Source organism: Pinus tabuliformis, chromosome 1_2, assembly GCF_031772625.1.
Source record: "Pinus tabuliformis cultivar Carrire ecotype Pingquan chromosome 1_2, CPIR1, whole genome shotgun sequence".
NCBI classification, from domain to species: Eukaryota; Viridiplantae; Streptophyta; class Pinopsida; order Pinales; family Pinaceae; genus Pinus; species Pinus tabuliformis.
In genome coordinates this window covers 1,215,681,315-1,215,969,672 of record NC_142298.1, presented here as the reverse complement: position 1 = coordinate 1,215,969,672, position 288,358 = coordinate 1,215,681,315, and the positions used below count along the sequence as shown (strand labels likewise).

The 288,358-nt window shown below is 38.7% G+C and overlaps 1 protein-coding gene across 3 annotated transcripts; it reads right to left on the bottom strand.

Annotated features, from left to right (window-relative positions):
- Positions 1-84,811: 84,811 nt before the first annotated feature.
- Positions 84,812-225,468, bottom strand: LOC149210638 (F-box/kelch-repeat protein SKIP30-like). Of its 3 annotated transcripts, XM_089396752.1 has the most exons (3): positions 225,244-225,468; positions 139,610-139,686; positions 84,812-86,445 (listed from the first exon to the last, which is right to left on the bottom strand). In XM_089396752.1, exon 3 carries the CDS (start codon positions 86,112-86,114, stop codon positions 85,071-85,073), a length of 1,044 nt encoding a protein of 347 aa, XP_089252878.1. In that variant the 5' UTR covers positions 86,115-86,445; positions 139,610-139,686; positions 225,244-225,468; the 3' UTR covers positions 84,812-85,070. The 3 variants fall into 3 exon arrangements, with proteins under 3 accessions (XP_089252878.1, XP_089252877.1, XP_089252879.1); XM_089396751.1 differs by lacking the exon at positions 139,610-139,686; XM_089396753.1 differs by lacking the exons at positions 139,610-139,686; positions 225,244-225,468 and adding an exon at positions 219,003-219,111.
- Positions 225,469-288,358: the final 62,890 nt, after the last annotated feature.

The window sequence follows — 288,358 nt, the reverse complement described above, 5'->3', positions numbered from 1 at the left end:
TTTCAATCAAAGGCAATAAGAGAGGGCTGGTAGGTCTTAATTTCTGCTTAAAAGGGATGGTGTTCTTCTCCAGTGGAATCTTATGCTGAATGATGTGGGTGTCATAGGTCCTAAGATCACTATACTCCCAAGCAAAAATATTAGCAAATTGTTTCATCATGGTGCAATACTCAGAACTTTGGGCAGAAGACTAGTGAGTGGAAAGATTTATGTACTTTGGATGGGCTGGACTCCCTACATTATGTCTATGAACTGCAGATTCATTTTCTTTTTTGGCAGGATTATGAGGTACATCATTATGATCAAACAAATTCTCTAGGGGCACCAATTCTTTGGTTATATGGTTACTAGGCAGCTGAACAATGCTATCTTGACCAATCTCGTCCTTTAGCTTGGACTGATTGCATTATTCAATGGTTTCATTTTCTTGGTCAATGTACATTTCAGAAAATTCATCAATGACTTGTAAAAACCTATTAATTTCATCATCATCTACAAAAACTTTCCAATATTTGACATTTTCAGGTAGAGATGGTCTATATTTCACCTAAACTTCATAAGTCAATTTAGGAGGCAGAGGAGGAATAAACGTGCTAGAAGACACAAAAAGGGAATCAACAAGTTGGTTCTTCATTCTAGGGATGTAATAAATGCTGAAACTATTAAAAGAACCCTTGAACTTCCCTAACTCATCTCTGTATTCTTTCAGCCTTGGATGCTTTGCTTGGAAAGTTTTATTCACTTGCTGAATGATAAGGTCTGCATCTCCAAACACCTTCAAACCTTTGATGCCCATTTCTTTAGCAGTGTTTAAGCCCAATATCAAGGCTTCATACTTTGCTATGTTAATTGTGACCTGAAAAGTTAACTTGAAAGATAAATGAATGCATTCTTGTGTGGGGGACACAAGGACTACACTTGCCCCTGCAACTTCCTTAGAGCAAGTTCCATCAAATAACATGTCCCAAATTTGTGGGCCTTCTTCCTCTGTGATCTGGCAAACCAGTTTCCTAAGCTGCATGGAGGCCATCTGGGATTCTTCAATCTGAAGAATACAGGCTCAAAAATCAGTGTCGACAGCATATATGGGATGATTAGTGGGATTCAATTCATCACTGATGATATAAGCCAACTGAGATTCTCTGTATAATCTTCTACTCTCACCTCCAAAAACTAGGACAGTAGCATAGGACATACCATTTTGAAATTTTCCACCTAATCTCTTGATCCAACCTCTAGAAAGAAACATGCCAAATTTGGGGGGTACATCTGCCACCACAATATTCATCATCATGCTCTTCATGGGCAGCTGAGACAAAGTGATGGCTAGGTCTTTGATTAATCCCAAACATTTCTCTTTTCTAGAGTCAAAAGAAAATAGGTCATGATAAGACTTGGTAATGTCAAGACCCAGCTCATCCATGACAACCTTAGGCATTAGATTATGGCTGGCTCCTATGTCCAGAAGGCAGTTGTGGATTTTTTCATGAATAGTCAAAGAGACATAGAATGATGGGCAACTGTCATCACAATTTTCAATCATTGGGATGAGAACAAAATTTGGTTTGTCGTCTTGCAGATTTACATAGTCAATGAAGGCCTGGATGGCTTTAGGCTCAAGGGCCTCGAGGATAGATCTCTTGAAGGACTCATTATTCACTAGTTCAATCAGAGGTATATGTATGCTTAGCTTCTAAATTTCTGATTCAAAACTGAAAGGAGAAGGAGACTTGTCAAGGCCTTTTACCTTGTGAGCTGGAGCTTTGAGGATGATGGGATCAACTACTGATCGTTTCTGCTTATTAGCTTGCTATATTGTAGGGATAGCAGCTCTCTGAACATGAGTTTCCTTGGCATTATTCATCTTCGACCTCAGATCATATATGTGTTGATCATCAATTTGCAGAACAACTCCACCATCCCACTCTTGGCTGATCTGGTAACTGAATAATGATTTTTCATAGGTAGCTAAGGTCAAAATGGGGGCACTACCTTTGTCTTTCAGACAATGGATCTCATCATCTTCTTCAAACTGCTCTTCTTCCATGACTACATTCTGGAAAGGGGTCTTCACCCTTTGGTCTTCATTGGAACCTTTGCTTCTTTGCATAATTTGCGACTGCTCATTAGCTCTTCTATATGGATTTGGATTTCTAGGAGCAAAGGTATTAGGAACTCTTCCTTTCCCAGGGTACTGCTCAACCTTTAATTTGGAGATTTCAGAGGCTAATGACTCTATCATCTTGGTCATTTTATCTATCTTGGGATCTGAAGATGATGAAGATTTGCCCCTCTGTCTCCTTGTATCAACATTCCCCTTGAGCTTCTCTAAAGCCATGATGTTTGATTCTACTTCTAAGGCTGCATCCTGCATATCATCCAAGGTAGCACATCGTCTCTCCCTCAATAGTAGACAAAAGTTAGAATCAAAGGCACTGGCATAGGTGAGTTTAATAGAGCTAGTGGTGGGTTTTACTTCAGCTGGTATCTTACTGTACATGTGGTTAAACCTGTTATTAAAATCAGACAACAACTCACCATTTTCCCTCTTTAAGTTCCCAAACTTGGTGTGGTAGTAGAGTATATCCTTCTTATCCCCCCAATGCTTTAGGAATGCATCATCTAAAGCCTCAATATCTGCTATAGACCTTGGGGTCAGTTCTTTGAACCATTTTCTAGCCTCTCCATCTAGATTTTGGACAAAGACTCTCATCCATACATCAACTTCACTAATGTCCAGGTTATCAACATAGCTATTGAATGATTCAAGATGTTCCTCAGCAGTAACACCTTCAGTCCCGGTGAACTTAGGCATATGCTTTTGATATTCTCCAGTAGGCATGGCATTCAAAGGAGTGGGCAGTACTAGAGGTCCATACCTAGTAGCTATGATTATTTCTATTATGGTAGGTGCTTGTGGTGCTGCCATAGCTGTGGTGGCTATAAGGGTACTGGAAGTCTAAATGACAGAGGGTTGAGGAGTGTCTAATAGGACTAAAGGAGTATGATGGATAGGAGGAGAGACTTTCTTTGGGCTTACAACGAAAGAAGAACCTAAAGAATAAGGAGTTCTATGAATCTCTGAGATTTTTTCTTCACTGCTAGTATTAGATGCTATACTCTCAACATGTATTTGTTCTATTACAGGATTTTCTCGAAGATATATAGAATATTGTTCAGAGCTACCTAAACCTGATGCTCCTTTCTGCAACGCCTTTCTTTCTTTGATGATTTTTTTAGGGTCAAGTACTCGGTCAGCTCGTGGCTTCCAGGTATTTCTCTGAGTATGCCTCACAAATTAAGCCAGAACTATGGAGTGGAGTCGCCAAGAGGTTCGTCCTCTATTAGAGTTGCCAGATAGATGACTACAACCCAAATAGTGTCCAAACTTTGTCTATCATCAAAGCTGGATCTATGTCATCCCCTAGGGAAGCTGAGCTTCAATCTCCTCTCCCTGGAAACGGTGCCAATTATGTTAGCACTCCAAGAAACTCTCCTAGGTTGTAGCTCGAAGATGCCTGGTAACATATAAATCTTCAATATCGTTCTCTGAACTATTGGAATGGATTGGGGTTTGGATCAAGTCAAATGACTGTTTCAACTCTGTTTTCATTCAAGACATGCATGAACATCCTCAGCTTGACAAGGCTTTTGACCACTAATGCTCAATAGTTTATAGATTCAATGAATAGATGGAGAATCCTGACTATACCAGCAGATACATACATAAACACCTATGAATGGCTAGCTACAGAAAGTAAATGAAGCTTGCAAATCTAATTTATAAACGCAAAGATAAGATGACAGTTATCTGGCATTAGACACAGAATAAAACATGAATAACCTATTCAAGTGCATCCTTAGAACAAAGGAGAAGATGGCAATTGAACATGTAACAACAAAAGAATCTTGTATTATTGGAATGAAGATGAGGCACTGGGAGGAACAGAGTATCCACAGTCTCCAAAAGTTGAACCTCTATTACTTTGAACTTTCAGCCATTTATAGGCTTTTTACAATACTCTCGAACTCTCTGAGGATCGAGATGTATTAATCTATCCCCTCTGTCTTCTAACTACTTGATGCCATAACTAGACAAACATGAGCTCAGAGAGCTATGTTTCTAATAAACACGATAATCAAATTCTGGTAATTTCACCACGCTGTCAGGTGGTTCGCTCGTGCCAACAATGTTCCATGATCATTTCTATTGGTTCGGTTGCATTGTGCTGTTGTTTTTTCCCCTTTCGGCCATGCATCCTGTTATTTCAGTTCAACTGTCTGACTGTCAAAAACACTGAAAAAGCCAACAAATTTCCTCCCCGGGTGACTGGTGGGAAGTGGGGTATGGGGGCCGTTGGATCGGGAGGAATGGGTGGAGGAGATCAATCGCTGGAGGCTTGAAGTTGTGGCAGGAGCGGAATAAGTTTGAGCCGTCAGATCTTATATGGTTAGATCGAATGACTATTGAGCAGAGGAGATTCTCGAAGGATAACGCCTGAGAGCGTTTTACTCAAGCGGAAATGGTTTATATCAGGCGGTCATCGGGCGGTAAGTGGTAAAGGTCGGAGCCCGCCCAATTCCATTCATCGAGCGCCACGTAGCAGTGGAGGAGAGAGAGGAAACTGCTTTATCGGGCGGGTATCCCTCTCTCTTGTTGCCCGAGCAATATGTGCGATAGCCGTTAGATCTAGCAGAAATGATCTAACGATGGTGATTGGTCGAAGCAGGTGAGAATATAACATTGGTTGGATGAAGTGTGGACCATATGGGAACCTCTCCATGATGGAAGAAAATACCATTTACCTCCTTTAGTCTTCAAAATAACAGCACTGCACCTCAAGGCTAGCAGGAGGCACTGACTCCCTAAGCGCTGTGGACCTCAATTTTATACATTTTCACATTGGATCCATTATCATCAACTATAGATATAAAACCAATTGTACCATAAACCATATTTGCATCAAACCTTTTTTGCTCAGCAACACACACTGTTAGAAATATAAAAATTCTTCCATCAACAACTATGGTATGGACAATAGAGAGCTTCTACAATTTAAACAATACTTGAGTACATCACCAACAATATATTCCCTGAAGTGTAAACCATAAGTTGCAAATTTTGATCAACAACAACCAGTTCAAGGTAGAATGAAAATAACATCCCTATTAGTTCATTACTAATTCAACATACTTTTTCAACAAACCTATAATTTCTACAATAGCCTTGTTTCTACAAGACAAACCCTCTCAGCTATGCTCAACACAAAAATTTCATTATGGTTATCCTTAGCAATAATGCAAACACATCAACGATGAACATTGACTGAACACATCCACGGATAAATCAATCATACTAGTAGCCAACATTAATGGACAATTAACTCAAACCCTTAGTCATACAACAACATTGTACTTGATCACAACAATCTTCCACTAAGGCAAGTAATCACATAGGCAACCTTAGTTATCCTGTAAACAACAATCCCTCCCGACTTTACTGTTGATCAAAGACCAAATATTAAGCAACAAATAGCATTAGCTTTGCCACATAATGATAAAACTTAATGTATATTGTTGGCTTGTACAAACTACAAGACATGGCAACAAGTTGAGACTTGCCCCTATAACAAATACACTTAACAACATTGTTCCCATAGTAATGTTGTTCTTTTTGGATATTATTACTATGTATGTAGGTTGAGGATAGTGTCCAACATTTCAGGTGGACACTACACCCATCCTAAGGGGCCAACGAATCATAGTAGTTAGAAAAGAGTGAGCACATAGGAATACAAAGGTGCGAGCAAAGAGAGACATTAAGATTGATAAATAAAAAGTAAAGTTAGAATTAAAAGGACATCTGGTAAATCAAAATGACATATGGGGAAAAAATAATATTATGTAAATAAAATAATGCAATTTTAATAAAAAAATATAAAAAGTGGTAAAATCACATAAATTGAACAATACAATTTGAACTTGAAAATTATGATTTATCCAATGATTTTAAATTTTAAGAACACTAAGAATAATATGGTGATAAGAATAAGTTAATGATTAAGGAAATAATAATATTTAGTTAATGATTATGAAACGAGAAATTTCGAACAATGTTCCCATCAAGTCATCATAAAACAATACATTATCATCTGTAGGACAACACAACAAATTTCTTCAAAGCACATTCTTACAATGGTAATAAATTTATTAGGACAACAACAATCATTGAACTATTCAACTAGTCTTTTCAATGTTTTTTTAATAGAAAACATAAAGGTAAATGTCCATCCCACTATAATTATCTAGCTCTACCAAAGACTTCATCACTTGTTTAAGATCAACATGTATTCTAGGCTTTAGACTTCAGCACATAAGAAAAACTCATACTAACATGTCATATCATCAAAAAACTCAGCAATACTCTAACATACCATCACAATGTTAGGCCTTTAAGTACAATGATTGGTCCTTAACATTTAACAATAATCATCTTCAGGCTTAGCAACATATATGAACAATGGAGTACTTATCAATATATCATTAAACATACTCTTGCAAAGTAAACTGTAAAAAGTAGATATCTCAACAAGATGTCTATCAGTAGCATGCAACAATTCCTAGATTATAGCAGTCCATATTAATATTACAAAAATCCTTACATTCATTGTGTTCCTCCTCCTTGCATGGGATCTACAATCTACAACCTTGTGACCAAATATGTTACTTGAAAGGAAATAGCCATGAAAGAAACTGTTATACCTAATGGTTTATGATCTTCCTAAGGGGGGCGTTCTTCCTTGAATACTCACTTGAAGTGTCTTTGTCTTTTGTTGCCCAAACTGTTTCATACTCTGTTGGGAAGGGATAATAATTCTTCTTCTGCAATCTATTGCAAAGTGTCCAAAGTTGTGGCAAGTGTAGCACTCAACATATTCCAACAAAGGAGCAAAGGATTTATTCCTCCCTTGTAATCTTCCATACCCAACTCTTGAAATGAATATTCTTCTTGCAGAAAAAAAATAAAAATTTGTTGGTTCATTCTTCGTTTGCTAGTTTTGGTACTTGCCTCCTCTCTCATTGATCACACAACTGATATTTTCTACTACAAGCCTTTTGGACGTTTCATTATTGTTTTCTTGGTTTACATGTAGCTACCTTTGAGTTGGATTCAACCATATGAAAGCCAAGGCTTGATTTAACAGAGGGAGATATTTTACAACTAAGGATGTTGTCCAAAGTTTTGGTGCTCTTCTCTAATTTCAATTGATTATTTTCTTTTCTAGATCATTTCTTATTGAAAGAACCTTAGCCTCTAGTCTTTCACATTGACTTTTTAGTTAATTAAGCTAGTTTCCCATCACATATTCAATTATTTTTTTCTCCTCTAACTAAAATTTCAATCTAATAATTTCTTCTTTAATATTGTGTTCTTTATCATCATGCATCTAGGGTATTTTCTTATGATAACTATTTTAAACTATGAGTCTTTCTATTTCATCTAGTGTTGAATGAATTTTATCTTCAAGGATAATCATTCTATCATTTCCATGCTTAAATACTTGTATGGTCGTAGGTGTATTATTATCTTCAAAATGTTCAAATGAACAACTAAGAAAAGGATCACAATCATCTTAACTATTGGAAAAATTACCTGATTCTTTTGTCTCATTCTATGGACCAAATTTTTCTTCTTAATGGCCAGTTGTTTTCACACTAGGCGAATCAATTTCAATCAACTGAGAGTTTTCTTTTGATCACTATTATTCCTTTATTATATTTTATTAGTGAATACCAACACAAATTGATTCCAAAAATAGGATTTTCATAGAGTTGTTGCACGTTCATGGATGCATGCTTCACTCTCTTGGCCTCTTGTTGAGGGCCCTCTCCCCTCCCCTTCCCCTCCTTTTTATGTTTCCCCTTTTGTTCCTTCTCCCCTACATGCTTGGACTTTTAACTTTTGTTGGTAGGAAAACCCCGATGTCTGCTACGGCCCAAAATGGATCTCTAGCAACTAAAATCATAGCCTTCAACTCCATGGTCATTGCACCGCCTAAGTTTTAGAAGAAAGGCTCGACTCGCTTTGTTAAAAGGGAGGATGAGATTCCAAATATCGAGATTAGTGCCCCTCAATCTCACTCCTGTGCTTTGAAGCATGCATATTGGGGCCTTATTTGTCAGTTCATAGGCCTCTAGCCCTCTCCACGTTTGGTTCGGTCTTGGCTAGAGAAGAACTAGAAGTCACTCATCAAAGGAGAGGTTATTCCATCGTTCTATGGTAAGGGCTTCTACACCTTCTACTTTTAAAACAGACTGGACTGTTGGCATTATGATGTATTTGTTGTACTTGGTGGCAACCCACTTGCAGCAGAACAATTCACTTGTATATGGTAACTAAATGAATCTACAGAAGAGATATCAGATGTGATAGAATGCATGACAGTAGTGTTTATAGATGTGATGAAATGCAGGGTAGCTTCAAGGAATCAGTTCAAAAGGCAACTCACTGAGATGAAAGTATAATAGGCAATTAGCAAAGAATTATAGATCAGTCTTCACAAAATGAGGAAAGAGAGGTATATGTAGGTTCACCATTGACCAAGCCACATATACACGCAGGTTCACTGTATACAAGCTGCATATACGTACACAGGCACTTTCACAGAAAGAAAAGCACGTATATCTTAGAAAACTAAATTTCTGGTCCAAAGTATTTGGTCCATGGTATTTTGATCCATGCTATTGGTCCAAGGTATCTGGTCCGAGGTATTGACCCCAGGTATTTGGTCCAAGGTATTGGTCCTAAGTGGTTTTGGTCCATGGTATTGAGAAAGGCTTAAGACTATTAAAGGAGGAGAAGATCATTAGGCCAAGGTGTATCGAATATCTGATGAAGTGTGAGATCTAATATGCAGGTTATTGACTTATGGTGCTATGCTTGATCTGAACCAAGGATGAACCTTAGCATTTGATAAAGGAAAAGATCTAATGATGTATCAGGATCTCAAGGCTTGAAGTGAATCATCTTTATGTGGTTTAATAATTTATCTAAATAACTGGCGTATGTTGTAGTCTGTAAATATGATGATCTGGGTATGACTGAAGTCTGGAATAGTTGTAATGTTTAAATCATCATTTACAGATCTGTACGTAGGTTCACTTTAGCAAAAGAACGTATACACGTTGGTTATGCACACCAAAGCAGCGTATACATCATAAATTGGATTTACAGATATGTACGCTAGTTCACCTTGAGGAAAGTGCGTATGCACACAAGTTCGACACATGCAAGTAGCGTATACCTTATAAAATATGTTTTAGTTGCTTCTGTTTGCTGTTGCAGTGTTCTGGGTTCTGGTTACTGTATTCTGGTGACAACATTCTGAATGATCAGTTTGATGGAGTGATTGATTGATTCGATTGTGATTGGTTCAAAAGGAGATTGATTGATGCAGATATATTTGATGATTTATTGATGTTATTGATGGATCCAGTCTGAAAATTTATGAAATGTGGTCCCTGGAAGAAAAGAGAAGGTTGTAGCCTTCTGTAGGCTGGCACCTACGTACTAGTAAACATATAAGCTAGTACAAGAGCTAGGGGGTTGTAGCTCCCTTCCAGTAGAAGCTGGAGAATGAGAGAAGGTTGTAGCCTTCTGCAGGTAGAAGCTTGCGTACTGGTATAAGACTACACCAGTACAAAAATTGTAAACAAAATTCTCTTATTATTAAAAGAAGACAGAGACGATTGCAGCAAGTGGTTTTCACCCACATTGGGTTTCCACCTTATATCCTGGTGTTCATGTGTGTTTCTTATGTGTGATGGTTTGTTCTGTTTTTACTGCACCTGGTTACTGTTTATATGGTTAATGAAGCACTGATTAAAGATCAACATATGATGAATTAACTGAATCATAAGTTTACTGGATATACGCTAGTTGCCTTAAACATAGTTGCGTGTACACACGAGTTCCATTAATTGAATTAGCGTACATAAATCTGATTATGGAAATGAAAAATTGTTGACTTGATAATATTGATTCGACCCCCCTCTCAGTATTATTTCCAACACAAAGATTTATTTTTCGGGAGTGACCCATACTTCATGGGAGCATAGGGGCTTTATTTGGATAAGTGTAGTCTCAGATTCAGCTAGGAAAGTGATGTTCATTATTCAGTCCTAGTCTGGGTGAGGTTTCCCTACCTCGCCCTCCACTGCTGGAATGATGCAAAAGTTTATATTGATTGGGAACTCTCTAGGAAAGTACATAGATTGTTCGGAGCCAAAGGATGGTCTATTTTCTTGTGCAAGGATTTGTGTGGAAGTCGACCTAGAAAAATGTCTCCCAACTGCAGTCAATCTCTATATGGATAGTTGGGCACATGTGCAAGAAGTGGAATTTGACCAACTTCCATTCAAATGTACACTTTGTCATGAATACGAGCACTTTTCCAAAAGATGCCTGAAGCAATAGGACAGGTCGGAAAATCAACAAGGAGAAGAAAATGAGAAATAACAACAAGTAAAAATAAAAAAGGGGAACTCAAAATAGAATAATGGGCCAGTAAAAAATTCAAAGTCTTCCCCCCAGAAAGCGGGTCCAAGCCAAAGCATGCCCACCCCTCCCATGGGGGCCCCCATTCTAGAGGGTGGAGACGACAAAGAAGAAAATAGGTATGCAGCTTTGGCATTTGTTCATGAGGATGGAGGTTACACTGACGCCCCCACCCCACCGGCGCCCCCCCCCCCCTCCCCCAAAATGATCTAGCCCTCAATGGCCTTGAGATTGTTATTCTCTCCTCGGCCTCAAAAAAGAAAAGGAAAAAATATTCAAGTCCAGAAACATCCAGTAACACATAAGACACCACATATGAAGGGTTCTTATCTTGCAAGGAAGTAATGGTAACAACAATACTGACAAGCTTAGCAAATGAGAAATTAGAAGGTGCAAGAGTTAAGGATATGGACATAAAGATAAGAAGATCAGGATGGAAAACAAACAAAGAAATAAGGCGGGAAAAAATGGAAAAAGACAAAGAGTTGGGCTTCCAACACACCATCCCACGTTAGTTAGCTGACTTGGGGGCCAAAGGAGGAAAAAAAAGGAAGCAAGCCCTGCGAAAGGGATGACATCCACAAATAATAAATAATGAATATTATCTCCTGGAACTGTAGGGGTCTAGGATCTGGGAAAATAATAATGGAAGTGAAATCACTAATACAAAAGGAAAGACCAGTAGTCACTCTCCTCCAGGAGATGAAGTTGGGAGAGACAGAAATATCCTCCATCCACTCCAAAGTTTGGGGTTGTAGCAATATGGTAGCGGAAATCTCAAGAGGTGCTTCGAAAGACCTCTTCATATTGTGGAATCTAGAAAAATCACAACTGGTAAGCTCTATAAAAACCACCCACTGGATTGCAACTACCTTTAAAATTTTATAGTTGCATCAGAACTTCACTGTGATCAATGTATATATGCCTGTTCACTTTAGAGAGAAACAAGAATGTTGGAAGTCCTTGACAAAGTTGAAAAACATTGATTATGGACGTAACTGTATACTAGGAGGTGATTTCAATACCTCTATGGGTAAAAACGAGAAAAGGGGAGGCTCAATCATCAAGGATGCCTCTCAAGAGAATATGGAGGACTTAATTCTCAACCTCAACCTTGATGTCAAAACTCCTAAATTCATTTATACTTGGAATAATAAATGCACTAGCCTGGGCCATATTGTTGCTAGGCTTGATCATTTCCTAGCTTTTGATAGCCTCCTCATCTTGAACCTTTGCCTGAAATCCTTTATTCTTCCATGGAGTGGATTGGACCATCACCCCATTAGCCTCCTTATCTCGCCTTCCCTCAATATTGGGCATATCCCCTTTCGGTTCTCCCCTCTATGGTTGGACTCTTTAGGGTTCTCTGATTTGGTCTCTCTATCTTGGTCGATGTGGGTAGAGGGCAGCCCAATCTCTATCTGGGAATCCAAAATAAAAAGGCTAAAAGGTGATATTAAGAAGTGGCTAAAGGAAAATAAATCTGAAAGGAAATATGCAATAAGAGATACGAAGGATCGTCTAGCTTCAATACAGGGGAAAATTGAGACTATCCCGATGAACTTGACTGAATTTCAAAAAGAAGTTGAAACCTTCAAGGTTCGTCATGCCCACCTCAGAAGAGAAGAATATTACTGGATATTAAAGTCTATAAACAATTGGCTCTTAGCTAGGGAAAAAAACACAAAGTTCTTTAATAAGCAGGCAAATTTTAGGGAACGAAAAAAACATATCTCAGATCCAACATGCGGGGAAGACACTAACTAATTTTGAGGAAATTAAGAAAGTTGTCGTGGATCATTTCAAGAACCTCTATTAGGAAGACCCCTAGAGAGATCTGGAAAGTGAGTAATTCTTTCTGGAGAATGTCCCCACTCTCGTCACTGTAGAGATGAATAATGCCTTGACCTCCCCTCCAACGTCATATGAGATTAAATCAATTGTATTCTCTCTTTTGCCTAATAAATCCCCTTGTCTGGATGGTTTCGTGGCCAACTTCTATCAAAATTTTTGGGAGGTGATAAGTAAATGCTTGTGTCGTATGGTAGGGTACTCTTTTAAGAGATTTATCATGGGGGGAGGAATCAACACTTCCTTATTAGATTTAATCCCTAAGGAGTCTAACCCCTCCTCCTTATCTAGATTCCACCCAATCTCTCACTGCAATGTCTCAGATAAGGTCATCTCGAAGTTGCTTTCCTCCAGGCTCAAAAATCTTCTGCCTCTTTTGATCTCGGCAAGCCAAGGGGGATTTGTGTCAAAGAGGTAAATATTTGATAATATAATTTTTATACATGAGGCTATAGATTCAAGTTGGAAAAGAGGGGATCAAGGAATGATAATTAAACTAGATATGGAAAATGCCTTTGACAGGGTCAGACTTAGTTTCTTGATGAAAGTGCTGCGAAAGATGGGGTTTGATGAAACCTTTATAAAGTGGATTTCTCTTTGCATATCTTCTCCTTGGATCACCCCACTAGTAAATGGTCGGGTAGGGGGTTTCTTTAAAGCTTCTATGGGGCTATGTCAAGGCTTCCATCTCTCCCTTTTTCTCTACATAATTATGGGTGACTCACTGAGTAGAATACTGGGGAAATATTGTGACTCCCACCACCTTCCTGGGATCAGATATGAAGGGGGGACCAGAAGTATCAATCACAAAAAACTTGTGGATGACACCATTTTGTTAGGTGGTGCCTTTGCTGTGATCTCTAGGCGCTTCAAAGGGAATCTAGATAAGTTCCTCGGAGCGTCAGGAGGAGCCAAAAATGATCGCAAAATTCATTTATATACTTGGAATATCTCCCCTAGAAAGCATAAAATATAGAATAACTTATGGGATTCAAAACTGTCTGGGATTGGAAATAATTCAACTACTTAGGAGTTCCAATCTTCCTAAGAAGAGTGACTCTCTATTATTGGTAAAGGATCCTTGACAAAATCAAATCTAAAATTGTGAATTTGAGCAGAATTTGGCTAAACAATGTGGGGAGGACTATCCTTGTGAAATCTATGCTATCATCCATCCCTCTATACAAATTATCATCTCTACATGCTCCTAAGTATGTTTTGCATCAACTTGGAATTTATATTAGGAAATTTCTATGGGAGGGAGGAAAGCAAGATAATAAAAAATTCCACCAGGTTAGCTCGAAACCTATCAGAGCGCCAAAACAACATGGGGGGCTTGGCATTAGAGACCTTGCTATGGTCAATATGGTCATGTGGGCCAAGCTCTATTGGATCCTAACGACGAAGCCTGATCTATGATGGGTGAAAGTAATTAGAGAAAATTATTTTCATCACCACAACAATAGGGAAGATCACATGGACGCAACTCAGGGTTCTCCTATCTGGAAACTAATGTGATCATCTTCGAATTTCATTTGAATAATCTCCGTAAAATTTCAGGTAAGGGTGCTTCGATTAATATTTGGTCAGACTCGATCCTGGAGTTCCCTCATTTGGGTTGGGATCCCTCTCTCTTCTCCCTTTGGGATCATATGATGCATAGCAAGGTGTCCCATTTAGACCAAATCTCTAATTGGGACCGACAGGGTCTTTGGAGGGGGTGGAAAATGGAAAATATCCCAGCAAACTTGATCCCATCAAGAGATAATCTAATTAAGAAACTAATTGGATGTAACCCCCTTACACAATCAATGGAGGACAGGTGGGGGTGGAAGAATTCCTCATTCTTGGTCAAGGAAGGCTACTCCCAACTACTTTTCAATGCCCAAATCCCCCCCAAGTCCTCAATCTGGAATAAAATTTGGAAAACCAATGTTATCCCCAAAGTAAATTTCTTTTGTTGGTTGTTAGCTCATAAAAAAATCCTAACTATGAAGAATCTCTAGAAAAGAGGTTTCATTGGTCCCTCCCGATGTCCTCTCTATGAGAACTCAGAGGAAAGCATCCCTCATCTCTTCCTCTGTTTCCAGTTTTCAAGATCGGTTTGGTCGGTGGCCCTTGGCCCACTTTTCCTCAGAACAAGGTGGCCTGTTGATCTCCTTCATTTCTTTGACTCTTGGCCCAAATTTTATGCGGGCTCCCTCCAAGCCAAAAAAACCTTCAAAGAGATTTGGATCTCTCTCCCTAAGTACATATGTTGGCATATATGGTTATCAAGAAATAAGGCGATCTTCAACTTTGCTTTCCCTCCAGCCAGGATCACTGCCCTTAAAGCTCTCTCGTCTTGTTTTGAATTTCACAGACCTGTTATGGAACCTTCTCTTGATCCTGATGAATCAACATGGATCTCTCCTTTAGCTTGGACCCCTCCCTCCATGTCCCCAACAAAATTACCTCCTTCTTGCCCTCCCTGGATCCTTAGATTGACCCATGAAGGGCTTTTTGAATGGATGCAAAATTCAAATTCATGGACTCTCCAATTTGATGGTGCCTCAAAAATAAATCCTGGGGTGGTAGGAGTGGGAGGGATTCTCATTAATCCCAAAGGAATAATTGATGATAGGTATGCCGGGGTTTGGGAAAGAAGACAAATAACCAAGTGGAGGCCTATGGATTGTATCTTGGTCTTACCTTATCTCAACAAAAAGGAATCAAGGAAATGAATATCCTAGGGGATTCTCTCTTGGTCATAAAACACATGAACTCTAACTCTGTAGCCCAAAATAAAAAACTGAATCAGATACTCAAGAGAGCCCTTGGCATGCTCCCTCTCTTTGGGAATCTATTTTTTTTTCACATCCTAAGAGGCCTAAACAAGTATACAAATATGTAAGGCAACATGGCATTTCAAATGAAAGAAGGGTGCAACAAGGTCAATGAAATAGATTTTTATTTTACCATTCCTTAAATCTTTTCATCAAAGTCCTAAATTTGATGATAATTTTCTCCTACTGCACTAAAAATCGGGCACAAAAGTAAAAAATCATGGATTTAATGGTTTTATTAATCTCTTTTGTCCCTTCCCTCCCCTTGTGTGAATTCATCATTCCTTCCTTGGTTCCCTGCTCCTGTCTCCTCATCCCACACCTCATCCTCCACATCACCCCCTCTTTGACCCCCCCTCTCCCGGCCAGCTCTCTCGCCACCGCATCATCCCCTCCCTCACCCCTCATTCCAATCTCCCTACCCCCCCATCACATCCTTCCTCTCTATATGAGCTCACTCTCCCCTCACATCTAGAATCATCCAATCATATTCATTTTTTCTCACTCGAATCGTGGTTGAAAACCTTAGTAGATAAGATCACTTGGCATGAAGTTGAGGATAAGTGTGGGAACTCTTCAACTCTTTCCTCATATTCGGGTCCGTAGTAAGAATAATCAAGCCATCAACATGCGAAATTCCTCAGAGTGAGAGACGCATTTACTTCCTCTAGTTGGATCAAATGGTTCACTTGCGTGAAGGATAATTTTCTCAAGGATAAATTTGTTTCAAACATCAGGGAAATCATGGTGGAGCATTGGGATCTCAAAGGTGTTATCCTCCACAATGTCACAGGCTGCAAGGAGATTGATGAAGGTAACCACATACTAAGCTTTTGGTTTGGTTGCTAGCCCTACCAAACTAGAGAGGGATCTCTCTGTGAAATCACAGTCAAGAGATGACTGGAATGTAAAGGATTTTAGGCTAGATGGCTAGGCTCAAGTGGGTTTTGGAAAATTTAGGGTTTTGTTGCTAGATAAGGGAGAAAAACTAGGTAGCTAGGCCAACAAGATCAAAGGGTTACAACAACAAAGATATAAAGGAGCAAGGTAGCAATACTTTTGTGATGGATCTTAGGGTTTTTTGGTGTAGTATGGTGTTTAGAAGAAGATAAAGGTCTTAATGAGCATGAAACATGAAATCATTAAGCAAGAAAGAAAGTAACACATAATTATTTTTCCATCAAAACAAAGCTTAATGTAAAGAATCCTGATTATAAACTGTAAGGAAAACCATTGAAGAGTTGATGAATAGAAAGAGAAGATGAATATATTTCATATAAACTGATAAAAGATATAAAAAAACATCACAAACTTACTACACGTGAATTCCTAGATAATAGCTGCAAACTGTATCCTTTGATTTCCAAAAAATATGTAAGTACAAGCTACAATAGTTCTCTCCTCTCAAGTCCAACCCATTCTATGACTGAGAAAATGATACATAAAGGCAAAAACAACATCTCCCCACTCTTAGGGGTCAAATCCATGACTCTAGGAACTACTCCATGAGGTGTTCTAACAAAATCCTATTGTCTAGGGAAGTTAAAAACAACTTCTTCAATTAACTTTGACTTCCAACCACTCTCATAAATGAGGCCAAATTTACATCAAAACCACTTACAAAGACTAATCACCCATTATTACATCATATTTACACTAGGATTACTCAATTACATCATTTACATAAGTGAAAAATTCAAACTAGGTCGAACTGCTAAAGAAAATGGTCTCTTGGAAAAAGCGCATCGAATTCTGTGAAAAGCACAACATCGCTTGCAAAAAGCGCAGCGTGAACTTGCATGCCACTTTTGGAGGCCTTCCTGAACTCCAAATTGAGATCCTGATAGCTCACTGGAAATTTATTTATGTCTGCTACATAACAGAGTCATCAATCACTGAAAATGACAAAGTATAATGCCTCAAAAATCAGTTCTCCCAAGACTGGTAAACAAGAATAGCATGGCCTCCAAAAACAGGGCATAAGGTGATTTTAGGTGGTTTTTGGGAATTTCCTCCCTGTAAAAGCTAATGATTGAGGCAGCCAAGTGTCCAAATTTGATGTAGAAGTCAAATGATATCTAACCATGTAATTTGTTTTCCCATTGGAACTCTCTATAAAAAGCGTAGCATGGCCCACGCTACTCTTTTTGCAGGTTGACTGTGCCAAAACTTGCAAAATTCTCGAAAAACAAAATTTCTTCCAAAATTATTCAAAATTGATATGTAAGGCCACCAAGTGATATGCTATGTTATAAGGGATGCATCAGGAAGCAAATCTAATATTAATTTCCCTCTTTGTTTGTTTAGTGTTTGATTTAGCCTTACTTTCATTTGCTTGACTTTGACCTTCAAAATCATGTTCCTTGTGTAATAATGGGCAGCCATGTGTTTCTGAAGCCTCTTGTCCCTGTTAGCCTTCTTGAGAAGCTTATATAAATGATCATTGACTTTTCCCAGCCAATATTCTTTGTCTTCATTGATTTCCCTGTCAATAAGCTCATTCACCATGATCTGCTTCCTTTGTTGTTGAAGTGCCTTCTTAAGGCCTTTTGTCTTTGATTTTTGTTTTTCTACTTGCCCTTGATGTTCCACTAGGTCCTATGCCTCTATCATTGATTTACCTTTAGTCTCCTTTTGCAATTTCATGATATGTTTCTCTTGAAGCATTTTGTCAACCTTCAGTTGCATGTTTTCCTGCTGCAGGCATGCTATCAAAGCATTTTCCTCTGTCAATTCATCCTGCAACCTTTTGAGTTCATTCTCCTTGTTCACCATAGGCTGCTGAAATTTTGTAGGGTCCTCATTAGCCTTTAAAGTAGTTTTGGCTTGGCCCATTCCATAAACTGTGGAGAAAACACAAGCTTGTTTCCTCTTTGATAAGTTTTAACCACTTTATATGCACCTTTATTATTTTTCATTGCATAACTACTTGATGAGCTAATTTCTGTTTGAGCAAGGGGTGTTGAGGATGAAGTGGGTCTAGTAGGTTGGTTGGAAGAAGGCAAAAAGACCTCTTCTCCAATGAATGTCTCCCAGGAAATGTTTAGTTGCTTAAGCTAATGAAGGACAATAATCTTGATGAGGGAGTGATGAAAGAGGCTATTTTGTTGTAGCTCATTGTTCCTATGCTGCACTTTGTATGTCATCTTTTCTATGCTCTTATAAAGATAGTAGGGTATGTTGAGCAGTTTTACCCTAGTGAAATGCATAAGCAATCTTATGTGATAGCCGTAGAGTCTAGAGAATATCCCTTCACAAGTGAAATATTTCACTATGATCTTCATCAAAGGAGATGGCCAAAAGGAAAGATTCTCTTGATGTTGTATTTGTATGTAGCTTCGAGGTAGGGTTGATATAGTTGAGAATCTAATTCTTGAGTCTTGAACCACTTTTCACCAATGTTGGGTATCCCACTAGCTACTGCTATGATATCAGCTGAGATAGAGAATGTGACACCTGCAATTGTGACTTTATCCTTTCTGAGGTTTGTGACAAACAACCTGGTCAATTCAGCATGGTATTGAACTTTTTGCACCAACTCACAAAACTCAAGACACCCTACATGTTGAAAACACTGTTTGGAAAGTGGTGAAGACATCAGCTCCTGAGTATTTAGAGGTTCATACCTTGACACCTTTCCACCCTTGTTATAAGTTTTCTTCTCCTCCTCCATAGAAAACTGTGAATACAAACCTTAAGGGGAAAAACAAGGGAAGGGAAAGAGGAAATAGGATGATGGGGTTAGGGAGGGGAATTTAGTGTGGAAAAATTTAGGGAGATAAGGAAGGGTGTGAGGGAGTGTTAGGAGGTGATAGGGAGTGAAATGAGTGAGGGAGATAGGTTATAGAATTTATACACAGGCTCAAGGTATTAGGCTGCCAGAAACGCAACGTAGGGGTAGGGTTTGGTTTTAGAGACTTAGGGAATATGAGTGTGTGGTATTAGGGCCTTTAAGGAGTAGATATGATTGTGTAAAAAGGCAGGGAGATGAAAATGAGATGGAATTAGGGGTTTTAGGGTTTAGAAACTAAGAATGAGCAGTGTTATAGAAAAGCATAGCATGGGAATAAATGGATGGGTTTTGCACAATAGGAATTGAGAAATTGAGTGATAGAGGATATGGAGTGAGTGAAATTACTTGTTAGAATCATGTGGAGGCTTTCTTTGCCTTTGAAAACCCTTAGAAACCTGTTTAATGACCCTTTAGGAAAAGTGCAATGTTCATTGTCAAAAGTGTAGCGTGCAGGGAAAAGCGCAGTGTGCCCAGTGAAAAGCGTGGCGTGCTCCCTAAAAACACAATGAGGTAGCTTAAAAATGAAACGAAAGAGTTTGAAATCAATTTTTTTGGAATGTACTTGGCCCTAAAATGGTGGGGAAGTTATTGATGATGAGTGAGAGCTTTTTTTAGTCATGAAATGAATGAGAAAAATAGACAATGATGGTCTTTTATAGCTTGTGGAGTTGGTTTCTTTTCATAGTAATGGGGTGGCCCGCACTATGCCTTTGAAATCATGTAGCTTTGAAACCATGTAGCTTTGAAACCTTTGAATACAAATTGAGATTATTTAAAACTTATTACAAAATATTCTTTTGAAATGAAACCTTTTTGAACCATTTTTGTATCACCATTCCTTTACATGCCAATTTATGAATGGAATGAGAAATTCAATGACTAAGACCCTAGTGACCTAATAGATGATAGTGAGCTGGATGAAGAACATGATAATGAGACTGATATGACCATAAATATTTTCAAATATGGCACATCCAAATGTATAATGACAATGACCAAAACATGGCAATTTGTAAAGGAATAATTGACAACCTAGACTTACTAACCAATGACCAAAGTTTTTGAATGGAAGACCTAGTGAAATGATAAAAACTTGACCTTAAACCCTAATGGACATTCTGAAAGAGAACATTTGATCACTGGTGGCAGGAAAAAATGACTGACACTAACATTGGCTCCAACTAGGGATGGCAACTCCATAGGAGGTGTCAAGAACACCATAGACCTAGTAGCCTTATTCATTGGGCATGGAGTCAAAATGCAAAGACTAACCTCAAACTGAAAATTGACTGACTAACTGACTTTTACAAACAATAAACAAAACAAATAGAAACTTTAAACCAACAACTGATCAAAGAAGCCTTATGGCCTTCTCCTCAGGCTTCAAACTCCTATAATAGCCACTTTACACTCTGACATGAAAAGTAAACTGGTATATACAATGATAATGAAAATTTCCAGAAATTTCTTCAGGTATGGTAGTGCTTGAGAAGCATACCATTGATCACTCCTCCCAAATAACTTTGGCCATTCATTTCTTCCAACAAATAAGCATTCTTCCCCCTGAAGGCTAAGATTTTGTATGGTCCCTTCCATAGGTTTTCAAACTTGTTGTGTTTGCCATTCTCTTCGTTCCGTGCATCCCAACGAAGAACCACATCACCCATGTTGAAGTTATCTTCTTTAGTCTTGCGATCATAAATCTTTTTAATCCTTTCCTAAATCTTAGAAGTATTTTGAAATACTTCTTCCCTAGTTTGTTGTAAATGGATCATTTGACTTATCCTCCGCTGCACATCATTTGGTTCGCTGCTCACTTCCTGCAGAATTTTCATGACTGGAATGACAAGGGATGAAGGAAAAACAATATCAACCCCATACACCAACTGGAAAGGAGACATGCCTATGGATTTCTTAGTACTGACTATGTCCGCCCATAAAGCATTAATGATATTTTTGTGCCAGTTCTTTTTATTGGCCTCCAGAACTTTCTTAATGATTATAGATTTGAGGCTTCTACAATCTTCATTTTGTGTAGTGTTGTCTTTCGGATTCATCGCATTCATGATTTTATTGTATCGATGTTTCGAACCAACCTCTGTGGTTCATCATCAGGATCAGATGTGTGAAAAAGTCAGATCATAATGGGGTAATAAATATAGGAGAGGGTTGGGATGATGATGAATGGAGCCAACATGTTTGATAATGTTTGGAAATAAATTTAGTTTAATTAATTAAATGTTATTATTAAGTTTTTTGTTATTATTAAATGTTTATATTTTTATGATGATTATTAGTTTATTAATTAATACTAAATTGGGTAACTAAGGTTTACATAAAATTATATATAAATTTTACCAAATTAATTTTTTTTAGGGTTTTATTTATTTATATTAATGTTATTTATTCAAATATTATAATGTAATATTGTAGTATTATGATGTTATTTATTAAATATTATAATATCATTATCTAAAAGTTTTTTGTATTAATTATTTTATTTTAGTTGACATTAATTAATGCTTAATGTTATATATTTAAAAATAATATGATGCAACATTATAATGTTACACTGTTTTACATACTATAATGTTATAAATCCATTAACCAAAAGTTTTAGTATCGATTAGTTTGTTGAATTATTAATGTTAAATTTATTTTGTATTAACATTAATGTTTTCATTGTTACAAGATAATTAAAACATCTAATTTTATAATATAACTAATTAGGTTTTCTATATATTACTAATTGAATGTTTATTATATTTCTTTTTATTAATTAATAATTTGAGATTAATTGCTAAGGAAGTTCCTAATTATTATTATTTTAATGTTGATAAGAGATTTATTAGAGGATTCAGCCAACCCATTCCCTTGCAGGTAATAAGTGTTAGAATGCCCCAATGTGATATGGTACTTCTCACAAAAATCCACCATCTTCTTGGACTTAAAAGCAACAACATTGTCGGTGATTATTTTTTGTGGGCAACCAAATCTAGACAAGATATTAGTTTCAATAAACTGAATGACAACAGAATCAATAGCTTGCCTAGTTGGGATTGCTTCAATCCATTTTGTAAAGTAGTCTGTGGCTGTCAGGATCCACTTGTGTTGTGCGGACGATGAAGGATGGATTTCCCCAACAAAATCAAAACCCCACTGCTGGAATGGAGTTGAAACTGAAACTGGCTGCAAAGGCAATGGAAAAAGTTTTCTTTTCCCTTGAAAAATCTGGCACTCATGGTAGCTCATTACTGTTTTGTACACATCAGCAAAAAGAGTAGGCCAATAAAACCCAACCCTCAAAATTTTGTTGGCTATAGTTTTCCAAAAGAGATGGCCACCACAATATCCTTTGTGGAAATCAATCATCACATCCTTTGCTTCATTTTCAACAAGACAGTTCAGCAATACACCACCCGGATCTTTCCAAAACAAAACACCATCAAGAATGCAATATTTTGAAGCTTTCAGTTTTAATGATCTACTTTTACCTTTGGGCACTTGCAATGGAGGATTTAAATGCTGCAATATATAAACTATGTTGGAGTATGTTGATGCCCCGAAATTCGTTGCAACAACATCGGGGAAACCACCCGGTCCGGACCTTAGTGCAGCTCCTTTTCCGTTTGGGATAGTGGCTCCGACTGGGGATAATGGGACCAGTTTCCCAAGAATTATAAGTAAACGGGATGGATGAATGATTTACGATATAAGGTGGTAATAAGTGAATAGCTAAACTATAAGAGAAATATAATAACTATAATCTAATCCCGGGACTTATCGATTCATAGAGTGCAGCGTTTAATAATTTGTGCTTAATGGCAGGCATATAGATGACTCTAACACTAAAGCATAGATGTTTAAATCATTTAAGATTGCTCTGCATAATTAGTTATGCAGAGCGATAATAGCGAATTACTACACTTAGTCATTTATATTGTTGCTACACGCATGAGTAAGAGAGATAACAAATCACAAAACATTCAATAGTGATATGAAATGAAGATTTGCTGTTATATTGCATCCATGTATTCAACAATAGCAAAGATAATAACACAACAATTCATATAATAGAAAAGAGGACAGATACAGATAATAGTACCATGTAAGCTGTTTGATCAATCCAGTATATTAATCACTATGTCGCGGTCCTTCCTTCAAACCAGAAAGCATTCCAAGCAAATGACAGTAGTGCACAATTTGCATAAAACAGCGTTCTAAGCAAAATTAAGAACCATCGGTCGAGTTTCACAAAAGGATATAGACTGAAGCACAATAGTGCAAACTTCAGCCTTTTTGTCTTTTACAAAATTTTACGACCCTTTCCAAAACAATGAAAGGATCTATAAATACTATGCTAATCTAAATATCTAAATATCTAAAAACTGAAAAGCTACTAAATTGGCATTAACAAATATCATCTTGTTTCCTGGTGATCTGGCAGTCGGTGGCGATGCTTCATTCAGAGGTCTCTTTGCCTTTACTCCTTTGCTGACATATCGCCAGCATTGGCTCTACTTCTGGTGGAGTATTGAGGTGTGAAGTTAGCTGGGCATCATATGTGGCATCCTGAATGTCGGAAATCAGATATCGGAGGGCATCTGTTAAACAATTAAGAGCCGACCTTTGAGAATGTGGTTTAATCAGAAAGAGCCAATATGCGTCGGCGGTTAAGGTATTTACTCCGGCGATTAACCGTCCTTGTTTCTCCAGATCAGGGTAATTTCTCTGTTCCAGCATGTTTGCTGTTGTTATGCTTCCAGGTGTGCACTGGGAAATCATGTTTTCCAGATACAATGTGTCGTTGACTAGATTGATCATGTTGCTGGCAATCATTTTACATCTGGAAGCCGCCCTTTCAGCTTTCATTACCTGAGTATTCCATTCCATGAAGAGTATGTCCTTGTATGTTACATGGATTCGGGACAAATTTGCCGCTTTCCCTTCTGGAGTGTCTTGCCACTCAATATATTCTGATATGTCATCTTCAGCCTGATCTAGCTTATTCCTGGCCTTTTCTATTTGCTCACACACTACTGTAGATGTTTCACAAAATGATTCGGCGTCAACAAGTTGTCGGCACAAGAGCCTGATCTGAGATATTAATGCGTTGTTTATTCGAGTTGCCTCTGCTCTGAAATCATCAATACTCTGGGCGTCCTTGATACCTTCGAGCTGTGCTGATAGCTGAATTATTTGCTCGTCTTTAGATTTTATCATCAGCTCATTTGATGCTTTTAACTGGGATAATGCCTCTGATAATTCTTTTGCCTTCTGAACCTCACTTTGGTCTATCCTCTGTTTTTTGATGAGCAGTTGTTGGGTTAACAAATTGTTTTCTTGCTGTTGAGCCAGCAACTGTTCTTCTACCTGCGCTGCCTTATTTTTCGCCTCAATTACTTCTGCCTGCAATGCATATATTTCATGATCTTTAGTCTTCAGCAGAAGACTTACCTCTGATGCTTTGTCAATAGTTACTGCCGAATAAGCTCCCGCAAATTGCGATAGCTTAGTCAGATCTTCAGAGGGATCTAATTCCCCCTTCCAGACCACATTGCCCGTGACTGTTTGCTCGGGTGAAATAGAAGGTTGATCAAGCCTTCGTCTTTTCCTAGAGCGCCTAACAACGGCTCTATGCTTTGGGCTGTAGAAAATATCTAGGGGAGGAATTTCTTCCACCTGAAGATCAATTTGATCGGATGGGTCTTGAGTGATTACCTCAACATTCTGTACCATGGGTGGGCCGCTGGTTCCTTCTAGAACCTGAGAAGAAGTAGTATCGGGAGAATTACTTGTTTTGGAGGCGTCTGAGTCTTTGGAGGCTTCCTTACCACTGATAATGGAATCAAATTGGTTCCATTCCTTAATCAATTCAGGATCGGTAGAGATTTGCTCACTTTGTTCTGTGTGGGCTTTACTCTGTTCTTTCTCTTGTGCAATCCTCTGCTGTTCCTCGAATGCCTTCCGCTGTTGCTCCTCTTGTACTCTCTGCTGCTGCTCCTCTTGTGCTCTCTGCTGCTGCTCCTCCAATTCCTTTTTCTGCCTATCTTCCAGTTCTTTCTTTGCTTTCTCTTCTTCTTCCCTCTTCCTCTATTGCTCTAACTCTTTCTGTTTTCTTTGCTCTTGATCCTTTTGTGCCTTTTGCTGCCTTTCTATCTGCTCCCTTTTATGCTTCTCTGCCTGCAGCTTGTTTTGCCTTTCCTCCTGTTGTTTATCATACTCTTTAATTGTAACAGGAGGTGGATGTATTTGCTGCTGACCAGGCTCGCTTGAGGAGGATGTTGGGGTTGTGGATAATAAATCTAGAGGCAAAGTTTGCAACCTTTGCTTTCTAAGTTTATTAAATTCAGTTAACTCCACATCTTCGTATCTCATTGCAGCAAGTTGTTTGATTTGGCTTATTGAATCGGCACTCACGAACAGGTCATCAAACTGATCTTCTTGATGGACAACCTTTGACAGTTTGGCCTGTTCCAAGGCAATGAAAGCAGTCTTTTTTGGATCATAGAGTCTGTTTGGAATAGAAGCCAGGGATACCATTTGGAGTTTTGCTGCTTCCTTTTCTGCATGCTTGTAATTCTGCAGCGTATAAACTCCAATTCTTAAAGGAAAAGAGGGCCATCCTCTCTTTTTCTCCTCTTTGAGAGTTTGTGTGACACCCTCAGACATAATCTGGTAGGAGATTTCCCGGGCTAACAATTTATCTGGGATGTATAGAGGGAGAACGTGTGGCCTAACCTTGTTTCCAAAAACTCTAATATAGGTAAAATGCTCTTCCCCGAACCAATGTGCTACGGCTGGTAGGTCAAAAGAAGCTTCATAGGAAATTCTTGGGATAGGTCTGTCGAAAATAGAATAGTGGACGGGCACCATGAAACCATTGCAAATTTGATACAAATGGTCCTTGTAAGAGGGCTTCCATAATTTCCGATGGTACAAGTGAATGGGTGTTGGATCATGGGTGGTCCATCTCCAACCAAGGACAAGAAACTCAGAATTGAAACACAGGGTATCCATAATGTAAGCAGAGTAATAAAAGGGTGGGATTTTCCTTTCGGTGACTCTGGTTTTGGCTCTAAACTCACGAACAGCTATGACCAATTTATCAGACAGAATAGTGGCCCAATCCATAATTGTACTATTGACGGCCGCTTCCATTAAAGGAACCATGTCAATATGGATATTAGCAGAGTCATGTAATCCCCACAATCTACACATCATAATCCCAGCATAGCAATAGGGAGAAGCCAAAGAAGCATTGGAGTACTTACCCGAACTGTCATGCTTGTGTTTGGCTGGATTCTGCCTCCAATCTCGGAGAGGTTCGGATGGTGATTCATTCTCTTTCGCGAACTTCTCCACGAAGGTTCTGTTATAGAATAGCTCAGGTTCAGGCAAATGATACATCCGCCTCAGGTCATCAGGCTTGAAGGATCCGAAAATCCTTCCATCCTTTGTATGAAAGGTTCTATCAGTGAGAGTAATTTCCTCAATTGCCCAGCGGACCACATCAGTGTAAGGTAGGAATTGTTCTCTGGCTGCTATTCTGTGCAAAAAGGAGTCGGCCAAGTCTTTGAGAGTTGCCTCGGACTTCTTTAATTCATCCACACTAGCCTCAGTTACTGTTTTTTCTGGTTGCTCAGCCTCTAACAGATTATATGTACCTTGCCATGTAGTGCTAGGAAGACCAGTGCATGTAGTATCTGAGATTAAGCCTTTCTTTGAAACTATAGCAGCTTGACCTGCGACAGGTGTTGCAGTAGAACCTGCCACCTTCTTGAATTTCTTTCCCATCATGTTCAGGCTTCTCTCGACGGTTGAATTCTACACAAATGTAAGAGAAATCGTAACAAGGAAATAACAATGACAATCCATAACGGGATAGATATATTACTTGAAGCGTGGCGAGATTAATTCTAAAAGTGGCTGCGGATCTAATGATTTGAGAAGGCACCGCAGATGCAATGATGGTGATTTTACAGCCTGCAGCTCCATAAATGACCATTACTTAGTTATTAAACCGAATGACCCCTTAAAGCGTGCAACAGATTTTTTCAAAGGTCTAATCGTGAATGTTCGTTAAATCGAAGGGGCAAAGCTTTAAATACGCATGCATTACCTTATCCCTGCATTTAACGACATTTTGAAATCTGTGCTTATGTCAAATCGGATTCAAATATAACTTTGAAGCTTTGAAATAATCACCTTTTAGGAATTCTGGTCATCATTAAGCGTCATCGCATCGCATCGGGGGTGTGAGTGATATTATCGTTTGGGAGAGATCTTGGCGAATGCCGATTGCGACATTGCATCGTATTAGCGTGCGAACATAATCCCTAGATGTATATCAAATGATTTACCGACTACCGATAGCGATATCACATCGCATCGGGGAAAAGATCTGAACGTCTTATGAAAATGTATGGGATTCTGCCGACTACCGATAGCGATATCGCATCGGGTCGTGGCTTAAAACGCTTTTCATAAGAAGCAGCGCCGATAGTTGAACACTGATATTATGTCGCATCGGGGAAAAGACATGTGCTTTTTCTGTGTGTGCATTGGCTATCGCCGATGGCCGATAGCGATATCACATCGGAAAGGACCAAGGTAACAAGCGATCTTGCGATTGCTTTTTCGGACTTAACCAAAAATTGCTTGTTATTTATTCAAAAAGGCTTTTATTCACAAATTCATTTGATTATCATACCTTTTTCGAACAAATTCATTAATGCCAATTAAAATTTTAAAAGGGACCCATTTCATATGTTAATTGTTTGTGATAAAAAATGTTATGAAATGGGGGGTTGTTGTAGGGCACAACAATTGGCGATTCGTTGGTAGAACCAGTTATCTCTGGACTAATAAACATACTTACACTTTTTCAAATAGAATCTTTTATAAGGGAAAGGAAATTTCTAATATAACTAGATGTCTATTGATTCTGAATAAAATAGACTTCTTCAGTTGACTTCCTCTTTTTATAAAGAAAATAAATGCATTTTAAGTTTTAAAACAAGTCTTTAATGGTTCATAAAGGGAAAATAGAAAACGTTTCCATATCAGCTTTTAAAATAAACTCCTCTGTCACAGGTAGAGCCTCTGCTGCCAGCAAACGTTTATAGTCTCGGCAGGGTTACCTATTAACCATGTCGTTGTCCATTATTCCATTCACTTAAGAGTGTGACTAAACAGAATGAATTCAAAACATATTTTCAGATTTTTTGAATTTCACTTTCTTTTCTTCTTTGCTTAAGACAAAAGCCATTGTCCTGGTTTGGTGGCCAGATAATGACAATGCCACTCACGGGTAGTAATCAAACTGAACAAGCCGGCTCGTGATGAGACCCCTTGTCTTGAAATTTCAAGCCATTACCCTGTTTGATATGCAGTTTTGGTAATGTCAGTTAAATTATTTTCCTATGAACATGGTAAGCAGGCTTGTAATAAGACCTCTTATCTTTAATCTTTTATATTTTAGAATTACACTCTGAGTAATCATAAACTTTTGGTGAATGGGATGAACAACTATCTTCTTAAGAGTAAATGGATGACAGGTTGAGAGTTAAAGATGCTGAAGATGGATTAGCTCCAATTTTAATATAGATAACCTTTGGAGACCAATTTTGAAAACCCAAGATGACTCATAGAACTTCGTTCAGAGTGAAGTTTACAAAAGTTAGACTGTGATCTCAGAATAAAAAGATATCTAATTTCCTAGAAATGATCTCTCTTGGTTTAAGACTCTATTATCCAAAAGCAAATATTAATAGTACCCCGGCGAGACAACTTTTAACTACAGCGAAAGGTCAATGGAAGATATCCCACATCCTTATTTCTACAAATCCTACAAACTATATAAAAACTATCAAACTATAAAGAGAAGGGGTTACCTCCTCAATTAAAGAATTTCTTCAAGATCAGACCATTGACAGGGAGAGAATCTCTCACCCCTGATAGATTTTGCAGTATAAAAGTGGAATGGCCTATTTTTTCACAGATCTGAAATGGTCCAAGCCACAGTTTCTGAAACTTGGAGTGTTTACCTTTGTCTTCATGGGCTTTGTCCCATTTCAGAACTAAATCTCCGACTTGGAATTGTTTAGGACTAGACGAAGCTAGATCAAAAGCTGCTTTAATGACTTGCTGATGTTTGTCGTGTGTAACCTTGGCTTTTTCCCTTTCTTCTTCAAGTTTGAGAATTTGATCATATCTAAACTGGATAGAGGAAGAAGGAGTTTCGTCAATAAATTGCACTAGGGCTAGAGATGGAAGAAGAAGATTGGTTGGTACGATTGCTTCTTTTCCGTAGACAAGATTAAACGGAGAGGTTCCTATGGAGGCTTTCTGTGTTATCCTATCGGCCCATAATGCAAATACCAAGGATTTGTGCCAGTTCTTATGATTCTCTTCGATTGTTCGCTTAATGATTTTCATTAGATTTTTATTAGTTGATTCTGCTAGGCCATTACCCTGAGGATAGTAATTAGCATAATACTTTAATTTAAATCCTCTTTTGATAGCGAAATCAATCATTGCATTACCTGAGAAATAAGAAGCATTATCAAAGACAAGAGCGTTTGGAACACCAAACCTGGTAATGATGAACTGATCTATAAATTCAATGATCGCCTCAGAGTTTGCTGTCTTTAACGAAACTGCTTCTACCCACTTTGTAAAGTAATCGGTGGCTGTAAGGATATATTTGTGCTGCCTGGAAGAAGGTGGATTAATTTCTCCAATGATGTCCAATCCCCATTGTTCAAAAGGATGTTCAATGTTGACTGGTTGCAAAGGGAAAGCTGGTTTTTGTTGTCTTCCATTGGCAGTTTGGCATTTGAGACATTTCCTAACATACTCGTGAGCGTCCTTAAACAAAGTAGACCAATAGTATCCAGCATGAATGACTTTATGAGCTGTTGTATCAGCTCCAAAATGTCCTCCTGCTGGTCCGTCGTGTAGCTCCTGCAAAACCTTTTGAGCTTCAGGTTTCTCAAGGCATCTTAATAGGACAGAATCATAATTTCTTTTGAAGAGCACATTATTGATAATTGAAAAACTCTTAGCTTTCAATCTAATGGCCCTTTTGTTCTTGTAGGACAAATTGGCAGGTGCATAACCATTCTTTAGATAAAAGATCAAATCTGCATATTGAGATTCGGAATCGGGAACACTTAGCTGATTAACTTCTTGAGTTTGCTCTGTATCGCTTGATTCCGGAATGTTTGATGCTCCTGCTAATATCCTGCAAAAACCTTGACCTTTAACAATCTTTGCTGGCTTTATTTCTAGGTCATATTCTTGGAGAGCCGCGACCCAATTTGCCCTTTTTTCACCCAATTCTTTTTGAATTAATAGTTGCCTAACTGCCGAGAAAGGAACTATCACTTTAGTGTGGGTTTTTAAAAGAAAGGGTCGATAATGTTTGACTGCTTTAAAGATAGCAAAAGCTTGCTTCTCAACATCGGAATAGTTCAATTCGGCGCCTTGAAAGTTTGAACTAAAGAACGAGATGGGCGCTTCCAAATTGTCATCATTCAACTGGGTGAGCACTGCTGCGTAAGATAAGTCGGATGCAATGGTATATAATGTAAAATGATTAGAAAGATTTGGAGTATTCAGAGCTGGGGCATTGATTATTGATTGCTTAATGTCATTAAAAGCTTGCTTTTCGTCTAATCCCCACCTGAAGGTTGAATTCTTTTTAATCATCGTTTGTAGTGGTAGTACAATCTGTGAAAAATCTGGAACAAATCGTTTAACAAAATTAATCTGGCCTAAAAACGACTGCATCGATTTTTTATTGTGAGGAAAAGGAATTTCAGAAATTTCCTTAATTCGATCAGGATCTACATAAATGCCATCCTTAGATACAATAAATCCTAAAAGCTTACCCTGGTTAAGAGCAAAGAAAGACTTTTTCGGGTTAAGAGAGATACCATGTGTTTTGCATCGCTGAAAAATCTGATTTAAATCATGCAAGTGATTATATCTCTTTTTAGAATATACAGTAATATCATCGAGGTAGACGACTACTGTCCGGTTAATTAACCCTCTAAAGGCTGTATCCATGGCTCTTTGGAATGTTGCTCCTGCATTTATGAGTCCAAAAGGCATTTTTTGATATGCATAAGTCCCCCATTTTGTTCTGAATGTGGTTTTAAGTTGGTCATCAGGATGAACCAGCACTTGATTATATCCTGAGAAACCGTCGAGAAAGGACATCAATTCAGATCCTGCTACCGATTGGAGGATTTGCTCCATGGTAGGCAGTGGGAAGTTATCTTTCAAGCTTGCCTTATTCAAGTTTCTGAAATCAATACAGATTCGGATGTCGCTATTTTTCTTCCTAACTGGTACCATATTAGAGACCCAGTTTGAGTGTCAGACAGGGAAGATAATCTTAGCTTTTAAAAGCTTATTAAGTTCCGACTTTATCTGGCTCTCCAAATTCAGATGTATTTTTCTTAACTTCTGCTGGATCGGCTTTTGATTGGGAAGCATAGGAATAGTATGTTGTATGATAGATGTATCATATGTCTTGAGGTCGTCATACTTCCAAGCAAAAACTTGTTTGTTTTTTCTTAAGAGTTTGATAAATGCTTCCTTTTCTTCTACAGAAAGTCCTAATCCTAAGTTGATATTTTGAGGAGCTTGATCTGTTCCCAAATTAATCAATTCAAACCTAAGAGTAGAGCTTTGGAGTTTTGTATTAATTACAGGTTTAAACCTGTCTTTAATGTCATAAAGGTCTTCGAGCTTTACTACAGGCTTAGGAATCGCGTTATCTTGAGATGTTCTTTTCATTTGAGAATCATGCTCATCTTCTTCAATGATTTGATTGTCATAGGACTTTTCAGAGGTTAAGAATTGCAAGATATCCTCGTCATGGTTGAAAACCCTCCAGTTGGTGATGTTATCAGGAACTGAAGGTCTAAAGATTAATTCTATAGAAAATCTATCAAGGCTATAGTCTTCAGAAGGCAGAAGTTTGGAAGCTACGTTGGCTAGTAAATCGGCTGCTGAGTTCTGTGATCTAGGAATTGAGGAAATGTTGAATGCTGAGAAATGTGAAGTAAGATCTTGCACTAGCGATTGATAATGCTTAAGGTGGCTTGAAAGGCAATGAATTGCATTTCTTACCTGCTTAACAATGATCTCACTATCGCCGAATACTTTAATATATTGGACTTTAAGGTCAATTTCCTTATATAATCCCTGCACTAGAGCTTCGTATTCGGCCGTGTTATTGGTGCATTCAAATTCTAATCTACAGGAAAGCATTGTCTTTTCGCCTTGCGGACTAACCAAAATGCAACCTGCTCCTGAGCCCTCGCTAGACTTAGAGCCATCAAAATACAAAGACCAAAATAAAGGAGAATTAACAAAAACATTTACATCCTTTTGATTTTCATTAAAGCATTTGGATAAATTGGTTTGTGAAAAATTTTCTACCTGAGATGTACAATGGTTAACTGAAAAAGGGGAAGGTTGGGCAACAAAGTTGCCAAAGAATGATTCTGAGGAATAATTTCCCAAAATGTTGTTGTTGAAGGCCACAGGCTGGTTTTCTTGTTCGAAATCGGTTACTGTGTGGGTTATGTGTTTCTCACGGTCGATCCTTATTTGATTTGGCTTGCCCTTGTAGGGGAGCCACATATGTGACCAATCAGTGGAAATGTATCCATGCAGTTTTTCGGACCAATCTCTGCTCAAAATTAAACCATAGAATTCAGGTATGTCAGCAATCAAAATATCTATTCTCTGTACTATTCTGGGATCAGCAGACAACCTGATAGTCACGGAATTAATTTCTCCTATAACCTGTACTTTGGTTCTGTCTAACTGTACAATGTGGATAGCGGACTTCTGGGGTTCTATGTTCAGTTTAGAACAAACTGACGCTGGCATAATATTAGATGAAGCCCCTGAATCAATTAAATAGTTATGCAGATTTCGATTATAGATTTCATAGGTGAGCAAGAAAGGTGGGGTATGAGAATTGGATCTATCTCCGATCAGAACCGAATCGGTAGCTTCAACCATACCTGGAGGGGGTTGTCCTGAATCATTAGCAGCTTTTGAACTGGGAAGAGGAGAAGAGGGGACAACGTTCAATTCTCTTAGAAGCAATTTCTGCTGATGTTTTAACTTACTAAGTTCAAACATGGTTATGTTTGCCTTAGTCTTTTTCATATCATCAACAATATTATACTCCATGGAGTCAGATACCACTAGTGTCTTAGATGTCGAAGGAGAATTAGAAATTGGAGGCTGGTTTTGAGGAGCTGCTACAGACGACTTTTTTGGGAGAAATTTTTCTTTTGGTGTGGCAACACCTGCACTCCTCTTCTTTGTAGTTGTTTGAGTAGGTTCAGAAGCGATTTTACTTCTTGTAGTAACAGGAAAGGCTTCTTCTTGATTCTCGGTGTCAGAGTTTGGGAGTATAAAATCCCACATGCCGTGGCATTCAACTACTTCTTCTTCATCATCTGTTTGAGAGGTTGTTTCCTCTTCCTCTTCTTCCTGTTCTGAGTTGGCATTAGATATAACATTGGGTGGCTTTGCTTCAGTTTTCTTGAAAGTTCTAAATGGTCTTTTGTTTGAAGTCTCAGCCACCTGTTTTTTAATCTCAACCATTTCATTAGACAATGTTTTAAGGACTTTTTGTAAACCTTCCATGTCGTACGGGTCCTTTGGGGTTTTTTTCTTAGAATCTTCTTTAAATGAGACTTTTTTAGCTTTTCTATCCTCCAAGGCAGCTTTCTTCTCTAGAGCGTTAATGCGCTTTTCAACGGCAAGTGCTTCCTTCATATTTTCGGCTAAGGTAGGTTTGCCAGCCCTGTCAACAAAAATAGCTATATTGGAAGGGAGGGCAGTAATATACCATTCGCTCCTAATTTGTTCACTTGGTTTTGAAGCGGTGGGGATTTTATTTAGGAGTTTGTTGAATCGGGCATTAAACTCCTTTATTGGTTCCCTATGCTCTATTCTCAAATTGGAGAGGTCATTTATTAAAGTGGCTAGAGACCTGTCATCTCCATATTTGGTAAGGAACTGCTCTTGGCATGTGGTCCAGCTGGTAATAGAACCAGAAGGTAAGGAAAAGTACCAGGATCCTGCCGATCCTTGCAAGGTATAAGGGAAAAGCATGACAACAACATCTTGCTCTGTCACTCCTTTTAAATTAACTGCTAACATAAAATTGTTATAATGTTCTTCAGCTTGTGTTCCGTTATCTGGATTGAATTTAGGCAACCATTTTTCGGGAGCATCAGGTAAATCATGCAATGGTGCGGGCATATTGACTGCACCTGGTGTAGTCCATGGATCTGCCATTATGCTGGCGACAATAGTTGTTACTACTGTTGGGATTCTAGATGACCGAGGAGAAGAGATCGTTGAAGAGTGAGTAGTTTGAGATGTTGTAGTACCTATTCCCTGATGAACAACAGTGTGTAACGGAGGAGTGGATGGTTGACTTCGCAGATTAGGAGTTGAGATGGAGGATATGGAAGAAAGGTCTTCACTATCAGATCCTTCAGTAATCTTCTTAGCCTTTTTCCTTTTCGGTAAAGGGAACTCAGTAGGTTCAATACCGAGTTTTTCGCTCTGAAGTCTGGTAAGTGGATGGGATAAGTTGAACTGCGAGGTCACACTGCTTTGTGATACTTCAGATTTCTGAGGCGAAATCGAGAAGCTCTGAAGTTTATGGATAAGAGACTGAACTTCAGGGGATTCAAGACTTAATTGTTCTGAAATATGATGGGTATGAGCAGTGGTGGTTGATTCCTCCTTTTCTCGATTGTGTGCCGGAGAACCAGCATGTGATTGAGAAGGAGGAGAGGATTTGGAGGGAGAATTACTCTTAGAGTGGTTTGCAGATTTGGGCCTGCTTGCCATTCACAGTCGATGGCCCTCCTTCTAGCGCCAAAAATGTTGATGCCCCGAAATTCGTTGCAACAACATCGGGGAAACCACCCGGTCCGGACCTTAGTGCAGCTCCTTTTCCGTTTGGGATAGTGGCTCCGACTGGGGATAATGGGACCAGTTTCCCAAGAATTATAAGTAAACGGGATGGATGAATGATTTACGATATAAGGTGGTAATAAGTGAATAGCTAAACTATAAGAGAAATATAATAACTATAATCTAATCCCGGGACTTATCGATTCATAGCGTGCAGCGTTTAATAATCTGTGCTTAATGGCAGGCATATAGATGACTCTAACACTAAAGCATAGATGTTTAAATCATTTAAGATTGCTCTGCATAATTAGTTATGCAGAGCGATAATAGCGAATTACTACACTTAGTCATTTATATTGTTGCTACACGCATGAGTAAGAGAGATAAAAAATCACAAAACATTCAATAGTGATATGAAATGAAGATTTGCTATTATATTGCATACATGTATTCAACAATAGCAAAGATAATAACACAGCAATTCATATAATAGAAAAGAGGACAGATACAGATAATAGTACCATGTAAGCTGTTTGATCAATCCAGTATATTAATCACTATGTCGCGGTCCTTCCTTCAAACCACAATCTACACATCATAATCCCAACATAGCAATAGGGAGAAGCCAAAGAAGCATTGGAGTACTTACCCGAACTGTCATGCTTGTGTTTGGCTGGATTCTGCCTCCAATCTCGGAGAGGTTCGGATGGTGATTCATTCTCTTTCGCGAACTTCTCCACGAAGGTTCTGTTATAAACTAGCTCAGGTTCAGGCAAATGATACATCCGCCTCACGTCATCAGGCTTGAAGGATCCGAAAATCCTTCCATCCTTTGTATGAAAGGTTCTATCAGTGAGAGTAATTTCCTCAATTGCCCAGCGGACCACATCAGTGTAAGGTAGGACTTGTTCTCTGGCTGCCATTCTGTTCAAAAAGGAGTCGGCCAAGTCTTTGAGAGTTGCCTCGGACTTCTTTAGTTCATCCACACTAGCCTCAGTTACTGTTTTTTCTGGTTGCTCAGCCTCTAACAGATTATATGTACCTTGCCATGTAGTGCTAGGAAGACCAGTGCATGTAGTATCTGAGATTAAGCCTTTCTTTGAAACTATAGCAGCTTGACCTGCGACAGGTGTTGCAGTAGAACCTGCCACCTTCTTGAATTTCTTTCCCATCATGTTCAGGCTTCTCTCGACGGTTGAATTCTACACAAATGCAAGAGAAATCATAACAAGGAAATAACAATGACAATCCATAACGGGATAGATATATTACTTGAAGCGTGGCGAGATTAATTCTAAAAGTGGTTGCGGATCTAATGATTTGAGAAGGCACCGCAGATGCAATGATGGTGATTTTACAGCCTGCAGCTCCATAAATGACCATTACTTAGTTATTAAACCGAATGACCCCTTAAAGCGTGCAACAGATTTTTTCAAAGGTCTAATCGTGAGTGTTTGTTAAATCGAAGGGGCAAAGCTTTAAATACGCATGCATTACCTTATCCCTGCATTTAACGGCATTTTGAAATCTGTGCTTATGTCAAATCGGATTCAAATATAACTTTGAAGCTTTGAAATAATCACCTTTTAGGAATTCTGGTCATCATTAAGCGTCATCGCATCGCATCGGGGGTGTGAGTGATATTATCGTTTGGGAGAGATCTTGGCGAATGCCGATTGCGACATTGCATCGTATTAGCGTGCGAACATAATCCCTAGATGTATATCAAATGATTTACCGACTACCGATAGCGATATCACATCGCATCGGGGAAAAGATCTGAACGTCTTATGAAAATGTATGGGATTCTGCCGACTACCGATAGCGATATCGCATCGGGTCGTGGCTTAAAACGCTTTTCATAAGAAGCAGCGCCGATAGTTGATCACCGATATTATGTCGCATCGGGGAAAAGACATGTGCTTTTTCTGTGTGTGCATTGGCTATCGCCGATGGCCGATAGCGATATCGCATCGGAAAGGACCAAGGTAACAAGCGATCTTGCGATTGCTTTTTCAGACTTAACCAAAAATTGCTTGTTATTTATTCAAAAAGGCTTTTATTCACAAATTCATTTGATTATCATAGCTTTTTCGAACAAATTCATTAATGCCAATTAAAATTTTAAAAGGGACCCATTTCATATGTTAATTGTTTGTGATAAAAAATGTTATGAAATGGGGGGTTGTTGTAGGGCACAACAGAGTACCATGGAGATAAAGTGAACATGCCTGACACTTGTACCTGTGAATCTTCTGCTTCTTCTTCGGAGAGGGCATCAATCAAATTGATATCTAATGCATGCAAATTAGATTCAGCCATGAGCTTGGACAAACCCTGTCACCTAATGAGCTTTGTTGAATTTATTTCCAGATCATATTCTGACATTGCTACTATCCATTTCCCCTCCAACCTTCTGGATCAATCTGCATAAGCACTTCCTTTACTGGCATTGTTGGAACATAAGCTATAGTGTGAGAATGCAGAATATACACTCGGAAGTCATTAAGTGCTTTCACCAAAGCCAAATTCTGTTTCTCAATAATGTTGTATTTTAGTCGTGCATCCCTTATTGTCCGACTAAAAAATGCCATGGGCTATTCATTTTTATGATCCTTCTTTTGCATCAGGACAACTGCTAAAGTATGCTCCGAGGCAAATGAAAATATAAAGTATAGTCGGGACTAATTAAAGTAGGAGTAGTAGATAATGAAAATTTGACTGCATTGAAAGACTTCTTGACATATTCAGACCATCTTACCACGCTGTCCTTTTTCATCATGTCTATCATCTCTCTCAAATGTTCAACGAGGTTGGGGATGAATCTCCTTAAAAAGTTAATTTTCCCATTAAATGAATGAATTTCTTTTTTGTTCCTCGGAAAATCTAACTGCTGAATGGCTTCAACTCTTGCAGGGTCAATCCAGATGCCATCCTTGGAAATGATGTGCCCCAACAACTTATCTTCCTCCATGGTGAAAAGGCTCTTTCTAGGATTCAGTGAAATGCCAAATTTTTTGCATCTCTGAAAGACAATTCTTAGATGATGTAAGTGTTCCTCATCAGATTTAGAAAAAACTATGAGATCATCTAAATAAATAACTAGAAAAACATCCTTTTCGTTGGCAAAAGTGATGTCCATAGCCCGCTGAAATGTTTCTCCTGCATTCTTTAATCCAAACGACATTTTGGCGTACATAAATGTACCCCATGGTGTCGTGAAGGCTGTTTTCAACTGATCATCCTTGTGCACTAAAATTTGATTGTAGCCCAAGTATCCATCAAGTAATGACATCCTGGAAGACCCAACTACCCTTTGCAGGATATGGTCCATCTTCGACAAGGGATAATTGTCCTTTAAGGACACTTTGTTCAAATTTCTAAAATCGATACAAAGGCAAATCTCCCTGGTCTTCTTTCTCACCAACACAAGATTTGACATCCATTCAGAAAAACGAATAGGAACTATAATACCAGATTTATAAAGCCTATTTACCTCTTTCTCAATGGATGGTAGCAACTTAGGATTAATCCTCCTCAGCTTCTGGTGGAATGGATTTTGATCAGGTTTAACCGGTATAGTGTGCTGAATGATGTTCTTATCATACACCTTTAAATCTGAATAGTCCCAAGAAAATACATCAGAAAATTCTGTCACCAAAGCGATATACTTACTTTTAATCTCAAGAGATAAAGACTTTGACAATTTGACCATCTTGGGCTTGTCTGTTGTACCGATGTTTACATATTCAACACATTTTTTTATGGGGACTGTGGTGGTTTTTTTAGTGACATCATCACAATCAAATACCTTTTACAAAAGTACAAGACCTCGTGGAATGTTATTGTCTTCCAACTGCAACACTTCAAACTCGGTTGCTTCAATTTATTGGTCATTCTCATCACATGTATCATCAATATGGGAATTTAGAAATTCATCCTCCATCTGCAAAAATTATTAATCTGTTTTTTGTCCCAAAACACCTGCCAATATCTCAGATTGTCAGGGATAGCTAGGTAGTGCTTGACATGAATTGAATACTTCTTATTTGAATGGGTAGGAATCTTAACCATACTTGCTGCAGTATCAAGGGAATCAGCCATAATATTATGAGTTCTAGGAATCAAAGACAAAGTATATTATGAAAAAGTCTTAAGAATGTCAAGAAAAACATTTTGATAAGCTTGCATCCTTGGATGCTTGACCTGGTACTCCCCTTTTACCTGTTTAATTACTAACTCGGAGTCGTCATAAAATATAATTTTCTTTGCTCCTATTTTTTTTTTTTTTTTTTCAGAATTTTAAGGCCAACAATCAGTGCTTCGTACTTCGCCTCATTATTCGAGCAATCAAAAGCCAACTTATAAGAACTTAATCTTACATTCTGAGGAATTTTACATGACTGATGCAAGGGACCATGAATCCACATGCTAATCCCAGCTCCTTCTTTCCCCAATGCACCATCAAACTCCATGGTCCAAAGACCATCTTCTTCATCTGGAAACATAATTTTGGAAGACTGATCTTTCTAATTTTCTGGAGGATGACTCACTCTCTCAACAATTTGTGTTTCTGGCACTGATTCAACAATCTCTTCGGGTGAATTTTCTAGCTGCAAACATTCTGCATCATTTTCTATTTTCTACAATCAAATATTCTTGTACACTACTTATGACATCCAAAACTTCTAAAATCTGTACAATTTGACTATCATCATCAACTGGATTCATATCGCTATACAAAATGAAAGACTCTAGATCAGTATGTACATCGTGGATAGGGTGATTATTTGGTTTTTCTTTACTACTAATCATGAATTTCATCTTCTTCCCCTAGTATAGTTTTCTAAGCTGCTCAAATATCGATATAGTAGCATATGAAAAATCAAGTTGCAAGATTCCTTTCAACTTTTCCCCCCAAGACCGTGAAAGCAACACGCCAAACTATGGAGGTATACTAGCGACCACTACATCCATCAACACTTTCTTGGCTAGAATTTGGTTGAGGGACACTACTAGATCTTTAATAAGGCTAAGGCATTTTAATCTTCCCGAATCAAATGAATTCAATGTTGGCATTATGATATAGGTGATACAGGTGTTGTACTTGATGGCAACTCACTCAGATGACAGATCATAGTTTAGACTCACAAAATGAAGAAAAAGAGGTATATGCAGGTTCCCCATTAACCAAGTGCGTGTACACGCAGGTTTGTAGACCAAAAGGCACGTATAGCGTACACTCACACTTTCACGGAATGAAAGTTTCGTACCTGTTGGAAAACTTAGTTTTGGTCCGTGTTATTTGGTCCATGGTATTTTGATCCATGGTATTGGTCCAAGGTATCTTGTCCGAAGTGTTGACCCCAGGTATTTGGTCCAAGGTATTGGTTCTAATTGGTTTTGGTCCATGGTATTGAGTAAGGCCTAAGACTATTAAAGGAGGAGAAGATCATTAGGCAAAGGCACTCATGAATTGAATATCTGATGAAGAGCAAGATCTAATATACATGCTATTGGGTTATGGTGCATAGCTGGATCTGAATGAAGGATGAATGTTAGCACTTGATGAAGGATAAGATCTAATGATGGGTCAAGATCTTAAGGCTTGACGTGAAGTATATTTATGTGGTTTTGATCATTTATCTGTATAATTGGCGCATGTTGTAGTCTGTAAATATGATGATCTGGGTATAACTGAAGTCTGAAATCGTTGTAGGGTTTAAATCGTCATTTACAGATATGTACGTAGGTTCACCTTAGAAAAGACGCGTATACACGTTGATTTGCAAATCTGTCTGCAAGTTCGCCCTGAGAAAAGTGCGTATACACGTAGGTTTGATGAAAGGAAGTAGTGTATATCTCTCAAAATATATTTTAGCTACTTTTGTTTGCTGTTGCAGTGTTATGGGTTCTGGCTTGGGTTTTGGTTAGTATATTTTGGTTACTGTATTCTGGTTACAACATTCTGAAGATTTGTCAAAGTGATTGGTTGATTCAGTTTTGTTTGGTGCAAAAGGAGATTGGTTGATGCAGATGATTGAATGAAGTTGTTGATGGATCCAGTTTGAAAATTTATGAAACGTGGTCCCTGGAAGAAAAGAGAAGGTTGTAGCCTTCTGTAGGCCGACACCTACGTACTAGTAAACATATCAGCTAGTACAAGAGCTAGGGGGTTGTAGCTCCCTTCTAGGAGAAGCTGGAGAATGAGAGAAGGTTGTAGCCTTCTACAGGTAGAAGCCTGCATACTGGTATAAGACTGCACTAGTACAAAAATTGTAAAAAGAAGTTTCTTATTAAAAGGAAGATAGAGACGATTGCAGTAGGTGGTTTTCACCCACATTGGGTTTCCACCTTATATCTTGTGTTCATGTGTGTGTGATTGTCTATTCTGTTTTACTGCACCTGGTTACTGTTTATATGGTTCTGATGCACTGAGTAAAGATCAACATATGATAAATTAACTGAATCATAAGTTTGTAGGATATACGCTAGTTGCCTTAAATATAGTTGCGTATACACGCAAGTTCCATTAACTGAAGTAGCGTATATGAATCTGATTATGGAAATGAAATATTATTGACTTGCTAATACTGATTCACCCCCCCTCTCAGTATTATTTCCAACAATTGGTATCAGAGTAGGTCCTTTAGAAGAAGCTTGATCGCTTGAAGGAATATCTATTATCATGAGTAACTACGAAAGAGAGGGATCCATTAGACCACCAATATTTGATGGAAGCAACTTCGTTTATTGGAAGGTAAGGACTACAACCTATCTTCAATCTCTTGGAACAGATGTCTGGGAAATCGTGGAAGGAGGATATACTTTTCCATCAACAATTCCTACAGATACAGCAGGTAAGAAGCAATATGAAACCAATGCCAAGGCAGTCAATAAATTATTAGGGTGTCTGTCACAATCAGAATTTGTCAAAGTTATGCAGCTCAAAACCACCAAAGAAATATGGGACAAAATCGTTCTAAGCTATGAAGGAGACAATCAGGTAAAACGTGCAAAAATGAAATCTCTCAGAATTCAATATGAAACTCTCAAAATGCACAATGATGAAAGTATCACTAGTTATTTCTTACATATAGATGAGATTTTTAATTGCATGAAGAACTTGGGTGAAGAGATAAAAGATGTTACTTTAGTTGAAAAAGTTTTAATATCCTTGTTTACTAAGTTTGAATCAAAAGTATCTGCCATAGAAGAAAAGCAGGATGTTCAAATTATTACTATGACACAGTTGCACGGAATCTTAACTGCTTTCGAAATGAGAAAAGGAGATCCATAAAATATGAGAGAAGCCACATTCAAAGCTTCAGGAAGAGAAGAATTCCATGAATCAGGACATATTTCAGAAGGAGAAGAAGAAGCAAACTTCATCAAGAACCTTCAACGGGATTCTAGGAGATTCAGAGGTAAACTGCCTTTCAAATGTTTTGCTTGTGGAAGAGTCAATCATTATGCTGCCAAATGTCCTCATTAAGATAAGCTTGATAAAGGTAAGGAATCAGCAAAATGGAATAGAAAACAAAGTGTCAGTAAGAAGAGATACTATATTCATGAAGATAGTGATGGTTTATCAAATAGTGATGAAGATGAAAATAGTAATGACTATAGATTTCTAATGGCTTTTGAAGATGATGATTTCTTGGATGCTTTAGATGAAGATGACCTTTATGAAGAAATCTATAAACTCAAAGCCTGTTTAGAAGAAAAGAATATGATTATAGATACTCTGACATTCCAACTTGCTGAAAGAGAAAAACACAATGAAAAACTAGAATGTGAAATTGTGGGTATAAGAAAGGATATTGAGAAAACAAAAGCTCTCAATATTAAATTTGCTAAAGGATCAGAAACACTAAATGAAATTATCAAAGTGCAACATTCTCCTTTGATAAAGACAGGTCTTGGATATACTGAAGAAGCATCTCAATCACTGAAGCCATCAACCTCCACTAAAAGCTATCTCGATGCAGCAAAGAGCAGTGAACAGTTTGACAGTCGTCAGCAAAGGCATAAAGAAGACCACCAGGTAAATCAGGATCAATTTACTTCAAGGATGAACAGAAGCTACAAACCTCAGGTAAATCATACTCAATCTGCTTCAAGAATGAATATCAATAGAAACTACAATCACTAGGTCAGTAGATTCGATAATCGCAGGAAATTGTTTAATGGCCAATGTTTGTCATGTCATAAATTTGGACACAAAGTTGCTCAATGTGTTGCTTACAATACAATCATGACTAGAGAAGCATGAAATCAAAGGAATGTGATCGGGATCATGAAATAGACTTACAATAAATTTTCTCTTCTTGAAAATGAAATAAAATGCTCTATCCGCAACAACTTCGGTCATGAAGAATCTGAATGCAGGAGTAAATTTAGGCAAACATCTCAGAAGGAGCAAACTTCATTAAGTCCCAAAATATGGAAAAAGAAAAATCCACAACCAGAAAGATGTGGTATATCCTTGTATGCAAAAGGACAAGAAAATCAGTGGTATATCGACAGTAGATGCTCAAAACACATGACATGTGACAAAGAAAAAATTCAGTCATATAATGCCTTCGAAAGGAAAAGAAGGTCTCATTTCGAAATGAAACTCTTGCTGTCATAAAAGGTAAAGGCTTTGTTCTCTTAAAAGAAATGTTTAAAGCTGGGAATGTTATGTATGTTGATGGTCTTAAGCATAACGTGTTAAGTGTTAGTCAAATGTGTGATCAAGGAAATGAAGTAGTATTTTGATCAAATGGATGTGTTGTTCGTGAGCTTGATACAGGAGAAACAACGATCAAAGGTGTAAGAACTCCAAAAAACTTATACATACTCAAGGGAGGACAACACAGTGCTATCTAAGCAAAAATGATGAACACTGGCTATGGCACAAAAGACTGGGGCATCTAAGCTTCCCTCAAAAAAGAAAAGCATGTAAATACTAGGTTGTTCATGATCTTTTGGATATCAACATTCCAGAAAGTACAAAATGCAAATCATGACAATTTGGTAAGCAAACCAGAGCACATTTCCCTGAAAAGGAAGGATCAACTAGTAAGCCTCTTGAACTTGTTCATACTGATTTATGTGGACCATCAAGGAAAAATTCACCTCGTGGAGAAGAATATTTTATATTGTTCATTGAAATTTTTTCCAGAATGTGTTGGATAGGACTTCTAAAGCATAAATATGAAGCATTTGAAAAGTTCAAAGCCTTCAAATCTTTAGTTGAAAATGAATCAGATCGCAAAATCAAATGCCTCAGATCTGATCGAGGAGGGGAATTTACCTCAGATGAATTCTTCGAATTTTGTGAAGAACATGGAATAAAAAGGGAATTCTCCACCACAAGGACACCTCAGCAAAATGGAGTGGTAGAAAGGATGAACATAACTGTTCAACAAATGGCTCGTGCTATGCTAGATGAGTCTAGAACTCCTGCAACCTTCTGGGGTGAAGCTGCATTCATTGCCATCACTATTCTCAACAAAACAAATGTTCGGGTAAACAACACTCAAACTCCTCATGAAATTTGGTATGGTAAGAATCCTACTATAAAATACTTCAAAGTTTTTGGAAGCAAATGTTACATCAAAAGGACTGATGAAAAACTTGGTAAGTTTGAACCCAGAGCATATGAAGGTATTCTCGGTTACTCTTCCCAATGTAAAGGATATAAATGTTATAATAAAAGACTTGGGAAAATTATTGAGAGTATCAATGTTGTGGTTGATGAAACATGAAAAATCCAAGGCAAATAAAAACCAAAAAGCACGAAGAAGATGAGGATTATCCTTCCACATCAAATCATATGAATTCTAATGAAGAAACCAATGAAGCACTAGAAGAAGAGATAACGGTAGAAGAAAAGACTTCGTCTAGGTATGTTCAGAAGAATCATCCAGAGACTCAAATTTTGAGACAGAAAGAGGCAGGTGTGCAAACAAGAAGAATCATTATAGAAGCTTCAAGCTATCTAGCATTGCTTTCCTCCATCGAACCTCAAAATGTAAATGAAGCATGCAAAGATGAATGTTGGGTCAAGGCCATGAATGAAGAGCTTGAGAAAATTGAAAAGAATAATACTGGGAATTAGTTCCTAGACCTCATGATAAGAATATCATAGGAACCAAATGGATATTCAAAAACAAGCTAAATGAAAATGGAGAAGTTATTAGAAACAAGGCCAAACTTGTTTATAAAGGGTATGCTCTACAAGAAGGTATAGATTTTGAAGAAACTTTTGCACCTGTTGCAAGACTTGAAACCATAAGAATGTTCCTTTCTCTTTCTAGTTTTCAGAAATTCAAAGTATACCAAATGGATGTAAAATTTTCTTTTCTTAATGGGGACTTAGAAGAAGAAGTATATATTGAGCAACCAGATGGATTCATTCTTGGAAATCATCCAAAACTTGTATGCAGAATTAGAAAGGCTCTCTATGGTCTAAAACAAGCTCCAAGGGACTAGTATTACCGTCTTGACAAATATCTTCATCAACAAGGTTTTTCAAAAGGATCAGCTGACAGCAATCTATATACAAAGATTGAAAATAATAAATTGCTAATACTTGTTGTGTATGTTGATGATATCATTTTTGTAGCAATGAAGAAGCCATGAGTCAAAACTTTGCTTTGGTAATGCAACAAGAATTTGAAATGTCCCTGCTTGGTGAGCTCACATATTTTCTTGGTCCACAAGTTCAACAAAAGAAAGATGGTATTTTTCTGTCACAAACCAAGTATCTCAAGAAGATCTTGAAAAAATACGGCATGGAATATTCTAAACCAGTATGTACCCTAATAGTAACAGGATGCAGTCTCAGCTCAAATGATGAATCAACAGCAGTACATCAACCAACCTACAAATCCATGATTGGCAGTCTGCTTTATCTAACAGGTACCCGACCAGACATCATAAATGCAGTGGGAATAGTTGGAAGATTCCAAGCTAATCCAAAGGAATCACACCTTCAGGAAGTCAAAAGGATTTTCAAATATCTTCAAGGAACACAAAATTTTGGTCTATGGTATCCTAGAGATACAAATATTACACTTCATGCATATATAGATGCAAATTGGGCAGGAAGCGTTGATGACAAAAAAAGCACTAGTGGTGGTGCATTCTATATGGGTTCCAGATTAGTGTCTTGGTTCAGCAAGAAACAAAGTTCAATTGCATTATCTATATCTGAAGTAGAATATGTGGCTGCTGCATCATGCTGCACATAACTCCTTTGGATGATGCAAACATTGCAAGACATTCAGATCACATGTACTCCACCCATCTCCATTCTATGTGATAATACAAGTGAAATTAGTATTTCAAAGAATCCAGTGATGCATTCCAAGACCAAGCACATACCCATCAAATATCATTTTCTACGTGAACAAGTGCTTGAACAAAAGGTCAAATTGGAGTATGTTCCCTCCAAAGAACATGTTGCTGATATATTCACCAAACCACTGCCCAGAGAGACATTTGAATATCTCAGACAAAAGCTGGGAGTAGTTGATGCATCATCTTACGGTTAAAACTTATATGTTTCATAGAAAAGTGGTATACGCAAGTTCCATGAAGTGTATCCGTGTACATACGCTGGTTTCTATGGATACAATGGTGTATATGTTGGTTTGAAGAAATGGGCCAGACTCAGGATGAAAGGAGTCTGATATGGGTCTGACAGTAATCATCTGGCACAGGTTCAGGGGGATCATATACTTCTAATAATGCATTGTTGGCATTATCTTAGAAGATCTTGGTACAAATTCACTGTTGTTTTTTATTCAGGTAGAACAAGCTCAGGAGAGAACATGGTTGCTGGTTTCGATGCTGATTGATAGATGCTGCTGATGATAGTTGTTGATGACTATCATGGTCTTATTTCAGATGTTTGGTCTCTATTTTATATGTCATGTATATATTTCAATGTAAAGGTCATATTTTGTTACCCCACTATGCATGGGATGGATGATGTAATGTTCATGTTTTGACATGTATAAACAATTGGTATATCCCCACTTGGTTGGGTGGATGAGTCAAAATTGGTATATCCCCACTTGGTTGGGAGATGGATGTATGTATGAGTCTTTGGTGATAGGAAGGTCCTTGGTGATGTATGTATAGAGTCATGTTATCTTTTTGCAGACCTTGCTTATGCTTAGGGGGAGCATGGACTCGATCATAGGAGCTCAATCAACACTTCAGCATATCAGAGATTTCAGCTGGTACTCAGGGGGAGCATGACCCTTTGCCCTTGATGACAAAGGGGGAGAGTGATTGGTGTTGTTGTTGCCATCAAGTCCAAAGGGGGAGATTGTTGGCATTATGATACAAGTGATACAGGTGTTGTACTTGATGGCAACTCACTCAGATGATAGATCACAGTTCAGACTCACAGAATGAAGAAAAAGAGGTATATGCAGGTTCCCCATTGACCAAGCCGCGTGTACACGTGGGTTCATAGACCAAAAGGCATGTATAGCGTACACACGCACTTTCACGGAATGAAAGTCACGTACATGTTGGAAAACTTAGTTTTGGTCCATGGTATTGGTCCAAGGTATCTTGTCCGAAGTGTTGACCCCAGGTATTTGGTCCAAGGTATTGGTTCTAAGTGGTTTTGGTCCATGGTATTGAGTAAGGCCTAAGACTATAAAAGGAGGAGAATATCATTAGGCAAAGGCACTCATGAATTGAATATCTGATGAAGAGCAAGATCTAATATACATGCTATTGGGTTATGGTGCATAGCTGGATCTGAACGAAGGATGAACGTTAGCACTTGATGAAGGATAAGATCTAATGATGGGTCAAGATATTAAGGCTTGACGTGAAGTATATTTATGTGGTTTTGATCATTTATCTGTATAACTGGCGCATGTTGTAGTCTGTAAATATGATGATCTGGGTATAACTGAAGTCTGAAATCGTTGTAGGGTTTAAATCCTCATTTACAAATCTGTACACAGGTTCACTTTAGAAAAGGCCCGTATACACGCTGGTTCGACATATCAAAACAACGTATACATCTTAATTTTGATTTACAGATCTGTACACAGGTTTGCCTTGAGAAAAGTGTGTATACACAGAGGTTTGACGAAAGGAAGTAGCGTGTATCTCTCAAAATATATATTAGCTACTTTTGTTTGCTGTTGCAGTGTTCTGGGTTCTGGTTACTATATTTTGGTTACTATATTATGGTTACAACATTCTAAAGATTTGTCAAAGTGATTGGTTGATTCAGTTTTGGTTGGTGCAAAAGGAGATTGGTTGATGCAGATGATTGAATGAAGTTATTGATGGTCCAATCTGAAAATTTATGAAATGTGGTCCCTGGAAGAAAAGAGAAGGTTGTAGCCTTCTGTAGGCCGGCACCTACGTACTAGTAAACATATCAGCTAGTACAAGAGCTAGGGGGTTGTAGCTCCCTTCTAGGAGAAGCTGGAGAACGAGAGAAGGTTGTAGCCTTCTACAGGTAGAAGCCTGCGTTCTGATATAAGACTACACCAGTACAAAAATTGTAAAAATAAGTTTCTTATTAAAAGGAAGATAGAGACGATTGCAGTAGGTGGTTTTCACCCACATTGGGTTTCCACCTTATATCTTGTGTTCATGTGTGTGTGATTGTCTATTTTGTTTTACTGCACCTGGTTACTCTTTATATGGCTCTGATGCACTGAGTAGAGATCAACATATGATAACTTAATTGAATCATAAGTTTGTAGGATATACGCTAGTTGCCTTAAATACAGTTGCGTATACACGCAGGTTCCATTAACTGAAGTAGCATATATGAATCTGATTATGGAAATGAAATATTATTGACTTTCTAATACTTATTCACCCCCCCTCTCCTCTTAGTATTATTTCCATAACTTATAAGAACTTAATCTTACATTCTGAGGAATTTTACATGACTGATGCAAGGGGCCATCAATCCGCATGCTAATCTCAGCTCCTTCTTTCCCTAATGCACCATGAAACTCTATGGTGCAAAGACCATTTTCTTCATCTGGAAAAATAATTTTGGAATACCGGTCTTTCTAATTTTCTGGAGGATGACTCACTCTCTCAACAATCTGTGTTTCTGGAACTAATTCAACGATCTCTTCGAGTTAATTTTCCAGCTGCAAACATTATGCATCATTTTCTGTTTTCTACAATCAAATCTTCCTGTACACTATTTATGACATCCGAAACTTCTGAAATCTCTACAATTTGACTATCATCATCAACTAGATTCATATCGCTATACAAAATGAAAGATTCTAGATCAGTATGTACATCGTGGATAGGGTGATTATTTGGTTTTTCTTTGCTACTAATCATGAATTTCATATTCTTCTCCTGGAATAGTTTTCTAAGCTACTCAAATACTTGTATAGTAGCATATGAAAAATCAAGTTGCAAGGTTCCTTTCAACTTTGCCCCCCAAGACCGTGAAACCAACATGCCAAACCGTGGAGGTATACTGGCGACCACTACATCCATCAACACATTTTTGGCTAGAATTTGGTCGAGGGACACTACTAGATCTTTGATAAGGCCAAGGCATTTGAATCTTCCCGAATCAAATGAATAAAAGTCATGGTAGGGTTAGGTGATGTCTAATCCTAGTTTGTCCATAATAGCCTTTGGCATCAGGTTATGTGAGGCACCAGAATCTAACATGGCATTATGGAGTATAAACTCATGAAGTTTCAAACTAAGATAGAAAGGGGGAACTTCACTATCCTCAGGACTTCTTTCTATAGTGGGACCAAATAAAATTGCAGGCTCATCGTCGGAAACATTGACAGTATCTGACATTTGATCTACTTTCAACATCTTAGCAATCTGGAATTTTTACTTTTCATTTTTGACTAGTTCAGTTAGAGGAATTGAAACCTTCAATTTGGAAATTTCATTCTCTAAACTAAATAGATTGGATTGCTTGTCTACCTCTTTTGCTGTAGTGTCCTTCCTTTCAAGCTATCCTTTGGCTTCAAACTCATTTTTCTGAATTTCAATTTGAACCTCCTTGTCCTTCCTCACATTGTTGGTAGAAGCTTCATTGTTTTTATCCCAACTCATAATGACAATCTCTTTTTCTCTATTTTGATCTACAAGAGCTACTTCTTTATCCAGTGTATCTTTCTAAACATTCTTCCTTTTCTAATGTAATGTGACAGAGACACTTTTTCTCCTCATGTTGTATTGTTTCTGCAAATGATTGAGGGCATTCTGATATCCCCTTTGATACTCTCTGGTCTGCATGCCCATGAATCATCATTGGCAAGGACAAACTATTGATCACTTGGTGTTATTGATTCTTGAGAAAATTGATCTTCCTCAGTCAGAAAGGTTGGTAATTCATCTTCCTTAAATAAATGATTAGCCTCAACAATTTCTTCTTCATCATATTCCAAGCCCTGTGTGTAGTTTTGTTGAAATGGTGTTCTGATTTGTCCCTGAGGATCCTCAATTTTCTGTTATTTCTACTTATTTCAGAACTGTGATTGTTGATGTCCCCTGTAGTTTGGATTCCTTATCGAAGGATCCAATTTTCTATCAGCAATAGTCATTATGTCCATCATTCTTTCCATTTTTTTAATCAGAGTGTCAAGCTTTACCTCAGAAGAAGAAGAAGACTCCTCCTTAATAGTAACTTTCTTCTCAAGTTTCTTTGGTTTTATTTTAGACTTCTTGATAAGAAAATTAGCTTCCACACTTACAGCATTGCACTGCATTTCTTCCAAAGTTGCAAGATCTCTCTCCCTAAGCTAATATGCCATGTCTGGATTGAAGGCATCAAGATAGTGGAGGAGGGCTAAACCAGGGGGAGGTTTGATATCATTAGGAATGGAATTGTAAACCAGATTGAACCTTGTTGTAAACTCCTGCACTGTCTCATTCGGGTTTCTTTTCATGGAATTATACTCAGCCAAAATCTATAATGGATTTTTCTTCTCCTGCCACCGGGCTAAGAATAAATCTATAAATATGTAATGGAATTGCCTGCCAAACTGCGAAACCATTTCTTTACATCTCTGGAAAAACTCTGGGCTATGATTCTTATATTTGCATCCTCATCATAAACCTCTTCAAGGTCGATCAAAATCTATCATTTTGTTGATATGTTGTTGTGTTGTGATCTCTGAAGTTCCATAAAAGGGAGGGAGTATTTGACCATAGTTCTGAGGTAGGACAACAAGTTGACCAAGTAATATGTTAGGCCCCTATACTACTAGTATAACCCCTTATTGTTATTAGTACAACCCCCTTGTTATATCGTTTTACCCATGTAGTCCCCATAATGTTACTATTTTGCCCCATAGAAACCCACTATTGTTATTATTATGGCCTTAAATTATTATTGTTATGTCAGCTCTGATTACATTATGACCCATTAGACTCCTATATATAGAAAGGAGGTATTTTCATTTGTATCATCCAAGAATTGTTCATTTATGTAATGTAAAGGAGGTTTCCCCCTCGAAGAGGCTAAATTCTAAGGCGTTGATCTATCTTTTCTATCTTTTTGTGAGCAGGGTTCATAACATTTGGTATCAGAGCTTTGGATTTCTAGGGTTTCGCTGCTCCAAATAGGTCATCGTGAAATTTTCCCTATAACCTTTTTTTTGCGATGTTTCAGAAGCGAAAACAAAAACCCATTTGAGACGAAATCGCACTAAACCTCGGGTCTGAATTTCAAAGATTTTCACGCTATATTTACGAAGATATGATCTAAGGAAGTTGGTCTTTTTTCAGACTCCTGAATTACATTCCAAACAGGTGACCTAGGGAAAATATTCATAACTTTCTCTCTAAGCATTGGATTGAAATTTTGTAAGAAGGTATAGATAGAATACAGATTGTAGTTTCTTGTATATATTTTTCAGAGCCAAATGTCGAAACAGTGACACGTGGTAGTTCATACAAGTTCGCTCTTCTAGAAAGGTATATAATCAGGTAATCTTGGGAGATTTGGCATAACTCTTCCTTGGAGAATCCAATTTGGATCAGACTGGTGGCATTGGAAAGAGGACACAGAGGGCTACTGCAGGTCGCAATTTCAGAACTTAAAGATCCGAAACTACAAAGTTACAGACATTTCAAGATTGAGCTCCTAAAATCAAGAAAAAGCAAGATGAAGAAGTCTGATGGCAAGGATCCAGTAAATTGGATACTTCAGATGGAGAAATATTTTGATCTACATGGTGTACCACTATTACAAAAGGTATGTATTGCATCTTCATTAGAACCGGATCAATTTTTATGGTCTAAAGGGCTTTGTTCTCGTAAACATCTTGTTACGTGGTCAATTTTCATGGAGGAAATGATAACACATTATGAGGATACAAAGAGCAACACCGTCTTTAGAGCAACACCACAACAATTGGAAAGAGTAAAAGGGATTTGTTACATAGTGGAAAGTAAAATTATGGAAACAAGGAAGTCTACCCCTCACAACTATAAAGATGGAAGTGTTGTTTCTCCTAGTCTTCCACAACCTACAAGGGTTACAACACAACAATTGGAAGAAAAAAGAGAAAAAGGGCTTTGTTAAAATTGCGATAGCAAATGCACTAAAGGTCATAAGTGTGCTGAGAAGAAATTATTTTACATAGAGTATGAAGAGGAGGAAGAAAAGGAACAAGAAACATCAAAATAAGAGGATATACACCAGGACCCAACCCTAGAGAAAGAAGAAATGAATCAGACCATATCTTGTAAAGCATTGGCAAGAATTACCACTCCTCAAACTCTCAAGATAGAAGGACATATCAAAAAGAAAAAGGTGCAAGAAGTGAAAGATCACATTGAGAAAGAAGAAATGGATCCAACCATATCTTGTAATTCATTGGTCGGAATTACCACTCCTCAAACTATCAAGATAGAAGGGCATATCAAGAAGAAAAATGTTCAAGAAGTGAAAGATCACATTGAGCATCAAGAAATGAATCCGACCATATATTGTAAAGGATTGGAAGAAATTACCACTCCTCAAACCCTAAAGATAGAAGGACATATCAAGAAGAAAAAGGTTCATGCAGTGAAAGATCACATCGAGCATCAACGATAAGTTCTCCAACTTTTATAGGATAATGCCACTTTGGTGCAAAATCGAATGAAACAACAGGTAGATCAACATCGTAGTGAAAATTTTTTTAATGTAGGTGATTGGGTATTTTTACTGCTACATCTCAAGCAAACTATTTATGAGAAGGAAATGTTGGCAATACTATATGCACTTAAGAAATGGCGACCTTACCAAATGGGAAGACACTTCAAGGTAAAAATGGATCATGATAGTCTTAAATACTTTTTAGAACAACTATTATCTTTAGAAGAACAAAAAAAATGGGTCACAAATATGTTGGGATATGGCTTTTACATCATCTATAGAAAAGGGAAGCAAAATTTTATTGCAGATGCACTCTCAAGAAAGGATGAGGATGTGGAAGCATTGTTTTGTGTTATTTCTATTATCTAAACAGATTGGATAAACAAAGCAAGGGATGAATGGAAGAAGGACAAAGAAGTATGGCCACTTATTCAAAAGTTGCAAAAGATCCCAATTCAAACAATATTGCCGAAAATTGAAGAGGAAGGAAAAATCATATTTGAACCTGGAGCAATCACAGCAACAAGAACCTGACAGCTACGAAATCAATCAATTTCAGAGTATCTCATCAAGTGGAAGAACTTACCCATTGAAGATTCCAAATGGGAGGACATGAATTTTATACAGAAGCATCAAGAACTACTCAAGTGTTGAGGACAACACTTTTTGAAGGAGAGGGGCATGTTAGGCCCCTATACTACTAGTGTAACCCCTTATTGTTATTAGTACAACCCCCTTGTTATATTTTTGTACCCATGTAGTCCCCATATTGTTACTATTTTGCCCCATAGAAGCCCACTATTGTTATTATTATGCCCTTACATTATTATTGTTATGTCAGCTCTGATTACATTATGACCCCTTAGACTCCTATATATAGAAAGGAGGTATTTTCATTTGTATCATCCAAGAATTGTTCATTTATGTAATGTAAAGGAGGTTGCCCCTCAAAGAGGCTGAATTCTAAGGCGTTGATCTATCTTTTCTATCTTTTTGTGAGCTGGTTTCATAACATAATAGTAAAGGAGAAAACCGTGCCATGACTACTAGAGGAGATAGTAGAGTTACTAAAATGGGTTGTGTAGGTACTACAATAAGATGTATTGATGGAGATGATGACACTAATGGAGGTAGTGGTAAACTAACTATGGTAGATGATGTAGCTGATGTGTTTGGAGATGAGGTGGAGGATGAAGCAATAGCCAGGTTTTCAAGATGATATTGGATGTAAGCTTTCTCGATAGTGATTTGAAGTTGGTCTGCTAGGATTTGAAGTTTATCAAAGTTTAACCACAACTCATGATCAGTTTTGGAAAAGAGAGATTTAGAAGAAGGAAGGTAGGAATAAAACCTAATAGGGTCAAAAACCACTTCCAAAAGGGAGGACTCAGATTTTGATCGAAACAAAGATTGCTCAAACTGAATATCGAAAGAAATATCTTCAAAAGTCAATAATTGATCAGGTAAAGATGTAGTTTTTACTAATTTTCGAGGTTCACTTTCAGGAATAGGGGATTTGAGTTTCCTAAGTAATTTCTCTAGATCATCAACAACAGAAGGTGGATTTCAGTCCAGATTTGACCTCATGTATCTTTTAGGAGCCAGAGTTTTTACACCTTGAACTTGATGTGATTTCTTAAATCAACCTTCTTTGGATACTGGAATCTTTCACCCACAGAACCAGTCTTGAAAGTACTTATAGAACTAATCCCAGGAATAATATAACAATCATTTCCCTGGCAATGACGCCAAAATGTTATCCTCCACAATGTCCCTGGCTGCGGGGAGATTGATTGAGGTAACCACAGACCAAGCTTTTAGCTTGGTACTTATCCCTACCAAACCAAAGAGGGCTCTCTCTATGAAATCACAGTCAAGATATGACTAGAATTTAAAGGATTTAGGCTAGATGGCTATGCTCAGGTGGGTTTTGGAAAATTTAGGGTTTTCTTGCTAGATGAGGGAGAAAAACCAAGTAGCTAGGGCAACAGGATCAAAGGGTTACAACAACAAAGATATAAAGGAGCAAGGTAGCAATACTTTTGTGATGGATCTTAGGGTTTGTCGGTGTAGTATGGTATTTAGAAGAAGCTAAAGGTCTTAATGAGCATGAAACATGAACTCATTAAGCAAGAAAGAAAGTAACACATAATGATTTTTACATCAAAACAGAGCTTCATGTAAATAATTCTATTTGATGTAGTATGGTATTTAGAAGAAGCTAAAGGTCATAATGAGAATGAAACATGAACTCATTAAGCAAGAAAGAAAGTAACACATAATGATTTTTACATCAAAACAAAGCTTCATGTATAATCGTGTTTATAAACTGTAAGGAAAACCATTGAAGATTTGATGAATGGAAAGAGAAGATGAATATCTTTCATATAAAGTGATAAAAACGAAAAAAAAAAACATCACAAATTTACTACACATGAATTCCTAGATAATAGCTACAAAATGTATCCTTTGATTTCCAAAACATCATCTCCCCACTCTCAGGGGTTGAATCCATGACTCTAGGAACTGCTCCATGAGATGTTCTAACCAAATCCTATTGTCTAGGGAAGTTAAAAACAACTTCTTCAATTAACTTTGACTTCCAACCACTCTCATAAATGAGGCCAAATTTACATCAAAAATAATTACAAAGACTAATCACCCACTATTACATCATATTTACACTAGGATTACTCAATTCCATTATTTACATAAGTGAAAAAGTCAAACTAGGTCAAACCGCTGAAGAAAATAGTCTCCTGGAGAAAGCGCAACGAATTCAAAAGTTTAGCGTGGGCTGCAAAAAGTGTAGTTTGGGGTGCAAAAAGTGCAACGTGAACTTGCATGCCACTTTTGGAGGCCTTCCTGAACTCCAAATTGATCTCATGATGCTAATTGGAAATCTCTTTCTGCCTAATACACAATGGACTCTGATACCATAGGCTGCTCAATTGTCCTAGGATCCTCATTGGCATTTAAAGTAGTCTTATGATGCAAAGGTTATCCCTGTTGTGCTGATGTAGAAGGCTTGGCCCCTTCCACAACCTGTGGAGAAAACACAAGCATGTTTCCTCTTTGATAAGTTTTAACCACTTTATCTTCACCTTTCTTCTTTTTCATTGCAAACCTACTTGATGAGCCAATTTCTGTTTGAGCAAGGGGTGCTGAGGATGAAGTAGGTCTAGTAGGCTAGTTGGAAGAAGGAAAAAATACCTCTTCTCCAATGAATGTCTCCCAGGAAATGTTTAGTTGCTTAAGATGATGAAGGACAATAATCTTGATGAGGGAGTGATGAAAGAGGCTATTTTGTTGTAGCTCACTATTCCTATGCTGCACTTTGTATGTCATCTTTTCTATGCTCCTGTAAAGATAATAGGGTATGTTGAGCAGTTTTACCTTAGTGAAATGCATAAGAAATCTTATGTGATAGTTGTAGAGTCTAGAGAATATCCCTTCACAAGTGAAATATTTCATTATGATCTTCATCAAAGGTGCAAACTTGTCAAGGAGCTGGCCAAAAGGAAATATTCTCTTGATGTTGTCTTTGTATGGAGCTTTGAGGTAGGGTTGATATAGTTGAGCATCTAATTCTTGAGTCTTGAACAACTTTTCACCAATGTTGGGTATCCCACTAGTTATTGCTATGATATCAGATAAGATAGAGAATGTGACACCTGCAATTGTCACTTTATCCTTTATGAGGTTTGTGACAAACAACCTGGTCAATTCAACATGGTATTGAACTTTTTGCACCAACTCACAAAACTCAAGACACCCCACATGTTGAAAACAATGTTTGGCAAGTGGTGAACACATCAGCTCCTAAGCATTCAAAGGTCCATACCTTGACACCTTTCCACCCTTGTTATAAGTTTTCTTCTCCTCCTCGATAGCAAACTATGAATACAAATCCTAAGGGGAAAAACATGGGAAGGGAAGGAGGAAATAGGATGATGGGGTTAGGGAGGGGAATTTAGTGTGGAAAAATTTAGGGAGATAAGGAAGGGTGTGAGGGAGTGTTCGGAGGTGATAGGAAGTGAAATGAGCGAGGGAGATAGGATATAGAATTTATACAAGGGCTGCCAGAAACATAGTGTAGGGGTAGGGTTTGTTGTTAGAGACTTAGGGAATATGAGTGTGTGGTATTAGGGACCTTAGGGAGTAGATATGAGTGTGTAAAAAGGTACGGAGATGAAAATGTGAGGGAATCAAGGGTTTTAGGGTTTAGAAACTAGGAATGAACAGTGTTATAGAAAAGCGTAGCATGGAAAGAAATGGATAGGTTTTGCACCATAGAAATTGAGAAATTGAGTGATAAAGGAGATGGAGTGAGTGAACTTACTTGTTGGAACCATATGGAGGCTTGCTTTGCCTTTGAAAACCCTTATAAACTCATTTGATGATCCTTTATGAAAAGCGCAACATTCACTGTCAAAAGCAAAACATGTAGGGAAAAGTGCAACGTGCCCTTTGAAAAGCACAGCCTGCTCCCTAAAAACGCATCGAGGTAGCTTAAAAACACAACGAAAGAGTTTGAAATCAATATTTTGGAATGTCCTTGGCCCTAAAATGGTGGGGAAGTGATTAAGGATGAGTGAAAACTTTTTTTTGGTCATGAAATGAATGAGAGAAATAGACAATGATGGTCTTTTATAGCTTGTGGAGTTGGTTTCTTTTCATAGTAATGGGGTGGCCCACACTATGCCTTTCTCACTTTTACTTTGGAAATCATGTAGCTTTGAAACCTTTGAATACATCTTGATATTACGAAATATTATTTTGAATTGAAACCTTTTTGAACCATTTTTGTATCACCATTCCTTTACATGCCAAATTATGAATGGAATGAGAAATTCAATGACTAAGACCCTAGTGACCTAATAGATGATAGTGAGTTGGATGAAGACCATGATAATGAGACTGATATGACCATAAAGCTTTTCAGAGATGGCACATCCAAATGTATAATGACAGTGACCAAAACATGGCAATTTGTAAAGGAATAATTGACAACCTAGACTTACTAACCAGTGACCAAAGTTTTTGAATGGAAGACCTAGTGAAATGATAAAAACTTGACCTTAAACCCTAATGGACATTCTGAAAGAGAAAATTTGATCACTAGTGGTAGGAAAAATTGGTTGACACTAACAGGAGGTAAGCCCGCAATATTTCAATTCCACATGAGGCTTCGACTCTAAAAATTCTATAAATTGTGGCATAACAACCTTAACTTATGCAATATGAAAGTGTCTGACTCTGGCCAAAAGTTTGATGGACCAAGGAATCTTTGGAAGACCTGGGGTATTCAGGGAATGATTTTGGTTGTGTTGGGTAGCCCCTTCACACAGTCTGAAGAGTGTCAATTATTGTTGAAATTGTCAATTATTGGTGAGAGTGTCAATTTTAGTTTGGTTCAAAAAGGAGAGACAATTGTTGGTGAGTGTGATCACTCTGGAAAATTTTGCTATTGTGTGATCATTCTGGGTGTTGTTGCATTCTTTGTTCCTCCTTTTCATTTGGGTCACTAGAATAGATCTCAAATAATCTATGTGAATCGTCCCTCTGAGTTAATTCCCACGATGAATCATATTCTTCTAGGCGATACGAACTCTGGCTCTTGAGGTCGTCGACGCCCATGCTCAAGTAGGATGGCGAGCCATTTAGAAAGGAAGTGGGAGAAGTTCCCACCTCTGATTGCATACTCCCCACCTATTTGTGGGTATTGTGATAGAGAGCACTTCGAACTATGAGCGGGCTTGGTTGATCTTCAGAGGTGTCTTCAATAGTAGTGTGAGGAAGTGTATGAAATGAAAGAGAGGAAAATTGAGAAGAACAAAAGATTCAACAGCTGGAAGATGAGGTATATGCTCTGTGTAATCAAATCAAGGATCTCCAAATACAATTGGAAATGAAAACAATTAGAATTGACCTCAACCGACTAGCTGCCCTAGATGACTAGTCTACTTATTATGTTTATTTTTTTATGTTGAATTTTAAATGCATTTTTCTACTATGGAAGTTCTGTAAGGTCTATCCTAGTAATCATGTAATAGCTCAGTCATTTTTCACAATTTTGAAAGGAAATTAGGCTTGGATAGTCAGTCTAAAAACAATGATGCCCATGGATGGAAATGTATATGAAATTTAAACCTCCCGTTATTTTTTCGGTGAACGGGGGCAGATTAATAACAATATAGTACTCTTTACTATTAAAAGAAAACATTATTCCTTTTCTTGTTCTTATTTTTAACTTGAACAAGAAAATTTATGACCAAGGGATATTCCTTGAGATTTGTGTCATTATCCAAGAAACAAGTATCTTCAATCTTTTATGATGACCATAAGCCTCCCCCTTCATAAATCCACTACAATTTACCCATCATCTATTTTTATCTCTAACAATGTATCACCTCATTTGAATCATGATCTGATAATCCCTTCATAATAATTTTCTTGGATCCTTCACTATATTTATCATGTGTAGCATATTGTACAAATAACAAAATATTTAAATTAAGAGTCAACAAATAAGCTTTTAACTTCACCTTCCAAAGTATATACTCCAATCCAATGAAAATTGGTACTCCATATGTTGTAAAACACTCTTGGTTATACATGATCTACCTTCAAGCGATTAAGCTTCCCCTCAAGGAACCTCTCTATGATACCAATTCTTGGAAACCAAGTTTAAATTGAGAGGGGGGGTAAATCAATATCAAGGCTTATTAATCATTTTTTACCCATTTTAATTGTTACACCATTCACCATCAAATCATAAAATCAACAACATAAAGAGATACAAAAGCACCATGAAACAATACACACGTGACACATATATTGTAGGTGGAAACCCTTCCGGGAGAAAAACCACCAAACATCTGTATTTTTATTCTTAGAGATAATCTTTCATTACATCAATCATTGGCACCCACTAGTGTGAAAGCACCAACTTACAATTAATGATCTAGGTGGATATTGGTGGCCACCCACTTATTCCATGTGGACCCCCACCATTGTTTCTTTTAGTTTTTTAGTTTCCTTAATTGTAACACAGTTTACTACTTTTGACAATTTTTTGGATCTTGAACTTCCAGCGCTGTTTTGAGGCCCTAAATGATGTTTTTGGGAAAATCGCTAGCGGAAAACGCAAGTTTTTAACTTGGTATTCACTGTCAACAGTTGTAGTCCTCAGATAGATATTTCTAATGAGGTATTATACATGTCAAACAGAGATCGTATACCAAAGTTATGACCCTGGAAAGTTGATGTACCAATTTACCCCAACGGGGCCCATAGTTTGGTGTTTCATCTCCTAGGGTTAAGTTTTTGGACGTTTGGGGTTTTCCATTGCTTCTCAATAATAAATAGGCCCTCAAGCCTCATTGTAACACAGTTCGGAGGCATGTAGCTGCCACATCTCTTCTCAGAGATGAGTTACCATCATCCGAGCTAGTCTTATTTCCATTCTGTTTGTAAGCATATTTCAGTATTTGATATTAATGAAATGAAGTTTTATTAATGTTGCATCTTTGTATTTATGGATATATATGTAATTTGTTGTGTTCCTATTTAAATTCAGATAAATGGTATCAGAGCAGTCTTCTCTTTCCATGTTTTTCTTTGCATGTCCCAACGAGGTCGGGATATAAGGAGTTAGGGCTTGAACTGGTCGAACATTTGCAAGACCAGCCTCACAAATACCAACGACCTCCCATGGGGGGATGAAAAGAAAGAAGAGGGAGTAGGAGATCCTATCAAAATATTGCTCGAGGAGGCCCTCGAGAAACAAACGAATGCGATGATGGATAACTTTGCCCAAATCGTTCAAAGGTTGCCCACCAGTGGTGCATCCACATCCAGCAGCCACTATGGAGGTGCCACTCCTTTTAAAGTACAAGTAAACTTTGACATTCCCATATTTGAGGGCCAAATAGATGTAGACACCGCAGATAAATGGTTAAATTTTCTAGAAGGATATTTTTATGTTCATGATTTTTCCAACCGAGAAAATATTACTTTTTCTCTTCTCAAAGATGCCCCCCATGTCAAGGACTGGTGGGAAACCTACTGTGAGCAGAAGGATGAAAGTACGCCCTCACTGATTTCAACCGCACCCACTTGGAATTCATTTCAGGACACCATCAAGGATCAGTACTACCATGTGGGGAGCTATGAGGATAAATACATAAAGTGGACCATGCTGTGACAAGGAAGGGAACAAGACGTGATGAAGTTCACCAATGTTTTTCATACCCTTCGCACGAAGTGGGTATCAAGGATTCTAAGAAACATTTGGTACTCAAGTACCGTGGCTGCATACACAAGTATATCCAGGATAAGATGGAGTTCCTGGACATCTCCTCGCTTAGCACGACATACCAATACGTAGTCAAGATTGAGTAGAAGCTTAAACATAAAAAGTGAGACTTTGGATTTGTGAATTTGAAGCAGGGGAAAGATGAAACCAAACCGCAGAACAAAGGACAAAGCCAAGGCGGGATGGCTGAGGACAACCTACCAAGGCCACAGTAAAATGACAACATTGTGAAGCCGAAGAAGGACACAGGAAAGTGGTGTGAGTTCCATAAGAGGTCCACTCTCAACACAAGTGAGTGTCGGGCCAAGCAGTCACTGGTGGCTGAGTTGAAGGCTTCTGAATCAGATGCATTTTCCGACTCTGGATTAGAACCTGACAAGGGGAATGACAAAGGGAAGTAGATTATCAATGTGGAGCCCAATTCCACCGTTGCCACCATGAAGATTCAGAAGGAGAAACCTGAAGATCCATAGGAGGAGGAGCGCCTCTTCCACTCTCAGATGTGGGTAAAGGGTTCCCCACTATAGTGCATTGTCGATAGCGGGAGCCAAAAGAACCTCATTTCAGTAGAGGTTTTGAAGCGGCTTGGCTTACCGACCACAACACACCCATAACCATACACCATTGGGTGGCTTCACAAAGGACGGGATCTTCGTGTCAACCGTCAGTGTCGCCTTCCATACATCATCAAGCCCTTCACATATGAGGTATTATGTGACGTTGCTCCTCTTGATGTTTGTTATGTATTATTAGGCCAACCATACTTGTGGAAGCGACATGTTGTGTATGAGTCAAAGCCTCGTGATGTTATTGTTACCTTGGGAAATAATTTGTACAGGATATCGAAGGTAGCACCGCCTATCACCATCTCTTTGGTAACTACCAAACAATGCGGTAAGATCATTTACAAAACCAGAAAATTTATTTTCCTGATGATACACCCTCAAGGAAAGAAGAAGACAGTGGCCACAACCTCTAGACAGGGCCCCTCCACACGACAACAACAGATGGACAAGGTCATGGAGGAGCACAAGGACATCTTCACCTCCCCCGCGGGGGTGCCTCTACACTGTCAGGTCAAGCACCATATCAATCAGACCTCAGGTGCATCATTTCCCAATGGACCAATCTATCGGTGCTTTGTTATGGAGAATGACGAAATCAAGAGGTAGATTTAGGAGATTCTATAGAAATGTCACATCCAACCAAGTTCATCGCCCTGTGGGATCCCGATCATGTTTGTATTGAAGAAGGATGGGACTTGGAAACTCTGTATTGACTATTTGACATTGAACAAGATCATTGTTCGGAATAGGTACCCGATCCCATGGATTGATGACCTTCTGGACCAACTCAAGGGGGCCAAATATTTTAGCAATATTGACTTGAAATCCAAATATCACCAAGTACCAATTGAACCCTCTGATGTGTGGAATATTTCCTTCAAAGCCAAGGAGGGCATTTTCGAATTGCTAGTTATGCCTTTCGAGTTGACAAATGCTCATGCAACCTCCATGAGGTTGATGGATGACATATTTTGGCCATTCACCAACTCATTTGTAGTGGTATACTTTTATGACATCATGATCTTCAGCCAAAGTTGGGAAGAGAACCTCCACCACATCCAACAGGTTCTCCAAACACTGTGGCAACACAAGTTGTGTGCCAATTTCAAGAAATGCACTTTTGGCATGACCCAAGTTCAGTATTGGGGATACATTATTAATGAACGGGGGGTGCATGTGGATCCAGCCAAGATCCAATTCATTCGGGATTAGCCAGCCCCAACCACTTTGACAGAGCTCCACAACTTTCTGGGTCTTGCTAATTTCTACCATAGGTTCGTGTTGGGGTTCTCTCATATCACTTGGCCCTTGAGTCAAGTCACCAAGGGAGGAGAAAAAGAAAAATTATTTTGGTTTGAATCTCAATAGAAGGCATTCACAGAGTTGAAACATCGCCTTTGCTCTACGTTAGTGCTCACATTACTAGACTTGCAACAACCATTTGAAATTGAGACATATACCTCTGACTATGCTATTGGGGCATTCCTTACTCAACCGGGGCATCCAGTGGAATATCACAGTGGGACACTTTCAAACATAGTCACGAAGTATCCCATTTATGACCAAGAGATGTATTCCATTGTGCAAGCCTACCGACAATGGAAGTATTACACTTTGGGGAAGGAAATGGTCATCCACACAGACCACCAACCCCTGCAGTTCATACAGATGCAAGGGAAGTTGCATAATGATCGCCATCAGAAGTGGTCCACATATCTACAATAGTTCCATTTGAATATCAAGTACAAGAAGGGAAACACCAATAATGTTGCAGGTAACCTCAGCTGACCACCGATCATGGTGTTAACCATCGTGCTCAACTCTTATGGGCACGAGACTTCTGATTGTCCACTTCTATACAAAAGTGACCCAGAATTCAACCACACATACCATACACTCTTGGAGGGTCAAAAAGTTCCATATTTTCACCTCCAAGCTACACTGTTATGCCACCTGAGACACCTTTGTGTTCCTTCAAGCAAGTGTTCCAAGATGATTTGGGAAGCGCACTACAGTTGAGTCGTTGGGCATTTCGGGGTCGAGAAAACAATGGTGATACTACAAAAGTATTTCTATTGGCTGAATCTTCGATAGGATGTCGGGAAGTACATTAGATCCTTCACTGCCTACATTATTGCCAAACCGACCATCAGGAAGCAAGGCCTTTATACTCCACTGCCTACCCCTAATTGACCTTAGGAATCCATCTCCATGGATTACATGTCGGGCCTTCCTTCTACTAAGCATGGAAATGACAATGTTTTTGTGGTCATCGACAAATTCTCGAAGATGGCCATTATGGCAACCTGCAAGAAGAATATCACAGCAGAAGCCACTGCTAAACTCTTCTTTGAACGAGCGTGGGTACACTTTGGGATCCCACAGTTTATCATCTTAGATCGGGATAACAGGTTCCTCAGTACATTTCGGTCCAGTCTCTCGTCGATGCTGGACACCAAGCTCACTAATTCCACATCTTTCCAACCCCAAACTTATGGCCAGAGAGAGGTCGTCAACATGATGATCATACACATCCTACGCATGTACAACTCAATGCATCCACACACATGGGATGAGAGCCTCCCCTATTTCCAACACAGCTATAATCGAGCTCTCCATAACTTGACTAGCCACAACCCTTTGCAAGTGTGCTTGGGATTCCAACCATTATGTCCCATTGATTTGGCCATACCATTTGCAACTACTCAGGTAAATTCGGCTCATGTCTAGTCTGAAGCCGACAAGGAAAACATCTTCATTAAGCACATTCAACACATCTGCCAACAAGTCCACGAAATTTTAGAGAAATCAAATGTAAAGTACAAGTAGTGACATCATCAACATCAGGTGCCACACAAGTTTTAGGTGGGCGACAAAGTCTGGTTGCATTTGCAGAAGGAACGTCTTACCAGAGCCTATCAGAAACTTAGACCACTCTGATATGGTCCTTACATCATTACCAAGGTTTTGGGAGACAATTCATTTGAGCTCAGCATTCCCCCATTCCTTGGCCTGCACCTAGTGTTCAATGTGGACCACCATCGACCATACTTCCCACCATTGTTGGACACATAAGACATTGTAGAACAACTCAAACCTACAGAGTTAAATCCAAATTGCATGGAACAAGACACAACTGATTGAGTCATGGACACATAGATCAAGAACACATGACAGCAAAGAATCCAACTATATCGAGTTGTCAAAGTAGGCCAACTCCTTTGCTAGGGTAAGTGGCTCACTAGGGACCAAGTTTAGCAGAAGTTTCCTCATCTCATGAAGGAACTCAATGCAATGGGGACCATTGCTTCCTAAGGGGGGAGGAATGATCTAGGTGGATATTGGTGGCCACCCTCCTATTCCACGTGGACCCCCACCATTGTTTCTTTCGGTTTTTCAGTTTCCTTAATTGTAGCACAGTTTACTATTTTTGGTAGTTTTTCGGGTCCTGAACTTCCAGAGCCATTTTGAGGCCCTAAATGACGTTTTTTTGGGAAAATCACCGGCGGAGAATACAAATTTTTAACTCAATATTCATTGTCAGCAGTTGTATTCCTCAGATAGATCTTTCTAGAGAGGTATCATATGCATCAAACGGAGATCGTATGATAAAGTTACGACCCCAGGAAGTTGATGTACCAATTTACCCCAACGTGGCCCATAGTTTGGTGTTTCATGTCCTAGGGTTAGGTTTTTGGATGTTTCTGATTTTCCATTGCTTCTCAATAATAAATTTTCCTTCAAGCCTCATTGTAACACAGTTCAGAGGCATGTAGTCGCCACATCTCTTCTCGGAGATAAACTACCATTGCCCGAGCTAGTCTTATTTCCATTCTGTTTGTAAGCATATTTCAATATTTGATATTAATGAAATGAAGTTTTATTTTTGTTGCATCTTTGTATTTATGGTTATATCTGTAATTCTTTTCGTTCATGTTTAAATTTGGATCAAGGAACCAACCTTAACATCATGTGAGCACCCACTCTCTCTAGGTTACAACTTGATGGAAGCATTGAGTCCCATAACAACTTGCAGACACCAATCTACTGGAGGCACTGACCCCCAAATGAGTTTGCAAAAACCCACTTGCATGTAAGTACCCACTTGCTTGGAAGTACTGACTTGATAACTCTATTTTCACACACCGATCCACTAGAGGCATAGACCCCCAAATTTTTCTCAGACACCCACCTAAAGGAAATAACCACTCCTTGATTTTGCAAGCCTCTACTTGCTAGAGGCATCGACCCCCTAAGCACTGTGGGCCTTGATTTCATACATTTTCACATTAGATCCAATGTCATAACTATAGACACAAAATCAATTGTACCATAAATAATCTCTGCATCAAACCTTCTCTACTCAACAACACACAATGTCAGCAATATAAAAACTCTTCTCACCAACAATATATTCATTGCAACTTAAACCTGAGTTCCAAAATTTGATCAACAATAACCAATTCAAGGGAGAATGAAAATAGTCGTCGTATTGGTTCGTTACTAATTCAACAATCTTTTGCAACAAATCTTTGATTTCTACAATAGCCTTGTTTTTACAAGATGGACCCTCTCAACTATGCTCAACACAAAACTGCCATTTTGGTCATCCTTAGCAGCAATGCAAATGCATCAATGATGAAATTTAACTCAAAACATCAATGAATAGATATATTAGATTGGTAGCAGACATTAATGGACAAGTCAAATCCTTAGTCATACAACAATATTGTACTCGATCACAACAATCTTCCACTAGGGCAAGTAATCACATATGCAACCTTACTCATCCTGTAAGAAACAATCCATCCCGACTTTACTGTTGACCAAAGACCAAATATTAAACAACAAAGAGCATTAGCTCTACCACACAATGATCAAAATTAATGTATATTGTTGGCTTGTACAAACTACAAGATCTAAAAACAAGATGAGATTTTCACCTGCAACAAATACACTTAACAACATAGTTCCCATAGTAATGTTGTTCTTTTTGGATATTTTTACTGTGTATGTAGGTTGAGGATAGTGTCCAATGTTTTGGGTGGACATTGCACCCATCCTCAGGGACCAACGAAGCAAAGTAGTTATAAAAGAGTGAGCATATAGGAATATAGAGGTGTGAGGAAAGAGAAACATTAGGATTGCTAGGTGAAAAGGAATGATAGAATCCAATGAACAAATGGTTAATCAAAATGAATGGGGAATTCTTTTTAATATTATTGAATTAAAATAAGGTAATTTTAATAAACAATACGAGAAATGGTAAAATCACATAAATTGAACAATATGATTTGAACATCAAAGGTATGATTTATTGAATGGTTTTAAATTTTAAGAGATAATAAGATGGTAATAAGAATAAGTTAGTGATTAAGGAAATAATAATATTAAGTTAATGATTATGAAACAAGAAATTTTGAACATTGTTCCCATCAAGTCACCATAAAACATTACATTATTAGTCATAGGACAACTCAACAATGTTTTCTTAACAACAAAAATACAAGTAAATATCTAGCTCTATTAAATACTTCATTACTTGTTTCATATCACAACAAGATATATATCAGCTACAGTTTCCTTATTAATATTACATCATCAACTTGCCTCAAATTCAAAGCATTTCATCATCACAATAATTCTCATCAACTCAAATTCAAACCTCCACATGTTATTTACTTTCTTATATATTGAATGCATTCAAAGTTTCCCATGCTAATTCGCATCCAAATCTTGTCCATGATTTTCTATTCACATTCAAACAACACAATTATTTTTTAAACCATGTTTCCCATTAATGATGGCTTCAAACCAAAACTAAACCCACTACCATGTCATGTTGTATATCATCCATTAAACCAATTATAAAATCAACACATGGTTTATAGAAAAAACATGCATGATGTGGTTCCAACCAAACCCACTACCATGCAGTGTCAATGCCATGTCATGTTGTATATCACCCATGAAACTATTCATAAAATCAACACATGGTTTATAGGAACCACAAGCATAAAGTGGTGTACAATAAAGGAAAATAATCTTTCCAACCAAACCCACTATCATCCATTTGCTAACGCTATAAAGGAAAATAATCTTTCCAACCAAACCCACTATCATCCATTTGCTAACGCTATGTAATGTTATATATCATCCATGAAACCATTCATAAAATCAACACATAGTTTATAGAAACCACATACATAAAAGATGCACCATAAAGAAATTAATATTTCCAATCTATTTATGAAATCTACAATATTCTAAATATCCTCTCTATTGAATATCAAATACTGATACACGTGCCATCATTAAAACCATATAATTCTTCAACCCACCTATAATTTATATAAAACAACATCAAACACCAAAATTTACAATTTAACCACTAAACCCTAGATAATAAAAAAGAGTTGCATCAATTTAATTCACCTTTGAATACCCTTTGAATACCAAACATTATTAACCATGCGCAAATTTAATGGGTCATTACCCAAGCAACAATAGTATCCCAAAGGCAAACATTCTTCAATTATAGGATTTATTCAAAATGCAATTAGTGAACAAAGGATTAACGATAAGAGACCAAATCAGACGTTGCCCAATCGACAGATACCATGCGCATTTACTATGGTAAATTCTGATGATATTTCAGTCAATATGAAACCAGTGAGCAGACTATAAAAACTATGGAGATTTACCATGAGCGAGAAAATCGAAGAGCTTTTAAGCAACAGACGTAGTCAAATTTTTCATTATACAATGGTCAAATCCCGTAATATATCCAACCATAATAAATATTTGGGCAATTAAATAACCACAAATATTTGGAAAATCAAATACTAAACCCATGTATTTCTATCCGAGATATAATTTTATATTTAACCATTTACACTTAGAACCAATGCCCCTTGGCCCATACCATTGTTCTAATTCCATTATTATAATTACAAAATTTCCATAGATAGTAACCAATATTACTGTCAACAAAGGACGTGCATGAATCGAACAACGGAAATGGCCATCTCGAATGTAACTTACGAGAAAATTAGGGGTATTTGCAAGGACAAGGTACTCCATTTGGCATGTAGCAACAATGTCCCATGCACAGGTTTGAAACTCATTGAAATTGTACTCTATATTGTAAAGTACAAGTCACTTTATATTTTTGTACTTAATGATTTAAAGTGAAATTAGTAACTTAAAGTGTGTTCAATGAGAGATTAAATCATGAACATTAATTTTAAGAGTGAATCTTAATCATAAAATCAAAAGAAGTTAAGTTAATTAAGTTATTAATGACAAAAGGTACATAAAGAGAATTAGAGAGGGGGCATTAATTAGTGTGAGATATTCATATGAGGAGAGAGAGCATTCATGAGTTCATTGAATAAAGAGAGAGAAGAGTTGAGAGGAAGAGAAGGTTAACAAAGCAGGGTGCAAACTTCAAGGAAGGAAGCACACATCCCAAGGCAGAATCATACAACATGAGGTTGTACAACAACATTCAAGAACATTTTCTAAGGAAAAATTGTACAACATTAATTGTTTACTAGACTATAATTTTCAGGAACAAAAATCAAGGATTTCAGGCACGGAAAAAGAGAGGGTCTTATAACATTAATTGTTGTAGCAAACTGTATAATTTTCTGATTTGAAATTTGAAGTGGGTACGAAAAACAAGGAGTCTAACAAGCATAAATTTCAAGGGACAAATTATTTGGATAATAAGATAAGTTTGATTGTATTTTTATAGTGTCGTAATTTCCTATATGCTCATGCATAAATAAAGATCTTTTTCTCTAGGTTTTCCCTTGTCGGGGTTTTTTCTTGGGCATTACCCTAAATTTTGTGTCTGTTTTTTATGAAGTTACATTTATGATTTCTAGTTCAACAATTAATAAGAGATTATTTGTTTTTACTATTCTAAGTTCAGTTAATGAGCATCAAGAATCATTAAACTGTGTATAACTTAGTGAAACAACAAATCAAGGTTGGGTCTATAAAATTTAGATGGTATAAGAGTTAGGACTCTGAGTACAATGGACACATTGATGTCGCTGAGATAGGAATGGATTGGACACATTGAGATTGCGGGGATTGTAAAGGGGGTTGTGTTGGAAAAGGGAAAAGGAAAGGTAAAGGGAAGTGGGGGATCTACTTCCAGGAAGGACATGAGAAAATTCAAGTGCTTTGCATGCAATAAGTTTGGCCATTATGCACGCCAATTTCCAAATAAGAAGAAAGGCAAGGAGGAGGAAGAGAAATAGGTAGTTGTATCAGTTGGAGTTTTTGAGTTTACAAAAAGTTTGAGAAGAAGTTATCCTTAGTATCTTATCTTTCAAGGAGCAATCTTGCTGAGTGTATGAACACTAGTGTATGGCTTGTGGATAGCGGGGCATCGCGCCACATGAAAGGGACTAGAGCCATGTTCACGAGTATGACAGGTAACGACTCAAACATGCATGTTCATAGTGGGGTGCACACCACACATGTAGTGAGGGGCGCTAGATATGTGAGGTTCTAATTGGAGTCAAGAGGATATCTAAAGGGGGGCCATGTTTTATGGGTACAGGGGCTGAGAGCAAATCTCCTCTGCATGTCAGCTCTGGAGGGTGAAAAATATGTTGTCCTATTTTTTAATGGATAGGTAGTATTTTATCTTATGGGAGAGAGTAAGCATGTATCACAAGTGATTGATATCCGCGCGGGTATGATGTATAAGTTAGAAATGTTGAAGAATCTAGGGCAATTAGAGTTAATGAGATTCTTCTAGTCATCATAACTATTTGTGAGGTGTTTTAAACCTTTTTATCTTAGCACAATCTTCACTTGTTATTATTATAGTGTGTCTTCTTAGTTCATCAAATAGATACCAAATCAAAAGAGACAAGAACACATGATATTGGCTTTCTGCCAGGGCCAAAACCTCTCACTCTTTGAGAGGAAAACCCACACAAAATTATTCTTATAGAGATTCCAATTGAAAAATACCAAGACCATGACCCTTGACCTATTTAGCCACTCCAAGACAAAGACACCAATCCTCTTCTTTGTCACTACTGAGATCATCACCATTGAGGCCATCACTACTGCACCACTGAAATCTTCATTGCTACTGCAACACCATTGTTACACCTTCACCGAGATATTCATCATAACAACTAATTCATTGTTGTTGCACCATTGTTTCTCCTTCACTGAGATCTTCATCATGACATCGAGATCTATATACTGAAATATTTAGAGAGCGAGATCATGACTTCTTCCAGAATACATGTCGAGATAGAGTGTCACTTCGGAATCCTTCTCTTCACAAGTATGCTAAGACTATAAGGCTGCTTCAGAGGTCACTGTATTGGTAGACCAAGACTGTGATCATTACTGAGATCTTCATCATTACAGCTGCACCGAGACAATGATTATTTTCCTTGCACCGAAATCATCATCATAGATATGCTGAGATTGTCACCACCGAGGAGGATGAGTCTATAATTTTTCTCACTGTAATTATCCACGAAATTGTAGAGGCATCCGAAATTGTATCCTGTTGAACCCATCTGAAAGTTACATTGATGTCTGAGGTTTGTACTTATCTGAAGTTTCAGATATGTCCGAGTTTTGTTCCTCTCCTTTTGCGCAGACCCTAGCTGGGTATATATAGTGGTTTTCCCTCCATATTTAGCCGACCTTACAGAGTGAACCGATGTGTCTCTTTTTGCAAGCCGACCTAAATTTTTAGCTATTTAATTCATTTTTGCATGCCGACATTAAGAGGATTGTGCTTGTCTTTTAGGAGGGATTTTCTAGACACTAGGTTGAATCATATATATTTTACAAATGCTCAAGAAGAGATCTCCATACATGACATTGACCCTTTGACTCAATAATAAATCCTAAGGCTCTCAATGGGAGCCAACAACAAATAAACTTCTTGCTCATGAAACCCATGTAGCAAGGAATACAGAAATAATTGTATTTCTTTCATTTCATTGTTTACAAAGATCATGTCATTATGAAGACCAAACCTAGTTACACTTTCTTCAACACTCCCTCTTAACTAGGGAGGTAATCATAATGGTACTTCGTCATTCTCAATTTGAAGAATTTCTCATAAGAAGAAACAGATTGGTAATCCCATCTGTATAACATCATATCAATTGGTAATCCCATTTGTATAGCATCATATCAACTAGCATTGTCACAGTGCTATGCCTTGACTAACAACTCCATCTCTCCACAAGACCATGAGCTACAATGCTGGCAAGACCAATGATTATAGACACCTTCATCATTGTCTCTCAAGGTACATACCCACCCGGGTGTTCACTAAGTATGACCTTCTAGGACTATTCTTATCTTGGTTTCCCAACCCTCAAATAATATTTTCCCTCTTTCTTACTCCTATCTTGGATGCCCTACACATCCTCAAAGAGCATCATATGACAGATGATTACCCAATCCTCCATTCTTTCTTCCCAAACGAAGACAAGAATGGTGTGCCTATCTCTCCCTCTCAACTAGGGAAGATACATCCATCATGTGTCTACATTTCTCTTCATGGCCTTCACTAAGACTTTTACAGTTGTTAGTCTTGGTATAGTGCATGACACATGAAATAGAAAAACACAACTATCACTCCTTTTTAATCAGGGGTCACCCAATCCAAGCTCCCTCCTGATCAGGGACTTGCCAGAGCTCCCTATTAACAAGAGACTCCTTTTTCATCAACAACTTCTTCTTCATGGGCCCTTAAGTTGCTTGATCAACTTCTTTCCTTGATGTCGTGAAATTCAGTTGAGCTTCTTCCTTGTAGGGCATCAACCATCGATCACTTTCCTTCTTAGTTCGTCATGTCATTCCTTTCTTCATGGAAAGTGGATTGCTTGGCACATATATGGAACCTTCTTCATATGACTACTTATTTCTCATCATGCTTCTTCCATCCACCACATGAATGCTAGTTGTACTTGTATTTACAACTCTTGTTTGAGTAACCCTACATGAACTCATCCATATATTATTCAAGAAATAAAAACATAATATTCAATCAAATCATACCTTACGAGATGGATTTTCATCATGACAACTTCCTGTAAGTATCAACATCCTACATACATGTTGGGACATCTCCCAAAGATATTCATTGTCAAGGGTCTTGATCTTTTCCATCAGAGTCTTCATATCTTTCTGGGATATTTCCTAGTCAAGTTTTCTTTGTCTTTTGGATGTTGATTGCCTTCATCAGGTTTGCATATCTCACGATCTCTTCCTTCCTCACACATTCCATTCCCAGGAGATTTCAATCAGATTTTCTTAATTGTTTTCAACCACCTCATACTTCATATGAGGACATATTATGTTGATTTCATCTTAGTGTGACTTTATGCCTTCCCACATCCTTTCAGAAAATGAAATATTTTTCCCTTGATCATGCTTCTCAAGATAGAAGTAATGATCCATGTCACCTGCAACCATACAATATGGCATTACAATATCAAATACAGATATACATACTTCATTTTACCTTTAGTTCATCTAGGCTTCTTCCAGCAACTTCCTTGATTGAAAATATCTTCAATCCATTGATCTACATCATTCCTCATGTCATCACACCATCATCCCATGAATTCCATAAGTTGGAGTTCCTTATGAAACACTTGCTTCTTCTCTAGATTAGTGAACCCTCCGATGAGGATTCCATCAAAGAATCTTGAGGATCTTGCATATCCCCATCTGGCAGATGTTCTCCCTTTTGTATGATGAGCCTTGTCCTAGATGACTTCTTCCTTTCCTGTAATATCCAATGAGGTTCCCAAGAGCTATATCCTTCATGTTTGACTGCCATGGATTTTGTCCTTCATGATTCCCATGGTGATGTTCCGAGCTCTTGTTTCTAATTTTTCCATGATGCCATGATGCATCTAATTATCATGGTCATATCTATAACAAAAGCTTATGGTAGGACCCTTTTGTGAGGGATACCATTTCAATCATAGTAGAGATTTGTTACTCCCCCTTTTCTTCAGCTTCCTCCATCTATCCGGTGATATGAGCTTCCATAATCTTTCCATAATCTTAGCTATATTATTTTGTCTTGTTTGAGGACCAAACTTTTCTTTCCTTTCTGCACATGTTTGAGTCCTTTATCCTTCAATACTTTTGTCATCAACTTGTCTTTCTCTATCTAGCATAGAGACCACAAATTGTTGAATGAGGTAACCTTCTTGTTCATGGACATTTGTTACCTTGCCTATCAGTTGGAACAATGGTGATTATCTTCATCTCCCAATTGAGATATTATGAATATACTCCTTCATTCTTTGATACCTTCAATCAGTTCTAAGTGATACGACCTTCTTCATTGTATTTTAGAGAGTATATCTTCTAGCATTTCATATCTCTCTTTTATGTCACCTCTCCTGCTACATAGGGATGAGAGGACCTAGGATTGGTTTCATGTGACTTTTCTTCTAGGGACTATATATATTTTCCTTTCTTATGCAATGAATCTTGATGACCAAACCGATTTATAGATCTCCTTGCAAACTCGAAGTCATTTAACCAAATTTGATTATAAAATGAAGGATACTTACTTGAGATGTGAAGATAAAATCATCACCTTGATCATGTTGGAAGTGGTTGAAGAAGATGCATTAGAGATTCCTCTTGAATGATCTTCTTTCAAATGAGAAATCCTTTCTGCAATAGAAAAGGTTGCTCCTTTTGATGAGGATGATTTGTTGCTTCCTCGGATGATCTTCTTCTAGGGAAAGGAGATGATCCTTGCTTGTTTTTAGAACCTTGCAGATGACAATGCCTTCTTGCCTTCAATATGATTTGCCTTCTTCTGTATTGGAGATCAGGATTGATTCTAGGGTTTCAACCTATTCCAAGATGATGTGATCTTCGTTTTTGAGGTCCTTTGAGCTATGTCGATTTATAGACAACTTGATGAGGGTCTTGATGGCCTTTTGATGATGACTATGGAGGCAAAAGATCTTGTTGTTGTAGACTAATGTTATGGACTGAATTTTGTAGATCTTGATCCCTTTCTTTGATATCATTCTAGAAGCTTGATCCTTGAATGTCTCTTTGTTTCCCTTCCTTTGACTTCAGCACCTTAGCTCTGCTGCCATGTTGAAGAATCTATGGCAATTAGAGTTATTGAAATTCTTCTAGTCATGACAACTATTTGTGAGGTGTTTTTAACTTTTTCATCTTAGCACAATCTTCACTTGTTATTATTACAGTGTGTCTTCTTAGTTCATCAAATAGCTACCAAATCAAAAGAGACACGAACACAAGATATTGGCTTTTTTCCAGGGCCAAAACCTCTCACGTTTTGAGAGGAAAACCGGCACAAAATTATTCTTATAGAGATTCCAACTAACGAATACCAAGACCATGACCCTTGACCTATTTAGCCACTCCAAGACCAAGACACCAATCCTCTTCTTTGTCACTGCTGAGATCATCATCGTTGTTGCACCATTGAGGCCATCACTACTGCACCACTGAAATCTTCATTACTGTTGCAACATCATTGTTGCACCTTCATCGTGTTCTTCATCATAACAACTAAATCATTGTTTTTTCACCATTGATGCTTCTTCGTTGAGATCTTCATCATGACATCGATATCTATATAATGCAATATTTAGAGAGCGAGATCATGATTGCTTCCAGAATACATGTCAAGACAGAATGTCATTTCAGAATCCTTCTCTTCACATGTATGTCGAGAATATAAGGTTGCTTCAGAGGTCACTGTATTGGTAGATCGAGACTGTGATCAATACTGAGATCTTCATCATTACAACTGCACCGAGACAGTGATTGTTTTCCTTGCACCGAAATCATCATCATAGATATGCTAAGATGGTCACCACTGAGGAGGATGATTCTGTAATTTTTTCTCACTGTAATTATTCACGAAATTGTAGAGGCATCCAAAATTGTATCCTGTTGAACCCATTAGAAAGTTACAGTGATGTCTGAGGTTTGTACTTATCCAAATTTTTAGATATGTTTGAGTTTTGTTCCTCTCCTTTTGCACAGACCCTAGTTGGGTATATATAGTGGTTTTCCCTCCATATTTAGCTAACCTGGAGAGTGAACGTCTCTTTTGCAAGCCAACATGACTTCTTTAGCTATTTAATTCATTTTTGCACACTAACATTAAGAGGATTGTGCTTGTGTTTTAGGAGGGCTTTTCTAGACACTAGGTTGAATCATACATATTTTACAAATTCTCAAGAAGAGCTCTCCATACATGACATTGACTCTTTGACTCAATAATAAATCCTAAGGCTCTCAATGGGAGCCACTAACAAATAAACTTCTTGCTCATGAAACCTATGTAGCAAGGCATACAAAAATAGTTTTATTTCTTACATTTCATTGTTTACAAAGATCATGTCATTATAAAGACCGAACCTAGTTACACTTTCTTCAACAGACAGAGCATCTTGTGGATGGTGAATCCAGTTAGATTTCATGCTCAATGGTACTGTCAGAGGAAATTGGAGGAGAGGATTCTTCTAACTTTTTGTCGTGGTTTGAGATGACAAAAGGAGGATGTTCAAAGTGGGAGAGAGGAGTCTCCTCAGAGCATGAGTAACAAGCACAGGGCTTCAAGTCAAAGGCAGGTAGCAAGACAATTTTCGAGTCAAAGGGAGTTGTTGAGTTAGAGGGAGATTTTGAGACAAAGAGAGGTGCTACAATAAAAAATGTTGTGAACTTAAAGACAAATCCCAAAGGTGGTAGAGGTGCCTGAAGTACCTCCCTCGCTCAGAGAGAGTGTTGAGTTTTTATAGCTTCATATGAATTCTTCATGTGATGATGCCTAACATAAAGAGACACTAAAAAGTCTCTCTAGGAAAAAATGTCTTTTATATTATAAAGTACAAGTAACTTTATGTTTTTGTATTTAATGACTTAAAATAACATTAATAACTTAAAGTATGTTTAATGAGAGATTAAATCATGACCTTTGATCTTGAGAGTGAATCTCAACCATAAGATCAAAAGAAGTTAAGTTGGTTAGGTTAAGTCATTAATGAGAAAAAATACACAAAGAGAATTAGAGAGAGGGAATTAATCAGTGTGAGAGATTTGCATGAGAAGAGAGAGAGAGAGAATTCATGAGTTCATTGAATGGAGAGAAGAGCTAAGAGGGAGAGCAAGTTAGCAAAAAAGGACACAAACATCAAGGAGGGAAGCATACATCCCAAGGAAAAACGATACAACAGCAAGTTGTATAATAGCATTCATGCACATTTTCCAAGGAAAATTGTACAACATCAATTGTTGTACTAGACTGTACTTTTCAAACACAAAAATCAAGAATTTTAGGCACAAAAAAAGAGAGGATCCTACAACATTAATTGTTGGAGCAAACTATGTAATTTTCTGAGTTGAAATATGAAATGGGCACGGAAAACGAGTCTAGTACACACAAATTTCAAGGGAAAGTTTTCATGGATAATGAGATAAGTCTGATTGTATCTGTATAATGTTGTAATTTCCTATATGCTCAAATAGAAATAAATATATCTTTCTCTGGGTTTCCCCTGTGGAGGTTTTTCCCCGGGCTTCGCCCTAACTTTTGATTTTAGTTTTTCCTCTATGTGGTTCACAGACCCCGTAGATTGGTGACCACTACATCCACATAATATTTGTACTAAGCAGATTCACTATAAGGGATCACTTCCTGTTGGCTCAACCATGGATCCTAACCCTGAGAGTGTTGAGAGAATTGAACCCATGACCTCTCAATAGCAAATTTTGTGTATGTTTTTTGTGAAGTTACATTTATGATTTTCAGTTTAGCATTTAGTAAGAGATTCATTGTGTTTACTATTCTAAGTTCAGTTAATGAGTAGCAAAAATCATTAAACTGTGTATAACTTGGTGAAAAAAAAAACCATGGTTGGGTGTATAAAATACACAATGGCATAGTGGATAGGTCTAAGCCATGGTCTGCTAATAAAGCACAAGCAGAAGAGCAAGAGGCTAGCAGAGCGAGCATAGAAAGGAGTTTTAATGAAGGGCAGATAACCAAACTTCGATACCATCTCAGGGCAAGATGGTAACTCCTGAATTTGGATGACTATTGCATTAATGAGAGTAGACTTATATAACATATAAGAGCGACCCTTAGGTTTCATATTCCAAGGTCAGTTCTTATTCTAACTCTTCATATTTCCATTTATTTATATTTACAAATAATTCACCCAATTATGAGCATTAGGTGTCTAACAAAACAAATATTCCAAATTAAAGGTGGTTGTACCCTCTTTTGTGACACATGTGAGCTAAATTGGGGAAATTAAGGCCCATTCTTGGTATGAAGGGATAAATCTGACATAGAAGTTATATAAAAGACATTTCAGCAAAACCATGTGCCCAAGTCTACAAATTATTCAAGGCATTGAAAATCTAACATATGTCTCATCTTATCAAGGGGTTGGCCTACAAGTGCGAGATCTATTAGGTCGTTTGGAAGGTCAAATTGTGTTGTTGGGGCTAACTAGATGTTGAAAAAGGTCAATTGCTCAAAGAAAGTCAAGTCTCTAAGGAAAAAGGTGGAGGGGCATTGAAGGTCAAGACTAATGGACCAAGTCAACCTCCTTTACCTCATTGTTAGCCTTCTCCAAGTTAACATTGAAGGTAGAAAAAGTTAAATAACTAAATGTTAGACCTCAAGTGCACAAAAACTCTAGCAGTTGGAGGAAAAGTGAATCCTCATTCAGACAAAGCAAGTCTCCTTGGACCAAAGCAAGCCTCCTTTAACCAAATTGAGCCTCCTAGGAAATTTCACCCTTCTATTCTGGATGTTTTTCTCATGAAAGAAAGTCTATTCCCTCTTGTGGGCAATTTTCTCATGTAAAAAATGATTCTCACTATAATGACTTAATCTCCAAGTTGTGGATGACAAATCAAATCATTATTTTTGGGAGGGTCTCAAACTAATCATTAGAAGAGAAATTATATAATGCTAGCTCCTCCTCCCATTTCTTCTTGATGTGAAGTATGAGATCATCAATACCATAATAAGTATTTCTTATATTTGTGTAGAAAATTGTATTATGTATTGATTATTCTAATCTTTTCTTCTTGCCCATTGTAGATATTAAGCTTCTATAAGAATTTTTTGCATGTAAAATAAATTACACGAAGCTCTTTGGTCGATTTATTGAAGAACTACAATCACTTAAAAGATGAGGCTTGGGCACTAGTCCTTACTTCTCATGTTATATTGGAATTATTAAAATCTAATGGTTGAACTAACCTTTATCTAGGATTTCTTCATTAAAAAAAAAAAAAAAAATAGATTTCTCCCAATATACCATAATTGACCCATTGACTAAAGGTGCTCCAAGAAGAAACCGCTCCTACTTGAATTTGAGGATCTATACATTCTCTTAGACTAATGTTAGGGTGACCAGTGTCTGACTCCATATCATCTCTTTGTCCAAAAATACAAAAGTCGATTTATAAGGAATTCCCACTGCAACATGATATTGGAAAAAGTGATTTGCAAGGTTAAGTAAAGTCTCAAAGAAGCAACAACATATTTAAGAAATCCAAAAAAAATCAAAATTATGTTTTATAAAATATAAAAATAAAAGAAATATTTTACTAGCTTGAATTTTAAAATTTATTTTTATCTGGTTTAATTACTTGGGTTATGCCTAAATCCTATCTATTTGGCCTAAGGAAGGTACAATTCTCTTATGTTGAGTAGAAAAATTCATCAAAAGATCTGCGACAAAATTTACAACAATGGATTTTAAAGGAGAACTGAAGCCCCAGACAAAGGTTTGATTAAGGTATTGTACCTGTAATCATTTTTCACTTGCAGGTAAATTATTCATCATTATTTGAAATGATAACGACTTTACAACTGGCCAGAAATTAAATCTCAGATAAAATAAAGGGTTTAACCCCTTTGAGATTTGACCCCTTTAGTGAGTAAACATTTTCCAAATTTTCTTATTTTCCAATTTACTTACTTATTATTCCTGATGCACACATGTAGATATTGCATTGGGTAAGCTTTTGATTATCAATTAGTTTGACTTTTGACTAAATATTAAATAGCGTTGTCTAAGGTTAACATTATAAAACATAATATATATATATATTAAAATATTTTATTTTATTTTTCTTGCATTTCATTGGCCATGATCTCAATGATCTTATTATACAATGATTTTTTTTTTGTGAATGTAGTGTACATTATTGACATATACACTAGGAATTACACCGTTGACGTAACAAAATATATTGTCATTACAAACAGACAATAAATGTCGTCATAAAGTATAGAATGTCAATACATTTGTATAGGGAACATGCCACCATTCAATTAATACATGTGGCCAATTGTGGTGTTGAAGATTGAAGGCTCTGGATGAGGCTCATGAATTGAAAGTTGAGCGTGTTGAATTTGTCAAGTGGATTCTTGTAGATTGCACACCGCTTTCTCCTAGTTAACAAATCCCATGAACCAAAACTCGTGACAATCCATTCTTACTCTGAATATATTTTTCAACGGGTTTATCTTTGTTGGTCACAACCTTCAAATTCGCCAATGAAATTACAACTTGCGTTCATTATTCAATTCAGTTCAAACTTCTCGCCTCCATTACGATTGTTACTTCAAGTTCAAGAATTCAAGAATTAAATATGAGTTTAAATAAAGTCCTCATGTCATACCAATTTCCATAGAAAAAGAGATAAATTATTGAAATGACAAAAAAGGCACTTAATGATTAGATGGATACACACCTCCCTTTTAATTTGCCCGGATTACTTGAATAAATTAATGATAATATGAAACAATCTAACCATTATATTTTAACATCCTAACTATTTTATTTTTCTACTTACGATATCATGTAATTATTGTTATTAAATATATGAATTTTTTAAAACTAAATTAATCAATCAAATATTAATGTAATATTTTTAATCTCATTTACTTAATATTGAGAAATTAATCAAGCAAACGCAAATGGTATTTAATATTGAGAAATTATTATTACTCTATTGTCGTGTAAATGAACCATGCTTTGAAATTTCAATGCAAAAGGACAGCACAGAAAACATAATTTAAAACTTCTAACAAGTTCATATCATCCACACTGTTAAATAATTACACAATTTAATAGAAAACAAGGTAGAAGTTATGTGGTGTCAAGGCAGGGGTAATAAGGTGCTATAATCAACAAGCTCTTTATAAATTTAAATGTAAAAAAACAGCACATAGGACAAAATTTAAAAACTTCTCACAAGGCCATATGGAGTGTTAAATTGTGTTAATGTAATCTATATTAACGTAGATGGCAATGTCTCCAACCAGGGATTTAATTATTGACTTTGATATCATTGTTTTTAGATCAATGTAGACATTTTATTTATCCTTCACAACTCGCATATTTTTCTTCTGGCCAATAGTCTGACATTCAACAACATGCACATTTGTTTATTAGGCGTATATTCATCGGTACATATTGACTCGAATATTTTTCTTGTTGACAACCTTCAACTAAGATTTAAGGTGTTATGTACCGAGGCATCAATTTCGTTGGGACAGCCAAAAATCACAGGAATCCAGCCATTTTAGGAGTGCTTGAATCATGTTCTAGATGGTGGAAATCGATTCAGCACCATCAAAAACCCATGGGGCACCCAAAATGTTGAAACTTGAGAGCTGTAAACCGGATTTCCAAAAAATTCCATCCGATTTTTTCAAATTCCTATTGGAATTTCCATTGTTTTCCGGGTGAAATTGATATCTCTTTAGACTACACAAATATTTAATTACCAATGGTCCTTTTTTATTTTTCTTATCAACCATGTTTAAACATCTAATTATTTATTATTAATGTGTGAAATCCTTTCTATTTAATTTTACCTATATTTAAACTAAGTGGCAAGGACCAACTACTATATAGCACTTGTTTTTAATATTACATAGTTTTTATCAAAGTTCATTCATTACCCTATAACACTACCACCCATAGATCCAACTTTTAGAAGCATTTATACATGCCCGAAAGGGGGTTTAGCTAGGTGTTTTCTACATTTTTCTACAGTTTTACATATCTAAAGTTGCAAAACAAAAAACCAATTATTCATCTACAGCGTTTTACCGAAGTCTACTGAAAAGTATTAATCTCTAAAATTTGTAAAGGCTCATAACACTCTAATTTGTGCCATTTCAAGGCTTATTTCTTGCAGTTGAAGTGTTATTTTCTTGGTTGATCTGTGTTTTTCTATTGTTAATTTATCATTTCTATTAATTTATTAATTTATCAATTTCCAAATCAACAATACTTGTAAAATTAACTGGTAGACTTCATCATCCACGAATTATTATTAACCACTCGTTTATTACCCTGTGTTGGAAGGTATGTAGCCGTGTGTTGGAAGGTATGTAGTGTAGGGAAACCTCTCTCGACTTCGTAAAAGTTGGCCCAAAGATTGGAGACTTGTTTATTACCCCGTGTTGGAAGGTATGTAGTGTAGGGAAACCTCTCTCGACTTCGTAAAAGTTGGCCCAAAGATTGGAGACTTGTACTGAGATGATAGTGGCCACTTGTCTTGAACACCACCACCTTAGCTTCTCGTGAGGACCTTAATAATATTTGTTAGTTTGAGCAGTAATAGTACCCACAATGTAGTACAGTGGTGTGGTTTAACGGTAAGTCTACTTGGGCAAAGTTCAAAAGACCGCAGTTCAAATCTCATGGAGTACAATGTCTTGCTGTGGTGGCGGTTCAAGGAGTAGATTCCCTAGATTCCCCATGATCATCTTGGCATAGATTCCCTAAATTCTCCATGATCGTCTTGGCGGCTACGTGAATCTCAGCTCTTGCCAAAATCATAGGAACTTAGATCAGACTTGCAGGTAGTTGATGTACTCCTGGTGTTATAGAGGCAGCTATGAAGATTGATGGGTCTCCCATAGATTAGTTGAAAAAAAATAGTACCCACAATGTGACCCACAACAAAATCTATGGATGGTCATGCAAAACCGATATTTCCAGTGACTATTACAGATCCCCAGCTGGACTTTATTGCAATGATACTTTTTGGTTCATTGTGGGTTCTGAACACCTGGAAGTAAAACCACTATAGCTGAAGATTTGAATTGAAAGGTATAAGTCCACTGTGGAGCTGCAATCTCATGGTGGGAATAGAATGTAGCAAATAAAACACAAATCCCTAATGAAGGTAGGCATAGAATCAAAATTGAAGGACGACGATGAAGGTAGGCATAGAATCAAAATTGAAAGAGGACGACGCAATCAAAGGGGGATATTTGAGCACAACACAATGGACGTGGCTTTATGTGAAAACGATATTAAGTGCAGCCTATTTTCTCATCATTCCTTTCAATTATGGAGCATTGTGTGGTTGTTTGTAATGATTCTATAGCAGATTAACCTATAGGAGAAACTAGGAAATTTGCATATTTTATAGATATGTTTAAAAGTTACAGATGCCCTTTGAATGAAATTCACAGGGATATGTTTTGAAGTTACAGATGCCCACTGAATGAAATTCAGAGCAAAGTATTGATAAGGTTCTAGTGTTATGTTATAGCTCCCTATAAACCTTTAGGGATTTTAGGCACAGGCTTGCTAATACAAACTTTAATTATACAATTGACACTAATGCCCCAAAAGAGACTCGCTGTCTTGGTGACATTTCAGAAACGTGTACTTCGACAAGATTAACAGAAAAAAAATCCAACAAAGCTTTCAAGATACCATTGCTAGAAGATAGAAAACATGAAGCCATGGAGCATGGCAACAATGATCCCATCAAGTAGACACTGTTGACTTTTTAAACACACACAGGGTAATAAGCAATAAGCAAATGCGAGAACAAAAAAAAACCCAAGATCCTGTCTTGTACAAAGCAACGAGGATAAAGGTGCAAAATTCTGATAAATAATTGCAATAATTGAAGCTCCCAACTACAAATGGTTCCTAAAGAACGCCAGAATCATGACCTTCATATCATATTCCCAGTTTGATACACCGCCAGGAGTTACTTGAACCACTTTTGAGTTCACTCAAGAAGTAACTATCCCTAAAACTGACCTTTTTCATGTTTGTTCTAAAATAATGTCAGAAATGCTACAGATGTGAAACCCCAAACTATGTTGTCTGGGGTCGTGCATAGCACATAGGTGTCAGGCACTGGCAAAAAAATATTCACTAGCTAACAAGATCATCATTAGATAGCAGAAAGTTGGCAGGGAACTCCAGTTGATAAGGACAATTATTCCCTGACAATATGCCAAACAAATCTAACGAAGGTTATTTTCTTCCTAGATTGAGATAAATGGTCATTCGCTCCAGAGTCACAGCATGGTGAAAAACATGCAACACCAGCTTCCAAGTATAAATTACAGTGACCTGAAATAAGCAATGTGCATACCCCAGAGCTACACACATGGATAGATAAGAAGACATTTAAAACATATTAGGCAAAAAAATTATACCATTCCAAGACTTCATATATCAATATCCAAGAGATCATATACAACATTTGTATGGCCAATTGTAGCACCTTTAGAACCTCATGCAAGACATGAATGATGTCATTAGTTGGATTTCAAAGACTCAAACAAACATTAGGCCACAATCAAAAAGTGACGAATCTAATAGCTTGCTACTGAAACTTCAGGAAACATAGAAGTCAAGTTAGCATGCAGGGTGACATCTTCAGCTGCTCCACAATATTTCATTAATACCCGAAGAAATGCAAGGCGTGAATACTAAAATGAAATCAAAGTTCCATACAATAAATATGTAATTTCCAAGTTCTATTAGTCTTAATTGAGATTTCCTATCTGAATCCAATTTAGTTGCATTTTGTCGCAAGACTGCTATTTGCATGCCAAGTGGGAAAGATATTTTAAAAAATTACACCACCTGTATTCTATCAACTGAATCGCTAACCTGAACACTGGACTTAAATTCAGTGTCCTTGAAACACTCACAAATTTAAGATAGCATTCAAGTGCTACACAAACTATATTCTTAGTACAGTACAGCCAACTATAGTGCCTTGACAACGCGTCATAGGTGTTGCTTGACGCCATATTGGTCGTTCATTTTTAACGCTTAAAATGTCCACGTCAGAAAGCCGCTGTATATCAAGATTCTGTCGACCTGGTCCAATGACCCCACCAATCACATAAAGTTCATTTCCCAATCCTATCACTGCAAATCCTATTTTATACAAGCAAGCAGGTGCAGTGCAGATGACTTTGCTCAAATTTGGTGGTTTATGTTGCCGAATAATGAAGCCATTATTGACTACAAAGAATTCTTCTTTCACCATAGCCATTGGCCCTGGTGGCCAACCATAATCTTCCACTCTCCACCTCTGCTCGGATGACTCAAATATCTGAACTGTCGAAAGGCCCTTATGCAATACATGCAATTTCCCTTCAAATACTAAACCACAGCAAGCAGAATTATGAGAATGTTGAAGTTCGGCTATAGGTTCCCATATATCTCGCTCTGGATCATATATTTCTGCATTGGAAATAGACTTCCTAGAATTGGTGAACCCACCTGCAACAATAATACTCTTATCCAGTACACAACAAGCAAACATTGTACGAGCAACCAACATTGATGCTCGTCTAGCCCACTTTCTGCATACAGGATCATATGCCCACACCTCATCAGTTGCGAAAATCCCTCCATGATCACCTGTTCCTGGATCAACATCATCACTACCTCCACCAAGAACATAGAGCTTCCCAGCTACAGACACAGCCCCAAAGTTCGTCAAGTGCTTGATTTCAGATGGCAATGGAGGGAGAGTAGTCCAAATATCATTGAGTGGATCATACACTTGCCAAATATTTTCTGGATCAAATGCACTCACACAAAGCAATTCTTCTGTGACTCCTACCTCATCACGTGCTTTGAAAAGCTCAGCGCTACGTAATGCAGAACGCCAAGCACGGCAAACCAACTGGAGTTGAGGATGAAATGTGAATGGCACACGCGCTAGGCACTGAAGTGAAACTGCATCTGGCAGCCCCTCAATCAAAGCAGACATCCTACAATTCCTAAAAATCAAAAATCATATGATTTTTGCAACAGCTTGAATCTAGATATCAATTATTAGCTTCTTCCAATGACCACAAAGCCTTTAGAAACATGACTATATATAACTGCTTATTAGATTTGGAGGCAAATACAGCAAATCATAAATGCGTCATCAACAAATCACGAAGACCATCAGCAACTGTGAACAAGTTCTACGATCGGTGTGGAAGGACAGTAACCAATGTGCCCATTCAGTAAATCGCTCAGCCCAACACATGGAGGAGGTCCCCAACAGTTCTTTTGCTCCACGTACAGTGACATGAATAACATCTGAAAACAACCTGCTCCAAAGAAACATGTCAAGAATTTAATTTCAAAACAAACTGATTGATATGAAATTAAATAGTTGCCGCTTCCTTTATTTTATATTAACAAAAATGATGCTACATAATATTCCTAAGCTAACATGCCAATTTGTTTATCAAGCATGCAGCTCATTTCATTATAATTTATAATGGAACCTGATAAATAAGAAATCCTGCAAAGAGGGGAAAATAAACTTGTATCTCTATATACACTAAATTCCTGATGCAAATTAGACTCTGGTGAGTTCACCGCCATACAATTGTCAATTATGAAACTTCTACAAATCAAGTGTGACTCGTGAGAAAAAACATAAATAAAATAACATTTGTCAGGATTAGACTACTATGTTATAAAATATTTCTGGGATCTCCATAAATTATTCGAATAATAAAAGGAAAGAAAGGGAGAGATTTTGGATATGATCAATAGGAATTGAAGTCCATAAATGTTAGAACGCTGAAAAAAAATTCTTACTAACAGAAAAATACAAACTCATAACTAAATTTACATAATAAGCTCAATGACCTAATAAATCTAGAGGATGAAAAGACCTAAAATAATATCACGATGATGTGATTTTTAAATCAAACTTAGGCAAGTCCTTTAAAAAATAACGTCTATGTTCGTAATTTGCTACATTTCATGCATGACCACTTTTCAACTTTCAAGTAATCTAAAATCAGGAAGGCGTATGCGTACTTTCTAGATCCCCGAAATTCTGCAACTAATAATTATTTGAGGCTTTGACTGATACTGTGACTACATGAATTAAATAAGCTACATATCTAATATCAAACGACAACCAATCATATAATTTAGATCAATTGTACGTAATGCCATAGCCATAATTATCTTTACATCAATATAAATGATTTGCAATACGACGTCCATCAAATAAATCAACATAATTGAAATATATTGCATATCAATATTGTGGGAGGCTTTTTATAATGGTTGTGTGGTTCATTTTAACATTGATAATGCGCCATTATCATTAAATTATTTTAATTCCTTGACTTGTTCATTATTTGGGTACATAAACAACGCAACTTCTTTTATAAATATTCATGAATATAATGGAGCATCAGCTCTCTTCTGTTTCATGCTCATCATTGAAGCAACATGTGTTATGTCCTTTTTTGTCATTAATGTTCATTGCTGTTACTGCCACCATTTTGGTACCATTGGTGATCAGAGTATCTAAAAGTTCTACATTTTTGTTCTTTTCTGAACATATTTTCCGATGACTTTTACCCAAAATCCAGCCAAAAAATTGTTGGAATGGCAGATTTGAGTTGTTGAATCTGTATAGACTGGGCACTCTGGGGGCTTTTCAGGGCTCTGAACCCATTTATGCATTTCAAGTAATAAAAACTAGCAATATCACCAAGGATTGTGCTGCTGGATTCCCACGAAAAAGGCAAAAACCAGTAGAACAGTTAGACTTTTCCTTGACAATGTGTTGAATAAGATGATGATTTTATGTGCTTCACCACTGTGGATGTGTCACAGAAACACAAAAAAGGGATGTGCACACAACAAAGAAGAAATTAAAGAGAATAACATAATTTGAAGAAAATTACACAAAAAAGGAGGAATTTAAAGAGAATAACATAATTTGAAGAAAATTATTACAAGTGATACAAAAGAGATTTGCCAAATTCTAGTGGTAACATTTTCATTTGCCTTTGTATTTGAATTTCCTTTTTCTTGGTATGCTAGAGTAATTGGTATTTGGGCTGGCCGTGCTCGTGTCACAAGGGGTCGATTCCGACTGCTACCACTATTACCACTATAACCCCTAGGTGTATCCACCCAGCCCCCTAGGATGGCACATGGGCTTGGCAGTGAAAGGGAATTGACCATGGGACCTTCATCACTCACATAACTTTATATATCACGGGATTTCCAAGTGAGCTACCCCGTTGGAGACTATATTTAGATTTCTACTATTTGTTTGGATGTTGACTCATTTTAAAGACTGCTATTTTATAATGTGAAACTGTGAAAGTAGCTTGTGATGAGTAGCATTGCATGTGAATTCCTAATGCTACTCTAGGAGATGTGTTTGATTGGCATGCAATAAAATTCTCTACTGAATACAAATATGAAAAAAAACTAGCAAATGATTATCAAGTACCAACAAAACACTCTCACATGAAGAATCAAGATATGTTTCATGCTACAAAGTTGGGGTATTAAGCACAACTAGTTTCTCAAGCCATGAACATCAAGGGTTTGTGAATTCCCTATTGATTATTGTAAAACATCACCCCCTTCTAATCCCAACCCCCAAAACAAGTTAGAATGAGGCGGTCACTATGATGACCCAACTCCCATAGTCACATTATGGAAATGAGGTCTAAATTTTTCAACCCTTTTCAACTTCCTCGGAACTCAAAGTAAATAGCATCATTGCGTTCGTCTCGTCGAGATATTTCCAATGACACAAATTTCACCGCAATCCAACTCATGGATCATTAGAAGATAGGCAGTCTCTTGACACGTGCTTACTAACTCCTATATGGCAGTTGTATAGAGCCCCACATGGCACCTGATGCGCCTACCCCACCACCGTGGGCAAGCCCATGTGGACAAGTACGCACTCCGAGAGAGTCGAAGATTGGCCCGTTCTAGCTCCGCAAGTACACAAGAACTAGCCCCAGCCTTCCGACCCGCAACTCGGAGGATGGCCCGACTTCCTCCCAGAACAAATGGCGCTAATCCTAACTAACCCGACCCTGACCTGCGCGTCCGGTGCAACCTTTGTCCTTGGGTCCAACCTGACCCCCCCACTTGGCCCCGACTACCGACCTACAGGTCCCAATGAAGTTTACACCTGCATACTTCGGGTCTGCCATAACTTCACTCGATGTCCGGTTTTCCCACCAACCTTTTGACCCTTGACTTGGCGGGTTCCCCAAGGCAACTTCAAGCGTGTTCTACAAGCTTTTCCCTTAGAAATATTTCCGAATTACTTTCTTGGTTTACACAGGTTAAAAACTCTTCTACTTGAGGGAAGACATGAAATTTAGGGGGGACGAGGAGACGTCATGGTGTGCGTGTATATATATATATATGGATATGGATTAGTGTACTTCATTTTTTAATTCAATTACATATGGATCAATATATTTATGTTTTCATTATCATATTCAATAATGAAAGCATAAATATATTGATCCATATGTAATTGAATTAAATAATAAAGTACACTAATCTATATTCATCATTCCCACTGGTACATACATCATTCATACTCATCATTCATCCATACCCAAGGTTCAATAATGAAACACATTGATCCCTATTCATCATTCATCATTCTAGAATATAAAATTAATTATTAAATTTATGACCTAGCCAAGTCCTTCTGGCTTCTTAAGAGAAGTTTGTCCAATCCTGTAATTTGCCCATGTGATTGCCTTAGGCCATTCACCTTTCTGGTCAAAGTCCTTTATGACCTTGCCATGTCCTTTTGTCTTCTTAGGTAAATGTATCCATATCCCTTGGTCAAAGTCCTTTATGACCCAGCCAAAGACTTTTATGGCTTCAGGAGATGGTCTGCCCTAATTCTGCAAGACATCAACTCTCCCTCTCAAAGAGAGAACCATTCTACATCACGTCAATCTTGTCTCTGCAATCTGCTCATTGTGTATATGTATTGGAGCTCCATTGCTCCTCTTTGCATCATGTCTCAGATGAAGTGATCTGGTCAAAGAGTTCTGCAAGAAGCTTCTGAAATCACACTACTTCACGACTTGCAAGTTTGCAACATAGGTTGTGATATACTTTGATCCTACTGCAATATATTCATCATTCTAGAATATAAATTGATTTAAAATTTAAATTCATCATTCTAGAATGTAATTAGTACTAAGCAAAATAGACTATCGTAGATACCAATGTTATTGGAACTGAACCAGTGATCGAATTAGAGAACCCTAAAGTCGAGAACTAGTTAGAACCGGCCCAGAACTGGTGAAAAAACTAGACCAAAAAATCGGTTGACCAAAAACATCTAAAATATTCAAATTTAAAAAGAAAAACATATATATTCATGTGCATCCATATGAATCCAAACCATTTATACACAAATAAGCAAAAGTTCTCGTTTATGTAGCATGTAAGGGTGCACATAACTAAAATAACATTGAGTGCAATCCATCTCTAAACTGAAAATACATCGTCAAATAGGCTCTAGATAGCCTCTAGCATCCAAAAAATCATGCTACAACAAATACCGACATATCATCAAAATCATTACCTATATTGGAATCTTCATCATCAATATCACCCTCTAAACATTAAAATAAGATAAAGAAAACATGGCATGTCAAGTCAGGATTTTGTTTGAGTGACGGGTACATTTTTAGTAGGGTCATGATGGAGGAGTTCAACAACCAATACCACTAACATCAAGGTACATAGTGGGTTTGGTGCTCTTGATTAAATACTAGTTCTATGCCCTCCTACATGACAACATCCAATGGAAACATTGCAATCCTCAGAATCTTGAAAAAATGTTGAGTGGGTGATATCTAAAATTCTACTTTCTCCATATTAAGTCCAATAAGGTCAAAACCACTCTTAAACACCCCAAGTCATTTCATGGTAATGTTAAAAATTTATGTAAAAGGATGAAAATGAAAGATAAAGGAGAATGTCACCCACTGTTGGGATGTGAAAGGGGCCTATAAATGATGAGCTCATCCCTCACCTCCATGAAATACTTAACATAGATGGTCATCCTAGGACGTAAGCCGCCCCAAAGATATGTCCAAGTGACCTAAACAAACTACTTGTAAATGTTATCTCAAATGATTTTGTTCAACTCCTACCTGGTACATAAGAGGTGGTGCATAAGAGGTGGCTAAGTGCACCACGGAGTATCTGAATGCATGAATTCAATCCATCAAAATACCCACCAACTTCAAGAAATCCAAGACCCCCGGAAAACCAACATCATGCACAAACAAATTTAGTAGTTGAAAAAATAAACTTTCATGAATGATAGACCAAAAGTGGATAAACATCCCATCCAATCACTGAGTAGAAGAAACCTAGGATGTGATGCAAAAGTGAAACATTGCCTATGATGCAATGCAAAAGTGAAACAAAGTCGAACACAATCTTAAGTTGGGAGTGGTTGAGCACCAAACTCTATAAGAATGATGGGCTAAGGTACTCTTTGATAACATCTCATGATGCATCAAAAGAGATGAATCAACACTCTCTTAGTTGAAGGCCTTTCAAGGAGTCAAAAGATAAATAAAAAAACAACAAAAAGTGAATAGGGCAAAAGTTTTGATGATTCTGCAATTTGCAGCATTGGGCAAACATTCCCCCACGAGGTCATGTTGTGCAACAACCCAAAATTCAACATACAACTAATTACATCAATTTATGCAATTAATACTCAACACCCAAACTATTCAACTAAGTAGTGTAGAATTTCGAGACCATTAGCAGAGAAGACTACATGTGACGACGATATACCCTACTAGTGATTTCAGAGTTGCAACACTACCTGGATCCTGTTGACCGCAAACAAAGTTTTGGGGACGACTCTCCACCTAACTGTAGGCTCAACTACACATAATCTTTCTACAGCTTACCAAAGAGTCAAAGGCTTATGGGCAGTGTCTACACATATGCAAGTTATATATTTTCAAATGATGAAACATATGCTATGTATTGCAACAAGGCCCTGTGACCAAGCAAAGTCATCCCATTTTGTTTCCATGAAATTGGGGTGAATATATGCATGGTAAATGATGTTTATGATGTTCCATATATGTGTTTGTATTATAAAACTAAAGTGACTTTTTTCCTTTAATCACATTTAAAAAAGAGAAATGAATAAACTTGTATGACATTTATTTCTATAGATTGAAAGATTACTTTGATTTCAGGGATATGATTTGATTTTTTAATTTTTTTACAAGTTCTAGTTAATTTGTTATGACATACATAACTGTTAATAATATAAAAATTGCACTGATTATTAGTTAAGTGAATTAATATGATATAGGGTGAAAGTTATATCAATGTGGGTATAATTTCTATAGGATTTTTGAATAATAACATTCTAAAAAGAGGTATATTTTGGTCAAGTTTTTCAACTATTTGTTTCTATGAGAGTCTCCTATTTGAGAGATCAACTTAAAGCCATTGGAGATACCAATGATTATACAAATCTTGTTACAGTGACTCTTAGTCGATTTCCTTCTTCATGGGATCCATTTGTACAAGGTATTTGTGCACAAGTTGAGCTTCCCAAATTTGATCAATTGTGGACTGATTGTGTGAGGCTAGATTATTGTCCAAGAACAGCTTACAAAGACCTCGGGATGAAGAAACTCAAGCCATTGCCACTCATGCAAGGAAAGGAAAAAGGAGGAAATTCTAATAAGAAGATTTCAGGTGGAAGATCATTTCTAGATCAAGAACGGAGGAAGAAGGATCTTTCCAAGATCAAGTGCTTCAAATGTCATTCGTTTGGTCACTGTGCATCCCAGTGTCCTCATTGGAAAAGTAAGAGAAAGCAACATGCATCAACAATCGACGTTGATGATGATGATGAGCATCTACAGACAGTATTAGGCACTATTACAAATAGTAGTGATATTTGGTTGGTGACATGATAGGTTTACAAGATTCTCTCACAGATTTGAGAGAGAACGATTTAGCATTGCAAGTGGAACTTGGAGATAATGCCAAGCCTGCAATGAGAGGAGTTGGGATAGCATCATTTCAGCTGGAGTCTAGAGATTCTCTACACATGAGTGATGTATTATTTGTACCAAGATTGAAGAAGCATATGTTCTCTATTTCAACGTTGGAGGATAGAGGTTACAGAGTTGCATTTGTAAATGGTCAAGTTCTTGTATAGCCAAAGGGCTCCAGCATAGACGTGACTGGTGTTCGAGAGGGAGGACTATACAGATTGTTAGGACGACCATCGCAAGCATTGGTGCATGACAGTATCAATTTAGGTGAGTTGTGTCATTGGAAACTTGCTCCCCTGCATTACAAGGTTTTGCCAAACATTCAGGAAGATGGTTACAGGTCTTCCAGAGCTCCAAGTAGAGCATGAGGGTGTTTGCAGGGGTTGTTCACTTGGCAAGAATGCCAAGGGATCTTTTCCAAGAAGTGATAGTCGGTCCAAGGGGATCTTGGATCTAGTGCATTCAGATGTATGCAGACTGATGATAGTATCATCTTTAGGTGGTTTCTCGTACTATGTGAGATTCATTAATGATTTCTCTCGGAAGACATGGATTACTTCACGAAGACCAAGGATGAAGTCTTTAGGAGGTTCCAGGAGTACAAGGCGCGGGTAGAGAACTTGACAGGGCATATCAAGGTTTTGAGTTCAGATAATGGAGGAGATTATAATTCCAAGGACTTCAGTGAGATCTACAAGGAGGCAAGGATCAAGAGGGACTTGGTGGTTCCTTACAACCCTTGGCAGAATGGGGTTGCAGAAAAGAAGAACAGGTCCATTGTGGAGGTTGTAAAGGCAATGATTCATGATCAAGATTTACCCATTTTCTTATTGGCAGAGGCATCTCGCACAACAGTTTATGTTCAAAACAAGAGTCCTCACCAAATATTGGGGGACAAGACTCCTGAAGGGGAGTTCGTGGGAGTGAAGCCAGAGGTCAGACATCTGAGGATCTTTGGTTGTCCAGTATACATACACATGCCCACGGAAAAGAGGAAGAAGCTAGCACCTTCTGGAAGGAAGGGTAACTTTGTTGGATACAACAAGACTTCGAAGGCCTACAGAATCAACATTCTAAGACAACATCGAAAGATAGTCAGGATGTTACTTTTGATGAGGAGGTAGCATTTAGGAGGTCTAAAGAGTCTCATATGGAGATTGATAACGAGTAGCAGGAGGCTCCAAAGGATGTGGGTATAGATCCCTCTAATCCAGTTGTTCATCCTTCTGATTATCAGGAGTCAATCGAGCCAACAAAGCTAGTGGTCCTTCTTAGAGATGTAGCAAAGATCGAGAAGAGGATGCAAAGAGGCATCTAACTCGCAATGGTACTTTTAGGGAGAGCAAACGACCACAGAGGTTCTTGAGTTCTAAGGCATTGATGAGCCATATCATTGACTCTAAACATTCTAGTTATGAGGCGGATGGAGGAGTATTAGTCCATCATGAAGAATGATGTGTGGGAAATAGTTCCAAGACTAGAAGGGAAGTCAATAGTGACTTCCAAGTGGATCTATAATATCAAGCATGTAGCAAATCGCAGCATCGAGAAGTACAAAGCGAGGTTTGTGGCAAGAGGGTTCTCCCAGAAACAGGGAGTGCACTATGAGGAGACTTTTGATCCAGTTGCCAAGTACACTTCCATCAACACAATTATTTATCTTGCTTCAATTATGGGTTGGAGGTTACATCAAATGGATGTAAAGACCACTTTCCTAAATGGTGTGACTGAGGAGAAAGTGTACATAGAACAAACCCAGGTTTTTGTGATACATGGGAAGGAGTCTCATGTTTGCAAACTAAAGAACTCTCCGTACAGACTCAAGCAGGCACCTAGGGCATGGTATTCGAAGATTGATGGATACTTGATGAGTTTGAGCTCCACCAAGAGTGATGTGGATCCTAACCTTTACTTCATGATTGTTGATGTTGATCCTCTGATCTTAGTGCTATATGTTAATGATTTGTTCCTTACTAGGGCAGAGAGGCTCATTGTCAGGTGCAAGAGGGAGATGACGTCTAAGTTTGAGCTGAAGGATCTTGGCTTGATGCAATATTTCATGGGATTGGAGGTGTGGCAGAGACCCGGTGAGATCTTCCTCGTATAGGGGCAGTACATAGTTCAAATTTTAAGGAGATTCGATATAATGGCCTACAAGTCCATAGCTACACCTAATGTCACAGGGTTCGCCGAATTTGAACCTTGAGGTTCAAAATTCAATGAATGCCAAAAAAAAAATCAAATTCATTCATGTTCATCAAACCTGAAGTTCAAACCTGATTGAATTCAAACCTAATCGAATTTGAACCTCAAGTCAAACTTGATCGAATTTGAACCTAATCAAATTCAAACGTCAACTCGAACCTAAAGCAGACTTTGATAGAAAAAAATTGAGGTTTGTGCTTATGGATTATAACTACTTGACATTATTAACTTCGTTTTTTAAATTTGAAATTTGAATATGTTCTCCATAATTTTACAACATAGTTGTATTGTAATTTGTATGTTTAAATTTTGATTATGTTTTAATTTTGTGATTTTTTCAAAGATTACAAGTATTTGACATTAAAGACATTCTTTTAAATTTTGAAGATTGAAACTTATGCCATTTTTTTTGCATTTACAAACTACTATGGTGTATGTTTATATTTAACTAATGTCATTGATAATTAGATGTTACTATGATTAAGTTATTCATGTATGTTTACTAATCAAAATTCTTACTCACATGTGTTTATTGATTGATTTTGGCCTTTTATTATTTTATGTCACATATTCACATATATATATATAGTCGAACTTAATTTCAAACCTCATACAAAACTCATCGAAAAATTCAAATTTGAATCAAACTTAATCATTGCCAAACTCGAATTCGAACCTAAACCGTGTGACACAAACTAAGAAGCTAAGTGATTCCACTTCAGATTCAAATTTGGTGGATCCCACTATGTACATGCAATCAATTGGATCCTTGATGTGCCTAGTTAACACCAAGCTAGATATTTCCTTTGTAGTGAGCACCCTGAAATAGTTTATGGTTGAGGTGAGGCATGTACATTGGGTTGTAATGAAGCATGTGTGAGGTACCTACATGGTACAGTCAAATATGGTTTGAGACATGTCTCAAATGGTGAAGTGAGGATGCGAGGATATATTGATTCTGACTAGGCCAAGAGTGCAGTGGAAGAACACCTCAGGGTGTTGCTTCAGCTTAAGATCATTTATGCTATCCTGGTTTAGCAAGAAGTAGACTTTTATCGCACTCAATATTGCAGAAGTGGAGTAGATCACAGCCAATGTCGCTAGTCAAGTAGTATGGCTCTGAAAGCTTCTTGCAGAACTATTTGATCATGCGCTAGAGACTTGTCATAATCAAAGTTGTGTCACGCTATGGGAGAATCCAAAATTTCATGACAGGTCAAAGCACATTGAGATCAAATATTAGTTCATCCAAGACATGGTGTAGAACGGAGCAGTGATGTGCCAGTACATATCCACAGATGAGCAGAGTGCAAACATTCTCACCAAGCCTTTGTCTAAGGGGGAGTTTGAATACTTCGGACACAAGCTTTGCGTGATGCAAAATGTCTCCCTCACAGAGAGGGAGTGTTGATGTTTCCGCAGTTTCCAGCATCAGGCAAACATTCTCCCACAAGGTCATGCTAATTTGACTAGGGGGAAATGATACATTCACCCATAGGGCCATATTGTTTTGGCTAGGGGTGAATGGCACCAGGTATTTTCTCTCCCAATAGCCTTGGTTTCTAGATCAAGGAGATTGGCCCATGGTACTCATATTGCCTGCTCCGAAATGGAGTGATCTATTTTTTATAGAGCAGGTTTGATTTGTTTATCTAATGGGGTTTTTCACCCACTAGTGGAATAAACAATTCTAGTCTAATGTTGGGTTGCCCTGTAGGCTCATTAAGTGAAGGGGATCCTTGTGATGAGGGATCACCTAACGGGTCTACTCAACATTAGAGCTCTATATACATAGACAGGCATGTGAAAAGTCAGTCATCAACATACAAGGCTCATTAAATCTTTTCTAAGTGAGGAGAAATTCAGCTAAGGAGAAATATGTTCATCTTTTCTTCATCATTTTATCTGATTCGTAAACTGTCGTGGATATTCCACTGGACAATTTATCACAACAGATCTAATAATATTATATTAAAAATTTGAAATTCTACACTATTACAGTTTTATTAGATTTCTGTGAATGAAAACTATGCAGAAAATAAAGAACGGAAAACTAAAAGTTTACACACACATGAGACACAAGATATGCTCTAAGAAACCCTTTCAAAATAAAACCCATCTAGAAGGTGGAATCGTTCAGCTCTCCTTCAATGTCTGGAAATATGGTTGCAAATACAAAGAAGTATGGCCTGTGGTCCATCGACTGCTAAAGTTAACAGATTTTCTCGGTGTGCTCTACCTCCTATCCCTCTTAGTTATTTTTGCTCAACTATGGAATAAATGCACTCGAAAGAATGAAATCCCTCTTCCTCCTAGTGGCCCATTTATAACACAACCCGATAGCCTACTAGTTGTTAGGTTTGACTACCTCAACTCTCAAGCAAAGTTTCAATATAGACTCTTCTAGAGTCTTTTACATCATAATCAAGTGGCTAGCCCCTTTTCCATGAATAATGGGGGCTGACACAACATCCTCCCGAATTATGGATGTGAAAACAAAAAGGTCAACTTCTGAGTGGCATAATTTTCGCATACAGAGTCTGATTAACATGCTTCTTGCGTTGTTGGAGAGATATCTATACGTGTATAGTAGCAATGCAATGGTGCAACACTAAAGCAGCAAAGTTTTACCACCAAAAAACATTGTTTGATGCCTCAAAACACTCCCGGAAGGTTTCAAACCTTGTTTTGCCAAACTAGGTCCTGCTGGTAAAAATGGTCTTGTGAGTTGATTTCTCCACTTTTTCCACTTTGAATGCATCAAGATGGATGACAAACAATATAATTATCATGTTGACCACTCCATGTCAACTACCCCATAGTTGTACATTTTTTCGCGCATGGATTTCCATCATTTCCGAACACTCAAATGATCCACAGATTCATCATTATTAGCCATATGTACACTAGAGTTTTGTAAACTATTTTGCATTTTGTAATGTAAATGATCCTAGTAAGACAAATGTACGTAACAACCTAAGTAAATTTATTTTTCTAATGATGATTTCCATAAAGATGAGGTTTTTCGTCTCACCGATTCATGTTTGTTTCTAAACATGGATGATCAACTGAGTTTTTCCCTCCAACCTCACCCCAAAGCAAGGGTGGATTTTGTCGTGAGGATCTTAAATGATCCTAGTGTTTTTTATTGAGTCTCTATAAAAGTGATATGGAAATAATTCTAGCTATTTGGTTAGATTATTTTATTACAAGTCACTTACTCTACTAGATCATATTTTGTGTCGCAAACATGGGTAAATGTTGAGGGTCTATAACAAATATGTGTTCATCGATTCATGTTTGTTTCTAAACACAAATGATCAACAGAGTTTTTCCCTCCAGCCTCACCCCAAAGCTAAGGTGGATTTTGTCGTGAGGATCTTAAATGATCCTAGTGTTTTTTATCGAGTCTCTATAAAAGTGATTTGAGAATAATTCTAGCTATTTAGTTAAATTATTTTATTACAAATCACTTAGTCTACTAGATCATATTTTGTGTCGCAAAAATGGGCAAATGTTGAGGATTTATAACGAATGTGTGTTCCCCCTTCACGGGTTAAAATAAATTAAAATGCTAAAGGGAGAAATTTAATTAATTTAAGTCCTAGGAAAAATTAAATCCTCCAACATTTAAAATTCGTGGGTTTTAAAAAAAATTATTTTTGGAGGTCCCCAACCAAGGGAATATTGAAAATTTCAAGATATTTTGGACCCATGGGCCATAGTAGTTAAGTAAAAGTCAATTTTTTGAGGCAATTAATCGTTTTTTAGTTAATTAAAAGGAAATTAAAAATGAATTTCGAATTTCCTCAAAAAGTAACTTTATTTCAACAGCGATGATTAAAAGATCATTTGATCTTCACCAACAGTTGAGATTGCTTTGACGGGGATCAAACCAACTAGCCGTTGGAGAATTTATCTATAAATTAAAAGTCTCTCTCCGTTATTTGGATCTGATTTTTCAATCATGTACTTGCTCTAAGAAAGCCCTTGTAACTTTTTTTGGTTAATAAAACACAAAGACTTTGGGTTTTAGACTATGGTGTTCCTCTTTCATATTTATGTAGTAATATTGTTCTTAATACTCTGCCATTTTTATTTGTATTTTTTGAACAATAGCCATTGAGGATTGATCTGTGTACAGGTATCTTGCATAGACTTCTGGGATTTTTAAAATATCATTTTGATTTGATAGAAGTAGCAGGTATCTCCATTTTTTTTATCATTTTATGATCATCTTTTTGAATCTCTATTAATCTAACAATCAGATCTAAGTGTGAGAAGTTATCATTCAAGATTTGGGCATTTGGAGAAGTCCTCGGTTGGAAAAACTGACTCTCAGTTTACAGAATCTAAAGAGCCAATTGTTTTTAATTTCTGAAGTCATTTTATAAAATATTTTTACTTGCTAGGTTTTTCTTGGGCTTGTGCCTCTTTAAAAATTTCAAGTTTATTATAAATTTGTGCAAAATCGTTTATACTTGGCTAACAGAGGGCTTCGATTTGCAGATCTATAGAATATTATTGTAAGTTTGTAAATATTAATTTTTTTAATTCATTGGGGTTTTGGGTGTTTCATATTTTTTGTATATACATGCTTTGGGGTTTTCTAGCTTTTGTTTGTGCAGGAACAAACCCGAAGATTGCAGGTGATTTTTTGTGGATTCTGGAGACAAATCTAGGCCCCAGAGGGCATCTCCATTTTGTTTGCAGGTTGAAAAGAAATTGCAAGAGGATTGTGGGCAAATTTTTTTAAGGCCCAGGAGGCCCTATGTTGGCCACCTCCAGCTCCTTTTTGACCTCCTTTCTTCTTCTCCTCCTCGGCCTACCTTACATCCCTCTCATTCTCAGCCTGCTCCCTCTCTGTTCCCTCTTCCTCAGCCCCCTACTCCCTTCTCGGCCCTCCTCTTCTACTCTCGGCCTCCCTACTTATCTCCCATGTTATCCCTTCCTCTCGGTGTTTTCCCTCACCTCCTCTCGGCTTCCTCCATTCTCGACCTCCCTTTCAGCTCCATCTCTCAGCCTCAACGCATTCCACCTTCACAAAAAATTTCTCAGTAATTGTTCCTAAATTTTTCTTAAAAATTCCTTTCAAAATTTTCCCAAAAAAATTTCTAAGTTTGACATTTGGAATTGGAGGATCTTCAGTGACTTGGGCAGCTTGTCTCTAGGTGTCTTCAAGCCCCTAAGGGTTGACTGGTCCACAGCCTCTAACCCTTCCTCGTTGTCATTTATCTTATTGAAAGCAAGGCTAGTACTGGCATAGATTTGCAATTAGCTGGAGTTCAGCAGTAAAATTAATTTACATCTTTTATTGTTGTACGTTGCAGAAATAGAAGTTACCTTTAGTAACTTTTTGCATGTTAATTGACAAATTTCTGAACATTGTTTCACTACTTTTCAGTAATTTATTTTTGAGTTTTTAGATCAAATACATCACTAGATCAGAAATAGTAAAACTCATAAATTTTTTGAATTATTAGCTAGCAGTTTTCCATTTGAAGTTTCAACTGTTATACATAGAAAAAATCTGAATATTGCATGGTAATAGGACCCCTAGTTTAAAATATATTGTTGGCATTTACATTTGTTTTAAGAGCGGATTACTAGATTGATATTTGATTGAATGTGATCTGAGTTTAAGCACTTAGTTTAATTTCTGAAGTACATTTGCTTTTACATGCTCATTCAAGAAGGATTAATTTAGTTTCACTTCTGCATCTAACGATCTTTGATTGAGTACTTCATGCAAATGGATTTCTGAATATTAAGTATTTTATCTCCAGAGTTTTACATTGGTTTCCTATTGTACATTTTAGTAATTACTTGTGCAGATTTTACATTTTTACAATGCTAGTATAAGTATTTGTTTTCACATTAAGATCATTTTTTTGAGCCTTAAGTTAAAAAGCACTCGCGACATATTTCAGAAATAATTTTAGGCCCTCCTTTTGCAATCACATCATTTCACTTTGCATTTGCATACTAAGCTAGTACTTGCACATTAAAATTTTACTTCCAAGCTTAAGCTTGGTCAATAGAAACATTGATGGATCAAACTTCGAACAGGTATTTAACTAAAATTAGCCAAGTCCCTGCATTTCACATAGCTTTAAGTTTTGCATTTGCATATAAGATAGTCGAATCTTTCAACAGTAGTTTCCCATCCTTTACTTGGCCTTTATTTCCTTCACAAGATAGTTGACTCCACAAGTCACTGGTATCATTTTCCTCAAATCCTTCAAAATCTTGCGTAATCTAAACAGGTATTGGTTGCTTAGTTGTGTATCCTAGATTGATTGGTTCCCAACTAATCTTCCCTCATTCCATTTCCATAGGGTCTACCCCCCTTAATCTATTATTGGGAGATAGCTCAAATGAAGAGATTGGGGATCAGTGTGACAGCCCTCGATCTGAGTCGTCGTTCGGTACCTAAACATTTTGTGCAACAACAAATCCAATCCAAATCACTCCCTCTTTTGGAGGTTGCACATGTGAGGATTAACTGCAGTAGACCAAGTTTGACTAGCACTTTAACAACCGCACATGTGAGGGTTGACAAAGGGTTTGACTACAACTTGACTAAGTTTGACCGCGGGATTGACCGCAACCTGCACGTGCGGATTTGAGCGCAGGAAGTCCAACGACAGTTTGCATGTGCGAATTTGACCACAAACTAGTTTGACCACATACAATTGACCAACATTCATCAAAGATTTTTTATTGGTTTGACCAATAGTAATTTAACCAATTTTGACGAGTGATTTGACTTGTAATGTTGGCACAAATTTCTATATTGTAAACCTTGCTGAAAAGACAATTTCTCAAGAAAAGTTTATTGGGTTTTCTTTCAGTTTGGGTTTCCCAACGGAAAAATATTGTGTCTATTGTGCATGGCTATCTTTCTTCTATGATCTTTACTATTTTCGGTCCATTTACAGTTGAGATTTTTTGTGAGTAATATTTCAATGATATCAGTGGCATGAGAAACACTGTTTGAAAATCATTAGGATGTAATTATCAAAAACGATAATTGTATTTCACTGCACATAATATACAATTTTGACAAAAAGATAATCCAAGGCCTATCACTCAAAACTTGTCAACATCGATAACACATGAAAAACCTAAGAAAAAACAAGTTTCACAGATAAAAAACCCATAGTAGTTGCCCAAAAAAATGAAAATACAAGTTTCACACATGAAGAACCTATAGTAGTCGCCAAGAAAAACTATATATTTATTATCAAAATTTGTAAAAGGAACAAAGTTATGACTAGTTTGGACAACAATATTCCAAGGGCATAAATCAGCAAAACTACATAGAACGGTGACAATCATAATCCAACATAACAAATCATCTCCAAAGAGTCTCCACGCTAGCAATCAACCTCAATTTCTCTAGGAAGAAGAAACAAAGGAGAAGTGCAAAGCACAAGCTCAAAAGTTCAAGATCTAACACCAAAAATTGAACCCTTATTCTCTTTACTTATTACAAAATATCGAACCAAAATGAGAAAAGAATAAGGAAGAGAAAGAATAAGACCAAAATAAACAAGTCATCATTGGAAATTGGTTTTCAGTGATGTCAACCCAAGCAACAGCGAGATGAAGCCCCGCATTTGTTGAAGTAAATGTATGGGAGGAAATGTGAATTTGTTAGTAAGACCATCATCAACTGATGGTTCTCGTCTTGTCCATTGCAATGGTAGGTTGCACGCCACATAACTCCTCACAGTTGAAGAGCTATGCCATGTCGGAGCCCCACTGTGTGGTCAAGGTGCCCCAAACTGAGATGTTAAAGGCAGCTTGTTACTGGTTATATTTGGGATATATATTCAATATAACTTTGATTAAATCATGTGGGTCTTGGGTTAACCAATTACCTCTCCAAATAAGGAAATCTCTGCCCAAATCAGTTTCCAAAAGTGGATCAATTAGGCCCCCTAAAAGAAGTTTTTCTTGTGGAAATAAATCCCTATTTGAAGAATCAGGTCAACTCAATAATACATGTATTTGAAAATTCAAATTTGAATTTTTCTTGTCATTGGCACCATAGCTTATTGGGCTAGTTGGCCCCTCTAGAAGCCGCCCCCCAGTTTAGTATAAATTGAGGGCTAGGCTCCCTCCTAATGCCATCATTCTAAGACTCATCAATATTAAATTTTGTGAGAATTGCGGAGGCCTATATTGTCACGCTTATCTGAGTGAGTTAGGTCGAATTCTCTAAGGTGGTTTGAGCTTACAATGCCATCAATTTGCAATGATTATATGTTAAAGTCTGATGGCATTTTCCAATGAGAGTTTGAAGGTTTGATCTGAGGCTAATTGAATGTTATCTGCTAATCAAAGGATATTTGAGGCAGTGCATTCCTTGATCGATGACTTAATCGCACTATTTTCTTGTTTCTATTTTGGATTGATCATTTGATCAAATTTTTGTTTAAGTTTTGGTTCACAATTGGTCCTAACTCGGATTTGAGGTTTAATCTTGGAAGAGTAATCTATCTTATTTTTATTCCTGATCAAGGGCAAAATCACAATTTGTGATGTTGGCATATGCTTCTGATCAAAAAGGTTTTTTTCAGAAGATTCATCGTGGCGGAACTTATGTCTAATAATTGGTTCAGATATCAAATGAAGACACATTAAAGGATGGCTATGAAGTTTGGTAGCAATATGGAGGGTACGTAGAAAAATTGATTAAAGGCTATGTTTAACACACCACATTGATATTATGCATGTGACTCGAACTTAGAAACCTCCATCAGGGAATCTCATCGGATCCTGCTCCAGGCCTGTATGCATATAACTTGTCAATGCAGATAAGTCGACATTTTCCCATACACACAAAATTGTTGCGGAGAAATATATCTAGCGTGGCAAGAACTGTATAAAAAGCGTGGGATCGAGGAAGTTTCATACAAATATGAGAAACTTCCAATTATCTCAAAGTGAGCTAAGTCTGTTGTTACTTTTTTTAGAATCGAATGTGTTCTAGCCACGAAATTTGGTGGAGAGGCTAGAATACATGAGATCTCCAAAACCCAAAAATCATTTTTGGAAATTCCACGTAAAGATGACTTAATTAGATTATTAACCAATTTCTTTAAGGTTTCCTAAGTCTAAACTTAGAAAAATTGGTTAATTAATCAGAATTAATTAAGTCAACGTGAGAATTCTCTAGAAACTCACACGGATCGATCCAAAAATGATTTGAGCCATCGACTAAGATTTAATCTTGGTCGTTGGAGTCCCCACCGGAAGATATAAGAAGGGATTGATGTGGTGATGGAGAACACACCAGAGTCACTTGGAAAATTCGATTTTCTAGAGTAGCAGCATTCAGTTGGCGGAGAGTTCAAACTTCAGTGAGAAAACAGAGACAGTGAGGAGCAGAGACAGTGATCCGGAGGAAGTTTTCAAGATCCAAAGAGGCAACAAGAAGGAGACAAAGTTATTCCCAGTGAGGTAGCGCAGAGGACTGCGGAGTTGCTTCAGAAAAGCAATTGGATTTGGCTAGAGGAAAAATCAATTGAACTTCTAGAGGTCAAGAAAGTCTTCTAGAGGGCCGGAGAATCAGTTTCATCAGAAGAGATAGGCAGAACAACTTCATCAGAGGCAATTTCGGACTTAGACGTACAAGGGTCTGTGCAAGCACTACATACTGGCTGACTCAGAGGGTCCAGGAGGACGAATTTTCTAAAGGGAAGTTGTGTCAGGGTTGCTTGTGGAAGAAGGGAAATTCCCTTAAATAATTTTGGCCAAATTTTCTTGCTGTTTGGATTGCCAGTTGGGCATCCATAGATTGTACTCAGAATTCACTGTTGCATAATAATAAAACCCTCATCTGTTGCACCGGTTTTCCCAAGCTAGATTTTCCGTGGACATTTGTCCAAAAATAACGGTGTCAATTTTATGTGTGTGTGTGTGTGCTTGTGCTAGTATTTTCTTAGTTTACAACACTTTTATTTTCACAGTGTTTTATTTGTGAAGGTTGTAGTGTGATTTATTCAGTGCTTGTCGTAGCAAGTAAATTGTCAAAATTAATTAACAACTAGAAGAATAATTTCCAGTTGTTGCAATAGGATTTGAGTTTTGGAATTTTCACATGGTATCAGAGCATAAGTTATCAACCAGGAAGTTCAGAAGCGAAAGAGAAAATTTCGTTGATCAGAGGGAGCAGCAGGCCGAAATTTTCAAAGGTAGCACAGTACCCAGACAAGCAAGCCGAATTGCTAGGGCAGAAATTTGATTTTCAGTTGCAAGGTTGCAAAAAAGTCAAATTGCTTGGGTTAGTAATTCCAACAGTCAGTGGGGGCAGCTACAGCCCAAATTCTCGCTAAGCAAATTCCTTGGTTGGACGCAAAGGGTTTTGCAGCAGCAGAACCAACATCGGGTGGAAGAGAAAACCACACACAGCAGAGGGAAAATTTCTCTTAGGGAACTTCGAGTCTCAGAAGTTCAGTTTTTCCAAGCAGATTGGCAATAGCAGCTAGCAAATTTGTGCATTCTAGGAGGGAGTGCAAGTAGCATAACATCAACCAAGCAGAGAGAAAGAGCGAGTTTTCAAATTGATCAGAGATGGCCACAACGAGGCTTGGAGATCAGGATATGTTCGATGGAGCTTCGAACTACGTCACCAGGAAGTCTAGGATGTTCATCCTTCTAGATGAATATGGCCAGAAAGCCTACATAGATAATGTGGAGGAAGTTCCCCAGGATGCAGACCAACTCAATGAATACAAGAAGGAAATGGCAAAAGCAAAGCAGTTGATCCTAGATGGAGTCTAGGATCACATAGTCTCGCATATTTTTGGCAAGAATACTGCCAAAGAGATGTGGGTAGCTCTCTCCATGCTATACCAGGGTACTTTCGAGCAACAGAAGATGTTCCTAGAAGAAAAGTTGTGATTCATAAGGATGCAGAAAGGGGAAGGCATAGATCCCTTCCTCACCAAGATTCAAGAGGTCTGAGACCAGCTTGCAGCTGTTGGGGCAGCACCTCAACCTTGAGAGCTAGTATGGTTGGAACTACACAGTGTCTCAGAGGATTAGCAAGTCTTCGTCCAAAATATATTTGGGAGATACATGCTACCAGGATGGGACAAAATGTGGGTTGACTTGCAGCAGGGGGAGTTGAGGCGAGCTCTGCTAAAGAGCTCCATCAGTGGCAGCAATAGTAGCAGATCGTGTTGAAAAGTGTAACTAGGTTCGGACTTCATAATGACATGTGTAAATATGAGTTTATGTAATTGATGTAAAGAAGAAAATAAAATTATTTCTTTGTAATGCTTGGATCATGGGTTTCATGATCAAGGAATTTTATTTTAGTTAGGGTTCCCATTGTGAGCCTTTAGGTTTCTCATCAAGTCATAAAATTCTATTGAGTCAATGTCATGTATGGAAGGCTCTTCTTTGGGCATGTTTCAAATATATGTGAGTCAATATAAGTCTAAAATTGTGAAGGGAAACCCTCCCAGATCAAGGATACAAACCACAATTCAAGTCGACCTAGAAACTTCATCAAGTCAGCCTGCCAAGAGATGTCAGCCTATTTTGCAAGCCCAACAGCGCCTATATAAAGGAAGACTCGACCTCTCTCAAAAGTACACTTGGAAGAAATCACAAAAGTTCGATTTAGCAACAAGGAGTCACATACCATAGCGAAGGAAGAACGAAAGGAATAATGAAAAGCAAATTTGTTTCAGACCTGTTTTGAGACATTCTTTCCACACGTATGATCTACAATTAGGGCACACTTCTCGGCTAAGATTACAGTCACCATAGAAGGTTGAATTTCGGCAGAGGAGAAGTCATCTTGGAGGCCGAGTGGTTGAAGTAAAGATTATCATCAACTGAAGAATAAAGTAAGGCATTTTCCCCATTATCTTGACTACACGAATTGCCTAGCGTTTCTGCAGTTAAATTGAATTGCAGACATAAGATTGCAAGTCTAAAACAGGAGGTCGAAGGAGAAGCCATTATTATTGGAAGGATTATTTGACTAAAAATTGACTTTGTGCAAGAAAAGGGTTCATCAGATTACTTGATCATGGAAGGGTTGTGGTCAAGGGTCCTGGTCACGGTCTTGGTATTCGTCAATTGAAGTCTCTATAAGAAGAAGAATTCGTTTGGGTTTTCCTCTCAAGTGGGATAGGTATTGGCCCTGCCTTATAGCCTACATTTTGTGTCTCTTGTCTCTTTATTGTTTATGTTTTGGTAATTGTTTGATGAAGAAGAACACTATAATAATCTAACTAAAGAGAAGATCCTAATCTAGTGAAGTAAAAATCATTCACAAGCAGTTATCATTAATAGAGAAATCTCCTAATCTTGATGCCCTAGATTTCTCAACATGGTTACAGAGCTAAGGTCACAAAGTCAAGGAAGGGCATCTTATCAAGGGACACTCAAGGATCAAATCTCGAGGAAGGCATCAATGCAAATCTATAAGATCATCTTGAAGTCAAGATCTACAAAAGAAGCACCAAAACCTTATATCAGAGAAGAAGTCTACACTAGAAAGAAGTCTTGGAATCATCAAGTCATCTCAAGGGACCTCATAGACCCTACTCAAGTTGAAGAGATCCACAAATCCAAGCAATTTGAAATCTATTCATCCAAGAGAAGCACTTCAAGGACAAAGATCACATTATTATCTTGAAGAAAGTCAAAACCCTAGTTCAATAAACATTCTTGGGATCTGCACTCAATCATAACTTCAAAACTTTGAGTTGGAGTATCTTGAAGACTGCTCATTTAGAGGAAACAAAATCAAGGGCGTTGTCATCATCAGAGGAAGCAATCTCCCTCTCTCTGAAGCAAAGGGTTTCATCTCAAAAGGACATCCTTATCCTTGAAGAAGATCATCCAAGAAGCATCAAAAAATCACCAATCATCATCAACAAAGGGATCAAGTTGAAGATTTCTTCACATGACAAGTAAGTATTTGTATTTCTATAAATTAAATTTAGTAAAATGACTTCATTTTGCAAGGAGATAAGCAAATTGGTTGGGTCATCGAACTTCCTTGCATGCAAAAGGAGGATAGATTTAGTCCTCAAGGAAAATGAAGTTATTGATCATGTCAATGGCAAAGTCTCCAAACCATCTAAAGGGAAGGCATTATCAAATATATGAAAAAGGATCTAAGGGCTCAAAGGATCCTTACAGAACCATCAAGGATTCCCTCATCCCATATGTAGCAAATTTGGAGTCATCAAAATGGATATATGATAGGCTAGCAAAATTATTCTCTAAAAGCACGTCAGGAAAAATCATATCACTGAGATCTTATCTATTCAAATTGAAAGCATCAAAGGATGAAGGGATATTTCCATCTCTCACAAAAGCATCTCTAATAAGGGATCAACTTCAAGATCTAGGAGAAACGATATCCGATAACGAAATGATTACCGTTGTTCTAAATGCTCTAACTGATGATCAAGGAAACCTTGTATCAAAGGCCTATGAAGAGAGGAAAGCTATCCCATTCAATAATTTGTGATCACTATGTAAAAGTGAAGAAAACAAGTTAAAGGCAAAAAGTGATACAACTGAGCAGGGTCAAACATTTGTTGTCGTGTCAAGAAGCAAAGGGATATTTGGCAAGTTTAGTCCTCAGATAAAGTGCTATGGATGTCAAGGATATGGGCACTTCAAGAGAGACTATCCTAAGCTCAAGAAGGACAGAAACAAAAAAAGAAGTTGAAAAGAAGAAATTCAAGGAGGAAGTAAAAGATCTCCACTGTTATTGAGATAAGTTTTTCCTCACCTATTTCTTCACAAGTTTATGTTTTTTTGTTATGGAATATAACTATCATGATAGGAATCATTAAAAGCATGATAGGATGCATCGTGGCATCATAGAAGCATTAAAAGCTCGTGACATCATCATAGAAAAGCATGGAAGATAGCTGAAGTCTATGGCAATCACCTATGGAAGTATATAGTTGTTGGTAACCTCATTAGTAACATAAGTGGTATTTATGGGAAAAGGAAGAAAAAGTCATCCAGTACAAAGCTCATGATACATCCGACAAAAGGAAACATTTGCTAGATAAGAATACATAAGATCCTCTATTGGGATCTTCGTCAAAAGGTTCACCAATCAAAAGGAAGCAAGGGTTTCATCAATAATTCCAACTTGTCGAATTCATGGAATGATGGTATGCTAACAAAAGAGAATCAAGGAAGTTGTTGAAGGAAGTTTGGATGACCTAAAGGAAAATGAGGTATGTATGCTTGTATTCTATATTGAAGAGTCATGTCATATGGTTGCAGGTAGCATGGATAAATGCTCTATCTCGAGAGCATGATCAAAAGAAAGGATCTCCTCCTTTGAAAGGATGCAGGAAGGCATGGGACACATATTGTCTGGATGAAATCAACATAATATGTCTTCGTATGGAATGTGAGGTGGTTGACAAAATTGGAGGAACTATGACTAGAAGTTCCTTGAAGGAAATGTGTGAAGAAAGAAAGAAAGAGATCATGAAATATGCAACTATGGAAAAGGCACTCAACATCCAACGACTGAGAGATTTCCCTATGATATCTCCATGAAAGATATGAAGACTTAGATAAAGTCTGGAAAAAGAAAGAGACCCGTGACACTATATATCTTTTGGAGATGTGTCAATCAGTGTTGCAGGAATCGCCCCCCCCCCCCCGGGATCCAAAGGCAGAATCGCGGATCGGAGCGAATCGATCCGGAATCCCCAGTGGAAGCGCGGATCCGTTTTTGAGGTGGCGCGATTCCGGGTTAAAAAACGATTCCTGCCATTTGAGGTTGCGGCCCCCCGGAATCGCGCATCCCTGGACGCAACCTTGACGCAACCTGGACGCAACCTTGACGCAACCTGGACGCAACCTTGACGCAACCTGGACGCAACCTGGACGCAACCCACCAATATGACATCATTCTCATATAGGATTCCTAATACCATATAACTTGAGCATTGTAGCCTGAATATACGGTCTTACTGCTCTGAATACAATGTCAACTCAATGAATATACATTGAAAAAGGGCGGGTTGCGTGGCGCAACCGGAAGCGCAATCATCTACTGAACTGATGGATGCACTTCTATATATTCATATACTGTACCATCATACATAGGGATGCCATACATATTTGTGAGATTGATACACACACACACACATAAATATATACAACTGTTGAAGTTGAGGTCATGCATATACTGCTGTAATTAGAACATAGCAATACCATACTCAAGCTATTTGAGCAGTGATATCCATACATAATGCTAAGTGCATATAAGAATGAAGAAGTCTCTGCTTATAGGTTTATACCCATCATTGCCAATATGTATGCAAAATGTTGATGCAAACTAGAAGATGTCGTGACGAAAGACCATCACAAAGGTAATTTTAATTTAATGTTCATTCCTTTATTTTTTAATGATATCTGGTTGGGCTTGTGCGGAGTTGCCAAGTGAAGATCTATGAATATCTTTTGCCCATGATGTCCATGTAGTAGGATGAAAGATCCTTAAGGAAACATGGCATGAAGAAGGCAGCATGGCATGAAGGAAGGCCAGATATGAACTGATGAATCACTTTCCGATGAAAGGAATAATGATATGACTAACTCATGGATGAAAGTGATGGATGGTTTGTGCCCTACAATGAAGTCCTAAAACATGAAGACTCTTGAATAAAGAAGAGAAGTTCATGACATCATGAGTAGGAGTTCTTCTAGTAGTTGGTTGTCCCATCATCTCCACCTGAGGAGTTGTTGTAGGTGCCTAATTAAGAGGGAGCATGGAAACAAGTTTCTTACTTGGTAGAAACTTGGAAGCAAAATTCCTAAGCTAAGAGGGAGCTTAGGTACATTCCTTATGTAGAAAAGAGTACATTCATGGGAATAAGTATGTCCTCCCTAATTAAGAGGGAGAGATAAACACATCATTCTTGTCTTCACTTGGAAAGACAGAATAGAGGATTGGGTGAATATCTAGCATCCGATGCTCTTTGAGGATGAGTTAGGGCATCCAAGATAAGAGTAGTCGTAGAGGATCGATATTCTTTGAGGACTACGAATCCAAGATAAGAATAGTCCTGGTGGAACACACCCTGAGAACCCAAGGGGGTATGTTCTGAGAGAGACAATGATGAGGGTGTCTATACATCATTTGTCTCGCCAACATTGAGCTCAAATCTCGTGGAGAGATAGAGCTGATAGTCAAGGCCTTGCTATGTGACAATGTTGGATGATATCATGCTATACATATGGGTTACCAATCTGACTCTTCTTATGAGAATTCTTCATATTGAGAATGTCCAAGTACCTTGTATGGATTATGAAAACTTCCCTGGTTAAGAGGGAGTGTTGAAAAGTGTAACTAGGTTCGGACTTCATAATGACACGTGTAAATATGATTTTACGTAATTGATGTAAAGAAGAAAATAAAAAAAATATTTGTATTGATTGGATCATGGGTTTCATGATCAAGGAATTTTATTTTAGTTAAGGTTCCCATTGTGAGCCTTTAGGTTTGTCATCAAGTCATAAAAGTCTATTCAGTCAATGTCATGTATGGAAGACCCTTCTTGGGCATGTTACAAACATACATGAGTCAATATAAGTCTAAAATTGTATAAGGAACCCCTCCAAGATCAAGGATACAAACCACAAGCCAAGTCGGCCTAGAAACTTCATCAAGTCGGCTTGCCAAGAGATGTTGGCCTATTTTGGCAGCCCAACAATGCCTAGATAAACGAACACTCGGCCTCTCTCAAAGTACACTTGGAAGAAATCACAGAAGTTCGATCTAGCAACGAGTCACATATCATAGCGAAGGAAGAACGAAACTTAGAATGAAAAGCAGATTTGTTTCGAGCATGTTTTGAGATGTTGTTTCCACACGTGTGATCTACACTTAGGGCACACTTCTCAACTAAGATTATAGTCACCATAAAAGGTTGAATTTCGGTAGAGGAGAAGTCATCTTGGAGGCCGAGTGGTTGAAGTAAAGATATCTCATCAAGCGAACAAGAAAGGAAGGCATTTTCCCCATTATCTTGACTAAACAAATTGTCTAGGGTTTTTGCAGTTAAATATAATTGCAGACAGAAAATTGCAAGTATGAAAAAGAAGGTCGAAGGAGAAGCCATTATCATTGGAAGGCTTGTTTGACTAACAGTTGACTTTGTGCAAGAAAAGGGTTCATCAGATTACTTGATCTTGGAGGGGTTGTGGTCAAGGGTCATGGTCATGGTCTTGGTATTCATCAATTGAAGCCTTTATAAGAAGAAAAATTCGTTTCGGTTTTCCTCTCAAGTGGGAGAGCTTTTGGCCCTAGATGATAGCAGCCTACATTTTATGTCTCTTGTCTCTTTATTGTTTATGCTTTGGTACTTGTTTGATGAAGAACACTATAATAATCTATCTAAAGAGACGATCCTAATCTAGTGGAGTAAAAAGCATTCACAAGTAGTTATCATTAATAGAGAAATATCCTAATCATGATGCGCCAGATTTCTCAATAGCCAAAGGGTGTGAAGGAGAAGGAGAATGTGGCCCTCGCATCAAAGGGTCCCAGTCAGGGGCAAGGGGAGCAAAAGAAGAAAAAGAAGAAGAAGGATCTATATAAGGTCAAGTGCTTCACGTCTGGCGAGTTTGGCCACTACAGTACCCAGTGTCCTCTCAGAAAGAAGGACAAGCATGAGAAACAGGACCAAGCAGTGGCACACGCTGAGATAGATAAGTTATCCTCCAGGTTGGAGGAAGACTTTGCGATGATGGCAACATACCTCCAGGAGTGAGGTGGGGTTACTTGGATTTGTAGCCCAAAGAGCTACAAAGATAGGCCAAGGTCCTTGAGGAGTCCACCTCATAGATCATTACCTGGCTATGGGGGGGGGGGGCAGTATTCAGTAGCAGGATGCATCAGTGGCAGTTGATGCAGTCAGTAACAGTGATAGTGGCAGACTAGTAGCAGTCAGATGTTGAGGAGCGCAGTGCAGAGTTGGCAGCAACGCAAATTCTTCACTGACAGTGCAAAGGCTAGTAGCAGCTAGGACTGAAGAGGCAGATGCATCATATTGAACACAGTTGATTCTTTATTTTGGATGTTTCTCAATTGCATTAGTTGCAATTGCAGCAGCAACATATGAGAGGGGGTTGCAGTGCAGATGAAGTGTTGGCAGCAGTATGGCAGTGTCAGCTACAGCACAGATGCAACATCAGAGTTTCACAGTGGTTGGTGGGCAACAGTAGCGTGACAGGGGGTGATACAGAGACAAGGTGTTGTGGCAAGATGTCCAACACTAGAGAGAACACAGTCCTTGCTAAGAGGGAGTGTTAGTTTTTGTAGCATCAGATGTGTTCCAGCCATGAAAATTGGTGTAGAGGCTAGAATAATGAGATCTCCAAAACCCAAAAATCATTTCTGGAAATTCCACCTAGAGATGACTTAATTAGATTATTAACCATTTTTTTAATGTTTCCTAAGTCTAAACATAGGAAAACTGGTTAATTAATCAAAATTAATTAAGTCAAGGTGAGAATTCTCTAGAAACTCACACAGATTGATCCAGAAATGATATGAGCCATAGATTAAGATTTAATCTTGGCCGTTGGAGTCCCAACAGGAAGATATAAGAAGGGATGGATGTCGTGATGGAGAACACTCCAGAGTCACTTGGAGAATTCTATTTTCCAGAGTAGCAGTAGTCAGTTGGCAAAGAGCTCGAGCTTCAGTGGGGAAGCAGGGCAATGACAGGCAAAGACAGTGATTCGAAGCAAGTTTTCCAGATTCAAAGAGGCAACAGCAAGGAGGCCGAGTTATATTCCCATTGAGGCAGCAATTCGATTTGGCTGGCGGAAAAATCGATTCAGCGTTCCAAGGCCGCGAAATTCTTCCAGAGCGCCAAAGAATCAATTTCCTAAGCAAAGACAGTCAGACCAACTTCATCAAAGGCAGTTCCGGACTTAGACATCCAAGGGTCTGCGCAAGCACTGTGTAGAGGCTAACGCAAAGGGTCCACGACGACGAATTTTTTGAAGGGAAGTTGTGTCGACGTTGCATGTGGAAGAAGGGAAATCCACTTAAATAATTTTGGCCATATTTTCTTGTTGTTTTGATTTCCCGTTAGGCATCCACAGATTGTACTCATATTCACTGCTGCATTGCACTGGTTTTCCCAAGTTGGGTTTTTCAGTAGATATTTGTCCAAAAATAACGTCGTCATTTTTATGTGTGTATGTGTGCTAGTATTTCCACAGTTTCCAACACTATTATTTCTGAAGTATTTTATTTGTGAAGGTTGCAGTGTGATTTATTCAGTATTTTCCATAACAAATAAATTACTAAAAATTAATTAACAATTAAAATAATAATTTCCAGTTGTTGCAATAGGATTTCAGTTTTGGAATTTTCACATATGTAACAAAGAGTTGTGAGGAGTTTTCTCTGTGGAAGCATACTAGTCTACTTTTGTGCGAACATCTTGTGGCAAAAATTATCAGCGGTTTGTCTAAACCTCATAGGCTCAGAATTTCATGGACATATTTTAACTGACAAGCATATATGTTGTATGCCATCAAATGTGTGAATAGGTTCTGCAACATTATTATGACCTGATCTCAATTGGTTTCTACAATATTTTTTTTATGGAGGACTGCGACACAACCAAACTGAAGCTTAGAATTTGATAAAATTCGCTACCAAGAACTAAGATTTATCTAATAAAATATTGAACTAACCAAAATTGTAGTAACAGGTGTATTGGTATTTAGAACCTTGTTGAAACATTTGACGGCTCGAACAGACCTATAAATGATGTTATTGAATACTGACATTGTTGGTGGTGTTTTTGTCCAAGAGGAACATCACATTGATTGCCATTATTGTATGCATGTTGCTACTATCCAAGAATTTGTATCATTAAGGCCTGTCGTTGTTACAGTTTGGACAAAGTTTGTTCTGCAGATAGAAATTTGGGCTTGATACTATTGATGAGCAAGAGTTTACTATGGTTGACTGAATTGGTTTGGTTTGGTTTGGTAGCCAAATTGTCTTGCTTACAAGATGAAATTAGTCCCATAACGTTATCTCGGAGACTTATTGTGGATCTATCTCTCTGCTGCTAGGGATTTCCATTGGATGTACATGTTGAGCAATAATAGATATGTATGTTCAATTAAGAGTTTTGAGTGCTATTGGGTTGTCTTTTATTTGTTTGGTGAGCAAAGAAAGTTAACATTGTTATTGACAACCTTTTATTGTAGAGTGATAGAGTCAACAAATTGATTTGATGTTGTTTATATTGAGTAGAGGTGGGTCCAATCTAAAAATATATGAAACACGGTCCATTGTTGTAAGTTGAAGGTCGGAGCCTTCAGGGAAAGTGGTGGCTTGTTGAGTAAGCTGGCAAGGTGGTGTAAGGTGGAGATTGGAGGCTCCTTCAAGTTGGAGCCTAAGAACATTTCAAAGTAGAGGGGTGCTGCTAGGGCAAGTTGGAACCTAAGAACACTTCAAGGTAGTAGGGTGTTGCTAGGGCAAGTTGGAAGTTGCAAGGTGTTGGAGCATGCATCCTTTCAGTTGGCGCTGATAAAACCAAGGGGTTGAAGCCTCCTTCTAGTTGAAATCGGTAAATCAGAGTGTTGGAGAATCCTTTCAGTTGGAATTGATAAAACCAACGGATCGGAGCCTCGTTCCAATCAGAGTTGATAAACCAGGGTGTTGGTGATTACTTTCAATTGGAGTTGACAAATCAGGGGGTTGGAGCCTCTTTCAAGTTGTTACTGGAGGATCTTGGAAGTTGGAGCTTCCTGCTGATATAATCATTAAGGCTTATATTTAATGCGTTCGATGGTTTTTCTCCCGGAAGGGTTTCCACCTAAAAATCTCTCATGCATTGTCTTTAATGTTATGCATTGTTGAATGGTGTTGTTACGTGTTTGATGTTTACATGCTATAATTTAAAATTGTTAAAAAGCACGTAATACCGATTGACCCCCCCCCAACCCCCAGTGTTGTTGAATGTTCTAACTTAAGTAAAAACAAAATTCTCCAAGTATAGCACTCCTTTCTTGAGTAAAAACAACAGATGTATGAAAAAACTACCACCCAAAATATCACAAACCTTCCAAAATAACCACCCATAAAAGAAAATATGATTGGATACAACTAATTTCTTTTTTTAATGCACTTTTTTCATGTTTAAAATGTAGTAAACAAAAATCTTGTTTTTTATGGTTACAAAATATTTTTGCAAGTATATGAGAATATATATATGGCATCACTGATAATTGATAAGATGGTGATAATTACAATGAGCCTCATGACAATGAACTTATATGCATTCATTCATCATGAATACTAGGTGTCCTTTGACCTTTTAATAATCTAATTATTACTATTTGTCGAGATTTGTAGCTTGGGAGGAAATCCAAACCCTAGGGTTCAGGGTTGTGGAGTAACTGGCACCACAAAAGTGCTTTGTGGGCTAAGAACCCAAGGTGTGGGCTTTGGACCCAAAGTTGTGGGTGTGAATCCACAAGGAGTTTTAATGAATTGGCGCATGGAGATGAAAGAACACCCTCAAAGGAGCAAGGATCAATTTCGAGCACCATGAGAACCCTTGTCAAAGTGGAGATATTAATTATATGTTTAAGTGGGTGAATTTGAAACCCTAGTAAAGGTTGTTGTAAGATTCTAGGGTATGATAATGAAACCCTAGATGTAAAAATGATTTCGCTATGATTATAATACTAATTGGATTTAGGTCTTATCCTGAAGGAATCTAGGGTTTGTAACAAAAACCCTAGCAAAGTTGTTGTAGGAAGTCTATGGTATGAAAGATGTAACCCTTGTTGATTGTAAACCTAACTAGGTTTAGGTTTTGGATGTCTAAAGTTTGATTTAATCCTAGATGCTCCCATTGCGCTGATATGCTAACATTGATAAAATCGATTTCATGCTCCTACATGTTTGTGCTTGGTTGAACTGGTTGTTGAAGATTTGCAGGTACATAGTCTTCAAGATGTTGAACATGTCTACCTACCTCATAATGACTTGATGAGTTGTTGTAGTGGCTACAACCACCCTCCAAAAAGGTACATAGTCTTCAAGATGTTGAACATGTCTACCTACCTCATAATGACTTGATGAGTTATTGTAGTGGCTACAACCACCCTCCAAAATTTTGCCTTAGCCTATTTTGGAGCCTCCCTACCAACCTTACACAACACCTTGCCTTGCTTCGTCAAGTCTTGAAGCTTCAGTGTCTTTCTTGCACAAAGACAGCCTGTCGATCAGAGTTGATCTTTTCCCTTCACAAGCTGCTCACCCGAACTTGGTCCAGCTGCAGGCTGAGCAGCTTCCCCTTGAAAATCGCGCATTTCTGGAGGGCTACCAGCCTTCCCTCCATAAATTGCGCAATCCCCTCTAACAGCTTGTTGGGCTTCAGGATTGTGCAATCTTGCCAGCCAACCCTCCTAGCAAGATTTGCGCAAATTTTCCCAACAGCAATCAGCTGCTCAGCCCAGAAATTGCACAAACCCCTTGGGCAGCCAGCTCAGCTCCCAACCAGAAATGCGCATTTTTCTCCAACAGTTGAGCAGTTTCTTGCAAGTGCAGCTAAGTTGACCGGTTCCCTCCGGGACCGAGCAAAACAGACTTGCATGCATAGGTTGCTTCTCCTAAGGCAGCATGCAAAGGCAACGCTTGTCTCAAGGATCTATGTTTATCAGTTGAAGGTTACATGCAAGGAGCAATTCAAAAACCTCCGACCAAGAGTCGCTTCCCCTAGATTTGTGGCATGCGCGTCACAACCTCAATGTTATCGAAACTCATCAACCAGACGCTGCAGAGCTCATTCCTCACATCAACCTTGCAGCTCTGACATCCCACATCACATCTAGGAGCAGTCAGCACATTCAGCTCAGCTACCTTGGGGTAAGCCCGCTTCCCATGCCTTGTGCTGCATTTCTGTCGCTTTTTGTGTTTTCGCTTGGATGAGTATTGTTTGCTTGATTTCTTTGAGCGCTTGATGTTGTTTACATGTATATTAGCTTGTCCTAGCTCTGTTTTGGTTTTCGTTGCTATCTCATTGTTGTTGCATGCATGAAACTGTTTTGCACAGACGTTCGCCCAACCAGCAAACTGCCTCACCCACATGCATGTTGATCTGTTTGTTGAATCGTTCATTCATGTTTTGCATGCGTTGTTAATCACTTCTGCTATCACTTGGTGTTGCCATGCATTCATTGACTTGTTTTCACTTGCCCGTCGGCGAGTCGGGCCCACCTTGGCCCGCGCTTCGCTTTCACCAAGGCTACATTGCGCAATCTGGGAAAGGGAGGCTCACCTTCCTCTCCAGATTTGCACATTCCTGCCCAACACTGCCTCCAGAACTGTTTTGCGCATTCCTGGAGGACAGTGGCTGCTTGGCCCAAGAAATTGTGCAAATTTGTCCCTGGGCCAATAGTCCTTCCCAACGTTCAGCAGCCATAATAGACTGTGCATTGCGCAGTTCCATCAGTCAGTCAGTCTCCCAGCAGCCCAGACTGTGCCCTGTGCAGTCTTGGCAGTCGGTCTCCCGACCTCCCGACCAAAATTGCGCAACCTTCATGATCATTCACCCAAGTATGTTGCAAGTCAATTCTCATGTTCATTTTGGTTTTCAACTGACAGATTGCTTGCTATGAGAATTCCCATGTCTCCAGGTATCGCAGGTGCTCATCTACCTCTCAGTAGTAAAGGTACAATGGTTTCCAGGAGAGCGGAGACGAAGACATGGTTTAGAGCATGCTTGGGGATGCAGTCGATCAAGTGTCTATGAGCTTGCCTACTCGGGAAGACATCAAGTTGTTCATAGACAAGGACATCAGCAGCATCACAGCAAGCAGCATCATAAACAGCAGTTGAAGGCAACACACTAAATGCAACAAATGCAAGAGGAAGGTTTTCGACAACACGGAGGCGGAACAAGGTTGCAAGCTCGAGCAGGTCCATTGATGATGAAAGCAACTTTGGAGACTCCAGCTATGAAGTGACAGTTCGACATGAAGATCGCGTGAACGCAGAGAAGATGGAACAAAGAAGGAGTTGCATGTGTGGAAGCAGCAACTCAGGAAGAACATGACGCTGCACAGACAGACGAATGAGTTGCAGCGGGAACAGGAATAGCAGTGGACGCAACATGCACTCACTGATGAAACTGCACCCGTACAAGTTAAAGATCCATCCTAGTAGCTAAGACGGAGCAAACATGGTGAGAAATGTTTTTTATCACATGCAAGGGATTCAGCAGCATGCATGTCATTGCGCGCACGCATGCAACCCAACCCATTCAGCACAGTCACCAGGGCGAAGACAAGAAGCTAGTCCAACTGGAGCTGAACATGTACTTCGGCAAGTGGATGCGCATGACCACCAGCGCACACTCAAAGATCAGCACGGACATTGTATCAGAGTGTTGTCGGTTCAGCGGCACCCAAGAAGACCATGCACATGTTAGCAGACAAGTTGGATGAAGGGGCCGAACCAATGCACCGGTTGCAACAGAGGCAAAAGTTCGCTTCAACAAGATGTCGCCATGAGGTGCGTGCACACCATCGCGGACGACCAAGCTTGGCATCAGCTCACCACATTCACCATCACAAGCATGTCAGAGAGTTGGTCTCATCACAACGGACCGAGTCTCAGTGATGTCTTGCAAGGCTTGCTCAAGCCACATTGTCTCACATGAGTACATGTGCATTGTAATGTTGAGTCATGTCAAGTGTAAGTCAAGTGTCAATGGTTGGATGTAACATTCATAGAGTAGGTGAAGAGTCATGAGGGTAGTTGAACGGTCATAAAGGGGAATGTCAAGGGTCACCCCACCCTTTGCTATAAATAGTCCCTCATAACTCATTGTAAGGGTTATTAGTCAACCAAGCTTCTACTAAGACTATCTTGAAGAAAACTTGGATAGTATTGTAACACGCCTTGGCTTCTCCATTGCACAGAGCTAGTTCATCTCTTTGGAGGAGCCGGCGGATGTGGTTGTAACGTTCCACTGATGGGGCTAGCAGGTTTACATGGTGTATTGTATGATTGTCACTTACACTTTTATATAATAAAAGCCAGCACATTTTCATGCATATGTTGTTATTGTAGTTGCACTGCTCCAGTTGCCTTAATGATATATGTTGTTTAACTTACATACTTGTATATGAATTGATTTGTATGCAATTATATGAATCTTGTTGTTAATGTGTGGCATATGTTTTTAATGTTGTCACCATTCATGTTGACTGCTCTGCCGGACACCAAACAGACCTTTCTCATGAACCTTGTTATATCAACTGACACACTCGTCTCGGACTGATCCGTGAGTGTTGTTCGTGTTATCTTACCTTGTATAGTGTGACTATCGCATCCGTGTCGACTTCTCTATCAGAAGTTGTGCATGTCCTTTGTGTTGTGTGTTCCTAGCCGAGTTGAGACTGATCCCTTTCAACCTGGAACCCATCTTCACCTCCTTCCCCCCTTTGAAGTGTTGGAACCTCTCATACGCATTCCTTGACTCACCGCATCAGTCACACCCTTGCTACTGGTAGAGTTATCTGACTTGCCTCTGTGCAACATCGCCATCAAGGCATTACCTTACGACCCACTGTTGGGACTCCTACAACAAACGGCCTGAGGTCTAATTGGGACTTCTTATCGGGGAGATCCCCTTAACATGTTGGAGGGTCCAGCGTCGTCAACATGAGCATGATGGAAGATGGAGTTGTCGATGACCTTGTAGCCATGAAAAGTTAGAAATGATGTTCTGGAAGAAATGAAATTTTATAAGGTCAAAATTCTTCAATGATGCAAAAGAGAGAGCTTGTAGTAGTAAAATTGTTGATGGACTTGTTCCCTAGTAAAGAAGGAACTTGGATAAAGGAAAAGTGTATATCTCCCTAGTTGAGAGAGAGCTACGAGAAGTGAATCTCATCCATCGCTGACATGATGAAAAGACCAAGAGGATGTTTGAGAACAGAGAATAGTTGAAGCACTACTGATGGTTATTCGTGATTGACAAAGTTGACTTGGATATTTTTGGAAGAAGTGTTAAGGCTGAGTTGGGTGTTGTTGGAGGAGTTAAATAAGGATGCTTCTATGGAGATGTGTATGGTTTATGTGATAAATTAAGCAGCTTCAAAATAGTTGAAGACCCCAGAGTTTTGTGTTAGCATACAAGATCGTCTACATTTGAAGTTTAATATTAGTTGGGGTTATGAAACTACTAGATGTTCTAATAGTTGAACAAGTAGTTGATGTGTGAATCTCTCCTTGAGAAGTTTTGAATATTTAACAAGCATGCTTGGGTTGAGAGGGAGAGATGAAGTACCATAAAATTGCATGTACAACATTGTTGAAAAGTATAACTAGGTTTGGTCTTCATAATGACATGTAATTATGTAATGTGATGTAAAGAAGAAAAATAAATTTATTGTATTGCTTGCTTCATGGGTTTCATGAGCAAGAGATTTTATTTTTGAGTCAAGACTCCCATTGAGAGTCTTTAGGAATTATTTGTCATCTAGTCATAAAATGACAGAGTCATCGTCATGTAATGAAGTCATGTTACACTTTGCAAAAGGCCAAATTTGTCTATGAAAAATATCCTCCAAGACCTTGTCACTTATCCTCTTCAATTCGGCCTACAACGATGGAAGAACATGCAAGAAGAAGAGGGCCTAACCTCTAGGGATCATGACGGCCTAAAGGAGATGTGTGGAAGTGTATATATAGCCACACTCGACCTCATTAGAGGTAAGCAACTCGACTTACATTCGATCAAGCAGAAGTGCGAAGAAGAGGAGAAGTGCGAAGAAGAGGCTAACAAGAGAAGTGTGAAAAGGGTTTTCTTCTACGGCAGCGAAGAAATATTAGTTTGGGGCAAAGAAAGTTTTCTTCTAGGGCAACGGAGAAAGATTCTTTTGGAGCAGTGAAAGAGCATTCTTCTGGGGCAGCGAAAGAGCATTCTTCTGGGGCAGCAAAGAAGTATTCTTCTGGGTCAGCGAAGGAGGTTTCTTCTAGGGTCAACGAAGGAGAGTTTCTTCTGAGAAAGTGAAGGAGAAGTTTCTTCTGGGATAGCGAAGAAGGGATTCTTTTGGAAGGGTTCTTCTAGATAACCGAGATTCTCTAAAGGAAGCCAGTGAAATTATAGAGACTGAGTTTCTCTAGGAGAGGTCGAAAAGAAGCAGTATGAAGGATACAGACCAAGATTCTCTAGAAGGAGCTGAGTACAGTTCCAGATCAAGAAGGAAAGTCGAAGAGAAGAGGCGGAGCACATCAAGAATAGTCACAAGATTCCTAGGAGGATACTAGAGTCAAGGGTCCGTGTCATGGTCTTGGTACTCATCAATTGAAGATCCAGAGGAAGAATTTTGATCATGATTTTCCTCCCAAGAGATAAGAGGTTTTGGCCCTAGCTGACAAGCCTACATACTATGTCACTTGTCTTTTATTGTGCATATTGGTAATTGTCTTGATGAAAAGAACACAATAATAAGAAAAGGATCATAGGATAAGAAGTAAAAGTATATCACAAGCAATTATTAAGCATAGAAATATTTTAACTATCCATGCTCTAGATTTCTCAATATGGTATCAGAGCTTACTTAGGTGTTGAAGACAAGAAGGGGCATTCAAGCAAAGTAGACACACGAGAATCAAGCTCCAAAAAAGGATCGTAGCAAATCAAAGGGCTGCCAAGGGCAAGATCTTCAAAACCCTAGATCGAAGAAATCTACAACAACAAGAGCCTTGAAATTATCTTCAAGAGCGAAGCAGGAAGAAAGACCGAAACCCTAGAAGCACTTCAGAGATCATCACTCATACATCACAAAAGAAGTGGAAGCTCTTCAAATTTAAGGAAGGTTAGAGAGAAAGGCAATCTTCTCCCTATTGAAGCAAGGATTTCATTTGAAAAGGATCATCTGAAGCAACAAGTTCGTCATCAAGTTGAAGATTCTATATTCACAAGTAAGTACCTTTTATTATAATCTAATCTAGTAAAAATGACTTCATGTTTCAAGGAGAACCATAAGGTGGTTGGGATATCAAACTTCCTTGCATGGAAAAGAAGCATAGACATAGTCCTCGAAGTAAATGAAGTCATTGATCATGTCCATGGAAAGGTCTCCAAGCCATTCGAAGAACATGCATTCTCTGAATACATGGAGAGGGATCTCAAGGCTCAAAAGATTCTTAAAGAATCCATTAAAGATCCTCTCATTTCCTATGTAGCCAAGCTAGAGACATCTAAATAAATATATGATAAGCTCGTAAAACTTTTCTCTGAAAGTACGATAGGAAAGATCATATCACTAATATCTAATCTATATAAATTGACGGTGTCGAAGGATGAAGGGATATCATCATGCCCCTCAAAAGCATCTCAAATAAAAGGACAATTGCATGATCTAGGAGAGATGGTAACTGATAACGAAATGATCTCCGTTATTTTAAATGCATTGATTGATGAACAAGGTAACCTCATATCTACTAGGGAAGAGGAAGCTATCCCATTCATCAAATTATGGTAACTCTGCAAGGCAGAAGAAGATAGGTTGAAAGAAAGTAACAAAAGATCGGATAAAAGGGATCAACAGTGACGAGAAGAAAAGGGAAATTTGGAAAGTTTGGTCTTGCAAAGAAAAAGAATAACATGGCTAAGGAAAGATGCTATGGTTGTCAGAAACTTGAGCACAATAGAGGAGATTGTCCTAAACGCAAGAGGGACAGGGAAGAAGCCCATATCTCTACTATGACTGAGATGATCTTTTTCACTGAGAAGGTACTTTCCACTTGTAATTTATAGAAAGGAAGCAATGTAAGTAAGATAGGGTGCATTAGATTAGAAAAGAACATTCTAATAGAGGCATTAGAAGCTAGTGACATGAGAAGAAGAAATAATGTTAGATTAGAAAAGAACATTCTAATAGAAGCATTAGAAGTAAGAGCTCATGACATGAGAAGAAGAAATAATGTCTGGAAGAAATTCTATTGAGTACAAAGAATAAGGGCTCTTGGAAACCTCATTGAAATAAAAAGAAGTAAAGGTCATCATCCACTGGATCATCATACAATGGTTAATAAGGAAACATCTGCCAGGTGAGGATATGAAAGATCCTCAAGTTTCTATGATGGAATCCTTACTAAAGGATTCATCGCTCTATATAGAACGCAAGAAGTTTCATCAGGGATTCCAACTCATGGGATTCAAGGGAAGATGGTATGATGACATAACATGAAAGCAGGTCATTCTTTCAAATGAAGTTGCTACAGGAAGTCTGGATGGCCAAAAGGAAAAATTAGATATGTATGCTCACATAGATTATTATGTCATATAGTTACAGATAATATGGATCACTATTTCCATCTTGGGAAATATGATCAAGAGAAGAAGGGATCTCCTCCTTCGAAAGATTGCTAAAAGGCATAAGTCACACTAGATGAAATCAACATAATATGTTCTCATATGAATCATGAGCAAGCTAACTACAATTGAGGAACTCTGATGGAAAGCTCCTGGGAATGAAGTGTGAAAAGAAAGGAAGAGATCATGAAAGTATGCAAGGTAGAAGGCATTCAACATCCGAGATGAAGAAGAGTTGACTAGAATATCTCCCAGCAAGATATGAAGACTTTGATAGGAGTTGGAAAAATTTGGAGACCCTTGACAAAGGATATCTTTAGGAAATATGTCAATCTGCATGCAGGATGCTAATACCTACAAGAAGATGTCATGATGAAAGACCATCACAAAGGTAATTTTGATTTAAGTGTTCATCTCTTATTTTTAAACTAACATCTAGATGAGCTTATGTAAGATTGCCAAAGGGAATATATGTGGATGACTTCCAGAAAAACCATGCTCAAGCATGTAAGATCCTTTCGGAAATTATAGCATGAAAGAAAGCAGAATGACATGAAGCAAAGCCAAATGGAAAACTGATGGATCACTTTCTAATGAAATGAGGACATGACTAACTCATAGATGAAAGTGATGAATGGTTTGTACCCTATGAAGAAGTCCCCGAAACATGAAGACTCCATGACAAAAGAAATTCATGACATCGAAGAAGAAAAAGGAGATCTTCAGGCAGTTGATTGTTCCACATGAGGAGTTGTTGTAGGTCCCTAGTTAAGAGGGAGCCTAGAAAAGAAGTTTCTTACTTGGAAGAAACTTGGAAATTCCTAAGCCAAGAGGGAGCTTAGGTACATTCCTTTTTGGTAGGAATGAGTACATTCCTTTATTGGAATACGTCCTCCCTATTTGAGAGGGAGAGATAGACATGTCATTCTAGTCTTCACCTGGGAAAACAAAAAGGCGTATTGGGTAATCATTTGGCATCCAATACTCTTTGAGGATGAGATAGGGCATCCAATAGGAGAGTAGTCATGGAGGACCGATATTCTTTGAGGGTTGGGGAGTCCAAGATAAGCATAGTCATCATGGAACACACCCTAAGTACCCGAGCAGGGATGTTCTTAGAGAGAAAATGATGAGAGTGTCTATAAATAATTGGTTTCGCCAGCATTGAGCTCGGATCTTGTAGAGATAAGGAGTTGTTAGTCAAGGCCTTGCTATGTAACAATGTTGGTTGATATGATGCTATACAAATGAGATACCAATCTGAATTATTCTTATGAGAAATTCTTTAGATTGAGAAAGTCCAAGTACCATTATGAATACCTCACTAGTTAAGATGGAGCATTGAAGAGTGTAACTAGGTTCGGTCTTCATAATGACATGTAATTATGTAATGTGATGTAAAGAAGAAAAATAAATTTATTGTATTGCTTGCTTCATGGGTTTCATGAGCAAGAGATTTTATTTTTGGGTCAAGACTCTCATTGAGAGTTTTTATGAATTATTTATCATCTAGTCATAAAATCATAGAGTCATTGTCATGTAATGAAGTCATGTTACACTTCGTAAAAGGTCAAATTTGTCTATGAAAAGTATCCTCCAAGACCTTGTCACTTATCCTCTTCAATTCGGCTACAACAATGGAAGAACATGCTAGAAGAAGTCGGCCTAACCTTTCGGTATCATGTCAACCTAAAGGATATGTGTGGTGGTGTATATATAGCCACACTCAGTCTCACTTAGAGGTAAGCAACTCAACTTACATTCAATCAAGCAGAAGTGCGAAGAAGAGGAGAAGTGTGAAGAAGAGGCTAACAAGAGAAGTGCGAAAAGGGTTTTCTTCTGGGAAAGCGAAGAAAGATTCTTCTGGGGCAGAGAAAGAGTTTTCTTCTGGGGTAGTGAAGAAATATTCTTCTAGGGCAGTTTAAGAGCATTCTTCTAGGGCAGCGAAGGAGGTTTCTTTTGGGGTCAACGAAGGAGAGTTTCTTCTGGGCAAGCGAAGGAGAAGTTTATTCTGGGATAGCAAATAAGGGATTCTTCTGGATACTCATTCTGGATAACTGAGATAGAGATCTAGAGACCGAAATTCTCAAGAGGAAGCCAACGAAATCATATAGACTGAGTTTCTCTAGGAGAGGTTGAGAAGAAGCAGTGTGAAGAATAGAGACCGAGATTCTCTAGAAGGAGCCGAGGAGTGCAGTTCCATAACGAATAAAATATATATTAATAATGTAAAATAATATAAATGATAACAAGCATAAATAATTATTAGTTAATTAGTAATTAGGTTGAAGAGGCATGTCTAAATGAGGCATGACTCTTCATGAAGAGAAGCAAGCCTCTCGTTCTCATTTGAAATTCATTCTTATTCTCATTCTTATTCACACATTTAATATAATATTTATATCCTAAATGGATATCTTAACATTCTAAGTCTTTTGGAGTAATTAATCTGTAGAAGGAACTTTGTTCGCTTCATTTGGTATCAGAGGAGTGGATTGGTGTTAGGGTTGAAGCCTAATGGTACCTATAGTGGCATATGCCTAAAGAACACCTTGGTCCCTATTAGTATCGTATATCCTTGCATGTGTATGACAAGAGTGTCATGATACTTGGATCTATGATGTGTTGGATATCTTGGATTTAGGGTATCCCTAGCATTGTGTATGTTGTTGTACTCTTTGTACTCTTCTTGAACACTTCAAATTGAGGTCAACTTCGTACCGGTTGAACAATTATGAATACCTCCCTTGTTTAGAGGGAGTGTTGAGAAATGTAACTAGTTTCGGCCTTCATAACTATATTTAAGTCATGATGTAATGTATTTGTCAAAAAGAAAGAAAAAGAAATTTTATTGTAAAAGAAAAATTATTTAAGCATGGCTTTCATGCTTTATTATTTTTGTTTCTAAGTCATGTCTTCATTGAAGGCTTCTAGAATTGAATCATAAGTCATTGTCATTATCTACCCTTCTTGGGCTCTCCATGTCAAAGAAGAAAAACAAATTTTATGTAAAAAATTGTTTGTCACTCCTCCATCAAGTTGGCCTCCTTAAATCCTTCAAGTCGACCTCAAAGTACAACCTCAAACCACTATATATAGCAAATAAACTCGACCTAATTTGCAAGTATGAAAAGAAGTATTTGATCTGCAGTTGAGAAGACAAGAACAAGTGCGAGGAGCCTATCATGAAGTAAGGAGATCAGTGAAGAAGTAAATTTGTACTTTCTCTGTCACACGTGTAAAGAAAAGCTCTGTAAAGATTGCAGGACTGTAGTTGCAGAGGACCGAAGTACAGTTGCAAAGGATCGAGTCTGTAATGGAGCAGCAAAGTTGCAGGGATGGAGCAGCGAAGTTACAGGGCCCAGTCTGTAATGGAGCAGCGAAGTTGCAGGGTTGAGGGTACAGTGTGAGCAGACTTGTGTTGACTTTGAAAAATTGACTTATCTTCATAAGAGGTTAACTTGATGGATGGAGAGAGGTCTAGGTTTTGATCAAAGGGTCTTGGTTGTCTCATTTGACTTGGTTCTTGAAGAAGAGATTTTGGGTTTTCCCCTCAAATAGGGGTTTTTCCCTCGTTGTGTGCCTGCATCTTGTGTCCTTGATCTTCATGCATTTACTGTTTTTATGATTGCTTGATGAATAGAAGTAAGAGAAGACATAAAGAAGCAAATAAGAATTAAAGAAGGTCACAAGTAATTATCAAATATAGAAAATCTTTCTGCCTTTATGTTTTTCCAACAGGAAGAACTTGGGAAAACAAACTTTATCTGTGTAACAGGATCTCACAATGCTTATGGAGAATTTCCTCAGCATCTAGTGAAGCTTCCAGAGGCTAGAGGATGAGAATTGGATTCCCTCAGGTCACAACTAGAGGAATTGACACAGCGATGGAGGGAAGGCAACAACCTGTCTGACAATTATAACAGTCAAGGGGGAAGACCAGCCTCCCAAAAACTACTGTAAATGTGTTGACATGATATGTAAATAATGTTTCTTAGTGGGGGCAATTCTGGAGAATTTACAAATGGGCCAATAAGGAAACTGCTTTTTTTTGTTTGAAATTTCATATAAAGCATTGTAAATGGTCGAATGGAAATCGTATATTCCGACCATATTTTTGTATATGTTATCAGTTACTGCATAAGTAAGCATGATGTAATCCTACTGACTTCTCTACTCGACCTTTTATCAATGACAAATCATTGTTATTGTTATAAAAACAAAAACAAAAACAAAAAAATGGATTAAGAGTACAAGAAACAATAGAAAAAATGTCTCAAACCAATGAAGGCACTACTACAGGCCTTTCCCATTATTGCAAATCACTTAGCTTAGAAAGTTGGAAATGGCATGCAGGAAGGGCAGGTGATGATTTTGTTCTAGGTTGTGGAGGAAGGGTTAATTTGATGAAAGATTTGATTGGTCATCTTCAAGAAAGAGATTTTTGTACCCTTGATCAAGTAGGAGATCCTTTAACTACAGGTATCTAACAACAAGGTTTAAGATTTGCACACCATTGTGTTTGGAAGGGGAATAAGGCACCTTATGTAACAAATATATAGAAAGCCTAAAGAAGGACATATCATATTCAGGAAGGAAATGGATTCTCTTACATGGTCTCAAAATAAGATCATGTAATGAATACGTTGCTCATCTTGGTTACAAGACTGCCACTGCTTTAGAATTACAAGAGCCTAGCTGGTGGTGGAGTCAATCTGGAAGATAAAAACTCTAAAAATGACTAGAATCTTCTTTAGGCTAGCTTAAAGAAATACGACATTAAATTACAAGTCTTGCAAAGGATGAGTGGGGTCCATCATCCATGGATAGTATGTTATGTAGAATGCTAACAGGCTATATTTCATTTGCTAATGAATTGTCCATATATACCACAAATTTGGACGAAGGTAGAGCACATTATAGGAGAGTCAAAGGTGTGGTTTGGTGAGTCTATGGAAGAATGTTTGAGGAAATGATTAAACATAACAGCATTAAAAGAGTTTAGATCGATTCCACACCCAGTCACTTGGAACATATGTTGGCTACACTCTTCCCAATTTTTTTATGAAAATTCATTCCATCCCTTCAAGTTTATGATGAAGCGAGATTTATGATGCCAAATTGTAGAATTCATACTAATCAAGGGCATTACAGACAGCCAAGAGAGTGTTACCCACCAAAATGGGTAACCCTATAGGAGAAACATTTTTCTCCAATCTTGGACAGCCAGTCAACCAGCAGCCCTACACCTTGCTCAGTGATGATGATATGCCACATTCCTCTGCCATTTGCACCAGTCATGCACCTCTCTCCATCCAACACTCCTCTTCAATGAGGAGGGACTACCACTCAGCAATTACTTTAACCATTTTGTAGTCAAGTGCTTTTACTTAATGTTTTGGGCATTTTAACATGGATGAAGGGGTGATCTAGATGATTGACTGATCTTGACTGTCAACTTGTTCTCTCACTTTACCAGCAGGGTTGGTCTTTAGCCCTAGTCTAGTGGAACCTCCTCTAAGGCCTTAGAGTCATACAAGGGGCACTGCTTGGAAAACTTGGATTGAAGTAGTGTGTCCATTACCCATTACATACATAACAACTTTTATCGTTCCCTTACCACCTCCATCCATCGGGTTAACTGTCACTGGTTCTTTACAATTTGGCACTCACACATACAGATCCTTAAGTAGAGCTGGAAATCTTAACACTGGAGGTTGATGCAGCGACAAGAATGAAAAAGCATGACATGGCCACAATAATAGAAAGCAAAAAGTTAAAATGCAAAGGATGGCTAGGATATAAGTAGCACGTGAGAAAAGGTCTAGCATGAGCTCTACCCCCCCATTAGCCATTGCCCAGTGTCTGAGCACTAGATGCTCCATCTCATTAGAAGGAACCCTTGGATGCCCCAACCCTAATAAGCGAGAAACTCACTCATCTTATGAGGTGAAATAAATCGTCTATCATATAAAGTAAGCTTTGATCCTTGAGCTATGTACATATAAAAGCATTATCAAAAGGAAGTAAAAGGCACACTAGACGAGTGGAAAAGCAGGCCGAGGAAAGCGATAACTCATGCCTCCACGATTGCTCCCTATATTACATCTATACACTCAAGATGTGGACCACCATCAATTGGTCCATTGGCCATGGCACTTAGCCATAAAGTCATTTCCCTCAGCTGATACTGATTTTCACAAACAACTACAAATTAAAGGGTTCACTTTCAAAATACCACCTCCCCTTAGCAACTAGAAGCACCTAAAAGGGTTGATTAACTAACAACCTCTACAAAGGTAGGGAACACATTTACGAGACTTGGTCTAGTTCGATATTTGATGGTGATCCTTGTTTGAAGTAATATTATGCCCCACAGTTAAGTATGGTGTACGCTAATGCATCTATAGTTATTGTGTCTAATGAGTGGTTGGTTTCACTTGAGTTTGATATGGTTTGGGCAAGTGGTTTTTCACAGAGCAGTTGAGGCCTTCAGGGCACACTATCCACTCCTACACAACATGATGCCTAGGCCATAGTACACTATCAAAGAGCATGATGACCTTGCAGATACAACATTGCCCTTCCACAACATAGCTTTGGGCACTTTAATGATCTTTCCAGTTGATGGACACCCAAAGCACCCTTAAATGCTAGAACATTGAGCTCATCTTACTTAGCATTGAGGATTCTTGAGGATGTACCCAACAGACCCAGCACGCCCCTAGGCTAGCCTTGACACTACTCGATGGGCATGCCTTGATCCATAGCTCATTTGATGTTGATCATCCCCAAGATGAATAGGCATGGCTTGTATTACCTCATGGAGCCCCAATGCTAGAAAGAGAGTACACTACATTGTCCAAATGGCAACCACGGAAATGACGTAGGGCACCCAAAGCTAGCTTTTAGATACATGGGGATGTTTTGAGGCTTGATTCGAGGACCCTTCCTCAAACTGAGTTTGATAATGATGCTTAGAGACACATCCAACCCTTGCATTGTACTTTTGGATCATTTTTATCCCCAAAAGGCCATGATGTTAAGCTTAGAGAGGCCTTACAACCCACACGTGTGGGCAAATGTTGGCATATCTCATTTTGTTGAGCTATTAGACTAGTTTGTAACCTTTTCACAGTTACTCATATTGGGAGAACTTTTCAAGTGAAACTGTGTAGAGGATTTTATATCTTGTCCAACGTTTCAGGTGGACTCTCCACCCATCATCAAGGACTGAGAATTTGAGTGATCACTAACGAGCGTTGTGTATTCATTTATAGAAGAAAGATTTAGAATTAGCAATTAAATAATAATAGTAAAATAATAAACTAGCTGTTAAAGAATAATAATATTAGGAATAATATTATTAAGATAATAAAATAGTCGTTAAAAATAAATAAATCAAATAAAATAGAGGAACAAGGGGGGAGAGAAACACAGAGTATTTTAAGGACTATATTAGGATTAACTAAATAGATATTGAGGGTCAATTCAAGATAATTGAAAAATTAATGGGAATGCCAATTACAAAAAAAAAAATTACTATTAAAAGAAAACGGTTAAGCCCCCATATTTACATAATTAATTAATTAAGTAGGGGGTAGAAAATTAAGAGGAAAATGAGCAAAATAAAAGGATTAAATTAATAGTTAAGAATCAAGTCAAGATTTAAACAAATTGATTAATTAAAAGGAAATTGAAGTTAATATTAACAATAATAAAGAGGACAATGGAAATTTAGATAGCATTAATTAACAAGAACGAAAATATGGAAATAGCCAAATCAATAAAGCTTAAAAATTTGAAGGTTGATAAGCAGAGAAAAGGAAATAATTATAAAAATGAAAATGAAAGATTAAAATCTGTATTATTGGATTAAAGATAAAATGATTAATTGGTTAAATAATAAAATGAATAATTGGTTAAATAATTTTAACCAATTATTCATTTTATCTTTAATCCAATAATAAATATTTTAATCTTTCATTTTCATTTTTATAATTATTTCCTTTTCTCTGGTTATCAACCTTCAAACTTTTAAGCTTTGTTGATTTGGCCATTTTTATATTTTATCTCTTGTTAATTAATTCTATCTAAATTTCCCTTTTCCTCTTTATTATTATTAATACTAACTTCCATTTCCTTTTAATTTGCATCCCTCTAATTAATAAATTTGTTTAAATCTCTTGACTTGACTCTTAACTATTAATTTAATCCTTTTATTATCCTCATTTTCCTCTTAATTCTCTAACCCCTATCTAATTAATTAATTATGTAAACATGCAGGCTTAACGGTTTTCTTTTAATAGTAAAATTTTGTAATTGGCATTCCTTTTAATTTTTCAATTATCTTGATTTGACTCTCAACATCTAATTAGTTGATCGTAATATAGTCCTTAAAATCCCCTATGATTTTCTTCCCCCTTGTTCCTCTATTTTATTTTATTTATTTATTTTTAACGGCTATTTTATTATCTTAATAATATTATTCCTAATAATATTATTCTTTAACAACTAGTTTATTATTTTAATATTATTGTTTAATGACTAATTCTAAATCTTTCTTCTATAAATGAATACACAATGCTCGTTTGTGATCACTCAACTTCTTAGTCCTGGATGATGGGTGGAGAGTCCACCTAAAATGTTGGACAGGATATAAAATCCTCTATACAGTTTCATCCAAAAAGTTCTCCCAATGGTTTGTAACCTATTTACTTTGTGTCTACTCAAACTTCTTCTTAGGCTTTTAGTTGAATTAATGAAAGTGATAGACCTCCTATAAAAGGAAGATCACTCCATTCATTTGTTCATCATCATATTTGTCAATTTTAGCATACTTAGAGAGGCTTGACTTAGCCTTTGTATTTTGCTACTTGTGGAGATGTGATCTTTTGCAGACATCTTTTTAGGATTCGAAGAAGGAATTTTCTTGGAAAACTTGTGAGTATTATTGCATAACTTTTATGGTCTTACATGTAATTAAATATTGCTAAGGTTCGTCTATTGTTTCTTGTCTAAATGCAAGGTTTTGTTGGAAAGCGTTGGTGAATTATTGCATGTTAAATCTATATTCCTTGAAATCCCTAAAAGACTTCCTACAGTGTTTTTCTTCTAGTTAATTTCTACCCCTAGAAAAATATAGTTAGCATTTGCAAGTGAAAATAGGATTTTACTCCATGCATGAATTTGATATCTCTTAAATTTGGCCCCTAAACCTATATCACCCAAGTAAGGAAAAGCATTAGGATCCTTATCATGGTAAAAAAAAAATCATTGAAAATTTATCCTTCTCTTTCTTTTCTAATTTCTTGGGCCTTTTAAGGCAAGCCACTACAGTTAGGACAAGGGTTGATTTAAACTAGGGACCGAGGAATCAAGTCGTTGGAGCTACTTTCACCTCTTTTCATCTTGATTGGGTTCACACACTTAACATCTAGCCTCTTCCATGGTGAAAATTGCTTTGGTAGGGTTGATATCATCAACTCTAGGCAATTATTGCCTAAGTAAATCCTAGTCTTATACAAGGGGCTTCAACTCAGGACTTATTTAAGGGTTTTCATATCCTATTGTTGATCATTCTTTAAGTAAACTTTTTCCTTGTGCTTGCACGCCTAGATGCACTTTTGTTAAACTACCTCTTGAAACCCTAGGTATCAAGTAGTCCTTTCAAGGCTTCGCTTATGGTTTGCTCCTTTTTCATAGCGAATTATGCCCTAATCAATGGAAGAAGTACCTTGCTAAGCCTCTCACATACATCACCTTCAACCAATTGACTTAGAACATCCTTTGGGTGTTAAACTAGGAAGCCTATCGTGTGTTGAAAATCCACTAAAGAGTAGGAGGTGGAGTGCTAAGGTGACTATGGCAACCGCCTCACTGTGGTATCTTGCTCTAGTTAGTGCCATCTGAGGCCCAGGCCTCTCACAATGCCTACTATATTTTGAGGCAACAATGAATTGCCAATTGACAAGTCCTAGGTTTCTGGTTCTTTGGATGGAGTCAGGCAAGGTCCTCAGTTTTGATACTATCGAAGGAATTCTTTGCTTATCCTATTCTCATTATGTGAAGTTCAAAGCAAGTTTGGGAATAGTCACTAGGTTCCAATAATTTTGCAAAATTCATGCCTTTGAGATAACTGCTTAAGTATGTACTAGAAAGGATTGTAGCTCATATTCATACATTTGGAGGCTCCTCTTTATTGATCAGTTGGATGAAAGGAATATATCGACCACATAATTTTATTCTCAGGCCAATCAATGATCATCTAAAACAGATTGAAGAATCATTTGTATTCATGTCTTTTAGTCGTATCTATAGGGAATTGAATGTGATTGCGGACCTCTTATCAAAAGAAGTCAATTGCTTGCCAATGAGTCTATGGTTGTGGATTAAGGAGGTTGACTCTTTCCTCAATTTAATAAATATCTTAAATAGGATTTTTTTTCTTTCACTGTCCAGATTTCTATGGTACTCTGGGAAGACTATGTTGTTTCATCCGGATGATTGTAGGCTATATTTTTTGCTTGTGTATAAGGGATATCCTCTTAGGATAATATTGCTACAATTTTTTTTGAAATAAATGAATGGTTAGTTTATTATATGAACGAATGTAAAGGCAACTAAGTTGATTATCAAAAGTGAATCTTATTACAGCGTACGTTGGGTATAAGAGTCTTTATGGGGAAAAAAACTCAAGCTTTAAATGAGTCCTTTTTATGTGCTTTCATAATGTGATGAAAGCACCGAAGAAGTCTTATTTTCACTCTCACTATGAATGAAAATTGTGATATTTTACTTTGCCAAAAAAAAAATATGGTAGAAACTTTTAAAATATTTCTTTTACAATTACGCATTTCTTTTTTGGACTCATCAATTGCATTCAATTGTCACTACCTTTAGCCTCTTTTATGTCCGCATTAATTATCATCTCTCATTATTCCAAATATCTTTTGATCGCCAAACTTTTCCTTCCAAATCAAATAGTGCTTTGATACAATGTAGGAAAGTACAACACACATATGTCGAAGATCAAATAAAATAATAGTTCAATCATGTTGCATCATCAAATCTCTCACCCACAATGAACCACACAAACTAAATCACCACAGATGACACATCTATCCAAACCTTGTATCTATATCAATAGATTACAAACAACTCTCGTGGTTGGATACCTAGGCAAACTAGTAAGATGGTTGATACACGATTTGAACACATTAGTTTGGAATTTTGGTGGTCTTTAACTCTTCAAGCTTGGTTGACCAAGTATTAGGACTCTCCTACATCCCCTACTAAGATCGTGTAGACAAACACCTTGTTGGATCCAGAAAACTCTGATAATGAGCCAATGCCACTATCAACCCCTGTCGTCAGCTATCAGACTGGGGCATTCTTGACATCATCGACCTCTAACACTGGACTTATTTACTTAAGTCTTCTACATCACCGGGCGCCTTTGATCTGGTTATATACATGTTCTTCAGGTTGTTTTGTAGTTGTATCCTGCTTTACTTCATTGTATCCTATTTTTAGCTTTGACATATTCTAGGAGTTATGTTTAGACTCCCACATTATACTCGTATAGGATCTATCCTTCAATCCCATTGACCTAATTTTGTGCTCATCCATTGGACATTAATAAAAAATAATCTTATCTTCTCTTATCTTATAACAATGAAGCATGGGTTTTAGGTGAGGAAGATGTTGTAGGAGGCCTTTTATTATGCTTCAAATGTAAATTTTTTATTATGTTCCCTTTTACAGTAATTTACATGTTTCAAACCTAGTTTGCAAGCACAAGAACACATCCTTCAACACATCCCTCAATCAGTCACATCAAAGATTAACAATAAGCTTAACTAATTGATCATCAAAGATGAGATCTACAAAGCCATCACTCATGAAAAGAAATAAAGCGCCAGGCTTGAATGGCTTCCAAATCAAACTACATAGAAGCTAGGGACATTATATAGAATGACAACTACAGAACAGTAGAAGAATAAACGAAACTCGATGAGAATTGTGGGTAACATTGTCACCACTTCCCTAGACCTAATTCCCAAGAACAAAAAGCCATCTATTAGATCCAAGTATAAGCCAATTACTGCAAAATTATTTCAATCAAGCTAAAAGAGCTTATTCCTTCTACTTTAGAGAAGGAAGGTAGAATGTGTCAGAAAATGTAACTAGGTTCGGTCTTCATAATTATTATTGTATTTATATCACTGTATATTTTATGTAAAATCAAAAAGAAGAAACAAAGAAAATTATTTTTCAAGCATGGGTGTCATGCTCAAGTCAAATTTTTATTTTATTGAAACATGTTCTTCATCCTCATTATTATTTTGTATTGGTCAAAGTCAAAGGGTTATTTATAGGTTGGAAAAAGATTTTTCAAATATGTTATTTGGGTCAAAATTGTCTCTAGGTGCAAAGTTGACCTTGCCTATCAAGTCGGCCCTGCCCCAAAAGACATGTCTATTCGAAACCCCTCTTGACAATATAAATAAAGGGTGAATTGAGCTCATTTGGCACAATTGCATGATTTGTTCTAAGATATTGCAAAGAAGGATAGCAAAGAAGGGGAGGGCAAAATCTGAAAGAAGGGTTTATTCTTGATCTTGAATTTGTGGAATTTTTGCCTTCACACGTCTCTTGTTGAAGGTTTGTTTCTGATGTTGTAAATGTTGTTGGTCTCTAGTTGTTGAAGGATCTTCAAGGTGGAAGGAGGGCTTGACTTGGCATCTTGAGGTTTGGAGTCTTTCCATGGTCATGGTTCTTCGATATCTCACTTTGATCTAATTCTATAAGAAGAAAAATTTACTGGGTTTTCCCCTTCGAGGGGTTTTGGCCTTGGCTTGGAGCCTATATCTTGTGTTCTCTGTATTCTTGTGATCTTCATGTTTTGTACATTTGGTAATTGTTTGATGAAGAAGACATAATAAACATTAATAAGAAGCCAGCAACATTCACAAGCAATTATCAAAGAAGATAAATCTACACTAATTTATAGTCAAATTGATTTCTCAACAAAATGAAAGTTTTAGCAATCACAATCATAATACAAGTGATCTTGGCCTTAGAATGATCAGAACAAGGAAGACACGGTGGTATATCTTACTCACATGGGAGAGTCACCATTGTCACCATAGCAACCTCTCCAATCGTTTTAGTGATAACAGCAATCCAACGCAAGGGAGGCTTTCCCAGTAGATCTTAGAGATCAATTGGCCCAATCAAACCAAGAGCCCCCACCCACCCCAGGCTCCTATTTCTATCACCTCTACACAAGAGCATTAACAATTAGGGTTTATGGTGATTTTGGAAGGTAATTTCCAAATTTGAGTTCAAGGGGTCCCATGATGTTCCAAGGGCTTCATTCGTCCAATATAGACTCAAGAAAATTCCCCAAACACACATAATTAAGAAAGTACATAATGTTGTTGCAAACTAGCTTCTAAAATAAGAAATTGCAGCACTATAGCAGTTTATAACAGCAATAATAAATAGCCCCAATATATATGATAATAAAGTGAAAAATAAGGGCTATGATAAGAGCAAAGCAGAGACTTAACTACAACAAATTTTATGTGGTAAAAGAGCATATAACAGCATTAAAAACCCTAGACAGCAGCCCTAGCAAGTCGCTGAAAATACATTAAAGACAATATTGCATATTTTAGAACATACTCCAAACACTTTCCAACCCTAGGACTAAGATATCCAAATCATTGAATGCTGAAAATACAAGATTTTGCCGCAATTAAATCCTAAATTACCCTAACATAAAAGAAATTATTTTAATATAGTAACGATTGACACATGAGGATGACAAGTATCTTTCTCTAACTAGGGAATGTGAAGTCAAGGATCAACACACTTGTGAGTAAAATGGAATGGATATAGGTTCAAGACTAAGGAACACCCAATTTAGTCATGTTACCACAAAATCCAACGGGCCTAGTGTAAAGCCTCACTAGCAGATACAAACCTCGTGGTAACAAAAGATCGGCCACCATTGTCACCTTAGCAACCTTTCCCCAACTATTTAGAGTAAAATAAACTACAAAATGATGGAATGATCTAATGATTGGAATAGGGTGATAGCAAAACCAAGAGGGCTAAGATATTGTTTACCAAAGTTTAAGCACTCTATCCTTAAACCACTTAAGTAACTTCAAGGAGCAAAACTATCAATTAGGTATGCAAGGTTCGGGGTTTGTAATTGAGCTTTTATGGTTGAAACATGCATAAAACAACAATATAAATGATGACATCAAAACTATAATTATGGTTTTATAATGCAATTAATGCTAAGCTTTGCTTTACATCAATGATTAACTGCAATCCCTACTAAAAGGGAAATAACACGTCAAGTATAGTTACATTTTATCAATACCTCAAGGAAACCCTAACCCTAACCCTAGAATTTTAGACAGAAGATAAGAAAAATAATTACAAGAGAGATTGGTCAACACCTTCTAGACTAATGCCTTGGCCTAAATGGAAAATGAAGCCTTTTAGGGCAATTTGAAAGAAGAGGGTGAGAGACCTCCTAGACTAATGCTTTGGCCTAAATGGGAGACCTGCTAGACGAACCCTAACATCTTCCTTAGATGGGAGATTTTAAGTTCAAGAGATGCACACATTAGGGTTCTCATGAAGGATTCAACAAAAACAACTTTGCATAGCATAAAAGGAATCAAGATTTCAAGACAAATATTGCAATTTAAACATGAGACACATAGAAAGCCTAATTCCCATAATATAGCATGCAAAATCTAAAATATAAGCAATAAACTCACAAAATTTCCACAATATTTTCTTCAAGAAACCTCCTCATGCAACACTCCTCCTTCAAAGACAAATTCGCGCCATGAAGCTACATTGCAGAAGAGAAGGCAAGAGTCAGTGAGCACTTCCAAATAGAGAGAAGTGTGGTGGATGATGATAAAATGAAAAGTTACTCCCCTCTATTTCTAGGAGGGTAACCAAGTCACTTTTTCATGATTTTACAAGCAAAAACCTAAACAAGTTTACTTGAGCATCCAGTTAGGTCAAAGGTCACAAGTCGACCTTGAAATAGTTATAAAACATAATAAATTCCAAATATAACCCACGCAAGGAAGAAGAATGGTCTCTAACATGACATCATTCTCCAAAGTACGCAATAATGCATCAAGGAACTGGAGCAAAGGCCCAAGAGTAGTCCTCACTCCAAGAAAGTCCCAAAGTGCAGGCGATTCAGTGCGCACTTCCAAAGAGAGAGAGAAGTGTGTTGGATGATGATAAAATGAAAAGTTACTCCCCTCTATTTCTAGGATGGGTAACCAAGTCACTTTTTCATAATTTTACAAGCAAAATCCTAAACAAGTTTACTTGAGCATTCAATTAGGTCAAAGGTCACAAGTCGACCTTGAAATAGTTATAAAACATAATAAACGCCAAAAATAACCCACACGCAAGGGAGAAGAATGGTCTCCATCATGACATCATTATCCAAAGTAGGCAATAATGCATCAAGGAACTGAGGCAAAGGACCAAGGGTAGTCCTTGCTCTAGGAAAGTCCGAAAGTGCATGTGTACATCTCCAAAGGCACCTCCTCCTCTATGATGTCATCTAAAACAAGCCCTACGTCACCATTTTCATGCATACAGGAGTGACGTAGCAAAGACAAAAATGCTAGCCCTCCCAAGTCATCTCATTGAAAACCATCCTCATCTAGGCTCTAAAACAAAGTATCGTCCATCAAACAGGGACAAACCCAGCCTGGAGGCATCCTGGGTTCATCTAGGCACATCATCAGATAGTCCAAAACCCAAGCTTTCAAGCTTAGTGTTTCAGCATCTAGAAGCTCATCAAGAGTTGTAGTAGCATGTGGACATTGCTCAAGGCCTAACACTTATCTCCGGAGAGGCAATGATAAGGCCATATAGTCAAGTCAACTCTCAAAATAGGGCAAAGCACACACTAGAAGGCGTTGAAGAAGAGTCAAGTTATCCCTCAAGGGATCTCTATTGTGTTAGTATCATATAGAACTAGTAGTCAGAAAACAAGTTTTGTCTTTCAAATTATAATAAATGTATAAAGGTTTGGCTATGATCTTGTAGACGATCAAGCTATGGGCCTTAGTTTAGAATAAAATTTTCATTGTTCAATATAATTATGTCAAAGTGTGTGAAAAGTCATGAAAATAGTCATTGATGTCTTGAGAGGTTGAGTTAAGTGGGCCTAGCGTCATGTTTCATCAAAAGATCATGAGCGAGCTCATGTTGTCATGTTTTGTCGTCATGGGCATAGATTTGTAGGGTCCCTTGTGTCAGTTAGAGTGTCAAATCATAATCAGTCATGACATCATCATTAGTACAACGGTCAGGAGGACAGCATTGTGCTTCTGCCAAGTGTTGCGCTTTCATCATTCAAGTTCAAAATCACAACTATCGTCCATCAAATCCGCATTCAGCCACCTTAGGAGAGCAAATGCATGGTTAATCTTCAAAAACACCTCAGAGCCCTCTCACTTCTCCATTAGAATCTTGTTATATGGTGATTGAGGGCCGTTGTGCGAAGGAGGCAGGGGAAGCGCTGCACTCGCAAACAGGGGTTGTGCTTCTACCAAAGCATCAAATTTTGATGAGGAATCAGGGTTTTTGGCACTTTTGTCCATGTAGGAGGTTTTTTGTGAATATTTGAATCAACTCCAAATCATTTTGCTCAATTGGAAGATTAGTGTTTGGTCAATTCATGAAGATGGAGGTGCATTGCGCTTCTGTTGCAAGAAGAAGGTTTGGGGTTTAAAGGTTTGTGTTTGGCCTAGAAGTTTTCTCATGGGTTTGAAACATTGTATGGACCATTCCATGCCATCCCAGTACCCTCAGCATGTCAGATGATGGTCGGAGATAGTATAAGCTTGGAGCACTGTGCTTTCACACGGTCACCGTATTTTCACCATATCTCTTAAACCCTATACCCGTTTGCCATGAAATTTTTACAATAGATGCATGGGGGTGAGATGAATAAGCCCACTTAATTTCAGGTCAAAATGCTTCACGGTTTTCGAGAAATGAGCCATCATCATCTACAGCCATTTTTGGATTTTCTCGAGATCCGTGAGTCGAATTTGGCTCAATTTTTTGTGGAGAAGGGTTATAATGATATTAACTTGCTGTCAAAAAATCAGCTCAATCTGACTTATCATTTAGTAGATATTCAAAAAAAATCAGTCGATGTGCTTCTCTACTGTGTTTTTGTTGAACTATGAGGTTGCGCTGCGCTTTAACACAATTAGCGTTTTGACCAAGTTTTTCATGTCGAAATCTCTTGTAATTTGTTTTTATGACCTTGGTAAATGTTATGACACATCTACTGACTCATAGGCTCGATCTGGACTGAGAATTTAATGTAAATATGTCTAGAAAAGATTTAGTCAAACAATCCCTAATTTTCATAAAACAATTCTATTTTCACTACATTAGCTAGAAACAGAAATCCTATTAGGGAATTCGGTTCCTAGAGGTGGGAACAGATTTGTTTTAGCCTATTTATGATGTAATTGTAATCAAGCAAAGGGTTGGTCAGGTTTGAGGAGATAGAACACTGTGCATATTGTATTTTCTTGATTTTTCCAGTGAATGAAAGATAGAGGTGTGATTTACAGGGATTCCTGTGTCAGCTCTTGATGGTGTTGTGCTTCTCTCATGTTGTAAGTTTGCCTCATGTTATTTCCATATCTTAAATGTATGTCTTCATGTTTGGTTGAACCAGAATTTATCTCAGAATTCATTTTAAAGGTGCTCTGATTTAGGTTATCAAACAATCTATGTTTTCTTCTTAAAACAACATTTAGAATTCATCCACAGTTTTGATGCTCTATGTGTTGTTTCCACTTTTCTTATACTCACCCTCCTATAACAAATTAATTTGATTTCACCACCAAGGTTGCCTACCTTGCCCCTGTAGAAGGCCCCTTCTATCTTCATCATATCACTGGAAAAATAATCAACTTGACATGACTCCATGCCCAATGGATTTGTCTTTCTTCATACCAACAAACCTATAAAGCTTATGGAATGCAGAGCTTTTATCGTCAAACACATGGTCAATCACATAACACTATCTTGCAAGCGACTGGAGCCACTGAGCACCATACCTAGCCTAACATCTAAGTGATTTAATATTTTACCTCTCTGAAGTTGGAAGGGCTAGATTCAAAATTCCAAGTGGTTTGTGGTTAGCTCCAAGTTTCTCTTCAGCGTAGGGAAATTAGTGAGTGCTAACATGTTGCCTATGCAATACCACATAAACAAATCATCTCAAGATCAAGCGAGATTAACTTCAATAGGAACATGAAAACATTAAAGCATCATGGTGAACCATATCTACCGTTAGGGGCACATGAATGCTTCACACCATAGTTTTAAAAACTAGTCGATCTGAACCAGTAATCGGTCAAACTGGTTGGGCACATAGGGCCAGTTAATGAATAGATATAAGAATCTGATTAGAACGCCGAATTGTATGAGTTAGGTACCAAATCAACCAGTTTCGTACCTAATCTATACAAAACCGCCCTACTCGGCCAATTCCAATCCTAACCAACCCAATCAAATGTCACATGTGTGAGGGGAGTGTAACACCCCGAATAGTGGTTCTTCATGTAGTTTTGGAGGAAACCGGAAGTAGTTTTCCTTCCAAACAGCCCTCCTTGACTATAAAACTAGCCCTTCCCCTCATAAACCCTTAACCTAAATACAAAACCTAACTCAAACCTAGCAATGCTAGCATTAGTGGTAATGTTAAATTCTTAAAATAGAAGAATGAAAAGGAAAGATAAAGGCAATAAAGGAAACGTCAACTTTAACAAAAAAATTTACATTATCATTAATTGTTTCAAGATGTTTGAGAGTGGTTCCAACCTCACAAAAATTCACATGGTGAAAGTAGAATTTTAAATCCCACTCAAAAACCAGCATACTATAAGGGATTAGCATTTAATCAAGGGCATGAAGTCCTTTATGAACCTTGATGTTGGCGGTATTCATTGTTGAAAGCCTCTGATGTTGGTGGTATTAATTGTTGGACTCCTCTTCAACAGCCTTAAAAAAAGTGTACCCTTCACTCAAAGCAAAATAACTAGGGCTAGGCATTCTAAGCTTATTCTACCATATTTTAAGGTTGAGGAGATGAACCCTTCACTCAAACCAAAATCACTAGTTAGGCATGTTGAAGAATGTAACTAGTGTCGGTCTTCATAATTATATTTGAGTCATGATGAATGTATTTGTCAAAAGAAAGAAAAAAGAATTTTATTATTATTAACATTGACTTATTAAAGCATGGGTTTCATGCTTGGGTCAATGATTTATAGGTCAAAGCCTCCATTGCAGGCTTCTAGGGTTTATATCAAGAGTCCTTGTCCATGTCATAATGTAATAATCCCTTCTTGGGCATTGTCAATCAAGAAACAGATTTAATTTGATGTGAATTAGGTCTTCTAGGCCTCCTCCACCAAGTTGGCCTCAAACTGGACAAGTTGGCCTAATTGAGGGGCAAAATCTCCTATATAAAGGCAACAACTCAACCTCATTTGGAGCACTCACTCAACAAGTTCGATCTGCAATTTTTGGGACAAGAAAAAGTGTGAAATTCAAGGAACAAGGAGGAAAGGGCTAGCGAAAAAGGAGGACGACTTTGTCAAGCACAAGAAGTCGAAATTTTCTCTTTCTCTCACACGTGTGAAGTTGTTGAGCTGCTGGAGGGTCCGAAACTACAGTCCTAAAGCTGGGCCAAAATTCTGCAACTAGGAATTCTGAAGTTGGAGGTCGAAGTTCTGAAGCTGGGTGTCGAAATTCTAGGTTGAAGCTGCATTTGAGAAGCTGACACTTGGTGACTTTGAAAGAGATCATCTATTGGAAGGAAGGGCTGACTTGGTGGAGGAAGGTCTTTTGGTCTAGGGCCTTGGTCTATCTCAACCTGAATTTGCTAGTGGAAGAGTTTGACTAAGTTTTCCCCTATAGAGGGGTTTTAGCCTTGGCTGAGTGCCTACATCTGGTATCATTGATCTTCATTTTTTTTTATGGTTGCTTGATGAAACAAATATAAAAGAACATAAGAAAGTTAATAACATATCACAAGTAATTATCAACATAAGAAAATATTTTTGCCTTTCTGATTTTCTAACATGGTATCAGAGCTAGGGTGAAGAAGAAAGAAAAAGGCAGCCTGAAGATCTCTTGAAGAAAAGGGGATTAAAGGAAGGTCATTAAGAAAAAGGACTATACAAGGAGACTACTATCTATAGGAACTATGTCAACTACAATGAAGGGAGAAAACAAGCTAGAAGGAGTCTCCAACTACAGGGCATGGAAAAAGAGGATAGATCTTATCCTCACTAAGCACAAAGTTTTCGACCTTGTTCGAGGAAAAGTAAAGAAGCCTACAAATGATGCAAAGAAGGAGAAGTTCAGAGAAACCGAAATCTTGGCCATGAATCTAATAGTAGATGGAGTAAAGGACAACCTAATTCCATACATATCCAACATAGACTCTGCTCAAGAAATGTATGAAGCTCTTTCCAAGTTATTCACCATCAAGAACATTGGTCAGATAGCTAGCCTCAAGAATGAACTAAGGACAATAAGGATGACAAGAGACGATACTATGTCATCATATTTTGTAAGGATATCTAGAATAAGAGATGAACTCCAAGCAATAGATGAGGTTGTACCAAAAAAAGAACTCGTAATTGCTGCTCTTCTAGGTCTACCAAAATCTTGGAGTGCTTTTGCATAAGGAATTAGCAGTTGGAAGGATACTCCAACCTTCGAACAAATGTGGAATGCATGCAGTCAAGAAGAAGCCCGAATATCATTAGTAAACAACAATTATCTGTAAACGGACGTGGATACTCCACTGGACAGTTCGTCACAACAGATATGATAATATTATATTAAAAATCTGAGGTTCTACATTATTACAGTTTTATTAAACTTTAAGATCTATAGATTTAACTTTAATTAGTGCATGCATTCGAATGGAAATTATGCAGAAAAGTAGAGAACGACAAAATAAGCTCAAACACACACATAAGCCACAAGATGTGCTCTCTGGGAAACCCTTTCAGGAGAAAACCCAACAAGAAGGTGAGGTCGCTTCGCTCTCTTTCTATGTCTAGAAATATGGTTGCAAGTACAAAGAAGTAATGCCTATGGCCCATGGGCTGCTACAGTGCACAAATCCTCTCTATGTTTGCAGGTACAAAGAAGTAATGCCTATGGCCCATGGGCTGCTATAGTGCACAAATCCTCTCTATGTGCTCTACCTCCTATCTCTCCTCGCTATATTTGCTCAGTTATGGAACAAAATGCTCTCAAAAGAATAGAATGCCTCTTCCTCCTAGTGGCCCGGTTATAACACAGCCCAAAAGCCTACTAGTGGTTAATTTTGAGTCTTGACTACATCAACTCTTAACTAGAGTTACAATATAAACTTTTCTTAGAGTCTTTTACATCATAATCACATGGCTAGCCTCTTTTCCATGAATAATGGTGGCTGACACAACATCATCCCAAACTATAGGTGTGAAAACAAGAAGGTCAACTTTTGAGTGATATAACTTTTGCATATGGACACCGATTAGCGTGCTTCTTGCGTCGTTGGAAAGATCTCTCTGTAGAATAACATGAAATGTTGCGGTGCTAAAGCAACAAAGTCTTACCCCCAAAAAACGTCGTTTGATGCCTCAAAATGATCCCGGAAGGTTTCCAACCTTGTTTTGCCAAACTGGGTCCCGCTGGTAAAAACGGTCCTGTGAGCTGATTCCTCCACTTTTCCCACTCCAAATGCATCGAGATGGATCACAAACAATATAATGATCCAATCTAGATCACAACTCCCCATTTTGGGAGGATTTTGGTCCGCAAAAGCTTCCACTGAATGAGGTGAGGAAATTTTTCCTCCACCTTCTCTTTCGTGTACCATTTAGCTTTGCTTGGAAGTTGTCCCTTCAATCCAATCTGCCAAAGGTCATGTTGCCCCTATCTTGTAGTTCTAGACCTCTTCAACAAAACTATATCTTTTGTCAACTCTGCTTGAGCATCTAGTGCCAAATCCCCACAAAAGATAGGACCTGTTCCTCTTCCTGATCTAGCATTCAAGGCTTATAGAGTTTCAAATTCTCTGCATTCACAACTAAGTAAATGCGCATATATGGTGGTAAATTGAGTTGATAAGCATTATCACCCACCTTTTCCGGTATCTCAAAGGGACCATACCTCAGAGCCTTGATTTTCTTACCAAGCCCCTGCAGCGTCTCTTTGTTCAACTGTAACCATACTTTGTCTCCCACCTTGAATGACTTCTCTGTTCTATGTTGATCATGTTTGGCCTTATACTAATCCTCTGACTTCTGCAATGTTTCTTATACTTGTAGATGGATCTGCCTGATATACTCTATAAATTTTTCACCCTCAAAGAATCTCCTCTAAGATGATCGCTCACTCTTCCTTGTTGCCCATATGCAATATCCAAAGGTCAAGGTGGCAAATATCCAAAACAAGTCTCAAATGGGGACTTTCCTATAGAAGTGTGGGCTACTCTGTTGTGAGAATGTTGTATATATACTAGATTTTCATCCCAGGTCTTCGAATGTTTTTGGTTGTATTCCCTCAGAAGTTGCACCAAAGTCTTGTTGACTACTTTTATCTGTCCATTTGTCTGTGGATGGGATGTTGTAGATCTCTTCAACTTTGTGTCCATCTTCTCCCACAATGTAACCCAGAATGCAATAAGAAATCTTGTATCCCTGTCTAAAATCATGCTCCTTGGTATCCCAAAGTGCACCCAGACCTGTCCAAAGAACAAGTTTGCTACTTCTTGCATGTTGATAGTCTTTTTACAGGGCATCAAAACACACATCTTGTTGAACTTGTCAACTACCACGAACAGGTAATCATGTCCCTTCTTGGTTGTCATTAAACCTCCCACAAATTCCATGGAAATGATTTCCCAAGAACGAGTATGTACAAGTAAGGGGTGATATAGATTTTTTTCCCTGTTGCTAGGCTTGTTGGTACAACAAAGCATGCATCCTCTTATGAACCTAGCTACCTGCTCTTGCATCTTGGGCCAACACACATACCTCTACAAGTTAGCCACGATCTTCTTTACACCAAAGTGCTCTACAACCTTGGGGGTGTGAGCCTCTCTAATCCGCTGCAATCGCTCACCTTTAAGAACACATAGCTTATCTAGCCTGTAGAGTAACCCATCCTGGAGATGGTAATCAACCGTGTTATCGCCATCGTGCACAACTCTGACTCTGCAACCACTGATACACCTCCTTGAAGTCCTCATCTTTTGAATATTCCTCTCTATATGCATCATGGGTGAATGGGTCCATGTACATAAGAGTCCCCAAAGTTGTGATTTTTGATGTGCGTGGCCTTTAAAGCATGTCGGCCAACTTGTTTGTGCTTCCCTTCTTATACTTGATCACCAATTGAAACTGTTGTAAAAACCCCATCCACTTGTAATGCTTGGTTTGTTGTAGCTTACTCTGGACCTGCAAGTACTGGAACAGCTAGTGATCTGTGTGGATTATTGTCTCCTTTCCCATCAGATACTGCTTCCACTTCTTCACAGCTTGCACCATGTCATAGACCTCCTTGCCGTAGGTAAGGTATTTAAGGACTGCCCCATGAAATACTTTAGAATAGTACCATACATGCCTTCCTCCCTGCACCAATACAACTCCCATAGCATACCCACTCGCATTCGTCTCCACTTCAAAGGGTTGTTGCAAGTTTGGTATTGCCAGAACTGGTGCTTGGCTAATGTTCTTCTTTATCTCTTTGAAAGCCCTTCGCTGATCTTTTCGCCATTGGAAACTCTTTCCACTTGCTGTTATGGCGTGGAGCAGTGCTGCTACCGCTAAAAATGAGGCTATGAACTTCCACAGGTACTGTGCTACCCCAATGAAATTCTTGACCTTAGAAACATTAGTAGGCATCGGCCATTTCATGATGGTCTCCATCTTGGAAGGATCTATCTTCAATTCTCCTCCACCAATCACATAACCCAAATACACCAAAGACTGTTGTGTAAACTCGCACTTCTTGAGATTTGCTAGCAACTGATGCTTCTTCAGTGTTTCCAACACCTTCATCAAATGTGACATATGCTCCTCCCATGTAGCACTATATACCAGTATATCATCCAAATAGACAATAACAAATGAATCTATAAAAGGGCGCAGTACATCATCCATTAATCTCATAAATGTAGTTGGTGCATCACATAGGCCAAATGGTTTTTAAGGCGGTCTTCATGTATCTTCTTCTTTGAATTAAACCTGGTGATATCCAGACTTCAAGTCCAACTTGGTGAAGTACCTTGCTTGCTGCAATTGATCTAGCAAATCATCTATCCTGGCAAGGGAGTATATTTTCTTGAGTGTGATTTTGTTCAATGCCCTGTAATCTATACACATCCGCCAAGTCCCATCCTTCTTCGGCACAATGATGATGGGTGACCCACATGGTGATGTACTCAGTCGAATGACACCCTGTTCCAGCAGTTGTTGCAAGTGTTTCTTCACTTCTATAACAGACTGCCTGTACAGCCCAATATTTGGCAATGGGGAGTCTAGCTATAGCTGGATCTCATGCTCCACTTCTCTCTTAGGTGGTAACCCTTTAGGCTCTCGGAACACATCCCTATATGCCTGTACAACTCCTCCAATTGTTGTTTTTTCTTCTTAGTACACCCCTCCAAGGATGCCTTGCCTCTTATTGACTCCTCTTTAGGCTGACTTTCTCTTAAAAACAATAAAACATACTTCTTGTTGGAACTGATCAATTTCTTGGCTTGGTTGGCACTTACTAGTGAGATTTTCAACTTGCCTTTATGCGCATTGATGATGAACGATTTTCCCTCCTTGACGAGCCGATACTCGCTGGCTCTCATGAATATTGCATCACACATGTACATGTATGGACTCCCAAACATGACTCCACATACCTCAAGGGGAACTAGAACTAGGTCTACTTCATAAATAAAATCAACGCTAATAGCAAATCTAATTTTACATTGTTTTGGTAACTTCAACTCTGCATCCTTATTTACCCATCACAATGGATATGGCTTTGGATGGATCACGAACTTCCAGCCCCAACTTCTTGACCAGCTCTGCTGCAATGAGATTCGCCTGCGATCCTAAGTCAAATAGAGCATCAATCTTTGTCTCCTTGACCTGTATCTTTATATGGAAGAGTTTGGTCATTTATTTCTCTTCTTACTGCTGAAGGCTACTCAAATTCACCTCCTTCTGTAATGACATACAGACGATCTTCTCATCCACATCCGAGCAGCTTTCAACTTGGTTGCTCGAATGACCATGAGATTCTTCTTCTTGTTATCTTTCCCCCTGTTCTTCGATTTACCTCTAGATGCATGCAACTTCCAGCATTTTTCCTCTATATGGCCATCGATGTTGCAGTGGTTGCTAGGATCTTTGCACTGGTGTGTTGTGGTTGTCGTATTCTTATCTTTTCCCTCTTTTTGCTTCTTCTTCCCCTCCTTAGAAGCTTCTTGTTGCTCCTTGTGCTTCGATCCACTTGATTGCGCTCTAATCAGGCCTATGTTCTCCAAGTATTATGCTTGTACACAAGCATCGTCCATCGATTTGGGCTTGAACAGCATCACTTGCTCACGCAAATGGCAATGCAGACCCCCCAAATACTTTAGGAGTACATCTGGGTTCTTTGGAGAGATATCGAACATTATAGCCATCTTCCTGAATTCCAAGGTGTACTCCCGCACGCTTTCGCCCGAATTTTTCCTGAAGTAACGCCACCGAATCCACTGGTCCTCCATGTACCCAATAAGATTAAACTGTGACTTAATGAGGGTTTTGAAATCCTCCCACTTAGTCACTAGAGGTTCTCCCTCCAACCTCAGGGTTTCTGTGTGGCTCTCCCACCAAGTCAGTGCATGGCCCTCTAATTTCAACCGCGCGAATGAGATCTTTTTCCTTTCCACGATCTGATTGACACTTAAATAAACTTCGAATTGCTGCAACCAGCGATTCAACTTCAGAGTGTCGATCTCGCCGTGGTACAGCTGGATAGCGACAAGGGTTGTGATTGGTTCACGACACTCGAACTGGGCTGCTCTTTTTCGGGTCCTTTCTTCGAATAGTTCTTTGTTTCTCCCTAGTCTTCTGATCCCCCTTCTTATTTCTCCTCTGCATTTGAACCCCCATCTTCTCCAAATATCCCCAGTTTTCTATTCAAGGATGCCATGAGGAGGCTTACATAGCGATTGATATCTACGACTTCTTGTTCCAACTGCGTAAACCTCACCTCTCCAAGATCACAAGGTTCATTTACAGATTCGTCGACCATGATTAGAGTTTTACAATTTTCGGCCTTACCGATTTAGATCCCTGCAATCTCCACAAAATACCCAAAGAAGTCTGCTCTGTTACCAAATGATCTGTAAACTGTCGTCGATATTCCACTCGACAGTTCGTCACAACAGATCTGATAATATTATATTAAAAATCTGAGATTCTACACTATTACAGTTTTATTAAACTTTAATATCTATAGATTTAACTATAATTAATGCATGTATGCGAACAGAAATTATGCAAAAAAGTAGAAAACGACAAAATAAGCTCACACACACAAATAAGACACAAGATATGCTCTCTAGGAAACCCTTTTGGGAGAAAACCTAGCTAGCAGGTGAGGCCACTGCGCTCTCTTTCTTTGTCTAGAAATATGGCAGCAGGTACAAAGAAGTAATGCCCGTGGCCGGTGGCCTGCTACAGTGCACAGATCCTCTCTATGTGCTCTATCTCCAATCTCTCCTAACTATCTTTGCTCAGTTATGGAAAAAAATGTTCTCAAAAGAATGGAATGCCTCTTTCTCCTAGTGGCTCGGTTATAACACATCCTGATAGCCTACTAGTGGGTAATTTTGACTACATCAACTCTTAACTAGAGTTACAATATAGACTCTTCTAGAGTCTTTTACATCATAACCACGTCGCTAGCCCTTTTTCCATGAATAATGGGGGCTGATGTGGCATCCTCCGAAACTATAGGTGTGAAAACAAGAAGGTCAACTTCTGAGTGGCATAACTTTTACATATGGACTCCGATTGACGCACTTCTTGCGCCGCTGGAAAGATCTTTGTGTGTAGAATAGCATGAAATGGTGTTGTGCTAAAGCGACAAATTTTTTATCACCAAAAAAACGTCGTTTCATGGCTCAAAATGTTCCCGGAAGGTTTCAGACCCCATTTTGCCAAATTGGGTCCTACTAGTAAAACGGTCATCAAACAATATAATGATCCAAATGCCTCGAGATGGATGACAAACAATATAATGATCCAATTTGGATCAAACAAGGAGGAGGATGAAGAAAACAACACCTCTAATGCCTATTTTGCTCATCACAAGAAGAAGGGTACCTTCAAGAAGCTCAAAGAACCAAAGAAGAAAGTTGACCTATCCAAGATTGAATGTTACAATTTCATAAGATGGGTCATGACAAAAGTCATTGTCCTGAAGATCCAAGGAATAAGAAGAGAAAAAGAGATCAAGCAAATGTTGTCGATGAAGCTCCACCTAAGAGAAACAAGACTAAAGAAAATGAAATCAAAGATCTATTTGCCAGAGACTCTTAGGGAATACTATCCCTCGCATATCCTTCTATTTTAAGTTTTCCAACGCTTTCTTTTATTTTTGATTTCTACAGTTTGTAGGTCTAACATGTCATGTTAGAACATTTTTTAGTTACTTTGATAAGTTGTAGGTGTCCCTCAACAAGATTAAGAGGGAGCTTCCACCATTTTACCAAAAGATAAGTATTTTGTTCTTTGCTTCATCTTTTCATGTTTTGTTTCCTCCTCACATCAAGAATTGTTTGTATTGTATGTTAATAAACTTTTCTTCATATTCCTTGGTAGGAAATTGCAGAATACACAAAGGTTATGGAAAAGACTTGAAGAATGGAAGAAGTTTTGTTGCAAAGAAATCCCTTCAAGAATTGATGTCCTACAAGGTTTGTTAAAGAAAGGTATGTCTTAAACTACAAATTTTGTTACAAGGCTCTCTTCATAGAAAACGTATGTTCATTCTCTTTTGAAATTTGCTTTACATTACTGACATCATTATGTCTAGGGTTTTGAATCTTAACAATTCTTGTTATAGTCATTAATCACTATATTGAATCTACCCTCGTTATACAATCTCTTGTCATTTGATCATTCATGTGAAATCCTAACCCCTAGGGTTCACTATAAAACCCTATCCTCTTAATGCTAAGGGCATGTCAATATTGAATAATGAAACCCTAATCTACTTAGGGGTTGTTGATAAAGTCTAGAAATCCTATTCTTTTGAAGTTTAGGATTTTATAATGTCGTGATAAAAACCTAGTCCTTTAGGGTTTGTTGTTAATGTCTAAGTTAAATATTGAAACCCTAGATCTCTAGGGTTTGGTGATTTAGGGTTTATGAACAAAATCCTTGTAATAACTAAAGTAAGATCCTAGGAATGAAACCCTAGCTGTATATTCGTCTGTTTGATCGAAACCCTAGCCTAGTCAAAATTATTCAATGTACGGATCTTGGGTTTGCTTAATAGATATTGATGTGAAATAAATATGTATATGCGAGTATGTTAACTTAATGTTTTAGTTTGTAAAATCTAGGGTTTGTAATAAAACCCTAGTAGAGATTGATATTCTAGGGCATGACGATATTGATATGATTTAACTTTGATAATAAAAATTTAGGTTTTGCAACAAACCCTAGTAGAGTGTGACATGTAATTCTAAAAGCATGTATAGTACTATAATTTGATTGGTACTTGATTGAATTGCTAATATCTAAGGCTTTATGTCTCAAAGATGGAGTCTAGGGTTTATAACAAAACCCTAGCAAGAAGTTCAAGTCAAGTATGTAGAAGGATGTAACCTTTGTTGATTATGAACCTAACTAGGTTTAGGTATCTGATGTCTAAAGTTTGAATGTTTTGATGCTTCCATTATAATGATATGATTTTGATATAGTTAACTTCATGCTTCTATATATTTGTATTTGGTTGTACTTGCTATTAAAGTTTTGCAGGTACATGATCTTCAAGATGTTGAAGATATTCATAATCATGAGCATGATGAAGGAAGTTATAAGAATGATGATGATCAAGATGACCTTGATGCCATCAGAAACAAATAAAGCCTTGAAAAGATTGAAGTATCTTCGATGTTATAAAAGAAGGAAATCATTGATCTCCCTAAGTTGAAAGGGTGCTTGGATAGAAGAAAAGCTATATCTCCCCAGTTGAGAGGGAAGGCATATTATGACTGTCACAATAAATACCCTAAAGAAAGAATGAAACTAGAGATGGATGTTAGTGAAAAGGACTTGAGAAGTATTGTGGTTGTATTTGGTGTTGCTGAAGAAATGAAAGAGAAAAGATTTCGATAAGATGTATTTGAATAACTTGACGATATAAGCAGCATCAGAATGATTGAGAACCTCAAAGATTTGTGTTTACTTGTATATATATTCGAAAAATTATTACCGATTGGGGTTGTGATTGTGCAGGATCTCTCCGTAAATAAATTGAACATTTTCAACATGCTTAGATTGATGGATATATATTTGGTAAGGAGAGGTGAAGCATCTTGTGGCAACATGATGCTTGGAAGGACATTTGGTCGTCCTATGTGTTGATGTCTAGATCCCAAAGTAGGGAGGGTGGCATTGGTCATGCAGCTCTAGCCTTGGATATGCACCTAAATCCCTGGGTTGGTGATAGAGCTTAAACGCCTGATGATACCTAGAGTGGATAAAGCTTGAGTTAACCTTAGTCCCACCCAATTATAGTACCCTGGTCAGGTATCTAATCTATAGCATTATGTATGCTAGAACTCTTCATAGTTCATATCATTTTCAGATCTTCCATGTACCTTTATATATGTGTAATTATGAATACCTCCCTAGTAAATAGGGAGTGTTGAAGAATGTAACTAGTGCCAGTGTTCATAATTGTATTTGAGTCATGATGAATGTATTTATCAAAAGAGAGAAAAACAAATTTTATTATTATTAAAATTAACTCATTAAAGCATAGATTTCATGCTTGGGTCAATGTTTATAGGTCAAAGCCTCTATTGCAGGCTTCTAGGGTTTATGTCAAGTGTCCATGTCCATGTCATAATGTAATAGACCCTTCTTGGGCATTGTCAATCAAGAAACAAAATTAATTTGATGTAAATTAGGTCTTCTAGGCCTCCTTGACAAAGTCGACCTCAAACTAGACAAGTCGGCCTAATTAAGGGGCAGAATCTCCTATATAAAGGCAGTAACTTGACCCCATTTGGAGCACTCACACAACAAGTTCGATCTGCAATTTTTGGGACAACAAAAAGTGTGAAATTCAAGGAACAAGGAGGAAAGGGCTAGCGAAAAATGACTTTGTCAAGCACAAGAAGTCGAAATTTTCTCTCCTCTCACATTTGTGAAGTTGTTGAGTTGTTGGAAGGGCCGAAACTGCAGTCGTAAAGCTGGGCTGAAATTCTGAAGATGGGGGTCGAAGTTCTAAAGCTAGGGTTCGAAATTCTAGGTTGAAGCTGCATTTGAGAAGCTAACACTTGGTGACTTTGGGAGAGATCATCTATTGGAAGGAAGCGCTGACTTGGTGGAGGAGGAAGGCCTTTTGGTCTAGGGTCTTGGTCTATCTCAACTTGAATTTTCTAGTGGAAGAGTTTGACTGGGTTTTCCCCTATAGAGGGGGTTTGGCCCTGGCTGAGTGCTTACATCTGGTGTCATTGATTTTCGTGTTTTGTTTGATGATTGCTTGATGAAACAAAGATAAAATAAGAACATAAGAAAGTTAATAAGATATCATAAGTAATTATCAACATAAGGAAATCTTTATGCCTTTGAGCTAGATGATGTTTATGTTGCTCTTAATGATGATCTCATTTATAATAGTGGTGAATCAATGATGAGTTTGATGAGTGATAATGTTGAGCAATGATTTGTAGTAGGTCAGTGGCCCAATAACTTGTAGCATTTCTTTTGGACTCTAGATTCCACTTAGAGCCGCATTAATTATGTATTTTGTAGTTGATATGCATTGCACTCTGTGCCGTTTTGATATATTCACCCTTACATGGTATATAAATGAGAAAAAATTGCACATTTTGTCTCTAATGATTTGGAATCATGGTTTGAAATCTTAAAAATAATTTTTTTCATTAAAATTAATTATTATATGTATTTTTTTCATATCCGATTTGATCCAATTTCGATTCAAACCCCGGTTAGATAGGTGACTAGTTCAAAACCTAGTTCTAGTTTTGTGTGAAGTTCACACAACAATCACCTTCAATTGTCCAACTAGATTAGGACATGTAACAACTACCTCACTTATGATAGGGATGATTAGGTCAAAAATTCCATCAGGTGTTTCCAACCCCAAGTGGAGTAACATGTCCCATGTTAACCCATTAATCCATAGGTGTGTGTGATATGGTGCTCATGGATTGGGAGAGACTTCAAGAAAGGTGCCACAGCCATAAGATCAGCTAATCGGGGTCCAACATCCTATGTGTAATTATGTAAGGAGGGAGCAATCGTGGTACCATGATTTAACCCTTTCCTCAGCTTGCTTTTTTACCACCCCTTTAATGCACCTTTTACTTCAATTATATTTCTTTATTCCATGCACAACTTAGGGGCAAGCTTGCTTTATGGCTTTCCAATACCCCTTTAAGATGTAGTAGTTTCTTGCTCATAGGGGTTGGAACATTCAAGAGTTCCTTTGTTTAGTTGAAGCGTTGAATGTTTTAAGGCACAGGGTGATGACTAATGAGGGGGTAGAGCTCATGCTATGCTTTTGCCTACAAGCTAAATATTGTCCCATCCATCTTTTGCATTTTATATTTTCTTTCATTGTGGCTTTATATGCTTTTAACATTCTTTCAACTACATCAACCATTAGGACCAAGTTTTTGGGCCCTGACTCAAGGATGTGGATATAGGGTGCCAATCCCAATGACCAATGACTACCAACCCAAAGAATGGAGATGGATAATCAGGAGAGATGGAAAGTGGAAAGTATGGGTTACCTTGGAGATGTTATATCAAACAATGCCTCCCCAGTGATGCTCTTTCTAAACCTTAAGGTCTCAAAGGAGGTCCCACTAGACTAGAGTCAAAAACTAACCTCCCAAGTGAAGTGTGGGAACAAAGATATAATTGAGAATGGGTCAGTCATCCAATTTCCCAAGTGAAGTGTGGGAGCAAGGATATAATTGAGATTGGTCAGTCGTCCATTTTTCTCTATGATTCATATTAATATGCCCATAACATTAAATGAAAGCACATGATTGCAGGAATTGTTAAAGTACCTATTGAGAAATGACCCACCTTCCTTTAAGAAGAATGCCAAATGGGAGAGATATCTAACCAGAGCAATGGGTGGAGAACTCTGGCATAATGTCATGTGTTGACCATCATGGGGTGTTCCCTGGTTTGCTGGAGAAAAATCTTCCCCTATTGGTTACCCACTTTTGGTAACTAACATGTCCATTACAAGTTTGACCTAGGCATCCTACAAACTTCAAGGATATGTATGGCAAGGATCATTACCTTAAAGAACCTGACGAAATCTTGTCTAAGGAAGATAATGGGATAAGAGAATACCAACAACACTTTGGTGAATACCTAACAACCCTAATCAATCAACCATAAACAAGATAAAGAAAATAACTTAATTAGCATGCATCAATCATATTTCATCGACAATCATCCATGAAAAGAGAAACCACCCAGATCAGAAGTCCACCAAAGAAGTCATTTTACTTAGGCCTCAATAGCGAACTAGAGAAAAAAGATAGTAATCCAAGACAGGTCATCTCTCTACGATATGCAATGTCTCAAATGAAGGCTAGCACTCCCCTATTTATACAAGGGAAGCAAAATTACTTAGCCTACTTAAGCTAACATCCACTGAAATCCCTAAAAATACATAATGTCCATAATTCAAGATGTATAGCTCTTAAACCGACCCCCAAAAATGCCTCTTAAAATGAAGATACAATGCTAAACCATGAAAATATCCTCCAAAAGTGCCACACATCTATAGAACCTTCATCAAGGTAACATCATCTCCAAAAAAGAGTGTGACAGTTCCAAAAGTCATATCTCTCCCCAAGAGGTGTGAATGCATCACCCAAAAGTTATGTCACATCATCAAAAGGTGCCTCATCATCAAATGTGCTAGGTTGACTCAAACTAGTGTCCCATCAAGTGTGATCTCCCATTATATGTGGAACATCCTAAATCATCATCATGACATCATTAAGGGAAAGTGCTCCACAACCTATCCAAAGAGGTACATAATCATCATCAAGTGCCATGTCATCTAGTCACACCTCAACATCATCAACGGGTGCAACACCGTGTAGGGGCTCCATTCCCTCTTCAAGTCACACATCAAGCTCATCCATGTATCCAAGGTGCAACATCCATATTCCAATGTGTGATGGAGTGTATCTATCAAGGTGCCAAGTCGTCACATAGTCCAATGCTCATCACCAAGGCTCCAACATCCATCTCCAAGTCAAAGGGTGTGTAACGTCATCAGATGTGGCCTAAGGAATCAAGTAAGATTAACCAACATGAATAAAAGAGTCAATTTTAACAGAAAAGGTGAATCATATCAAATGCAAAAACCACATTAGTAAATCACATTAGGTGTTTTCTTCAAACTTCACACTAGCTCACGAACTTATGCAAGTTGTCAAATTTAGGCAAGGGAGGGTCATCAACTACCCCTATTACGTGCTCCCAAACCATAGTGAAAGAAAAGGTCTCGACGGGGAACAGTTCCTAGGTCGACCATTCAATTAATATGCGTATGTGGTAAGTGACATGATTGCAAGTGAACTTCATGAGTGGTACCACAGTCTTATACAAGGGTTATGAAAGACCATCATCCATGAGAGATTTTGTAGAGGAAGTGCTTTTGTGCTTGAGTTATCCTCTCCTTGGCACTACTTTTCCACTCCTTAATTAGACTTTTACTTTTCTTTGATTAGCTTGGTTTGCAAGCTTCATTGACATTATTTTAATTCCCCATTTTAGTATATGGGCAATTCACTGTTCATAGGCTAAGTCACACATTTTGGGCTTGATTTCAGGTTCAACAATATGTACAAGTCATTTTGATAAACCTTCAGGGTGGGTTACATCCAAAGATGGCCTTCTACGCTGAAACTTGAGCACTTCGTGATGATGAGGGGCAAACTCACTATTCATCTCCATTTTACACCTTGCCATTGGATGCATGCCCTCCAGATTCCCTTAAGCCAATCCAGAGTTGAATTCATCAACTACAAATTGAGACAAACCACCAAACAGACTATTTAGACAATATATAAAACTATGTCATCTCTAAGAGATTGAGTCAAAGAAGCACTTCATCATTCGTTGCCCCATTTATTATGAAGTTCGTGGGAGATTCCATTGCCTATTCAAGGGGATCCAAACCCTTTCAAGTTTCCTCTAGTACTCAAACTAGAGATGTCTATTATCTAGCCCTTTACACACAAGAGGCCCTCAAACTTTACTCTCTAAACTCCTCCTAGGTTGCATCTTATCCAGCGGATTACCTCCCTCTTTACGGTGCTCTCATCAACTAAGGGTACTAGGAGACAAGCCGATGATAGCAATGCTTCTAGCTCCATATTAGTGTGACCAAAGGCACCATTCCCCTTCCCTAGAGGCCTCAAAGATGTCGCAGAACCATATCACTTACCAATAGTGTTGGATTTTCCTTAGGCCCTAGATCTAGTCTATGCCTTACCAAGCACACAAACACACTAGGAACCCTAACTTACAAGCACTTTACACAGCAGAAATCTACAATAGTGAAATTAATAAAGTATACAGAGATATATTGAGCCTAAAGCTCAATTTTTTTAATAGGCCATCAATAAAAGAATCATGGGGCTCCCATGCCCGCGATCATAGTCCTTGAGATCACTAGTACAACTAGTGTACATAGTATACAAATAGATTAGGTCTTGAGGTCAAATCCCTTTTCACCTTCAAACTGCCCAAAACAACAAGAACAAAATACACGACTTACTTCTTGAGATACCCAGCGCTTTCAGTCTTTAATGCTCTTGATGTACCTAGTTGTCCTTTGCCTCCTTCACACATTGATCTTACTCACAATGTGTTTCTTCTGTTAAATACATTGCACAACCAGCTCCAAACCCACAACTACTCACAGTGAATTTGCCCTACAATCCACTGCATACTCAGCAATATCCTTGTTATCCAAACTTCCTTTTCTGGAATCTGAACAAACTTGAAGATGCAACTCAGCAACCCTTTTCTCCTACGGCCAAGCAATGAAAACCTCCTCTACCCACAGTCACCTCCAAAACAGTTCAGTTGACCTTCACAACCGCCCGACTGACCTTAATTCCTCCTCGGCCCTCCCAATGTATTAGCTGAGGGCTAGCGGCTACCATACTAGGGCTATAACCCTCCTACAACAAAGTCGAACAGACATAACAAGGTGCCAACATATCCTTCTCAATGGCCAGCCAAAATAGATATTTTCAGCCTTCTATTCTAGCAAGTAGTGATATCATAGAACCCTCGGCTAGGGATAGATTTCAACCTCCTTCCTCTTAGACAGAAACTCTTTGTCAAATACAAAATTTGACCTCACAACTTATCCTCTTCTAGTTGCAGCTCTCCTCTAGGCTTGATGTTCCTCTTGAGAAGAGTTGCAACAAATGTAACTATGTTCTCACTCATGAAAACCGGTTAACTTGCCCTCAGCCCACTTCCTCTATTCACAATGGTTGAGGCGCTCGGCCTCCTTCAAAGGCTATAGCAACATGGACGAATCTCCTTGATCCAAAATGGATCTTGTAGTTTAAGTCGAAATTTGCTTAACGACCAAGATGGTACCATGTAGAAAATTTATTTTCGACTTGTGCAAAAAATGGGTAGTCCCAGATCATCCCGAAAATAGCATCAAGTTGAAGTGTCTGTCGTTTTGAATCTGACGCTTCTTACGGTTTCTCATTTGGACTCCGGATGATGGAGAAATCATCCGTCAAAGTTTATGAAGCACCGGCGCAAAAGAGGCATGGCTGGTCATATGGTGTTTCCATCACTCGACATGGTATTTCCATCGCTTGACACGTGGCATCAAGTCGAATCCTATCTCAAGTGCACATCTGCAAATTGAAAGGTATATTTGGGTTTATACTTCATAGCATGGGCACATGATTTTTAATTATGTCATGGCACAAAGTTTTGTCACAAAACCATGTTATACAATGATGGCAAGATAGGCACATATGTAAAACTTTGGTGGCAAAAAAAAAAAAAAAGTTGTATTACCTTTTTAACATAGCGCACTATGAAAATTTACAAACTATATACAAAAACAAAATGTCGTTGTAAAACAATGGCAATTGTTACGTTAATGTCAAACTATGTAAAAGGTTACATCCATATCAACGGAACAACTATTGTGACATCCACGTCATCCCTCAAGGTACGACGGAATCCATTCAGCGTCCATTCAGCGGAGTCAAGGTTATGCCACGGAGGTGGCTACGTCAGCAATCCAACAGAGTCAATAGATGGCATTGACCGCCGAGACTTAATGGATGGAAAGATCTGATGGTGAGGAACTACGCTTGTGGCCTAGTCAACACGAAGCCAACGATCCAGCAAAGACGGAGGTGGCACAGTGCAGGTTGACATGCTAGATGCCAAAGGTCGAGTTTTCTTCGTTTACTGCTGAGGAATCAATCAATGATCGATTCAGTCATCTCATGGCCAACTGCAGTAGCAGCAACAGCGGTCGTGGCAATAAGCGAGAATCACGAAACGAGGCTTGGGCATGGAAGAAGGGGCCAGCCCAATCACGCCAATGCTCAAGCCTTACCATTACCCCTCTACGCAAGGCCACTTGGCGGAGTGGGCACAAGATCAATATGTGGGTTTTGCTCTCAGGCAGCCTGTGATTGTTGAAGTGGATGCGATGGTGACAATGCAGGAAATTCGAACCGTTGCGTCCTCGAATCCTTACACCCCCTCGATCCATGGCCCTCTTCTCACCGCTGCATGAGCCAACAAGGAGGAACTAGAATGTTCATGCAATGAAGTGGTTTTTCAGAAGCAGATGATATACACTTGACTGTATGTGCTTAATCATTCAGCACTGAGTCGTTGATTGACGCAGGAAAAGGCAATCGACAAATCTGCAGTGAACACCGAAAGACATGCCCAGCACTGTCGGGTTTTGTTGGTTCAAATTGATACGTGTTTCAGTTAAACTATTTCATACATGCCACTTGTACTGAGTAACAAAATATATGTGGTAAGACCATTTGGTCTATGGGAAGCGTCGGGGATTAAATTCTATATATCCACTTCACGGGATCATCTGCCACATGTTCAAGGGTTTGCGCCCAATTTAGAACCTTTTCCAATGTTCTACGAAAATTGTGTTAAGTGAAAACTATTAATATAGTATGGTTATACTATATTAAGAAGCACATAAATACATCGAGATGACTCATTGGCCAACAAGGAAATTTGTTAAAACAAACACTCTAAAATTAGAGTTTTGAGGGATTATAAGAATGCACCAGCCATAAGCAGAGGGAGTGCAGTAGACTCAACTCGATTACAAGAGTTGAAGTTCATATTTGAGCACAGAAGGTAGAGAACCATTGTGCCAGATCAAGGCATCGAGAAGCTTGAAGTCGTGAGCCAGTCATTTTTGGGCTTTCCGGAGTCATACGAAAACCAAATGGAGTGATTCAAAAGCCTAGACAGGGGTTTCAAGGTGCTCCGGAGACACTGACAGGGTCCTTTCGGTGAATGAAGTAGCCGAAATTCCAGATTTCAGTACAAAGACAATCTGACTCCTATGTCAAGTTGAGGGAGGTTTGATTTGTATTCTCGTTGCTATTGATGTTTTCTTGTTTTCAGTAGAGGTTTGAGTCTACATTCTAAGACTCTTTTATTTTGTTGAATTTGACTAAGTCACTTGAAGAAAGTCTATGTAAAGTTGCGAGAGCTCTCTGCACTAGAGCATTTCCAATTTGAGGAAATAGCCGCAGTTGTGTCAACAATTGTCATGTACCTCTACAAGCGGCCTAGCCTTTTTGTGCAGAGCCCGGAGATATAGCCCAAGAGGGGTGAACTCCGTAATCAACATCGGTGTTCTCTATCTTGTTGATTTGTGTAACTATTGTTTAAAGTTCTTATACTTAATTGCATATGTGATGAAGTCATCTGTAATGAACAACTAATTAACAAAGTTGACAGAACCATCATTTTGATCATTTTTGCCAAGGAGAGAAGACGATCTAATTTCCGCATTTCAGATCTGCTTCATTAGCCTTGATCAAGCCCTAAACCAATCTCGACTTGATATCCAGCCCTCCAAAACCTCGTGCTCTTCCTACTCATCTAGTTTGTGACTCAACCTCATAGAACTAAAGATATCTTCGTTGCAATCTTCTTCCAAGAGTAGATCACGGCCTCCATGAGCAGAACTTGGCCCTCGACTAGGAAACACCTTGCACAAGAAAAGTCACAACTCTCTTCTACACAATAAGCCTCTCCTTTCGCCCTATTTATATTTTTCTCTTGGGTTATTTAGGAAACCTCTAGATCTTAGGGTTTTAGCCTCTGAACACATTAGAATACAGGATTAGTTTCTTTAGGTCCCAAACCCACTGCCTTGGGTCCAAAACCCCAACTTTAGGTAGATTTCCTAACAAAATCACTTTGATGGGTTTCCTTCTACCCAAAATTCTAACAAACATGCAAATAAGATCATCTAGACATCAGCATCGAGATATAGCGAGTAGGCGGAAGCACAATAGAGGGTCTAGATCTTCCCCTAGTTCTTCTTCAAGGCATCATCCTATCTTGAGTTTTCTTCTTTCAACCTCTGATGTTAAGAGACATAGATCTATTGGATCATGACCTAGTCCCTACATCTTGTACCTCTGCACATCTCCTTCCCATTGCTGCTACCCACACTTGGATCAGAGTCTTTTCTCATGTTTTTGCATATACACTTCATGTTTCTACTTTACTTCTTGTTCTTCATATACGAGGCCTTTTAGTACTCCTACTTTGCATTGACATCATTGTACTCAATAGTCCCATTGACCCACTTTGATGGTCATTTGTAGGACATTAATATAATGATCTTATCTTATTAAATGTAAACACTTCTTATGAAGAAATGACTAATGTACCTCATGTGTATTGAAGCACCATCATCTGATGAGTATGCACCTAAGGGATTGTTGTATGTGGAGAATGTCAGTCGTCAACTTTACAATATGGATCATTAAAGAATGATCTCTATTGTCAAGAGGTGAAGAACATCTGTGGCTACTCCCTAGAAATCTACATCATAAGGGAAAAAACTTCTCCTAGGGTTACCATTGTATATGGATGGGTAACACACCTCTTAGTTATGTGCACCAGACTCAAAGACTATGTCATGCATACTTCGCGCAATCCAATGAGTGAATTATAATTGTGTGCACCAAGTTCCATCATTGTGCAGACAACCTCCAATATTATGTACACATGCTGACAACAAAAAAATGCCAACAATTGCCCATAATAATTATGGAAATCCAAGCACCACAGTAACCATGTTTTCACTTATCCATATGTGCGCATTTGAGGGCAAGGGGGTTGGGTGCAAGAAGTTGTTTGACCTCCCAAAGTTGGTTGCCCTCCAACATTAAAGGGGCATAACACATCTCCAACAAACCAAATTGGTTTAATTAGACCTTAAGGGGAAGCTTTATCTCTTTATAAAATAGTTATATATACATTTGGTTAGTTTTCTTAGATCTTTACTCATCTAGAGAATTTGATTGTCTTATGGATTGGGTGGGGGAAGGTGTTTGACCTCCTATAGTTGGTTTCCCTCCATCTTGAAAGGGGCATAACACGTGCCCGACAAACCAAATTGGTTTAATTGGACCTTAAGAGAAAGTTTTCGCACTTTAAAAAATAGTTACATATACATTTGATTAGTTTTCTTAGATCTTTACTCAACTAGCAAATTTGATTGTCTTATTGTTCTTCTTAGAATTCTAACATACAAGACTTAGATCAATACTACAATCCTTGTTGGTTGTACTATTTTGCAATTTCCTCATTTTGATGAATGATATAAGAACTTTATGCTATATCTCTTTCTCAATTGCAAATGTATATGCACTCTGACAACACGTTTATGATTATTTATAAGTTTAAATTTTGGAAATGCTCAAGAATTTAGAGTTTTCAGTCACACCACATATCCTAAACTCTTAGTGCAAATCAGAAATCCACACACATTACAAAAATTGAGCAGCACTCCCTAATTTAAATCTATACAAAGTTTTAGAGGGGGATTTGTTCCGCAATGGAACTTCATCACTTCCCCAAATAGGATTAATTTGAATGGATAGACCTCAAAGCAAGGTTTAATCATGGGCACCAAAAAAAGTAATCTTGAAGAAAATTACAAAATTTGACCCCACATTCTCTTAGTTCCAATCTTATTAAAAAAAGGAACTAATATTTCTAAAGCCTTAGAGTGCTCCTTAAATACAATGCTCTTTGCCTTAATACTAAGTTATGGAAAATCTCTTCAATTAGATATAGCTAGGATCGGCGTATCTTGGTATTACTTTGTTAAAATTGGCAACTAAGGCCAAACTCCATGTGGGTCATCTTATTTATGGCAGCTGATATTTTTCTTGGATCCCTCTCATCGAGAGGTGTAGCATTGATCTAAAGATCATCCGATTCCAATAAGTATTCATGGAGATATGAATTTATTTATGTTATGGGACAATTCGTCAAGGTCGGACAACAACTAAACTGCCCCCTCTTGTGCTCCACATTTTGGTATAAATACAAGTGCCTTGCAAGTCATTTGTACACACAACTCTCTTGAGATTTCTTCTTCTCCATTTGTTTTGGGTTTTAGTGGAAAGAAGAATCTCTAAGGGATAAACGTTGTCCTAAAAGGATGCCCTAAACGCAGTCCTAGATGATGCCCTAGCAGCTCTACGCATGACCTAGATCTAGGACGCAGTCAACCCTAATCCAATACACTGTCAAGGAAGACGAAATCATATTATGAAGAAGACATCCCTAATCCTCTACGCTGTCAAGGAAGACAACCCTCATCTACTACGTTGTCCCAAGGGTGACCCTAATCGCAGTTATGGAGATGCCCTAAATACGCAACCATGGAAATGAAGGCAGAAACCCTAGCCGCAGGTCTAAGGAGGAGAGATGCCCTAATTTTAGATGCTACGCTGCCTAATGGAGATGGCACCTAAACGTTGTCTTGGAAGAGAAGTTCTAAACAAGTAATGCCCTCGTTGTCATGGAGCTCACACTTAAACACTGAGGTAAATGCCACTTGCAACTATCCTTAACATTGTTCTCTAACTGCTTTTTGATTATCATAGATTGCTGTCCTAATGGAAGCCTATTGTTGTCACTTAAACGATGAGAGAAGACATTGGCATTGCTATGTGCTAGGCCGCAAGGCATAGCACTATAGCTAGCCACCTTGAATATGACAGCTGAATGTATAATGCAACATATGGTACAACAATGGGACAACAATGGTCAATGGCATATAGTGCCCAATGGGACAGCGATTGTCAATGGCATATAGTGCACAATGGGACAGAAATGGTACAATGGTACAGCAATGTGACAATAAGGTACATGGTGTTGCAAACTCATTGGACAGCAGCATGTTGGGACAGGACAATGATTAGGACAGCTATGCCATTGTGCAACAGTGGCACAATAGGACAGCAGCAACAACAAGTACATGGTGGTTGTACACAGTGGTATGGTACATGGGATAGATGTATTTAGTGCAGCAAGTTCATGGAACTGCAATAGTATGGTACATGGGACAGCAACAACAACAAGATGCAGCAAGCATAGTGCTGCAAGCACATTGGGACAGTAGTATGGTACTTGGTGCAACAAGTTCACAAAGCAGCAATGGTGCAGCAAGCACATGAGTGACAGCATGGTGCAGCAATGGCACAAGGTACAGCAGTGATAAACACTAGGACAGCACTGCAGCATAAGGTGCAGCAGTATGATGTGTACAACATGGTCATAAGGTCTAGCATTGTGATGATGGGTGTAGCATGGTACAGCTCGATGAGGTGCAGCATGATGACGAGATGCAGCACAGCGATAAGTGAAGGAGTCGCCTTGGAGAATCAGTTGAAGCAGCATGTCTTCAACTGATCTCGTGTATCATATTCTTAGAGATCATCTATGCTCTTACCTAGATAAGTCAAAGTGTTGACTTCTGTTGTAAATGTACTATCTCTCTCTCTATTGAACTATTGAAGAACATATAAGAAGAATTGATCAAGGGTTTCCCCACATTGGGGTTTGTCCTTGGCTAGTGCCACATGCTTTGTCGCTCTTGAGTTGTACTACTAAAGAACTAAGTAGGTGTAGTGTGTCCATATCCAAAACCCTCTTTAACACATCATCTTCCCCTTTATTAACACACACATTTATCATGCTCCTGCTCACGGTTGACTTATCATATCTTATAGCAAGGTCTATACTTAATAGTCCCATGTATGTAAGCCTCAGCTTAAGGGCTATAAGCTCATGTTTGATTCAACCAAATTAAAAAAACAAATAATTCGAGCCATGCCACCTAGCAAAAGCCCAATGCCCCAAATCCCATGCCTAATAATGCATATCTGAAGAAAGGTACCAATCAAATAAAGACAAAGACAAAAAAAGGTTGGTAAGAAAAGGAGTTGAGGGAATGGCAACTTAACACTAAGCACTCCCTCTCTTTAAGGGCATCCATGTGGACAAATATTTTTAAAAGACCTTGTGTGGCTATGAGCGTCAACTCATGAAGTTTTTGTCCCTTAACATCACATCCATCACACCACATAATCCTTGTTAAATTTTCCAATGTCTATGCTTGAGACAATCACTTATAACAATTCTTCTTCAATTAGCAATCAATTTCCAATATAATTTCAATCTTCTAGCAACAATAAGCAATAGTAGATATAACAGTAAATCAAATGCAGAATAGAAGACAGCCAAGAACAATGGAGACACAATAGTTTGGTCAAAGACCCGAGAAAAACCCCACAAGCAAGAAAACCCTTTCTAAATTCTTCTTCTATTAGATGGTCCTCAAATGTTCACAATAGAGATACAATGTCCACGTACATCCACAATGAGTCAAAGGTCAAAGCCTTGACTAGTCAAATCAACCATCCAATACCCAATCAAAAATGAGCCCAAAAAGTCAACTCTACGCAAAAGTCAAATCTGCAATTTCTGGTCAAAGTGAACAGCAATCAAGTTTGCCCTAACTAGTCAACAGTCAACAGTCAAAGTGCTCCAAAAAAATTTGGTTAAGGCAACAAAGAATTTAGCCTCTTTCTCAGTCAAACTTGGTCAAAACAGTCCCAAAATTCTGCCTCAAAATCAGTCAAAGGCTACCTCAAGTCTGCGGTCAAATGTGGTCAAACTGCCCAGAAAAATTTGTCCTCCTTGCTCCTGAATTTGGCCTCCAAAACAAATCCAAAATCCCAAGTCAAACCGTGCCCAAAATACCAAAAGTCAACACTGGCCAAACAGATCCAAAAACAGAAGTCAAACTCGGTCAACAAAATTTCCTCTCTCCTCCTCACACGTGGGAGCTCGGACCTGCAATTTTTAGAAGTAGTTGAACCAATAGAAGATGAATGGATGAGTGATGAGATGCCTCCAAGTGATGTGACATGTTGTTTATTTATATGTGGTTGATGAGGTGGATTTTCCTTGCCCAGGCAGACTTGTACTTTTGTGCAGATGTGGGTTCCACCTTAAAAATAATATTTTCTTTGTGCAAATTAAATTCTTCCAAGGGCTAGTAGGGTCTCCAAAGGATGAGGAAGGCTTTTCAAAGGAGGGAATTTCTCCCTAAGCTGCCAAATTCAACAATGCTTAGTGTCCTAGGAAATACTTCTTGCCTTGGGAGTTGTTGCGTGATAACTGTTGATGTTGTCCCCACCATGGTTAAGCTTGGAAAATGGTATAAATTTACTGAGTTAATTGAGGAATTAAAAGATGATACTCGATGTTTCTTCACATAATGGCACATATGTCAAGGCATCACTCATCGTCATGTTGCATTGGGATCTACGTACATGCCTCAATATTTCTGTACTGACACATTGGAACCTGTGTACCTACAACGATATCCATCGCTACGTTAGGATATGTGACTACCTTGGGTGTTATGTAGGAATGTACCTTGCCTAGAAGATTGAGATTGCTTTGGGTGTTGTGAGACATGGATTGGCCATTTTGACAAGCCATACACACCACCTTGAACGCCATACATTCCAAATAATCACTCATTTTACAAGTTGACTTGCTCCATTTTGACAATTTGATAGAGGTTGTAGGACTTGAGGATTACACATGTTTATCTTCCATTCATTTAGCATAATTTATGGAGGATGTCAGAGAACTTTGAAGAGCAACTCACCTCTCGACCCTTTATCTCACATGTATGGGGCATTTTGAGCAAGTGATACAGAGCATTTTATGGGACAACACTCCTATATCCTTCTATCCATGTGTGGAGGACTTGTTTCTTTGAGGCTATCTTGTTGTACTTTAATGGAGTTAGCCCCTTTATATGAGGGAAATTGTTGTATTTTGACCATCTCTATCTCACTATTGAGGAGGGCATCTATTCTCTTCTATTGTGCATGTTGCATTAGTCTACCATATTATATTTTTGTTGACTAGATGCTCTCTATCTTGATAAGAGGATATTAATTTTTTATCATCGATTAAAGACATTATTTTATTGTAGAAGTTGTTGAGTTCCTAAGAGACTCCTCCTCATTTAAAATTGTATGGAGCTATCGGAATGAAGTCTTTTGCTCTTGTCTCTCGTCTTAAGGCTTTGTGGAATGGATGATTTGTTGATTTCGTAGCCTTATAAAGTCATCTAAATAGGCTTGTGTCTAGCATGCAGGAGAAGAAGTTCTCTTTAGGTGGTTGTTTAAGAGGAGCAACTAATAAGATATCCTTCCTAAGTTTTAACTTTAGGAAAAAGTACATTGATTATTTATTTAATTAATGTTGACTTGGGGCTAATGCTAATGAAGGATAAATAATTAATTATTTAAGTGACTTAGATCTAATCTCCATTGTTGATCTGAGAAAATTAAGATTTAATCTTAGTCATCTATCACTTTAGAGATTACGGATTTGGCCCATGGAGAAATTATAAAGAAAACCTATGAGAGAGGATGAAGACACATCACATTTATATTATTGAGAGAACAATTTTCTCAAGGAATGAGAGACTCCAGCACTGAAGAGAAGGGTAAATGATTGCAACAAGAAAATTTTGGGAGCAATTTTCAGGGATACGTAGTCTAGGAGAGAGAGGTTGAATTGCTAAAGAGGGCCAAATTTTAGAGGAAGACCAAATTATCCAAGGGCCATTATTTCTCTAGTGCAGAGGGGTTGTATCAAGGGAGAAAGAGGGGCCAAGTTAGCTGGTAGAGGAGGGTGATTTTCCAAGGCCAAAATTTTCACGAGGGTCGAATTCCTTGAGGTTGATTTTCCAGAGGGACCAATTTCCAGGTTCCAACAGCTATAATTTTTTTGTGTATTCTCTATGGGTCTAAGCCCTACTTTTCCTGAGAAATATTAAGTGAAGGAACATTGTGTTGGGCAAATTTTTCAACTATTGTGTGATTAAATCCCTATTTTATTTCCACTGCAAGTTTAATTTCTGAAAGTTAAAATACAACTGGTTTTATTTCCCAACAGTTTTCAGATTTTATTAAGTCAATAGTTTATATGTATAAAATAATTGTTGAGGTATAAATAAATCAGATATTGTGTTAGAGTTTTAACATGGTATCAGAGCAATAGAAATTGTGTGGGAGGTCATACAGCACAACAGTTTTACATCGGCAAAAAAAATACCCAACAAAAAAGTTATTTTGCAAGAAGGGTTTTGTGGCTAACAATGATCTGGAGAGATGGAATCATCTAGCCTGAGATTTGAAGACAGGTTGCAGGGGACTGGCAACAGAGCATCACCATTGTTCTGATGGCAAATAGCCTGTAGGAACTTACAGAAAAAGAGATCCACGTTCTTTCAAATCCTAGACAAGCGGCCGAACACAATTTGAAAGATGTGGAAGCAAAAAGGAGCATATTGGACATTGTGAAGGATCACATAACCCCTCACATATCAGGGAACCATATGACTCGCCAAATGTGGTCAATGTTGATAAACCTATACCAAAGTAACAACAAAACCTAAAATATGGAGTTGAGAGATAAACTTAGAAATATAAGAATGAGCAGATCTGAAACTGTAACATCATACTTCACATGAATACAGCAGGTTCGTGATGAATTGTCAATTGTTAAGGAAGCCATGGATGAGGGTGAACTTATCTAGCTAGCCCTGAGTGATTGTACCAAACAATGGGGTACCACTGTAACAGGTAACCTTACTAGAGGCAAGCTTCCTGATTGGACCAAGTCGTGGGATGACTTCAACCAAATGGAGATTTGGGAGAGTTTGATATCTAGTGGACAGCATAGAGGTGGAGGTGGAGATGGGGAACTTGCCCTTGTTGGGCAAGAAAAGAAGCGTAAGAGTAAATCCAAGTAGAAACAAAGTGGAGGAGGATCTTCAAAGGGAGAGAAAAAGGACATAAGCAAACTCAAGTGCTTTGCATGTCACATGTATGGTCATTATGTTGGACAGTGCCCCAACAAGAAGAAACGCAAAGGGAAGACATCAACAGTTCCATCTTCGCAAATGGATGAGTTAGCTGAGAAATTCGAGTCTGCATTGGTCTCCTGTATTTTAGGCACCACAACACATCATCTATGGTGTGTTCACAGTGGAGCTTCTCATCATATGATAGGATCTCATGACCTCTTCACCATAGTGCCCATGGAGCATCGTCATCATCATGTGGAGCTTGGTGATAATGCCAAGTATGCAATAAAGGGTATTGGCAACATACCATTCCCACTGGACTCTGAGAGACCTATGGACGTGAACTATTGTACGTAGTTGGGTTGGAGAAGAATTTGCTCTCTATTTCGGCTATTGAGGATAAAGGACTTCAAGTCAGTTTCATTGGAGGTGAGGTATCTGTCAAGCCGAAAGGATTTGATCCTAGCATGGGGCGAGTGATGGGAAACAAAGAGCAACCTGTATCTGTTGAGAGGACAGCCACTGATGGCCCTTGTACATGGCAGTGACAACCAAAGTGAGATTTGGCACAAGAGGGATGGGGCATCTACACTACAAGGCTCTACCACTGTTATGGGAGATGGTCACTAGTTTTCTAAGGATCAGTGTGAAGCAGGTGCAAAAGGAAGTGCATTTGGTAAACATGCTAAAGCAGCGCTTCCTAACAAATAGACCGGGTCTAAGTGAGTGTTGGATTTAGCGCATTCTGATATTTGTGGCCTTATTTCAATGGAGTCCATCTCTAGGTGTAGTTATTTTGTGACCTTCATAGTGTAATGTCCTAGGGCAATCTTGTCCTTAGGGTTTCTTAGGAGACTACGGATTTTCAACAGAGTTCTTTCACTTATTCAAAAATGAAATAAGCAGTAACAGTGATCTAGGAGGATCTCGTCAGATCAGTTACACAGTTTCAGTTTCGTCGTCAGTATTTAGGGCCTGTATCGTCAACTTCGACAGTGATGTTTATGGTTCAGGTTGTCCGATAACGTTTATGGTTTTCAAGGTGATATGGTTTGATACCTGGTTGTCGACATGTGATTGTCGTCAGTTCTTCCAGGATTTGGTCGTCGACAAGAGTTTGTCGTTCACCTCGCAGGATTTGGTTGTCGATAGGTTTTGTCATCATGATGTTTGTCGCAAATGTCACTTTGTGACAAAAGATGCGTGTATGGGTTTACAACCAAAATCAAGTGGTGTAAAAATACCTTAAACATTGACTTGACCTAAGTCTAAACCCTAACCTAAGACCTAAAACACTATTCAAATTCATGTATTACAAATATCCTAACATCAAACCTAAGTCCTAAGAACCTAAGCCATTTGTTACTAAATCAACTTACAATACCTTAACCTAAGGTATAAACCCTCTCGGCCTTGTTATAAAACATTACATATTATAAATACATTGCAAATTATATACACAGTCATAAACTGCAGGCCTTAACCGCGCGGAGAAATCATAACTTTAACCATGTGAATAGGCGAAGTGTTATGGTTAACTGGGCAGAGTTCAGACCGCAGCAGCTATCGTTGCAGGTTGTGACATGTGAACAAAGGGCAGTAACCACACAGTTATTGTAACCACGGAAATAGTTGAACGGAACCATCGAGGGTCAGACCGCCAGGTAAGCCGCAACGGTCTGAGGTTATAGCTATCACATGCAAACTGTCGGAGCACTATAAGCCGAGACCGTTGGGGATCAACGCGAAGGTGGAAGCTTGCGGTTAGACCGCAGCTGGTCACATGTAATGGCCTCCCTCCTCCGCCCAGTCAACAAGCTGCCAACGATTTGGATTTATAATAAAGTTTATTTTGGGGTTTTGAAAGGTATTCTTGGGTTAAACTAATAACAAACCTTGTAACAAACCAACTAGGTGTTCTCTAGTGGTTAGACCGAGACTCATAAACCCAAATTTCAGCCATTCATGCCTATCTTAGCCATGATAGCCTCGAATGAACCTTTTTCACTATAAAGTCACCCTTTTGTTCATAGTGAAGGGAATTAATGATTTTGAGTTTACAGTGCAGATTCTGGAGGATATAGGGGATTTTGTTTTCAGCGTAACAGGAGCAACCGGAGTCGAAATTGGAAACCGAGACAGGCGTGGGAAAGCTGGTTCAGAGAGATTTCTTATGACAGTGACCAGAAGTGCCTGCGTGCACATTCAGTTTTGGTCAAATTTCTGTGTAATCAGCCTCTTCGGTTTCAATCCTAATAAAGCGGTCGCCTATCTTGAAAGCGGACCCGGAGACGTAGTCCATCAGGGACGAACTCCGTAATCAATCTTGTTGTCTGGAATCGCTGTGTGTTTGTTGTTTTCACTTCTGTTTTGCATCTTACTTATGTTTATCATCTATCGTAAAGTCTTTCTTCTCAAGCAATTCTCACGGTTTTAAGTACTTTAAGTTAACATTCAGGGCACTGTTGGCATAATCAATTCTATTTCAGTTTAACATATGATCATTTCAGATCAAACAGTACCAACACATGAATAAACAACCCTTTAAAAGTGTTGTGAACATCTTGATAACATCCCGATTTTATCTTGAAATCATTATTTTTGGGCCTAGTCGATGTTTGTCGATTTTTACAGATATTTTGATGGTATCTTAATTTTACTGATGTTTGCTGATTTTTACTGATATTTTCCCGATTTTTACATTTTTTTGGTTTTCCAAACCCTTGCCAATTTTATCCCGATGTCAATGTTCGCAACATTGCTTTAAACCCCCAAGAAATAGGATTAATATTCCATCAACAAGAAATACAATCTTCTACCAAGTACAATATTGTATTCAACCAATAGAGATTCAAACAATTTCAAATATTAAAACAAATCTTATTGCATAATATCCTAGCATTGTGAACTATGTTGTACTGATCCGCAGGCTACAAGAACCAGTATAATAAATCTTATTGCTTCCCAGGAGAGGGCCGTAGTTGATTATCACTTCAAGATTCCTCTAAATCACCTTAGGAAGAGATCTTCCTATCTTAGAACTGAAATACCTCTGGAGAGTCCCTACCGAGCTTTGTTTCATATGGCAACTAGGCCATAAAGGATGACCAATTGGCTCGAATGTGCCTCGAAAAGGGATCAAGCAGCTTCAAATTTATTCAGACCAAACTGCCTCCAGTAAGTTCCCATTCGTTGTCTCAGAGAATGGTCGAATTGCCTCAGCTTGGCTTCAGGGAAAGGAACGAATAGCCTCAAGAAAACTACCAGTTTTTCTTCAATCTACACTGTATTAGGGAAATCGTCCAATGTTACCTCAGAATGACTCAATCTGCCTCAAGAAAGGAACACTGCTTGCCTCAGAGCACACCAACATAGGCTTAGGAATTTTTTGGTTAGCTTGCCTCAGATATTTTTTGCACCCACCACAGAGCATACCCAAAGACCCCGAATACCCTCAGGAAGAACCAAATCATGCCTTGAAAGATTTTCGTTTGGCCTTGGCAAGAATGTTGAGTTTTCCTTAGGAATTGCCACCAAAATGCTATGCTTCTCTAGATGAATGAATTCACAATTCTCAACCCAAAACAGATTATAAGCTTTTAACTCGTAAACCAAACCAAACTGCTTCAATGACTTGTGCCAGAACAAGAAGAAGGTTACTATGTAGGGGTGGGATCACCTCCATTGAAACCAATCAAAGAATTGAAAAGGGGTCTGAAAACCCTCAAAGCCTCAGGCTCAAAGAAAACAGAGACAAATTGATCCAATCCAATCAAGCTCCAAAATGATTCTACTCTCTTGCATTTATAGATTTTCTTATGGTGGTTTTCCCTCCTTAATTAAATGACAGAGGTTCATGGTAACCCCAACTTTGGGCGTTTTTGCCCCAGCTGCCCCAAAACTTACCCCATGCTGCCCAAACATTAGGTAATTGGGGTTTTCCATTTTTATCAAAGACTATATCCTATGGGTATCGAAACGCTACTTCGTGCCTTCAGCAATTAATTCGTAGGGGACATTATAGTCCCCCTTCCTTACATTGCTTGTACTCAAGCAATTGTATGTCTGAGTGATACATAATTTTCTCCTAAATCTTCGAGAATGAAGCAATGCCTTCAAACTTCATAGCTACCATTCCGAACAAACAAGCACTGCAAGATGCCATTTCATCCATTAGAGGTTGCATTCTACTACCCTCGCCCATATCTAAATTAATTACTCAAAAACAGTGACCTTCAAAAATATCACGTGTCAAATTATGCACTTCCATGAGGCACAATCTTCACATATTGCAATCTACGGACTTTATGTTGCCAATATACAATTGTTGAGAAATTCCAATCAATTCCTCTATTAGAGATCTTAACAATGTGCAGGCAGCATCTTTCACGTTGTTGTGCATACTAAAAATTTACTTCTCCCTATTCTCTAGCATTCAGAGAACATTATGTTTTCAGCTAAACAAGTTAAACTTCCATCTTGTTCCACAACTTTCCAAGAAAATCATCCAATTGCTAGTTGTATTTCAAAGCCTTTTGCAACAGAGTCTCCATGAAACTTTTGCCCAACCATCTACCAAAGTGGTTCAAGAACTAGATACAGAAAAACAAGGAAAAGAGGTACAAAACATAGATAGCAACTGTTATATTCAACCTCATGCATTTGGATAGTACAAGATATGAGGAGATCATGTGTCTTCCTTATAACATCAAGGAATGATCCATCTAGAGTTTGATGCAAAGGCTACTTTACCTATGAGGGAAACTTGTCAATAGTGAATCAACCATATTTTGCATTGTACACTGCTTCACACCAAGATAGGCCTCATACATAATATGTTCCTCGAGTTGAGAATCATGCCTAGTAAAGATGCCAAACTCTTGTTTGACTCAATCCATTCAACAGCAGGTCAGTCAACATAAAGAATATTGGTGTTGGCTTGACATTGTGCCTCCATGCCTTTTATAGTGCTTCTTACAACCAGTATGTCTTGTTATCCTTCCTTCTTTTGTTGTTGCAATTAAGTTTCCATTATATATGCAATCCCTATCTTTAGGAGACACTTCATTGTGACTTCAGCTAGCTTGTTGGGTGTGATCCTAAGGAGCTTTTCCCTGAGTGTAGATTCGGGGACAAAATATATCTCATCCTCATATAAGATGATCGTGTCCTCCACCTTGTACCTCTCATCATGAGTGAGTCCATACAATAATTCACAAGCTAACTTATTCTTGGCCTATCCTACTAAGAGGTGAGCTCTCCAATCTCTCAAGAATGTTTCATGCTCAACATTCTCTTCATATTGGAACCTCACTACTCTCTTTTCTACCATGTCTCGATACTTGATCTCAATGTGCTTCGACCTGTCATCATGGTTGTTTCTTGCACTTGATCAAACAATTCTACAATCAATTGTTGAAGCCAGCCACACTACTTCACAACTCGCCACACTAGCTACAATACACTCAGCCTCTACAATCCTGAGTGTGACAAATCTCTACTTCATGCCCAAGCAAAATCCAAACTAAATCATCATCCCAATGTGCTCTTCCTAACTTCAACACTCTCTACCCAATCTAAATTTGTATATCCCTACGGTTGTACTTCTCAATTCACATCTAATTGTACCATGCAAGTACCTCAACACTTGTGCCACAACTACTTTTTGGTCATCCTAACTGGATGCTTCCTCGGATACTGAAACAGATCCTATTGTGGCAATCTTGGTTGCTCCCTTCAACTTCTGCCATACTTCTAGTTTTAAGAAGTAAAGTATCCATCAAAGATCCTTCACCACGAACTCAGAGGTCAACTCTCTTTGACACAGAAGCAGGGTTTGACAACTCCCTTTATCACAGAAGCAAATCCTCCTGCCATTGTTGCTCCCTTGTCACGTGACTCCTTCTGCTCGTGTCAAAAACAAGTCATATAATAACAAGATCAGCTAAGACTCATCAAATATCCATCAAACCAAGAATACCATGCCCAAGATCCATACAAATCCTTTTTTACTCTACAATCATGAGACTTCTTATCATGTACTTCAAAGCCTTGAGGTAGCTCGATGTACACTTCTTCCTCAATTACTCCATTAAGGAAAGCGATCTTCGCATCCACCTGGTGCAATTTTCAAGACAATATTAATAGTTCTAACAGAAGTGTACCTGACAACTGGAGCAAACGTCTTGTCATAGTCTTCTCCCTCTTTCTAGGAGACTCCTCGAATCTCGCTTTGTATTTCTCTATGTTGTCATCTACTGCATACTTGTACATCCAGTTGGAATTCACTACTGACTTTCCTCAAATCTCAACACAATCTTCATTATGGCATCCTTCAAACTTGTTGGCATCTTTTCTCCCTCTGAACTAGGAGCTCTTTCAGTCACCAAACATGGTTCTCCCTCTTGAACACAAATCACTCTGGGAGAATCCTCTTGTCCTAACTTTTGCTTCGTTCTTCCCAATGCTTTCAACTATTGCCAAAGCTTTGGTTGCCTTTACGATGTACCTACAACCCTCACTAGGAGGTCATGGAAGAAATGATTATGTCCTAGCAAAAGTAATCAAAGACAAGAGGCTCACTAATAATTAAGCAATAATAATCAAGGAAGAGATATAAAGTACTTACCTTGAGGATTACAAATTTACAAGGAAATGTCAGCTCCCTCTCGACCTTAGCCTCTTATTGCATCCATCTTGCAAGTTTATCAATCTCATCCTCATTATCAGCATGATGTCATGCCTTCCTTGCATGAGCTAGATTTTCTTATTTCAATGGAAATATTGAACTAGGTCCAACTCTAGGGTTTTATCCACAAACCCTAGGGCTTTTGCTACTAAGATTTCAAGTCTTTTAGGGTTTACAAACCCTAGATTTACAATTTCTCATTTACACCTTCTGCAAGTCCAACAGACTTTGACATATGTAAATTTTTCTTTCAAATGTCCAAAACCATAGAGTCCCCATGCCTTAGCATCTAAAATCCATCATGTCATCAAACAATCAAGGATGTTCCATCTTGATACCAAGCAAAAGTATTATAATTTTTGTAGGACTTGTATTTTGTCTCTTTCAAACAACATCCTCCAACTATCATCAAGGACAAATATAGCAGGTCAAGTCATAGATACAAATCTCTAAGGAGGGAATGACATTTCATTGTTCTTTGTAGCATCTTAGAAGAAACCTTGCTCCATCAAGAAAAACCCTCAGGTGGTGTGACTACAATCCAAACTTGCTTCAATGTCATTTAGCAAATTTTGTCCACAGGATTTGTTCACAGAGATGATTTCTCTCGACCCTTTCAAATTAAGTGGCTCAGCCTCTAGTAAACCATATCAATTGAATTCTGCTTCTGTGCATGATCAACATAGCACAATGATAAACATGAATTCTCTTGCTTTCAAATTTAGATCATTGGCCTGAATTCGATCATCAATATGTCTTATCAGTCCATGACACTTGAAACAAGCGTATCCAATGTTCATTCTGCCTCAATAAGTGATCTCAATAGGTTTGCTTCAGATTTAGCCAATACTCTAAGATTTTCCTTCTTCAAACAATGGTAGGGTTTGTCTGAGAATTAGGAACTAAAGATTAGCTCCCTCTGGCTCAGAATGGTGATCTTAATTAATGCCTTACGATTTCAGGTTGTCTTCCAATGCTTTCACAGAGGTTGCTTTTATACAAGATTGACCCTTCCTCTATCATGACAGTGTTCATCTTCAACTTGTCACTCTTCAGGCTTGCCAAGAGATTTATGTACAGGTGTATTTTATAATCAACATACTTTTGTTGTGGAGTTCTTCTTCCTCCAACAAATAAAATCACAATAGCAAAATGACTTGGCCTTTACAAGAAAACTTTGATTTCCAAACTTGATGTGGAACTCGACCTCATCTTTATTGTAAACATATAAATATCCTTATCATATTTCTAAAAAGCTCTGCCATATAAGTAATGGCACCAGATACAATCATAATCTCAATAGTGCAATGCAAGGCATCTTCTGTATATTGGTCCATCCTCCGATTAGCATGTCTTATCTTGTCTTGGGGTAGGCCTTATGAGTGGTAACACTGAGCTTTCACGAGTACTTGGATAATAATATGTAAATGTCATCAGTCAAACAAGGTATGCTCTGTCAAGCTCTGCATAATACTTGAAATGATCCTTCACAGGAATAGAGAATACTTTGAACTTGTCACTCTACAAGATTTGGCATAAATCTGGGTGTTGCTTCATAATTTAAGGATCATGCTTCTTGACACCTTCCAAGCAGATTTTAGCATACTTTTGTTGTGTAGCAACAGAGTCCTTGATTACATATGTTGTTTGTGATACATGAAATGAACTTTATTAACCATGAAACAGCAGTCAAATCCCTTTTTAAGAGGGGCTCCTTTTCTTGACCTGAATGTATAGTGCCTTCCATAATCAAAGGGTTACAAACCAATTTTTGCAAATAGATTTTTGTAGACCTCATGCACACAAAAAACAATTATGTTGGCTTTTCCACTAACTGCAGTATTTTGGCCTGTGAGACACTTCGGATCTTCTAAGGTCATCTTTGAGGCCTCTCAGCCCTTTATTACTAGAACTAAGGCCTATTCATTCCTTAACCCAATTCAATCCTTAATATAATAAGACTTTGATCATCAAAACCATGATTTGACTCCAATCGTTCTAAGATTTCTGAACTAAGGTTACAGGATTCCGATTAGGGCTTTTTCTTGGTTGCTCCTATAAGGTTGCTCTTCCAACCAACTTTGATACCATGTTGATTTTCCAAAGATCTTCTAATATGATAATTACTTCTTATGATTTCTTAAGTTAATCTTTCTTGTGTTCACATTCATCATAAAACAATTACACAGAAGATCTCAATAGTAGAAACAAAAATGTTAGTAGGATCATATATAGACAGCCAAACACATGAGACACAAAGTTTTACCTTGGAAAAACCCACTCGGGGGAAAAACCCAACAACCTTTTTCTTAGAGAAATTATTCAATTCAACAAGAGACACAATTTGATCTTCCAATCAAAAACAAAGTCAAACTGATCACAAACATACCCTTGTCAACCAAAAAGATAAATCCGGCCTCCTGAAATTTTGGCCTACTACCTCAGAATCCGATCTCATGCTACTTCAAAAAATTAGCTCTGCCCAAATTCTCGACTTGCCCTTTCAACTCTATTGATTTGTGTAGTTTGGGAGGTATTCCCACAACCCTAGGGCTTTGAGTTTGGGAGAATCTTGACCCACACGGGCTTTGTGGGAAAGTGTACCCAAGCTGTGGAGTTTTGGACCCAAGGAAGGGGTTTAAGACCTAAAAAGAAATTATTATTACTTCCTAAGGTCAAGACGACTAAAACCCTAGATCTAGAGGGTTCCTAAGAGACTAAAGGAAAAATTCATTTAAAGAGGCTAAAGGGAGATGCCTAACACAGCAATGTGAGGATCCTCATTGAGTGTAGAGGCTAGAAAGATGTAGCCCTAGGAGGAGCCAAGCTATACGGCCGAGTAGGGTTGCAAGTCAGGGCGAGATCTGATCCATCTAAGTGCAATGAACATCTCAAGAAGGCAACGAAGGAGTCTCAAAAAGAGTCGCAGCAAGAGAGGAGGGTTTATGTCCAAGTTTGCTCGCTCTTATGGAGGTTTTTGTTTACCCTAGCAGTCAAATTCCTCTCTAAAGTTTTTCGCAGATTTGTGGTAGGGCCACAGGCCTATTTGATGGAGAAAAGGAGGGTTGAGAGGTCCGATCATCTTGCTAATGGAGGGCCACGCCCCATGTGTCTTGCTACCTGTAGGAGAAGGGGTTGTATGCCCTAATTTAGTGGGCAAAGTTGCAGGAGTAGGGCCATAGACCCTTGTGTGCAAGATGAGAAGCATAAGGCCTAAGTTAAGTATAGCCAAGAGGATTAAACATCCTTAAAACACAACGGAAAAATTTAACAGCCTGTGTGGCCTAGTTTGAGGTGTAACATCCCTAAAAGTAAGGTTGTATGTTCTTCCAGGGTTGTTGGTGTCCACGACAAGGAGGTCGAAGAGTTTAGGACCATGTGTGAGCTATTGGAAGAGGGTTGCAACCATGGAGACGTGTTGCTAAGTGGATGGGTAGTTCCAAGGGATTGAACAGCAGTTTGTGCCCTAGTTTAGGGTTGCTTCAATGAAGGTTCAGTCACCCATAGTTTTGTCCTAAATGTTTGTCCAAGGAGCAACAACTATCCGCCTTGATTCTATGCATGATTGAGGGAGGTCGAGAACTTGATGGGTGTGACAAGAGGTTTGTCTTGTCACTATAATTAGGACAGGATATCTCTGTGATCAATGACTAGTATAAGAGTCTAGAAAAGGGACAAAGTGTGTCTCCTAGTATGGATATAGAGATGTATAGGACAAATGTGATGGGATTGTCCTTAAGTGAAGAAGTTTGGTGCTAATGTAAAGTTTTGTTCATAGATATTGAATAGCAGTTATAGTAGCCCTATGTATAGCAGATCTGAGGTATAATCTAACTATGATGTTGGTTATCTGAGGCGTTGTAGATCAATCAGTCGTTGCACTGTATAAGGGCAAATTTGTCTGCCCTAAGGATTGCCTTTTGGAGCAGCGAAAGAGCATATCAGTGGTTTGTTGATGATGCCCTGAGTTGTGTGACAAAGAAGCAACCTTGTTGTTGTATAAGGGGAGCCCTAGAAGACCTCATGTACAATATTCAATGGAGGTGCCAATGAACTGTTCAGAGGCAAGTATTTGGATGCCCTAGTTTGGTGAGTACAAATGTGCATACCACTGAAAAGCGGGTTGTGGTGTCAAGCCCTAGTTCAGCTGATGCAAGGAGGCATATTGTTGATATGTGGGTAGATCTGATGATGCCCTAATTTAGTCATCAGAGGGGTAGTTAGAGGATTGATAAGAGGGTTGGGTTTGAAGACCATATGAGCTGACAATCTTGGAGGAGCAGCAGAGCAGTGAGCGGGCAGTTTGATGAGCCTACGTTCAATCATCTTGGAGCAACCAAGAGAGATTGATAGTTGTAGATTGACAATTGGAGATGCAAGCTATCTAAAGTTGCAGATGTTGCAGTGATCAACAAAAGAGAAGGCAAAGTACATGCCAAATGTGTTCAAGGTATGTGGACTAAAAGGATTGTGTTACGCACCTTCAGCAAGGAGGTCAAGTGCACTTTGTTCAGGGAAAGATTGTTGGTCATAGTTGTTGACAACAAGCCCTAGTTATGTCCTTGTATCAGGGGTTGTAAGTAAGGGCCATGATCCCTGGTACGGGAGCCCTAAGATTGTTGTATTAAAGTTTGTAATATAAAAAGTTGTGGGTTAAAAAATTTCATGTGCACGAGATTGATTCACTGCTATATGTTTTCCGCTATCCAAAGAAGTGTTGTGCTGTTTCAGTGTGTTTTTCATCGTGATCTTAGACTCAAAGTTGATTCTGAAGTGTCGTGGAAAAGCAACAAACTCAATCTACCCTTGTCTTTCTCCTCCTTCGCTTAAACAAAAGTGTACCTGAATTGCCTCCCAATTCATGAAGTCTAATGGGTATATATAGCAGTTGGATGAACACGAAGTGGTGTGTCCAAAGGGTCAGGCTGACTTGATCTTTTGGAGGGCCAACTTGTCATTCTTGGAGCCAAAAACTCAAATTTAAAAATTCAAATTTTGCTTTTGAAAATGGCATGAAGAACATGCCTTGAATTTGATATTCAATATATATTTGGAGGGATAAAAATGAAGACAAACCATAGCTACAAAAATCAACAGGGAATTGGTACAATTCAATTTGAGAGTGAGTCTGGAAGCCATCTATTTCTCAAACATGTTCTTTATGTTCCAAGGCTCAAGAAGAACCTCGTTTTAGTTTCAAAAATGGAGGATAAGGGGTACAAAGTGATCTTTAGACAAGTTAGCGTTTTTATGAAACCCTAATACTCCAAGGTGGCTAAGTAGATTGGGGCTAAACATAAGAGTATGTACAGATTGTAGATTGAGATAGCAACATCATTAACCAAAAGAGGAACTCGTGACTTAGGCAGCGAGCTTGGGGAGTTATGGCATAGCCGCATGGCGCATCTGCACCTTGGAGCACTAAAGATTGTTAAGGAGATAGCTACAGGGGCACCACAATTCAACATGGACCAACATGAGGTGTGCAAGGGCTGCACACTTGGAAACTATGCCAAAAACTCTTTTCCTAGCAAAGATAACAAGGCCAAAGGCACCTTGGACCTTGCTCATTCAGATGTTTGTGGTCCCTTCTCTTCGGTATCCCTTCATGGGTACAAGTATTATGTCACCTTCATAGATTATCGTTCGTGGAAGCCCTAGATATTTTTCATGAAAAAGAAGGATGAAGTCTTCTAGAAGTTTATGGAGTTTAAAGCCTTGATTGAGAACCAAATTGGGATGAAAATCAAGGCGCTGAGGTCTAATAACGGTGGGGAGTACACCTCAAACGCATTTAAGGAGTTATGTGCCAAGGAGGGCATCAAGAACTACACCACATAATCCTCAACAGAATGGGGTCGCAAAGCAAAGAACAGGGCCAAAGTTGGAGCGACTAAAGCCATGTTGCATGACCAGGGACTACCTAAGTTTCTTTGAGCTATGGCTTGTAATACCACAGCTTTCTTGCAGAATCAGAGCCCACATAGAGTGTTGGGGAGTGTTACACCAGAGGAGGCCGTTACAGGGAAGAAACCAGAAGTGTCACGTTTTCAAATATTTGGTAGCTTGGTGTACTGCCATGTACCAAAGGAGAAAAGGAAGAAGTTGGGGCCCATATCAAAGAAGGGCATCTTCGTGGGATACAGTGAGACAATATCCCAGAACTCATGAAAACAGTCATCAGGAGAGATGTGAAGTTTGAGGAATAAAAGGCCTTAGGAAGTCCTCAGAGCGTGAGTTGACTACTATACAGGAGGAGGAGGAGTAGACTCCCAAGCAGGAGGCTCAGCTAACACCTCAAAATACAATTGTACATATTGATGGGCAGGGCAAGCAGCATAAGAACAAGGGGAGAGAGTACAGCCTCCTCGGGCTATGGCTCCCAGACCTTGGAGAAGGAGAGCAAGATGGGAAAAGCACCTAATCCAAGAGGCACAGGAGTGAATTGTTGCTCCTAGTACATCAATTTGATAGAGCAAATAGCCACGGAATTACACAGGATATATGGCACTTATGATTGAGTTGTTGGATGTCGAACCTTCCAATTACCAAAAGGCAGCCACTCAACAGGTGTGGAGAGATGCCATGGTGGAGTATGCCTCCATCATGAAGAATGATGTCTGGGAGGTGGTGCCGAGGCCAAAGAGAAAATTTGTGGTGGGCTCTTGCTAAGTCTACAAGATCAAGCATGGTGATGATGGGAGCATCGAAAAATATAAGGTGAGATTTGTCGCAAAGAGGTTCTCGCAAGTAGAATGCATCAACTATGACAAGACCTTTGCCCTAGTAATATTCATCTGTGAGGACTATCATATCAATTTCAGTTCATATGGGGTGGAAGATCCACCAAATGGACATTAAAACAACATTCCTCAACGGGGTTGTTGGGGATGAGATTTATATTGAACAGCCAGACGGGTTTAAGACGTGCAACAGAGAGACACATGTATGCAGACTCAAGAGAGCCTTGTATGCGCTCAAACAAGCACCACAAACATGGTATGCTTGAATACACAGCGACCTTCAAGGACTAGACTTCACCAAGAGTGATGCGGACCACGAACCCCAACCTCTACTACATTGTTGTTGGAGGTGAGTTGGTTATCCTTCTGCTATATGTGAACAATCTAATTTTGACAAGCGCAAATAAGCTCATTCAAGAATGCAATAGAGATCTTGCAGGTCAGTTTGAGATGAAGGATATGGGTTAATACACTATTTCCTTGGGTTAGAGGTCTGGCAAGGAGATTGGGAGATCTTCTTGGGGCAAGGCAAGTATGCCCTACAAGTTCTGAGGAGATCTCACCTACAAGACTACATGCCCATGACCATGCCTCTAGTCACAAACTAGAGGAAGGTTGACACATTCAAGATAGAGCGAGTAGACCCCACACTCTACCAGCGGCTGATAGGGTCACCTATGTATTTGGTAAACAAACAACTATACATATGTTTTGCAATTAACTCTTTGAGCTAGTTTATGGTCGAGCCTACCAAAATGCACTAGGTTGCTTCCAAGCATGAATTTAGATATCTCGGGGGGACAGTAAAGTACAAACTATGGTATAGACATGTTGATGGGGTGAACCTTGAGGGCTTCAGTGATGCAGATTCGGCAGGGAGTTCCACAGACATGAAGATCACATCGAGTTCCACATTTAGTGTTGGATCAACAATTATTTCTCGGTTCAACATGAAGCAGAGATCTCTTCCATTAAGCTCAGATGAGGTTGAGTACATGGCACTAGTCTTGCAAGGTGCAAAGTTATCTAGTTGAGGAAGTTGCTCGTGGGCGTGTTTGCACAGGAGCTAGAGCCCACTGTGATATGTTGTGATAATCAAAGTTGCATCAAACTCTTTGTGAATCAAGAGTTTCACAATCGCTCAAAGCACATCAATATATGTTATCACCACATCAAGGACATTATTCAAAGAGGTATAGTTGCACTTCAGCACATACCAACAGAGGAGCAAACGACAAACATTCCAACTAAGGCCTTGTCGAGGAGCAAATTTGTTTACCTTAGAGATAAGTTGGGTGTAGTGCATAACACCTTCCTCTCTAAGAGGGAGTGTTCATTGTGTTAGAAAATCAAAAAGGCAGAAAGATTTCCTTCGCTTGATAACTACTTGTGATTTCTTAGCAATCTTAATAGCTTCTTTTATGTCTTCTTTTATCTTCTTATCAACAAGCAACTATCAAAAACAAATACATGAAGATCAAGACAACAAGTGACACAGTATGTAAGCTCTCAACCAAGGCAAAACCCCTCTTCTAGGGGAAAACCCAAAAATTCTCCTCTTCTTTTAGAATCAAATCAAATGAGATAACCAAGACCTTTGGACCAAGACAAAGACATCCCCCAATCCACCTAGTCAGCCTCCCAAAATAGTCCTTACAACATGACAAAGATTAGCTTCTAGTCAACAAGAGCCAACCTTCTTCAACATTGCATCAAACTCAGATCTCGTCCTCCTGCAACAATATTTCGACCTCTTACTGCATATCTGAAATTTCGGCCCCTTCCTTCAACATAGAAACTCACACGTGTGGGAGAACAAGGGAAAATTTCGGCTCCTAAAGTTTGACAAATGATCCTTTCTTCTTTTCTTTGGTTTCTTCTTTCTTCTTAGGCTTCCTCACACATTTTTCTTCCTCTTTTAACTGCAGATTGAAACTTGCTTGGATGGATGCTCAAATAGGTCGAATTACACTTCTATATATAGCTTTTTTGTGTGGTCAAATACCCTTTATGAGGCTGATTTGACTACACTTGAGGGTCGACATGGTGGAGACACAAAATACATTTTTGACTCAATTATAAATTTCTTTCTTGACATAAAAAGCCCAAGAAGGGTCTATTACATAATGACAAGGACTATGACACATGACATAAACCCTAGAAGCACTCAATGGGTGCTTTGACCTACAAACAAAATAAATAAGGCATGAAACCCATGCTTATAAATAATTTTTCTTTTACAATAATTTTTCTTTTGACAAATACATAATAATTACTTCATGACATGAGCTAAACCACAATTATGAAGACTGATACTAGTTACATTTCTCAACACCCCCTCTTAACTAGGGAGGTATTCATACTTGTTAAACCAGTACAAGGTTGACCTTAGTTTGAAATGTTCCAAGAAGAGTACAACAGCATACGCAATGTTAAGGATACCAAAACTGCCAAGGTATCCAACACATCAAAGATCCAAGTGTCAATGACACTATTTCAAGGATCCAAGTGTCATCACCAAGACACTAATAAAAGGATCTAAGACACTAACAGGGACTAACGTGTTATCAAGGCAATATGCCACTATAGGTACCATCAGGCTACGGCCCTGTTACAGGTCAATTTGGGCACATCAATCCCAACTTCCAGATCAGTAATATGAGGGTCCATCAATCCCTAATTCAATTGTTTTCATTCCCTAATGAGGTCAACCTACATCATGCTTGCCTCCCAAGAGTTTCCATGACACCATTCATCCAAAAAGTGTCCCTAAGGAGATCAGCGCAAGTAGCCTTCTATCACGCTGCATTCCAATGCAGAAACTGCATTGACTGGGTGCGCTGCAGCGCACTTAGCCTTTGATTCACCTGTGCTGAGCGAGATTCATCGAGTTTTTTAAATGAATCCATTGGATGAGGAACCCATTGGATACTTCTGGAAGTTTCCAAGTTGATTGAGCTCGCATTTGGATGAGGAAGAGGATGAATGAACCTCAATCCATCCCTTCCTCCATGGAACCACTTCCCAAATTTGGCAAAGCATTCATGAGCACCATTAATGGCTTAACCTCCTCCATTCAACTATAAATTGACCAAGCATTCAAAGGCTGGTCTAGGTTGGAATTTCTTGAGCTAAGGAAATGTTGTTTGAATGAGATTAGTAAGAGTATTGTAATGATGTCGAATTGTTGCTTCATGAGGAGAGAAGGGATCGAAACTGGAAGGAAGACACTGAATCAAGCATGAACATTCATGGGTTGTAATCTTTCCTTTTATCAATAAAGAATTCAAAGCTTTTTCCATTCATGTTCTTATATGATGTATATCGTATTCTGGATTCTATGATATGTTTGATTAACAAATCTTTATTGTATGCTTTGATGGGTTTCTGTCTCGGCTTGTGTGCAGGTACTTTCCAAGCGAGTTAAGTATGGAAAGGAGCAGTGGAATCAGTCAAAGGAGAGAGGGAGTGAGCGAAAGCTACAAGTTGGTTTCCCTTCTTACCTCTCTTATCTGTTAATCAAAGAAAAGGTAGTGAATTACTTTGACTGTTGTTTCTAGACTAGCTACTAAGTCTAGAGGGTTAGGCGTTTGATAAAACACTAAATTTGCCCAAAACAAATTGGCGACTCCACTGGGGAGATCTTAACCCTTTTAGTAGCTTATCACCTCCTTAGACACCTTGACATACTTTACTTGTTGTAATTCAGCCTTTTGCATTGAATTTTGGTCAAAATTTGAGGTTAGATGACTCTTGAGTGGTCGCACAGGAATCAGTGCAGGCTAGCCTTAGAGACAGTGCGCTGCAGCGCAGTTAGGCCTTCTTTGACCTGCGCTGATTAACAAAGGAATATTTTAATCAGTGCAGTTTGGCCCTCTTTGGCCTGCGCTGATCAATGCAGATTGGCCCTCTTTGACCTGCACTGATCAGTTTTGAAATCATTGAAATCAGCGCAGTCTTTAGTGAGAGCCAGTGCTCTGCAGCGCAGTTAGCCCCTCTGTGACCTGCGTTGATCAACCTTAGGTTAAATTCCCACCTTTGGATTGAGTTTTTGCCAAAATTCTTTTGATTGCTTGCTTGCTGAAAATCAATGATGTCTTATCTCTGAAAACAGTGTTTTCATCTCCTTAGCCAGCCAGCCCTACTTTGATTGGATTGATTAATGTTTCTTTAATGTTTTCTTTGTCATTATCAGTCTATAGTCAAAGTTAGAATATAGTTGATCGATTGTTTTTGTCGATAGAAAAGTGTCGTAAAATCGTCATTTTCTTCGAAAAAATGAAGTGTCATAAAGTCTTCCTTCATAAATAATCGATTGATTTATTTGTGCATTTGATTTGTATTTTCATTTAAAGTGTCGAAAATCTTCATTTCTTTAAAATCAAAAGTGTCGTACAGTCTTCCTCTCCCTTTAAAAAAAATTATCACAAATCGTTATTTTTTATGAAAAGAATTTTGAATCGTTTGTGCATTAGTTTTTCTTATTACATTATTCACATTAAGAGAAACAGAAATGAAAAACATGTATTTTGCATATTAAAGTTTGTGAATGCTTGAAAGGAATGTTTTAGGGAATCGCATTAGTTTGTAAAAAGTTTGTGAATGCTTGAAAGGAATGTTTTAGGGAATCGCATTAGTTTGTGCTCTTTGTTGTTTGTTCAAAAAGTACTTGTATGCTCTATCCCTCGTAGCTAGAGCCTAGGATTTTCATTGCTGAAAACAAATGAAAAGAGTGCTTCTCATTCTAGTTGCATTCTTAGGAATTTCTAAAAACATCTCGTGGTGAACCCTCAAAGGCAAATTTTAAGCAAGATCAACCTAAAATTTACATCAATTAATCTAATAACGCATTGGAACTTAACGAAAACATCTAGAGGTCTAAGCTAGAGACGTGTTTTAGCGTCTTTAAACCTAGTGGTTGTCATTTTCATTGAGGTTGGGTGATTCCTCCTCTCTGATTCGATAAGTACTAGTACGGACCTATGCTCCCTCTACCGTCGAGTATATAGTGGGAGACCCCAATAGGTTGAAATCCTTTATCCCTAGGAAGTCGAGTCTGCCACCTTACCGATCACAATGCACCAAACACAGCATTCGGGAAAATTGACTGTCGTACGTTAAATCCTTGGTAATTTCTCCTTCATTTATCACCAAGGTGTATATTGCAGTTTTGCAGTTTGTTTGGTAAACCCTCTTGTCTAGAATCTCCAGAGCGGTCACTTTCGTTCCTTTTCGACTGTTTAAAATGATCATCTGAGCACTTGTCCTTTCAGGCTCATTAAACATCGAAAGCGACTAGAGTCATCTTTTGTTTTTTCTCGACTCTTTAAAAATGAAAAAGCAAAGTTGTGTTCCAATGTCGTAAAACTTAATTGACCACGGATAACATCCTCCACGCTCGCTCTTTAATTGATCTTAGGTTGAAACGTATGGCAACAAATCTAGAGTCCACCAATCAAGGAATTCCTTTTGATGGGAATCCTAGTCCTTTTCCTCCTTTTGGAAATATTGGTGCTCCTTATATGGCTACATTATCCCTACCGAGATTTACCATTGGCTTGCTAGTATGGTTGTTTTCAACCTCCTTGGTTCAAAATGTCATGTTTTCTCCGCAACCAAGTACACCTCCAACTGGACAAAATCAACCTCCAGTTGATCCTAAAGTTGACCCTTTGCCTTCTTCCTCGTTTGTTTCTTCCTCGCCTTCTTCCTCTTCGCCTAGTGAAAGTATTGGTACTAGTAACCAGGTGGCTAAGAAGAAGAAGAAAAAGAAGCAAATTCAGCAAAAGGGCAACAAAGCAACCAGTGCTTTGAATGCAACATCAGATCAGAAACCGTCCATCAAGACTCACAAAGTTCGATATCCATGCAAACTTTGTGCGGGAGACCATCTTCTTCGAAATTGTCCTAATACTCCTCAGATCTTAGAAGAATGGTCTTCCTGTTCACATCATCCTGTGTCATCAACTTCTAGAGATCATGTTGGTGACATACCATCAACTAGATGGAAAGAAGGGAAAAGTCAAGTTTCCATGTAGGTTATGTGAAGGGAATCATCCCATTCACCTTTGTCCCTATCTGGATGAAGCCAAAAAAGTGTTGGATAGCCATCCTGCTTCACCGCAGCGACTTCCATCTGGTTACAGGAAACTTTCCCTTAATCCTTCATTAGTTGATGAATTGATTGACCAAAATCAACCATCGGTCAAACCCACTCTCTCTGAAAGTGAATCCTATGAGTCTATACCCGACCCAAATCAACAGGTCGAGGCAACAGTTGACCCGATTTCACCTTCAGTAAATCGTACCTTTCCCAAAGAGAGTGAAAATGATACCACTCAGGTTCTTTTTGTTTCTTCAGATTCAAATGAGCTTGGGGGAAATCCTCGTGTTCCATCAAGACAGGAGAAAAATCCTCTCGCTCTCGTAACTCAAGGGATTAATTCTCCTGTTTCTACAAGACCCCCTCCAAGTAGTTTGGTCACTTCCTTTGATTGGAATCGTCTGGCAAGATTCTGCCTTCCTTCCTATGTGCCTTTCCAGATCATAGTACAAATTTGTAATATGATTGTATCTGGCACTATTATAGATGAAGGTGCATCAATGAGCATCCTCTCCTCAACTGCTTGACAAGCGCTCGGTTCGCCACCGCTTGTGCCTGTTACACAAACTTTGTTGGGTTTTAACAGAGGAACCAATCAACAATTAGGGATCCTCCCTCAGCTACCTATTACTTTGGGAGGAAAAACTGTTTATCTAAACGTGATGGTAGTCTCAGGCCCATTAGATTATAACTTACTACTTGGGTGCGACTATGTTTATGGCATGGGAGCTATTGTTTCCACACTCTTTCAAGTGATGTGTTTCCCACATGAAGGCTTGTCACTATTGACCAACTTTCATTTCCCACTCCAAATATAGCTCCTAGTCAATCATCGTCCCAAAATGGTCCATTTATACCAATGGTATCATCCCCGCCACGGGTTAATTATGTGGCAACCTGTTCCATACCTACATCAACTGACGATCAATTCAGTGATGTTGTACATCATGTACTCGGGGCATTGGAACCAGATCTCTCCTTCATGACCTCTTATGAGTTGTGATTGAATCCGAGGATAGTTCATTGTCTTGTGTCAACCTCGTTAAAAAATGAAACAAGGGTCCGAGGATAGTTCGTTGTCTTGTGTCAACCTCGTTAAAAAAATAAAACAAGGGTCCGAGGATAGTTCCTTGTTTTGTGTCAACCTCATTAAAAAATGAAACAAAGAATATGAGGATAGTTCTTTTATTGTGTCAACCTCGTTAAAAAATGAAACAGGCCCCATGAGAATAGAGCCTGGTCTTGTGTCAACCTCGTTAAAAAATGAAACAAGGAGTATGAGCATACTTCCTTCTCTTGTGTCAAGCTCATTTTAAAATGAAACAAGGTCCCCTAGAGCAAAGTTCCAAGTCGAGTCTTTGGGTATATCTCGTAAAATCCCAGTCGAATCTTTCACTTGATCTCGTAAAAGGACCTTCATTCCATCCACCTGATAGCCATGAGTAGTCTACTTAGCTGAATATAATGAAGCTTGGGGGCATGCACCTAGTGTTAAAGTTAAGTTTCCTTGTAGGTTATGTGAAGGGAATCACCCCATTCAACTTTGTCCCTATATGGACGAAGCCCAAAAGTTGTTGGATAACCGTCTTGCTTCAACGCAGTGACTTCCATCTGGTTACTGGAAACTCTCCCTTTCATCATGCTGGGGGCATGTAAACCAATCTCAAGCATAGTTTTTCGTTTTAAGCTTGTGTAACAATGAAACTGAATCCAAGCATAGTTTTTCGTTTTAAGCTTGTGTAAAAATGAAACTGAATCCAAGCATAGTTTTTCGTTTCAAGCTTGTGTAAACATGAAATTGAATCCAAGCATAGTTCCCTATGGTTCAAGCTTGTGTAAAAATAAACCCATTTCCATTTTAACCCTTGTGATTGCCATTCTATCAGCCTTTTTCGTCAGATGAGCCTTGGTTGTCTTCATTCTATCGCCACAATCCCTTTGGCCGATCATACACTTTCACTTGGTTGTTTTACCTTTTTTGAGGAACAGTTGCAATGAGTGGTCTTATTAGCCAGCCTCTTCACATAAATCAACATGTTTTGAGAAGTTCCAACATCATCGGAACCATAGTTTTAAAAACCGGCGGAAAAAACCGGTAACCGGCCTAACCAGCCGGTTGGAGGCCTGCCCGGTCCGAACCGGCCCATCTAACCCGGTTTGCACCCTCATTCGCCCAAAAAACGGCCCTAACCGGTAAAAACCGGCCGGTTTAGGGCGGAACCGGCCAGTTTATAGCTAACCGGCTGGTTCCGTCCTAAACCGGCCGGTTTATGGACAGGCCGCCGGTTAAAAGAAAAAGCGCAGCGGTTTTGGGTTTTAGTGGTGGTTTAGGGGTTTTGGGGGGCAGGGAAAGGTGTTTTCCCTCCAAAAACACCCTCACACTTGCTATAAGACACCCCTCTCAGTCTCATTTGTCTCACACAACTGATTTGGAGTGTTTGTGAGTGTTTGTGAGTTTGTTTGTGAGCTTGGAGAGTGTGGAGTTTTTGCTGAAGTAGTCATCTTGGAGTTGGAGTTGGAGCTATTTTGGAGATAGTGTGTAGCTGTCAGTGGAGTTGCCATCTTCAAGAGGAGGCTAAGGGAGCTAGTTTGCATTTCCAGGTAAGGATTTGCACTTGATAATTCCTCATTTGAGTCTGTTGTCCATGAAATTTTTTTTAATGTGTTATACTTATAAACTTCTCACTTCTATGATCTATCATGTATGCTATAAACTCTCTAGCTCTATGCTATCAAATTTTGTAGCTTGAGCCTTGCATGTGCATTTGTTTTCCTACATTTATCTTTGGTTTTCCATTTTGCTTAGCTGCAATTTTTTTTTAAATGGCAGATTTCTTTGCAAATTGTTATTATTTCAAGCAAACATGGCTCCAAAAGGAAAGGACAGTGCATGGGTTCATTGTGATGTAATTGAGGGAAAAATGATATGCAAATTATGCCATAAATCTATTGGAGGTGGGGGTATTCTTAGGTTGAAACAACACTTGGCTGGGGTAAGAGGCCAAGTAAAGCCATGTGATGCACCAAAAGAACTGTTAGGTCCTATTAGCGCAGAATACATTGCCAAGCTTGAAAAAATTTATGAGGATAAGGCTAGGGAGAAGGCCATCCAAGATGAAATTGCAAGGAAGAGGGAATTAATGGAAGCCATGAATCTTATGAAAGAAAGTGGGTATGATGATTATGAGATTCAAGACTCCACTTCTATCCCTTCCACCAATGACCCCTTTCACTATGTTCATCCTTCTGTTGGAGTTGGCCAACCATCAAAAGGAACAAAGAGACCAAACATCCAAAGTTATTTCTCATCTTCTACCAACATTGCCTCTTCTAAATCTAATCCCACTTCCTCCCAGCCAAGTTCTCAACCCACTTTGGATCAACATTGGAAAAAACAATGTAAAGAAACTTCTCACCAATACATTGCAAGATGGTGGTATGATTCAGATATCCCATTTAATGCTGCTCGCTCACCTTATTACCAAGCTATGTGGGACTCTGTTATAGCTGCAGGAAAGGGCTTCAAAGGCCCTAGTATGCATGACTTGAGGGGAGCTCTTTTGCAAAAAGAGATATCTTCCATTGATGAGTATTTGGCTGAGTTTAGAGAGTCATGGGTCAAAACAGGTTGTTCCATTATGTCAGATGGATGGACCGATGGAAAGAACCGCACTATCATTAATTTCCTTGTTTCTTGCCCTCAAGGAACCATGTTTTTGAAATCAGTTGATGCATCTGATAGGGTAAAGGATGCAAGCCTTCTATTTGAGCTTTTGGATAACATTATTCAGGAAGTTGGGGAGCAGCATGTTGTGCAGGTCATCACTGATAATGCCTCAAACTATGTTCTTGCTGGAAAGATGCTTGAGGCCAAATATAAGACCATATTTTGGACTCCATGTGCTGCGCATTGCATAGACCTCATGCTTGAGGATATAGGCAAAGTGGAGTGGGTAAAAAACACTGTAGAGCATGCCAAGTGCATTACAAAATACATTTACAACCACTCATGGGTATTGAGCCTAATGAGGAAACACACTGGAGGCAAAGAGCTTGTTAGGCCTGCAATTACGAGATTTGCAACTCACTTCCTCACGTTGCAATGTCTCAATGGTCAACATAGAAACTTGCAGAAAATGTTTTCCTCTGAAGAATGGTTTGAATCTCGGTGGGCTCGTAGACCAGATGGAAAAGACACCAAAAAGAAAGTGTTAGACACTTATTTTTGGAAAAGGTCTGTAGAGCTTGTGAAAATTACCGAGCCCCTTGTTAAGGTGCTAAGGTTGGTGGATGGGGAAAGATTGGCCATGGGCTACATTTATGAAGCTATGGATCAGGCAAAGGAGCAGATACGGGCAGCTTACAATGACAGGTTAGCTAAATATGGCCGTATATGGGAGATCATTGATAACAGATGGAACAATCAACTCCATCGTCCTATACATGCAGCCGGGTATTTTTTGAACCCAAGGTATCACTATAAAAATCGGCTAGGAGATCAGCATGATGGGGAGGTCAGAGCTGGATTGATTGATTGCTTGGAGCGCATGGTCCCTAACCATGTAGACCAGTTGGAAATACATAGACAGCTTACTATTTTCAATCAAGCAAGTGGTACTTTTGGCAAAGATGGCAAGAGATGTGGACCAACCAGGTAAGCAATTCCAATTTCCATTTTGTTTTTCATTTCAAGTTAAAATTGTTTACGTTCTTTACAATTCAAATTATAAACTAAGTTACTAATTATTGTCTTTTTCTTTGCAGCACATTGGTGGGAGTCATTTGGTGGCCAGTGTCCTCAATTGCAAAGGTTTGCAATTAGAGTCCTCAGTCAAACTTGCAGTGCTTCAGGTTGTGAGCGCAATTGGTCTGTTTTTGAGCGCATACACACGAAGAAGAGAAACCGTTTGGAACAAAAACGGTTAAATGATCTTGTTTTTGTGCAATACAACCTTCGACTGAGGAGGAACCAAATGATGAGCAAATCACCTGATCTAGATCCCATTGTGTTGGACGATATTGATCCAACATCAGAATGGGTGGAGGAGACTGAAGATCCTGTGTTTGAGGCTGATTTTGATATCGACATGGCTTTAGCAGAGGATGAGGCAAATTATGTGGCGGCATCAGAACCAGGATCAGTAGCGGCATCAAGGAAAGGCAAGGAAGCAATGGAAGGCACTAGTCGTGCAGGTCGAAAAACTCGTGCTTCCATTAGGTCCACTTCTATTGTCATTGGTGGCATTGATACTGATGTTGCAGATGAGGCAGAGGCATCCTCAGACTCTGAACCAGATGATGTCTATGTAGCTCCTGATGATGATCCTGTGTCTAGTAGTGGTGATGGACTTGATGATTGATCATGTGTACACTGTAGACTTGTAGTAGGCCAATGGCTTCATAGCTTGCAGCATTGTTTTTGGACTTTATAGGCCATTTAGAGCCTAATTTCTTATGTGTTTTGCTATTTTGTCGATGATATGTATTGCACTCGGTGCCATTTTGATATATTCACCTTTGCACGGTATATAAATGAGCAAACTTTGCATATTTTGTCTCTATTGGCTTGGAATCATGGTTTTACATCTTAAAAATAGTTTTGTTTCATTAAAAATTAATTATTTAATGTATTTTTTAAAATCCGGTCCGTTTAGACCAAACCAGTCCCGGTTAGACCGGTTCCGGTCGGTAAACCGGTTCATTAGGTGGACTGGTCCGGTCACCGGTTCCGGTTTTAAAAACACTAATCGGAACCAGTTGCTACCCTAGACACCACTCATTCCTCAAATCAGAGTCCTCTTTAAGCTCTTTCAGACTCTTTAAACATGAAAAGATTGCCGAGCGCTTGTCCTTTCTAGCTCGTTAACAGATTGGAAACGATATCTCCCTTGTATTATTTTACTCTTTTTCAGACTTGAGAGATTATTTTACGAAAAAGAACTTATGGAGTTTCCTTTTCGTCCCTTTTCAAACTCTCTAAACATAAAAAGGACCGAGTTGTCTATGTCGTTAAAAAACATCAAATAGCGACAAACTTGTCCATCTAGACAAGACCGAGTTTCACCTTCGCTAGACTCGCTAAAACATCAAATAGTGATGGATTCACCCGAAGGGTGGAATTATACAACAAGCACATGTTATCCTCCTCAAGCTTGATAAAAAATAAAGAGGTACTAGTCAGCAATGACTGGGGAAAATGGGAAAAAGTCGAGAAAACTTTATGGTAGCAGGTCGCTCTTGAACATGGCACTTTCACCTCATCACCGTGATTATGTGGGTTGGGTCATTTAGCTTGATGGTTATCACACTATTGGTCTATCATACCATCCATCACTTTGTTTTGGGTCAATGCTACCAATTCACTTCAGTGTCGCCGATATGTTCAAGAGAAGTCATTCAGTTCAAAACTTCATCCTTTACAATATAGTAAACCTTCATTTTCATGCCCGTCATTCCTAAACCATGTGTCGTCAATCGATATTATATCTCCAAAATCATTTACCTTGTTTCGTGTCGTTGATGTGGGATACATCAAGGCCCTCCTACGACGAGTCGCTTCTTGTCGACATCAACACATCATCCAAGAAGTTGACTTAGAAACACCCCTTCAGTACCTTGAGGCTTGCATACATCAATGGCAGGTTTCTTGCTTCCAGCGATAGGTTGACATCACTGGCCTTCGACCGAAAGACTTCGTATGGTGTTCGACATCAAATCATTTATTCACACCTTGCAAAATGTACTACAGTACCTTGAGGGTCATTATCATTATCGGTGATTCCTCTCGCGTCTGTTAACAGCTTACATCATTGGCTGGTAATCAAACGATGTCTCTCCATGTTCGACTTCAGATCATCTATTCACATGGTTAGACTTGTACATCGAGTGAAGATTGAACGAGATTGAAGACCCCGGATCTAGTTTCATCCATCCAGGCTGCGATATATTTTCAGGAGTACCATATCAAATGTACAAATGGCCTTACATTCATAGGTCTATATTTGTAGACGACTATATCTGTACATGTAATGAAAGTTTATACGTTGAGCATGGGTATGCGTTCCCTCAGCTAGTTCGTGAGAAAAAATCAAATTATCATGATATTTGTATTGTAACTGATGCAGGTCTCCTTCCACTTCGATACCTTCTCTCCAAATGGTAAAGCATTTCACTCGACATTTTTATTTTCGACTTCATGCTTTAGGGGCAACTGTTACAGGTCAATTTGGGCACATCAATCCCGACTTCCAGATCCATATTATTAGGGTCCATCAAGCCCTAATTTAGTTGTTTTCATTCCCTAATAAGGTCAACCGACATCATGCTTGCCTCCCAAGACTTTCCATGACACCATTCATCCAAAAAGTGTCCCTAAGGAGATCAGCGTAGGTAACCTTCTATCAGCTGCAATTACAATGCAGAAATTGCACTGACTGGGTGTGCTGCAGCGCACTTAGCCTTTGTTTCTCCTCTGCTGAGCGAAATTCATCAAATTTTTTATATGAATCCATTGGATTCCTCATCCAATGGATACTTCAAGAAGTTTCCAGGTTGATTGAGCTCGCATTTGGATGAGGAAGAGGATGAATGAACCTCAATCCATTATCCCTTCCTCCATGGAACCACTTCCCAAATTTGGCAGAGCATTCATGAGGACCATTAATGGCTTAACCTCCTCCATTCAGCTATAAATTGACCAAGCATTCAAAGGCTGGTCTAGGTTAGAATTTCTTGAGCTAAGGAGATGTTGTTTGAGTGAGATTAGTAAGAGTATTGTAATGATGTCGAATTGTTGCTTCATGAGGAGAGAAGGGATCGAAACAGGAACGAAGACACTGAATCAAGCATGAACATTCATGGGTTGTAATCTTTCCTTTTATCAATAAAGAATTCAAAGCTTTTTCCATTCATGTTCTTATATGATGTATATCGTATTCTGGATTCTATGATATGTTTAATTAACAGATCTTTATTTTATACTTTGATGGGTTTCTGTCTCCACTTGTGTGCAGGTACTTTCCAAGCAAGTTAAGTACAGAAAAGAGCGGCAGAATCAGTCAAAGGAGAGAGGGAGCAAGCAAAAGCTACAGGTTGGTTTCTCCTCTTACCTCTCTTATCTGTTGATTAAAGAAAAGGTAGCGAATTACTTTGGCTGTTGTTTCTAGACTAGCTACTAAGTCTAGAGGGTTAGGCGTTTGATAAAACACTAAATTTGCCCAAAACAAGCCCTAGTATCAATCCAACTGGATATAGCTACCATCTAGGCCTTCATGCTCTGACACCAACCCTTACAGGGATCTAGGTATCATCAACAAGGTCAACACTAAAACAGAGCTCCATCATGACCAAGATACCCTCCCACACCAAAATCTAGACATCATCAAGGTCAAACCATAACATGAGATCTCAATACTAACCTAGCCAAGATGTCCTCCCAAGTACCATCATACGAGCAGTTCATTGTACTCAACTCTCCCTCTCAACAAAATCAAAGATATCCACCAAATTAAGTATGCTCGAATATTCAAACTTCTTAGGGAGAGATCAACACATCAACTACTTGTTCATCCATTTGAACATACTATAGCCACATGACCCCAATCACTTCCAATATATTGGTTCTTATTATCAATATGCTAGCACAATCTTCGGGGTCCTCAAACATTCTAATGTTGCTTAGTTCATCACATTGTCCAAACACATTGTCCATGAAAGCTTCCTTCTTCAATTATCCAGCAACACCAAACTCAGCTTCAGCACTTCTCAAAACATTTGAGTCTTTGTTCACGACACATCAATACTAAAAATCAATAGTGCATTAGCCATTCTTTGATCTCATTCTTTCTAAATGTTCGTCACATCATGTTCTCGACTAAGGAGGATATACACTTTCCTTTATCCAAGCTCCCTCTCAACTTAGGGAAATAAGTGCATCATCAACAACTATATTCTTCCAACTACAAGGCTCTTTCTTTTGCATCATCTCATTATTGGAGAACTTTAATCTTCCAAAACATCATTCTTCATATGACAACAAAGTCACCTTTCAATCAACAATGTAAACTTCAATGTCATCAGGATTCTTACAGCTCCCTCTTTCCATCATGCTTATTAGAAGGTCATCATCAAACACGAGACAGGTTTACAACTTTACAACCTCTTGCAAACTATGTGCCTGCAAATCTCAACAAGCATAACCAAACACACAAATGTATAAGAGCATGAGATAAACATTATCAATATAGGGTTAGCATGTTATCACAAAGAGAGCATTTACGATTATCAAAACTTAGATATTTAAATCATAGACCTAGTTAGCAATCAACTAGGGTTACACTTTCATGCTAGAGTTTTGTTACAAACCCTAGATACCATCATCAAAACTTAAACTTTAGATATACAACAACTAGGCCAAGTTATGGTTTCAACCATACAAAAATATATACACCTAGGGTTTCATTCCTAGTATATTACATTAACTATTATAAGGGTTTCATTATAAACTCTAATTCATCAAACCCCAAAAGCTAGGGTTTTATCACATGTTCTAAATATCATCAACAAGCCCTAAACGGCTAGGGTTTTTATAGTGAACCCTAAAGGTTAGGGTTTTACCAAAATGTACAAAAGATAGATAGTAAGATAAGGGTTGATTTAATCTAAAGATCAATCACCCGAACAACTAAAAATCATTCTATAGCAAAACCTAAACATGAGAGCATTAATAATATAGAGCATTTAGAGATCAAATGATTGAACCTTCTTATATGATGAAGACTTGCTATAAGTCTTGTAATCTTACACATACCTTGAGTTGCTTCTTTTACAAACCTGATAAGGTTTCCTATTGAAGGGCTCCCTTTGCAACAAAGCTTCTTCCTTCTTTTTGGAGTCTCCCTCTGAATCTAGCCATAATCCTTATTGTCAGAATTCTTTTAGAGTATACGTGCAAACTTTCCTTCCAAGGAAAAAACAAGCAAAAATGAAACTAGACATATAGAAGAAATCAAAGAAAAGGAAATAAATCACAAGATACTTATATTTTGTGAAAAGGGGGAAGCTCCCTCTTGTTCTTACATCAATCTAGTATTGTGAGGGGTTCCTTTAACTCATCAAAACAACTCAAGAATTTTCTAACAAAACATATCTATAAACCCCAGAAATCAAAAAGAAAGGTTGATTCTACAAGAACTAAAACAATAACCTATACTCTAAGTAAAGGATATATGAGACTTAATAGAATAAGTCTTTGACTTCAAAATCCTTAGCTTTAGACTTCTTTGGAGGATTATCATCAACAGTAATTGTAGCTTGGTCCCTTTCTCTCTTCTTGTTCTTAGGTTTATTAGAGCATTGATTCTTGCAATGTCCCATATTGCGACAATGATAGCATTTTATTTTAGAGAGGTCAATCTTCCCATGATTTTTCTTTGACCCTTTAATCTTCTTATTTCCTCCTTTCTTCATGAAATGGGCAAAGCAGGCATTTGAGGTATTTTCTTCATCTTCTTGCTTACCTCCTATCAAGGAAAGACAAGCTTCTTCTTGAATACAGGTAAACCACCTCCTATCAAGGAAAGACGACCTTCTTCTTGAATACAGACAAACCACATTTCTTCGAAAGATGGAAAAATCTTCCAACTACTAATTCTAGCTACAAAGGCATTCCACGACTTTGGTAGTCCTAGAAGGGCAGCAATCACAAGTTCCTTTTAAGGGACTATTTCATTAATTGCTTGTAGTTCATCTCTCTTTTTTTTCTTTTTTTTTGGTTGTGGTTCACAGACACCCTGGTCAACGGGTGGCACTACGTCCATGGAAAAATCTGGGTTGACCGACCCCGAAGGGAATCTAGCCTCGCGGCCAACTAGCTAGGCCTAACCCCAAGGGTTTCGGGGAGAATGGACCCTGTGACCTCCCGATGGCGAGGCACTGATTTTGACCAACTAGGCTAACCCTTGGGGCTACTTGTAGTCCATCTCTTATACAGGCAATTCTTACAAAATAGGAAGATATTGTATCATCTTTGGTCATTTTTACAATTCGAAGTTCATTCTTTAGACTTGCCACGAGTCCAATATTCTTGATTGTAAATAACTTGGAGAAAGCACCAAACATTTTTGTTGAAGAATCTAGCGTGGATATGAAGGGAATCAAGTTGTCTTTGACTCCATCCACAATTAGGTTCATGACAGTAATATCATTTTCTTTGTAAGTCTCTTTTCCAACATCATCTATAGGTTCTTTGACTTTTCCATGTACTAATTCCAATTCCTTATTTCTTGCAAGGATGAGGTCCATCCTTGTTTTCCATGCTCTAAAGTTAGAAGTTCCTTGAAGTTTGTTCTCAGATTTCATTGATGAGGCCATATGTATACTTTCTTCATGAAAACTATAATCCTTGTAGCCTTCAAATGACAAAAGGTTTTCTTCTTCAAACTAAGTTATAGGGAACCAAAACTTTTATATTACCTTTCAAAACTTCCTTCCTTCTATTAAATGGTGTTCTTCAATAGATCTTCAAAGGTCCAAAAAGTAAGACTTCTCTTCACCTTATGATCTTTCTTAGAAACTTTTCTTGAATCCTTCCGTAAAATGATGAGAGATTATTGATCTTCAAGTTGCCCTTTCCTTTTTCTACTTCATTTAAGCTCTGATACCATGTTAAAAAATCAAAAAACAGAAAGATTTCCTTCTCTTGATAGTTACTTGTGATTTCTTAGCAATCTTATTAGCTTCTTGTATGTGTTATTTTATCTTCTTATCATCAAGCAACTATCAAAAACAAAACATGAAAATCAAGACAACAAGTGACACAGTGTGTAGGCTCTCAACCAGGGCAAAACCCCTCTTCTAGGGGAAAACCCAAAAATTCTCTTCTCTTCTATTAGAATCAAATCAAATGAGAACCAAGACTTTTGACCAAGACAAAGACCTCCTCTAATCCACCAAGTCAACCTCCCAAAATGGTCCTTCCAAGATGACAAAGATCAGCTTCTAGTCAACAATAGTCAACCTTTTTAAAAACTGCATCAATCTCAGATTTTGTCCTCCTACAACAAGATTTCAGCGTCAGTGCAGAATTGCAATTTCGGCCCCTTCCTGCAACTCGAAAACTCGAATGTGGGAGAACAATAGAAAACTTCGGCTCCTTAAATTTGACAAATGATCCTTTCTTCTTTGCTTTGGTTTCTTCTTCTTCGCACCTTTTTCTTCCTCTTTTAACTGCAGATTGAAACTTGCTTGGATGGATGCTTAGATAGGTCGAATTGCACCTCTATATACAGCCTTTCTGTGTGGTCGAATTCCCTTTATGAGGTCAGCTTGACTGCAATTGAGGGTCGACTTGGGGGAGGAGACACAAAATACATTTTTTACTCAATTATAAATTTCTTTCTTGATATAAAAAGCCCAAGAAGGTTCTATTACATAATGACAAGGAGTATGTCACATGACATAAACCCTAGAAGCACTCAATGGGTGCTTTGACATAGAAACAAAATAAATAAAGCATGAAACCCATGCTTCTAAATAATTTTTCTTTTACAGTAAATTTTCTTTTGACAAATATATAATAATTACATCATGACATGAGTTAAACAACAATTATGAAGATTGATACTAGTTACATTTCTCAATAGATTAGAGTAGAGAAGTAAGGGTTCTATTTGCCTAAGTGCCAAGGCTAGCAGAGAAACCCACATGTTAGACTTTCTGAACCCAGCACCCTGTATTCGATTCCCAACAATTATTAACGGAACGAATACACAGACACAATTCTACCACAAAAAATATAGCGGAAGCAAAAAAAAGGTTACCTTATCTTAATCACATGCATAAACAGATTTTTGCCCTATCAACAATTCTTCATTGATAAACCAATCACGAAACCTACTTGGGCTCCCATACTAAGGATAATGGCCCAACCAAGAAAATACAAAATTGATCACCATCCTCACTGCACTCACTCAGACTTAGCACACGCTCACTAAGAATCCTCTCTTAATCTTGTGTTGCTATTGTGTCTTCTCCTCACCTTAGCCTCGTAGTTATAACTTGACATTGAGCGAAAACCCTAATCCTAACCCTAATCTCAAAGTTATGGACAGTCGAGATTAAATCTTGCCTCACTTGAGATCAAAGACTAAGATTAAAACTTCATCACTAAAGTAAATATTTTACTTTATCTAAGTTTTAACTTAGGCTAAGTTACATCAACAAATATTCTAAGGTGAAATGTGGACGACTTCCGCACGCCTAGACACAAGGCCTATGTAGAAGTACCTACTCAAGATACAAACTTCAACACCACAAGATAGCCACTTAGGAGAATATTAATTTATTTAACTCTTTCCTAAAGTTTGGAAAATTTTTAAATCATAAATTCAAATTATGATTTAATCTCATCCCTTCATCAAGATTCGATCTCAGTCATTGAGAGTGATTGTGAGGTTTAGGTCAAAATTATAAGAGGAGATGAAGTGAAGAAGTGGTCAATTCGTTGGGCAATGTGTGTCAAATCTATGAAGGGAGAGACTAGGGTTTTAACAAATCGCAAAGTTTCAGCAACCAAGAAGGGGAGATCGAGTGAAGGCCAAATTGCTCTAACTCAGAAAGCCTCAGCACAACTATTAACTCGCACATGTGCACAGAGAGATGGGGTTGCACGCAGATAGGCTTGAATTGAGTGGCCATAAGGCAAAACAAGTGCGCAAAAGGAGTTCGATTTTCCTTGGGGGAGTTGATCAATTTTTTTTGTGGTGAAAGGGAGTTTTTCCGTTGCTGTAAATTTTCTAAAGAAATGCCTTTGCCGAAGATAATAAAATACTCGCACAATTTGCAGGTTTTACCCAGAAGTTAAGGTTTCTTGGGTATATCTTGTGTTTTATGTGTTGAATGTGTTTGTCTTCTATTGTATTTATTTCTATAGTGCATTCTAAGTTAGAAAACTCGATGTATTTGTAATTTAAATTGCCATAACAGCAGTTGTTTATATTTATGGTTGCACACTTAGAAAATTGCAAATCAATTACTAGGTTTTAACGAAATCTAACAAAATCAGGTCAAAGATCATTGTAGTTGATGAAAAGACATGTCCACTTTTCTAGCCTAAAAGACCTAGTTGATTGCATCTTTTATGTCTCTTTCTTTGTTGGTTGCATAATGTTAGAGGAGATTTTAAATTTATGTTGTACATCTAAAATTTAAATTTAGAAATATCATTCATACCGACTTACGATTTGTGGATTCTAGGCCCAAACAACCTAGACATAGCGGATTACTCTGGCCTATTTTCTTCTTGTTGGTGAAGGGCATTAGATAAGTTTACGAATCTGGAATTTATCTTGCAAGAACAAATTAAACCAGGTTTATAAATTACATTACATGTTTACAAAACAAATCTACTCTATATTGCTAAAAATCAAAATTGATTTGCTTGATTAAGGCCTAGTTTGTCATTGTGCATCTTGAAAAGAAGGTTTTTTATAGATCTCTTCTAATCTGAAATTTATGCATTAAATATCTTTAAAACAGATTTGAAATTGATCTTTATTCTTCAAAATAGCAAATGTGTTGAACTTTATTGCATGATTGTAAGTTTACAGGGATTTACTTAGCCTTTCGTTGTGTTAATCAATTGATATTGAAGGTCGATTGGAAATATGATTTAAATTTGTGAACCTAAAGCAATGATCATGAACATTAAGTTAGATAATAATAATAATACCAAACTCTCTCCTGCTCCCACTTCATACAATACACATTGACCTTAGTTGACCTTAGGTAACACCCCTTAATTAAGACCATCCATGGTCAAAAGTACAAAAGGCTAAGCCACTAAGCTAATAGTGATGGCTTGCTTAAGTTTCCCTTGGCGTCTCATCCTGTGCTTAGCACTTTTACACCGAGTGAGTGTTGAAGAAAGTGTAACTAGGTTCGGTCTTCATAAATGTAATTTTGATCTTTAAACAAAAAATGGGTTTCTTGCCCATTTGATAGGTCAAGCACATGTTTAAGGGGCTCCTAGGAAAGTCAAAGAGTCAATGTAATTGTTGAAGACCCATGAGGGCATGTTACACTATATAAAACTATGTATTAGAGTCAAAGAAATATGTCAAAAGTGATCCTCCAAAGCAAAGACAAGTCTCCTCTTCAAGTCGGCTAAGAAATGAATTTTTGGTGCACTGAAAGTCAAGTCGGCCTGACTAGCTCAAGTCGACCCAAATAGGAGGGACAGACTCCAATATATAGGGCAGTTCGACCTCACAAAAGGATCATCAAGTGATCTCTAAAATCCAATGTTGCACTAATCGCGATTAAATCGGAAAATCGTTATTTTTTTAGATCAGCGATATTATTGGCCGATTAAATCACAAAATTTTTTTTGACGATTTTTATGAAAAAATCGCGATTCGACCTCAAAAAATTGTGGGTCTATCCGGCAATGCGTTATATAACCAAAAAACACGATTTTTATAATTCATTTGCACAGCAGAGAGAGGCACGCCGGCAGCGACAGGGTTTTGGAGACTTGGAGGAGAAAACCGGAGCTGAATCCGCTGATTGGAGGAAAAAAATGGAGTGAGAGCTAAGGAGGAGACGAATTTTCTCCATCAAACTGGTATGGGCACTAACATTTTGTGTTTTGTAGCTTTGTTTTGGTTTTTTCTATGTTTTTGGTTGGGTTTGGAATTTGGATCACCCATTGTTTATCAAAAGAATTCAATGGGTTATCAAATATTTTTGAATTGATTTGAATCTTGATGGGGTTTTTGTCATTTGATTTTTCATTTTGTTTGTTAGAATTTCTTAAATTGTCAAAAATTCCATGTGTTTTAACTTTTACTTTTGTTATAACTTATGTTACTCATGTATGTAATTTTTTTTTAGTTTTTGTACAATGTAAATTGTAAGTTTGTAACTTGTAAATTGTAATCCTTATAGTTATTTTGCCATAGGTTCACCGAATCACCATTCAACTTCAAGTTCAAAGTTCAAAGTCAAACATGCCAAGGAAATTGGACCCTCTATGGGAATTTGGTGACCCTGATGGAGGGATTGATAGAATGAACTTGTCTTGCAAGTTGTGTGGGCAGCATATGTCGGGGGGGTGTACAAATTGAAGTATCACCTTGCATAAATCCCTGGATTTGATGTAGGGCTTTACTCATATACAAATCCGGAAATCATCCGAAGAGCCATGACATCATTGGAAAATATAGAGCACACTAGAGAGGCCAAAGCAAAAATGAAGAAGCAACTAACAAAGTCAGGTGAACAACGAAGTGGCACTGGTTCTACTTCAGCATCAACCAACCCGGTAGCTGCTTCATCATTTTTTGTTCCTAGAACCTCGCCTGGTTCACAGCCATCTATCACTTCAATGATTAAAAAAACTGAGAAAGAACAAGTTGACAAGTTGTTGGCCAAATTTCTCCTTTAAAGTGATATTCCTTTCAGCATTGTAAGGAATAATCCATTTTCCCAGCATGTTGTTGATGATATTGCAACTGTTGGCCTAGGGTACAAAATCTCTTCTTATCATGACTTTAGAGGCCAGATACTTCAAAATGAAAAGGTTGACTGCACCAAAAAATTGGAGGAGTTTAGGGAATCACGGGCACAAACAGAATGCACTGTGATGTCAGATGGTTGCACTGACCAAAAGGGGAGAACCCTTATAGACTTCTTGGTTAGTTGTCCCAAGGGGACTATGTTTATGAAATCTGTTGATGCATCTGCACATATCAAAGATGCAAAAACTTTATGTGATTTGCTAGATGTGTTTATTTTGGAGGTGGGTGCAGAACATGTTGTCCAAGTCATAACGGACAATGCTACAAATTATGTTGCTGCTGGCAGGATGCTTATGGAGAGGCATCCTACTTTATTTTGGAAACCTTGTGCTACACATTGTATTGATTTGATGTTACAGGACATAGGAAAAATTTCCTTTGTCAAAGATATTGTTGACTCATCAAAAAGCATTACAAAATTAATATATAATCATACATTTGTGCTTAGCTTGATGAGAAAATTCACCAACAACAAAGAGTTGGTGCGCCCCGCCATTACACAGTTTGCCACCAGTTTCATATCTCTTCAATCCCTCTTGAATTCTATGTGGAATGTGAAGAGAATGTTTCTATCAGAGGAGTGGCGTGCTTTGACAATGAGCCGCAAACCAGAGGGAGAGGCCATATGCATACTAGTTTCATAGCAGGAAGACTTCTAAAGGAGTACAACAACAGGTGTGCACCGTTGTTGAACCTTTGGTAAAGGTTCTTCGATTAGTTGATGCTGAGAAGCCCGCAATGGGCTATTTGTATGAGGCCATGGACAAAGCGAAAGAATCCATTCGGGCCTACTATGATGATAAGGGAGATGAGGGGTTTCAGAGACAACTCCTCCTATGGGGAGTGACTGATGAACGATGGAACAACACAGTCCATCGTCCCATTCATGCTGCACGGATCTACCTAAACCCCGCATTTTCTTACGCATGTGGGTTCGTATTTGATGCTGAGATCATGGATGGATTCTTAACCTGTGTTCAGAATATGGTGCGATCTCCAGCAGAACATACTGAAATCTCCAAAGAAATTGAGACATACAAGATGGCAGGTGGCACATTTGGCTTTGACATGGCTGTGATTGATAGGACGACTAAAATGCCACGTATTTTTTAGTTTGTTTCAAATTTCATTGTCTCTTCAAGTTCATAACTTCATACTTTGATTCAACTTTCAAATTTCATTTTTTTCTTATGTTTATTTGTAATTTTGTTGTAGATGCATGGTGGAGAATGTATGGTGCTAGAGTACCCCTTCTACAAAAGCTTGCCATTCGAATCCTCAGCCAAACATGTAGCTCCTCAGGATGTGAGCGCAACTAGAGTGTATTTGAAAAAATACACAACAAGAAGCGCAACAGGTTAACACTTAAAATATTGCAAATTTCCAAATAATTTTTTGAATTCATTAAACAACATTTTTTTTAATAATTATTATTTCATGATCTTTATACAGGTTGGACTCCCAGCGACTTAATGACATGGTCTACGTCTACTACAATCTTCGATTGTGGGTGAGGCAACTTGAGAGGACGCCTGATATGGAGGCCATCTCATTGGATGAGATTGACACCACTGGTGCATGGAGGGTTGAGGCCGAGAGGCCTCTCATGGAGTCTGCTAATGATTGGTTAGTGCATGAGGTAGTGGAGGGGGAGGAGGAGGAGGTGAAACCACCTATCTAGGCTACCCCTGCCACCAGTAGAGGATGTGGTCTACCTCCTATAGTTCCTACTCCTAGTTCTTCAGCTTCTAGAGCACAGTAGCGTCCACTGCCAACTCCACTGGCATCTACATCTACAGGGAAAGGGAAAGCTATTGCATTTTCTCGCAAGAGGGGCAGAGGAAATCAATAGTATTAGACTTTAGTTATTTGGTTCATTTCATTGTATATGACATTATGACTCATGAGATACATTATTATATTTTTTGTTGATATCATGAGTCAGGACTTACTATTGAGGACATGATTCACTGTTATGTGTGATGTAGCACTAGAAATGATATTAAACATCTTATATATTAGTTCTTTTATCATATTTATGGGTCAATGTATTTATTTTATGTTGTAGATGCTTTAGATATTAAAAAAATTGAAAAAAAATGAATATTTTTGTATGTTACGATTTTTTCCCGATTTTTACCGATTTTTTCCAGATTTTTACGATTTTTTCCGATTTTTCCCCACGCCGATTTAATCCTGACGATTAATGCAACATTGCTAAAATCAGCGAAAGAAAGAGTCAAGAAAGAAGTGCGAAAAGGAGCAAGAATGTGCTTTTAGGTCATCGAAAAACAAGAGAAAGGAATCTGAGTTTTGGAGGGTTGTTTTGGGGCCCAATTCTGTCACATGTGCGAAGTAAGGAGGGTCGTTTTGTAGTCACATCACATCCACAAGTGCAACAACATAATATAGTTCGATTGGGCTAAGAAAAGACTCCTAATAGGCCTCCATCTCAAGCGAAGTAGGTCTCACCTAAAGCGAAGAAAAGAAAGCAAGTAAAAGGGTCCATTTCAAGCCCTAGATCAACCACACGTGTGAAGAAATCAGAGCTGCAGTAAGGTTAAGAGGATAAACCTCTAACTTGAAGATATACCTCAAGAAAAGGCTCATTCTCTAGTCTAAATATCAAGGAGAAGGAAGACTACCAAGCGAAGGTGAGAAGGAAAGGAAGATACTAAAATAGAGGTCTCTAATGAGACCTAGGGTTTCTGTAGAAAGTGTCATCAGTTGTCGGAAGAAGAGCAAAGGAAGAGGCCAGGGTGCAGTGTAGAAGGAGGCATCAGTTAAGGAACAAGAGAAAGAGAGATTGTGTCTTGTGCTTGGATGATCTACTTGGCAAGGGTCTAGGGTTTGGCATTTGTCAATTGAAGCTTCAATAAGAGAAATTTTGCAGAAGGTTTTTTCTCTCTAGGAGAGAGAGGTTTTGCCCTGGCTATGAGCCAATATCTTGTGTTCTTGTCTCTTTTGTTTTGGTAATTGTTTGATGAAGTAAGAGAACACACTCTAATAATAATAAGAGAAGATTGTGCTAATAAGAAAAAGTACATCACAAATAGTTATCATCGTCAAAAGAATCTCATCCTACCTAGATGCCATAGATTCTCCAACATGGTATCGGAGCTAAGGTGACACATCAAGGAAGGGCATCTCAAGAACACAGAAGAATGAAGCATCAAGATCGAGAAGCAAGGACACACAAAGGTTGAAGTATCAGATATACAAGCTAGGGTTACAAATCCATCAAGGAAAGAAGAAAGCCTTCCATCTAAAGGCATCCATCCAAGAAGAGTCTCCATCAAATATCCTTCATCTTCAAAGAGAGGCACCCAAGATCTAGGCTCATCATTGAAGATCTCCATATCTACACAGTGAGAAGTTTTCATCACCAAGCAAATCGCTCATAAGGCACCTTGAAGGAAGCATCTTAAAGAACTCCAAGATCTAAGAAGTCAAATCATCAAATCTTCAAGGAAGCAGCAAGATCTCTTCACAACAACTCTCTCAAGTAAGTATTTTTATGTCCTCTTCTGAACATATCAAAATGTCTTTTTGCAAGGAAAGCAACAAATTGGTTGGGACTGCTAATTTCCTTGCATGCAAAAAAGAGGATTGGTCTAATTCTCAAAGAAAATGAAGTTATGGACTACATCAAAGGGAATGTCAATTGTACCTGCCAAGGAACAAACTCAAGCCCTAGCAAAGTATAATAAGGATGAAACAAGGCCTCAAAGGATTCTGATAGAATCCATCAAGGACCCTCTCATTCCTTATGTTTCCAAACTTGAAACATCTAAAGCAATCTATGAAAAGCTGGAGGAGTTATTCTCAGTTAGTACAGCTGGAGAAGTGAAATCGTTGCGTAATGAACTATATAAAATGAAGATCTCCAAGGAAGAAGAAATAGCTCCCTACTTCATGAAGGTCTCTGAGATGAGAGACCAACTTCAAGAACTAGGAGAAGTTATGTTTGATAGAGAGATGACAATTGTGGTGCTCAATGCATTACCTGAGGACAATGTCACATGGTTCGGGTTCGAGTTAGGGTTCAACAATGATTAGGTTCGTTTGAGTTCGAATTTTTTGATGAGGTTTGAATGAGGTTCGCCATTAGGTTCATATATATATATATATAGGATAAAATAGTAAGAAATCGACATCAGTAAACATCCGAAAAGTTATCACGGACATGGAAACTGCAAGGATAAATTACAAGCTCGAGTTGTGACATGAGGTTATGAGTTTTGATCTATGAACTTGGTCAATGAATATGAGGTTCGATTAGGTTCGCCAAACCTCAAAAAAAAAATTAAGGTTCGTCGAACCCCAAAAATTTTTAAGGTTCGGCAAAATTCGAACCTCAAGGTTAAAGTTCGACGAACCTTGTGACATAGCCTAAGGAATGGAGCAACTTCACATCAAGTATATATACCAAGAAGGAAGCCACCCCGTTGAATGAACTTTGGTCTCTATGCAAAATTGAAGAGACTCGACTCAAAGCTAAGGATGATGTGGGATCAAAGGAGCAAGCATTTGCTGCTATGGCCAAGAGAAAAGGAAAATTTGGCAAGTTTGGTCCACAGAGAAAGGGTAAAAGAGATATGTCCAAAGTCCAATGCTTTGGCTGTCAAGAATATGGACACTATAGGAGAGATTGTCCCAAGTTCAAGAAGGACAACAATAAGAGGAAACGATAAGAAGCCCACATTACCCAAGAAGTGAAAGAAGAAGATAAGAAGCAGAAGAAGGAAGCTCCTCCGGGTCTCTAGTATGACTGAGATGAACTTCTTCACATAAGCCTTCCTTAAAGTTTTGGGTATCATAGGAACATGTAGCAGTAGGATAGAATGCATGACTTATGAGAATGGCAACTTCAAGAATGTAGGAGCATTGTGTAAAGATAGCTTAGATAAAGAAGATTCATATAGAGAAGATGTAGCCATTGAATGACCTCATCAATGCATAAAGGATTGATCATGATCACAAAGAATCATCTTAGAAAGCCACTATCATCAGTAGAAAGGAGCATTTGTAGCATGAGGACTACAGAGGATTCATGACTTTCAGGAAAAACATATGCCTCTATAGAAATTCCACTTTTGGGGATTTAAGAAAGGATGCTAAGTAGGCAAACAAGGATGTAGCAGAGCAAAGAAGATTGAAGGTAATCTCAATCAGGGAAGCTATCAAAAAGAAACTGAAATGATCAAGGAAAGAACTAAGATGAGGTATGCATCTACATTTTTCAGTTAAGTCATGTTATCATTTGTATTAATGAGCATGGGGAATTGCTCTGGAAGCATGGTCAAGAATAAGTTAAGATCTCTTTCATTAAGATATGCATGAAGACATGGTTCACACACTGAGAAATATCCTCATATGAATTATGAGATGGTTGACAAAAGAACCTATAAAGAAGCATATGGGAAAAGAGATCAGGGATAAAAAGACATCATGGACACTAAGAATCAACATCCAACAAATTTGTTGCAACATCTCCTTAAAGAAGGCTCGAGAATTCTAACAAAGGAAGAAAAAGATCAAAGGACCCTTGACACCTGGAAAGGCCTTGGAAATTTGAAGATGCAGGATGATGATGATTCAAGCGAACAAGATGTCATGATGGAAAGCCATCTTGTAAGGTACTATTTGATTTAATATTATGCTTTGATTTCTTGAATAATATATGGATGAGTTCATGCAGGGCTACTAAAACAAGAGTTGTAAATGCAAATACAACTAGCATTCATATGGTGGATGGAAATTCTTGAAAGAAACATGGAGAGGAAGAAGTAGCCATATGACGAAGGTTCCAGATATGTATCAAGAAGGCCACTTTCCATGAAGAAAGGAATGACATGATGAACTAAGAAGGAAAGTGATCGATGGTTGATGCCCTACAAGGAAGAAGCTCGACTAAATTTCATGACATCAAGGAAAGAAATTGATCAAGCAGCTGAAGGACCCACAAGAAGAAGTTGTTGATGAAAAAGGAGAGTCCCTAGTTGAGAGGGAGCTCTAACAAGTCCCTAACTAAGAGGGAGCTTGGGCAAGTCCCTGGTCAAAGGGAACTTGGGTACATTCCTTTACATGATGGGAATATCTTCCCTAGTTGAGGGGCAGAGATAGACACAACATTCTTGTCTTCACTCGAGAAGAAAGAATGGAGGATTGGGTAATCATTTGGCATCTAATGCTCTTTGAGGATATGTAGGGCATCCAAGATAAGAGTAGGCAAGAGGACCAATATTCTTTGAGGGTTGGGAACCCAAGACAAGAATAGTCCTAGAAGGTCATACTCATTGAACACTCGAGTGGGTATGTACCTTGAGAGACAATGATGAAGGTGTCTATAATCATTGGTCTCTCCAACATTCTGCTCTAATCTAATAAAAGATAGAGTTGTCAGTCAAGGCCTTGTTGTGGAAACAATGTTGGTTACTATGATGCTATAACAGATGGATTGCCAATCCGATTTCTCTTATGTGAATTATTCATATTGAAAATGCCCAAACACCTTGTAAAATGATTTATGAATACCTCCCTAGTTAAAAGGGAGTGTTGAAGAAGGTGTAACTAGGTTCGGTCTTCATAAATGTAATTTTGATCGTTGTACTTGTAAAAGAAAAAGAATTATTATTTTTGTCATTTATAAAAAATGGGTTTCTTGCCCATTTGATAGGTCAAGCACATGTTTAAGTGCTTGTAGGAAAGTCAAAGAGTCAATGTAATTGTTGAAGACCCATGTGGGCATGTTACACTATGTAAATCTATGTATTAGAGTCAAAGAAATATGTCAAAAGTGATCCTCAAAAGCAAAGACAAGTCTCCTCTTCAAGTCGGCTAAAAAAATGAATTTTTGGTGCACCTAAAGTCAAGTCGACCTCACTGGCTCAAGTTGGCCCAAATAGAAGGGACATCCTCCTATATATAGGGCAATTCGACCTCACAAAAGGATCATCAAGTGATCTCTGAAATCAGCGAGAGAAAGAGTCAAGAAAGAAGTGTGAAAAGGAGCAAGAAGGTGCTTCTAGGTCAGCGAAGAAGGAGAGAAAGGAATCCGAGTTTTGGAGGGTTGTTTTGGGGCCTAATTCTGTCACACATGCGAAGTAAGGAGGGTAGTTTTGTATTCACATCAGATCCACAAGTGCAGCAACATAATAGAGTTTGATTGGGCTAAGAAAAGACACCTAATCCCTAGGCCTCCATCTCAAGCGAAGTAGGTCTCATGTAAAGCAAGGAAAAGAAAGAAAGTAAAAGGGTCCATTTCAAGCCCTAGATCAACCACACGTGCGAAGAAATCAAAGTCGCAGTAAGGTCAAGAGGATCAACCTCTAACTTGAAGATATACCTCATTCTCTAGTCTAAATATCAAGAAGAAGGAAGATTACCAAGCGAAGGTGAGAAGGAAACGAAGAGACTAAAATAGAGGTCTTGTTGTAGCGACTACAACCACCCTCCAAAATTTTAGCCTGCACCCAAATTCGGAGCCTCCCTTGAGAGTTTCACTTGATGTTTGCATACACTCGGGTTCACTCCATGAGCTCGTGTGAGCCTCTGCACACACGTTGCTTGTTTATTTCACCCAAGCTTTTGCATGTTGATGTCAATGTCTTGCTTGCGACCATATTCTGGTCATGCTCAAGGTTTTCGCTTCGTGTGTACATGTTATGTTCGCTATGAAAACATCTGTCGCACTCACACACGGAGTCACATTCACTGTTGCGCAAGCATCGTCACGGTCAATCAGCGATCAATCACAAGTGTTGCGCTTGTCGCTCACACTGTCGGTCAATCATGTTGCACATGTGTGCCTGGTTGGGTTTGAGTCGTTTCGTCGTCAAGTCATGAGGGTGTGTTGTAAGATCACATTTGCATCTTTCACTCGTTCACACTTAATCATTTTGTTGAAGTTCTTACGACAAGACTCTCCTCTGACAGTCGGACCATCACCCCTCCAACGACTCGATCGGCTGTCACAAGAACAACGCAGAAGCACCAAGCAAGTCTTTTCAAGCTACGCTGATCGCAAGCGATCCAATCAAATTTCACGCTGGCCACCCGGAGAGTCGGACCTGGCAGTCACCCCGGGACTGACTCCCCTCAAAAATTGCGCAAAGGCTGCTAACCTTGCTTGCCCTGTTGACTGAGGAAATTGCGCAGACAAGCCGAACAGACACCAAGTGCCCGTCCCTGTCTCCCTCAGAAAATTGCGCAGTTTTCATGAGCAGGCCTTCTATTGTCCAGCAGTCTGCTCAGCTCAGAAATTGCGCAGATATGATCACTAGGTCGGCTTCCCAGCCTCAATGCAGTTTCCCTCGCCAGCAACTCCTAGCAGCAGACTACCAGTTCCCTCCAGGGACTGCACAGTTTATGTTGCCAAGCTCCCAGTAGCTGACTACCTGATCCCCTTGGGAATTGCGCATTTTTTGCTGCCAGTGACCCAGCAGCCAACTACTAGTTCCCTCTGGGAATTGTGCAATTTTGGCTGCCAGGCTCCTGGCCAATTCCTCCAAAAAACTACGCAATTTCTGCCTGCTGATCCTCCATGCAGCCCGGCCTGTTCCTCCATAAAATTGCGCAAATTTTGCCTTCCAACCCCTGTTGCTCGCTCGTTCCAGAAAATGCGCAGATTATGTCTACCTTGCCTTCCTGCAACCCAGACTGTCCCTCCCAAAATTTGCGCAATTTTGCCTTCCAGCCGAGCCAAACCTCGCAGACAGTCATTGTCAACTCGAATTACCCATCTTCATCACACAGTGACCCTTGCGCAGTTTTCATCAGCAGTGCCCGGAGCCATCATCCCGCCTCGCAACCTTGCTGCCTCTCCTAGTCACCTGCATCCGAAATGATCATGTGTCATGGTAGACTAGTAGTTTTTTGGATTTGATGTCATCTCGTCATGACTAACTACAGGTACAGGTACACCAACAAACATGGCACGACAACGAATGGGATGAACAAAGGGAGCACATGTAGAAGGACAGGTTCACCAACAGACGAACAAATGATGCATGCAAAGAGATGTGCTCGCGAATGGATGATCATGCAAAGATGTGTTCGCGGACGGACGAACGAGCAAACATGTAAGATGTGCTCACGGACGGACGAACATGCACCTTTCGTGAACAGATGAGCCTATCAAGCCTTCCAACATATAAGCAAGGAGCAACGTGCCAAAGCAACATCAAGCGATCTAGACCATCGAAGACTTCGCACACTTTGCCATGCGGAGGTGATGCTGTGATACACCATGAAGACATTCATCACCCAGCAGCACTGCAGCTCGACATGCACTCCAGTAGCAGCACGAATGTACCATCACTGTCATGTCAATTCATGTCATGAGTCATGTTGTCCACATCTCCACTGTGGGCCATGTTGTCAAATCAATGTAATGTTACGTGGAAGTCCAAGAGACCCACTTATTGTACAAAGAGTCATGTAAAGTCGAAAAGTCATGGAAGTCAAACAGTCATGAGGGTAGTCGAACAGCCACAAGGGTCAGTTTCACCCTTGGCTATAAATAACCCCTCATTTGTACATGAAAGGACTTTTTCACCTCAGCTCCTCCCACATAGCCAAGAGAGTATATAATCTTTTCTTTGAGGAGTAAGTAGTGGCTCCAACACCCCACACTCGGGGTTAGTGATGTATGGTGTAATGATGTGTCTTGGAACTTTTGCTTAATTCAGAAGCCTGCTAACAGGCCAGCACGTTTTCACACATGTATTGTAACTGTTGTAAGACTAATCTTGAACACTTGTAATGCATGTTGCTTTAACCTGTGTTGAACACTTGAACTATTTCACTTGTTGTAATACATAATTTGTTAATGAAAATGTGTTGTATATGTTGTTAACGTTGTCTCGCCCATGGTGGCTATCTCCCGGACATCAGACAGACCTTTCACATAAAGCTTGTTGTAACAACCGTTGCACTCGTTCGGACTCATCCGTTGAGTGTTGTACGTGTTATCTTACCTTGTGTGTTGTGACTACCGCATCCGTGTGGACTGCTCCTCCGGAAGTTGTGCACGTCCTGTTGTGTTGTGTGTTCCTAGCCGAGTTGGGACTTCATCCCAACCAACTTGGGACTCACTTTCACCCTCTCCCTTTACAGTGAAAGAACCATTGACACAAGTACACTAGAAATCACCAGGCACGCGAACCTCACTTCTCGAAGGCAAAGCAAACCACTCTCATGTGTTGACAAGCAAGAGTTAAGGCAAATCCTTAAGACAATGGCAATCGAGCCATCATACCGGATGGAACTCCCACACCAAATGGTGTGAGGTCTAGTTGGGACTTCATACCGGGGTGATCCCCTGAATGTTGGCGGGTCCAGCACCATCAACAGGTCTCTAAGGAGACCTAGGGTTTCTACAGAGTGTCATCAGTTGCCGGAAGAAGAGCGAAGGAAGAGGCCAGGGTGCAATGCAAAAGGAGGCATCAGTTAAGGAACAAGAGAAAGAGAGACTGTGTCTTGTGCTTGGTGGATCTACTTGTCAAGGGTCTAGGGTTTGGCATTTGTCAATTGAAGCTTCAATAAGAGAAATTTTGCAGAAGGGTTCTCCTCTCTAGGAGAGAGAGGTTTTGCCCTGGCTGAGAGCCAATATCTTGTGTTCTTGTCTCTTTTGTTTTGGTAATTGTTTAATGAAGTAAGAGAACACACTCTAATAGTAATAAGAGAAGATTGTGCTAATAAGAAAAAGGAAAAAGTACATCACAAATAGTTATCATCGTCAAAAGAATCTCATCCTACCTAGATGCCCTAGATTCTTCAACAATGAGAACCTGAGAGATAGCATTCACCACTCATGTTCCATTCGCATAAGTGACATGTTGAGCACACAATGAGTATAATGTTGTAATGTCTTTAAGCATTGTTGTTAACCTAGCTTTGTGCCCCAAAGAATCTAGGAATTGCCATAGGTATCATCCTTGAAATAAGGGGAAGTGCCCAGAGGTTTTCCTCAAGATATACTACGATGACTAGATATTAAAAATTAAATAAAACACACACACATATCCACTTTCTAAATATAAAAACTCCAAAACTCAAATAATTAAGGTCCTAAGTTCTTAAAAAACTTTAGGAATTGATTCTAAAAACCCACATCAAAAACAAACATAATAGTGAACATCTCAATCATAACAACAATCAATATAAACAACCTTGTATAAGCCACAATGACTTCATCCAATCTAATGATACCTCATGCACATTGGTAACCACTTGATTGATGGCCAAGTTCAAACACACCCAAATAAGAGCCATGAAAATGGTGAGATGCCCAAGGCATTGCCACAAAAGCAAACTTCATAATGCTTGGAGAAGGACCACAAAAAAGGTCAATTTCAAGTATAAACTCAGTCAAATAAGCAATTGAATGAATAGAAATTAGAAAATTAGAGAGTTCAAGATTCTTGACTTAGCATTCATAATGCATCAAGAGTTGGTTAGTTACTTAGAGTATCTCTTAACTTAAACTCAGGACAAATCTATACAGTTGTAACTATGATAACTAGCACACCATTCGAATGGCCCCACCTCATCATTGATCTTAGATAACTAATGAAGTTAAGCATTCGACCAACTATCCATCGCAATAGAGCCATCTATACTGCATGAAACCTTCAATGGTAGCTAAATCTTTCTAAGCATGCTTTCTCCATGTCAACTAAAATTGTGTGAAAATTTCTTGTAACTAGGTGTGTCGTATAATATGACCATCATTAACTTCACAAACTATTTACTCATAATGAAAGGAGTGAACCACATTAAAAAAGATTCCACATCAAGGAGAAATGATACTAGAGCAAAGTCAATGATCAATGGTCCTTCCATCCTTAATATTAGCATATTAGTATGAGCCCCTATGAAAGGTCACCTATAAGACGACAATACTAAATTTAACCAAGAAACTAAAACAAAAATACTATGGCAATCCCTACAATAGCAACAACATTAGTCCCACATAGAAAGAAAACAACAATAGTCCCAATGGTCTCACCTTTAAGGATATCATGGGCATAGGAGCCTTTGATTGTTAAATAATCAATGAATTGGAGGCTATAAGAAGTTGGCCCTTCATTGTTCCCTAACCTTAAACCTTTCATCTTTTGGATCGATGCAAGGTCTTGCTCCTTCATTTGAGGTTTTATTAAATTAGATGTTAATTTTTATATAACAATTGCTTCATTTTTCAACCATACAATTTGCAAATGACTTGTGTTTTCCTTAAACCCTTGGCACACTTTTCTCTCAAGATCCATGAAACTATCACCAATATGAGTGTAAACATTATTAAACTTGCCAAACATTGTACCAACAATTACATTATTTTGATACCAACAGACATTGTTAAATCAAACAGCTAGTTAAGGGTGTTTGCAGCCCCTCACCACATATAGTCCAAAAAGCTTATGACCAAGACCATATTAATACCTTCTTTACTTATCGCAAGAGATTTTTAACTTTAGCTGTTAGGGGGGATTCTTTCATGTATCTTCCTGTGTGAAGTACTCTCATCCCTCAAAGGACAACTCTATTAGCTCATCTAACTCAAACAACAATCCAAACAATATCCTCAAACTCAACATCAATAATGACTTTACAATTGTTGATAGCATTGCATATTCACCCTTTAATGAGGATATACAAATTGTGTCATCTCTTCCACTCCTTGTTTGTTTACTTTCCTCTTCTACTAGAGTAGCTCATTTCATTTTGTTATATCACTTTGCCCTATTCTTTAGTTGGTGTCATCTAATATTTTTGGGATTATATTCTCTTTTTCAAAACCCCTTTTTTTCTCATGGTTTTATTAGGTGCGATGCTTTAGGCACTCTTTTTACCACCTTATTGTTGGTTGTGCTTTTGAACCCATGCCTATTTTGGTCATTCATCGACATTCAAATAATATCTTTCTTCTCTCAATGTTTCCACAATACAAATACAAAAAATGAAAGTAGTAGAGATTAAAAAAAAAAAAAAACTTGAAAAACACTCCTTGTTGTTTGCGCCATTGAACATTAGAGGAACACAATGAACATTACAAACTCATTATTGTTGCTTGTCTTAAAAAAGACAAAGGCAAAAGAAGACAAATATAGCACCACAAGGGTCAATACTTACCACCAAGTAGAGAAAGATTCTACCAGTGAACTACAATTCTTTGTAGGGACAAAATCATTCATCCAAAGGAGATCCAAGGATCAATAAAGGCACATGCAATTTATTGTGAATAAATTGATTAATATTAGCGAAGTGGGAACAACTTGAGTATGAGTGTTATTTAAGAGGGGGTGCACCAATGTCCACTACAAATTATAGTGTCCCTTAGGGATCTCATTACTATTGGGATTGTGACAACAATTAAAAGAGGTAACAAAAATTATGGTAAAAAACAAATTTACTTAAAGTGAAAATTTGGTAGTTCATGTAACAATGGCAATTCATGTAAAGGTGGTAATTATGTTAAAGACATAATATATCTATGTAGCCCTAAGAGCCAATGTAATTCAATTTTGTAATGATTGTTGTGGAATGATTGTAAGTTTTACCTCTGAGCAATAAAAATACCAATACATTGTCCCGTGGATGTCTCATTGGCATGTTGTCAAGGTTTTACCACATAATCTGTGTCTTCTTGAATGTTATTTTCTTATTTTGTTTTACCTTTTCCATTATTTCTTCATAACTAGTTTGTGTTGCAAATTTATATGATTTTGTGGGGCTCACATTTCTTCAACAAGTGGTATCAAAGCTTATTTTTATTTTATTATTTCATAGCAACTATGTTAGAGTTTGGTGTTTGTTCTGCAACATCAAATGGCAAAGGTTTCAAAGGAAAAGTTCAAGTTGTAGAAGTTAAATAGGAAGAATAACTTCAAGCTGTGAAAGCCTAGATGCCCAAACTGCAGTGTTCCACAAAGATGTGTCCCACCTCTGGGCAGTGTCTTCCTCTTTGTTCTATTTGAGCAAAAAACAAGCCTATTAAGAATTTTTTTATTAGTATTGTTGTCGAGCATTCATCTTCATAACCCACATCAATTTTTTAATGTATTGAAGTGGATCCTTGATTTTCCAAATTGTCCCCTTCGCTCAATCAATTGTTGATTTTTGGGTAGCATCGGATGTGCTCTAGCTCCAAAATTTTGTGGAGGAGCTAGAACACATGAGATCCAAGGCCCATAAATCGTTTGATGAAATTCCACCCAGATTGCATTTTATTAAAATAATTAATATTTTGATGGGGTTCCTAAGTCTAAACTTAGGAAAATTAAAATATTAATGGGTATTAAAAGAAAATATGGGTGAGAAGCTTCTAAGAGACGAGGATCAATTCTAATTTAATCTTAGCTGTTGATTAGAGACTTAATCTCGGTTGTTGATTTCTCAAAAGGAAAAGTATAAATGGAGGCTTGGGGTCAGTTGGAGAATACACACACACAACAGCACTTGAGCTAGATTGAAATTATGGGGCGTGGTTTGCTGAGAATTTTGGAGTAAGCTTCTAGTGCAAAGAGAGGCAGTTCGGTAGAGGGACTTCAGTCCAAGACCGAGAATACATAGCAGAGAGGCAGCACAGCACCAGGGAGAGACAACGCAGCTCCAAAAGGGTGACGCAAAGGCTAGAGGAGTTGATGCAGCCACTTAGAGGCAACACTGGGGTTTCTGTGAGGTAAAGAGAGCAACAGTTCAACAAATCTATTTCTGGGCCGAGAAGGCTCACCAGGAGGGTGACGCAGTTCTAGCGCAGAGCTTGGAGCAGCCATCGCTGCACAACACTGGGGTCAGCGCAATCACCTGTGGGATTTGTTCATCCAGTTGTTGGATCCGCCAAAATATCTGTCTCCGGATAGAGGTACTTTTGTCGGGTTTACTCTATGTTGGGTGAGCCGGATTTGGCACCCTAGTTGTATTCAAAAATCTTCTTAATAATAAAACCCTCATATCTGTTGCACCGGTTTTCCCACACTAGGTTTTTCCGGGGACGTTTAGTCCAAAAATAAGTGTCCTTTGTGTGGTTCTCTCATTTATTTTTCAGTACTTGATTTGTATATTGGTGTAGGCTGCAATGTATTTGCATTGATATTTTCTGAATATTTATGAAAATAACTTGTTAAAATGAAGAATACAAGTAGGTAATGCACATCAATTTACTGCAGTAGGATTTTTGGTTTGTTAGATTCAAATGTGTTCATTCATTATACTGAGCACGTGTTGATGAATACAAATAATTTAATATAGATTTTTCAATTGAGATCGGTAGCAATATGAAAGTGATGTGTTCTTGTAATTGCTCGAATGAAGGTTGAAAAGCAAAATAAACCTTCAGCTACCATAACAAATTTATTCATTAGTGTTTGGCTTGAGCTGTTGGCATTCACATTTATTTTGGGCTAGCAATTAACACAGATTTTGCATTTTGTTGTGAGTGCCACCAATAAACTGTTGGAACCTTCATACATATGAACATAGTGCACTAGATTTTGTAGTTGAAATTGACCTTGGCTTTCCACAATAAGCAGATCAAGACTTAAAAAACTAATAAGCAAAGTCATTTCTTCGCGCCTATTGGAGAAGAGTTAGCAGAGGAACTTGTACTCACCCTAATGGAGAAACAAAATAGAATTTCCATAGCAGATCCATAAGGGAGAGACCAGACAGTGGGCTCTAAGTCCCATGTTTACTAATCAGTCTTCCAAATTACAAGAACAAGTGGATCAACCATTTGAAATGAAAGAACAAGTGGACCAACCATTTGAAATGAAAGTGGTTTTAAAATTTTGGATTCAGGAGGGGAAAGGAGAGAGAGTAAAGAGAATTGATTAGGGAAAAGAGATAAAAATGATATAATAAAAAATTATTGTGGATAGGTTGCTTCTCTTCAAATATTTTTTAGCCTAAATTTTTATTTGCAAGGCAACTAAATTGTTTATTCCTGGACTCTAATGGAATCGAATTAACCTTTACCCTGATCACTCCTAAATTAAATCAAAGAACATGGACTGCCCAAAATTCCTGGATTCTTAACAAAACCATGCTTAACTCTACTCCAATCACTCCTAAAATCAATCAAAGAACATTGACAATTTAGCTCAATGCCAATCATTGCCGAGAACCCACATGTGGTTTAGGGGTAAGTGGGGATGATTACCACCATACTAGCAAGAAAGGCCCTATATTGTCTTTAAAAGTTGATATGCCTTACTTATATTGTCCTACTTATATTGTCTTTGAAATGCCCTACTTATATTGTCTTTGATATGCCTTGACCTATAAACTCCCAAAATATGGCTCAAAAAACCTCTTTAATATTGTTTAAAACGACCAAAAATATAAATGTAGACTACATTGTGAATATTTCCAGGAATGAATATTTTTTTATGGTTTATTGGAGATCCAGAGTGTGAAATTCTTCTAAAAATGCATACCTTTATAATTATGAAATGTATACTTCTATACTGGAGCCATGCTGGATATTTTCAGTGTATTTTTTCTGTGCTGAATCGCTTTCGAGTTTGTAATCAATGACCTATTAACCCCCAAAATATAGCCCAAAAAACTTCTATAATATTTTTTTAAAAACACCAAAAAATATCAATGTAAACTACATTGAGAAGTTTTCCAGGATTTAGTATTTTTTATAGTATATTGGGCATTCCAAAGTGTGCAATATATATATATATATATATATATACACGCACACACACTTCTGTACTGGAGCCATACTGGATAATTTCATTGTGTATATTTCTTTATACTGAATCGCTTCCGAGTTCGCAATCGTCCCCGAATCTTTCTAATACGCTTGCCACCCTTACAATGCGAAATTAAATCAGAGTGGGATATGCCCCACCCGATAAAAGGCTGCTTTAAAGCCGGGATGGGACCGTGTTTATGAGGTTCGTGATCCCATTGTACACAGAACAGAGTTTCATAGTCCCTCCATTTAAACTGAGGGCGTCAAAAAGTGTATATATGTGTATGTACTACCATAATTTTCCATTAATTGCGTGAATTGAAATATGAATAGGACAAGACCAATCCCATAAATACGAATAAGGGTACTGTTATTTAACCCAAAAAAATCCACGGCTGCCTTTCTAAACGGTTCTACGCTACAAATTCACACCTAATTGTTCCTAAAAAATAATAAATTTTAAAAAATGCCGCGACATAAACCCTAATCGACAAACCCTCCGAATTGTATTTAGCATTTACCGACGGAAAAAATCAAACGTTTATTGAGAATACTCTTGAAGCTATTTTGTTTTGCTCAATGGATAGGACACTCAAAACCACTTTTAAAGACGATGGAAGCTAAAATATGAGCTTTTTTGGAGCTAATTCTGTGAATTGTTCTTGGAATACCAGAAATTGCCCTTCTGAAGGGCATTCTAGGCAATGAAAACGCCTTTTTCAAAGGCAATTAGGGCACACGTACCTGGGAGCATCAGACAGACAAATTCCTGAGGCCCGTAAGTTTAGGTCAACGCCCTGCCTTCCTCCGCCTATTACATATGTATATGTGAGCGAAAAATAGCGTCTTTATTATTCAACGCCCTGCCCTCCCACATATATCTGAGCAAAAAAGAGCCTCTTTGTTATTCATGCCAGCATGTGTTAGGGTTCTCCTGCCCCTTAACTAGGCGCCTAACCATTATAGACCCGGGGTTAGAGGGTTTAGGGTTTAAGCAATTAAGCGTCCAAGACGGAAAATCAAGCGTTTGGTCGACTTGTCTACAGTATTATTCTTTGATTTTGTTTTAAATTATTATTTTGTTTTTGTTTTTTAATTATATAAAAATATTTACTTTTATTTTAATTAAATGTTTTTAAGATAAATTTGATATTGTAATTTTAGTGGCTGAGGGTGTATGATAAGAGAAGTTTTTAAAAATATAATTTATTTATAATTAAAAAATATCGTTTAAATAATATAAAATTAAAATTTTGTTGTTAAATTTTAATTAAAATTTTGTTATTAAATTTTAGTGATGATTGTTAAAAAATTGAAAAATAATATAAAATTATAATTTTGCTATTAAATTTTAGCGATGATTATTTAAAAAATGAAAAGTATATAATAGTTAGATTTATATGGAAAAAATGATTTTACATTTCTTTTAATTTAAAATAAGCTTAATATGTTGTTGTTTAATACTTATTTTTATGTAAAAAGTAATTGATAGCTAAATTAAAGTAAAAACAACTAAAAATTAAAATTACTTATATCTCATCTTGCAACAAGAAGGGAGTGGCATTTAGGCAAAAGAATGTAATAGTTTTTTATGCATTTGTAAACCATTTTGCAACAAACATTTTGGTCTCATCGTATAGACAAATGCTTTCAATAATGAATAAGGTGGGAGGTTTACCAACACTAAACAATGAAAGTAAATATAATGATTTAATATTCTTCTTTCTTACTATTTATTATGTATTAAATATATAAGATAACAAATATTAATATAATATAGGTAATATTCAATATCTACTAATTTTTTTTTAATATTTATATATATTTGTAATAGTCTTCTTGAAAATTTCATGTAATAAAAGTTAATAAAGGCAAAAATAAGACCACGGTTAAGGGACACGTATTCCAAGCTAAATGTTGGGCAAAGATATCCTAGTGGACATCACTAGATGTGTGGCAAAGGCTAAGGAGGAGACATTAAAAAGCAAAAAGGCATTTTTGGCACATTTATTAATGAAAATAAAGGAAAATAGGAAAAAATAAAGGTAAAAGGTCACGGGTTGCATGTGAGGAAGAAATTGAAAGAAAATAATGGAAAATGAAAAAAATAGAAGCATCATTAATAAGAAAAGGCCTTTGAGGATCAATTGGTAACATTTTGTTACTTCGAGTTTGGATCTCTCTCATTATTCGCTCTCTCTCACTCTTGGTCTCTTAGAGTTTTCTTAGAACACTCTAGCTTTGGATCAAGGAAAGACAAGCAAGCAAAGGGAAAGGAAGGAAAGCAAGGATCAAGGAATAAAAGTAAGCAAAGGGAAAGGAAGGATCAAGGAAGAAAAGCAGGATCAAGCAGCTTCAGCGGGAATACTTGTAGGTAATCTTTTGCATGTGTGATTTCCTAACTGATTTGGACATACATGGCTTTGCATGTTGGTGTATGGTTCCCTTGTTGTCGGTGGCATGGTTTTGTCGGGTTATGACAATGGTTTTCACCCTAGCCTTGTCTTTTTCAGATGATATGGTGTTGGGATGTCTATTTCGGTTTTGAACTTTGGTTTGTCGGATGGATTTTGGAATCTAGGGCAGAGGTGGTCTCAAGTTTCATTCCCAAACGCCTAGGAATCCCTTGACCGGTTTTGGCGGGATACATGAAGAAATTTTAACCCCCACTCAGGTTATCAGTTTTCCTTATCACTGCATGCATTTAGTTTTAAATCCAAGCATGATAAAAATTCTAAAATATGGAAATGATAATATTTTTCTGAAAACCCAATTTTATAGATTTCACAACTACTGAAATTGCAAAAATAAAGCACAGCGAAATTATGACAGCCACACATAGAAAATAACACAGTGATTTTTGGTCAAATGACCCTAGAAAAACCCTCTATAACTCTTGGGGAAACCAGTTTGAGAGCTCTTATTTATTTCTGAAAATGATTTTACAGAGAAATTGAAATACACAGTAAAAATTCCAGCAACCACAAATTACAACTTATCTCGATTTTTGTGCTTGAACTCCACCTTGAAAATCGTGCCAATCAGCAAACAGCCAAAACAGAAATTTTTACAGCAATAAAACAACATTAAATGTTGTATGACCAACCTCGAAAAATGTGCCCAAAACTTGTTGTCCCTCTTCCTCGATTTCTGTGCCTTTCTCCTGTTGTACGGTTTTTCCTTGGGATGCGTGCCAATAAATGTTGCTGCCCAGATTTGCTGAAATGTCTTCTTGCTACTCTCCTTCACTTCCTCACTGCTCAGAAATTCTCTCTTTGCTCTCTCTTCTCTTTCTCTCAAATGCTCATGAAAGAATGAATTGATCTTTTCATCTTCTCTTCTCCTTTTATTCTCTAAATGACATTTTGGGTTACCCTAAGATCTAATGGCTGAGATTCGTTTAGATCTAGGGATGAGAATAAATGTGCATTTAATTCTCACTTTCTATTTTTTAACTCACCCACTTAAATGAGACCCACTTAGCCTTTTATTTCCATGGTCACTTTTTCACTTTCTAATTCTTCATTCACTTTAATAAAGTCACCTTTAAATTATAATGTAACTTTACCACTTATAAAGTCATTTTTAAATTATAATGTAACTTTACCACTTATAAAGTCACTTTTAAATTAAATTGACTTTACCACTTATAAAGTCACTTTAGGCGAAAAGTAAAAAATAAATTTGAACACTTTTCCCTAGGCCAAAGATCAAAGCCTTAGGGAACCACTTGTCCTCTAGTACCAGAATTTTAACACTTCCTCTTACCGAGGAAAGTGTTCCTCACCACTCCCATCTTGTCTCTGAAGTATACATGCTTGCCCCATGGTAAGGCTTTGGTGAAAATGTCTGCTACCTGCTCATTTGTAGAAATGTACTCAAGCTTGACAACTCCCTTTTGGACATAGTCTCTAATGAAGTGATACTTGATCTCAATATGCTTTGACCTGTCATGAAAAATTGGATTCTTCGTGAGTTTTATGCAACTCTGATTATCGCAGTAAATTACTGAAGGTCTCAATGCCTGACCAAATAGACCAAACAACATCTTGCGAAGCCATATGGCCTCACAACTAGCCAAACTAGCAGCCATACACTCTACCTCAGTTGAGCTCAATGCAACTAACTTTTGTTTCCGGCTGATCCATAACACAACTGCCGAACCTAACCCAAAACAACACCCGGAAGTACTCTTCCTATCTGAAGCACAACCTGCCCAATCTGAATCCGTGTACCTTGCTAGTCTCACTCCATCACCCTGTCTATAATCCAAACCAAAATCCACAGTCCCTTGCAAGTAACGAAGAATGTGTTTTGCAGCTACCAGTGCACTCTCCTAGGCTCACACATGAACTGACTCATAGTGTTAACTACAAAACATATATCTCGTCGAGTGTTGACCAAATACATCAAACAACCAATCAACTGTCCGTATAGAGTAGGATCCACCAACTCGGAATCAAAAGTGCGAAGCTTCTTCCAGTTAGTGATCATAGGTGTAGACATGGGTTTGTAGTCCTTCATGTGAAATCTGCTAAGAATATCCACAATGTACTTCCCTTGTCCCAGGAAGAAATGTCCCTCCTCCTACCACACCTCTAATCCCAAAAAAGAATGCATCAAGCCGATATCCTTCATCTCAAACTCTGAAGCAAGATCTCTCTTGCAGCCCTTAATGAGTCTCTCTTCGCCGGTGATGATCAATTCATCAACATACAACACCAAAATGAGAGGCTCCTCACCCACCACAATGAAGTATAGGTTCGGATCAACCTCACTCTTTGTGAAACCCAACTGCTGCAAGTATGTATCAATCCTCGAATACCAAGCTCTAAGAGCTTGCTTCAGGCCATAGAGTGTCTTTTTCAATCTTCATACATGGGACTCCTTCCCATGCACCTCAAATCCCTATGGTTGCTCAATATAAACCTCCTCTTGAATGAAGCCATTGAGAAATGTGATCTTTACATCCATCTGGTGGATCTTCCAACCCATCTCTGCTGCAATCGATATAATGGAATGAATAGATGTATATTGAGCTATGGGAGCGAAGGTCTCCTCATAGTCAACTCCCTTTACCTGTGAGAACCCTCTCACCACAAATCGAGCCTTGAACTTCTCGATGTTGCCATCTGCAGCATGCTTTATCTCGTAGAGCCATCTGGAAGTAACAACTTATTTACCTTCAGGCCTCGGCACTACCTCCCAAACATCATTCTTCATAATAGAATAATACTCCTCCATCATGGCCTCTCTCCAGACCTACTCGCTGGCTACTTCCTCATAACTAGAAGGTTCGGAGTCAACAATGCTTGTTACCAATGCCATGTAACTACAAAACTACTCAGGTGGTTTACTCTCTCTAACCTGTCTCTTTGACCTAGCAACTGATGTGGCCTCGCGCAAGGTATCTTGAAGCCACTTGGGCTTCCTCCTCCCTGAGCATACTTCTCCCACCAGAGTGAAAGAATCCTCATCATCATCAAAAGCCTAGACTCCTAAATGCCTGTCAACTGACCTCATGCCTGAACTTGTGCCTGTAGATGTTGAAGTATCGTGCGAACTGTCCATTAGTGGACTACCCTGTGAACTGCTCTGCGGACTGCCCTGCATGCTGCTCGAAGAACCACCCACCTGACTCTGAGAGCCACTGCTCACTGATGGACTTAACATTGTAATCGACATACCTCTTGATCCCTGACCACTAGATCCCTGTGATTGACTTAGCTGCTCCTGAGGGTCTGGTGACTCTGGATACTCTAACTCTCGTGACCTCTTGAAAGCTCTCTCCTCCTCGAACTTCACATCCCACCTGACAACCACTTTCCTTTGTGTAGGAATATAAATCTGATAAGCTTTCGAGGTCTCGCTATAACCCACAAAGATGCCCTTGTCTATAGTGGGCTCTAGCTTGGTCTTGTCCTCCTTGGGGACATAGGAATATGACGGGCCCCCAAAGATATGAAAGTGCCCAACATCAAGCTTCTTCCCAGAAAAAGCCTCCTCCGGAGTCACATTCCCCAAGGCACGATGTGGACTCCTATTTTGCAAGGACACATCAATGTTGCAGGCCTCTGCCCACAAAAATAAAGGTAACCCCTCATCATGAAGCATGGCTTTGGCAGCCCCTGCAATGGATTTGTTCTTCCTCTCTGCAACCCCATTCTGCTGGGGGTAGTAAGGAACTGTGAACTCCCTCCTAATGCATGTCTCAGCACAAAAATCAACAAACTCACCAAGGTATACTCTCCTCCATTGTTCGACCTGAGGACCTTGATCTTCCTACCTGTCTGAGTCTCCACAAGAGCTTTGAACTCTTGAAACCGCTTGAAGACCTCACTCGACCTCACTCTTGGTTTTCAAGAAATAAATCCAGGTCTTCCTGGAGTGGTCATCAATGAATAAAACATAGTACTCATAGCCACTCAATGATACATGAGACATCCGACCACTCACATCGGTATGTATCAAGTCAAGGATCCCGATTGCTCTGCTGTCACTGCTGGGAAAAAGGGATCTGGCAAACTTCCCCATAGCACATCCTCTACATACCTCAAGGTGATCAGAACTGAAATCTGGCACACCAGTGGTGATCTCCCGTAATGTACTCAAGGCCCCATGATACATGTGCCCCATCTTACGGTGCCAAATCTCACACAACTCTAGACTGCTAGATCTGTTGTCGGTCTTGTCTCAGGTGCTGCTACTCAATGCCATCAGGGGCTGGAATGAGAACTTGTACACCTTGGCATGGCACACACCAATCTCTCTAGCTGAAGAAGCTAGAGTTCCCCTAGGATATATAAGCACCTGCACTTTCCTGAACAACACATCATACCCTCTATGCTCAAGCGCTGAGACGAATATCAGGTTCTTCTTCATTCCAGGCACATATAGAACATCTAACACTTTCAAGGGAGGTTTGGGTCCCCTATCAAATGTCAATGTCCCCACACCTACTGCTCTAACAATGCTATCATCACCAAGTACTACCTCCATATCAGTATCACCCTCTGAAAGCTCTGAGAAGTACTCTCTGACTCCTGTCATGTGGCGAGAAGCGCCATTGTAACCATACCAAATGCTAGAAGATGCTCTGCTAGTAGCGAGGAATGCACACTCCCTCTGAACTTGTATGGCAGGTGATTGTGCACTAGTGGCCTCACAAGCTATGAACCCAAACTCCCGATCAAATCTCTCTGAGAAGCTCTCTATCTCTGTAGAAGCTACCATGGGTTTGTCTTTTCCTTTCTTGTTTTTTTTCTCTGGACACACAACAGCATAGTGTCCCAACTTTTTGACAATTCCAACATTTGACTTTAGAATAGTTCTTCTCCTTGTTCTGATGTTTGCATTTACCTTTTCTTTTGCCTCCACTGTTGGAAGCTTGCTTCTTTGATCTACCCTTCTTGCCTCTTGCTAACAATGCCACATTGTCATCCTCCTCCACCTGTTTGGCTGCCCCAAGACGGTTCTTTATGTTCTCATTGTGAATGTAATCATCCCACAACCTCTCCCAATCGGGAAGGTTTTCCCGTGCAACAATGCCATCCACAAAATTCTCCCAAGTCTTGGGAAGACCATTCAAAGCAATTCTCACCAACTCAGTGGATGCAATGATCTCACCTATCACTGCCAACTCATCTCTCACTGAAGTGATATTTGTGAGGTATGTTGTAGCATTGTTAGTCTTAGCCATTTTAATGGCCTTCAGTTTCTCCTTTAAGACCATTTTTCTATTTTCATTTGAGCTTTAGTAAAGACTGGTCAAGGCTGTCCACATCTCATGTGCATAAGTCTTTCCTCTCGCATGAGGAATGACATGATCTTTGATTCCTTCCAGAATCAACCTTTTTGCCTTATCATTTTTTTTGTTAAACTCTGCCAACTGTACAGGGTCAGCAGGTACTACTATTAGGTTCTGTGTGGTATTTACCATAATGCCCCAGACTTCTGCTTCCTCAAAGATGCTATGGATTCTCTCCTTCCATGCATTGTAATTGTTCTGCCCATCCAACCTGTCTTCAACTCTCAAACCCAAAGACATGTTTCACTGTCTACCAAATTGAAATTTTCAAATCTGTGGTAAAGGTTTCTATTTTTTGTGTAAAAATCAGATTGTTGTAATTTTCACTTTGTTGTCCCAAACTGCACTTTTCAGCCAACCAAGCTCTGATACCATGAAGAAATTTTAACCCCCACTCCGGTTATCAGTTTTCCTTATTGCTCCATGCATTTAGTTTTAAATCCAAGCATGATAAAAAATCTAAAATCTAGAAATGATAATATTTTTCTGAAAACACAAATTTAGAGATTTCACAACTACTGAAATTGTAGAAATAAAACACAACAAAATTATGACAGCCACACACAGAAAATAACACAATGAATTTTGGTCAATGTGACCCTGGAAAAATCCCCTACAACTCTTGGGGAACTTTATTTCTGAAAATGATTTTACAGAGAAACTTAAATACAAAGTAAAAATTCTAGCAACCACAAATTACAACTTATCTCGATTTTCGTGTTTGAACTCCACCTCGAAAATCGTGCAATCAGCAAACAGCCAAAACATAAATTTTTACAGCAATAAAACAACATTAAATGTTGTACAGGCAGCCTCGAAAAATGTGCCAAAACTTATTGTCCCTCTTCCTCGATTTCTATGCCTTTCTCCTGTTGTATGGTTTTTCCTTGGGATGCATGCCAATAAATGTTGCTGCCCAGATTTGCTGAAATGTCTTCTTATTGCTCTCCTTCATTTCCTCACTGTTCAAAAATTCTCTCCTCGCTCTCTCTTCTCTTTCTCTCAAATGTTCATGAAAGAATGAATTGATCTTTTCATCTTCTCTTCTCCTTTTATTCTTTAAATGACCTTTTGGGTTACCCTAAGATCTAATGGCTGAGATTCATTTAGATCTAGGGATGAGAATAAATGTGCATTTAATTCTCACTTTCTATTTTTTAACTCACCCACTTAAACGAAGACCCACTTAGCCTTTTATTTCCATGGTCACTTTTTCACTTTCTAATTCTTCATTCACTTTTATAAAGTCACCTTTAAATTAGAATGTAACTTTGCCACTTATAAAGTCACTTTTAAATTAGAATGTAACTTTACCACTTATAAAGTCACTTTTAAATTAAATTGACTTTACCACTTATAAAGTCACTTTAGGAGAAAAGTAAAAAAAATAAAAATTGGACACTTTTCCCTAGGCCAAAGATCAAAGCCTTATGGAACTATTTGTCCTCTACTACCCAAATTTTAACAATACACAATAAAGCCTGAGGGAGAAGTCTCGATTTAGGGCCTAGTGATCCGGGTTTGGATTGCGGGAAATCCTGATAGGATGGTTTCGATTTAGGGCCTAGTGATCCGAGATTGGATTTTGGTAAAACCTGAGAGACAAGGAGACGAAAAATCCCTCAAGGATAACAATGGATTCTGGATGGCATTCCAAGTTTGATTCGGTTGTGATCAGATTACCGGTTTTGGTGTGTTCACGATTTGGTGAGGGTGGAGGTGGTTTAACCTCTAGACTTCCTTGGTTGTTCTTGGATTAGTTGTTTTATGAGATCCCCTTGGAATATGGCACGGGGGTGACTGGCTGAAAGAGAGATTCGTTCAGCCTTGTCTATGGTCGAGTGGCACGTGGAAGTCCCAAACCTGGTCGGATTTGCCTATGTTGATAAAAGTTAAGTTCTCTTACTTTTGTAGTTGTTTATCTGTGGATTTAATGGTTGTCATATCTCTTATATGTATGGGTTTTTGTTGGTTATCAGCATGGTTAAATGACTGGTTCATGTCATGGTTATTTCATGTATTTACTTGTAATTGTTAAATGGATGGATATAAGACCTAATTGATCATGTATTAGTTCAGTGGAGAATGAGTTGATCCTTCTCGTTGTGTTTCATAAGTTTTTTCAGTCATTTATGCTTTGTCTTGTATCCTAGACCTGTAAGTTGAATTGATGCCCAGTGTTTGACAGAATGTCAGTCCCGGTTGGGGATGGGCAAGCCTAGCCCTGAGGTTGATTTTTTATTTATAAGCATTTTTTCATGTCTTTGATGGATTTTGAAGGTTGTAGCAAGTTTTGGGTAGAGGCCGAGATTCTGGGCTAGAAAAGTGGCTCAAATCTCGAGGTCGCTGGCACAGTTCTGTTGAGAAAAGTCCACAGGCACTCGCACAAAGGCCTATGAGAGTGACTTTGAGTTATTGGTCATTGTCTTGCCTATATCATGAGAGTGACTTTGGGTTAAGAGGCTTGAAAAATCAGTGGGAACTGAGGACAGGATGTCTGAGTGGTAACATGTCTCTTGGGGGTGTAATTGCTTATGTGGATGGGTTTGTTTAATGAGTTTCATCGATTCCATCTCCTTAAGATCACCAAGGAGATTGAATCCCTTATAGTAACCTCTCTCAACACATGTTTGCCCAGCTAGTTGGCTGATTGGGTGGACCTGGTAGGAGGGGGTGTTACTGATTGGTATCAGAGTATGGTTGCACTCTCCTTGGGTGAATTTGTTGGTCATGCATGCATGTCAGTTGCATGTGTGTCTCTTACGCTTGCATCCCATGTGCTTGTTGCATTGCATCGTGTTGATCATGATTGTAGTAAGGTTGTCATTAGGAGCTTAATGTGATTTTGCGAGATGCATCGTCGGAAGTTTATGATTGGTTGCATATGGTTATATGTTTCTTACATGTTGATTATATGTCGCTTGACTACATCCTTGTATGTCGAGTGCATTCTTGAATGTTTTGATTACATCAATCTTGTAAGTTGATTACAAGAATTGATCACTTATGTTCGACTACATGTGTTCATATGTATGTGTAGTTGATTAGGCATTGGTTATGCATGTTGATAGTTGCATGTGACAATGTGTTCAATGGAGTAATGGTTGTGGTCATGCATGAGGTCACAACATGCATTGTTGATATGGCCTTGCATTAATGACTAGACCATAGTTAGAATGGTGTTTATGCGCTGATACACTTATTTGATATATGTCTATATGTTGTTATGATTATGTTATAAATGTATCACGTTGATTTGATGATCTTCCAGACAAGGCATCATCCCCGAATTATGCTAAGGTACATTGGTTTATTGTGATTTGGTTAGTTTGTCATAGTATGCCTTGCAGGAAAGAGAACAGATGGCTAGAAAGGTGGTAGACTACATAAAATCTCCCGATGCATCAGATGGGCAGCGTGGTGTGGGGCACTCTTCTGACCTGGTAGACACATTGAAAAGCATGAAGGAAGAAATAAGGAGTTGTAAAGTAGAAAATGACAAAATCATGCAAGCATAAGAGAAACAAGCAAAGGTGAATGCAATACTACTTCAAAGTTTGTCAAATTTGTAGCGACAGGGACCACTTTGGATCATCCATGGACATGAGGACATAACTAATGGGGCATATGGTAGTAGGTCTCCTAGTAGACACGGGTCAGATAGATCTGACACGATCAAAGATGGAAAGTTGTTGGACACTCCGAATAGGAGAGGTGATCGACACAGGTACTATTCCAGTTTTGGTTCTGATAGACATCATGATCGTCATTGTCATCATCCTTACAGGAGGAGTGATAGGGGATACTTGTCAGATGAGTTTAAGAAGGCAAAGCCACCTACCTTTGATGGAGAGATGAAGAAATCATAGGATGCAGAAGCATGGTTGCTTGGTATGAAGAAATTCTTCTGATTGCATGATTATTCAGAAAACATGAAAGCAAAGATAGCCACTTTCAGTCTCAAAGGTAAAGCAGATATTTGGTGGGAAGATGTGAAGAATGTCAAAGGTATACATGAGGAGGATTTGACTTGGCATGCATTTGAAAGGCTCTTCAAGAAGAAGTACTTTTCGGAGAGGTACTATGACAGAGCTAAGGAGTTTTATGAGTTGCAGATGGGTTCTATGACATATGATGAGTATACTAGCAGACTTTTGGAGTTTTTGAGATATGTGCCTTACCTCAAGGAGGAGAAGGCAAAGGTTCAAAGATTCATTAGTGGATTGCCAGTTGCATACAGAGACCGGATTGAGTTCGATGAGCCTAGATCGTTGGAGGAGGCCATCCGAAAGTTGAAGCATTGTTATGAGCAGTCGAAGCGCAAAGTTGAGCCCAAGCATGACTTGAAAATAAATGAGAAAGCTAAAGGAAAATGGCCACCAAAGGGAGGAAGACCTCAAGATGGAAGTGAAAATTAAAATGAAATTCCTTACAAGAGATTCAATACAACTGAGAAAGGGTGTGGAAAGTGGCAAGCTATAGTATGTGGTATGGAACCATTGCAGTGTTGAATATGTGGTAAGGATCATCACAAGAGGGATTGTCCGCAGTATCAGAGTGGTGGTCCGCAGTATCAGAGTGGTGGTAGACCCCACATCTAGCTATAGTTATATTAATTCCGACCTGGTGGACAAGTGTGGTTTGAGAAAAGAAGTGCATGCATAATCTTGGTTGGTATAGTTGGTTACAAGTACAAAGAAGCGAGTTCACCATTAGGTAAGAGCTTGTGCGTTTGAGTTAAATGGCATGCCTACATTAGCACATTTGAATGTATTGTCATTGGGTTCGTATAGTATGCTTTTGGGTATGGATTGGTTGTACCTTCACAGAAACAAAGTGGATTGCTTCAACAGGGCCATTGAGTGTGTGGATGATGGTGGGGAAAAGAGGACTTTGTAGGGGAAGAAGAAGCCTACATTAGTGAGGATGGTTACTGCTATGCAGGTTAAGCAGAGTTGTAGAAAGGGTTGTGTGATGTTTGCAATGCACATTTCTAGTGACAAGGGCTAGGAGGTTGAGGATGCAGATGTGTTGAACAGGTGCCGAGTCTTGCAACAGTTTTGGGATGTATTTCTTGAGGACATTATAGAGTTTCCACCTCATAGGAAAGTATACTTTTCTATTGAGTTGGTGCCAGGGGCATCCCCAACATCAAAAGCACCTTATAGGATTAGCACACTTGAGTTGGTTGAGTTAAAGTTACAAGTGAAGGAAATGTTGGACAAGGGGTACATTAGGTCGAGTGTATCTCTTTGGGGTGCACCAATGGTTTGGTGAGGTTTAGAGACATGATCTATGTGTCGAATTGCAGTGAGGTCAAGAAGATTATCTTGAGGGAGTTTCACGCGAAGCCATACTTGGGTCATCTAGGATATCAGAAGACATTGATGACGGTGAAGAAGTTATACTATTGGATGAATATGAAGAAAGAATTGGCAGAGTTCATCGCTAGATGTTTAGATTGTCAGTAGATCAAGGCGAAATGTAAGCATCCAAGTGGTCTACTGTAACCTGTAATGATTTCAAAATGGAAATGGGAGGTTATTTCCATGGATTTCATTACAGGTCTTCCGAGGACAGTAAAGCAACATGATTCTATTATGGTTGTGGTTGACAAGTTGAGCAAGGTAGCTCACTTCATTCTAGTAAATACTACATATTTAGCTAGTGGGGTAGCACAGGTGTTCATTAGAGAGATAGTGAGACTGCATGGTGTTCCAAAGAAGATTGTGTCAGATAGGGATATGAAGTTCACTTCCAAGTTTTGGAAGGAGTTATTTGCAGGCTTGGGCACAGAGTTGACCTTCAACATAGCTTATCATCTGTAGATAAATGGACAGACAGAGAGGGCCAACAGGATCTTAAGGGATATCTTGAGGATGTATGTGATGCACCAGCAGAAGAAATGGGAGAAGTATCTTCCATTTGTTGAGTTCGCATACAACAATGGTTATCAGGAGTCATTGAGGATGAGTCCTTCGAGGCATTATATGGACGAATTTCTAACACTCTCATTAGCTGGAGTGATCCAGTGAACATGGTACTTATTGGACCAAACAAGTTGACAGACATGGATAAGGAAATTCAGGTTATAAAGAGGAATCTAAAGGCAACACATGATAGACGGAAGAGTTATGCGGATCAACACAGGGTGTTCAAGGAGTTTCAGGTTGGGGAGCATGTGTATTTGCGGATCAAGCCCAAGAAGATATTTAAGGATTGGTTCATGTGCCAAGTTGGCACCACGGTATTGTGGGCCTTTCGAGATCCTTGAGAGATTGGACTAGTGGCATATCGACTTGCATTGGCTCCAACAGTGAAATTCCATGATGTTTTCCATATTTCATTGCTTAAGAAGTATATAAAGGATGTTGATCATGTTATTGATTGGTCTGTATTACAGGTGGAGCAAGAAGGAGAGTTCCAGCTAGAGCCTCAGTGCATATTGCAGCGAAAACATCTCATGCTTAGGAACAGAGCCATAAAGAAAGTTAAAGTGTAGTGGAAGCACTTTGGGCATGAAGAAGCTACATGGGAGATGGCGGATTAGATGCAGGCCATGTATCCTTCATTATTTGTAGGTTGAGGCAAAGCAATTTTGGTTTGATGTTGATATATGTTTGGGATATGTTTTGTTGATGTTTTGGTATATGTATGCATATGTATATGGATGTAAATACTGCCATGAGCTAAGTTATAAAGCTCCAATAAGTGATATGGGTGTCATATTATTATGGTTGTTATATTGTCATGTTGTCATGATGTTTTTCTTTTGAGCAAGTCTTTCATTGTAAATACTGCAATGAGGAAAGATATAAAACTCCATGGGCAGTATCCTTGTTTTTCAATGGTTTTGCTGAGATCATGGTGTGTTTTAACACTGAGGACGATGTTCCCCGAGGGGGATGGTTCTGTAACAGCCTTGGTGAAAATTCATGTAAAAAAAGTTAATAAAGGTAAAATAAGGCCATGGTTAAGGGACACTTATTCCAAGCTAAATGATGGGAAAATATATCCTAGTGGACATCATTAGATGTGTGCTTTGGCTAAGGAAAATTGGCAAAGGCTAAGGCAAAGGCATTAAAAGGAAAAAAATGCCTTTTTGGCATATTTCTTACTGAAAATAAAGGAAAGTAGGAGAAAAAGAAGGTAAAAGGTCACAGGTTGCATGTGAGGAGGAAATTGAAGGAAACTAATGGAAAATGAAGAAAATAGAGGCCTCAATAATAAAAAGGATTTTGAGGATCAGTTGGTAACCTTTGGAGCTCTCTCCTTATTCTCTCTCTCTCACTCTTGGTCACTTAGAGTTTTCTTGGAGCACTCTAGCTCTGAATTAAGTAAGGAAAAGCAAGCAAAGGGAAAGGAAGGAAAGCAAGGATCAAGGAAGAAGAGCAGGATCAAGTAGTTTCAGCAGGAATACTTGCAGGCAACCTTTTGCATGTGTGATTTCCTAACTAGTTTGGACATGCATGGCTTTGCATGTTGGTGTATGGTTCTCTTGTTGTCGGTAGTATGGTTTTGTCGGGTTATGACAATGGTTTTCAGCCTAGCCTTTCCGGATGCCATGGTGTTGGGATGTTTATTTCATATTTGAGCTTTGGTTTGTCGGATGGATTTTGGAATTCGGGGCAGAGGTGGTCTCAGGGTTCATTCTCAAAGGCCTAGGAATCCCTTGACCGGTTTTGGTGGGATACATAGTAAAACCTGAGGGATAAGTCTCGATTTAGGGCCTAGTGATCTGGGTTTGGATTGCGATAAAACCTAATAGACCGGTCTCGGGTTAGGGCCTAGTAATCTAGGATTGGATTGTTGTAAAGCCTGAGAGGTAAGGAGATAGAAAATTCCTCAAGGATAGTGATGGATTCTTGATGGCATTCCAATTTCGATTCGGTTGTGATTAGAGCATTGGTTTTGGTGTGATCACGGTTCGCTGAGGATGGAGGTGGTTTAACCTTTGGATTCCCTTGGTTGTTCTTCGATTGGTTGTTCTATGAGATCCTACACTCATGCTTGGAATATGGCACAGGGGTGATTGGATGAAAGAGAGATTTGGTTCATCCATGTCTATGGTTAGGTGGTACCTAATTGATTATATGATAGTTCAATGGAGAAGGAGGTGATCCTTGTGGTAGGATCTTATACCATTAGGAGTCATAATTTTGAATGGCTAAGGTTAAGCCTTGTAATATTGTACATACCTTTGTGTTTTGCAAATGTTTTCCATATTAAAAAAGTAAAAAATGTAAAGAGGGTATGTCCTAAAAGAAAAATCAAAGAACAAAAAGAAAGAGAAAAGGTAAAAAAATGAAAATATATGAACCCAAAAAAAACAAAAAGAGAACATGAAAGTGAGCAAGTCTAAATGTCACTACTATTTTTTGATGCATAATAATGATTGTGTGCAACTTGTAACTCATGCCACAATCCATGGTAATCAAACTGTTAAATCTTGATTATATCATGCTTTGAATTTTATGTTTATAGTTAGTGAATAAAATATGACCAAACAATGATCTTGGTAGATCATTAGATATGTAGAGAAAATAAAGGGGCTCATCAATTCAATCTGAGTCCTTGGATGATATAAGGTTAGAAATAGATAGTTTGTTTTATTAAAGAAAAGATAGAATAAGGGTTTTCTAGCCTAAGTGCACCCAAAGAAATGAAAAAAATGTTAGAATAGGTAAATGGGTAAGTAGAAGAAAGGTTGCTGAAGTAAATCAAAATACATGCATCATGCTTAGACTCATATTTCAATATGTATGATCAATTATGGAAGCAAAAACAAAGATTGGCAAGTTAATATGATTAACTCCTCCTCATTCATTTTCCCCTTACTAATTTCCTATCCACAAGTAAGCTCTGGCACTTTAAATCCTTCAAGTCAAAAAGGCTTAGAGCATTTCTCTAACTTTTGGTGGGACCGGACCCTTGGCTTAATGACTTAAGGATATCAAGTGATAGAATCCCCTTCATAAAATTCATCTCCCCCTCATTTCCCTAATAAAACCCCTTTTCCTAAGGTTAAAAATCTTTTGCCTAGGAAAGGTGAAAACCCCCCATGTAAATCCTATTTCACACAAAAACCCACGAAAAAACCTTTTTATCCTAAGTATAAATAAAAGTGCATGAAATGCGTACACTTTACCTTTTTACCTAAGGAAATATCCCTTCTGCCCATCACTTTCATATTTATTTCTAATTTTATTATATAAATCCTGATGAAACCCCTTTCCTGTATATTAATTAAATCCCATAAGTAAATATTCCCACCCTTAGTTTTAATATAAACCATATAATTTACCCCATACCCCGACAAAACCCGCTTAATTTACCAAATCTTAGTAAACCTAAGTTAATCTTGTCATTAAGTCCCACTCGATCCCCTAACCTCGTGATTAACCACACGTCAATAAAAAAAACTATCGTGATTAAGGCCCCTGGGCCCCCCCTAAACTCCTGCCCATTTCCTTTGTGCAAGTTTGCCACCCGACTATCGTTTGATCGACATCCGCCTCATCCAACGGCCCAAAGCCATATTGGCTGCGCCCGATGACCAACTGTTACTCGCCCGATAAAGCAGTTTGTATTGACCCCTCCTTTGCTACGTGTCATGCTCTGGAGTAGATCGGGTGACCCCTCCGAAATATCGCCCAGCCTCCACAAGCGGTGCGATGGTCTAGTAAACCGCCTGCCCGCTCAACCCGCCAAACCACCTACTGTTCATTTAAAAACACCGCCAGAAAAAATAACCGTTGCTCCACATAAAGGCTGAGAAGCCCTTTTTTACCTTTTTTTGCTCTTTTTCTCTGTAAACCTATGCGAACCAGTGAGATTCCAACAAATGCCAAATTCACCACTTAAACTCCGAATTCATCCCTGAAGAAAGTTGCAGAGACCCCAGTTGACCTCTCAGTCTATACCAGATCCATTCGAACCTTTGCAACTGCTATGAACTCTAAATTTGCAGACAATTCACCCAATTCCAGGTATTTCACCATAATTTAAAACCTGTTTTTCCTCCAGCATGAGGTAAAACACCTATTCATCACCAGGCCTACTTTTGGTAAGTACACCGAGGCAGATGAGATATATAGAAGGATGTTGAAAATCAAGTTACCAGATGTTGAATTATGGGAAAATTTGGCTGATTTAATATAGTAAAATGTAATAAAAAAGGTTAATGTACAGTCAGCAGGGTAAAAGGTAAAGGCAGGTCAGCATGATTAAAGAGTATCAGTGCCAAAGAGTATCAGATGAAAACCAAAAGTAACTAAAGCCTCTAGCGTGAAAGTTCAAACAACAAAGAGCATAAAAGGCTACAAGCCAAACTATAAAGGCTAGCAACACCACAATAAAAGGGACAACATGAAAACAGTTCAATAGTTGTCTCTATCTTCTTGCCATAAGATATTTGTATTTCTTAGATTAAATCTCAAGTTAGTTTGAGATAATTTGTAATAATTTTTGTATAAATACTTCACAATTCGAAGTATGTAAGGTGGATTCTTAGACATTTCTATAGACTTCTTGATCAAAAGACTATAAAGCCATTGGAGCATTAACTAAACCAGCGAGTTGGATTAATGAATAAAGACCAGATATTTCACAGGATTCATGTGTTGAGCGAAGTGCAAACAAGTATTTTCTCATGTTGTTGTTATCTTTCTTATAGTTTTTCCACAATCTTTAATGTGTTTCTGAATATGAATGCTATAACTGGAACAATATCTCAAAATTTGTTTAATTACACTATGTTTTAATAGTTAGGCATTTAAATATTTTCAATTCATATCTGAGTTAAGGAATTCTTAATTGCTCCTTAATTTAGGTTGTCTATTTATAATCTATAGCAAAGGATTCTTAATTTCCTTTTGTTTCTGATTACCCTCTGTTCCTCGTTTAAATCCCACTCTGAGAATTCTTGATTGCTCTCTCACCCTAGTTCAAACCATTTCACCCTTCTATCCCAAAGACCTACACTTTACTCTGCTAGATTGCCCTTTGAACATTCCCTTTAGTGAGTTGACCCAGTTCTGCTGTCCTTTTGTTGACTCCATAGCCCAATGGTCTGAAGACATCATTCTATCCATCTGTTTCAAGGATTCCACCACCCAATCTTCAATACAAATCAAAAACCCCCTTAACATTCAGAACTAGCCTAAAATCCTAGAAAACAAAGCTAAAACATATAGAGAGAGCCCTCTTTGAGGCATAAGTTAGCTAGAGCTTATGCTTAAAAGTTGGTTTGTGGTTACCTCGATCATTTTCTTTCTTCTAATAGCTTCTAGAGAAAATTTCGAGTGATAACAAGTTGCATTGATGCTAAGTGTTTCACATAATGTCAATCCCGGCTGGGCATGCTGAGGTCTAGTCCTGAGGTTGATTTTTTATTTATCAACATTGTAATCATGTCTTTTTATGGATTTTGAAGGTTGTAGCAAGTTTTGGGCAAAGGTCGGGATTTTGGGCCAGAAAAGTGGCTCAAATATCGGGGTCGTTGGCACAAAGGCCTATGAGAGTGAATTTAAGTTGTTGGTCATTGTCTTGCCTATAGAGTGAGAGTGACTTTGGGTTAAGAAGCTTAAAACATCAGTGGGACCCAGGGAAAGGATGTTTGAGTGGCTGACATGTCACCTGGGGGTGTAATTGCTGATGTGGATGAGCTTGTTTGATGAGTTATGTCGATTCCATCTCCTTAACATCACCAAGGAGATTGAATCCCTTACAGTAACCTCTCTCATCCCATGTTTGCCTGACTGGGCTACTGCTTGGTAGGATTTGGGAGGAGCGGGTGTTACAATATGTGGAAGAAAATAAAACTTCCCAACATTGTGTTGTTGAATTACGTCAAGAGATATGTTTGATACGTGAGATGGATAATTTGGCAGTTTCTTAGGTATTAATGTCTCACATTAGTTGTTATCCGATGGGGGTTGACAACTGGCGGCATAAGGGGTTTGGTGGTGGCCTCGTCACCCTCACCCATGCGTCAAATGCTTTAATGCAATGTGTGAAGCACGCCTGTCTCGACATAGATCTATTTATGTTTATACTCGTGGTGGTGTATTTACTTGGGTGAACCACCAACGACTCGAGGAAGCTGAAAGGAGGGGAAATTGGGGGTTTCTTGTGACTTATTGATGAGCCCCAATTTTTGGTAAAATTTGGGCTCATTTGGCCTACTTGCTTTGCTCAAACCATTCACTTTTTACCGCTTATGCATGCATTTCTTAGTTTATTCATGTTGTTTGTAGGAAGAAGGGTAGACACTTTATCTACGTAACTAATGCATGATGCTTTCAGGTTTTTGGCATTAAAAGGGAGAAAAAGACAACGAAAAGGAGACAAGGAGACAATGAGGTGGCATTGCTGGTTTTTAGGAGAGGATGTCCACGGTCTTGGGGACATTCCTCGTGATTCCCACCAAGAACTCCAAGCTCCAATCCATCTCCCCTCCGAGCTTAGAAGCAGCCAGCTGTTCTACAGGAACAGCAGTTATAAACTGTTCTACAGGAACAGTAGTTATGACTGTCCTACAGGATCTGCAGTTAAACTCTAGTTGGACAGCCGAGCTCCTAAAATCAAGGATACCTGTTGGATAATCGTTTTTGCATAAATACTGAGGCCGTAGCATTGTAGAGAAGCTTTTTGAACCTTGGCATTACTTTTGTAATTGGAAAGTACGAGCTAGAGTTCAGTTTTTGTTCCTTTTGTAAGCCAATTTGGCATGACATCAGATTATGAATAAAGAAGGCAGATTTTGATCTAGTTCTGAGTTTTCTCGAGCTATAGCTCTCAGGTTAGGGCCCAACCTGAGAGCAATAGATCTCCTCAGTGTTGTAATGTGTTTGCATTTCGTTCCAGCACTTTGAGTTTGTTTATTTTCACATGCAATTCGAATGCACAGTTTGGTGATTTAGTCATTTTCATGAGCATAGATAGGACTAGTTTATGGTGATTTGTTTCAGTTGCTTAAGTTGAATAGAAGGATAGATAAAATCTCTTGGAGCTCCAGCAAAAAGGTTGTAAAGGCTCACTGCCATCTCACTGTTAGGGATTGGGGTGTAGTCCATGACCAACCACCAAAAAGAACAGCAGTCTTCTCATCTCCATGCAAGCTGCAACATAAACGTTTTCATTGAAGATCTATTCATGCATTTTTGACATCGATCCATACTTCACTTCCACGCATAAGTTTCATTTCTTGTTTTCCATTTCTGTTCATAGGTTTCATGTCACATTTATCATAGGTTAATTTCTCGTTTTGATGCATAGGTCATTTGTTTCATTTACGCTGCTCCTTCTCAAACCATTTTCTTCTTGATCTATCTGCAAGTTCTGTTCGACCTCTGTCTCCCTCATTCACTCTCCAACTCTCTCATTTCCCACATAGCTCCATCTCCTTCAACTTTCGTTGATCCCATCCTTTCATCTTTCCAATCATCCAACCATTGCATGCACCCTTCCTTCATCTGATTTTCCAGCTCCTGAGCCCTCAACAGGTCCATCTCCATCTCACTTAGCCTCCCACACCACTCCAACACTCTATCATCTCCCAAAACCTCCACGGCCAACCATCCTGTAGAATTGCACAGCCTTCCTGTAGAAACCCGTGAGTTTCCTGTAGAAATCCCCTGCAGACATCCTGTAGGAGGCTACTCACTCGGTTGCTGAGCTTCTAAACGTGAGGAACCTATGTGGACTGATGCTAAGGATCTATTGGGACGTCCCACAACCATTCTGACATTGCCCAAGCTTTCCTTCCATTCCAACCGCTCCTGCACAACCAAACCCTAATTAAAACCATCCTCACAATAAGTCCAACCACCTAATGAAAAAATACAAAAACATGATTTTTCAGATGCAAGTAGCTTAGATGCATTTATTTCAGTTCACTGCAAGTAATGGCATTGTTGGTAGTTGCTTCATTCACAGTTTTGCATAGTTAAGGTCTATCTAGTCAAATTAGGGTTTTCCTAGGGTTTCCATGCTTTATTGGTTTCCAATTTCCTTCTGCAATTAGACTAGTCTCCTTTGAGTTAGCTTTCGTCCATCATTGATAAAGCTTCTTCTGTGAGCCTATAGAAGTTGGCTTGAGCCCTAGCGGACTTGTGCCAGCGAACCAAGTGACAGCTGTGACAAGGGCTAGTACTTGTGCATACAGCACTGTCGCTTCCAAGTTTGTACGAACTACCGGGTTGATAAAATGAGAGACAGGAAGCCCCAGGAGTTGTAGCATTATTGCTACATTACTGGAGCTCACCATCTTTTTGGCGCCGCTGCCGGGGAAGCGTCAGAGTATTAGCACTTGTTGCTTTTCCTCTACTTTCCTACTCTTACCTTCTGCTAAGTAGTTTACTTCATTTCCATTCTGCAAGAGTAGCATAGACTTTTCCTGCTTTCATAGATTAGCATTTCCTGCTTTCATAGATTAGCATTTCCTGCTTTCATAGATTAGCATTTCCTTTCTGCAAGCGTAGACTAGCATTTCCTTTCTGCAATTTCATTTAAGCAAAGTAGATTAGTCATTTCCTGCTTTCAGTTAATTTTGCATAGATAGTTGTAGATCACTCTGTCTCAGTTTTGCAGGTACCAAAAGAAAAGCAAAGCAAAAGCAATCAAAGAAAAAAGAAAGTCTTTTCCATTTCATGCCTCGTAGAAACCGAGATAGATCAGGCAAATTCCTACCAAACACCCCCACCACATCACTAAGTCACCCTTCTCTCCTCTTTGGTGACAGTGACCCAGAAGAACCTATAGGTGAATATCCTGAGATATCCAAAGACCCTATAGTAGAAGAAGAGTTAGAGACTACTCCATTTGAAGCTATGGCTGATAATAGAAGAGAAGATGAGAGAATAGAAGGTGCCTTCCCCATCCGAGAGACCAATGGAGAGATGAAAATGAAAAACATTAGCCCCTCCGCCTTACCTCACTTCCATGGGTTGACCACCAAAGATCCAGATACCTTCCTGTTCGAGTTTGTTGTCCTTTGTAGAACCTATGACTATACTGAAGATGAGCAAATGTTGAAACTTTTCCCTTCCACTCTCAAGGATGCAGCACTACGCTGGTTCATGGGTTTGCCTGGGAATAGTATCACTACTTGGGCTCAGATGCAGCAAGCTTTCAACACCAAGTACCAGGATTATTGTAGGTCCAAGGAAACAAAGGGGGAAATCTTTCGGATGTCCATGGGAATTGATGAGTCCTGAGAGGATTATGAGGAGAGGTTCCAACGAAGCTATAAGCGGGCCAGGTGCACACTTGACCCTGAATCCCTCAAGTTGGTCCTACTCCGAGGAGTCCCTGAAGACCTGTTAGATACCCTTCACATGTTAGCTGGGGGGGACATTTACCAACTGCCTTATGAGGACATCAAGACTGTGTTTAGAAACCACTCCAGGGCAGCTCGGAAACGAGGTAGAGGAAACCACCTCTCCACTAGTGTCCCTTTCTCCAAACATGAGCTTGCAAATCAATTAGAAGATCTTAAGAGTGAGGTGAGACAAACCATTACCATGCAGCTGGATACATTCAGGATTCAGCAAAAGAAAGAAGAGGCTGAGAGAGCCCTGGCTGTCTTCTGTCCTAGGTGCACAAGGAGGCACCCTAAGAACGAATGTCCATTGCATTCGGTTGAAGTGTGTTTCGTTTGTGAGGAGGACCATCCTACAAATCAGTGTCCAACCTTACCTGGGTTTAAAGCCATGTACTAAGGGACCGAAGCTCCCACAGAGCCTCTCTATTACCTCAACCAAACGAGGCCACAAGGATCTAGACCTTATCAGCAGGGGATGCAAGGGGCATCTCAAGCTTATTACAACCCCAACCAGTCAACTCCTATGCCTTCCTGGGGTCCCCTTGCTCATCCTTCATGGTCCATGCCTCCTCCATGGTCTTATCCACCGCAGTACCCCACTCAACCCACTTCTCATCCATATCACTCACATACCCAGCCGCAACCTCAATGGCATGCACCTCAGTCGGGGTGGAGGCCCCAATACAACACTCCTCCTGCCATTTTGCCTCCACCACCAGTTCAACCTCAACCATTACCTCCTGCTCCTCCAAGGCAACCTCAAATGTCTGCTCAACCGAACCCGAACCCCAACAATAGACAGGCCCAGCAGGTATACACTGGGGAAACCTCATGCCCTACCTATGCTGTGGAGATCCAGGAGATCAACCTTCGATTTGGAAAGACTCTACCAGATCGCCAACCTCCTCCCCCAGAGGATGAGGAAGATAGACAGGAAAGTGAACCAAAGGCTATTCCACCCTTTCCTGAGAGATTAACAGCCACCACACAACCTAACCCCGAAGAAGATGAGCTTTTGGGTGAGCTCAAGCAGTTGTGTGTAAAAATCCCACTTCTCCAAGCCATCAAGGATGTGCCAATATATAACAATCTGGTTAAGGAGAAGTGTTTCAAACACCCAGGCAGACGGAAGAAAGATGCCTCAACTATCAATGTCATAGGACAACTGTCTGACCTTATGCTAGGACAAGTCATCTGCCCAAAGTACCTAGATCCTGGAAGTCCTGTAGTAGATGTTCACATCAATGGCACCATTATCCCCCACACCTTGATTGATCTGGGGGCGGCCATCAATGTGATGACCAGGGATACCATGCTTAAGCTCAATCTTCAGGGTTCCTTGAGGAAGACCTCGACAGTACTGCAATTAGCAGATCGCTCCATCGTGACTCTCGAAGGGATTGTGGAGGATGTCATGGTCTCCATTGATTCTTGGGAATACCCTGCAGACTTCCTGGTTCTGCAACCAAAGGCCAAGCTTACTGGATATCCTCTCATTTTGGGAAGGCCTTGGTTAGCTACTGCAGATGCTTACATAAGTTGTAGGGCAGGAAACATGACCATCAAAAATGGTCCCATGTCCAAGCAGCTAGTCCTATACCCTCCTGCCCAACCTTCTCTAGAGCATGATCTACCACTCTGGTTGGAAGAAGGAGAAGAAGACGAGGTGTACTCATCACCTCTGTGCACCTTAGATACCTCTAGAAAAGACCCCCCAACCGAGGATGACTTGATCGAGACCTTGATCCAGAATCCACCTTCCAGTGCATTACCCTTAGAAGAGTTGGTGGAGAATGCCCAAGCTAGCACCTTAGTGGATCTTTGTACAACCAACCCTGTTACTCCCAGAGTCAAGAATGTGGAGTTCGGCCCTGAGAAAGCATTGAAAATCAGCTCCTCTCTATCCCCTTCCCAGGAAAAGGAGCTGTGTAGTCTGTTGGCCAGCCACCTAGATGCTTTTGCTTGGAGCTATAAGGAAATGAAAGGAGTCCATCCCTCGGTCTGTACCCATCATATATACATCAAGGAGGATTGTAAACCGGTTAGGCAACCTCAGAGGAGAATGAATCCAGCCCTTAAAGACATTGTCAAGGAAGAATTGCAGAAACTGTTGGATGCCGGATTCATCTACCCCATCTCAGATAGTGAATGGGTATCCCCTCTAGTGTTGGTTCCCAAGAAAAATGGGAAATGGAGAATCTGTGTGGATTACCGAGAACTGAACAAAGCTACCAAGAAGGACCATTTCCCTCTACCTTTCATAGATCAAGTGTTGGATGGACTGGCAGGAAAGAAGTTCTTCTCTTTCCTGGATGGGTTTAGCGGGTACAATTAGATCCAAATCAGCCCGGAAGACCAAGATAAGACCACCTTCACTTGTCCTTGGGGTACCTTTGCCTATCGAGTTCTTCCCTTTGGGCTATGCAATGCTCCTGCTACCTTTCAGAGAGCTGTCTTGAGCATCTTCTCGGAGCTGGTCCATGATGCAGTGGAAATCTACATGGATGACTTTACTCCTTATGGGGCCAACTTCCAAGAAGCATTGTCCAACCTGGGAAAAGTCCTAACCAAATGCACTGAGATGAACTTGTCCCTTAGTCCTGAAAAATGTGAATTCCTAATGACTGAGGGGACAGTGCTAGGCCATACCATTTCTTCCCAAGGATTGCAGGTGGATCCTAACAAAATTGCTCTCATCAAGAGGGTTCCACCTCCTCAAAAGGTAAGGGATGTCCGGAGTTTCTTGGGATTAGCAGGATACTACCGGAGATTCATTAAAGATTTCAGCAAGCTAGCCTCGCCATTGTTTGGTCTGTTGGCAAAAGATGTGGAGTTTAAGTGGACTGACGATTGTCAGAGGGCTTTAAATGAATTAAAGGACAAGTTGGTGTCAGCCCCAATCCTGAGAGGTCCAAACTGGTCCCTACCCTTCCACATCCACACTAATGCCTCGAACAAAGCCATAGGTGCAGCTTTAGGACAAGTTGAGCAGAAACTTCCATATGCCATTTACTTCGTTAGCAAAAACTTGTCCAAAGCTGAGCTGAATTACACTGTAACCGAGAAAGAATTCTTGGCTGTGGTCCATGCATTGAACAAGTTCCGACACTATATTACTGGTTACCAGACCTTTGTACATACTGACCATGCTGCTATTAGATATTTGATGAATAAACCAGATGTGAATGCTCGTATTATTAGATGGTTACTTTTATTGCAGCAGTTTGATCTAACCATTGTTGATAAACCAGGTAGAGAAAATGTTGTTGCTGACTTTTTATCTAGATTGGATTTGTTTGCAGATGAGGATGGAACAGTGGACGATCAGATGCCTGATGAGCATCTGTTCACTATTTCAGTACTCTCTCCATGGTTTGCTGATATAGCAAACTATCTTGTTTCAGCACAGTTCCCTCCACACCTATCTTCCAGAGAGAAGAGCAGAATCATCAGAAAAAGTGCCTCATTCACTTGGATCGGGGGCAATCTGTTCAAGCTTGGCCCCGATCAGATCTTAAGGCGTTGTGTAAGGGAGGAGGAAGTCTTTGACATCCTCCTCACTTGTCATGATGGGCCTTGTGGAGGGCATTTTGCAGCAAAGAGAACTGCCTTCAAGATCCTGCAGGCAGGCTACTATTGGCCCACACTTCATCAAGATGTCAGAAGATATGTCAGTCAGTGTGACCAATGCCAAAGAATGGGGAAACCGACCCAAAGGGATGAGATGCCTCTCCAACCTCAAGTGACTCTTGAGCCATTTGAGAAGTGGGGCATGGACTTTGTGGGCCCAATCAACCCCTCTTCAAGGCAAAGGTCTTACATTATTGTGTGTACTGACTATTTGACAAAGTGGGCAGAGACCAAAGCAATCAAAGCAGCAACAGAAGAAAAGGTGGCCGAGTTCCTAAGGGAGAACATTTTCTATAAGTTTGGCTATCCAAGAGAGCTGGTCACAGATCAAGGGAGCCAGTTCACCTCCAACCTGGTTGAAGATCTCCTAGTCCATCACAAGATCAAGCACAGAACTTCCACCCCTTATCACCCTCAAGCAAATGGACAGGTGGAAGTCACCAATAGAGCATTAGAAGGGATCTTGACTAAAGTGGTGAGCAGTAGTAGAAAGGACTGGGCAGATCGCCTGGTAGAAGACACATGGGCCTACAACACCACTTGGAAGACCACCACTGGGTTCACACCATATGAGCTGGTCTATGGGAAGAAAGCTTTGTTGTGCATTGAGTTTGAATACAACACCTTGAGGATGGCAGCTCAGCTGGACCTAGATCTCAGCCATGCACAACAAGAAAGGCTGCTGCAGCTGAATGGCCTGGATGAGCACCGCATGCAGGCCCTCCTTCACTCAGAAGTGGTTCAACTTCAGAGGAAGGTGTGGCATGACCAACATCTCCATGACAAGCAATTTCAGCTGGGAGATTGGGCTTTGTTGTATGATTCCAGATACAAAGATTTCAAAGGGAAGTTGAGAACCAAATGGCTAGGACCATATACAGTGGAGAAATGCCATGACAATGGATCTGTCCTCATTCGAACCATTAATGAGGAAGCCATTCCCATGCTTGTCAATGGGCATCGATTGAAGATCTACAGGAGACCTCTCTCAAGACAAGAGTTTATCAAAACTATGGAGAAATCTGTATTGGTCATAGAGAGCTGTTCTGCCTCTGGCACACCCTGAACAAAGATCTGAAAAAAAAAAAAAAAACAAACAAAGGGAAAAAAAAAGAAAAAAGAAATAAAGAAATAAAGATCCTTGGGTGAAAACCTCTCTGAGGCGCCCAAGGCAGGTAGTAGGGGTGAAAACCTCATTGAGGCGCTCCTATTGCTTTTCAAAAAAAAAAGAAAAAAAGGAAAAGGTTGAAAAAGATCCTTGAGTGAAAACCTCTCTGAGGCGCTCAGGGCAGATGGCACGTGTGAAAACCTCCTTGAGGCGCCCCTGTTATCTTTCAAAAAAAAAAACAATAAGCAAAATATGGAAAAAATTACAGGTTGCAAATGCTCTATGGAGAAGAAGAAGCCCTTCAACTCACAGCCAAGGGTCCTTATCATGCTGTCAAGGAACCTCATCAGTACCTCCTCCAAGAGCACCCATGTTTTTCAAGGTATGTGCAATTTTATCATGGTTTGAATCTTCTACAGGAAGCTGCTGTCTGTCTACAGGAAGGCACAGTCTTTCCACAGGAAGGCGCGGATTCTCTACAGGAAAGTGCAGACCTTCTACAGGAAGGCCGAACTTTCTACAGGAAGCTCTGTGTCTACAGGAAACTTCCTGTAGGAGTTTTGGACGGCCATAATTCATCTTAAAAAGAGATCTCACGACCATGGCTTGGTTTGAGATGCATGCAAGCCTCTGTTAGCATCCTTGCACGTTGCTGTTACCATGCTCCACCACCTGTGTCGACATGCGGCCAAGTCCCTGCACAAACAAAGAAAAATCAATGAGTTCTCGCGGGAAAGCCATGTCCAAAGCTAACAAATGATGGGATCTCATACCACATGCATCAAGAGCTCCGGGATCGCGATCAGAACCGCCATCGTGCAGCATGCACCCAAGGAGAAAGGACTGTTACAAGACCCCTCGCGGGGATCCTGTAACAGTTCAACCTGCTCGAGTGGATGCCATTCACAGCACCGTCATCCGAGATGAAACGCGGCCGCATGCAAGCAAAACCGTCCACTCCAGCGTTGGCAACCTGTAACCACGAGCTCCCGGGTCTGTGTCAATCGCACGCAGCAGGTAGATCCGCTCACCATCGCCCGAGAACTGGAAAAATCGTGTGCAGGCGCGCAGGTAAGTGTTTCACCCTTCATTCCATCAAATCGCATGAATCTAACTTTGAATTTGTTTGCAAAGCGTAAAATTGAATGGTTGAGCGGCCGTATGGCCAGTCGACTGGCCACGTCGGCTAGTTAAAGTGTAATTGGGTGATTGGGTGGCGGACACGACAAAGAGAATGAACGACATGCACGTGGGAGCACTCTCGTCAGAAGCATGAGTTTAACAGGAAAGGCGGCGGCAAATATGTGGGAATGAATGCAGCAGTGAGTGAATACGCAGGCGGAGGGTGGATGACGTCCCCCAACGGTCCGACGGGGACAGCTCATCCCCCGCGCCATGGATTGCGCCTATTCAAAATCCAATCGGCTAAATCAACCGCACGCATTTATCATCCAACACTTCAACTCGGCTAAGCTATTATGATCTCCTCTGCATTTTCATACGCCGAGTTGTTGGCTACCAGAACACTGGTCAAGCACACCGTAAGCGCGGCCAACTACAGTCCTCCCCGAGAATTGCGCGTGGCTTCTACAGGAGCGCAGTTCTACATGAGCACAGTCTACAAGAGCACGGTTCTACAGGAACGCAGTCTACAGGATCGCAATCATCTACAGGGAAGCGGGTGCCTTGCAAAGAAAGGTGGCCAATTAAGGAGGTAACCCTGAACTTTTAATGTCATTGATTATTAGAAGTGGCAAAACCATCGTCCACGGTCGGGTTATAAAAATATTGGTGGAATTGTGTTTGCTGTGCCGTTGCTACTGTTCTACAGGATGTTGGTATAAGTAGTCTGTGTGGGAATTTTGTGTGTGCATGCTCTGTTTTCATAGATCAAACCTCTTTTACATCTGCCACCTTCAGTTCAAACGACTGTGTCCATCATGCCGGGTGGGTTTATAAGGCGAGAGCCCACTGATTCAAATACACTAAGGAGAAACCCAGCAGTAGTAGAGCTCTTCACCAGAGAACAGTGGATGCCTTTTTGTGATAAGCTGCAGGGCTACGATGATGAAGTAGCCGAGGAATTTTTGCAGGCTCTGCAGCCTAAATCCCAGACACTGGCCACAGTAACCTTCAGAGGTCTAAGCCTCAAACTCACCCCAGAACACATCAGTCGAATCACAGAACTTCCTATGGGTCTGCCGTGGGACAAAGAGGAGAGAAAGCTGAGTCAGCAGGCAAAGAAGGAGTTCTTCCCACCTGAGGAAGAATTCTCTGAGGATAAAAACGGGGTGAGGAGAACCAGCCTGTCACCACCTTGGAATGAAGTCAGTTTGCAAATAATGAAATATATTACTTGTGAAGGCCGGTTCAGTATCGTGTATGCATATCACTTCCGGCTACTCACTGAGTTGAGGCACGGAATTGACCTTCCTGTAGAGCAAAAACTAAGCATCCCTTATTATCTCCTGCAGTCCCTAATGGAGTGTGCTACAAAGCTAAGACAGGGCATCCCTGATCAGATCGCCCATCATGGGTTAATAAAACTGCTTGTGGAGGATGCATTGCACTCATATAAGGTACCCCTCTCATGGGAATCCTTCCGCAATTTGACCAAAGACGGGGATATTAAAATGTTGATAGACGAAACGGGCTCCTCTAGCAGTGAGGAACACGAAGCAGTGGCCGAAGAACAAAGGAAGGAGCATGAGGAAAAGAAAGGCCAAGAAAAAGGTGGCACACCTACCCCGTCAGCAAGGGAAAAGAGGATGAAGAGCAGAATGGACAAAGCAGAGGTGGCCCACGTCAGCCCAAGTACCTCCACAGCACCTACACCCAAAGCAAAAAGCAAATCTCAAGCGGGCAAGCAAGCGGAAGTGAAGGACCCTGTGTCTACGGGGAAGCAAAAACAGGCTTCTACAGGAAGCCCGAAAACACAAACTCAGGCTTCTACAGGAAGCCCAAAAATCATTGAAAAACAGGCTTCTACAGGAAGCCCGCAAACAAAGACAAAGGCTTCTACAGGAAGCCCGAAGATTAGTAAGGAGCAGGCTTCTACAGGAAGCCCAAAAGCAAAGGCCAAGGCTTCTACAGGAAGCGCGAAAATCGTTGGAGAACATGCTTCTACAGGAAGCCCAAAAACGGAGACAAAGGCTTCTACAGGAAGCCCGAAAGTGCAAACACAGGCTTCTACAGGAAGCCCGAAGACAGAGACAAGGGCTTCTGCAGGAAGCCCGAAATTGGAAAAAAGAGCTTCTACAAGAGGCCCGAAAGTCATTAAGAACCAGCCTCCTACAGAGAGTCTGAAGGCAGAGAGAGGGCCTTCTTCAGGAAGTCTAACGGCGGGAAAGAAAGAATCTTCTACCGGAGGCCCGGAAGTGGGCAAAGCAGGGTCTTCCACAGGAAGCCCGAAATCTAAAAAGGAGGGGCCCTTTACAAGGAGGTCTGAGAGAACAAAACACAAGAAAGAGAAGGCTGACACCCTCGAAAAGGAGGCAGCAGCGGCACTGGCTGCCCTCAGTACACCTCTAAAACCGAAGGAGAAAAGGGAGAGGGAGGCCCCTCTACCATCTGAAGCCAGGAGAAGCAAGAGGATGACCACGGGCAAGCCACAGCTTCCACCCAGCAGCCAAACCACTTCAGGGGACGTCCCTACTTCACCCAGTCCAAGAACTCCCGCTAAAACATCAGCCACCCTCGAAAAGGGGAGCCCAAAAATAACTTCTTGGACACGAAAGATAGGCCAGTTGCCTTCCGAAGCCCGGCTCAAGGAAATAGGAAAGGGGAAGGAAGCATCACCTTCGTCACCACCAGGGGCAGCAAGGGCAGAGCTGCCAAAAATGGGAAAGTAAGAAGCGCCACCCTCGGCAGAAAAGGCACACCCACCAAAATCAGGAGGGGAAAAGAGTGCTCCGGGCTCTAGTTCTCGGCCAAAGACGAGGAGCCAGGGCAAAGTTGCTCAAGGATGAGCAAATAATTTAGCTGGGGGGTGATGATGAGCCCCAATTTTTGGTAAAATTTGGGCTCATTTGGCCTACTTGCTTTGCTCAAACCATTCACTTTTTACCGCTTATGCATGCATTTCTTAGTTTATTCATGTTGTTTGTAGGAAGAAGGGTAGACACTTTATCTACGTAACTAATGCATGATGCTTTCAGGTTTTTGGCATTAAAAGGGAGAAAAAGACAACGAAAAGGAGACAAGGAGACAATGAGGTGGCACTGCTGGTTTTTAGGAGAGGATGTCCACGGTCTTGGGGACATTCCTCGTGATTCCCACCAAGAACTCCGAGCTCCAATCCATCTCCCCTCCAAGCTTAGAAGCAGCCAGCTGTTCTACAGGAACAACAGTTATAAACTGTTCTACACGAACAGTAGTTATGACTGTCCTACAGGATCTGCAGTTAAACTCTAGTTGGACAGCCGAGCTCCTAAAATCAAGGATACCTGTTGGATAATCGTTTTTGCATAAATACTGAGGCCGTAGCATTGTAGAGAAGCTTTTTGAACCTTGGCATTACTTTTGTAATTGGAAAGTACGAGTTAGAGTTCAGTTTTTGTTCCTTTTGTAAGCCAATTTGGCATGACATCAGATTATGAATAAAGAAGGCAGATTTTGATCTAGTTCTGAGTTTTCTCAAGGAGCTATAGCTCTCAGGTTAGGGCCCAGCCTGAGAGCAATAGATCTCCTCAGTGTTGTAATGTGTTTGCATTTCGTTCCAGCACTTTGAGTTTGTTTATTTTCACTGCAATTCGAATGCACAGTTTGGTGATTTAGTCATTTTCATGAGCATAGATAGGACTAGTTTATGGTGATTTTTTTCAGTTGCTTAAGTTGAATAGAAGGATAGATAAAATCTCTTGGAGCTCCAGCAAAAAGGTTGTAAAGGCTCACTGCCATCTCACTGTTAGGGATTGGGGTGGAGTCCATGATCAACCACCAAAAAGAACAACAGTCTTCTCATCTCCATGCAAGCTGCAACATAAACGTTTTCATTGAAGATCTCTTCATGCATTTTTGACATCGATCCATACTTCACTTCCACGCATAAGTTTCATTTCTTGTTTTCCATTTCTGTTCATAGGTTTCATGTCACAATTATTATAGGTTAATTTCTCGTTTTGATGCATAGGTCATTTGTTTCATTTACGCTGCTCCTTCTCAAACCATTTTCTTCTTCTTCTTCTTGATCTATCTGCAAGTTCTGTTTGACCTCTGTCTCCCTCATTCACCCTCCAACTCTCTCATTTCCCACATAGCTCCATCTCTTTCAACTTTCGTTGATCCCATCCTTTCATCTTTCCAATCATCCAACCATTGCATACACCCTTCCTTCATCTGATTTTCCAGCTTCTGAGCCCTCAACAGGTCCATCTCCATCTCACTTATCCTCCCACACCACTCCAACACTCCATCATCTCCCAAAACCTCCACGGCCAACCATCCTGTAGAATTGCACAACCTTCCTGTAGAAACCCGTGAGTTTCCTGTAGAAATCCCCTGCAGACATCCTGTAGGAGGCTACTCACTCGGTTGCTGAGCTTCTAAACGTGAGGAACCTCTGTGGACTAATGCTAAGGATCTATTGGGACCTCCCACAGCCATTCTGACCTTGCCCAAGCTTTCCTTCCATTCCAACCGCTCCTGCACAACCAAACCCTAATTAAAAGCATCCTCACAATAAGTCCAACCACCTAATGAAAAAATACAAAAACATGATTTTTCAGATGCAAGTAGCTTAGATGCATTTATTTCAGTTCACTGCAAGTAATGGCATTGTTGGTAGTTGCTTCATTCACAGTTTTGCATAGTTAAGGTCTAGCTAGTCAAATTAGGGTTTTCCTAGGGTTTCCATGCTTTATTGGTTTCCAATTTCCTTCTGCAATTAGACTAGTCTCCTTTGAGTTAGCTTTCGTCCATCATTGATAAAGCTTCTTCTGTGAGCCTATAGAAATTGGCTTGAGCCCTAGCGGACTTGTGCCAGCTGACCAAGTGACAGCTGTGACAAGGGCTAGTACTTGTGCATACAGCACCGTCGCTTCCAAGTTTGTACGAACTACCGGGTTGATAAAATGAGAGACAGGAAGCCCCAGGAGTTGTAGCATTATTGCTACAATACTGGAGCTCACCACTTATTATGCCTATTAATTCATAGTTATCCTGCACTCAGGAGAAGGATTGTTCGTGTTTCTCAGTGGAATGTTTCTTTATTCGACTAGTTGGTCGAATTTTGTTGGGTAGTTTCTAGAAAGTTTAATGGTGTGAAGTGGAGAGGGTCTCAAGTGTTAAATTCTTTGGGCAATAATATGGGTGTCAAAGGGGGATTCTAGCATGTTTGGTATGTGTTTTATAGAGCCAAGTGAAACTTCTAGTGCGACAATTGCCTTATACTAGTGGAGAGTGAGGTGCAAGAAACATGATTGTTCCTTAGTGCAGACGGTGCAAGGTGTGTTGACAACGGGGTTGGTGTGATTGTTTGAGGGGAAAATGAAGGGTGACACTTTCTGAATTGTTAGGGTAATTGGGGACACCCTGGTTCCATGTTTTGATAGTGAGGTAGAGCCCGTCGGGGTGTGGATCCATGGAGCAATTCATCTTGAAGCAAATCACAACCTGGGTGGGGAGATTGATCAACCTGTTGTGCACTCACCCAACATAGTTGAGATGCCTCCTCCCATTTGTTCCTTAGACTACCACCTTCAGCAGATTTATGAGCTCTTGGAGCAAATTTCTCAGGTTCGACATGAGGATAGGAATGAAGTTATCATTTTCGTGAACGACCTCCAACAAAACCAATGACATAAGATGGAGAGGATGATGTTGTTGTGTCGTGGGAAAAAATGGATCCTGGAAAGTCTAGCATGTTTGGAAGGTTGAATGAAGAATATGGAAGCTCATGTTCATGAAGCTTCCCATCCTGCCCCGTCTCTTGGCAATGGGAAAGGTGATTTTGCTGCGACCATTCTACCTCGTCAGTAATGAAAACTGGGTGTTTTTAGGTTCTCGATTTTTTTCTGTCAATTTGGATTATATGTTTCTAGTTCTATAGTTCTCTCTACTTGTTATTAATGTGTATAAGATAAAATAAATCATTAAGGACATTTTTATTAATTTGAATAGAATTACTTTCATGCATGTTTCTAAGTGATTTCACCATTTCAAAGAAATATATCACAATAGAACCTATGTTTATTTTGTGATTAATTTTCGTTGTGTAGATCGAGAAAAATCTTGGGACAAGTCATAAAATGGAATTAACATTTTGAATTTGAGAGTTACGTTACTACCTTTTGCCTATGTGTGCAACTGTTTTCTTTTTTGAATTCACATTTGGATTTTGTACTTATTTATTTAAATCAAAAGTGAACCCTTTGACTTTTTGGAATTACCCATTATCTTTTATTATTGTTCAGGAAAAGAAAAATTGGACAACAAAATTCCAGTGTTGGGCTATGTGAGTGGATAGAAGATGTAGGTTTTCTAACCTTGTTGACATTCTTCACATCATTTCCCTGTACAAAGCCATATCCCTCCATGTAGATGTCATGACATCACAAGGACTCTGATTCCTGTGAGTTGTGGATAAAAACAATGATGATCATGCTCAATTATTTTAAAAGCACGATCAATCGATCATTTGATGGAGTATGGTAGCACAATTGGTAAGGTACAATGATGTCAAAGGAGATGGAGATGCTAATGTCAATATCATTTTCTCAAGGTATCACACTCGAGGTAAGCAAGGTATTTTTGTCAATTTGAGTTATCTTAACATTGATTAGGCAACCATCTTCGCCTATTCTTTTCTTCAAGTGTAGTTTAGAAATGTTGTTGTTGAAGCTTTTAATGTATTTAATACTTGGTACTTATATGTGTATTGCACACTACAATTGTAGGTGCATTTGGAGAAATTCACTCACTACTTTAATGTATGAGGAGGCTTTTAAAATACATGACTTTTTGCATTTCAACCATTTGGATTGCATTTATAATGTGAAATTTTATGATATCAATTTATTGAAATATTTCCTTATTGCTCCACCTTCCTCCCCAACCCCTCCTTTGCCTCATCCTACTACTCCTCGTCCTCCTCCACATTCTCCTCCACCTCCTCCCCATTCACAGATGCCTCCTCCTCTCCCTCCCCTTCTCCACCCATCCTCATCCTCCCCATACTTATATATACCCACCACCTCCCCCTCACCCTCTATATCCTCCTCCTCCTCTCGATGCTCTCCCACCAATCTACTCACCCCCCACCTACCCCTACCCATCTCGTCCCCCCCTCCACCTCCACCTCCTTCCCCTCATCCTCCACCTTTTCCTCCTCCTCTCTCCTCTACCCTCACCCAACTCACCCCCTCCCTTGTGCTCGTCAAAGTCCTCCTATGCCTCCTCCTCTCACCTTGCCCTCCCATTCCCCACCTCCTCCTCCTCCTTTTTCTCCTCCTTCAACTCCCCCCGCCCGCCTCTGCCTCCTCCACTTCTACCTCCACCTCCTTCTCCCGCCTCCCCCTCTTCTTCCTTCCCCTCCTTCACACCTCCTCTTTTTATCCTCTCCTCCCTGCTCACTCTAATCCTCTGCTAACCCCACCTCCCTGTCATCCTCCCTCTCATGTTCCTCCTTGTCATCGGTCCCCCCTCCTCCATTTCTTGTTATTCTTCCCCACTCAACCCTTTTTATGCAACCATCTCACAAAATAGAAGAAAAGATAGACCAACGCCTTCAAAAATAGCCTCTTCGAGGGGGCAACCTCCTTTACATTACACAAATGAACAGTTCTTCGATGATACAAACGACAAAATCTCCTTTCTATATATAGGAGTTAAAGGGGTCATAATATAATCAAAGATGACATAACAATAATAATATAAGGGCGCAACAATAATAATAGTTGGCTTCTATGGGGCACAATAATAACAATATGGGGACAATAGGGCATAACAATAACAATAAGGACTACAATGATAATAGTAATGGGGGAATCACTAGTATTATAAGGACCTAGCATGCCCCTCTCCTTTAAAAAAGTGTTGTCCTAAACGCTTGAGTAATTCTAGATGCTTCTGTATAAAATTCTCACCCTCCCATTTGGAATCTTTAGCCGGTAAGTTCTTCCACTTGATGAGATACTCTGAAATTGACCGATTTCGTAGCTATCAAGTTCTTGTTTCTGTGACTGCTTCAGGTTCCAATATGATTTTTCCTTCCTCGTCAAGTTCTCACAGTATTGTTTGAACTAGGAGTTTGTCACCTATAACCTTCTTTAATCATGAAACATGGAAAACTGGGTGCACTCGGGAAGTTGCAGGAAGCTCCAATTTGTATGCCATAGTACCGATCTTTTGCAACACCTTGTATGGACCATAATACTTTTGTGATAATTTATGATGCCTTAGATTTCTTGAGGGACATTTGTTTATATGGTTATAGCTGTAGGAATACCCAGTCACCTACATCAAAACTTCTTTCGCTGCGATGTTGATCTGCTTATTGTTTCATTCTATTCTGCGCCAAAGTGAGGTTATCCTTTAATAGTTGGAGAACTTGTTTTTTATGCTTGATGTGATCTTCCATTGATTACACCTTAGAATTTTCTCTTAAAGATGATGTGATGGATGATGGATGATATCCATAAAGTGCCATAAATGGGGTCATTTTTGCTGTAGTATGGAAGGAAGTGTTATACCACCATTCATCCAGAGGCAACTATTTGACCCATTGTGTCTATTTATCAGATACAAAGCAACAAAGATATCCTTCCAAACATTTGTTTACTATCTCAGTTTTCCCATGAGCTATGTGCTAACTGAGTACCAAGACAAGAAAATAATTTTGTCCAAAATATTCCAGTGAAAATGGGATCTATGTCGCTTACAATAATCTTTGGGTTCCCATGTAGCTTTTGAATTGTTTCCATAAGTGCAGTAGAAACTGTACTGGCTTTAAATGGATGCAATAATGCACAAAAGTGTGCATACTTGGTAAGTTTGTCAGCTACCACCATGATGACACTCTTTCTTTTGGACTTGGATAAGCCTATGATATAATCCACTGAAACCTCCTCCCAACGTTGGCTTTGAATGAATAAAGGTTGTAATAGACCTGGGGTGTTAATTGTTTCGACTTCATTTTGTTGGCAAACCAACCATTCTTCCACAAAATTTTGAATATCCAATTTAAGGCCATCTCAAAAAAATCCTTCTTAACCCTATGGTAAGTTTTTAAAAATCCTGAGTACCCTCCTAAGGGAGAGGTGTGCAATTCCATAAGAATCTTTTGTTTGAGTTGGGAATTCTTACATAGGTATAAGCGATCTATGTACCATAACAAATCATTTTTCCAGCTAAATGTATCAGATGTACTGGGATATTTTTGTATCTTTTAAATGAGTGCCCACACTTCTTCATCATTCTTCTATTCATCTCTTGCTTCATTTATCCATTCTAGTTGGATAATAGAAATGGTTCAAAGTAATGCTTCCAAATACTCATCATTTCTTGAGAGTGCATCTGCCACAACATTTTGCTTCCGTTTTTTGTAGATGATTTCAAAGTCATAACTCAACATCTTTTTGACACATTTTTGTTGCTCTTCTAAAGATAATCTTTGTTCTAAAAAGTATTTAAGACTATCATGATCCGTTTTTACCTTGAAGTGTCTTCCCATTAGGTAGGGTCGCCATTTTTTAAGTGCATGTAGTATTGCCAACATTTCCTTCTCATAAATAGATTTGTGTAAATACTTTCCTTTGACTGGACGACTTTCGAAAGTAATGCATCTTTCTTCTTGCATTAAAACAACACCAATTCCATTTCCCGAGGCATCACATTCCACAATAAAGGTTTTTGTGAAGTCCAACGTAGCTAAGACCGGTAGTTGGCACATTGCCTCTTTAAGATTTTCAAAGGACTTCGTTGCTTCTGGAGTCGATGAATGCATCTTTCTTCAATAATGTCGTTAGAGGTGCTGCTACTCGCCCATAATTCTTAACAAACTTGCGATAATACCCAGTGAGCTTAAAAAATCCTCGCAGATGCTTTATGGATGTGGAGATTTTCCATTCCTTAATGGCTTTAATTTTGCTAGGGTATACCTTCACACCTTCGTGAGATACAATATGACCCAGATATTCCACCTCTTGCAATCCAAAGAAACATTTGGAGCTTTTTGCATATAATTGTTTCTCCTCTAATAGTTTGAGCAGCCTATCAACATGTTGAACATGATCCTTCCAAGACTTGTTGTAGATTAGTATATCATCAAAAAATACTAACACAAATTTTCTGAGGAAGGGTTTGAAAATGGAATTCATCAAACCTTGAAATGTAAAAGGTGCATTGATAAGGCCAAAAGGAATGACCAAAAATTCATAATGACCCTCATAAGTTCTAAATGTTGTTTTTGTAATGTCTTTAGTCTTCATTCTGATTTGATGATATTCTGAACGAAGATCCAACTTGGTGAAGCAAATTGATCGATGCAATTCATCCAATAATCCATCAATGACACGAATGGGAAATTTATCTTTAATAGTGAGCTTGTTGAGCTCCTTATAATTTAGACACATGTGCCATGACCCATCCTTCTTTTGCACCAATACTACTGGAGCAGAGAAAACACTTTGACTAGGTTGAATTATACCAACCTCTAGCATTTTTGCAACCATATGTTCAATTTCACTCTTTTGGGCATAGGGATATCTGTAAGGTCTGATGTTTGGAGGAACACTTCCTGGAATCAAATGAATAGCATGATCATGATCACGAATAGGTGGGAGACCTTTGGGAGTCTTAAATACATTGGAATAATTGTCTAGACTTTTGGAGATATGGAGAAATAGGTGATTTCGATGTGGGAACCTCTAGCGAACATAATTGTGTAGTTACACCTTGTTGTTCTTTCTTTAGAAGCTTTGTCATTCTGTTAGAGCTACTTATCTTTCCTGGTTTCCCTGCGATACCCCTTAATTCAACTTCCTTTCCTTTCGAAGAAAATTTAATAAAAAGTTCTTGAAAATTAAAAGCTATTGTACCCAAGGATTGTAGCCATTGGAATCCCAATACAACATTAGCACCACCCATTGGAATGGAAATCATTGGGTTATTTAATACATATTCTCCCATGGATAGCTTGATATTATGGCACTTTTTAGAGCAATTTATGGTTCCTCCACTTGCAACCATCACTTGACACTCTGGTGTTTGATATAGGAAGTAATTCAATTCCTTGGCTATCTTACAATGAACAAAATTATGGGTGCTTCCCGTATCAATCAACACTATTACCTTTTTATTCTTGATATGTCCTTCTATCTTGATAGTTTGAGGAGTGGTAATTCCGGCCAATACATTACAAGATATGGTCGGATTCATTTCTTTTTTCTCTAGGGTTTGTTCCTGGTGTATATCCCCTTCTTTTGATGTTTCTTGTTCCTTTTCTTCCTCCTCTTCACAATCAATGTAAAATAGTTTCTTCTTAGCACACTTATGACCTTTAGTGTATTTGCTATCACAACTGTAACAAAGCCTTTTTGCTCTTTTTTCTTCCACTTGTTGTGGTGTCAACCTTGCAGGTTGTGGAATGCTAGGGGAAACAACACTTACATCTTTATAGTTGTGAGTGGTAGGCTTCCTTGTGGCCATAATTTTGTTTTCCATTTTTCTTGCCAACCTAAATGCTTTCTCCAATGAATCAGGTTACTTAAGGCGAACCTCACATTGGATGTTATCCTTTAAAGTCCCTATGAACACATCAATCCTATGCTCCTCTCGGATATCTTTTACCCTTATATTCATCTTTTGGAAGTCCTCAATGTGCTCCATCATTGAACCCTTTTGTTTGAGATTTATCAATTGGCTAAAAGAAGTGTTGTTTTTTGTATCCTCATAATGTGCCATCATTTATTCTGTAAAAATTGCCCGAGTGACAATTTATTTATGAGGGCAAAGCCATTGACACCATACAAACTGATTTGGTTCCAGATATAAAGTTGTAATGCATACCTTTTGTGTGTTTTGCACATTATGGAGATCGAAATATTGCTCTATGTATAGTATCCATGTTACGGGATCCTTGCCATCAAACTTCTTCATATCGATCTTTGGAGCATGGTGGGTCTTCAATCCACCATTAGAGTATATGAAATCATGATTAACATTTATTTTTTTCTCCTCATGAGTTTCCTTTACTACCCTTTCACCATTATTAAGCATTTCTTGTAGCAAATTTGTCAAATTTGTCTTCAAATCTTCCATGTTTCCTTTAAATTTTTCTTCTATACCATCCATCTTAGCTTCCACGTCTGTCTTCAAATCTTCCATGTTTCCCTTAGCTTCCATGTCTGTCTTCAAATCTTCCATGTTGCCTTTAAATTTTTCTTCTATACCATCCATCTTAGCTTCCACGTCTGTCTTCAAATCTTCCATGTTGCCTTTAAATTTTTCTTCTATACCATCCATCTTAGCTTCCATGTCTTTCTTTAAACCAACCATCTTAGCTTCCATTACTTTTTATGAAAGTGAATTTTGTTGCACTTGGTCTCGTAATTTTGATATATCATGTTGCATTTCTTCCTCTTCTTCATGATTCATGCTAGAGATTTCAGGTTGCTTACTATGTGTTTTCATTTTCTTTCTTAGGGCCATAAATTAATGATAATATTGCTTAACCATTCCCTTTGAATGCCTTCAAACTATTTTTTCAAACTTATGAAAAATTAAAAAAAAAAACTACACACCTTTTTTCACTTTGTAGGAGCTCGATATTGAATCTGTTGTATCTCTGTAATTTCAGATCTTCAAGGTCTGAAATTACATCCAGCGGTGTACCTCTGTGTCCTCTTTCCAACCCTGCAAGTCTGATCAAGATTGGATTCTCCAAGGAAGAGTTATGCCAAATCTCCCTCGATGACCTTGTTAGTGTCAGTCTTTCCAGCCTTCCTCCAGTGATCAAATGTGCTCTTGCAAAGTGATTTTGAAGTGTCAAGGTCAAATTTTGTCATTTCAGTGAGTCTTCAAGAAAAATTTGGTCACTAGGCATTAGGTCTAGGGTTTGCTTTCACTCCTTCTAAAGTTGTCCAAATGGCGGTCCATGTCATTATTCAGCTGAGTCTGTCATCATTCATAGGGTTTTCATTATCATCTCGGTGTCTAATGAGTTATTTCACACCTTGTTCATGCTTCAGTTGCACCTAGGCAAGGTCATTTCCCTCTCCTAGGGTTTTGAAGGCAATTTCTCTTGGATGGTCAAATCATCGACAAAACTTGTATCCTGATGTTCATACACCTTCCCCTATCCTTAAAGTACCTTATCAAACACTTCCCATCCCTTAGATCCGCCAAATTCCTCATTTTTGCACAAACCCTAGTTTCTAGCTACAACCTGGCAATTTTCTAGGTTTGGCCTGTGTTTTGCCCTTTTCGACCCCTTCCCCTCACTCAATCTCTGAGATTCCACTTTCCCCTGCTTCCTAACATCCCTCCCCACTCCCAAAAATTTCCCCAAGAATTTAGAAGCCCTCTATCCCCTTCATTTCGCTCCATTTCGACAAAATCCCTTGTTTCACACATCGGGACAAGTTTCACTCAAAAGCTGTTTCTGAGCAATCAAAGATGCATTTTTCAAAACTGAGAGAGGTTTTTGTCCACAACATGCCAAGGAAGAAAAACCTCTTTCACTTTTTACACAGGTGTCATGGTTTGAGAGAAATGTCAAAAATACCGGCGAGAACGAAGGTGCTCCAAGGACGGTTGGCCAAGGCACAAAAACGAAGGAAAACGCCCGATCCACTCCAAATTTTGGCCAAAGCCTCTTTGACTGAGCATGGTACTTGATTGGGGACTCCCAGCCCAAATTTCAAGAAATTTGGAGAAAATTTTGTCATTTGTGAATTTTTTGGGAAATTGACAGGTTTTGGCCGTTGGAGTGGTCTGACCCCGCGCGCGACCACTCGTGGGGACAGCTCAGAACGAGAAAACTCTACATTTTTGGAATTTTCATGAAAAAATACACTTGCCTATGAATGGGTTTCAGATTTTATGAAGATTTGGGCTTCCAAAAGCTCAAAATACATGCAAATTTTCACTTTCTGCCCCTTTTTTGAGTTGCAGAAAGTTGCCTTGGGAGAAATGACTTTTGAGGGGTCAAATCAACTCCAAATTTAGAAATTCCGGTGGGGTTGGAAAGTAGACTCACAGACCTTTCCAATGAGCTATCTTGCACCTGATTTAGACACCGGGAAGGCCCTCAAGCAGAGCTGTCAATGTGCGCGACCACTCCAAGGGAGGAGCGCGACCACTCAGGGAAATTTCACCATTTTGACTATTTCGGCCTGCAAAACACTGTTTTTACTTTAGTTGACTCTTAATGCATGTAAATGATGGATTGTTGGGTAATTTTCCTGGCACATGGATACATTTACTCTCCTTTAACACTTCTAGAAGTTTCCTTGATGTAAATAGTGAATATTAAATGCATGAATGGGTTACCTAAGTTTTAGAGGCAAGTTGTTTTGACTGCCTATTATTTAGTGCTCAGTTTAGAATTAGTTCAAACTGCTCCTAGGAAGTTGAGCTCGACCCCTAGAGGTGGGGAAAGGAGTTAGATGATCTATATTATGCCTTCTCTTGCTCATTTTCATGGTTGGACTTTTGAGGGAGAAGCTCCTATTGTATATTTTACTTGTATCTCTGCAATTTGAGGAAAAGGAAGACCAGGGTTTTGCAGACATCATTGGGATTCTTGTGGACTCTTGTGTTGATGGTGTGTTCTCTTATTGTAATTGTAAGTGTGTTTATGTGTTCCATCTCTTTCTTTACTGCAGCTTATTAAACAAATGAAGTGATAAAGTTTGAATTCATGCTTGCCATGCTCAGCTTTCAATTTTGTTTGATATTTATGTTTTCCACTGTCTAAAGAGGATTCAAAGCCATTGTTTGCCCTCTTTAGCTCCCTCTCTTTCTTCCTTGATCATCCATCTCAGCTTAAGGCATAAGCACAAACTCCTACCTTGCCCCAAAGACCCACCTGCAAAAACTGAGTTCAATCCCCGCACCCTGAATTGCACTCCCTCCAATTGCCACCAAAAACCCCAAAAACTTTAAATCAACCCTCCTTATCAGTTTACTAGCCTAATATCAGTGTTCCTAATTGGGTCAGCTCATCCTATTGAAAGATCTACCGAGTTTGACCGGAGAGAGCCTTCTCATACCCCGTAGGGCTAGCTACGAGGTGAAATGGTTTGATGTTGCCTTGAAGGTTTACCTTCTTCAGCCTAGGGTGAAATCTCAAGCGCTAACAGACCTAATTGTAGACTTGTTCAGTGGAGCGAACTTGTATGAAGTGCCACGTGTCACTGTTTTGACCTTAAGACCTGAAACCGATACACAGAAAACTACAAGAAATCCTCTTTTTGTAATTTTTTACAAGATTTCAATCTGATGCTAAAAAATAAAGTTATGATGATTTTCCCCAGGTCACTTGTTTGAGATATAATTCAGGAGCCTGCAAAAACCCTAACTTCCTTAGATACTATCTTCGAAAATATAGCAAGATAAGATCTGAAATTCAAACCCAAGGTTTAGAGAGATTTCGACTCAAATGGTTTTTTTTTAGCTTCTGAAATGTCACAAAAAAAAAAAAAAACAAAATTAAATTATAGTGAAAATTCCACGATGACCTGTTTGGAGCAGGTGAAAATCTAGAATCCAAAGCTCTGATACCAAATGTTATGCAACCAACTCACAAAATAGAAGAAAAGATAGATCACTGCCTTCAAAATCAGCCTCTTCGAGGGGGAAACCTCCTTTACATTACACAAATGAACAATTCTTCGATGATACAAATGACAAAACCTCTGTTCTATATATAGGAGTCTAAGGGGTCACAATATAATCAAAGTCGACATAACAATAATAATATAAGGGCACAATAATAACAATATTGGGATTCTATGGGGCACAATAATAACAATATGGGGACAATAGGGGCACAACAATAACAATAAGGGTTACAATGACAATAGTAATGGGGGAATCACTAGTGTTATAGGGACCTAACAACCCTCCTCTTCCCGCCCCCCTCCCCCACTTCCTCCTCCTCCTTCCTCTCCACTATGCCTACCTTCCTTTTCTCCTCATTCTCATGCACGCCCTTCCTCTCCCACCCACCAACTCCTCCTCCTCCTCCACTTCAACTTTCATCCTGTTGTCCTCGCCTCCCCCTTTTCCTCATAGCTTCACCTCACATCCCCTTCATCCTCTTGCTCCTCCCCCTAGCCTCACCCCTTTGTCTCCTCCACTTCCTTGACCTCTCCCTTTGCCTCCTCCACTTTCTTTACCTCTCCCTTTGCCTCCTCCTCCTACTATTTATCCTCCCCCTAAGCCTTTTCCGCCTTCCCCTGTGCTCCTCCAACTCCTCCTTTATATCCTCCTCTCACCTAGCCTCCCACTCCCCCACCTCGTCCTCATCCTTGTACTCCTCCTCTAGCTCCGCTGCCCTCATCTACCTCCTCAACTTCTACCTCCACCTCCTCCTCCCCCCTCCCCCTCTTCTTCCTCCCCCTCCTGCACACCTCCTCTTTTTCTCCTCACACCCTCTCTCGCTCTTATCCTCTGCCAACCCCACTTCCCCCTTTCCCTCCCTCTCATGATCTTCCTTGTCCTCAGTCGCCCCTCCTCCTCTTCTTGCTAGTATTCCCCACTCAACCCTCATCCCCTTTGTCCCTCCTTCACTTCCTCCTCCTCCTCCTCCTTTCCTCTCCCCTATGCCCTCCTTCTCTGTCTCCCTTCCCCCCTCCTCGTCCTCCTCATGCATGCCCTTCCTCTTCCACCACCCACTCACTAACCCACCTCCATACCTCCTCCTCCTCCTCCTCCTTGTACCCTCCTATCCCCCTCCCCAACATCCTCCTCTTGCTCATCCTCCACACCCCCCCCCCAAACTCCTCCTCCTCCTCTCTTTCCAGCACTGCTCCTTTTTGTCCATCGTCTCCTTTGCCTCTTCCTCCTCCCTCCTCTTCTCTTCCCACGTTCTCTTTCCTCTCCCCACCACCACCACCACCTCCACCTCCTCCTCATCATCATCATCCACCTCCCCCTCCCCTCAACCCCAACCTCTTCCTCCTCCTTTACCCCTTCTCAACCTCCGCTTCTTTATTCCTCCTCCACATCCTTTTCTGTCTCATCCTCTCCCCTTCTCCTCACCCTCCTCCTCTTACTCCTCTACATGTCTACCATGCTCCCTCTTCAATGCCTTCCTCCCCCTTCCCCTCTGCTCCTCCTCATAAGATAAAGATTAAAAGAAAAAAAAAATTCCATATCATTTTATTCTCTTTATCTATAATACATAAAGGATTTTCACATTTCTTCATAATGATAATTTAGATATCCATATATAAATGCTAGTCCAAGAAATTAAATGGTTATATGGTTATATGTCGCTTACATGTTGATTATATGTTGCTTGACTACATCCTTGTATGTCGGGTGCATTCTTGAATGTTTTGGTTACATGTATCAGTGTTGTAAGTTGATTACAAGACTTTATCACTTGCGATCGACTACATGTGTTCGTATGTATGTGTAGTTGATTAGGAATTGGTTATGCATGCTGATAGTTACATGTGGAAATGTGCGCAATGGAGTAATGGTTGGTCACAACATGCATTGTTGATATGGCCTTGCATTGATGACTAGACCCTAGTTAGAATGACGTTTATGCATTGATACACTTATTTTATATATCTCTATATGTTGTAATGATTATGTTATACATGTATCACATTGATTTGATGAGCTTCCAGACAAGGTATCATCCCCGAATTATGCTAAGGTAAGTTGGTTTATTGTGATTTAGTTAGGTTGACATAGTATGCCTTGCAGGAAAGAGATCAGATGGGTAGCAAGGTGGTAGATTGCATATAATATCCCTATGCATAAGATGGGTAGCATGGTGTGGGGCACTCTTCTGACCTAGCAGATACATTGAGAAGCCTGAAGGAAGAAATAAGGAGTTGTAAAGCAGACAATGACAAAATCATGCAGGCACAAGAGAAACAAGCAGAGGTGAATGCGATACTACTTTAGAGTCTGTCAGAATTGCAACGACAGGAACCACTTCGGATCATCCATGGACATGAGGAAATAACTAATGGGGCATATGGCAGTAGGTATCCTAGTAGACACAGGTCAGATAGATCTGACACGATTAGAGATGGAAAGTTTTTGGACACTTCGGATAGGAGAGGTGATCGACACAGGTACTATTCCAGTTTTGGTTCTGATAGACATCATGATTGTTATCGTCATCATCCATACATGAGGATTGATAGGGGATACTTGTCAGATGAGTTTAAGAAGGGAAAGCCATCCACCTTTGATGGAGAGATGAAGAAATCATAGGATGCAGAAGCATGGTTGCTTGATATGAAGAAATTATTTTGATTGCATGATTATTCAGAAAACATGAAAGCAAAGATATCCACTTTTAGTCTCAAAGGTAAAGCAGATATTTGGTGGGAAGACGTGAAGAATGTCAAAGGTATATATGAGGAGGATTTAGCTTGGCATGCATTTGAAAAGCTCTTCAAGAAGAAGTATTTTTCGGAGATTTACTATGACAGAGCTAATGTTATGCAACTAGCTCACAAAATAGAAGAAAAGATAGATCAACGACTTCAAAATCAGCCTCTTTGAGGGGGAAACCTCCTTTACATTACACAAATGAACAATTTTTGAATGATACAAATGACAATACCTCCTTTGTATATATAGGAGTCTAAGGGGTCACAATATAGTCAAAGCCGACATAACAATAATAATGTAAGGGCACAACAATGACAATGGTGGGCTTCTATGGGGCACTGTAATAACAATATGGGTACAATATGGGCACAACAATAACAATAAGGGGATACAATGACAATAATAATAAGGGGATGCAATAGTATTATAGGGACCTAACATGTCGCTCTCCTTCAGAAAAGTGTTGTCCTCAACGCTTGAGTAGTTATGGATGCTTCTGTATAAAATTCTCATCCTCCCATGTGGAATCTTCAGCGGGTAAGTTCTTCCACTTGATGAGATACTCTGAAATTGATAGTTTTCGTAGTTGTCGAGTTCTTGTTTCTGTGATTGCTTCATGTTCCAATATGATTTTTCCTTCCTCGTCAAGTTTTGGAAATATTGTGTGAACTAGGAGCTTGTCACCTATAACCTTCTTTAAGCATGAAACATGGAAAACTGGGTGCACTTGGGAAGCTATATGAATCTCCAATTTGTATGCCAGGGTACCAATATTTTGCAACACCTTGTATGGACCATAATACTTTGGTGATAATTTAATATCCTTATTATCTTGCTTGAGGGACATTTGTTTGTATGGTTGTAGCCGTAGAAATACCCAGTCACCTACATCAAAACTTCTTTTGATGTGATGTTGATATGCCTATTGTTTCACTCTATTCTACGCTAAAGTGAGGTCATCCTTTAAGAGTTGGAGAACTTGTTGTTGATGCTCGATGTGATCTTCCACTACTTGAACCTTATAATTTTCTCTTAAATATGATGTGATGGAGGGTGGATGATATCCATAAAGTGCCATAAATGGGGTCATTTTTGGTGCAATATGGAAGGACGTGTTATACCACCATTCATCCAGAGGCAACCATTTGTCCCATTGTGTTTGTTTATCAAATACAAAGCAACGAAGATATCCTTTCAAACATGTGTTGACTATCTTAGTTTGCCCATCGGATTGACGATGATATGATGAAATATGAGCTAACTAAGTACCAGACAAGAAAATAATTTTATCCAAAAAGTTCCAGTGAAAATGGGATCATTGTCGCTTACAATAATCTTTGGGTTTCCATGTAGATTTTGAAATGTTTCCATAAATACACCAGCAATTGTATTTTCTTTAAAGGGATGAGATAATGCACTAAAGTGTGCATACTTGGTAATTCTATCAACAACCACCATGATTACACTCTTTCCTTTGGACTTGGGTAAACCTATGATAAAATCCATTGAAACCTCCTCCCAACGTTGACTTGGAATGGATAAAGGTTGTAATAGACCTGGGGTCTTAACTATTTCAACTTTATTTTGCTAGCACACCAAACATTCCGCGACAAACTTTTGAATATCAAATTTAAGGCCATCCCAAAAAAAACCCTTCTCAACATTGTGGTAAGTTTTTAAAAATCCTGAGTTCCCTCCTAAGGGAGAGGTGTGAAATTCCATAAGAATCTTTTGTTTGAGTTGGGAATTCTTATAGAGGTATAAGCGATCTTTGTACCTTAACGAATCATTTTTCAAGCTAAATGTATCAGATGTACTGGGATCTTGTTGTAATTTTTGAATGAGTGCCCACACTTCTTCATCATTCTTCCATTCATCCCTTGCTTCATTTATCCAATCTGGTTGGATAATATAATTGGCGCAAAGCAATGCTTCCACATCCTCATCCTTTCTTGAGAGTGCATCTGCAACAACATTTTGCTTCCATTTTTTGCAGATGATTTCAAGGTCATAACTCAACATCTTTGTGACCCATTTTTGTTTCTTTTCTGAAGATAATCTTTGTTCAAAGTATTTAAGACTATCATGATCTGTTTTTACCTTGAAGTATCTTCCCATTAGGTAAGGTCGCCATTTCTTAAGTGCATGTAGTATTGCCAACACTTCCTTCTCATAAATAGCTTTGTGTAAATACTTTCCTTTGATTGGACGAATTTCGAAAGCAATCCGTATTTCTTCTTGCATTAAAACAACACCAATTCCATTTCCTGAGGCATCACATTCCACAATAAAGGTTTTTGTGAAGTTTGGCGTAGCTAAGACGGGTTCTTGGCACATTGCCTTTTCAAGATGTTCAAAGGATTTCGTTGCTTTTGGAGTCCAAGAAAATTCATCTTTATTCAGTAATATTGTTAGAGGTGCTACTATTCTCCCGTAATTCTTAACAAACTTGCGATAATACCCTATCAACCCGAGAAATCCTCATAGATGCTTTATGGATCTGAGGATTTTCCATTCCTTAATGGCTTTAATTTTGTTAGGGTCTACCTTAACACCTTCATGAGATACAATATGACCCAAATATTCCACCTCTTGTACTCCAAGGAAGCATTTGGAGGTTTTTACATATAATTGTTTCTACTCCAATAGTTTGAGAACTCTATCAACATGTTGAACATGATCCTTCCAAGAATTGTTGTAGATTAGTATATCATCAAAAAATACTAACACAAATTTTCTAAGGAAGGGTTTGAAAATGGAATTCATCAAACCTTGAAATGTAGAAGGTACATTGGTGAGGCCAAAAGGCATGACCAAAAATTCATAATGACCCTCATGAGTTCTAAATGTTGTTTTCAGAATGTCTTCAGTCTTCATTGTGATTTGATGATATCATGAATGAAGGTCCAACTTGTTGAAGTAAATTGCTCCATGCAATTCATCCACTAATTCATCAGTGACATGAATGGGAAGTTTATCTTTAATAGTGAGCTTGTTGAGCTCCCTATAATTCGAACACATGCACCATGACCCATCCTTCTTGTGCACCTATAGTGCTATAGAAGAGAAAGAACTTTGACTAGGTTGAATTATACCAACCTCTAGCATTTCTCCAACCATACGTTCAATTTCACTCTTTTGGGCATAGGGATATCTGTAAGGCCTGATGTTTGGAGCAACACTTCCTGCAATCAAATGAATAGCATGATCATGATCACAAATAGGTGGGAGGCCTTTGGGAGTCTCAAATACCTTGGAATGATTGTCCAAGACTTTTTGGAGATCTGGAGAAACAGTTGATTTTGACGTGGGGACCTGTAGCAAATATAATTGTGCAATTACGCCACATTGTTCTTTTTTTAGAAGCTTTGTCATGCAGTTTGAGCTTATTATCTTTCCTGGTTTCCATGTGATACCCCTTAATTCAACTTCCTTTCCCTTTGAAAAAAAATTCAAGAAAAGTTCTTGAAAATTAAAAGATATCATACCCAAAGATTGTAGCCATTGGACGCCTAGTACAATTTATGCACCACCTATTGGAATGGAAAGCCTTGGACTATTCAAAACAAATTATCCCATGGATAGCTTGATATTACAACACTTTCCAGAGCAATTTATGGTTCTTCCATTTGCAACCATCACTTGACACATTGGTGTTGGATATAGGAAGAAATTCAATTCCTTCGCTATCTTACAACGAATAAAATTATGGGTACTGCCCGAATCAATCAACACTATTACCCTTTTCTTCTTGATATGTACTTCTATCTTGATAGTTTGAGGAGTGGTAATTCTAGCCAATGCATTACAAGATATGGTCGGATTCATTTCTTATTTCTCTAGGGTTTGTTCCTAGTGTATATCATCTTCTTTTGACGTTTCCTCCTCTTCACAATCTATGTAAAATAATTTATTTTCAGCACACTTATGACCTGTAATGTATTTTCTATCACAACTGTAACAAAGCCCTTTTGCTCTTTTTTCTTCCAATTGTTGTGGTGTCAACCTTGTAGGTTGTGGAAGGCTAGGAGCAACAACACTTCCATCTTTATAGTTGTGATTGGTAGGCTTCCTTGTTGCCATAACTTTGCTTTCAATTTTTCTTACCAACCTGAATGTCTTCTCCGATGAATCAAGTTCACAAAGTCGAACCTCATGTTGGATGTTATCTTTTAATGTCCCTATGAACACATCAATCATATGCTCTCCTGGAATATCTTTTACCCTTATATTCAATTTTTGGAAGTCCTCAATGTGCTCCACCATTGAACATTTTTGTTTGAGATTTATCATTTGGCTAAAAAAGGTGTTTATTTTTGTATCCTCATAATGTGCTATCATTTATTCTGTAAAAATTGCCCAAGTGACAATTTGTTTACGAGGGCAAAGCCATCGATACCATACAAATTGATTGGGTTCCAAATATAAAGTCGCAATGCGTACCTTTTGTGTGTTTTGCACATTATGGAGAACGAAATATTGCTCCATCTGTAGTATTCATGTTATGGGATCCTTGCCATCAAACTTCCTCATATCAATCTTTGGAACATGGTGGGTCTTCAATCCAACGTTAAAGTCTATGAAATCATGACTAACATTTATTTTGTTCTCATCATGAGTTTCCTCTACTACCTTTTTGCCATTAGGAAGCATTTCTTGTAGCAACTTTGTCAAACCTCCTTTCAAACCTTCCATGTCTTTCTTCAAATATTCAATGTTTACTTCTAAACCATCCATCTTAGCTTCCACACCATTCTTTAAACCATTCATCTTAGCTTCCACGCCTTTCTTTAAACCATCCATCTTAGCTTCTGCTACTTTTTGTGAGAGTGAAATTTGTTGCACTTGGTCTCGTAATTTTGATAAATCATGTTGCATTTCTTCCTCTTCTTCATGAGTCATGCTAGAGATTTCAGGTTTCTTACTAGGTGTTTCCATTTTCTATTTTCGGGGCATCGATTAATGATAATGATGCTTCATTATGTCCTTTGAATTCCTTCAAACTAAATTTTCAAACTAAACTTATGCAAAAATTTTAAAAGACTACACACCTTTTTTGGCTTTGTAGGAGCTCGATATTGAATATGTTGTATCTCTGTAATTGCACATCTACAAGGTGTGAAATTTTGTCTTGTGGTAGCCCTCCGAGTTCTCGTTCCAATCTCGCAAGTCTGATCAAGATTGAATTCTGAAATAAAAAGTTATTCCAAATCTCCCACGATAACGTGATTTTAGACTAGTTCAGTAGCGCAAACTTGTACGAAGTTCCACGTGTCACTATTTCGACCTTTAGACCTGAAACTAATACACAAAAAACTACAATCCATCCTATTTTTGTACCTTCTTACGAAATTTCAATCTGATGCTCAGAGAGAAGGTTATGACGATTTTTCCCCAAGTCACCTGTTTGAGATATAATTCGGGAGCTTGCAAAAATCCTAATTTCCTTGGATCATTTCTCCGAAAATATTGTGAGACAAGATCTAAAATTCATACCCGAGGTTCATCGATATTTCAGCTCAAATGGATTTTAATTTTATCATCTGAAACGTCGTAGAAAAAACGTTATAGCGAAAATCCCACAATGGCCTTTTTGAAGCAGCGAAACCGTAGAATCCAAAGCTCTAATACCAATTGTTAGCCAACTAGCTCACAAAATAGAAGAAAAGATAGATCAACGACTTCAAAATTAGCCTCTTCAAGGGGAAAACCTCCTTTACATTACTCAAATTAACAATTCTCGGATGATACAAATGACAAGCCCTCCTTTCTATATATAGGAGTCTAAGGGTTCACAATATAGTTAAAGTCGACATAACAATAATAATGTGAGGACACAACAATAATAATAGTGGGCTTCTATGGGGCACAATAATAATAATATGGGTACAACATGGGCACAAAAATAACAATAAGGGGATACAATGACAATAATAATAAGGGAATACAAAAGTATTATAGGGACCTAACAACTAAGGAGTTTTATGAGTTGCGGATGGGTTCTATGACAAACGATGAGTATACTAGCATATTTTTGGAATTTTTGAGATATTTTCCTTACCTCGGGGAGGAGAAGTCCAAGGTTCAGAGGTTCATCAATGGATTATTAATTGCATACAGAGACCGGATTTAGTTCAACGAGCCTAGATCATTAAAGGAGGCCATCTGAAAGTTTAAGCATTGTTATGAGCAGTTGAAGCGTAAAGTTGAGCCCAATCATTACTTGAAAATAAATGAGAAAGCTAAAGGAAAATGGCCACCAAAGAGACGAAGACCTCAAGATGCAAGTGAAAAATAAAATGCAATTCCTTACAAGAGATTCAATACAACTCAGAAAGGATGTGGAGAGCAGTAAGCTAGAGGTGGTGGTATGGAACCATTGTAGTGTTGGATATGTGGTAAGGATCATCGCAAGAAGTATTGTCTGTAGTATCAGAGTGGTGGAAGACCCTAGATCTAGCTATAGTTATATTAATCCCGACCTAGTGGATAAGTGTGGTTTGAGAAAAGGAGTGCATGCATAATCTTAGTTGGTACAGTTGGCTACAAGTACAAAGAAGTGAGTTCACCATTGGGTAAGAGCTTACGCATTTGAGTTAAATGGTATGCCTACATTAGAACATTTGACTGTATTGTCATTTGGTTCATATAGTATGATTTTGGGTATGGATTGGCTATACCTTCACAGATATAAAGTGGATCGCTTCGACAAGGCCATTGAGTGTGTGGATGATAGTCGAGAAAAGAGGACTTTGCAGGGGAAGAAGAAGCCTACATTAGTGAGGATGGTTACTGCTATGCAGGCTAAGCATAGTTGCAGAAAGGGTTGTGTGATGTTTGCAGTACACATTTTTAGTGAGAAGGGTTAGGAGGTTGAGGATGCAGATGTGTTGAGCAGGTACCCAGTTTTGCAACAGTTTTAGGATGTATTTCCTGAGGACATTACATAGTTGCCACCTCATAGGGAGGTAGACTTTTCTATTGAGTTGGTTATAGGGAAACCCCAGCATCAAAAAAACCTTACAGGATGAGCACACCTAAGTTGGTTGATTTAAAGTTGCAAGTGAAGGAAATGCTGGATAAGGGGTACATTAGGTCGAGTGTATCTCCTTGGGGTGCACCAGTGTTGTTCATGAAGAAGAAAGATGGTACTCTTTGATTGTGCATTGACTACAGGAAGTTGAAAAAAGTAACAATCAAGAACATGTCCCCTTTGTCGAGGATTGATGATTGTTTGATTAGTTGAAGGGAGTAGCAATGTTCTCTAAGATCGACTTGAGATCGAGATAGCATCAGGTACACATCAAGGAAGAGGATATCTTCAAGACTGCGATTAGGACTAGGTATGGGCATCATGAGTTTGTTGTTGTTCCATTCGGTTTAACTAATGCCCGAACTGCATTTATGTGTTTGATGAATAGTGTGTTGTGTCCTTATCTGGACAAGTTTGTTATTGTATTCATTAATGACATACTGGTATATTCTAAGAATGAGGAAGAACATGTCGAGCATTTAGCAACAATGTTGAGGTTGCTAAGAGAGCATCAGTTGTATGCTAAACTTAGAAAGTGCAACTTCTTTCAAACGAAGGTACATTATTTGGGGCATGTTGTCTCCAAGGATGGCATAGCAGTGGATCAAGAAGAGATAAGGGCTATTATGGAGTGGGAAGCTCCTAAGAATGTGGATGAGGTGAGATCATTTATGGGATTGGAAAGCTACTACAAGAGGTTCATCAAGAACTTATCATGCATTGCATATCCTATCACATCATTGCAGCAGAAAGGTAAGAATTTCGAATGCACAGAAAAATGTGAGGATAGTTTTGAGCAGCTTCAACAGTTGTTAACACATGCACCAGTGCTAAAGATTGTGGATCCAGACAAGGAGTTTGAAGTGTGTACAAAGGTTTGCAAGGGAGGACTTGGTGGAGTTCTCGCGCAAGAAGAGAAGGTAGTGTGCTATGAGTTACGAAAATTGAATGAGCACGAGTAGAACTACCCAATGCATGATCTTGATCTAGCAAGGATTATACACGCATTGAAGATGTGGAGGAACTATCTTCTTGACAGGAGGTTTACATTGATGAGTGATCACAATGGGTTGAGATATTTATTTGATTAACCAAATATGAATGTGAGGCAAGCCAGATGGTTGGCTACCGTTAATGAGTTCGACTTCAAGATCAAATACATCAAAGGGAAGGAGAACCGGGTTGTGGATGCTCTTAGCAGGAAAGCATAGGTAAATCATGTAGCACCTATGAGTTCTTATGGGATAGAGTTACAAGATAAGATCTTGCAAGCAGGACAACGGGATGAAAAATATATGGATATTATGCACATATTACAGTAGAGTGCATGTACAGGTACATGTATAAGTGATTAGGATGCAGACTAGCGTCTCACGACAGATGGTTTGGTGAGATTTAGAGACATGATCTATGTTCTGAATTGCAGTGAGCTCAAGGAGCTTATCTTGAGGGAGTTTCACGCCAAGCCATACTCGGGTCATCCAGATATTAGAAGACGTTGACGATAGTGAAGAAGTTATATATTAGATGAATCTGAAGAAGGAAGTGGCAAAGTTCATGGATTGATTGGTATATATTACACATGGAGCAAGAAGGAGAGTTCCAGCCAGAGCCTCAGTGCATATTGTATCATAAACATCTCATGCTCAGGAATAGAGCCATAGAGCAAGTTAAAGTGCAGTGGAAGAACTTTGGGCCTAAAGAAGCCACATGGTAGATGGTGGATCAAATGCGGGCTTTGTATCCTTCATTGTTTGTAGGTTGAGGCAAAGTAGTTTTGGTTTGATGTTGGTATATGTTTTGCTAATATTTTGGTATATGTATATGGATGTAAGTACTACCATGAGCTAAGTTATAAAGCTCCAATAAGTGGTATGGGTGTCATATTATTATGGTTGTTAAATTGTCATGTTGTCATGATGTTTTTCTTTTGAGTAGGTCTTTCATAGTAAATACTGCAACAAGGTAAGTTCTAAAGCTCCATGGGTAGTATGTTTTCTTTCTAGAGGTTTTGCTGAGGTCATGGTGTGGTTTAACAATGAGGACGGTGTTCCCCATGGGGGAGGGTGTTGTAACATCCCGGGTGAAAATTTCATGTATTAAAAGTTAATAAAGGAAAAATAAGACCATGGTTAAGGGAAACTTATTCCAAGCTAAATGTTGGGCAAAGATATCGTAGTGGACATCATTAGATGTGTGTTTTGGCTAAGGAAAATTAGCAAAGGCTATGGCAAAGACATTAAAAGGCAAAAAGACCTTTTTGGCACATTTATTAATGAAAATAAAGGAAAATATGAGAAAATGAAGGTGAAAGGTCACAGGTTGCATGTGAGGAGGAAATTGAAGGAAAATAATGGAAAATGAAGAAAATAGAGGCCTCATTAATAAAAAGGCTTTTGAGGATCAGTTTGTAACCTTTTGTCAGTTCAAGTTTGGAGCTCTCTCATTATTCTCTCTCTCTCTCACTCTTGGTCACTTAGAGTTTTCTTGGAGCACTTCAGCTCTGGATCAAGTAAGGAAAAGCAAGAAAAGGGAAAGGAAGGAAAGCAAGGATCAAGGAAGAAGAGTAGGATCAAGCAACTTTAGCAGGAATACTTGCAGGTAACCTTTTGCATGTGTGATTTCCTAGCTGGTTTGGACATGCATGGCTTTGCATGTTGGTGTATGGTTCTCTTGTTGTCGGTGGCATGGTTTTGCCGGGTTATGACAGTGGTTTTTAGCCTAGCCTTTCCAGATGCCATGGTGTTGGGATGTTTATTTTAGTTTTGAGCTTTGGTTTGCCGGATGGATTTCAAAATTCGGGGCAGAGGTGGTCTCAAGGTTCATTCCCAAAGGCCTAGGAATCCCTTGACCGGTTTTGGCGGGATACACGGTAAAGCCTGAGGGAGAAGTCTCAGTTTAGGGCCTAGTGATCCGGGTTTGTATTGCGGTAAAGCCTGAGATACTGGTCTCGATTTAGGGTGTAGTGATACTGGATTAGATTGCGGTAAAGCTCGAGAGACAAGGAGATGGAAAATTCCTCAAGGATAGTGATGGACTTTGGATGGCATTTCAAGTTCGGTTCGGTTCGGTTGTGATCAGAGCCTCAGTTTTGGTGTGATCACGGTTTGGTGAGGGTGGAGGTTTTTTAACCTCTGGATTCCCTTGGTTTTTCTTGGATTGGTTGTTCTATGAGATCCCACACTCATGCTTGGAATATGGCACAGGGGTGACTGGCTGAAAGAGAGATTTGGTTCATCCATGTCTATGGTTAGGTGGTACCTAATTGATGATATGATAGTTCAATGGAGAAGGAGGTGATCATTCTAGTTATGTTTCATAATTTCTTTTAGTCATTTACACTCTGTATTGTATCCTAGACCTGTAGGTTGCATTGATGCCAAGTGTTTGACAGAATGTCAGTCCTGGTTGGGGATGTTGAGGCCTAGTTGTGAGGTTTATTTTTTATTTATCATCATTGTAATCATTTCTTTGATGGATTCTGAAAGTTGTCGCAAGTTCTGGGTAGAGGTCGGGATTCTGGGCTATAAAAGTGGCTCAAATCTCGGGGTCGCTAGCACAGGTCTGCTGAGAAAAGTCCATAGTCACTGGCATAGAGGTCTATGAAAGTGAATTTGAGTTGCTGGTCATTATCTTGCCTATAGCATGACAGCGACTTTGTGTTAAGAGGCTTAAAACATTAGTGGGACCTAGGGACAAGATGTTTGAGTGGTTGACATGTCACCTAGGGGTGTAATTGCTGATGTGGACGGGTTTCTTTGATGAGTTATGTCGATTCCATCTCCTTAAGGTCACCAAGGAGATTGAATCCCTTATAGTAACCTCTCTCATCACATGTTTGCTCGACTGGGTTGCTGCTTGGGTGGACCTGGGAGGAGGGAGTGTTACAATATGTGGAAGAAAATAAAACTTCTCAACATTGTGTTGTTGAATTACGTTAGGAGATATGTTTGACACGTGAGATTGATAAAGTTGCAGATTCTTAGGTATTAATGTCTCACATCAGTTGTTATCTGATCGGATTTGACAACTGGCGGCAGAAGGGGTTTGGTGGGGGCCTCGTCACCCTCACCCATGTGTCAAATGATTTAATGCAGTGTGTCAAGAATGCCTCTCTCGACATAGATCTATTGATGTTGAGACTCATGGTGGTGTATTTACTTGGGTGAACCACCAACGACTCGAGGAAGCTGGAAGGAGGGGAAATTGGGGGTTTCTTGCGACTTCTTATACCATAGTAAGTCATAGTTATCCTGCTCTAAAGAGAATGTGTGTTCGTGTTTCTCGGTGGAATGTTTCTTTATTCGGCTAGTTCGTCAAATTTTGTTGGGTAGTTACTAAAAAGTTTAGTGGTGTGTTGTGGAGAGGGTCCCAAGTGAAAAATCCTTGGGCAATAATATGGGCATCAAAGGGGGATTCTAGCGTGTTTGGTTTGTGGTTGAGAGAGCCAAGGGAATATTCTAGTGGGACAATTGCCTTATAACAGTGGAGAGTGAGGTGCAAGAAACATGATTGTTCCTTGGTTTGCACGGTGCAAGGTGTGTTGACAACGAGGTTGGTGTGACTATTTGAGGGGAGCACGGAGGGTGACACTTTCTGAGTTGTTATTGTAATTGGGGACACCCTGGTTCCATGTTTCGATAATGGGGTTGATCCCGTTGGGGTGTGGGTCCACGAAGCAATTCATTACGAAGAAAATCGCAACGTGGGTGAGGATATTGATCAACCTGTTGTGCACTCACCCAACATAATTGAGATACCTCCTCCCTTTGATTCCTTAGACAACCACCTTCAGCAGATTTATGAGCTCTTGGAGCAAATTGCTCACTTTTGACATGAGGATATGAACGAAGTGATGAGTTTCATGAACAACCTCCAACAAAACCAATAACATATGATGGATAGGATGATGTTGTTGCATCGTGGGAAAAAAATGATCCAGGAAAGTCTAGCATGTGTGGAAGGCAGAATGAAGCATATGGAAGCTCATGTTCATGAAGCTTCCCATCCTTCCCCGTCTCTTGGCGATGGAAAAGGTGATTTAGCCTCAACCGTTCTTCCTCCTCAGTAATGAAAATTGGGTTTTCAAGTTCTCGATTTTTTTTTGTCATTTTGGATTATTTGTTTCTAGTTCTCTAGTTCTCTTTGCTCGTTATTAATGTGGTTCTGCTTTTATCTTTGGGCCAATAAGTATGGGCGAAATGAGGCCCATAGTTTTTTGATATGTGATCTCTCATGATGTATCTTGAATTTGAACTAATGATTCAGAAAAAGAAAAAAAAATGCCTCACATCATCTGTCATACTAATTATTTGGTGTATATAAAAATTATCAATAAAAAAATAATGAAAAGTACAACATACTATGAAAATATTATTATAATTATTATGGTATTATCTTTAATTATTATTGTATATAGAAAATTTATCAATAAAATAAAAATAACAATAACAAATCCAACATATTATGAACAAATTATTTACCTTCAATTAAAAAAATTAAAATAACTTTTCATTTCCCATTTAACAGATAATATTTAATATAATTTAATTTGTATAAGAAATAATTTTATACCTTTTTATGTTATAATAATCTAAGTAACATATGAAAAGCAATGATGAATAACTTTCTGTGCCACTTAATTTAATTAGTGAACTTTGAAAAATATGAACCAATTTCACATTATTGAACTTTGAAAAATCTAATGAGATTCCACATTTGAACACAAGTTACAAATAGCTATTCTAGCTTAATTTAAAGATAGTTAAACTAAAATAAAAAATAATAAAAACACAGAACTCTATATTAATAAAATAAAATACAATTAACTATATTTGTAAATGTTTTTTTTTTTAATAATTATCTTGATTTTTAATTTAATTTTTTTTATATTATTTAGATCCACCTAAATTAAAAAGGGTACCCATAAATAAAATCACCATGTTTGCTTCACGCTTGTTGAAGAATCTACACACATAACGTTATGACTTATTGTAAAACAGTGGCACACCTTTTGGGTTTACGTGACCTAACTTCGTATTTCATGCAAACAAGTGTATAAACTAAGGTTTGTATTATGAATTTTCTAGGTGCTTCCGTGTATGATTTGTTCCATCAAAAAGCATAAATGTTTTCGATTCCAAAGTTGCATCACCAAAAATTCATGAGTCCTATTAGTAATGTTAGGGACAACAAATATTTAAATACAAATCCCTAATTCTTAGGTTGAAAAGTCTTAGGTGGCACATGGTTAATTTTTTAATCTAAAATTTGTTTGACCATCTAAGTAAAATAACTTTGTTTAATCACTAAAGCAAGATATATGAGACAAGTAACTTTGGATATAGTGTCTCATTTATTTTATGAATTTAACAAGGCCACATAGCTAGTGCTCCTTGCCGCTTAGTTTAATTATTGAATTTTGAAAGGTATGAACCAATTCTTACATTTGAACAAGGGCTATAGAGTTAGAAAAGAGAATTGAAATATGTTATATAATTTATTGGTAAGTCTATTAACATTAATTTGCTTTTCATTTTCAATAATTATATTGAAAATTTTGCTACGTAGGTAATCACAATTTCACTTGACAATTTCTTGCGAGAGTTTTGCCATAAAATCTTCAAAAAAATCTGACCGCTTGACTGTTTGAATCACTTTTTTGATGGTGAAAATCGATTTAGCACCACCAAAAACCCTAAGGCACCTAAATTCCTAAAGCTTGACAACCATAACTCAAATTTCCAAAAATATTAGCCAAATTTTGTCAATTTTTTTTGGAAATTTCCATTATTTTCCTAGCAAAATTGTAGCCTCCTTAAACTATTCTCTTTAAAATTATTATTAACGATATGCATAAATACATATTATAATTTGGAGTTGAAGATGAAAATTCATGTCGATGGACTTAAAAATATATATATGACAGTTATATAACCTAGATATAATAATGGAAGGTCGTTGTCATTTATGTTCAAAATATAAAAAGAATTATATAAATGGTTCACAAAGGTGTCCCACACTTACGAAACCCAACCTTGTGATCAAACAAATGTCCCATGGTTAGAGGTGATTAATACCCTGACTTTTTTGCTTCAACAACCAATTTCTTTTGTTTCTTGTTAGAAGTTGCGAGAAAAGTTGTACATATATATCACAACCATATCTGCATCAATTATCAAATCCTATTTAATGGCCACATTCTATACTTTTAGTAGTCTAAATGATGGTCAATCTCAGAACATATTACTAGGCATTAGTGGAAGAGTAGCAAACAGTGAGATGAGCACAAAGTTGAATGGTAGTTATAAGTAATCTTCTTATATTTTTCCTCTTTTTAAAATTTACTATTAAAAGTATTTTCATAATATTTGATTTGACTCCGTTGATAAATGTTTCCTATAAGGCTTCCCTTGATGTATAAGTCGATTTGTACTATAGGTAGACATATAATTAAGAGTATGAAGGAAGCAAGCAAAATTTGAAAAGACTACTCGAAAAGGAATTTCATGGTTTGGGGCGAAAACATGCATTACTTAATGTCTAGTAACAACATAAACAATGAAAACCGTGGATAGTATATCATTAATAATATTAATGTAAAATGGATTTATATTATTAATTCTATTAAATTTAATTTTAAAATATTATAAATGTAATAATATGTCAAAATATATTCACAGCCACTGTTTATGGTAATAGAAAGTTTCACTTCATAACTGTAGAATAATTAGCTTAATATTGGCACGTTAAAGGTCTCGTGGATGAATGTTTAGTTTGTATTTGGTGTTAACTAGTCTATGAGTTGGTGTACACCAATTTGGGTGCTTTCTAGTTTGTTCTAACTAGATGTGAAATTCCCCAAGTAGGTTTTTCGGCTTCTCTATTATTTTCTTCTACTCAAGGATGGTGGGCGAATCTACCCATGGTTTTGAGCATGGTTTTGGGCATGATAGTTTTTTGCCCATGGTATTTTGTATATCCACTTAAGATAACTGTGACTATGTTCTAATCCAAGGTTAATGGATTGTGGTTTATGAACGCTTCTACATGTATATATTGTATTGTAACATTGAAAGGAAAATAATGAAAAATCAATCTCTGTGGGTTCCATGAGAAAATATATGTATATTTTTTTATGTTATCGTCATTATATATATCTATATATATAAGAAGTAAATTTGGTATAGGGTTAAAACCTACAGTAAATAGTCTTTGTTACAATACCATGGGCCACTATATATCTATACAATACATATTGATATAATATTCAATTAATTTAAAATAAATTAATTCAAAGCTCTCCAAATTTAATTAAAATGACATAATTAATTTAGAAATGCTTTATCTATAACTACTACTAAAAAATATTGACATATTTTAGAAAGTTTAAATCTCTATCATCTACTTTATAATTACTATTAAATAGATTAAAACTATTAAAAAACTATTACATATCTATCAACAATAATGTGGGTGAAGGAGATATCAATGCGAGTAAATTACCTATATACATAATTATCCGCAATCATGTGGGTGAAGGAGATACAAATGCCATTACGGTAAAAGTAATTTCAATACTAAATGTAATACATGTGATTGCCACATAATAAAGTTGGTAATGATGTGGCTCTCAACTAATTGATGCAAATTAGAGCGTACAATGGAGACGAAGGTTTGTCCAAATACGCCTCGCGAGCTAAGTTTGAAAAATAATGTAATACATGTGATTGCCACATAATAAAGTTGGTAATGATGTGGCTCTACACTAATTGATGCAAATTAGAGCGTACAATGGAGACGAAGGTTTGTCCAAATACGACTCGCGAGCTAAGTTTGAAAAATCAAGAAATCACAGTGCCTAGTGTGTACGCATGACATCATCAATCTTTGTAGAGGCATACAAAGCAATCTCTACACATTGTCCATGACCTTGGAATGAATATAGCCCAAACAACATTTGTTGTGACCAGGAGAGAAAATTAGAGTGATCATTGCAATTTTCATTTATTGCATTTGATATGGTTATCACTTCTAAGACGTAAAATAATGAATACATTAAGACAATACAAATGAAAAATTATTACGCAGTAGGTGGAGGAGCTTGTTGGTACAAGGTTGCAGTATGCAATATGCGAAGGAGATTGTATGTACAAGGATGGAGTCAACAATACGAACTCATGGCGACAGAGGAGTAATCGTAACTAAATAAGACTGAGAGTGGAGGAGCCAATTGAATTTAAGAAAATTAAAGTAAAATATTAAAAAATAAATAAATTGGTTCAGTAATGTTTTTTTTTTTTACAAGAACGGTTATGGGATTTCATTAACTGGTTGGCTAAAGGCCACACATTCAGTTACAAAAGGAGGAACAGATTTCAGCATGCCTTTCCAACAAGAGGAAAATGGCACCTACTCTTATCAGCTTCCTCT

What these genes read in the sequence shown, in the direction of transcription:
- LOC149210638 (XM_089396752.1), bottom strand. Translation starts at nt 86,114, where the DNA reads ATGTCTGCTTTGATTGAGGGGCTGCCAGATGCAGTTTCACTTCAGTGC.